The sequence below is a fragment of the Quercus robur genome, chromosome 9, assembly GCF_932294415.1.
Source record: "Quercus robur chromosome 9, dhQueRobu3.1, whole genome shotgun sequence".
Taxonomy (NCBI): Eukaryota; Viridiplantae; Streptophyta; class Magnoliopsida; order Fagales; family Fagaceae; genus Quercus; species Quercus robur.
This window is the reverse complement of record NC_065542.1, coordinates 15,472,207-15,760,564: the sequence shown is the minus strand read 5'-3', so window position 1 is coordinate 15,760,564 and position 288,358 is coordinate 15,472,207. Positions and strand designations below refer to the sequence as shown.

General features: G+C 35.6%; 18 protein-coding genes, 2 long non-coding RNA genes and 2 pseudogenes across 35 annotated transcripts in view; 8 read left to right on the top strand and 14 right to left on the bottom strand.

Moving 5' to 3' along the window:
* Nucleotides 1-1,786, top strand: part of LOC126698844 (leucine-rich repeat receptor protein kinase EMS1) — a 4,293-nt gene extending 2,507 nt beyond the window's left edge. Inside the window, exon 1 of the mRNA XM_050396339.1 lies at nucleotides 1-1,786. This exon is cut by the window's left edge and continues 2,507 nt beyond it. Within this exon, the coding sequence (XP_050252296.1) occupies nucleotides 1-1,602 (1,602 nt within the window). The 3' untranslated portion in view covers nucleotides 1,603-1,786.
* A 7,612-nt stretch (nucleotides 1,787-9,398) lies between these two features.
* Nucleotides 9,399-10,793, bottom strand: LOC126699409 (heat stress transcription factor B-2a). The gene is made up of 2 exons (XM_050397184.1): nucleotides 10,371-10,793; nucleotides 9,399-10,278 (listed from the first exon to the last, which is right to left on the bottom strand). Exons 1-2 carry the CDS (start codon nucleotides 10,614-10,616, stop codon nucleotides 9,583-9,585), a joined length of 942 nt encoding a protein of 313 aa, XP_050253141.1. The 5' UTR covers nucleotides 10,617-10,793; the 3' UTR covers nucleotides 9,399-9,582.
* Nucleotides 10,794-18,509: 7,716 nt separating this feature from the next.
* Nucleotides 18,510-20,313, bottom strand: LOC126699396 (uncharacterized). Its single transcript, XM_050397169.1, has one exon. It carries the CDS (start codon nucleotides 20,076-20,078, stop codon nucleotides 18,681-18,683), a length of 1,398 nt encoding a protein of 465 aa, XP_050253126.1. The 5' UTR covers nucleotides 20,079-20,313; the 3' UTR covers nucleotides 18,510-18,680.
* Nucleotides 20,314-25,929: 5,616 nt separating this feature from the next.
* LOC126699864 (uncharacterized) lies at nucleotides 25,930-27,397 on the bottom strand. Its single transcript, XM_050397834.1, has 3 exons — nucleotides 27,099-27,397; nucleotides 26,623-26,735; nucleotides 25,930-26,273 (listed from the first exon to the last, which is right to left on the bottom strand). Exons 1-3 carry the CDS (start codon nucleotides 27,301-27,303, stop codon nucleotides 26,250-26,252), a joined length of 342 nt encoding a protein of 113 aa, XP_050253791.1. The 5' UTR covers nucleotides 27,304-27,397; the 3' UTR covers nucleotides 25,930-26,249.
* A 6,326-nt stretch (nucleotides 27,398-33,723) lies between these two features.
* LOC126699696 (uncharacterized) lies at nucleotides 33,724-34,633 on the bottom strand. Its single transcript, XM_050397644.1, has one exon. The coding sequence runs from the start codon at nucleotides 34,505-34,507 to the stop codon at nucleotides 33,896-33,898; it is 612 nt and encodes a 203-aa protein (XP_050253601.1). The 5' UTR covers nucleotides 34,508-34,633; the 3' UTR covers nucleotides 33,724-33,895.
* Nucleotides 34,634-36,021: 1,388 nt separating this feature from the next.
* Nucleotides 36,022-38,149, bottom strand: LOC126698704 (protein phosphatase inhibitor 2). The gene is given in 5 exon segments (XM_050396093.1): nucleotides 36,022-36,277; nucleotides 36,280-36,504; nucleotides 36,939-37,121; nucleotides 37,425-37,537; nucleotides 37,667-38,149. Coding segments are annotated over 5 exon segments (624 nt in total). The 5' UTR covers nucleotides 37,735-38,149; the 3' UTR covers nucleotides 36,022-36,242.
* Nucleotides 38,150-42,752: 4,603 nt separating this feature from the next.
* On the top strand, nucleotides 42,753-47,778 carry LOC126699407 (uncharacterized). Of its 2 annotated transcripts, XM_050397182.1 has the most exons (7): nucleotides 42,753-42,920; nucleotides 44,283-44,487; nucleotides 44,662-44,802; nucleotides 46,361-46,469; nucleotides 46,602-46,663; nucleotides 47,223-47,326; nucleotides 47,457-47,778. In XM_050397182.1, exons 2-7 carry the CDS (start codon nucleotides 44,395-44,397, stop codon nucleotides 47,563-47,565), a joined length of 618 nt encoding a protein of 205 aa, XP_050253139.1. In that variant the 5' UTR covers nucleotides 42,753-42,920; nucleotides 44,283-44,394; the 3' UTR covers nucleotides 47,566-47,778. The 2 variants fall into 2 exon arrangements, with proteins under 2 accessions (XP_050253139.1, XP_050253140.1); XM_050397183.1 differs by lacking the exon at nucleotides 42,753-42,920 and having other exon boundaries at nucleotides 44,268-44,487.
* Nucleotides 47,779-48,011: 233 nt separating this feature from the next.
* LOC126699874 (uncharacterized) lies at nucleotides 48,012-50,233 on the bottom strand. 2 transcript variants are annotated; one of them, XM_050397844.1, is made up of 3 exons: nucleotides 49,770-50,233; nucleotides 48,280-48,377; nucleotides 48,012-48,171 (listed from the first exon to the last, which is right to left on the bottom strand). In XM_050397844.1, exons 1-2 carry the CDS (start codon nucleotides 50,131-50,133, stop codon nucleotides 48,310-48,312), a joined length of 432 nt encoding a protein of 143 aa, XP_050253801.1. In that variant the 5' UTR covers nucleotides 50,134-50,233; the 3' UTR covers nucleotides 48,012-48,171; nucleotides 48,280-48,309. The 2 variants fall into 2 exon arrangements, with proteins under 2 accessions (XP_050253801.1, XP_050253800.1); XM_050397843.1 differs by having other exon boundaries at nucleotides 48,012-48,377; nucleotides 49,770-50,232.
* Nucleotides 50,234-51,851: 1,618 nt separating this feature from the next.
* LOC126700609 (methyl-CpG-binding domain-containing protein 13-like) lies at nucleotides 51,852-57,228 on the bottom strand. Its single transcript, XM_050398829.1, has 6 exons — nucleotides 56,951-57,228; nucleotides 55,372-55,746; nucleotides 55,158-55,253; nucleotides 54,849-54,995; nucleotides 53,801-53,969; nucleotides 51,852-53,352 (listed from the first exon to the last, which is right to left on the bottom strand). Exons 1-6 carry the CDS (start codon nucleotides 57,032-57,034, stop codon nucleotides 52,166-52,168), a joined length of 2,058 nt encoding a protein of 685 aa, XP_050254786.1. The 5' UTR covers nucleotides 57,035-57,228; the 3' UTR covers nucleotides 51,852-52,165.
* Nucleotides 57,229-67,938: 10,710 nt separating this feature from the next.
* Nucleotides 67,939-70,852, bottom strand: LOC126700347 (membrane steroid-binding protein 1). The gene is made up of 2 exons (XM_050398445.1): nucleotides 70,464-70,852; nucleotides 67,939-68,496 (listed from the first exon to the last, which is right to left on the bottom strand). Exons 1-2 carry the CDS (start codon nucleotides 70,763-70,765, stop codon nucleotides 68,148-68,150), a joined length of 651 nt encoding a protein of 216 aa, XP_050254402.1. The 5' UTR covers nucleotides 70,766-70,852; the 3' UTR covers nucleotides 67,939-68,147.
* Nucleotides 70,853-89,455: 18,603 nt separating this feature from the next.
* Nucleotides 89,456-99,134, bottom strand: LOC126699331 (F-box/LRR-repeat protein At3g48880). Of its 5 annotated transcripts, XM_050397081.1 has the most exons (5): nucleotides 98,829-99,134; nucleotides 91,931-92,338; nucleotides 90,984-91,521; nucleotides 90,799-90,879; nucleotides 89,456-89,856 (listed from the first exon to the last, which is right to left on the bottom strand). In XM_050397081.1, exons 2-5 carry the CDS (start codon nucleotides 92,287-92,289, stop codon nucleotides 89,845-89,847), a joined length of 990 nt encoding a protein of 329 aa, XP_050253038.1. In that variant the 5' UTR covers nucleotides 92,290-92,338; nucleotides 98,829-99,134; the 3' UTR covers nucleotides 89,456-89,844. The 5 variants fall into 5 exon arrangements, with proteins under 5 accessions (XP_050253038.1, XP_050253039.1, XP_050253042.1 ...); XM_050397082.1 differs by lacking the exon at nucleotides 90,799-90,879 and having other exon boundaries at nucleotides 89,456-89,919; XM_050397085.1 differs by lacking the exon at nucleotides 90,799-90,879 and having other exon boundaries at nucleotides 98,829-99,133.
* A 9,555-nt stretch (nucleotides 99,135-108,689) lies between these two features.
* Nucleotides 108,690-200,536, bottom strand: LOC126698692 (receptor-like protein EIX2). 3 transcript variants are annotated; one of them, XM_050396081.1, is made up of 2 exons: nucleotides 197,789-200,536; nucleotides 108,690-109,129 (listed from the first exon to the last, which is right to left on the bottom strand). In XM_050396081.1, exons 1-2 carry the CDS (start codon nucleotides 200,478-200,480, stop codon nucleotides 108,750-108,752), a joined length of 3,072 nt encoding a protein of 1,023 aa, XP_050252038.1. In that variant the 5' UTR covers nucleotides 200,481-200,536; the 3' UTR covers nucleotides 108,690-108,749. The 3 variants fall into 3 exon arrangements, with proteins under 3 accessions (XP_050252038.1, XP_050252039.1, XP_050252037.1); XM_050396082.1 differs by having other exon boundaries at nucleotides 108,690-109,638; nucleotides 198,298-200,536; XM_050396080.1 differs by having other exon boundaries at nucleotides 108,690-109,984; nucleotides 198,644-200,535.
* LOC126698694 (single-strand DNA endonuclease 1-like) lies at nucleotides 133,017-142,718 on the top strand. Of its 3 annotated transcripts, XM_050396085.1 has the most exons (15): nucleotides 133,017-133,222; nucleotides 133,337-133,494; nucleotides 133,896-133,957; nucleotides 134,086-134,213; nucleotides 134,640-134,691; nucleotides 134,837-134,909; nucleotides 135,006-135,079; nucleotides 135,787-135,846; nucleotides 135,967-136,078; nucleotides 136,118-136,138; nucleotides 137,662-137,761; nucleotides 139,101-139,183; nucleotides 140,589-140,689; nucleotides 141,206-141,336; nucleotides 141,896-142,718. In XM_050396085.1, the coding sequence occupies exons 1-15, from the start codon at nucleotides 133,155-133,157 to the stop codon at nucleotides 142,404-142,406; spliced, it is 1,734 nt and encodes a 577-aa protein (XP_050252042.1). In that variant the 5' UTR covers nucleotides 133,017-133,154; the 3' UTR covers nucleotides 142,407-142,718. The 3 variants fall into 3 exon arrangements, with proteins under 3 accessions (XP_050252042.1, XP_050252041.1, XP_050252043.1); XM_050396084.1 differs by having other exon boundaries at nucleotides 133,020-133,222; nucleotides 135,967-136,138; XM_050396086.1 differs by lacking the exon at nucleotides 133,017-133,222 and having other exon boundaries at nucleotides 133,416-133,494; nucleotides 134,082-134,213; nucleotides 135,967-136,138.
* Nucleotides 178,024-181,241, top strand: LOC126698698 (single-strand DNA endonuclease 1-like). Its single transcript, XM_050396090.1, has 5 exons — nucleotides 178,024-178,212; nucleotides 178,327-178,484; nucleotides 178,788-178,849; nucleotides 179,337-179,410; nucleotides 181,220-181,241. Exons 1-4 carry the CDS (start codon nucleotides 178,145-178,147, stop codon nucleotides 179,367-179,369), a joined length of 321 nt encoding a protein of 106 aa, XP_050252047.1. The 5' UTR covers nucleotides 178,024-178,144; the 3' UTR covers nucleotides 179,370-179,410; nucleotides 181,220-181,241.
* Nucleotides 187,494-193,336, bottom strand: LOC126698697 (uncharacterized). 6 transcript variants are annotated; one of them, XR_007646564.1, is made up of 8 exons: nucleotides 192,739-193,327; nucleotides 191,652-191,759; nucleotides 191,386-191,560; nucleotides 191,109-191,162; nucleotides 189,384-190,280; nucleotides 188,878-188,936; nucleotides 188,259-188,362; nucleotides 187,494-187,776 (listed from the first exon to the last, which is right to left on the bottom strand). XR_007646564.1 is itself a non-coding variant. In XM_050396089.1 (5 exons), exons 1-4 carry the CDS (start codon nucleotides 192,868-192,870, stop codon nucleotides 191,146-191,148), a joined length of 432 nt encoding a protein of 143 aa, XP_050252046.1. In that variant the 5' UTR covers nucleotides 192,871-193,334; the 3' UTR covers nucleotides 189,860-190,280; nucleotides 191,109-191,145. The 6 variants fall into 6 exon arrangements, 3 of the variants coding, with proteins under 3 accessions (XP_050252046.1, XP_050252045.1, XP_050252044.1); XR_007646565.1 differs by having other exon boundaries at nucleotides 189,384-189,617; XR_007646566.1 differs by lacking the exon at nucleotides 189,384-190,280 and having other exon boundaries at nucleotides 192,739-193,336.
* A 12,367-nt stretch (nucleotides 200,537-212,903) lies between the features above and the next one.
* On the top strand, nucleotides 212,904-268,535 carry LOC126700769 (single-strand DNA endonuclease 1-like). Its single transcript, XM_050398956.1, has 14 exons — nucleotides 212,904-213,008; nucleotides 245,818-245,975; nucleotides 246,350-246,462; nucleotides 246,551-246,612; nucleotides 247,112-247,163; nucleotides 247,309-247,381; nucleotides 247,477-247,550; nucleotides 248,223-248,282; nucleotides 248,403-248,574; nucleotides 263,584-263,683; nucleotides 264,953-265,035; nucleotides 266,457-266,557; nucleotides 267,075-267,205; nucleotides 267,779-268,535. Exons 1-14 carry the CDS (start codon nucleotides 212,941-212,943, stop codon nucleotides 268,203-268,205), a joined length of 1,674 nt encoding a protein of 557 aa, XP_050254913.1. The 5' UTR covers nucleotides 212,904-212,940; the 3' UTR covers nucleotides 268,206-268,535.
* LOC126698696 (tropinone reductase homolog At5g06060-like) lies at nucleotides 217,394-220,850 on the bottom strand (annotated as a pseudogene).
* On the top strand, nucleotides 226,165-227,639 carry LOC126698701 (uncharacterized). Its single transcript, XR_007646568.1, has 3 exons — nucleotides 226,165-226,522; nucleotides 226,608-227,432; nucleotides 227,535-227,639. It is a non-coding gene; the product is annotated as an uncharacterized LOC126698701 (long non-coding RNA).
* LOC126698695 (serine/threonine-protein kinase STY13-like) lies at nucleotides 232,220-235,974 on the top strand (annotated as a pseudogene).
* LOC126698700 (uncharacterized) lies at nucleotides 236,604-238,296 on the top strand. Its single transcript, XR_007646567.1, has 3 exons — nucleotides 236,604-236,715; nucleotides 236,985-237,088; nucleotides 237,704-238,296. It is a non-coding gene; the product is annotated as an uncharacterized LOC126698700 (long non-coding RNA).
* Nucleotides 268,536-271,330: 2,795 nt separating the features above from the next.
* Nucleotides 271,331-272,509, bottom strand: LOC126700767 (splicing factor-like protein 1). The gene is made up of 2 exons (XM_050398955.1): nucleotides 272,031-272,509; nucleotides 271,331-271,925 (listed from the first exon to the last, which is right to left on the bottom strand). Exons 1-2 carry the CDS (start codon nucleotides 272,507-272,509, stop codon nucleotides 271,331-271,333), a joined length of 1,074 nt encoding a protein of 357 aa, XP_050254912.1.
* Nucleotides 272,510-272,587: 78 nt separating this feature from the next.
* Nucleotides 272,588-273,436, bottom strand: LOC126700766 (uncharacterized). The gene has a single exon (XM_050398954.1). The coding sequence runs from the start codon at nucleotides 273,434-273,436 to the stop codon at nucleotides 272,588-272,590; it is 849 nt and encodes a 282-aa protein (XP_050254911.1).
* Nucleotides 273,437-288,358: the final 14,922 nt, after the last annotated feature.

Sequence of the window (288,358 nt, the reverse complement as noted above, 5' to 3'; positions counted from 1 at the left end):
GGTGAACTTCCTGCAACTTTGTCGCGAATGCTGAACCTCGTGGGGCTTTATGTTCAGCAGAACAGGCTTTCCGGTCAGGTTGATGGGATGCTCTCCAATTCCATGTCCTGGAAGATTGAAACTATGAACTTGAGTGCTAATCTCTTTGATGGAGAATTGCCACGATCTTTGGGCAATTTGTCCTACTTGACGCATTTGGATTTTCATGGAAATATGTTTGCAGGGGATATTCCACCGGACCTTGGAAATCTGATTCAACTTGAGTATTTTGATCTTTCAGGAAATAGGCTTTCTGGACGTATACCGGAGAAAATATGCAGCCTGACCAACCTGTTTTTCCTGAATCTGGCAGAAAATAGGTTGGAAGGGCCTATTCCCAGAAGTGGAATTTGCCTGAACTCAACAAGAATTTCACTTGCTGGGAACAAAAATCTCTGTGGGAGAATTATGGGCTTCGACTGCCAGAATAAAAGCTTTGACAATTCAGCACTTTTTCATGCCTGGGGAATTGGTGGGCTTGCAGTTGTTCTTACACTCATCACACTTACTGTAGCTTTTGGTCTCCGGAGATGGATCACTGGAGGCTGCAGTCGGAATGATCATGAGGACAGCGATGAAAGCAAACTAAACAGTTTTATTGACCAAAATCTCTATTTTTTAAGCAGCAGCAGATCAAAGGAACCTTTGAGCATCAACGTAGCCATGTTCGAGCAGCCTCTCCTGAAATTAACCTTAGTTGATATTCTTGAAGCCACCAACAACTTCTGCAAGACGAACATAATTGGAGATGGTGGGTTCGGAACTGTTTACAAAGCAACCTTGCCTAATGGAAAAATAGTTGCAATTAAGAAGCTCAGCGAAGCTAAAACACAGGGTCACCGAGAATTCATGGCTGAAATGGAAACTTTGGGAAAGGTAAAGCACCAAAACCTTGTTCCATTGCTTGGATACTGCTCTTTTGGTGAGGAGAAGCTTCTTGTGTACGAATACATGGTCAATGGGAGCTTGGACCTTTGGCTGAGAAACCGGACTGGGGCGCTGGAAGTCCTTGATTGGAACAGACGCTTGAAGATTGCAACCGGTGCTGCATGTGGGCTTGCATTTCTTCACCACGGGTTCATCCCTCACATCATTCACAGGGATGTTAAAGCCAGCAACATTTTACTCAATGAAGACTTCGAACCAAAAGTTGCAGACTTTGGTTTGGCAAGATTGATAAGTGCTTGTGAGACTCATGTTTCAACTGACATTGCTGGAACATTTGGCTACATTCCTCCAGAGTATGGGCAGAGTGGGAGGTCAACCACAAGGGGAGATGTCTACAGTTTTGGTGTGATTTTACTCGAATTGGTGACCGGGAAGGAGCCAACAGGGCCTGATTTTAAAGAGATCGACGGTGGAAATTTGGTTGGTTGGGTGATTCAGAAGATCAATAAGGGGCTGGCTGTTGATGTTCTTGATCCAGCAGTTCTCAATGCTGATTCGAAGAATATGATGCTTCAAACGCTACACATTGCTTGTCTCTGCCTGTCTGAGAGTCCTGCTAACAGGCCTGCCATGCTTCAAGTTTTGAAGTTTCTGAAAGCAATCAAAGATGAGTAATGTAGAGTTCCTTTGTGTTATCAGGGGTTTATTGTTACAATAATAGTATAAGCTAACTAGTATGAAGTTAAAATCTTTAGTTGTTAGAGTTCCGTGTACTAATCTAACTGCACTTAAAAGAGTTTCAAACTCAATTGTGAAGTTAAAGGATATCTGCCTTAGTAAATGCATTACATATTTCTTATGGGCCTTGCACCATTTTGTTCTTTTTAGTTAAACGAGCTTAAGCCCATTAAGTACACTATTTTGGTAGTTCAATAATTTTTTGAGTGCTTGCAGAAAAGTATGAAAGACCAGTTTTTAAATAAAAGTTTACAAGGACAAAAATTGTCAGTGGTGTCTTTTTGCTGCTCTGCATAAAAATGTCACTGCCAGAGGCTCGTTCACTGTGGTTAAATCCATTGCTCAAAATGCTCTTTTGGTTGTGATTTTCTGATCAAATGCCCATAACATAAGAAAATGTATACTGCAAAGTGGTATATTTTATACTGAATGGTGAATGGTTCATAATCAAATTTTAAGCATATTTTTTCTCAAAAAAAAAAATTTTAAGCATATTTGTTGTGGGCATGTAAGAAATTTGTAGAAAAAAAAAATTTCTAAGTTTAGAAATCAAATAATGACATTACATTATTTAATTAGCAAAAATACTTTTTAATCAGGTCGCCTATATCACAATAAATTAATGACTTAACACGTATTGGCCTATAATTGATCCTTAAATAATCTTCTATTATATTTATTTCCATCCATTGACACTAGGTAAATTTTTATTACTACTTGGCAGTCTTCGAATTATAGCCGTGAAACCTGCTAAGCAACATGTGAGATTTTATAATTGGGCATTTTGAATGCGGACTTAGTGGTATGACATGACAATTTGTCATTGGTTAAAAATTTCCCGCCTTACATGCCTTTTTGGTAAGGCCTTTTGGTCTTGACCCTGAAAAATTATTGTGTACTTCTATAATAGTATAAATACGTACTTCCTTCTTTCACATAAATGATAGATCTTACCATGAATTTAATTAGTAAGACCCATCATTCATGTGAGAAGAAAGAGTACGCATTTATGATACTCTGTGAGTACACAATAATTTCCCGCTGACTCTTGTACCTTTGGCAAGGGTGGTTCTCACAAATAATAAAGGTATTTTACCAGCTAACAAAATTTTTCTCCAAATCAAATTGAAGGATTTCTTAATCCATCACATGATATTCTTTCAGACCATTTACCTATATTAAATAACATGATTCATTAAATCATTTAAACGAGTCACATGACTATTAAGTAGGCATTTAACTAAAAATACACATGAACACTCATTTGACTTGCTACATTGTGAGTTTGAAGGAACTTTTCTGACCTTTACTTACGAATCCTAAAGGGCCTCCAAAGGTGTAATTGAAGCATCTCAAGCTGAACATTTCGTTTGTCAAGGAAGCAAGCATTCCAAGTATTCAATGAATCCTGATAATATTTACTCAAAAAAAAAAAAAAAAAAAAAAAAAGGAATCCCGATAATAATGGACCACTAAATCGGTGGAGCCACATTTAGACCAACCTCGCAGAAGAAAAACATTTTTCTTTCGAATGTTTCACAATGCATGGATTTCGAGAATGTAACAGACCCAGGAAAAAAAGGAATTCTTAAGCCTTAACACATTCAATGAATGATTGAATTGTTCAAAGTTTTAATCCAAGTAAAATACCTTTTGAAAGATGCTATGTTCACAACATTTTCACAATATTTTTATAATAAATTATAGATGATTAGTTGTTATTGGTTCAAATTTAAACCTAACACTAAGATTACTTTTTTGCTCCAATAATAACAACCAATAACAACAAACATGCTACTTAATATTTGTTGTAAAAATATTGTGAACATATCACTTCTCATCCCTTTTCCTTTCCTTTTCCTCCACCCTTTTCTCTGGTGGATAGTCCCCTCCACATGCAAATTGGGTTTCAGTTACATCCCAATACACAGTCCAATTGCAGCCCAAAATGGGAAAAACCTTTTAGATCAAGTTCTTACTCCATTGAAATGGTCAGCCCAAACAACAAGCCTAAGCAAATTAGACTTGGACACTGTAAAAGGCAAGCTCTATTTTCTATTCCACATTTCCACCTACTTCAGTCTTCAGCTCACAATGCAGAATCCTGAAATTTCGGGATAGAGAATTAGAGAACAGGTTCTTAGTTTCTTCTAGTTTCTGGCCTAAAAAAGAAGAAAAGTGAAAAATATCATGTTCTAATTAAAGAGTGAGGAGTCAATAAAGGCAGCTCTTTCTGCGCTCGCCTTATTAAAAGAGGTATATTGCCGTCAAAGTTGGAAAATGCGTACCTTCTTTTTCTTGTCAAGATAAGCTTTATAGACGCCAGGGAAGGATAATTATGTCCATCAAATATCAATTATCCAAAAGTACAACATTTATATATATATATATATATATATAAAAGGAATTAATCCATTTATTTATTGATAAGGTTGTACTAATTATATTCATTCACGTAAAGTGTGCTAAAAAAAATATAGCTTTTAGTAATTTTAAAAGCTACTTTATCTTTTTTTTTTTTTTTTGAGGGGACTATTTTATCTATTTAAACACTTTATTTTACAATACATCAAATATCAAATGCTCTATTATTTTACCACTTCTTTTAATTTTTTTTTTCTTTTACCACTCATCTCTCTCTCTCTCTCTCTCTCTCTCTCTCTCTCATTTAAATAATGTTTTTTGTGTTTACTATCTTTAGAAATGACAGTTTACTATAATTAGGTGTTAACAAATTATAGATTTGACACCCTTGAAGTAGTGGGTTTTTAGTGGCTTGGATGCTAAAATAGTATTTTAGCTATTTTATTAGCATATTTGAAGTGAATGCTCATAGTTAGTTAGTTTCTTCTTCTTTTTTCTTTTTAGTAAAATTGATAATTACTTCAAAAAATTTCTATTTAGTAAGTCATTGATGGACCCATATTAAAGTGATTTTGCTCTAATGATAACATATTAAAATTTTCTATGAATACACACTCTAACACAACTTAAACTTTAGTCAATGTATAATTGAATTATATTACTTACATATGAAAATCATATTAGTGAAAAATAATATTGTCACTGTTTAATTTATGGCAAAATGTGTGTACAAGCTTTTCTTTTTTCTTTTTCTTTTTTACTTATAATGTAAAAAAGTTTTGGAAAAAAAAAAAGAAAAGAAAAAAAAGAGAGAGAGAAAAAAGTAGTGCTTCAAAAATTTGGAGTGTTCTATAGGGACAACGTAGTACTTTTGCATGTGAAGCAAAGAAATCGTAGGCTCTAGAAATTCCTAAGGCGGAAGGCTCCACGCCCCACTCCTTTATTTATAGATTATACTGTGGCAGACATCATTACCTTTGGCCTTTGGCTCCTTTCTCCACAGACATTGAGACACCCGTAATATCTTCTTTAAGTTTGATCTTGACGTTGCTACAATATGCATATATTCCCAAATTTTGAGCCACTGGAACTTTCCAGTGAGAAATTCAAAAGCTCTTTTCACATTTATATAACGTAAGCAAAGCATTAACACAACAATCAAATTAGAAATTGAATCCACCGACTCACTGGTCTTCGCAATTATTTTGGGTTATGTGATAACAATAATAATATTATTATGCGTATCACATGAGTCTTGTTAGAATTATTATTCAAATAGCTCATTTTTTAAGGTTGAAATAATAACTCTTACTATCAAATCACACATTTTTTTTTTGTAGTTACTGGTCTTGCAATTGCGTAATAATAAATCTAATGATTTTATAGTCTTTTGTTTTGGAAAAGCAGTGCGAAATAGAGGAGACATATACAGGTCTAAAGTCTTAAACACAACAGGATACTGAGGATAGGACCTAAGGTACTATTGTCTCTTGAAAACAAGCTATAGACCAAAAAGGTGAAGGACCATAGGTACTGAGGAAGGTTGAAATTTTGCATCCATCAAACAACCAACACAAGACATAAGTGATAAGACATATTTATCGCATTGGTTCTATATATTCCAAGAAGAGCAGTAAAAAGGTGGGTCCTATTGGCTTTGGGATTTGCCAAAACGTGACAGGCAAAAGTACAATATTTTAATTCAAGTCGAGCTAAAAAATAAAAGATGAGTCGGCTGATTTAGACACTGAAACTAAAGGTCATGTGTAAGATAAGAAAAAATTTGTTCAATAGTCAATACTTTCAAAGTTCAAACTATTCTGAGTGTTATGCAAGAAAAAAGACCATGTTTTTAAAATATTTGAATATTTCTCGAAAAAAAAAAGAAAAAAAAGATAGTTCCCAATTTAGAATAGGAGGTAAAGAAAGTAGTGTTTTAGGTAGGCCGAGGACCATAAGTTTATCAACGCGTTTTCTTGTAATGAATTCATAAGCTAATGTTGAGTAAGATTGTCAATTTGCCATATCAAATGCACTCATTTTGACTGGATTTGCAATCAAATATTAAAATTTTCTGAACTTGAGAATCAAAAAGTCAAATGCGTGTTATTGCATTGGTGGTCACTGCTCAGTTATCTATAATATCTAGCTGCAGAGGAATGTGATTCTTCATCGTGGTAGGATTACAGCTCAGAGAATAGCATTGTGATGTGAGCAATAAAATGGGAAGTTAAGAATGGAATACAGCAATGAAAAATTTTGTAATTATATCTTGAACAGGACAATATGTTATTTATGGGATATTTCTTACTCTTTGCTTCAGGCATAAATCCACTTCTTTTAGAGCATTCTCATGTCAACGGTCAAATATTTGACATTTGACACATTAAATATCAAAAAATCACTCACATCAGGTGTTTTAAATGCCAAAATATTTGACATAAAAGAATAGTATAATCTCAAATTTGGAAGCGTATGGACAGGAATTGTAAAAATTTTATGATTTTTTTATTCCCTTTTCTCTCACATCTCTCTGTCAGATCTCCTCTTTTTTCTTTTTTTTTTTTTTTTTTATATAAGATAGAATTTTTACTTTAACCTAATCTAAGTGTATATGTGTATGAAATTTTCTCCTAGAAACTTAAACCACGGCCCTTGCCCCCCACATCTCACAAGCATTTATACTTGTGAAATGACTACCACACCAAGGGTGCGCAGTGGTTCTTCTCTTTTTCTCAAAAAATGCTCCTCCTCTCTCTCAACCTTTCATCTTTTTTTCTCTCACCCTCACTGCTTTTCCTCTCTTCCTCTTAGCCTCACCAAGTTAATGCCTCACTGTGCCATCGATCTCTCTCTTGAAGTGGTATTTATTTTATTTTTTTTTTTTATGGGTGGGTTTAGATGGTGATTTGTGGGTTCAGATGAGGTTGGTTGGGTTCGGTTCCGACGATGGTGGGTGGGTTCAGATGGGCGGATTGGTGGTGGGTGAATTAGGTTGTAGGTGGATTCGGGTGGATTAGGCTATGGGTTCCGATGGATGGGTTGGCGGTGGGTGGGTTTTGGTGGGCTAGCCTATGAGTTCTGATTGATGGTCAAAAGCTCTATGGCCGAAAGCTTCAAGACCTGCATCACTACTAAGGTGGTCGTCATCTCTCTGTTTCTATATTTTGTTTTCTCCTTCTACTTATTTATGTTTTATTATTATTATTTTTTTGTTCTTGTCACTTTTTGTCGAGGTTTGTGGTTGTGGTGGTGGTGGTGGTGGTGGGGCTTTCGATTTGGTGTTGGTGGGCTATGGGTTTGTTTTGATTTGTGTTTTGGGTTGTGGAGGAGTGGATGTGTGGTGGTGGCTATTGGTTGTTGGCAGCTGTGTAGTGTTATGACAATGATTTTCCTAGGTTGTGTTCGATGAGTTATAAATATTATTTTAATGTGTTGTATATATTATTTTAATGTATAAAATTGAAAAATATAACATATAATGTATGGTGTATTATAAAATGGTGTGTTAAAATTAATAAAGTAGTTTTTTATGTGTCAAAATGACATTTTTATAGAATACTTGATGAGAATGCTCTTAGCAGTGTGTAAGGACTCAATTTGTAACGATCCCAAATTCGTATTGGGTTCAAACGTTAAAGGCCCAAACAATAAATTTGTAGAGCATGGATTTCAAAGAACTAGGTTAACTCTAAAAGAAAAACGATCAAACCTCACATTTATAGATGGATTAGCACTGATATAACGATCAATTTCTCCTTAAAACAAGTTCAGTTATTTAGTTCATAAGGTTTTCTTCTAAGTCCTCTTTGTTCAGAAGTTCCGATCCCCTTTCTTAATGCGTTCTTCCATGTTATATACTGCCCTCTTGGTGTCATCTTCACCACACACGTGTAAGTTGGGTTTGGAGAATCCCTTCCTGTCCCATTCAACACCTCTTAGAACCTCCAACCAGCAGCTGTAAGGCTGTCCCATCACTGTTCAGGCATCACCTCCACATTAATGCGGCCAGAGAGTTAGTTGAAAAGCAATTAATGCGGAGACAGCTGTTGTTAAAGATATTTGTTTACCTTTTATTTTTTATCCTTGGTCCCATGTCCAACCTTTAGTGGTAATGTAACTCTGAGATGTGTTTGCAACAATGTGGCGTTCAGGTCGTCCTTAGACTCATACTATTTTGTCCTCGGATGAATACTGAACTCACCTCACGTAATATCTACTCTCCGTTTCATTTGATTACCCTTATGACTTGATATGAACCTCCTCGGACGGTTTTACGTCCTCGGATGGGCCACAGACCTAGTTAACACGATTTTAATAATTTATTGATTATCTGACCCCCACACAATGTAACTCTAAAGTGCTATAATCTAGCTTTTGTTTGGAAGTATCCTCTCTATTCACAATTAAATTTTTAATTTTTACTTATGAATATAATTGTATGCAGATTACAGAAAGTTGGCATTTAATACTCTTAAATGAGTAATATTTAACTAGAATATTATTATTTTTTAAAATAACATATTGATAGCAGATTCTAATATTTTTTGGTTAAATTGTTATCTTATTATCCATGCTTAAATCGTGATACTTCTTTTTCTATTCAATTATATTCAAACAAAAAAGTGAAATTTCATCCTAACCCATCTTAGGTGATAGAATATCATATATTTTGAGATCCACTTATTTTGTTAAAATTAAAAAAAATTTGTTGAAAATATGGTAAATAAAAGTAAAAATTAGTTAAAATAATATAGTAAAACTCAAAAATAGTACCAAAAAATGTAGTGAGATATATAAATAATAACAAAAATAAACTGAATAATAAAATAAACTGACTTTTTAATTTGAAATCAAACGCACATTTACGACGAACATGAACCCACACACTTGTGGAGCCTGAATATTGTGAGAGACTCACCGCAAACAACGGGCATGAGATTTTCTTTTTATTTGACCATTTTTAAGAGGCACCATAATTCATAATCTAGATTCATTAATCTCACAACTATTGTTTTCCCTCTCCCATAGTCACACTCACACCCCTCTTCCCAACCAACTTTATAATTTCTTTGCCTGATATAATATTGTCCCAACAACTTTATAAAATTTGTTTGGCTAATATTTTCCCAACAACTTCGCTCACAATAAAAAAAAAAATCAATTAATAAAACTATAAAAGCAGTAAATAAGTATATCAGTTATATTATCCTCCTGTAAATTACTGTTAGTAAAATAGTAAATAAAATTGTAGTTTCTACTAAGCCTTAATTATTCCTTAAAACCATCTAGATTCAACTTTTTTTTCTTTTTTTTTTTGGGATAAGCAAGGCAAAAAGCACAAAATAAAGACAATTAAAGGCGTAAAAGAAGAAAAAAAAAATACTAAATATATTAATATTAAAAGAAGCTCTAAGAAACTTCCTGAATCTGTCCCATCCAGGTTAATTACACACGTGACTCCATTTTGTCACGTGTGAGTCCTTTAGGGACTTTGGATCCAGTGCTTTCATTTTCACGTGCAACCTCCTATTCTAAAACTAACTAGATCAATCAATTGTACACCCTCTGATTACGATTACTATCCCAGTGGCAGTGCTTGATGAGCCACGTGGCTTTTCGATTACCGTCATCGTGACGATCATCACCGTTACTCTCGCAATCCAACGGCTCTAGTTTCGCGGGATCGGGCTGCTGTAACCGCAACTCCGTATCGTCGTCGCTGCTTTCTCTAGCTCTCTTCGCAATCGCACCGCCGACGCCGATGGGAACGCCGAACAGTTTCGCGCCCGATTCTGTCTCAGTTTCCGTTTCTTCGTCGTCGGCATACCTCTTCGCCGGCAACAAGTCGAGCGGCGGTTTTCCGACGAGCTCCGACTTCTTGTTGCCGTTGTTGTTCGCGAAGTTGGACATCAAGGCGAAGATATTGTTGCAGAGAGATTTAATCTCCGCCAACTCTTTGCTAAGCTGAACGTTCTCCTTCCTCAGCCTCTCGTTCTCGTCAATCAGATCCGCCGGCGCAGTTGTCCTCGTCGGAGACGAGTTCGCCGACACCACTTGCTCTTCACCGGAATTCGACGGCGATATCAATTGCTTCACCATCGGAACTGACGACGTAGCCACCGACACCGGAGACACCACCGGAGTAGAAATCTTCCGGCGCTGAATTTCACACAACAGCTTCTTCTCCCCTCGGCGGAAGTAGTCGTTCGAGAATTCCCACCGATCAGGTACTACTTTTCTAAATCCCTAAAAAAACAACAAATATATACAAAAATGAAAAACCTAAACATACAAAAAGGTCCATTAGAGAGAGAGAGAGAGAAAGAATATTGACATACATAGGTGTTGAGTTGGCGAACGAAGCTAGAGAAATTGTTGTGTTTGAAAAACTTAGGGAGCAAATCTTTGGCGAAAACGGTAGGGTTCCAAACGATGAAGGTTGATCCGTCGTCGTTCCAGGAGATAACGTCGTTGATTGTGCGGTCCTCGACTAGTTGAAACGTCTTCGTCAAAAACGGCGTCGGAATAGATCGCTGTGACTCGCTCGTTGCCGACTCACCGTTTTGCTCCATAGCCGGAGCCATGTAGATGGTGTGAGTTTTGGTTTGGTAGTTCTAGAAGGTTCGTATGGGGGGGAATTAAATATAGAAAAGAGAATAGAAGAGAGAGCGAGGAAAACGAAGGAAAATGAGAGAGAGAGAGAAGGGAAAGAACGAGAAGCTACTAACCTACGTTACGTCTTATCTAGGGAAACTTCCGTGTGAGGGTTCTTTTGCCTTTTTGTATGTATGCGTTCGTGTGCCAAAGTGGCAGCAGTGGGCAGGGCTTGTTGTCAGTCTACCCTTTTTTGTTTTGGTTAGATTCTTTGTATGCTTATTTTTTTTTTGTTGTGTAAATTAGTGAAAAATAATATATATAAAAGAAAGAGGGGGTCTTTATTTAATATTTTTTATAATTCGATTTTTTTTATAATGATAATGAAAGATGTGAAGTTGTACCTATAATTATTAGACTTTTCTAGCGTTTTTACCTTTTAATAGACTATTTTCATTCCCTTGGTATGAACATTACAAAACTCACATCAATGAGATTTATGACTTTTAAATTGATGTCACAAAGAACCCACTATCCATATTTCAATGAGAGTTAAACAGATTCGAATCCAAGTTCTTTGTTTGATAAAATTTAAAGAAAAAAGTTTTCTTAAGCTTTTTTTTTTTTTTTTTTTATAGTAATTTTAGGATTATACCTTTTTGTCATATTATTTTTTACAATTATCTTATATAACAGATTATGATTGATTGTTCGACCTTTTTATAAGAATCTATAAATTTTTTTGAGCAATGCTGGTGGCACAACTTGTGCCACAACTCGTCCATGTGACGAGTTGTGAATGGGTCTAAATTCATTTTTTTTCCCATCACTCATATCCTTGTCACCTCATAGTTATGACATAAAAAATTTTAGTCCTAGATTGTTTTTCCTTTCTTTTTTTGAGAAGATTAGTGTTAATTTGATGTGTGCTGCAGATGTATTCTTGCTAGCAATTTATAAAGGATTTAATAATATCTTGACTTACCCAAATGGTAAAAAGAAGAAGGGGGCTTGGCTTTAACCTTTACGTATAATATAAGGTTGGCTGACTTATGGTTATAGTGGCTCTTTTGATTTTTTGTTAAAGAACGAGTGGGAAAACAACGGGCGTGGGGTTTGTCATTTTCTTCATCCTTTCAATCCCAATTCCAAGCATGCTGCCAATAAGAAATAATTACTAGTACTTTAATTTTATTATTTTCTTGACCAAATTACAATGTGATTTGCAATTAATAAATATCATATAATATATTGATCGAAGCATCCTCGAAATTCTTTTGCTAAAGTTATTCTCAGTATCTTATCTCATTCTCGGCCCCAGAAAATAGGAAGGCCATTATCTTAGGTTTCTTTCCCAAAGAAATATTTTTCTCTTTTAAGTATCCCCTTAAACAAAATTAGCGGCGATCTTTCTCTTGCTAATAAGAAATTAATCCGGCGGCATATATATTCGTTAGAGTCAACAAAATATGGTGAAGTATTTTACTGTAATAGGTAAACTTCTTACTTTAGGAAAAACAAAAACAAACTTCTTGCTGCATCCATTATTTATAATAATTGTTTCTTACTATTTTTTTCATAAGTTGTAAAGTTGATTTTTAATTTAAAACTTCAAAATCTATATTATCCTTTTTAAGTAATGATTTTTTTATAAAGGAATTTTACTATTTAACTAGATATTCAATCACCCTAGAGATTGGAGCTCTTGCTTCTCAAAAAAAAAAAAAGATTGGAGCTCTTATGCCTTGCATATATAGCATAGATAGAAGTGCGACAAGTGTCATTCGATCTAAAGACCATTGATTGTTTATGTGATTATCATTTTTTTACGATTAAAATTAAAATTACATTTTTGTGTTATTAATTTTTATGTACTACTATAATACATTTTTCCTTAGGGGCCCATTCATTTATTGTTGACCTAATTTGTGTAATAAAATAGATTTTGTTATCATGAAAAAGAAGTTTGCATAACTCATTGTCGTTCAAAGTTAGGCTAAATATCATTATTTTATACAAATATTTAAAAAAAAAAAAAAAAAAAAAGTTCTACATTTAAAGCATGAAAGTGGAAGTAAAAAAATGGACAAAAACAAAAAGTGAAAAAGTTTAGTGTATCATTGCCCTCGAAATTGTCTTGGAAAAGTGTGTATAAAGATTGTGGTGAATTTATACAATGCATTTGGTGTATTACACTTTTCTTTGACCCGAATTAAATGAAATTATTCAATATCATAGTAAATCCCTTTCATTTTACATAAGAGTGGGTTTTATATGTGGAAAAATTTCTCTCCCACGAGGATTGATCTTAGTCAGTTTCCTAAATGACTTGCTAATGTTCAAAGCTTTGGGTACAATTAAAGTCAATCAATTAATTGATGGATACCTACTTTGTTGCAGAAATTACATAATATCAGCCCATGATGAAAATCCTTAATTTGAGTCATGTTTAGGTCAATAAGAGTCGTGTATACTTCTCCATCTCCCCCTTTTTCTTTTCTTTTTTTAAGATTTAAAAAAAAAAAATTACCCATTATTATTTATAACTACCCGTAAACTTTATGAACTTGAATTAAGGTAATATAATAAGTTTTCCTATCTCATAAAAATTGGTCTTACATATGAGCCTATCGTTAGTTTATTCACTTTATTATTATTAACTATGAGGGAGAAAAGAGTATTACTTCAAGTAATAATTTATAATTTATACTATTTTAGTTTTTTTTTTTTTTTTTTTTTTTTTTTTTTCAACTTGACATAATTACTCTGTCCAGAAGAGAAGAAAGCTGAAGGAATTTAGGAACTTTGAAAATTAAACTTGAATTTCTTGGGTGTACTAGTTATTCAATTGGATTTTTCTAAGTGTACTAGTTATTCAATTGGATTTTTCTAAGTGTTTGTTTTATTATATATGAAGAATGTTAAAATTCCTTCCTGGTTGCCTAAATTATTAGTCTTTGATTTTATTGGTTGGAATAATGGATCTTATTTTAATCAAATTGACTTACTAACATTTTTAATCAGAACTCCACTAATAATATCCAGATTCACATTGAATAAAGAGGAAAGAGATATGAAAAAATATATATATATAAATGGCAGTGACGTGAGCTGAAAAAGAAAAATTCCGACCCATTTTGGTTTTGTTGGGCAAAGAAAGTAAGGGCTGCTATAGTTAATTAATATATCTAACTCACTTTGCAAAAGCCGAAAGGTAACATCGAAGAAAACCCAATAAAGCATGGATGAGGGGGTTTCTATAGAAAGATTGGTACCACACACTCCGTGGCAGCCGAGCTTTGGGCCCTTTTCATGATGGCCTCACTCTTTGCAAAGCAACCTAAAACATACAAAAAGCCCACTGTAGAGATTGATGTTAAAGCTGTTGCTATTTTATCTCAATTCTCTGAACCTTCTCATTCATACAATGTTTAATATCAATCACGCTTAACCGCAGGTCCCTCAAAAATGTTGAGGAAGCTTATAAGTTACATCAATCACACTTATCGAGAAGGGAACCATTGTGCAGATCTTTTGGTTAAGGAAGGAGATTTTATTGGTGACTCTTGTTTGGGCTGTCGCTTGGGGTATTATGTATTCTGAACTTTGTAAGAGCATTCTTATCAAAGGTGCTAAAAATACTAAATGCTATTTTTTAGCATTTTTAGCACCTCAAATGATAAAAACACACTTACATTAAACATGCTAAATTTTAAAAAATTTAGCATCAAGCTACAGTGAGCTGTTGTCAATAACAGTTCACTGTAGCTGGATTGTAAAAAAAAATATTTTTATATTCTCACCAACTCTCACTTCTCTTTTCTCTCTCCCGATGGTTGTGGTCCGACGATGGTCGTGGGTCATGGTTTGATGGTCCGATGGTTGTGGTCCGACAGGGTGATTTGATTTTGTGGGTCTGGGTTCGTGGATTATCGACTTAGTCAGTGTGGGTCTCTAATCGACGTGGTGGTCATTAGAATTGTGGTGGCTGGCAATGGGTAGGATTGCTGGGTTAAGAAAGAGAGAGACAGTGAGACCAAGAGGGAGAGAGGATGAAAAAATAAAAACAAAAAAGGAATAAAAAATAATATTAAAATGAAGTTGTAAAAAAAAAAATAGAAGTTTTGATGTTAAGTGTATTATAAAGTGAGATATTAAATGTTATAAAGTGGCTTTTTAAGATGCTAAATGCTAAAAAATTTTAAATCCTTGATGTGAATGCTCTAATGTTCTTGTTTGATTTTTAATATATTTCCCATTTTTGAGAGAGAGAGAGAGAGAGTGAGAGAATTGAAAACACAAAACAAACAAACAAAACCATCAAGAAAAAACAAACAAACAAAACCAAGGCTTTTGCCTTAGAGCCTTAAACATAGTTTTGTCCGGATCTATGTTCTTTCATGGTCATGATCGGGCCAAATTTTGCAAAATCTTTCCTGAACCATAACTCGGCTATTTTTTTTTTTTCTCTCATCCAAACAAAACATTCCCAAATGGTCCCCCATAACAGGAACAAATTTAATCCATTCGTAGGATTTTACAACCACGTATTTGTTTGGGATACATACCATTACCAATTGTACATTGCTAATATTATCCGAAAAAGGAAAAATAAAAATTGTGCATCCAGCAATGGAAAATGACTTAGTTATTATTTTGTTGTGAGTATTTTCTCAAAAAAGGACAAAGAAACTAAAATATCATCCAGCGAAAGGGTGAAAAAAACAAACAAACAAATAAGCCGTGCATAGTACCAATTCTAATTCCCTCACTCATTTTCTTATAATAATGTGAATGAAAACACATAATATTCAATTTGCTAACACATATTTTTATCTTTTTTCTTGTTTAAATTTAGGACTAGTCAACAACATTAGCTGATGATGGTTGGTTATAATTAGGAGTAATTAAGTTTAACTCTACGGAGGAACCTGCAAATGGCACAGCATATTTTTCTGATAGTCTGTTTTGCAAGTAACACCTGAACAAAATATCAGCCAGGAAGAGGCAGCAAAACTAAAGATTATGAGCTATAAAGTTATCATCATGATTTACATGCTTCACATCCCAAACCATAAAAGAATCAAGGAGCTTTTAAATATCTTTTACAATGTTGCTAGTCTTCCATTGAACATTATATCCCTGTGAGTAAAGTAGCTTATAATAGAGTTTTCTCATAAGCACTTGACAACCAGATGATAATGATTTGTGTTCAGTCTTTCCATTGTTTCTGATCACACATCCACCTATTAGAATTATGTCCAGAAGATTTGAACTAATCACAAAAGATATTAATTAGAAAATAACCAGTTTTTTTGCTCTATTCCAAGAAAGAATGGGGAGAGGAAATTATCCCCCCCAACCCCACCTCAAAAAAGGAAACATCTTAAAGCCTAGAGAAAAAGAAAGTAACTGTATGTACAAGGTTTAAATGAGCAATGTTCAGCATTCACAAAATATTATCAAAACAAATCTGGCAAAAAATTTCATCCAAATTCCAAAACATAATAATACCATACCATGGAACTGTGTTTGGCAGCTAATCATTTCACAACAAGGTTTACAGCCTACAGAAGCCTCTAGCAAGCACCTGTGAGGTAAGTAACCTCAGAACCTCAACATCATTTTTTTTCCACATTTTTACACCAAGTAATCTCCCCGACAGTAAATCACAAAAATTCACCTCATAGACATGAATTCAAGATACTATAGTGCCAAGGGGCCTTCAAAAGATTCATCAAATTGAGCAAATAATAGTAATACATTGTGACATTGTGTAACTTGATAAGAATTAAAAAGTACTTTCACCTTTAAAAAAATTAAATAAATAAATAAATAAATAACTGACAGGCAAATACAATTCACATGCCAATACAAGATTAAAACCATGACCTCACCATTCACCCTTCATTTTTGGGGATAGCAATTAGTTGTTGGCATCACTTGTATACTAAAGTCTAATGGAGCAGAATTTTGAAGTTCAAGCATCCCATCAAAAATGACAAGCATGCTAATTAGGTCCTACACTTTTTTAAACTAATTCTGATACAAAGGAGCATCATATACATTTCCCAAGCATTGAACTTCACAAATGATACCACTATGGCATGACATTCCTGCCTCAAACATGTCCACACATAGTGATTGAACAAACCATTGCAATGCACATCTGAGACTTGAAAGTGCAAAAGTATGTTAGTGACAAAATGCTGCTTGTCAGCAGCTTCATGAGAATTATCATGTAAGCATCAGTATGACTCATCAAACAGTAACAACCTTCTAATCATTAAGCCACAAAGAGTGCGGCTCTTACTAAGGGTACATTGAAATCCAGTTAGAAGAAAACATGTTGTGCAATGATCATTACTTAAATACAGAGACTGAATAAGCACATTTTTGAAAGAGCATCTGCAGTATATTATGACCATGAATCTCATAAGTCACATAAATACATTTATGTAACAGTTTTTACAACAGTGGTGATGTCCCATTAAATAAAAACACTGACATAAACATCTTTTCTAGAGAAGGCACATCATTTTAATAAGAAAGTCAAAATGATTTAGAAAGATATTATCACTATAAATAGCTTCAAACAACAAAAACTTCAAATACATATAAGCTTCTAAATAATGATATATTTAAAGTAAAAAAAAGCATCCATGTTGAGTGTTTTAAACCCTAAGGATCCTCATATGGAAATTTAAATACATGACATCAAGTTATTTAAATCAATGATCAGTTCTCAACTGAGCTAGATAAGGAAGTTGAAAGAAAATTGGGCGTACCTTGAGAATCACATTGGTGTCCATTTTCTACATAGTTTAATAATGAAATATAAAAACATTAATTAATTGGGGACATGAATGCAAATATTCATGTACAAAATTTTTAAAGGTCATCTTTGACAAAACATAGGGAACATTTATATAACATACATTAGTATGGTCCTAATCTTTAATGCAGCATAAAGTATTAAACCTTAAGCCAAAAAAAAAGGTATTCGACTGTGGCAAAACTGTTGGCAGGTTTCTCAAGCATAATATACCCTTCCTATAGAACAGAAAAGGTGAATGTGGGCAGGGGATAGATCAAGAAGAAACAGAAAATAGGAATATGTTTGCAAGAAGACAAACCTGAATTGAACAGGTGTATATGTTAATAGCTGCAAAATGGTGGTCATTGCATTGCAATCATTGAAATGATGAATTTGCATAAGTCCATTTGAGCAAGGGCCACGGGAGGAACAAAATATACCTTATAGCTTAGATCCATAACATAGAGTAACATAGACCCTAAGGCAGTATACATATTTTAAAATCTGAATGGTGGCAATAAATATATCCTAGCAGTCATGATAATAGCAGATTTTTGTTGTTGATAATAAACAGGAAAAGACAGTATATGATGCCAACAAGAGTAACATGTTGAGTAAGGCCAGAAAACCTATGTTGAATTAGACCCTAAGGCAGAATACATATTTTAAACTCTGAATGATGACAATAAATATATCCTAACAATCAAGAAAATTGTAGTTTTTTTTTTTTTGGTTGATAATAAACAAGAAAAGATTTGAGTATGATGCCAATGTGAGTAACATATTGGGTAAGGCCAGCAACCTATGTTGAATTAGACCATCAGTTTGCTTAATATGACAATGACATAGAAGGTGTTCTTTACCAGAAATATTGGCTAATGACATCCTATTAGATGCTCTCTTTTTTCCCTGTTAGAAAGCATTAAAGAAAGCAATATTACCCACTTATACGCATGAATATGTCTCTAGCTGGTCATGACTAAATGACTGATATGCAAGACAGTAATGTAACGGTGACATTTTAGGATGGAAAAAGCAGAATCATTTCACCTCACTTCGCTACAAATATAAAATGCTCAGCTGGACAAATGAGTTGAAGAATAAAATTACAAAATAAGTATTTGTAGCTTCCAAATTGCGGACATAAGCATAAAGAAGAAACCCGTTACAAAAACAACACTCTTCAATAAAAAAATAAAAAAAAACAATAAACCAAAATGAGAAGAAACTTAAGTCGTCAAGACACATACAAAATGCCACGACGATACAACACAAGGCTTCCTGAAGTGAAAATAGCCCAAACAAAGACAACCCACCAAGCCAAAAACACAGCTACCTCCTTAACAAAAACAGAACAAGGCAGTAGACTACATACAGATTCAATGTTTTGAAAGGAGCTGCTGTCAATCTGAGATAAGCCAACAAAGAGAAGTACCAAAATCGGAGGTACAAAGAGCTGCACAACTACAAGACATATATAGTGGTTATGCAGAAAAACCTTTGCCCTGCTAAAATCCAAATCCGGGACCTTGCTAGCATGCAGTCGTTGATACCAAGATAACAATGCCTCATTCAAATACATTTGCAAGTTTGGTCGTAAAGCCATGATTTGCAATAAACCCGAAAGCAACAAGCACCAAAGCCTAAGCTTGTTAAAATCCGAACTGGACATACCCACATTTCCAACCAACCTCTCAGCATCCCCAATTTCACTAACCACACGCGCTCCTTTACCATCATCATTGTTATTGTTAACAAGAATTTCAGAAAACGGATTAATCCAAAGCAATGCAGTGAATATAATCAACATACTATTGGCATAAAGAATCATTCTAGCGAACCATCCACAATAAATCATTGGCAAATTGCTTCGAAGCTGATCGGTTCCAATCCAAAACGCCCTTGCATTTTTCAACCCAGGCATAAACAGAAAACCCGAAAGGCAGCCCATTAAAACAGCAACAATAAACCTCTCAAACCCGCCAATCAATCCAAAATTGAAATCCAAAAACAATGGAACAATCTCAAAGCAAATCACAAGCCCTACCAAAAACCCCACAGCCCCAACAAGCACACTCAGTTGCTTCTCAGACCTCCTAGACGCAGATTTCTCAAACGAAACCTTAGCAAGCGAAACAAGCAACTTTAAAACACCCATTAATCCCAACAGCACAGGAACAAAAACCCCATTTTCCAAAACCCCAGAAGAACTCTCACCAAAGTAAAATTGAAGCAATAAACAAGATAGAAAAACGAATGAGAGAGTGAAAGCAGTGTTATACTCATCGAAATAGAGGCGGGATTGAACGTGATTGTTGTCGAGCTTTAGCCTGAAGATCTGGGCATTGTTTTCATCGAACTCAAACTTGTCCTTGTCCTTGGACTTTGACTTGACCCTCTTCCTGAGTTCACTACTAACGTTGTTGTTGCTGCTGCTGTTGTGTTCTGAGGAATCGGGTCTTCTAATGGCGGCGCGGGCACCATTTTGACTGGTGTTGTCGGGTTGGATATAGGTGTGGAGGCCATAGAGGAAAAAAGATGGGATTTTGAAGAAAAGAAATAGGAAAGTGAGGGAGAGAGAGAGAGTGGTGTGGAGGATTGGGTTCTTGTAAGTTTGGAGGAATTGGAGCAACATGGTTTTTACTTTTTTGTTTAAGGTTTTGGGAGTTTTTGGTTTAGAAAGGAACAAATAGGGTCTGTTTGATTTGAGGTTTCAGATGAGATCTCAAAGGTTTCGACATGAAACTAGTTCCAAGATCTATGGGTTGTTGAGATTTGAGAATCGAATCGATCGCCTGCATGCTTGCTTGGGCTTTGGTTTTTTTCTTTTGGTGGAGACTTTTTGGTTGATTCTATGTTGTTTTGTTTTGTTTTTTTCGTTCTTTTTTTTTTCAACTTAGTTTTGATTGGATTAAAGTTTGGTGGTAGGACCTACGTATTACTGACGTGCCATAACTGAATCTTTTAAGAAATTTTACTTCTGATTTCTAAACCATTTTCCCAGAAAATGTAATATGTGTAGTGAGATGTTCCACCTCGCACTTTATCTATTGTCCAGTCGATTTGACCGTCCTTTAATTTTATATAGTGGAGGTCTTCTTTTTCAAATAATAATAATAATTGGAAAGTGTAACCATAAAATTCATCTAAGCATCTCCAACAGATCAGATCTGGTTGTCTTGCAACATAATAATGAAAGTTAAAAATTAATTTTTAATTTCAATCTTTAGACTAAAACTTTTTTTTTTTTTAATCTTTCAAGTTTTAATTTTAATTTTAATTTTTTTTTTCCTTTCAAACTTTTATATCTCATAACTTCGTGGTAATTGTACCATGCAATTATTACAATAGAACAAAATCCATTTCTGGATACTCTTTAAATCCTTTTTTTCTTTAAATTTTGGAGTGTGAAATTATAAAATATCTTCCAAGAGGCTGCCATTTTTTTTTTTTTTAAGATCTACAATGACTCTTCACACTAGGAAAGTCATAGTAACTCTCTAATCCTAAGCTATTGTGGGGGCCTGAGGACCGAGGAAGGGTACAACGAGCTGTGGTTGTCACTACAAAGGCATTGTGAGCTCAGAGAGGGAATTTACCAGAGGATAGGAGGAGAAAAAACAAAAGACTTCTAGGAAGTCCGAATGAGGAGGATGGGGTTTAAAGAGAAAATCGTGGTAGGTGAAGGAAGTTTTCAGTGAAAGTTCACCTACTATCTCTCCATTAAATGACTGGCAACAGCTTTATCAACTGCATTGATGAGGAAATGACCTAAACAGTGGAATTCAAAGCTAAGCAGCTCCTTCTACCACCTTCAGCAAAAGTTTAAAGGGACAAGTGTCATAGAGAGAGTCTGGGTAAGTGGGGATGAAGGGCCAGGATGCGATGGGCTAAGGAGTATATAAGGAAAGGAAACTTCTAGGTAAAAGGGAGGACAAATGGTCTAAGGACAAAAAATTAGAGCAAGAACAGTAAGAGAAAGAGAGTGAACAATGTATTATCTAGTGTAAGAGCTTCGTCCTCGGATGAACTTGTAAAGAACCTCTTATATAGATAAACTCTAACTTTTGGTCATTTCCTCTTTGATTATATCCTCGGGCTAAGCCCCCTCCCCTTGTTTTATCCCACTCTCTTTACAAATATCTATTGGTTTGGGCCTTACTGGGTTGCACAGATTTCACCATTCTGAGTGGGTTTGGGCCGTTTGGTTTTTGGGTCCTTCCAGCTATTATTTAAATATTTTCATTTCAAATAAAACAATTTTTCTATTTTGTAAATTATTTGTGTCAATTGGAAAAGATGGAAGAACTAATATTTAAATAGGATATGGAGAAAATAGAGAGATAAGTGTCTTTGAAAATAAAGTAGGTGACATAAAAAGTGGCTTTTATCCAAATTTAGATGAAAAAAAAAAAAAAAAAAAAAAAGGTATTGTTGGAGATGCTCTAATAAACTCTTTACTCATTTACTTATTATTATTACAAATCTTTATTGACACTTTGTCCCTTGAGAGTTGATGTAGATATCTATAAAAAATTGGCTCAATAAAATATTCAACTATGTCCTTTCTCCCCCATTAAGCTGAAAAAAAAAAAAAAAAAAAAAATCATAGGATCAACGAAAAAATAGAGTCCCTTGAAAAAATGTTTTTGAAAATGTAAGTAGGTAAAATATAAAAATAGATTTTTCCCCACTAAATTTGGATGAGAAAATAAAGATGTCCTTGGAGATGCTCTTACACTTTTCTTTTTGGGAGTTGCATGAAATATTGTATGTTTTGGTTTTTTTTTTTATAATTGTATGTTTTGGTTTATTGGTGACAGTGACACCAATGCCATACAACTTTCCTCTTACATTATTTTAGCTTTAATTAAAGAAGGTAAAATTAAGAAAATTAGTAATCACTTTTATATTGAAGTAAAAATATAATAAAGCACGAGTTTCAATTAGTAAAAGACTTTAATAGAATCCTATTTGTACCTAATAATACTAATTAGCATAGGACTTTAATAGAATCCTATTTGTACCTAATAATACTAATTAGCATTTTGATTTGATGGTAAAATGAAGTCATTATGGAGCGATATTATGGTGTACTGGCTATCCATGAAGCACATTACTAGCTACTATATTAAGAAAGATTGGAGAAGATACTTTGTTGTTCAATCGATATCTCCAAATATTTATAATAGAGATGTCCAAAATTCAAATACTCCCTCTCTCATTACAACCATTGAATTGAGAGAGAGAGATTCTCCCAAAAAAAAAAAAAAAAGAATTGAGAGAGAGAGAGAGATTGATTGGACCAATTAATTTATGGGGTCCATCAATTGATATATGTCAAAAAAAACCAAAAGAAAAGGAGGGTATCAAATAAAAGAAGTTGACACAAATTAATTAGTTTATCCAAATACAGTGTTTCTAAAAAGTTTATAGATTTTTTTTTGTATACATAAATGATAAAAGACTAAAAGTAGTCTTTAGATCTAAGTATTGAATGAGTTTCATTTGTGATTTTGAGAGCATGCCATTTCATCCTTTTTAAGAAAGATAGAGGTGTATAATTCAACTAATCAAGCACAGTGCAATTTAAAGTATAAAACTCTTTTATTGTTGGTTATATCTGAGTGAGAAAAAATAAAAATAAAAATCATTTGGTGAGTTTCTGGTTGAAGATCAGTTCAATTAATTGATTGTCGAAGGAGCAGAAGCCATATCCTCAGCTTGTCAGGACGCTATTGTGGAATCTGATCTGAGCTAAGGAACTAGAATTCCAGAGAATCCTTGTGCTTACCAATTGCATGCAAGAGCTCAGAAAAGGCTTTGAAGAACAAGTTTTTCTAGCGGACCACCTCACACTGATACAGGAAGGGATCTCAATGACCATCAAAAGCTATACGGCTGTACCAGGCTACCAGCCATATTATTTTGAACAACTCTTTTTAACAATCAGTATTAAAAAAAAAAAAAAAAAGTGATTGTTGAAGATTGGGATGACTTTTTAATATTTGAAACAAGCAACTAGGCCCATGCTAATTAGTAGGGTTTAATACAAAAACCACCCCTAAAATTTGGGCTAATAATACGTAGTATCAAAACTTTTTCAAAATATTTAATTTACTCACTACACGTACGGTACTTAGTTTGAAAGTTTCATACTCTACCAATTCCTTTAAGTATATAGCTTCTTTTACAATTTGTTAAAGTGATAGGTTTTAAATGACTGGCAATCACATTCACATTAACTCATCATTAACATCACTTTTATTTTCACTACTTATTATTACAATTTTTTTTTATATAAGATAGAAATTATACTCTACTCTAGCCTAATTTAGGTTTATATGTGTGTAAAACTTTCTTCTTAAGACTTGAACCCTAGTCTTTACCCCTACAAACCCTATAAACATTTATACTTGTAGAGTAACTATCGCGCCAAGAGCACGCGATAGTACTTATTATTACAATTTGGGCTTTCAACAAGTTGTAAAAGAAAGTTATATCATTAATTAATAAACCTATTCAATTGGAAATAACTTTGCTACTAACATAATTTTTTTTATAACTTGTTGAAGTGATAGGTTGTGAATGATGGACACTGTTTTTCACTTGTATTCCCTCTCTCTCCCATGAAGATGTCCTGCTACCATTGCAGCATGAATGCAAGATGAGGTAAATCAACCAAAAGTTTTTTGTTCTTCTTATGAAAAATACTAAAATAGAACTCTATATTTCAAATTGCGGGCCACGTACCCATGATTTCACCAGAGACAATCAAAGATTGTTACTTAGACACTGGTATTGTTATGTATATCAAGGGATTCCTCAGCCGTGGTTACATTTTTCATAGGAAATGGGATTGCATGTCTTGCTTGATACCGGTCAGGGGCGGCTCAATGTTTAACTCAAAACCACCCTGATTTACAATATATATATATATATATATAACCGATCAGGGGCGGCTCCATGTTTAACCCAAAACCACCCTAATTTACAATATATATATATATATATATATATATATATATATAGACACACACACTAACCATTTTGAGCATCTTAACTTGAGACTCACAAGAATTCGAGTTCAACAAAAATAAGAGTAATATTATTTATATCTAAAACATTTTTAAAATAATTTCAACAAAATTTTATATGGTATGCTATTATTGATTCTAATTTGAGCCTAATACTGACATTACTTTTTTCTCTATCAATAACAACTTGTCTCGTAAAATTTGTTATAAAATGTTATGTTAGTACCGTGCATTATAATAAATATGCAAAAGCAGAGCATATCCAAAATGTACTCTAAATTTATAAAATCTTAATTATACTTTTTTTTCTTTGGTTGGGAGTTTGACTTACGAGAAGGAAAAAAGATATTTTTGATTTAAATGTGTAATTTTTCAACCACAATGTGTGGGTTACATCCATTTGTGTAAAGTGAGAAGTTATTATTATATATATATATATGATATATTGGATACACCAACCATACCATCTACTTCATGGTCAATATGTAATTTGGCCGTCAACGTGGGTTCCAGTTAGCTCAACTGGTAAAGTCTCTGATGGTTGTATAAGAGATCTGGGGTTTAATCCCCGCCTACACCAAAACTGATTGGTGTCTTGGTCTGATAATAAAGAGCTATTATCAGGAGCAGACGCCATAGATTGAAACTCTCTCTCAAAAAAAAAAAAATAATAAAAAAATTTGGCCGCCAACGGATCAGATCAGATAACTCTATGTGTCCTTTTCTCGACCGCCCTTTATCCCCTTATAGTACAATCTTTCACCATATTATATTAATTTATAACTACTATATACAATAATGGGAGACAACCGTAACTACAAAAATCTAAGGTCGTATGGTGCATATATTTAAATATATGTTTTCAATTTTTAAACTAGGTCATGCTCCTCTCTCCCCAAGAATCCATACATCTCTTATCAATATATGGACAGTTATCTCTCGAGCACTGATGCATTTAAGACACTCATTAATAATCAATTTAAAAAAAATTTTGATACCACTTTTATAAGAAATAAAAAAAAAAAAACTGCCAAAATATTAATTAATTTTTTTTCATTTCCCATAAAAATTTTATTTAAATAAATTATTAATTATACCCTAAGAACACTCGTTAGCATTTCCTTTTAAACAATATTACACATACTTCTACACACTTTTTTACTCACATATATTTCCGAAAAACTTATTGTTTAGACACGTATATCGGACCCCTAATTTCTAAAATCTCCCAAGAACCAAAATATCATATTTTTACACATTTTTTTATCTCCATGTATTTCTAAAAAACTTATTGTTTAAACACGTATAACGGACCCCTAACTTCTAAAATCTCCCAAGAACCAAAATATCTCACATAAATTATTACTCTACAGCGTCCATAAAAAAAAAAATTGCTTGATGGGTAAAGTATCTTTATAAAATTAAATAAAAATCCACATCTAAACAAACTTTATCATCAATCAAGAATATTTTAATAATAAATAGGCTGATTTGGTCATTTCAGCACTACATTCGATCTTGTGTAACTCTCACTAATTAACATGGTCATCTACTCATCTTCCTCCAATCGCTACACCCACATTAATTGAAAAAACTAAAAATTGAAAGACAATTTAAAAAATATATTAATATTAAAAAAAATTACAAGAAAATAAAATTTCACTACAATGAAGAATCTTTTCTCAATTCATAGGCCATAGCTGACAGGTGCAAGCAATCGATACATTATGGAATGGGGGTCCCTCTTAATCTTTATCACCGCCTGTTCTTCAACTTTCAAGATGTGGGACCACCTGTGGGGACATCAAAAATATTTAATCAGACCAATAAATATCATGTGATCAAACTCCATTATTCAACCAACCCCCCTTAAAAAAATAAAAAATAAATAAATAAAAAAACGAAAGGTAAAGTCCACCTAATAAATATATACATAACAAATACATAAACAAAAAAGAGAGGTTGATGGGCATATAAGCATATTGTTTTTCAAAGTAAGACCAAATATCATCTCACAAAGATCTTCTTTTTTTTTTCTTTTTTTTTTTCGAAGAGGAACTTGTTAGTTGAGACTTTGAGATGGGTCAGTCTACCACCCAAAATTTGATCATGTATATTGCACAAATGTATAGTTAAATTTACCTGATCTTGTGGTGGAATGGACGGCTGAGACGATACTCTCCTTGTTCTCTTGTCAGTCTTGCCGTACAGTTTGGCTCTACCACCCTTAACATTATTGCCCATATTACCAACTCCTACAAAATACAAAACAAAGATTTATCATTTAAACATGATCAAGTTCAACTCAAGCTCAAAAGAACACCCCAAAAGAGAAAAAAAGAAGAAGAAAAGTGACATTATAATGTCACCACAAATATCTCAAAGGCATATTCGAGAATATACAAATTTCTCTAGGCTAACATGTTTAGGTTAATCACTTATATACGTTATTATTAAAGCAAAGTTCTTTCTTTTTAGCCAAAAAGAGAGAATGCATTAACACAAAAAATAAAAAATGTGCACCAAAACAAAGTCTTTTTAGCCAATTGTACGTTGCACCACGATATTAGAGACAACCCCATTAACAAAAACAATGAGCTAGCTAACATATATTTTACCTTGGTTAACAAGCTTTTTATTTCGGCGTTTTTTCAAATCTAAGGTCGAGTCAGAACTGTCTGGTAAATACCGATCTAGACGGAGAATTGGATCGTTGTTGTAGTTGTTGTCAAACATTGTACGCACAAACGAGGCCTCCATGGAGTTTAGAAAGTGGAAGTGCTTCTCGTTAGTCCAGGACCCAGTTTTACAGCTCGAATCCATGGCTATGGAGAAACTGAAATTGGGTTTTGTAGAGAGAAAGAGAGTGCAAGGTGGGTTTGCTTTGTTATTGTTTTATAATTTGTGTTGTAAAATTTTCGCCAAGAGACTTTTTTATAGGGCGCGCAGTGTAGTGTAGGGTGGTCTTTTTAGGAGAGGTATAGAAAGAAGTTTTGAAATGAGAGTGTTGGGAATATGTACTCGCTGCCTTTGTGGACCATGTGTATTAGCGTATTAGGTGTTATGTCTCATCTGTCTCTTTCATTCTGTTTTTTATTTTTATTTCTTTAATTAAATCAAAATAGACTAACTTCTTTATAAGGATAATATAAATATTTAAATATAGGATAGTTAATTTTCTTTTATAATATATGATTAACTTGCTGGTAATCAAGTTCAATATAATATATATTTTTCGTTTTTATTTTTTTATCTATATATAAAATTTAATAGTTATGGTAGTTAAGAATATACATTTATACTATATTATGATTGCGTTTATATATAAAATTATTTACTATTTTAAATTAAAAATGATCTACTAAGATTGCAAGCAATGGAGGGTTTAAACTTTAAATATAAAATAAAATTTACATTCATTTAAATAATATATATTAAACAATGATGTGCTAATTTTTGGTGTCTTAAAAGCTTATGTGGCATAATATGAGGTCAACCAAAAATTAAATATTTTCATTTTTATATATAATAATTGGTAACTCATGCAATACACGAGAAAGTTTCAACCTAAAGGCTAATATTGTTTTTTATCTTTTAATTTTTTTAATGTGAAACTTTGTAACTAAGAAAATTATTAATAGCTATTTATATGATTAATTTTGTATACGAAATTATATTTTTAGCTATAGAAATTTATTATGTTTGTGTTTATATGTGGAATTATATATTCTACTATTTAGCTACTTTAATAAATATCAAGATCGATATGTTTATGTAAGGACTGAATTTGGATTGGACCCAGTATATGATTGGGTTTTAACCCAACAAGTCCAAACAATGAATTTATAGAGCGTGGGTGAAAGAACTAGTTCTACTCCAGAAGAAAGACAATAAAAGTTGCTGAATTAAGATTGTTAAGCACAAGTAAAATAAAAAAATCTGTCATCGACACGGCCTGAGGAACTTATGTTATAATATCTTGTTGATGAACACAGTTACAAGAGTTCACAATATTTTTATAAAGATTTCTTGATTTTTTCCGACCCTCGTTTAGGCCACCTTCCCATGCTATATAATGCAATCTTGGTATCATCCTTACCATACACGTGTAGGTTGGATTCTAGGAACTCCTTCTTGTCCCATCCAACACCTCCCAGAATCATCAACTAGTAGCTATAAGGCTGCTTGATCACTGTTCAGATATCATCTCCACATTAATGCGGTCAGAGAGTTAGTTGGGAGGCATTTAATGTGGAGGTAGCTGCTTTTGAAGATATTTGTTGCCACCCTTTGCTCGTCCCTTATTCAATACCCGACTCTTAATTGTGATGCAACCTTGAAGGGTGCCTGGGATGATAAGACATTCTTACTGACCTCGGATCCCCGTTTCCGAGATGAATTTTCTCTTCAGACGTATTTTGGACTATCACATATAATCTTTATTTCTTCTTCTTATACCATGCCCATTATAACCTTATTTAACCATCCTCGGATCGGGCTATAGGCCTAATTTATACAGTTTTAATATTACCTTCTAGATAGTTGGGCCCCACAATTTATATATATATATATATATATACATATATACACACATGCACTACTACTACTACTACTATTTAAGAAAATATAATGTACTAAGATTCTATTGTGCGATTTAAATATATAAAATAATTTAAATTCAATTAAGAAATATTATAATAATCAAATAACATTGTGAGTTTTTTTTTTTTTTTTTGTATAATATGACATTGTGAGGTTTGAAAAGCTTACATGACATAGTATTTCGAGGTCAACCAAAAGTCAAATAGCTTTGGTTTTATATAAATTATACATATTTTATCCAGACAAAATAATTATGTTATTCATAATTTTTTAATATAACTTTATAGGTGGAAATAGTTTTGATTTTTTCTCCCTTTTTTTAGTATAACTAATGGGAATTTTTGTGAGTAACTTTGGACTTCATTATAATAATTTTCAAAAATTGTTCTTAACTTGTTCTTAACTAAGGTAAAGTTCATTATATACAAAAAAGTGAATATATAAAGTTTAAACTAAAACAATTAGAAACTAGAAAGAAATAGAGAGCATGTTATTCTTTGAAATATTGGGTTTTCCCTTTTCAAAAAAAAAAAAGTGTGTTGGGTTCATTATTTTAGATGGATGTGTGTAGTGAAAGAGCGAGTATCAAAGTTGTTATTGTACTCGAGAGGCTAAGGCTAGGAATGGAATGGGGGTGAAAATATCTGAAAGCTTAAGAAAATTCGAGTTTTCCGTGAATTGAAAGATATTTTTGGATAGGCAAAGAAGTACCGGTTCGAAGAATGAGAAATAAAAATACTAACAAAATATCTGATGCTATCCGATGTTGACCGATATTTTTAGTATCCGAATCCAGAGGTGTGGGGATTTTTCTGTGACCGCTATGTTTATGACCTCCAAGTTTGCGCATATTTACGAAAAATATCCCCCTTTGTTAGTCAAGGTCTAAAAATGTTGTTGATTCCATGCATTGTATCACACGTTTCTCATATGTTACTCACCTTTTTGTCCCAATCAGAATATTCGACCACAACCCACCAGCCTCTCTTTATTCAGCTCTGTCGGCATGAACTTATTAAGGTAGAATTTCATAATTATTTTCAATTTTATTAACATATTCTAAAGTTTGCGTTAATGTTAATCAGGTTTAAGATATTTTGAAATGGACTAATTTAGGTACTAAAGTTAATTTAGTTTCTAAGACAGTTGAGAAAAATGACTAATTGACTTAACCCACCAGCCTATATAGACCAAATTAGTAAGTTTTGAAAAATCTTAAATCTGGTCGGCATTAATCTATATCTTAGGGTGTGTTAATCAAATTTACTCTTTAGCTTGTATTCAATATTTTTATAATTATATTTGTTATTTTTCATTGTGAATGAGATCGTTTTGAAATCTGTTTAATGAGTGCCACGGTAACAAAAGAAACCATATTGAATAAAATGGTATATTACTCTATAATATGTTTATTGTGTATTTCTTAAATAACATTTCTGGAAGCTAGAATTAAGGTAGGGTATTTCCATAATGTTTCTTTTCCTCATGTTAGACGGGAAAGTAATACTGTAACTTATAATTTTACTCGACATGCTCTACATGCTACAGGTTTTAAGGTTTGGAGGAAAGATGTCCCACCACACCTATTAGTTGTAATTCAAGCCAACTTAGATTTGGTTTCTTACTTAAATTATCAGCTTTCTTCCCAAAAAAAAAAAAGGATAAGATCAAATATTTTTAAAAAATTAGAATACATGTACATCATTTCAAGGAGCTATTTTCTTATCTCACCATATAATTTAATATTGTCTTAATCATATCAATTTCTTCTATCACTCTTGGAATATTAATATCGGGATTCATTTGATTTATAAGCTATAAACCAATAAGTATGTGATGTAATTATGTGTTTGAAAATTATAATTATTTTATATATTTTTAGATGTAATAGATAATTATATAAGTGTGGTATTTCTCAAATCATAAGGCACGTTCACAATGGGTAAGTAATATTATACTAAACACTTTATTCAATAAATTACTAACATTATACAAAATAACATATAGATGTGATTAAATCAATAGTAAATCATATAGATGTGACCAAAACAACTAACACAAAATAATACCGTAAGAAAGGAATCAAAGTTTGAGAGGTACTATTAACATATCATTTTTTTCTATTTCATATTTTAGAAGGGTTATGAATTTTTAACATATCATACTTTTCTATTTCTTTTGAGTAACATATATTTTAGAAGGGTTATGAATTAAAATTGTTTGAATATTTTCTATCAATATGTTTACACTAACAATAATATAAATATATAATAGATTTTGAGAGGCCAAGTGTTATTTCCCTTGAGAGCTCTATTTTCAGCCATAAATTTAATCTAATGGCTTAAATCTTTGACACCTCACCAAATGACAAAAAGACTATTTTGCCCTTAAAAAATTTCTACCCGCCCGATGTATCAGTTTCAGCCCGCCCACTGTTTCATAAAACATAAACTCAAAAGTTGAGAATAGAAAAGATCAAACAGTGCATAACAAAAGTTGGGTATTACAAGTTGTGTTTCGTGCCAACTAAAAAGGATGTCTTTCTCATTTTTTTAATTATTTTCCCCCTTCTTATGTCCCGTGGCATGTGGCATGTGGCATGTCATGACTAATGAGTTGTACATTAAATTATTAACAAATATCTTGAAAATTACCAGATAAAATATCAATACCAAAACATATCGGATTGTATTGGCTATTTAGGAGTTCTTCAAGTAACTTTTATTTGGTATTGATATTTCAGATGGTACCTAAAAAAAATAAAAGTCACAAAGAGTTACTCCATAAAGCATGTGGGTTAATGTAGTTTTTTGGTAAAAAGTGGGTTAATGTAGTTGAAAGTTGAAACCTTCTCCAAAAAAAAAATGTGGGCTAATGTGCGTTAGCTTATAAAATAAGTAGTTTTTATATATCAGCAACACATATAAACATATAATTTTTTTTTGGCTCTAAATAAACATATAAAAAAAACACACATGACACATTCAAAAATGGGCTAAAATTTTTGGTTCTTTTGGTAGTTTTTACAGGGCTCCCTCTCTTCAATGCTTGCTTGCTTTTGTGTTTGTGAATTGTGTCATTATGCGTGTTCTACTCAGTTATATACTTTTAGAGTATAGTAAAATGAAGTCTCTTTTTCTTACATTCACACTAAACCTCATCTTAAATTTAATAAATGAATTTTACCATAAATATAAGAAGATAAAATACTGTTTACTTTGAGAGTACCTAAGAGTGAAAATTACTCTTCGGTCCTTGCATGCTAAAAGCCATGGAACAAAATAGAAACAATCACTATTTTCTCATTGCGGCTCTAATTACTCTTTGACCTTTTGCAAGTTGCAACTCACCCTCCGCCATTACTAATTACTCTGGACTAGGAGGACGACTTGCAGAAAGGTCAAAAATATAATTACTTATGGACCAAAGTACCCATTACTACGGGCATGCAAAATATCTTTGTACTTGGGTCAATTACTCTGTTCCAGGAGGATATTTATTGCCCATTAGTCAAATATTTCATTGGCTCAATGTAACCATTTCACGGAAAAATCTCTCATGCATCAGTGTATTAAATCATTATCTCTCACTAACAGGTGGGCACCATGCTTATTGCTCTCCAGTCTAATATTTCATTGGCTCTCACTATTGGTCCCTAAAGTAACCATTTCACATTAATCTCTAAAGTAACCATGTCACGAAAAAATCTCTCATGTGCTATGTGGAGCTCACCTGTCAGTGAGAGAGTGGTCTCATACGTGAGAAAGTGGTCCCATGCACCTAGCCGCATGAGATACTAGCTCCCATCTCACTCTTGGTTCCCTTTTCTTTTGTTTCAATAAATAGTTCTTACTTATTATTAAGGAAAAAAAAAAAGAAAAAAAAGAAGGTAACATTTCATTGTTTTTTCTTGGCAGATGCAAACACTAAAAAGAAAAGTTCGAAACTAACCAGCTAACTTGACTTGGACCAACCCGTCAAGATTTGAAACAGTTTAGTTTAGGCTGGTTTGGTTGAGTGTTTTTTTTTTTTTTTTTTCACTTGGGAAAGTGAGACTCATTTCCGGTGAGATCTTTTGTTCAAATTTGGATACCTCTCCCTATCTGTCTGTTTATCTGTCATCATTAATGTTGAATCTACAATTGCCATTATCTTTAGCTAGTTTCGAATGACACCCTAACAACCATTGTTTATACACAGTTGACGGTGGCTTATTCCCTCCTAAGTCCTAGCTCCACTCGACATGGTCAATTTAAGTGTCACGTTGAGCCTGAAACCTGACTTGACTATGCCTTTGGACACCCCTGTAGTCACTATGGCCCATCAGGTTATTTGAAATCCGACTTTAGAATTGTGCTACAAGCCTACAACAACTGGACGGTACTTTTAGTCTTTACCCAATAGTACAAACTTACAAATAAACAAATAGAGACATTGATGGAACAATGAACACTCGAGTAGGTGTCAAATCCAGTTCCATAAATCAGTCAAAATTCTTTTGAGTGAATTAGAATAAGTTCTCTAATTTTTTTTTTTTTTTTTTTAAGTAAGAAATGCAAAAGGAAAGATATTTATGCAAACCTATCAACAAAAAAAGAAGGAGAAGATATTTATGCAATCATAAACAAAAAAAAGAAAAAGAAAAATGAAAACCAGCTATTACTATTATTATTTTAGGAAACTACAGAGATTGTTCTTTTCCATACATTATCCATATGCATTTATTTTAAAATATATTAATTTTGATAAACATAAGGCCAAAATGGCCAAAAGCAAAAGCATAGAGCTCAGCCAAACAGACCCTATTATACTCTCATTCTAGATTGGTGTGGCGTGATCGGACGGCTTCAGTGCTCTCACCCAGGACCTCACCCAATTTATATACCACCATCTCAAACAACACAAACAAAGCCCCCTCATACACACTCCCCATCGGAAGCAACGGCCTAGATTTTGCCACGTCACCATCATCCTCATCATCCGCCATGGTTTGCGCTGGAACGTAACAAACCACGCTAGCGTGCTTAACGCACGAACCAGTCTCGGGCTGGGCCGTTAGGAGCAAGACTCTGGCGCCGTTGGATCTCGCCACGTGGCATATGGCGTCGACGGTGGAGAACCCTCCAGGCCCAGCAGAGGCTATGAGGAGGTCGGTGGCGGATATAGGTGGAGTTGTCATGTCGAAGACTAAGTGGGCCGAGAGGCCCAAGTGGGCTAGGCGCATGCAAAGGGCTTTTAGCATTAGGCCCTCTCGGCCCACTCCGTAGAGGAAGACACGGCCCTTTTGGGATGATGTGGCAGTGAGCTCGGTTACCATGAGGTCTAAGGGTTGTGGGTACGGGTGTGTGGGTTTGGTGAAGATTGAGGATATGTGGGTGCATATTTGGGTGGCTAGGGAGGCCATTGATGTATCCTTGGAGACCATTTTCAACAATTGGGAAAAGGCCTTTTTGGCTAGGAGTTGTGTTGAGTTGGGGTGTGGTGTGGTGTGGTGTGTATATACCAGAGAAGATACTGTTTATACAGATGCTGTTTGTTGAAGACAAACACAGGCAGACCTCAGAAGACCTTTTATTTGCAACTACAACATTATATAAATTAATATATGAACGCATCAGTTTTGTCATTTATGTTAACGAAGTGAGCTAAAGGCCCAGGGGCATACAGAGAGGATTCAGCATGAGGCCCCTCCTGGCCCGGTCCATAGAGGAAACTAGTCAAACACTACTGTTTTGGGCTTGATTTATAGAAAGGAAATCATTGTTTCATACACATTTTTTTAAGAATGTGCACAGTGTAACATATGATTTACCCATGATGTATCCAAAGAGTGTGGACCAATCAAAGCCATTTACCAAAATTGATGCTGCTCTTCTACAGAGTAGCCTGCAATTGAATCTGTACAACTGGGTGTCACATGAGGAGAGAGTTATACCAAGAGAGCCCTTTAATATGAGCTGTCCCACATTAGGGCATTGGATGGATTATTGTATGAAAATTACCATAATTCGATGAAATGAAGGCAGAAGGCAGGGATGCATTCCAACCTTGTCAATTCTCTCTACTAATTTTTACGAACCTAAAAATTATCTGATGATACTCTTAGATGATTATCCAGCACACCCATGACCTTACCTTACATGCCTAAAAAGTAAAGAGAATTGACAAGGTTCAACAGGGAAGTCAGAAAAAAATGGGTGAAAGAATGGGTGGCCCTAAAGAATTCCAAAAAATTAAACGAGGCAGATTGTAATGCTTAGCTTTATTTTAAATCACATAAGCAGTTAAGCAAAACGGATCAATTTGTGAAAACAAGATCCTCAAAAAAAAGTAATTTTGGAATTCCTATTAATAATGTGGTTAACCAATACCCATTAGCGTCTGGATTTCATACTTACTCATGATGACTAATCAACCTGTCTTAAAACAACATCCGTTACATTTGATCCAAAACAGTTGTAATTAACCTCTCTTAGGATAGGATATGAGTTGCAGCTATAAAAGAGAGAGAGAGAGAGAGAGAACTCAACAGATTCTCTGTTGGAATTTGGAACCATGCATTACATCTTATAGGTAAAATCAATACGGCAATAGGTGGTTAATTTTTCTTTATTTCTGTTTAATGCAACGTAGTAGTACAAAGGCTGGTGTGTTGCAAATGAAGACGAGAAAAATACAAAAAAAGAACCTATTACAAGCAATTTGTTCAAATCAGTTGGGATACATCCACAAGCAATTTGAGGATTTAGAGGAGACTAACACAGAAAAATGTCAATGAGCAGTGAGCACAAACCAAATTCACGATGTTGGTGCTTGTGGCAACTGTCGCTTGTGTCAATTGTCCTAGTCCACTGAACCACCCCCTGGAACAAATTACATAATGGCAGGGCCTTGAGCAGAAATAAAATGTCCAAACATTGAGGCCACAGAGTTTGGCAATTACTAACAAAATATGACAATTGCTAATTGTTGAGTAAAAAGTTTATGATGGTTTGAGGAACATCGTCTAGTTGCACAACCATGTCATAATGGAAGAGATACATTTAAACACAAATAGCATTGGCAAACGTAGCAGTGATATAAGTTCTTACCAAAAAAACCACAACACAAATGAAATGTAAACATAATTGTCAGTTTTATTAATCCTTGATTGGCTTGGTCTAAGCTGCATTAGCTGGAGGCGCAGAAGATTTCAAGGCAAAATTTCAGTACCTTGTTTATCAATGTCTATTTCCTTCACACCAGCAGTTAATGATGAAGATGAATCACATTTCCTGTCCTTTTCTACATGACCTTCATTGTCCTTATCAACTTCATCCTCAATAAGTGATCCTTTACGCCGGAGTTCTTTTACTTTCAGAAATTCATCATAATGAGCTTTTCTGTGCTCCCTAAAACTCATACTCCTATCGCTCTCAGAATCTGAAAATTTTCAAGAAAAAGGCACAGCAGAGGACATATGTCATAATTGGCACATAGAAGCAAAACAAACCATTTAGTTTAAAACCAAGAAAAAGACAGGAAAATGAGTGGGGGAAACTTCAACTCCATTGCCGATGACCTTCTAACTTAAATGCCTTTTAAGAAGGTCCAACATGAGATGAAGGTGAAATGTACGCAACTTCAACTCAATTCATCTATTTGGTCATTATTTCACTAAACCCATATAGCATATGGTACTGGCCCTCTTTGAATACCTTGAACATCAAAATCAATTTACAACATAAAATAGATCCAACTTAAAAAAAAAAAAAAAATTAAAAAAAAAAAAAAAAAAAAAAAAAACTTAAAATGAAGGTTGTAAAAAATGGCTGCATAAGAAGGAGAATACAGTAAAGAAGCACGTAAAGGAAAACCTTCATCATCCTGTCCTGCAGCCTCTGCCTCTGCCTCGTCCTCAGATGATGTCCAGCCACCTGATTTCTGGCCGTCGATTTTACTTGAAGAAGCCACGTCAGTCAAAGCAGTGCGTATTGCTTCCGCATTTATAGCGTCACCAACACATTCATCAAAGCTACCCCGCATAGGTGACATAGATTCTACATAATCAAGACAGCATAGTTAAGAAATTTAAACAAACTTTCTCAAAGCAACCATAAAATCTAGGATACTAGTAAAAATCAACTCAATATTTTGAGTAAGTAAAATTGTCAGCTTTTCTATGCATTTTTGCGTTTCAGCAAACAATGGCAATACTACTCAAACTGAAAAGTTTATGAATGCATCAGTATACATACATCAAAATAAGCACATTTTTCCCCTAAGCACGAGTCATGTATACAAATAGACATTCTGTCTAACAGGAATCTACATAAGGGATAACAAAATATAATTTTCCTCACCATCATCATCAATCATAGGGTGATATGGTGTCTTGGGTTCAGTGATTTTCTGCCTCACAGGTTTATTTGCTTCAATTTCCCCCAAATTATCCTCATCCCATCTTACACGCCCCCTGTTATCCAGATGGGAAAAAGGATGAAGTTATATTTACTAAACTATTAAAAATACATAAGCATAGAGCAGTTACCAACTCTATAAAAAAGAATTCATAGAACCTTGTAGAAATCAAGGGGATACAAACCAATATTCCAAAGCAATATGGAGAACGAGTAAAAAGGATCTTGCACCCACAGCACTTATTAGGCCCATGTCAACTGTCTCTAGAAAGTTACAGTAGGAGCTTTGGACAATTATGCTGATTTTTCAAATGGCCAATAGGCCCAATACAATACTTTCTTCCACCTTGAAAACTCAAAACATATCAAGGCATGTGCTTCCATTCAACTATTTAGTCAGATTATTCAAAAACTAATTGCAATTTACACAATTGAGCCTGAAATTTCAATTTCATCAAAAATATGTCTCAAAATAACAAAATGAATCAAACTAACAAATTTAAACTGACTCTTAACATCCAAAATCAATCAAATTTAAAATGCATTTATTTTCTTAAACTATTAATAGCGAGGGTTGGGTCAAATTACTCGAGTTGAAAACCTGGCAAACCCAAACAAGACCCAACCTGAGCTTTAAAAAAAAACCCTTATAACCCAGCCCAACCCAGCAACCCATAAAAAACCAACCTGTGGCATCAGGTTGAGTTGGGTTAATGGGTTGAACGAACACCCATAGTGTTTAGCATTCCTCTGATTCCTCAGGCACCCATACTTCAACTAAGTGAGCACACCCTGTTGAAATCAATGTCTTCACTGCATGAGTAAACCATCTGAATTGCCCTTTCTCACATGTAGTCCTCAATAAATAATACCTCTTAACTTCTCTTATATCTTTTGATTTCTCAAATCCTGTTGTAATTAATTAATCTCATTTTTATGACAAATAATTTATAATGATTTTCCAGCCTTTTCCTCTAAATTAATGATTGCCTGTAACATCCATAATATTCAACTTCTAACATCCACCCTGTCATCTACTGAAGAAAACAAAGATTGGCACTTCTGAGCAATTCTTATGTGTAAATATCTGATGAACATAATTAATTTCTAAAAATGTCCAAGATAATTAACTTATTGATTTATTAATATCTTCAAAAGTAATATATCTAAAGGCAAAACAAAAATCATTTCTTACCAATTTTAGAAACATAAACTCATAAACAACTTTTGAAAAGAAATATATAAAGAAAATATGTAAATTACTTCATTTCGCTAAACTGGTGATCTCCTCAGGTGCCAAACAGTAGCTCAATCACTTAACTTCACTGAAAAAGAAAAATGCAAAGCTTCAAGATACATTCTTAACATCAAAAGAGGGAGGAGAAGAAGGGGGGGGGGGGGGGTTAAAAAAGAAAGAGCGCCCAAATAAAAGATGGGTGATAGGAAACATAATAATGAATATGATAGGTATTATAGTCAAGCCTGTCTTAACTTATCCCTACATGATATGTGAGAAAGGCAAAAAAATATTTACACCTAAAGTGTCATTAAATCATTTACACAAGCAAGAAATTTTTAATTCGCACACATTTCTTTTGATAAGTAAAATGGTTAGAAATGCTTGCACAAATGTAGCAAAATCAATGCATAAGGAATTTCAGAACATGCACCTTCCAAATGACCTCTCAACACAATTTTCATGGACTATGTGACATAAAAGTGAACTGACAATCCTTGCTTATATCTAGCTGCCAGAAAGGAATTTGTATCATAAATCATAGGGTAAAATACTATTTACACCCCCAAATTTAGAGATGTTTCTAAATTGATCCCTTGACTATGAAAACTTGCAATTTATACCGTCAAGTATTAGAACAATATCAATGTATTTTTCCATTGACATCCATTAGAATCTTTCAATTAACCCACCTAAAAACATTGTTTTGAACAAAAGAACAAATTTTGGCACATTGACACTGTTGTAATATTCGATTGTGTAAATTACAAGTTTTGAAAGCCAAAGAGACTGATTTAGAAGCAACCCCAAACTTTGAAGGATGTAAAGTGCATTTTAGTCAAAATCTTAGTATTGCATCCGAACTTATGAAGCCTACACACCATTCCCTTAAAACACTCAATCAAGATACAAAATCCAAAACATTCCAAGGAAAAAAAATAAATAAATAAAGGAGCTACAAATTACAAACACGAGCACAACCAAGCACACACAAAGTTTTCATATGTTATAGTGCAAAATTGAGAAATCCAATTGTAAGGCCGCACTTTTTTATGATACAGACAGAAGCAAGACGACGAAACGTAGAAACCTAATAATTGAATTTTTTTCCAAAAATGGAAATCCATGAACTAGTCAACTAGAACACACACAGTACAATTTCAGTAATATTATTAAATCAACCACAGAAATCAAATTTCACAGAGAATTGGAATCATAATAATACTCCCTGATAATTACTCCTACAAGCAAAAATCAAATTCCATTTTCAACTTTCAAGTAACTAAAATTCCAAAGCAAAAAGACCTAAAATCCAGCAATCCATCATTAGAGGCACAGATAAACAACATGCTGAGCAAATAAAACTTAACAATCGTAAATCGGTCAAATAATATTCGTTTTTGTGTGTTTTTAAGAACTGAAAATGAAAAATTTTCAGTTTCGGTTATTTTAATTTTCTCGCAGTTTCCCGGGAATCAAACGGAGAAAAATAAACAGAAAATCTTAGAGCAAAAATGGTAAAGTAAGATTAAAATAAATAAATAGAGGAAAAAAAAAAAGAACTGAGAAATTGAAGTTTGTTACCTTTGGGTTTGAGAGAGAACAATGAGACTAAAAAAAAATTGATACTGCGAGCGCAGTAGCGAACTATCGCAAGAGCGGAAAGTCGGATATAAGAAGAATTAAAAAAGTTCGCCACTTTTTTTGCTTTACGTTTTTGTATATTTTTCGCTTTCCAGGATTACCCCTCGTTTTATAGTGATTTGACGGTTGACCTTCGTTTGGTTTGTTATTGGACGTATAGAATGGGTATTGGGTGGTGTTGAGAAATGCGATGTTTAAAACAATTTTATGATAAATTTTAAATATTAGGTTGTTATTGGTTTTTATTGTCGGGGTTAAAAGGTAATTTCAGTGGTAGGTTTAAATTTGAACCAATAACAATTGACTACTTATGATTTTTTGTAAAAATATTGTAGACATAATATTTCTCGAATGTTGTAACATCATTCTAAAAAAATAATGGTGTAAGATCAAGTTAGTGCGTCTCTAAATTTAGGGCAAGGTTGGGTGAATGATTAACACTTGTCAGTGTAACACGATCTAAATCTTAGGATCTGATCTTTAAATCCTATATCTTAAAATATTATGGATGTTACTAGAATCTTTACTAAAATAGAATTTGTATGGATTCCAATATGAATTTTATTGGATTTTGATCCTTATCGATACTAAAGATCGTGTACTATGAAGGAAAATTCAAAAAAATTTATTTTTTATTTTAGATCTCTAAATGGAGACCAAAGACCCCGTATTGATAAAAAAAAAAAAAAAAAATTGTAATTAACCGATCAACTCAACAACCTAGCTCTAATTAATATATATATATATATATATATATATATTTTTTTTAACGTTAAAAAATGTTATTACAAAAAAAAAAAAAAAAAAAAAAAGTCTCATGTCACCTTAATGGCTTAAACTAATCAACAAAATCACATAAGACAAAAGAAAAGAGAAGCGATTACGCTTTGTTTGTTTCGATAGAAAACTTTGTGTAAAGATATTTTTTGTGTTTTCTAGTGTTTAGTAGCATAAAATAATGAGTTAAAGAAAAACTATCTTTGGTCAACAGAAAAAATATGACTTATTTTTAGATATTATTTTCTACTAATTTATTTTTTTGGAAAACAACTCTATTTCACCATTAGCTAAATAAGGAAAATTAGAAGATTGTTTTTCAACTCATTTTAAGGTTGCTACCAATCATAGGAAATGTGATAGTTTAATATAAAATAATTTCTAGAAAATTACTCATTTTCTTGAAAACATTATCGTTGACACAAATAGAGCATTAGAGAGTAGAGAGTAGACAGTGAGAGAGACCATCGACACCGACGATGAGGGTTTTTTTTTTTTGGTAATTCCAATGCTAATTTGTAATTTAGTTACCCGACAAAGACACTAATTGACACTGACAGCTCCACATTAGAGCCATAGTGGTCACAAGACCACATTGACTTGGAAAAAAAAAATCAATATTAGATATAAAATTTATGATTTTTTTACCCATAAAAAAATGTGTGACCACCCTAAATTTTGTTAGGCCCGATATAATTAAACTTTGGACAAAGTTTAGCAACAAACTTGATTGTAAACTAAGGATACAGCTTCACTCAATATTTTTTTATTGGATATAAATTTTGACAAATCCACAATTTAATTTTTAAGTTTTTGAAGTCTAAAAGTATTAAAAAAAAAAGTTTATGGATTACATAGTAAATAACATCCGATTGACATGAAAATCGATATGTGTTTTAAGAACATACAGTTCAATGCCTAGATTTTCAAAATATATAGTTATGTTAATTTGTTTAGTAAAAGTTATAGTCTTAGACTACAACTAAGTTTGTAGTCAAATTTTGTCCTCAAACTTTGGCCATTTTAACAATATATTGGACTTAACAAAAAAAAAATCCAATAAAATTTTATTTAACTAAAATTTTAAAAGAGATATAACTTGTAGAATTAATAATGAAATAAACATGCAACGTTTTCAAAATAAAAAATTCGTAAAAGAAAATGGTAAGACTTTATGTATTTGGGGTTTTTATTTTATTTTTTTATTGTTGTTAATGTATGAAACTATCTTTTTATTAAATTTTGTATAATTTAAGTTCCTTAATAATCACCCTAGAAAAAATTTATAGAGTTGCCACTGCTCATTGATTATAATTTCCCAAAAGACACTCAATAATTATAATTTCTCAAACTGATAAGATCTTTGAAACCTTATCGAACAGATATGGTAATGGATTGAACCTTATAACCAATGAGCCTACTTGCATCTCATACCAATGAAATCACCATGGGGTAACCCATACCTAAAAAAACTCAATTATTAATCACAAATGCAATTGACAGACTTTTTCTTTAGTTCTAATGGCCCATCAAAGGCCCACCAATATGAAGTGAAAACTACGTCACAAGGGTAGTATGGGCATAGAAAAAGAAAAAGAAAAAGAAAAAGGAGAGAAATGGAGGTGGGGGGACAAATCTGAAAGAACATTTGGAAAAATCGAAAAAACATTATATCAACATATAGCACACGCTAGGAGAGTCCTGTAGCTGAGGAGCTCTCATTTTTGCAGAGCCAGCAAAACCAAAAGAGACTCACAGAATCGTCTTCAACATTCCCAAGAGTACGAGATTCTGACTTGCAATTTCATTCAATTATTTTAATTTCCTACTTTACAATCTTTAACGTTAATGGCGGATCTACCTTTCTCTTTTCTAAATAGATAAAAAGCCATGCCTATACTTTGATGCTTCTTTCTTGATCTGGGTGTTTTTTGATTATGGCCTTGATTTTCAGCGTGTAAAAACAACTGGGTGTTTGTCAATTTTCAATTTTTTTCATAATATGGGGGTTGTGGTTGAACTTACCTTCATGATGTTGAGAAAGTGATTTTTTTTTTGTCTCCCTCTTTGTTATTTGATTATGATTATTGTTTTGATCTGACCAAATTGTATGTTTTTCATTCTGTTGGGTTTATATGGTGCTTGAGGAGTTTTAATTGGATATGGATGTTCGATTGGTTGATTGAAAAATGTGGGGAGGAAATAAGAATCGTTGAATGGTCATGCAATTAATCGATTTTGGCCTCGTTAGAGGTATTTTGAAGAGACAAAGTTAAAATCATTTGATGGTTCTTCTATTCATTTTGTGTCTGTGCGTCTGTCTTTGTTTGTGCTTGTGGCTGAAACTTCATAAGTTGAGGTGGAAAATATGTAAGAGTACTATGGAGTTACCGACATTTCACAAGGTGGGACCATAGGCGATGAAGAAAGTTTGTCAAAATTGCCAGTAAGATGGGAATTTAAAGTTTTGATTCCACAGGGATGACTTTGTTGGATGAATTTAAAGTTTTGATTTCACGTTGCATTTGTTTGCTGAAAGGAAGGGATCATTTTGATTAGCTCAAATTTATTTCTCTTGTTTGTGATTTGAGCTAAACACTAGGAATCAACTTTTACTTGTTGGTTGCATTAGAGATGATGCCCTGGTGTGAGTTGGACTTCACCAAGATGTGTTAGTGTTATGTATCAATTTACTAGAATAATGTAAATGATTAAGTTGCTTATTTCCTAATAGCTTATGATTTTGGGACAATTGGTAGTTTATCATGGTACTAGAGTAGGTGACCCTAAGTTTGAAACTTTTCTACACTCACCTATCTAAAAAGTTAAAAATCCTATGTGTTGGGTCCCACTTATTAAGGGGGAGTTTGAGCTCACACATGAGGGAGTGTTTGAATAATGGTTTAATGTTTAAATCCACCATCCTAAGCTTTTAGGACAATTGGTAGTTTATCACAACTAGAACTAAATCAATGGTAATAATGTAATCAAAGGTTGTGCCATTCACTTATCAAAAAAAAAAAGGTTGTGCCATTGAAAGAAATTGAATCTTGATTTCTGATCTCTTATTTTGATTTTCATTATTGCTGTAACTGTATTTCTTCTTTGCCATGTAACATTGACAATCTCTACTCCTTTCCCAGAAGCATCCAACTGAGAACGCAAGCCAGATCAGATTAGACATTATGAAGTCCTTTTCCTTCTACCCTTGAAGGTTAGAAGAACAAGTGATAAGGAAGAGTAAACAAGTCCAAGATGTTCTCATTGTTTTATGGACTTTGGAAGTATATGTTTAGTAAGACCGAGTTTCATGTACTCATTCTTGGAATTGACAAGGCTGGGAAAACAGTAATGCATCACCTTCATATTTTCTGTTTAAATTACTGAACTCTGTTGTGTGGTCTTGGAAATGCTTTTGTCCTCAATTTCATCAACAGTATATGATCTTTTAGACCATATATTTATTGAAAATTTCAGCTGGAAGTATCACTCATAATCCTTTTATTATCTATTTGTTTGTAGACTCTATTGGAGAAGTTGAAGTCAGTCTACTCAAACTTGGAAGGCCTTCCCCCTGATCGAATTGTTCCTACGGTAGGACTGAATATTGGTCGCATTGAAGTGTCTAATACAAAACTTGTGTTTTGGGACCTCGGAGGTCAGGTATGTCAGTTTCATATATTAAAAAATTTCTTAAAGTATTTCTACATGGATACAGACACGGGCAAATGCATATTCGCATGTATTTCAAGAGAAGAAATGATGTTTTGATGCAGCAATATTAAAATGTTATTAACAGCTGGAGAACAATATATATTGGTCATTTTAAGTTTTAACATCAAATTTCAATTAGAGTGGCCCATTTCCTGACAGTGTTTTGCAACCCATTGGTGTTTTTCTATTTTTCTAATCCAGGCCAACCCGTTACCAGAAAAGTAGAATTAGGGGAATTTGATACAATTCTTGTTTGAAATGCCACCTTGACATTTTTCGAGACCAAAATTTCAAATTGGTTAAAAGTATGTATTTGATTTCTAAAAATTTCCTGAATTTCAGTTGTCTTTTTTTTTTTTTTTTTTTTTTTTTTTTTTTTTTTTTGTGCATGCGTGTGTCAATTCAGTCCAGGTGTTTTAAAAACGAGTTTTTATGGTTTTTTGCAATATGGTGTCACACAAAATGATAGAAATTGTTGACATGTCCCTTTCATATGATGATGAGGCACATAATGGACCTTAAAGAAACCTAATAAGCAAACCTTTAACCATGTGAGAGGAAATTGATGAGTCATATGATTGTTATGTGGCTGGTCATACGAGTATCTATTCGCAAATCCCCTGTAAAATGCTTAGAGATTATGTGCCACATCATCATGAGAAGGGTACATGTTAGTGATTTTCATCATTCCATGAGATGCCTTAGTGCCAAAAGACTAAAATGACTTGTTTTAAAAGCTGTAAGTTGACACAAAAGTTTATGAGAACAACACTGAAATTGTGGTGATTTTTCAGGATCAAAGGTATACTTTAACCTTTCTAACTTTATATATTAGATCTCACTAGCTGATGTCAATTTCTTAAAAAGGAAAATAGGTCAATTTTTTTTTCCTTATTCCCTTATAACTTATAAGTGCAACTGGGAATTTGGAACTATTCTCCTGAGATTCCAAGTGTGGATAAAGGGAGGTTATCAGCTTCCCTGTGGCAAGTTAGCTTCCTGTGTTGTCTGATGGAGAGCTTTCAGGAAGTAATGCAGCTAGGCTTCATTGTATCAATGCTGTGTAGAATATTAAATATATCACATGAGGCAAGTGTGGAGGAAGACAGGATTTCAAATGCTATTTTTTTTTTTTTTTGGACAAATAATAAGAGTATTATGTTGTTCTTTGTTCACGACCATGAACTCTGTATCTTTTATTCTTTTCTATTAATAATATTTCTTTCTTACCTATCAAAATAAATAAATAAATAAATAAGAAAAGTATATATTGATAACACTACTTATAAAAAAAAAATATATATATATATATATATTGATAACACTACTTTATGCAAAAGGGGCACAACGAAGTCAAATATATAAATATATATATATATATATATATATTTATATATTATTTATTTATTAAGGTACGTAAGACAAATTGATAGTGTTCTAGTTTTTTGGTTTGGGGGTGTTGTTTGTTTATGAAGTTTAGTCACATGCAAGTTTTTGATCTTGTCAGCCTGGTCTTCGTTCAATTTGGGAGAAATATTATGAAGAAGCACATGCCTTGATATACGTAATTGATGCTGCTAGTCCATCACGTTTTGAAGATTCAAAATCTGCATTGGGTAAGTGATATTTAAATTATTTTAACTGGTCAATGCATAGTGATGACTGAATTGACTATAATTTTAATGGTAGTGAATACCAGTTGGAGCTAGCACTTAAATTATGAGTTAATATCTTCAATTCATTACCAGAAAAGGTTCTCCGACATGAGGATTTGCAAGGAGCCCCTCTTTTGATATTAGCAAACAAACAGGTGAGTTCAGCTGTTGCCTCTCTTCAGCCCAACAAGTACTTTAAGATCTTGATATCTAATTCCCAAGAAAATGATGGAATTTTTTAGTATATTGTTGAAGTGAAGCAATAAGAATGTTGACTAAGTTGGAAATAGAAATTTTTTGTGCAAAAATTCTTCTTGGTTGAATATCATATACAAATTGGCAATGCTTTTGTCTTTCTCTCTCTGAGTTGGGATTTTTTTGTCACATAGAGAACCCTCTATTCTTCTTTGAGTCATTTTGTTGTCCCCTTCTTTTGTATGCCAACATATTAAAATTTTGATCTGTCAGAATCTAGTTTCCTTTCTGTGATGAACTTTGGCCCTGATGAAATTGCCTGTCCATCTATTGTGCTTTATATGGAGGAGGAAATGCTTGATAAGGGAATCTCTTGAGAATTTCTCTACATTGCTCTCTTTCTTTGTAAGAACTGCATGAACTATTATGGAGTGTCATTGTTTTCTGTTAGCCTTTGTGTTTCAAATGAAAGTGGTCAGCCTAATGAATGGTGGTCATGGTTACTTAATTTGATGGCAGGATCTATCTGATGCTGTATCAGCTGAAGAAATTGCTCGATATCTTGATCTTAAAAAGTTGGACGAAAGGGTTTACATGTTTGAAGCTGTTTCAGCATATGATGGGTAAGTAGATGAATCAAACTATTTGCTCTGTTTCCAATTTTCCATTTTCTTTTCCAACCATCTTCTCAACTCTTTGAGGCAGTAAATGTTCAAAAAGTGCAAATACCAATTTCTATAATTTTGATTGCAGTATGGGGATTAAAGAAAGTGTAGAATGGCTGGTAGATTCGATGGAGAGAAGCAAGAGAACTGATATGTTAAGAGCTCGTGCAGGTGCAACTGGCCCTGCTTCTGCATAGAAGAAATTATATATGACATTGCATTTGATTTTTCCCTTTTCTTTAATTTCTGTAGATAAATGAGGGTTAATATTGGATTCTACATGATTAGAAATTAATATATTTTTTTCAATTGCTTATTGCATAGACTGGTCAAATTGCAGATAATACTTACTTTTACTTTATCAATTGATTTTTATTACACTGGAATAAAGCTTCCTCCCTTGCCTGAAATTATTGCTGGACGCCTGGAATGATGCTGCAGCCTATTCACCTTTTTTTTTCACAACTGATGACAAGGCAAATTGTGATTGGAATAACATCATTTTAACATGACCTACTATTGACACTACTTCTATTAGCACCAATCACAATGTTGTTTCAACAATTGTGAATATGTATATATATATATATATATATATGGAAAATTTATCTTGAAACACAAATATCATTTATGTATTCTTGCATATCAAAAATGAAAATTTGGAATTTCTCATTAAAAAAAGGGGGTGGGGTGTAAATTCTTTTTCTTTTGGCACAAGCTAAGATTCTTAGTCATGGTCCAGCTTTGTTTTGTTCGATCTGTAAATGCTAAAATTACACGCATTAAAACGTAGCCATCAAAACCTGCAGAAGTCAGAATTGTAAATGAATAGTACCAAAAACATATTTGAAAAGCTGACTTATTTGCAAATAAATACATTGAGATAACCCAAATATGGCATGCTTAAGCGCCTCTAGTTTCCAGATTACACCACATCGATTTCATGCTGTCTGGTTTGAGGCAACCGCACCTGTTGCACTGGCCTTTTCCTTCACCGCCAGTTGTGGTTCTGAAAAAAGAGGAGGGGGAAGAAGAGATGTTTAATGTAATTAGATATATACCACCATCCTAGGGATAACTATAATATAGCCTACAAGCATGTAACTTGCAGTTCAAGACATGAGAGAAGAAAATCAAGGGAGAAAAAGACATGAAAAATATCAAATTTTAGACTTTTAGTTGAAGTAAAGAATGTGGAAATTTAGTATATTCAACATTAAAATTATTTTTTCTCAACATATGACACATACTGAATTGGATATTATAAAATGCAGATTGGTTCTAGGCATATCCCACCACCGTTATGTTTGTGCAGAAGAGTGATACTAAGCGATAAATTATTATAGAGAGTGGTATCATAATGGAATATATATTCTAATAAAAAAATGGGCAAATTATGTTCTGCAATCATCCAAAGGTGTGCATCACTCTCTCTCTAAAAAATAATACCAAATATTGATCCATAAAGCTTACAGCTAGGTAAAACCATCTGTCAGATTTACTTTCCTAAAGTGCCTAATGCAGCCTATGAGAATATGTTCCTTTTAGCTTCATCAGACTGAAGGGGCATCTCCCTAAAGCATTGGTAGCTCCAAAAACAAATACAGTCAACATACATAAAAGAAAGATAAGTACTGTATTAAAAAATTTGCAAACTTTAAAATAAAATTACTAATTTAGTCCTCTTAACTATTTGATAAAGTTCAATTTGACCCATCAATTATCGATCATGTCAATTTAGTCACTCAATTTTCAAAATCAAGTCAATTTCATCTACATTTAACTATTATCAAAATTAACTAACATGGTAAATGGAACACACATACAGGTTATTATGAAAATGAGTGAAAATTTCAACATCAAATTACTAGTAATTTAACAAAAAGACCCAATGATGAAATCAACTCGATTTTGAAAGTTAATCGACTAAATTGACATAATCATTAGTTGAGAGACCAAATTGAACTTTACCCATTGGTCAAAAGGATCAAATTACTAGTAATTTAACAAAAAAAAAAAAAAAAAACCAAATATAGTGAATTTGACCAAGGTTGCTTATAGCTTACTGGAAATCAAAAGGCTTGAAAGTAAATTGATTAAATTGACACAATCATTAGTTGAGAGACCAAATTGAACTTTACCCATTAGTTAAAAGGATCAAATTACTAGTAATTTAACAAAAAGAAAAAACAAATATAGTGAATTTGACCAAGGTTGCTTATAGCTTACTGGAAATCAAAGGCTTGAAAGTAAAATTGATTAAATTGACACAATCATTAATTGAGAGACCAAATTGAACTTTACCCATTAGTTAAAAAGGATCAAATTTCTTGCAATTTGACCCTTCATTGCATAGCCCTCAATTAAACACAAAAGCGTGCAAGAAAGTTGGTTAACTTACTGGAAATCAGGGGCTTGGGTCTGGTTTTGAACAAAATCCGATGACGAATGATCCCAACGACTTGCAATTCTACGTTGGATGAATTTGTGTGGGTGCCAACATCAGTATCACCAGTGTGAGTGTGTTTGGTTTTGTGGAGCACCAAGATGGGCTTCTTCAAGGCAACTTTGGAGCCAGTCAATTCGTGATAGCCGACCTTGAAAGTGTAGACTTGCTGAGAAGAAGGTCGGCAGAGAACCCCGATTTCTAGATTTTGGAGCCGATCTTGAAAAGCGGGCTGGGCTTCTACCACGCCTTGCAATTCCACCACTGCCCATTCTCGACATTTTCCTTCGCCGCATTTGCACTTCACTCGAATCTGCATTCTTCTTCTTCTTCTTTTTTCAGATTTTTGTAAAAGAAGAAACAAACTGTAAACGATGTTTATGAAATTGAAGTTTATTTTTTTATTGTGACGCTATGATCTATTAGGTTGGGAATTTGCGCAATTTGGCGGGCAACAAGAATGAAGTCCCGCCTTTTCTTCTATCACGTGATCTCGCACGTGACACGAATGCCTATTTGTGTTTGCCTCTTCTCTCCTGTTATTTACCATCATATTAAGACACCAATCGATTTTTGTTGAATTCTAAATTGAATCATAGATTTCTCATTTAACCATAAGAAAAACCCTCATTAATTAAGAGTAACTTCATTTAGAAATAAAGTCATAAATGTCAAATAACAAATTTCATTTTGAATTCAAAAAGAGAATTCTTAAAATTTATGATTTTTCACTTTTCATGTTCAATAAAGAAATAACATTTACTACTTATCTTTAAAGTTTATTATTTTTATATGTTTGAAAAAAAAAAATTTCTAAATTATAATAGATGCAAATTATTAACCTTTACCCAAAAGATAGAAGAACCTTTGAGTACGCGTGTGCTCAGAGGCTAGTGTGTATATATAGATTTAATCATTTCATCAATTTTCATTAAAAAGTAGAGTTATTGTTAACTCCTTAAAATGACGTTGTTTCATACTTTTAACATTAAAAATCATCTTATAGATTATTTATTTATTTAAACAATAAAAAATGACAATTTCTAAATTTAGCTGACTAGAACGGCAATTGTTCAAAGATAATGAACTAAAATGACAATTTTAAAACTTTAGTAAACTAAAATGGTAGTTGATCAAAGCTGTAGGGTGTAGAGTCTGTAGACTGTAGAGTGTATTTTTACCCAAACAGAAAACTTTACAATGTCAAGTAAAACTTGCAATAAAAATTAAATTAATTATTTTTGTAATGTTATAGTTTATAAATTTATATAATAATAATAAAAAGATAGTTATAGTCAAAAAAGTTTAATTAGAAGAAAGTCTAAGACTGAAGACAAAGCACAAGGCTCTTACATTATTGTTGTTGTTAAAGGTCACAAAGCTCTCTAATACTGAAGACAAAGCACAAAAATGGAGTCAATTTTCGGCTCTGAACCAATCCTAAATCATATACCAGTTTAATATTGAAAAGGATTTTATTTGCGTTCAGTTTTTGTAAACCCTAGGCTTTGTAGCCTATGACAATATTTTATACTATTTTTCTACACACAAAAAAATAACAGATTCTATAATTTACAAAATTTATCATTTGAGGTCCTCCTTCATCTTCTTTTGCCCTGTGTGCTAAAATATTTGCTTTACCTACAAAGACCAAAGTAAGAAGCTGAAATGTATACCCCTATAATTTGTTCCATTATTGCATTGATAATTCAATCATTCCATTGTGTTTATTCACACACATCAATTAAACCCCATCTACTGAAAGAATGGAATCTTGATTCATGAATGAAACAAACAATGTCCAAGAAAAGACGCAGAGGGGGAAAAAGGTTGAGTAATATAACTCATCACTAACTATTTTAAGAACTTTTAAGAAATGACTCAGCTGATACAGTGATCCAGTGTTTTATCCATCAAACTACCTCCTCTCAACAATTGGATTAGTTGTCAACTAAATGGGGCTTGACCCACCAGGAGTTGGATGAGCAACTCAAGTTGTGTTTAATTGGTAACTTACAGCTTAAACAAGTACAAAAGTTGGAGGCAACAGAAGCCCAATAGCATGAAGCAGACTAAAATGATAAAACAGTGTCCAATACATGCATTTGAAACCATCTCATTGTCAAAACAAACCCAACAGAGATGGATGCTTAAAGATAACTACAGCCTATGGCTAATTAGAAGTTGTTAGGGACAATTTCTTCTTAAAAAAGTACACAGAAGCAGATGCAGAAAGTCATAATCCTGCAGAGTGGAGAATTAGCACAAGGAAAAAGGTTATAGGCCTGGAAGTGTCTTTCTACAAAAACTCAAACCTGTACAAAAGAAAGTCAGTCCAAGTGGATACCCTACTATTGGCATCGAGTGCCTCTCCCTTCACTCTGTTGGTGGCGGATAGTACCTGCATTCTGCAAGCTGACATTTCCTGTTTGTGGTAACACAGGCTCTATCAGAGCTTGATGTCTATAACTGGGATTCTCCACAGCATCAAATTGTGATGAGCTTTGCTGCGTCTGAAAGGAATCCTGAATATCAAGAACACAATCAACTGGAATTGCACCGGTTAGAGTTTTTACAGCAAATTCTATGCACGGGTCCCTCCATAAATCACCAAAATCCATATCGAGAGGTGATCCTGGCTTCTCATAGTCCTTGCAGTTATTTCCAACCTTCTCTGCATGCTCTGCAGGAATAGCTAGGTCCTGGGAAGGCAAAAAAGCAGTGCATCCTTGCTTCTTGTCACCATTGATTGCTGTTTCAACCTTTTTAGTTTGCTGCCTATTGTTTGATACCTGCGACAGTTCTGTGCCTTTGGGACTGTCAACACCTACTCCAGTGAGAGTTTTTATAGCAAATTGAATGCATGGATCTGACCATAGATCCATGGAAGGCAGGTCAATAGGAATATCTGGCTTCTCATTATCTTGGTTCACTTTTTCAACCATTCCAGCATGTTCCAAAATTGCTAGGTTCCTTATGGGCAAAACAGCAGAGGATTCTTGCTTTTGGTCATCCTTAGTCTCTCTTTCTATCTTCCCAGTATGCTCTGCAAAAGTATGTTTGCTGTTGATGGATTCCTCCAACACCTTTGTGCTTTTGGAACTACTGAAATTAATCTCTGCTTCCATCCCAGCCTTAAGCTGACCTTGCTGCTGTGATTCCCAATGAGCCATACCACCAGGAGAAGAAGAAGGAGGTGTACTAGCGCCTGCCTCGCCTGACAGTTTACCAACAATCCGACGGGCTCGACTAGTTTTTAGTTCCAGTGTTGGATCAACATCAAGCCCAGCAAGTCGTTTTGAAGCCCGACGAGGCAAGTTATATTCTTTTTTGTTTTTAGGTTTGAACCTCTCAAGTTGGGTCTTTTCATTTTCATCCATTGTCCCCTTTCTTTCCAATGGTTGATTGGATGTAAGGAATCCAACCACAGGAGCAGAAGCAAATGCACTTTCAGTAGAATCATTCTTCCCTTTTATCTGCTCTGAATCCTTGGTTTCCAGCAATTTTGAGCTTCTAAAATCAGTGTACAGCTTACCTACTGCATGTGGTGAATAAATATCAGATGCAATATCTTAGTACTGTCCCATGGAGTAATGAATGTCAACAAAAACCAATGACCCAACTTCCTATTTCTATATTTCTTGCTGATAATTAAAATCCGATGCAAACTTTTTCAATTAAATGTTCCACCAAGCCCCTACTTAACACAGAACATTTCTTCTTAAACAATTGCATTCAAATTTGAAAGAACTGCATTCTAATGACATTGATTTAAACAGATCATTCTAATAACTTTGAGTAAGTTGTTATCAACACATATCATTAGAATTTCTTTTTTTGGCCAATTTGTGAAGTTTTCCATGGAAAACATGAACTTTGAAAGACATCTCCCACCCAAAGGAAGAGGGGTTGAAAGAACATTAATAAGAGAAAAATAAGTCAGCACTAAAATAATCTCATAATGAGATGGAAATCTAGAACTTTACACTGATCAGTATGTTCAGAGAGTGGCATGCATTTTGCTGCAGAGTGGTGCTGAGTGCCAAGTATCTGTTCATCCTTTATCATCCCATCCAACTTCGAGTTCTGATCTGAGATAATCGATTCCCCTATGCTGCCGAGTGCTAATTTCTGCTTCTTTGCTACAGCAGGTGGCTAAGAGAGACAAAAAGAAGACATCAAGTCGTTAGTGATTTGTCCTTCCATCTACAGCTAAGAATGTAAGAACAGTTAAAACATACTAGTTGGATCTAAACCATGAAAAGCCCTCCAAATCTATTTAGTTCTTAACATCTCACATGCTCAGACCTGCATGAGGCAGACTTGAATGTCTTACATTATGCGACAGCTTAAGTGGTTTTCATCCTCGTCATAATAGACTAAGTAGACATATGACCTCCCAAATTGGTAAACAACACATCACCATAGTGGGCAATACATGGCAGATTGGTAGCTTTAACAGTTTTTTTGCCAAAGATCGAGCTAATAATCAATTAACATGCTTTCTCTCTCAACAATTTAAGTATTGAACCAACAAAACAAAACCAAAGTGTAGAAAACAAGAACAAAAAGATGATAAGATAGCATATCCTGAAAATAAAGATTGGCAAATCAGTCACAGGAATCATTGTCCAGAATGTTCAAGCTGTAGTATCTGGTATTCCCCAAAAACTTTAATCTGTGCTGGAAATTTAGTCTTGATGTTTAGCAATTCTAGTCCCCCCACCTCCACCCCCACCCCCTTTTTCTTTGATCAGATTTACAGTTTTGCGAGTTAGTAATTTCTGTTTGACCTTCTTATGTTTTCTTTAGTTTAATAAAATTCTTTCACCAATAGAATTTTTTATTTTTATTTTTATATATATTATTATTACAGCTTTCCACAAGGCAAATTGATCATTTCAACATAGATATTAACCATCCATGAGGCAACCTAAATTAAATTGACAGAACAAAATATTACATTTGATAAGAATTTGGCCAAGTGATAAGACAAGAAATGAACTTGGCGAATTCAATCATGAGTGGACTTACAGAGATGTTATCATCTTCCAACTCCATATCAATGCATCTGTTGTCCTTTGGCTTATATGCAAGCCTTCCTAAATCCCCAGTTTCAAGATAGCGAAGTACGTCCTTCATAGACCGGAACACATATCCACTTACAGGATCAGTGTAGAACTGCGGACATTTAGTATTGATTAATGGTGTATCATTTTTCCATGGATGAGCAATTCATAATATCTAGAGCACAACAATTTGAAAAATATCCAAAGCAAATTTGTGAAAAACACACACACACACACAAATTGATATACCAGAAAAAGGAAGTAGGCTGAGTACCATGTCTCTTCTGATCTTATGACCCTTTTTTGTTACTTTGATTTCTTTGATCCATCCTGGAGGTAACCCTTCTGCAATAACTTCCTCAACTATAACCTAGATTGCTTGAATAATCAAAGATTTCATCTCCAAATTAATAAAATCTGATAAGTAATAAATTAAAAAAAAAATAAACAAGATCATCAAGAGCAGATTGTGTCAACACTCAACAGACATTTTTTCTTTTTCCAGACTGCTTAGGACTGCCTCTTATCTTCTGTTCTTGTTCAGGATCACTGATATCCTGAGTTTGCTTCTGTTCTGGTTCAAACTCACTGATATCCTGAGTTTGCTTCTGTTCTGGTTCAAGATCACTGATTTCCTGAGTTTTCTTTTGTTCTAGTTCAGGATCACTGATTTCCTGAGTTTGCTTCTGTTCTGGTTCAGGATTACTGATTTCCTCAGTTTTCTTCTGTTCTGGTTCAGGATCACTGATTTCCTCAGTTTTCATCTGTTCTGGTGTAGGATCACTGATTTCATGAGTTTTGAGGTAGCGAGACACCTCAGCTTTGGAACTGAATCTCAGTCTGCTTGAGGGAGCAAAGTAATACTGCACTAAGCACAAATGGTCCCAAAGAAAAAAAAAAACCATTCAGATAATCTCTCTAGAAGATATCTTCTTATCCTGTATGGTCTTTTGTCTGGTTGGATTCTTCATTATTACTTCGACTTATAATTAAATCGAGAAGAATAGTACTATAACCGAGTAATTCTTAGGTACTCCTGGAGTACGGTAAATGGTGCTCCCTCCTCTCACATTCATGGCCCCACCATAAATGTGAGAAAATGGAGCACCATTTCACTATACTCCGGTAGTACCTAAGAATTTCCCACTATAACCAACAGCAATGGACCAAGGGCATTCAATATCATGTTTCCCACTGCAAGCAACCCAGTTAATTGCATTTGACCATTAATAAAAACAGCTCCCCTCTAAGGATCACATAACGACTGAAAATATGTTAATTTTACCTCATAAGGAAATTTTTTCGTTGCCTAGAACCTCATAGAATTCCTCATAAAAATACAAGAGATCAAACAATGAAGCAAATCGGGAACTCTTTCAAACTGTTTCTCCTAAAACAACCCTTTGCGAAAACCACCAAAGCACAAATTTGTTTCTCCATTTTGATTCTCTATATATCCTTTTTTTTTTGGTCTTGTTTCGGTACGTAGATAGTGGGAGAGGGGAAGGTGAGGTTCGAACCATAGACAAGAAGCACCAAAAAGGATGCCACTACCACTCGGCTATCACTTGGACCCCATTTCCCTATATATCCTTATACAATCTCTCTAAGGTCCTATCTAGCATCTGGGTAAAGCATATCCTAAAAATATCACTGATAGAAACACTGATTTCCCAGAAATTATACTAATCAGACAGTACAGTATACAAAAATTACCCCAACATCTAAGTATTAAGCTCTAACCCATCTCTAATTCTTTTTTTTTTTTTTTTTTTTCTTTTTTGAGAAGAAAACCCATCTCTAATTCAATTATAAGATTAACAGTAATTCATTTTTCACACACTCACAAAAATAGCACCATCTAAAAACTACCATATCTTAAAGCACAAAAATCACCACTTTCCAAATTAATCAGATAAAACAAAAGCTAGTACAAATAGTCAAAACCAGTAACTTATATAGAAGATCTATCACACCCATTTGAGAATAAGTTTAATATCAGAGAAATAAGCAGTAAAAAACAAGAAAAGAATCAAATTTATGCTCAAATTTCATTCTTTTTTTTACCTTGTCTTTTTTACCACTCCTCCTCACTTTCACTTCCACAGTCCAACCAGTTGGAAGCCAGTCCTCTGAACTCTGGTCCGTCATTTTTCTCACCGGAATATGAAGCTCTCAGAGCAAGATCGTCGGAAAACGACTCTCTCTCTCTCTCTCTCTATGTGGGTATGTGAGTCTCTGTGTGTGGTAAAGCCCTCAACAACAACAACAACAACAACAAAATGAATGGACCATTGTGATGTGTGAGTGAGAGAGAATTCGGACAAAAGGTGAAAGTGAAACTATGAAACCACGTGTTGCCAAATGCCTTATGTTGTGAATCTTGTGATTGGTGCACCTTAAAAAGTGTTACAATCCTCTGTTTTTCACTTTCCCATGTGGTTACTTGTTCCCCCTCACAGGCTAGTTTTGTTTATACCTTTCTGATTCAAACTGTCCTTTCCTTTCTTTTCAAGGACTCATGTGTCCCAAGGCACAATTTTTAATGCTAGAATATCGAGAAGTATAGCTTTAATCTAGCTATATAATTACTCCTCCTTAATAATGCAATCTTGTTAGTACAATGCAAAGAATGCTTGGTATGAGTCATGACTATGAGATGAGAGCTTTTTGAACTCTATTATTATTGACATTTATTAATAATTATTTTTAAATTTCCATCTAATTAACCCATTGTTGCTATCGTGTGATTTAAAATTGCAAATATTAGAATACGTATGACCAATTAAATGAGTTAAATGAGTTTTTTAACGTTGATTCCATGCTAGGTAAAAAGAAATATGGTTTAATATTTTATTATATAAATGTGAGATGGGTTCCACTCTATAACGTATAAATAAATCAACATCTAAATGATGTGATTTTGTCTCATGAAGATTTTGAAAATAAAATTGCAATGTTTTTTCATACAAAGAAAATGACTAGAGATCATAAAGAAGAAGAAGCTAGTCATGCCATTGGCCTCTTATCTTATATTCTTCTTTTTCCCATTTATATATATCTTAAGGTACAACAAAAACCACCATAGGTCTGATAATGCTGTAATTGTTGTTCATCTCTATTGGATGCTAGTTTTTCAGTGCAAAAGTGAGCTATAAGTTAAAGTAGGGACGATTTTTAAGAGGAGGTAACATGGGGAGTAGTCTACATTGGGGTGTACTGGAACTTTCCTGTTGATTTACGTGTTTAGATTCTCCACTCCAGTGCTTTATCAGTGATTGGGCTACTATTTTTTTTTAGATATGGGATTTATCTTACCCACCTAGCTGTTCCCTATTTTAGTTTTAAAGGGAAAGCAAAATGTTCCCTGTATAGTTTATAGTTCTTCCAAAATACCTTAACTTGTTTGACATTTACTCGTCTAGTTTATGTATACCATCAATTATTTTTTGTTAGGTATATTCCACTATAGTTCCCATCCCAAATTGGACTTGCCCATCACAATAAGAATTGCCTTTTAGAAAATAATTTATTTATTCTTTATTGGTAACATGCCTGCATCTAGTGATAATCGAACTCTAACTCTATGTTGAAGTCTAAATAATTATTAAAAAAAGAAAAAAACCTTCAACGACTTTGACATTTTACCCCATCAAAGATTCGAAGCCCAGTTAATGAGTTATTGGGTATATGATAATATTTTTGAATTGATGGTAATTACTCCAGCTCATTTGCACCCATTTCAATTCGTCATCCTATAAAAGAAAATGTTACGATCACATAATTTTACCACAACTATGGCCAAAATTCGCGAGCGGTAAAAGTGTGGTGGTAGATCCACATTTCTATCACTCACAACTTACCTTATAACAAGTTATGATCAAAGTTGTGTAAAATTATGTGAACCTAACATTATTCTCTAGTAAATCCATATATTAGTTAAATGTCACCTTATCACTATTATTAGCACAGATAAACGAGTTCATAAAAACAATTAAACATTGACCTTTCAAGATTCAATACCTCTATATTGAACCAAGGCTAACATATTATGGTTGGTATATATTATTTCAAATAGTATGACTGCTCTAATTTTCAAGAAAAAAAAAAGTATAACTACTTGAGTTTGGAAAAAAATGCATTTAACATATGCAATGTTCCATTAGTTGAAAAATGTGGTGACGACAGAGACACTTGTTCTTTTCCTAGCCAAATAATAAAGTCAGTGTTGTGGACTTGTGGGCCTTTACCTGTAATTGATGTTCAAAAGTCAAAATTATACTGGTACCTAAGCCCAGCCGACAAAAAACAAAATAAGTCAAATTATACTGCCCAGTAAATGCTGCACTTCCGTTAGTACTAAAAAAATAAAAACAAAAAATGGTTTAGTTAATAGGTGCGCATTTATTAATAAGTTATTTTTAAAAAAATTATGAAGAATTAAAAATTTTGTTATTTTTTCATTTTTTTCATAAAAATTTCTTAAAATAGTTTATTAATGAATGTGTTAAGAGTATATGTTAGTAAATTTTTTTAAAAAAAAAATGCAATTTAACTCTTAAAATATATATTTTAGCCTAGGAGTAATTGAGCTCAAAGCCCCACCACCCCACCCAAAATAAAGACTGTTCTTAGTGCTTTTCTATGAAATATATATATAAAAGAAGTTTTTTTTTTTTTTTTGGGTAAACTATTTAATAAGAAGTTATTACCTATAAAATAAGGAAAATGATGAGTTCCTCTACAAGAAAGCTTAAAATATACCTATATGTTGATTAGCAACATCAACTTTTATATACAAGGGGGAGGCGCAGTATGAACTTATTGAGGAGAAGAAATTAACAGAATCTCTCATATCTTCAAAGATCACGGCGAATCTCGCATGAAATCTTTAACTTGGACTACTTGTTTTTGAACTTTCAATATCCTTGCTCCTTTTTTCTATCTTTTGAAGTTCAACTGGGATTTTGTTATTTAGTCCAGGGTATGGCCTTGTGTTTTGTGTTTCTTTTGAGATTAGTGTCTCTTTTTTTTTTTTTTTAAGTGAATAATTTGTGCCAGATTTTTTTTTCAAATTAATTGCATCAATGAATTATTTGATTTTGTTTGGGATTTCTGTTTTTGTTAGCTCTTGTTGTATGTTATGTGAAATGATAATCCATCCCAAATGTTAAGAGAAATGACACTCTTTCTCTCTTAAAGTTTAAGGAAATAAAGGCATTAATACTTTTATTAATAAATTATAATAATAACAAAATATTCCAAATTTTAAAAAGATTTTCTAAACCAAACCCGAACCATGGTTTAGTGACAAGGAACAACATTTAACAAACGAACAAAAAATCACTAACCATGGTTATGGTTTAGTTAAGGGAATCATCTCAATAAATAAAATATGTTGGTACTATTATTAATAGAATAACTAATGTGTTGATCTTCTTAATTTTCAAGGAAGAGGAGTGTCATTTCTTTTAAACTTTAGGCGGATTGTCATTCTCCCAAACCTGTAATTTACCCTTTTTTTTTTTTTTTTTCAATTGTTATCTTTTGTAATGCTTGACCCATTAACGTCAAAAGAATCATATAAACTTAGCCCAAATCACAAATCAACCCAATTTTATCTAACTAACTGACAACTCATGGAAAACTGCTTGACAATGCGGCCGGTCGAACCCATTTTATTTTGTGATTTAAAAAATTGGGACTTTGACTTCATTTATTCAGTACAAAAATGTGCAAAAACCCAGTTGTGGGTACCAATGAACAACCACAAGGATTGGAGAGAAAAATAATAATGAAAAAAGAGTAAAATCACGAAGCAATACATTTCATTTTATTCTATTACATTATCCAAATTTCAAAATAGTCCATCCTTATATGAAAAGAATGTGTATTACATCAAGTATGCCGAATAATTTCAAGACAAGACAAGCAATTAATTAAGATTAAAAGAAGGTAAATTTATTTATTACTCCTACTTAAATAGAAATAAAATTAAGAACGAATGATATAAAAATAAAGTTACATTGTCTCTGTTAATATTTATTTAATTACAAACTTGCAAGTCTCAAAGAAGAGGAATATACCCTTTTTTTTTAATTAAACCATTTTTTTTAATTTAATTTAATTCCATTCTATTCCCTTTTAATTTATCTATTCATTTCATCTCTAAAATGTTCAAACATACTTTACAAGTAATAAAAGCTGGGAGAGCAAGAAAATTTTTCAAAATTGCTCTAAATCCAAACAGTATTCATAAATGATAGAAATGGAACTTTAACAATACTCACAACAACAAAAAAAGAAAAACTTTTGACAATATCGTGTTGCTAATAGTATCATGGGAAATTTTTGACATTATTCAATCTACAAAAAGAGCTTTGTTTAGTATATAACTATATATCTTTGCCATCGAAGAACAATCAGTTGTGAAGTGGGTTTGGCCCACCAGAAACAAGCCGGTGTGAAACTGTGTGAAATGAGGAGATCTTGTTCTTCTTCCTGGACTCCACAGAGCTGAGGATGGCAGAGTAGCTTCGTAAAAACATGGAAGAATATTTGGTCCTTGAACTTGGTTCTTTTTCTTCTCTAGAAGCTTGGTTGATATTATGACAACTGAAACCTTGAACTAGTTCAAGCATAATAATAACCATTAGGAAGAGGATTATGGGTCTGTGAAATTTCATGAGTCAAATGATGGAACAGAGCTGGGGAAGGAAAACTTGAAAAGCAGAGAAAACAGAGTGTTTAACTGTTTTTTGTATTGTTTATAGCTGATTGGGAGGTTGAAAGTCTATATGTAAGGGAATTGCCACCTAGTGAAGAATACACTAAGCCAAAAACCTTACATATACTTTATATTATCAATTTTCAATTCTAAGACACATTGGTTCTTCGTTGCAAGCACATCTCTAGTATTGAAAATGTCAAAAGTTGACTTTTATGGATGTCACTTTCTGTGAGAGAGATAGGCTGTGCATTTCTCTTGAAATTTTATTTTTGGAAGAATCATGCGGTTTTTTTTTATGTACATGACATAGCTTGCCAGCTACCACAGTCTACAGTAGTCTAAATATCTAATACATCTCCTTTCCCTAAATATTTAAGCTGACTTTATATAAGAGTTGGGAAGAGGTGTTGGCAAAGCAACTCTATCCTTTGGTTAAGTGACTAAGCTACTCAATTCATATATAATATAATTGATGTATGAATGTATCTAGACATTGAAACCAGGAACCTCTTGGTTATGGTAGCATGTTTTTGTTATGTAAAAGTTAAACATGTATTTCGTTTATCATGTCATGACTCATGAAGACAATATGTAAAGCATCATGAAGAACTGAAAGATCAACAATTAGAAAAAAAAGAACACAAAAAATAAGCTTGTTTTTCCAATTTTATATCTGCAATTGATGTAATCAGCATGCAGGCTTCTTTATTAAACTAACAAGAAAATGAAATCATAATTTGTTTAAAAACACAATATTTTTCTCTCTTTCGTCATACATGGGATCTGACCTATTTGGCTATTTCAATTTTATGCACCCCCCCTAATGGACACGCCATCATGGGGAATGCTTTGTTTGGAATTGGCCGAATGAGCAGGGTAATGACAACAGAAGTTGGCAGTAACACCATATTTTGGAAAGCTGTTTTGGAATTTTCATATAGTTTTTTGTTTGCGTTTGAGAAGTAAATTACTATTTTTTAATAAGTAAAAATCATTTTTGTCAGCCTTTAAAAATGTTAAAGAGTACTTCCAAAATGCTACACCTAGCAAAGTAGCAATGCCTAAGAAAACAGAATCAAGTGTAAATTTAGAAGATGCTATTACAATACCCACATGTTCTGCTAAATGAATTCATTGTTGCCAATATGCTATATTTATTGTGATATATCTGTTCATTTATAGGATATATCCTATCTCTTACCATAGTCCACTGACTCCACTTTAGTGATTAAATCACATCTTAGTAATGTGTTTACTTGTTTGCATAGTATGAGAAACCAATAATATTTTAAAGTCCTTATCTTCGTATGCAGTTCTATAATTTATACTCTTACAAATGCATCTCTTGCTCTACCAGTCCAATTTGAAAGTCTTTAATAAGATTTTTCTGACTACCAAACATTTCATATTACAAACATCTTTATAGTCATCCTATAGAAGTCTTTTATGATCCAACAGCTCCATCTTTTCCCTCTTCAATTTCTTCTTCTGTTCTGCTTCATCGATGATAAATGCAATAGTTATGAGTAACAAGAAGGAACGTTAGTTTAGATATGCTTTGTTTTAATTGCAGATAGCTGCAGGAAAATAAATTAGGAGTCAAAAGCTCAAAATTAGGCTTGGGAATAAAAAACTTTTACATTCAACTTAAGGTTCTGAGTTTTCTGCTTTGTTCTCTGTTACTGAACAGAGTAAAAAACAAAAAAGTATCATGTAATATATCACTACTCATCCAATAGTTTAGGGGAATTGTTTAGAGTTGTTGTGTCTTTATCAAACAAACTAAAAAGTAAAAACCATAATACATAGCACAATTTTCTAGAAACAATAGATGGTAAATACTTGATAATTCAGCAAAACCCCACAGGCCAAGTAAATACACTCACTCAGCTAAATTTACTGAACCCTATGCTATGATAGTCTAAACATGTATTTTTACAATACCATATAGTACAAAGGATATTTTGTATCTCTCGCGTAAAGCTTCATGACAAGATATGCTTCACGCCACAAGCTATACAACCTTAAATTCCAGCAAAGAACAAACAGGAAAGAAAGTCATCTGCTTCCAATTGAAAGGTAGCTACTTTCAATTGTTTGCTTTCCTCATTTCTATCCCTGAGCCAAATTTATCTGTCAGTTGTGAAGTGGATTTGGTCCCCCTGGAATAACTGGATGTGAAACAGTGCGTACATTGTTGGCCTTGTTGCCACCAAATGCCACGAAATGTGAAATAGTATTGAGAGGAAATTGAAAAGAAGACTTGGTTCTTGTTCTTGGTTCTGTTTCTACATTGGCAGCCCAGTTGATGTGCCGGCAATCACAAAGATGGACTAATACAAGGAGAGTAATAAAGAACACAGCTAGTGATGAAAAATTATGAACTCCCATGTCTCAAAACTATGGAACAGGAATTCGAAAAAAAAAAAAAAAATGGAGTTTGAACTTTGAAGCAGAGAAAACAGGATCTTCAGAGTTCTTTTGGGGGTTTGGAGAAAATTTATATAATGGATCCAGGCATTTTGTGATGAAGATAGAGCCAAAAAATCAACAATAGATATTTGAAGGACATATACAATTATACACCCACTTTCTTATAATTATTATGCCTACCTAATTTAATTGATTATCATTTATGCCTTCAAAACTGATAAGAGATTAATTTTCATATGATAGGGGGAAAAAGTGAATTAGGTTGTTGTCATAAACATGAAACTGATATTGGAGCTATCTGGTCTAGTGTACCATGGTCTAATGTATTACATGTGAGTCAAATCTGACAGGGTTGGGTTACCAAGATTTATAAGTTTGTAAAGCCAGGGACGCAAAAAAATTAACTATCTTTTTTCACTAGTGTTGGCGTAGTAAGTTGTGATTGGAGCAAAATCACTTTCACTTGAACTTGCTATTTACACCTCTTTTATAAACACCAATTACACCATGTAATCTTAATAGATGTGAAAAAGAATAATGAAATTTTTTGTCTTGCTTATTGTCATATTGTAACAAGTTTTTGCTGACAAGCGCTAGCAGGGCCCTATACATCTTTGAACATATTTTTGTCTATTCCATCACTTCCTGATTCATCACCACTAAAAATGTGAAATGTCTGGCTCCAAAGTGTGCTTTAGTCGGTCAGGCATGTGTTGGAATGCTATTATCTCAAAGTATAGGGTTTGATTCTAATCACAAAACTCACAAGGCAGTTGTTAAGGGGACCAAGGCAATTAATTAAGCAGTACAAAATGATGTACTGAAAGTCTGAAACGATATCTCAGTGTCCCCAAAGGGCCAACTCAATTGCCAGCCTTAGAAAGTGATATGTGCAACTTAAGAACCTGTACCTGGCCTTGTGGTCCAATGATAATCAAGCTGTGTTAGACCATGCCGTGCTAGCAATGCAGGGTTTGGTCCAACTGATTGGGAGCCTAGAGGTGACATAGCATACCCACAATACAAGTTATCTATTAAGTGTAAGTTTGGATCCACGTCTGAGTTTTTTTTTTTTTTTTTTTTTTTTTTTCTACACGCGTTTCAGGGGACAAGCGCAACAGTAGAGTACTGTTCAGTACTGTTTGGCCTTTTTTTTTACCTTTCTGTCAATCAGTGGATCCGTGTACTGTTCATGGACCCACAAATTTCATTTTTTATCAATTTTTTCATTAAAAATGGGTCCCACAGTACTATTTACACATTTAAAAATTATTTTGCTACAGTGTTTTCAGTTTTCAGTTTTCAGTTTCAGTAAAATAAGTTCTATCCAAGCACACCCTTAATATGGTGGCTTGGAATCTCCATGCCAACATTTGTCTCGAATTTGGTGCTCCTTGATTCTCTTACTAGTGCAATATAATAATTATAGTTCATGACTTTCATCACAAAATCAAATAAGCTTATGTCAAATGCACACAAAGAGCTTCATAGTTTAGATGTTTTGTCCGAAGTTGATTTCAAATCCTTCATCCTCACTTGTTACTATTAAAATAAAAATAAAAACAAAGTCTAGAATGTGAATTTCTGAGCATACGAATATGACCAACCAGGTTTTGGCATGAAATTGAAACACTAGCTACTAATCCTTAGGATGCACAGTAACCAAAAAATATTAGTAATAATAAAAAAGAGATTTGACTATGTGAATTTCTGAGAATATGCTCTAGGTAGGCACAAATCGAGTTTTGGTATTACATTAAAATATTAGCTCCTAATCCTTATGATGCACAATAATATGATCTCATCCAGTTAAATTTGATGGACTTAAAAGCCAGCAGAGTTGAAGAATTTTAAAAGTTATGATAAAACTTAAATTCAATTGATATTGTCTCTTAGGTGCCTCAATTAATTTCAATCACATGACTGTATAGATCAATGTTAAATCCAACCATATAAAGGAATTATAAAGGAGGTTATGTGCCAAATTTTCTATGAGAGAGAGAATGAGTAGATAACAATATTTTTTTGAAGGACATTAAAAGCTTTTATAAGAGTGTGGGTTTCAGTTAGCTCAATTTGTAAAATCTCTGATGGTTGAATAAGAGATTTGGGGTTCAATCCTTACTTACACCAAAAACTGATTGGTGTCTTGGTATGATGATAAAGAGCTATCATTAGGAGTAAACGCCATAAGTTGAAACTTTCTCGAAAAAAAAATAAAAGCTTTTATAAGAGTTTTCTCTTGAACTTCCAGATATTAGTACTAGTATTATATTTGTATTAAAAAAAAGTACTAGTATTATATTAAAAATTAGAAAATATTTTTCACAAAATAAAGAAGATAATATGTTAATCAAAACCTATCATGTGCTAAACGAGATTAGTGCCAAAATGGGTTTATTATTAAAGTCAACTATAGACAAAAATGCCATGCTCTATTATTAAACTGATAGCAACCATGACCCTTGGGTTCATTGAACATGGGGAAAACAATTTTTCAATTGGTTTCTTCAGTAATTTCTCTCAGAGTGAGTCTATGGTGATAGATATCCTAGGAGAATAGATAATGTGAAAGCAACTATTTTTTATGTGAAAATAGGTTCACCCTTATTACTTAATTTAAGTAATGTCCAATTTTGTTATTAGCACCACACCTAAGGCATCTTGAAAATCCCAATAGATCGATTGTGTGCTAGATTGAATTTGAGACCTCTGGATTTACCTCACATCCTATACTAATAAATCTACCACCCGGGTACTCTCGTGGGAATAACACCATTTATAATGCAATTATTCAATATTCTAGAAACAATGTTCCATCTACTCACATGATATTGGATTCTTGTAATTAAATTAAAATTATAGTAGAATTCATCTTTATGTGGAATGAAAAAAATATTGTTCATAGAGCATTGAATAATTTTCACTGTTTTTAAGTGTTGCAGAGAATGTAACAACGTGTCTTAAGTCTACTACAAAAGATAACAAAGTAAAATATATAATTTAATTTGTTTCTATAAAAAAAAAAAAATGCTTTATATTTGCTCAATATATGCATTATTATTTGTTTTTCAATATAAATTATAAAAAATTAAATCTTACTTTGAGTCTTTGACTAAAACTAGATATGGAAAACCAAATATGATTACTTTACATATAAATTTATTTAAATCGTTTCAATGAGAATGGGAATATCTCTGAGCTGTACTGAGCTTGCCTGAGAATAAAAAATGGGGTTCTCCATATGAAGACCCCAAGGGCTGCTACACCAAATTGGTTTTATATTTATGTACGTTTGTAAGTTGTAACCACTTATTAGCTTTTCAACTATGGAGGCTTTCTTGCAAATAATGGTCAATATATATTATGGCGTGAGCGGGAAACTTTACACTACATTAGTCCTTACTTGTAATGCAGTAATTTTTGGGTAGTATGAAGTGCTAACAAGGCGACAAGTACGTTCATTTTTCATGCCTCAGATACGAATCACACAACATTGGACACCCTTCGATTCAAGGCATCATAACAAGGACTGGCAGAGCACAAATTGTCAAATATTATGGCCCAGATTGAGGAAAATGACAATTCGCTGTCCAGAATAAAATACTTATGGAAATATGCTTTTCAAGGGTCACCTCATTATCCTCTTTCGGGTAATGAGATAAAAGAGTAATAATTACTCATGCATCAAATATACAAATTTTCATCATTATCTTTTAAAAATGGAGAATTTTTTACTTTTATTTATTTATTTATATTTTTGGATTGAGAAGGATCCGAATACAACTAAGTTGCACGTACTCTAGTATTGCACATTGAGGAGCGAAAGGGAAATCCATATATTTGATTAATGTATGCTATAACTCTTAACCAAATTGAATACACTGAATGATGCAGCTCTGAAACCCCAACACATTATTTAACAAACTCTACAAACATGTTCGTTCATAAGTAGGGTATCCTACACTACAATCTTAACCATATCCTTATGAGTATAACATGATTGATGAAATACACGCACCCAATATTACCCTCCTTCAGTGTCTGCATTAGAAATTGTTTACAAAAGTCTGCATTATTGGCGCTTGAAATACTGGACCTTTACTCTTTTGCAACATCAGCACCAAAAGGGGTTTCCTCGGTTTTAACAGCTGCGGTTTCTGATGGACCATCTTCGGCAGGTTTAGCAACATCACGGTCTGTAGATTCTGTAGGTTCACTGGTGGGTGCCCCATCACCAGTTTCTGGAACAGACTTCTTGATGGTTCCGACCTTAACATACTTACTCATAAACTTGTATTCCCAGTCCTGCAGAGCCTCAAGTTCAAATGGACCAAGACCAGATACATCACCGGTCAGATCTTTATCTTCAAAAGACATCTTTGCAAGAGCTCTGCTAGCATCCTTTCCAGCAAACAGTGCATAAGGTCCACCTGGTCCATAAAACATTCTGCCAGGAAGATGGGTTTAAATGCAATCAAATTAGAGATCACACACAAAAGAGGACTCCCAAAATCATATGACATACAACATTATAGTCATGAAAACGATATTTTATGCCAATAAAGAAAATTAAATGTCCCACAATGACCTTATAAACAACCAATGAAAACAAGCAATTCATTCTAGTTGCTTAAAAATTACCCCATACTAAGGCTTATAGTAGGTCATGGCATTACCTAGAATGAATATTCACTCCAAAGAATCTAACTTCACATGAAAATAACAGGTGAATTGTAAGTGAATGTAAACAAAGCATGTAGGAAAAGCAGACAAATAAGGTGAATGCAAGGCCAACTAGATATGGTTAGCCTCATACCTAGAACAAGGAGAGTCGGGAAAACACACACGAGACTACAGATTACTCCCAACCTTTTAGGTTAGTCCAAATTAAGCTATGAGTTTCATAATAGACTACAGATTACTCTCTCGTCTAGTTTGCTGTACTGAACCATGAACACACTTTGTTGCAAGTACTTTCCTTCTAATATATATATTTTTAAAATTAATTTTTATACGTATAGAACTTTATTAATAGAAGATAAGAAGCATACAATCTGTTCCTTCCTATGGTACACAGGATGTGTACTAAAGGAAACAAAACATTAAGCAAAAGTATACAAATATAAAAACTCAAAAAAGGAGGGGATAAAAAGACCAGTCATTGCAGTCATCCAATCAAACAGAGTAAGCAAGAAAAACCGATTCAGTTCAATGATGTAATGTTCCTCCCCCTTGAAAGTTCTGAGATTCCGTTCTCACCAAGTAGTCGACGTGATGCATTGTGGAATTGCTTCCCAAATAACTGCTGTCCAACACCTGCCCACACCTCTATTCAAACAAGCTAGCAGATCCACCACTTGCTTAGGCATCACCACGAAAGTTCTAGTATACATATTTTTAAGCTATGAGATTCATCCTAGACTACACAGACTATTAGTATTATCTCATCAAGTTTGCTGAATCAAACTATAAACACACTTTGTCACAAGTACTCCCCTTCTATGTTATACATATTGTTAATCATATAAAGAGATGGAAATTGAGCTTAAATTACACAATTTTGAAAAAGCCTTTTTCTTCTGTAGACAACAACCAGCAAGAGTGCATATAGAAAGCATCACAAGGCTGTAGAGAAGTCCTTGAATAAAATTACGGAATCATTTAAAACCTAGAGGTCGATACCAAGTGCCTTCCACGAACAAGTCGCAAGTTCAAGTTTGGAAACAAACCTCTCCCATATATTTTTGGGGAAAAAAAAGGTCGGTGCAAGGCTGCTTACCAATCAGCTCTCTAAAACCGTAAAAGTGGAAACTTTGTGGATGACTCGTAGGACCTTTATTTACAACCCAGAAAGCAATACATCAATAAAAACACCAGACCAAACCCAAAAGATCTCTTTTGTTTGTGAGAGAGAGAAAATCAAAAAAAGCTGAACATGAAAAAGGAAATCCAAAACTTTACCCTAACGCAAACACACCATAAAGACATAAAATCTCACATACCCAGATGCCAAAGCATTCCGTTGACCCCAAAAAGAAAATCTAAAAATCCCAAAAAGTTTCAACAATTTTCAGATACCCAAAACCCTCCCCATAGAAATCCTAAAAAGTAAAAAAAAAAAAACCCCAAAAGCTCAATAATTTTCACATCCCAGAATTCCAAAAACCAAAGCCACTCTCAAAAATTCATCACCTACCAGCTAATATACCATTTGTTACACAAAACCCAGATACTAAAACCACTCCTACACCCCAAAGAAAACCCAGAAAGCCAAAAATCCAATCTTTTCAAAAAAATTCATCACCTGCCAGTACCAGCTAATATACAATCAGTTACACAAAACATCATTAAAAAACCCAAAAACCCAGAAAGCAAAAAAAAAAAAACCAAAGTTTTATGATAATGAAACAAAACCTGCTGAGAGAGACATCGTAGATCTGGCCCTTGATGGCCATGAGCAAAGGCTTTTTAGGATCAGCACCATCGTACTGTTTGAGCTCCTCCTCGGTGATCTCTCCGAGCTGGACCGGCGGAGGAAGTGGCTGACTCTCCTCCTCGCGCTCCCTCGGCCGCTGATCGGAGGACCCGAACAGACCGGAAGCCACGTGGTACACAGCCAACGCCAGAGCAAGAACAGTGAAAAAGGTCGCTGGAGAGAGGCCCGTGTACACTGGGATCGCTTCCTTCAGTGCCTCCCATAGCTGCTGCAGAGCCATTTGTTTTTGTTTGTTTTGGTTTTGGCTTTGGCTTTGACGATGATTTTCAGTGAATGAAAAATGCAACAAAAAGCGGTGGAGATGAAAGGTGAGATTTTTTATAGGCATTATCAACTCATAGTCTTCGGGAGAATTTGGTCCAAATTTCCAAATTTAACCTTTTTTTTTTTTTTTTTTATCTGGTTATAATAATTTTTTTTAAGGACAAAATACATTTTCATTTTATATGAAAAAAATTCACATGACGGAAAATATATATAAAGTCTAAGCCTTTAAAAAATAAAATTAGATTTTAAATTGAATTTTAATTATTATCTAATTTTGTACATGTCCTATTAGGTGAGTTAATGTTATGCAAAAGACAAAAAATCTAATATAAAAACCCAATAAACCAAAAAAAACAAAAGTAAACGCATTCTATATCCAATAAATAAATAAAACTAATGTATGTATCTATGACTTAAAAAATATATAACTCTTATATTATGTATAATTTGAATCCATTATATGTATATAATTGTGATTGTTTTTAATTATATCGTGTATATACATAAGTTATACATTAGTAATAATAACAAGTCACTTTTTTAAAACAAAAATTAGGTACAAATACAATTTCTTAATTGTTTTGTTTACCATTAAAATCAACAGCTTATTTTCTTTCTAGGATAATTAAATTTATTGGTTAATACAACTATATATTATAAAATTTAATTTGAGAATTTAAGTTACAGTACAGTACCGTAGTACCTACAAAACTATACCTAGAATTTTACTTATTAATCAAATAAGTTATATGATTTTTTTTATATAAAGAAATTATTAGAATGTGTGGCATGTTATCCAAGTCATCCAACTTTCAACCTCTCTCACTCACCCCGCTTTTATTAGTAGGAAAAAAAATTAATGCTGACTTCAAGATGTTAGGTAAGATTTAGTTCTTTTTCTTTTTCGAATAAGATGTTAGGTAAGATATGTGAACCTAAAAACTCATGAATTATATGAAACATTAGAGCTACCTATTAAGATTTACTAATTATAATAAGCTACTATTGTACAAATTATACTTTATTTCTTAACTTATTTTTTAATTTTTTCTGAAAAATAAAATTCTTTTTAATTCAATCATTCAAGTTGTTTTCAGCCTTTTATGTTGAACATGTTTTTAATTTAATCAGTACGTCTAATCTTGAAACCAGTTTTAGTATCTTTCACTTTCTAAAATAATCTATTTTGGTAGATTTATCACTACAAATTGAATGAAAGTGAATAAAATGATTACATTAAAAACGAATATAAATTAAATGATTGAAATAAAAAGATAAAAAGATAAAAAGAAAGAAAAAAAAGAGATTTAAAAACAAGTTAACGTTTTTTTTTAAATTAAAAAAAGGTTAAAGTTAAAGAATGTATATTAAAAAAAAAAAATTAAAGGACGTGATTTGTAATATTAGTATATAACCTATTTTAATACTTACATTTATTAATTTGAATTTCATTTTATGTTTGTTTTTGAAGGTTCCATAAGATCCCACGACAAACTAGAGATGGAGACAGGGACTGCCGATTCATTTGTCTTCTTCTTCCAAGTTCCAACTATTGCAAATTTGCAATTACATTTTTAATTTATTGCGGTTTTTATTTTTTGGGGAATAAATGAAAGTAATTCACTGATATTCTTTAGACATTTTTGTTACCTAATATTAAGGGGAAGGGGAATTATAAATAGCTGGGAAGGGATTAATTATGTTTGAATAGCATCCTTTTTCTTAATTTTAAAAATGAAGTATATATTTTTCCTATTCTTCTTTACACTCACCAAGCCTATTAAAAAAAATTAATATTTCTATCACCAAAAAGTTGTCGTTGGCTAAGTGGTTCCTAAGAAGGATTGTATGTAACCGAGGGAATCAAATAGATACCTCGATTGTCAATAGATATATATATATTTCCATCTACTCATTTTTTTTTTTTAAATTGTCATAACAAATATGTGTTTTGCCTTTCCTTTATTCTTTTTCCTTTTTTATTATTTTATTATTATTATTATTTTTTTTTTTAAACAGGGCATAGAAAGCATAAGCTAAGGCTTGACAATTGGTGCAATTTTTTTTTTTTTTTGACCTTTTGGACAGAAACAATTGGTGAAAAATGTGTGACCCTTTTGAAGTTTCTGACCTTTATATAGACAGAAAACTTGAAAGTCTACGACCTTTATATTAGACAGAAAACTTGGAAAAGTTTCACAACTTTTTCTCCATATCCTGTATTTTTGTGAGAATTATCTCTAAAAACTTATTGGTGGAAATTAGGTGGTCCTAAAAAAAAAAACCGAGAGACAAGTTATTTTTACTTGTCGTGTGATAGACTATAGCTTTATTTGAGTTGGCATACTTAATTTGCATGAGGTAAAAACATACTTTACACGCAAAACAAAATAATTCGTTAGATTGATTATTAATTAATAATTTTAGACGAAAAATACTTTTTAGTCCTTATATTTTCAAGCGATTCCCATTTTAGTCCCTACATATTATTTTTACCGCTTTTAGTCCCTATCTTGAAAAACGCTTTACGTTTTGGTCCCTACCGTTACATCAGGAACGGAAAAAGTTGACGTGGCAAACAGCAGGAATAAATAATGCTAAATTAATATCCACGTGACATAAATTAATAATAAAAAATGTTTTTTGGCATTAAAAAATGCCACGTCAGCATTTAAATTAAAAAAATTAATTTATTAATTTTAACTAAATAAAAAAAATTAAAAACTAAAAATCATATGAATTGAGATCTAAGTGTGTTTTAAACAAGAACACAATCTCAGATCCAAGAACACAAGCCCATAAATTAAAAAAAAAAAAAAAATTACAGATCTAAGCAGATTGCAACAAAATACAAATTAGATCTGGAAAAATCAACAAATCAGAGAATTCAAGTCTCACAAAAATAAATAAATAAATCAAAAATCAAAAGGACTGAAATGCTCACCACCTCCATTCACGAAGAGCAAAACCTTCCTCTGGCTCCATTTTGGTCGGTGGTGGAAGCATCGGACCGTCGGAGCTAAACAAAGATTAGGAGTAGCCAGGGTTTGGATCGTGGAATCCGTAGATCTCAGGCGATCCTTGACCGTGCAACTCTTCTCCACCCCCAAAATCTCGTAGTAGTCTTTCTTCTTCTTAATATGCCTTACGATCGCGATTTGCTCCCCCATGTACGAGGCCGACGCGGACGCCGATGAGGCCAACGATGAAGACAGACCTCGGTGGTGGACCGATGGCTGATCGGACGGTTTCGATGTGCTGTTATTGGTGGGCCCGGAGGAGCCTTAAGGTTGTGAATCACCGGGCCCATTGGATTCTTTCTCAATCTCCGATAAGAGATCATCGACCGGAAGAGTGGGATCGAGACGACGAGCTTTGGACACGAATTTCAAGGCTCGGCTTCAAACTCCAGCTTCCATAGCTTGTTTACCGATTCTCAAGCATTTCAAAGCGTCGTCTTTGTTCCCTTCCATTTTCCAATTAAGAAAAAACCGAAAACCCTAGGGAAAAAAAAAATTGGGGATTTTGAATTTGCGAAAGAAAAGTGAAATCGAAGGATTAGAAATTGGAGTGGATTGAAAATAATGGAAGAGAGAAAAAGGGAAAGGAAAGGAGAGAAATTGAGGTTACAGATGGAATTGGAGAGTGAAGCAAGGTGGGGATTTTTTTTTTTAATTTCTAGGTTTGTGTTCTTGAATCTGAGTTTGTGTTCTTATTGTTCTTGTTCAAAACACACTTAGATCTTAATTCATATGATTTTTAGTTTTTAATTTTTTATTTAATTAAAATTAATAAATTAATTTTTTTAATTTAAATGCTGACGTGGCATTTTTTTAATGCCAAAAAACATTTTTTATTATTAATTTATGCCACGTAGATATTAGTTTTGCATTATTTACTCCTGTCGTTTGCCATGTCAGCTTTTTCCATTTCTAATGTAATGGCAAGGACCAAAACGGGAAGCGTTTTTCAAGATAGGGAATAAAATCGGTAAAAATAAAATATAGGGACTAAAATGAGAATCGCCTGAAAATGTAGGGACTAAAAGGTGCTTTTCGCCATAATTTTATTATAATTTTCATAAAAGGAGTACGATAAAATTTAGTTACAAAATTAGTTGTAATCTAAAACTACTACCTTACTTAATATATTTTTATTGGAAGTGAATTTTGACAAATCTACTACTGAATTACATTTTCTTCTTATATCTTTTGTACTTGCAAAATTTCTAGAAAATTAAAGATTAATAGTTATGTCATAAATAAATTGTTTAAATTGTAAGTTTTTGTAAGTTAAAATTATGCATAAAATATAAGTTCATAGATGATATAGTAAATTGTAGGGTCACAATTTTGGAGCCCAAGCCCAAATTGTATGGAATCTTAGTCCAACGAGCCTAATACAATGAATTTGTAGAGAATGGGTTGGAAACTTAGACCTTAGTGAATTAGACGATCAACCAACAGGTCTGGGTGATAAAGAAGGAAATATGACATAGATTTACTAGGAAGAGACAACCTCGAATTTTATCCGAGGAGACTCATTCTTCATTTATCGTCCCCCCCCCCCCCAATTACCAGTCATTCCTCCCTATTTTATACTATCTTCTTCTCATTTCCATCGTCCACGTGTAGATTTAGATTGATAGTTCTGACACTTATCCCATCAACCCCTCCCTAAAGACGTTGAGAGTGGTTGTAAATGCTGAAAAATAGGGTTCAATTAGTTGCAGAGCACTTAATGCAATAGTAGCAACTTTCTCTTAGATATTTTCATGCCTTCTTTTGTCCTTTTCTTTCTTAATACTTATCATCTTCCATGGAATGATCCGGAGCGTCACTCTCAATGGCAGACTGTCCCCTTTGTCCTTGGCCTTGCCTGGCCGAGGAGGAGTCTTTCCTTTGGTTGGGCCCTTGGCCCAACATATATATTGGTATGGGTTCCCTGGTTTATCACCCCTACATTAGCCCCTCGAGATTCTTCTTTTCTTCTCCCTGGAAGGAAAGGAGGATCTCGATGTGATAAAAGCCCCTTCGTGCCCATTTTACACCATTTCTGACTGTAAGATATTTTTTAGTTTACCCAAGTCGCGTTCCTGTCGTTTCGGTATATGAGGCGCGCCTTCATTAAGGTCTTTACGAAGTGACGCAAATCCAACGGTTAAAGACTTCTTTGGAAATTGAGTGAGATTTATTTCACTCGTAACTCTCTCTTTGAAACTAGGGCGAATTAATTTCCACCAGATTTCGCCTTCTATATAAGACACATTTAGGGGAATCATTCTTCCTCATTTACAGATCCTTGAGTTCTGCAGAAACCACAAGTTCTTAATCCTTTAGGCTTTCCCAGGGACCTTACCAGGATGGTGATCAAAGTCTAAGGAATGAGGTGGCTAAGGATAAAGGTGAGGGCAAGGAAACAAAGCCCTCCTCGGAAATCAATGATGCCGCCAAGATCCAGGATAACGCAGTTAAGGCAAGAGAAGCAGAGGCTAAAGAAGTTCTTTCCTTTCAACCGAGCAAGAAAGAAATCCCTCCTCCTTCAGTCAAGACCTGAAGCAGGTGTAGATCGCATCAGATTTTTGGTGCGACAAAGTTTGGGTCCCACTCATTTCTCAACTTTGATAGCAGAACATCTTGTAGCTAGGAGAAGAGGGGTCCATCAAGCATTCCCACCTCTTTTTCTTTCTCATCGCCGATACCATCCATACTAGCTCGATTGCTGCTAGAATAAGATTGTGGATCTATTGTCTCCGCTTCTTCTTCTTTCTCATCGTCAGTACCATCCATGCTTCCTCTTTTTTCTCATTGCCGGTACCATCCATACTAGCTCGATTGCTGCTAGAACAAGATTGTGGATCTAGCGTCTCTGCTACTTCTTCTTTCTCATCGTTGGTACCATCCATGCTTCCTCTTCTTTCTCATCGCCGGTACCATCCATACTGGCTCAATTGCTGCTAGAACAAGGTCGTGGATCTACCATTCCTACGAGTTTTGTTAGTTTAGTTTTTTCTTTTTCTTTTTTCCTTTTTTTTATTTATTTATTTTTTAAACAGGCTTGCCTAAGCCATTTTGTATATGATGTACTTTTCCTTTATTTAATAATAATAAAAAAGCTGCACTTTTACTTCATGAATCTTTCCTTTTCTGCAATAATTATTTCATGAATGGGTGTGTTGGTATTTTTGCCTCAAATGGGACTTTGGAATTGATGCTGTTTTCGGTAACGAAAAGTTGTCACCCTAATTTTAACAGAACTGATAGTGGCATCCGACTGCTAACTTTAAATAAGCTAACCATGTAGAAATAATTAGGAAAATAGTTGTGTGCTCCATACTACAAACAGTGCAATCATAAAAAAATGTGGAATTTTAAGTAAGTGATCCGAGGGATCCATCATGTACTAAGGTTCTGTTCAACATTTATGATGATGTCATAGCATTAATTTCTCCTAAGCGTCTTGGTCCGAGGTCTCGGGCATGCGCTAGGTTCTGTTTAAGCACATTTGAGGAGATATCCTAGTGTTAATTTCCCCCAAGCATATGGTCCAAGGATTCAGGCATGCGCTAGGTTTTGTTTAAGCACCTTTGAGGTTCTGTTTAAGCACCTTTGAGGAGATATCCTAGTGTTAATTTCCCCCAGGCATCTGGTCCGAGAACTCAGGCATGCACTAGGTTCTGTTTAAGCACCTTTGAAGGAGATATCCTAGTGTTAATTTCCCCCAAGTATCTGATCCGAGGACTCAGGCATGCGTTAGGTTCTGTTTAAGCACCTTTGAGAAGATATCCTAGTGTTAATTTCCCCTAGGCATCTGGTCCGAGGACTCAGGCATGCGCTAGGTTTTGTTTAAGCACTTTTGAGGAGATATCTTAGTGTTAATTTCCCCCAGTCATCTGGTTCGAGGACTCAGGCATGCATTAGGTTCTGTTTAAGCACATTTGAGGAGATATCCTAGTGTTAATTTCCCCCAAGTATCTGGTCCGAGGACTCAGGCATGCGCTAGGTTCTGTTTAAGCACCTTTGAGGAGATATCCTAGTGTTAATTTCTCCCAGGCATCTGGTCCGAGGACTTAGGCATGCGCTAGGTTCTGTTTAAGCACCTTTGAGGAGATATCCTAGTGTTAATTTCCCCCAGGCATCTGGTCCGAGGACTCAGGCATGCGCTAGGTTCTGTTTAAGCACCTTTGAGGAGATATTTAGAACGAGCCCCACTTCAGATCACCTTTGATTTGCAGTGCCATCAACATGTACCATTCTAGTGTTAATTTCCCCCAAGCATCTGGTCCAAGGACTCAGGCATGCGCTAGGTTCTGTTTAAGTACCTTTGAGGAGATATCCTAGTGTTAATTTCTCCCAGGCATCTGGTTCGAGGACTTAGGCATGCGCTAGGTTCTGTTTAAGCACCTTTGAGGAGATATCCTAGTGTTAATTTCCCCCAGGCATCTGGTCCGAGGACTCAGGCATGCGCTAGGTTCTGTTTAAGCACCTTTGAGGAGATATTTAGAACGAGCCCCACTTCAGATCACCTTTGATTTGCAGTGCCATCAACATGTACCATTCTAGATAAAGGATCGCATGCAGCAAGGCCGTGTCAACTAATTTTCCACCTATGTGCTATGCTTCTGTCATTTCAATTGGCGAAGGTTCAGTGATATTGGCCACCAGATCTGTGAGAACTTGCCCCATGACAGGGGCACGAGATATATATTTGATATTAAAAGCCCCCAATATAGTTTCGTATGGAGCAATCTTCTACATGGCATGTGCCACGGCCAAAATGGTCTCCTCCACCAATGGTCGATATATCGCTGTATCGCCTCGGTAGGTTGAGCGTTCAACTCGCTTAGAACCAGGTCCCCACAGACGGCGCCAATTGTAGGGTCACAATTTTGGAGCCCAAGCCCAAATTGTATGGAATCTTGGTCCAACAAGCCCAATACAATGAATTTGTAAAGAATGGGTTGGAAACTTGGACCTTAGCGAATCAGACGATCAACCAACAGGTCTGGGTGATAAAGAAGGAAAGATGACATAGATTTACTAGGAAGAGACGTCCTCGGATAAAGACTCATTCTTCATCTATCGTTCCCCCCCCCCCAGTTACCAGTCCTTCCTCCCTATTTTATACTATCTTCTTCTCATTTCCACCGTCCACGTGTAGATTTAGATTGATAGTATTGATACTTGTCCCATCAGCCCCTCCCCAAAGTCATTGGGAGTGATTGTAAATGCTGAAAAACAGGGTTCAGTTAGTTACAGAGCACTTAATGCAATAGTAACAACTTTCTCTTAGATATTTTCATGCCTTCCTTTGTTCTTTTCTTTCTTAATACTTATCATCTTCCATGGAATGGTCCGGAGCGTCACTCTCAATGGCAGACCATCCCCTTTGTCCTCGGCCTTGCCTAGCCGAGGAGGAGTCATTCCTTGGGCTGGGCCCCTGACCCAACATATATATTGGTATGAGTTCCCTGGTTTATCACCCCCACATAAATAATATAAGAATGACACAAACTTTGACATATGCATTAATAGCAAAAAGAACTTACAATTCAACGATTAAATTTTTAAAATATGTAGTAATATTTATTTTTATTGAGTAAGATTGTAACCATAAGCTATAACAAATTTTGTAACTAAAATTTATCCATACTTTAATATTTTAAAGTTTTGTTAACCGAGTATCTTAAAAACATAAGTTAAGGTGCATTTAATGCCATATCACATGATATTTTATACAAATTTCAAAAAATCATTTAAATATCTAATATTATATTACATGAAATTTTTATTCAAATTTATATATAAAAAAAAGTAACAAGAAAAATAAAAATAACCACAATAATTTATTCATAAAAACTAATAGATTATTGACAATTGTATTTTTCTTTTTTAAAAATATGCATTACAATTCATAATTTAATATTCCCTAGACGCTTGTTAACCATACCTTTTTTTTTAATCTACTTGCCAAAGCTATAGCCAACCGTTCATAACTTCAATCTACTTTATTTATAATTATATATATATATATATATATATATATATATATATGAATTACAATGAAGGTAGGTAGGGGATTTGTCTTCGGGTATTTAAACCAATATAATTAGGCATGGCAACAGAATATGGCCAGATTGGTATGGGTGGGTCTGTCATCCCTTCTTCAACGCAAATAAGATTCGCAAGGGGTATCCTATCAAAAAAAAAAAAAAAGATTCGCAAGGGGTAGATTGGGCCAAAATGATGAATATATATTTTACCAATCCTAACAAGATGACACCAATGTTGATGAGAGTGAAAGAAATAAGAGAGGAGAAATGATAGTAAAAGTACTTAGGGAAAGAATCCGAATTTGGTAAAGATGTTTTACATCATTCAATAAGAGATTGTTACATTAGTATTTTATTTAAAATTTAATACATCCTACCACACTTAATAACATCTCAATAAACTCCCAATTTAGTTGGATTTATATATGAGTATTAAAATTGATTGGGTGTGATTGTGCTTATTTTTTTGAGTTCGAATTTGGTAAGGATAAGGTGTAAAACCTATGTTTTACACTATCTAATAAAAGATTACCACATTAGCATTTTAATTAAAATTCAATACATCCTACCACACTTAATAACACCTCAATAAACTCTCAATTTGGTTGGATTTATATATAGCTATTAGAATTGATTGAGTGTAGTTGTACTTATTCCTAAATATGTTATAAGATAATGTGGTATGTTGAGATTGGAAGGGTAAAACATGAGTTTTACACCACATCCTTACAAAATTTAATCTCTATTCTTAAATATATGATAAGATGATGTGATGTGTTGAGATTGGAGGGATAAAACATGGATTTTATACCATATACTTATAGAACTTAATCTCCTTAGAGAAAGATGTGTGTTTTGGAAATTTTAATGTAATGTGTGAAAAAGGAGAATTTCATTACAATATTAATTTACACATAATGAACTAAGCTAGTAATCTCCCTCTTTGGATAAGAATAACTAAGTCAAGATGGAAAGAAAGATAATATCAGGTAATTATAGAATACTACTAGAGAACAACAAATACATACTCCATCATCTTACATGGTAAAAATTCCACATAATTAAATTCATGATAAGACCCACTTTTGTATTTTTTGTTTTTACTTTTATAATCCGGTAATTGGGGGTAAGGGATTTAAATTATGGTTCTCTATTAGAAAAACTAGCATATAACTCGTGCATATGCAAAGTAGAATTAAAAAACAATTACAATTACAATTACACACATATATGAGTTCAAATTATATCTGGTGTAAGAGTTATACATTTTTAAGTCATAGATGAGTTTTACTCTCTCTCTCTCTCTCTCTCTCTCTCTCTCTCAATTTTTAATTATATATATTTTTGGATATACATATGAGTTTACTTACTCTCTTTTTTTTATTGGGTTTTTAATGATTTATTTATATTAGACTTTTAGTCTTTTGCACAACATTAACTCACTTAGAAAAAAAGAAGAAGAAGATAGGACACATGTTGTAAAATTAGACAACAATTCGAATCCAATTTAATTTTCTTTCAACTTTGACATTAATTATATATATAGTCATAGATGAGTTTAACTCTCTCTTTCTCTCTCTTTTTTTCAATTTTTAGATTTTTTGGATATACACATGAGTTTACTCCTTCTTTTTTATTGAGTTTTTGATAGTTTATTTATACTAAACTCTTTGTCTTTTTGCACAACATTAATTCACCTAGAACAAAAATTAAAAAAAAACTTAGATAGGACATGTGGCGTAAAATTAGACAACAATTAGAATCTAATTTAGAATATAATTATTCTCAAAAAACTTTTAGAATATAATTGAATTTTCTTATAGTTTTGGCTTTAATTATATATATAGAAGTGTGGGAAAAAAGAAAATTTTATTATATTATTAATTTACGCATAAAGGACTAGGCTAGTAATCTCCGTCTTTAGATAAGAATAACCAAGTCAAGATGGAAAGGAAGATAATATAGAGGTAATTATAAAATACTCCTAGAAAATAGTAAATGCATACACCATCATCTCACATAATAGTGAATTTCACATAATTAAATTCATGAGAAAACTCACTTTTGTAATTTTTTTTAAAATAATCCGATAATTAGGGGTAGGTGGATTTGAATTATGGTTCTCTATTAGAAACATTAGGAGATCACAACTAGTTGAGGTCTTTTCTTTAGATAGGAATAACCAAGTCAAGATGGAGAGGAAGATAATATAGGAGTAATTATAGAATACTCCTAGAGAATAATAGATGCATACTTCATTATCTCACATAATTAAATTCATGATAACACTCACTTTTGTATTTCTTTTTTATAATCCGATAATTAAGGTACTAGGCTCATGACTGTTAGGATTTTATGTGAGAGAAATGAGTATACATTTATTATACTCGTAGAGCATTCTATAAATTTCTGAGAAGGTAGACATTTTGCCATCCTACACATATGGATTAGGGTGGCTAAAGGGCTAATATGGCCATAAATAACTGAACTTTTTTATTTTGTGAAAAGTTTTGGGGTGTGAACTCTCTCAATGTTTCCTTTCAAAACGTAATATTGAGTTATTGACAAAATGAAAGTGCAATCATTGGGAGTAATTTGATCAGACGGGAATGGTCCAGCTAGGTAGAGATGGTAGGTACAAAACTATAGATATCAAATGTGGCATCTTCATACAAAAGCATTCTAACATTAGCAGGAGGGGAATTAAATACAACAAATTCATCCTCCATAGCAGCACCACTTCTGGACACCTTTTAGAGAAGAGGAAGAATTACACTCCTAGTAAAAATTTAGTAGGTCCTTGTAAAAGTTTTCAAGTTATGGTTTTTAAAAATATTTTTTATTTTTTATTTACTACTTTCTTGGATCAAGATCTATACTGTGGGGGTGAAAGGCCAGTGAACCCATATCTATGTATGTGTTGGGCCAAGGGCCCAATCCGAGGAAGAACTCCTCCTTGGCTAGGCAAGGCCGAGGAGAAAGAAAATGGTCTGCCATTAAGAGCGACACTCCGGACCATTCCATGGAAGAGGATAAGTATTAAGAAAGAATAGGACAAAGGGAAATATCTAAGAGAAAGTTGCTACTATTGCATTAAATGCTCTGCAACTAACTGAACCGTGCTTTTCAACCTTTACAACCACTCCTAAAGACTTTAGAGAGGGGCGGATGGGACAAGTATCAGCATTATTAATCTAAATCTACATGTGGATGGTGGAAATGAGAAGAAGATAGTATAAAATAGAGGAGAAGGAAAAAAAGAGGGGGCTGGAGCAATCTGGATGCCAGACTGGTAACAAAGTCTTAAGAACAATATTTAAGAATCAACCTCCTCGGATAGAATCTGAGAACGTCTGTCCCTAGTAAACTTCTGTTATTTTACTTTCTTTATCATCAAAACCTATTGGTTGATCATTGAATTCGCAAAAGTCCAGGTTTCTAACCCATTCTCTACAAATTCATTGTATTGGGCTCGTTGGACCAAGACTCCATACATTTTGGACTTAGGCCTCAAATTGTGACCTTACAATTGGCGCCGTCTGTGGGAACTTGGTGTTTTAGCGAGATTAATGCTCAACATATCGAGGCGATGCAGCGAGATGTCAACCATTGGGGGAGGAGACCATTTTGGCCATGGCGCATGCTACGCGGAAGGATTGCTCCATGCGGAACAATATTGGGGGCTTTTAATATCAAATACATACCTCGTGCCTCCGCCAAGGGCCAGGGTCTCACGAACCTGGTGGCCGAGATCGCTGAACTCTCGTCAAATGAAATGGCAGAAGCACAACACATGGATGGAAAATCAGTTGGCACGGTCTTGCTACGTAGGATCCTTTATCCAGAATGGTACATGTTGATGGCACTACAAATCAAAGATGATCCGAAGTGGGGCTAGCTCTAACTTCTCTTTAAAGTGCTTAAACAGAACCCAAGGCATGCTTGGGCCCTCGGACCAGATGCTTAGGGGAAATTAACATTATGACTTCTCTTTAAAGTGCTTAAACAGAACCTAAGGCATGCCTGGGTCCTCGGACCAGATGCTTGGGAGAAATTAACACTATGACATCTCTTTAAAGTGCTTAAACAGAACCTAAGGCATGCCTGAGTTCTCGGACCAGATGCTTGGGAGGAATTAACACTATGACTTCTCTTTAAAGTGCTTAAACAAAACCTAAGGCATGCCTAGGTCCTCGGACCAGATGCTTGGGGAAAATTAACACTATGACATCTCTTTAAAGTGCTTAAACAGAATCTAAGGCATGCTTGGGTCCTCTGACCAGATGCTTGGGGGAAATTAACACTATAACATCTCTTTAAAGTGCTTAAACAGAACCTAAGGCATGTCTGGGTTCTCGGACTAGATGCTTGGGAGAAATTAACACTATGAATTTTCTTTAAAGTGCTTAAATAGAACCTAAGGCATGCCTGGGTTCTTGGACCAGATACTTGGGGGAAATTAACACTATGACATCTCTTTAAAGTGCTTAAACAGAACCTAAAGCATGCCTGGGTCCTCGGATTAGATGCTTGGGGGAAATTAACACTATGACATCTCTTTAAAGTGCTTAAATAGAACCTAAGGCATGCCTGGGTTCGAGGATCAGATACTTGAGGGAAATTAACACTATGACATCTCTTTAAAGTGCTTAAACAGAACCTAAGGCATGCCTGGGTTCTCGGACCAGATGTTTGGGGGAAATTAACACTATGACATCTCTTTAAAGTGCTTAAACAGAACCTAAGGCATGCCTAGATCCTCGGATCAGATGCTTGGGGGAAATTAACACTATGACATCTCTTTAAAGTGCTTAAACAGAACCTAAGGCATGCTTGGGTCCTCAGACCAGATGCTTGGGGGAAATTAACACTATGACTTCTTTTTAAAGTGCTTAAACAGAACCTAAGGTATGCCGGGTCCTCGGACTAGATGCTTGGGGGAAATTAACACTATGACTTCTTTTTAAAGTGCTTAAATAGAACCTAAGGCATGCCTAGGCCTTCGGGTCAGATGCTTAGGGGAAATTAACACTATGACATCACTTTAAAGTGCTTAAACAGAACCTAAGGCGTGCCTGGGCCTTCGGACCAGATGCTTAGGGGAAATTAACACTATGACTTCTTTTTAAAGTGCTTAAACAGAACCTAAGGCATGCCTAGGCCTTCGGGCCAGATGCTTGGGGGAAATTAACACTATGACTTCTCTTTAAAGTGCTTAAACAGAACCTAAGGCATGCCTGGGTCCTCGGACCAGACACTTTGGGGAAATTAATGCTATGACATCATTATAAATGTTGAACAAAACCTTGGTACACGATGGTCCCCTCGGATCACTTGCTTTGAATTCAACATTCTTTGATGGTTGCACAGTTCGCAGTATAGAGCACACGGTTATTTTCTTGATTATTTCTACATAGTTAACTTATTTAAAGATTAGCGGCCAGGTGCTATTGTCAGTTTTGATAAAGTCAGGGTGACAACTTTTCATTACCATCAACAGCATCAACTCTAAGTCCCATTGGAGGGAAAAATAACAACACACCTATTCATGAAATAGTTATTGCAAAAAAAGGAAAGATTCATAAAGTAAAAAGTGCAACCATTTTTATTAAATAAAGGAAAGGTACATCATGTACAAAGCGGCTTAGGCAGGCTTGTTTTAAAGCTAACTATAAAAAGATGAAGCTCATAGGAATGATAGATTCACAATCTTGTTCTAGCAGCAATTGAGTCAGTATGGATGGTACCGGCGATGAGAAAGAAGAAGAGGTGGAAACACTACACTTGATTCACAATCTTGTTCTAGCAGCAATTGAGCCAGTATGGATGGTACCGACGATGAGAAAGAAGAAGAGGCGGAAACGCTTGATGGACCCCTTTTCTCCTAACTACAAGATGTTCTGCTATCAAGGCTGAGAAACAAGAAACCTGTCTATCCTTGTCCTTGTTGATTTGCTTGATCAACCTTGGGTCGTTTTCACATTTGTGCACACATGATATATGTCGCCAGGTGAGACCCAAACTTTGTAGCACCAAAAATCTAATGCGATCTACACCTGCTTTGGGTCTTGGCTGAAGGAGAAGGGTCTTCTTTCTTGCTCGGTTGAAAGGTAGGAACGTCTTTGGCCTCTGCTTCCTTTGCCTTAACTACATCATCCTAGATCTTGGCGGCATCCTTGGTTCCTGAGGAGGGCTTGGTTTCCTTGCCCTTGCCTTTATCCTTGGCCACCTCATTCCCTAGTCTTTGATCACCATCTTGGCAAAGTCCTTGGGAATGCCTGAAGGGTTAAGAACTTGAGCTTCCTGCAGGACTTAAGGATTTGTAAATGAGGAAGAACGATTCCCCCAAGGTGTCTTATATAAAAGGCAAAATCTAGTGGAAATTAATTTGCCCGAAATTCAAAGAAAGAGTTACAAGCGAGATAAATCCTGCCCAATTTCCAAAGAAATCCCCAATCGTTGGATTTGCGTCACTTCGTAAAGATATTAATGAAAGCGTGCCTCGTGTACCGAAACGTCAGAAACACGACTTGGGTAGTTAAAAGACACCTTGCAATCAAAAGTGGTGTAAAATGGGCGCGAAGGGGCTACTATCACATCGAGATCCTTCTCTCCTCCCATGGAGTAGGAAAGAAGAATCTCAAGGGGCTATTGTGGGGGTGAAAGGCCAGTGAGCCCATATCTATGTATATGTTGGGCCAAGGGCCCAATCTGAGGAGGAACTCCTCGGCTAGGCAAGGCCAAGGAGAAAGGGAATGGTCTACCATTAAGAGCGACACTTCAGACCATTCCATAGAAGATGATAAGTATTAAGAAGGAACAAGATAAAGGAAGGCATGGAAATATCTAAGAGAAAACTGCTACTATTGCATTAAATGCTCTGCTACTATTGCATTAAATGCTCTGCAACTAACTGAACCGTGCTTTTCAGCCTTTACAACCAGGGTTTTTTAAAAAAATAACTATAAAACACATACTATATTATAAGTTAGACAAGATTTCAAACTTATTGCATTTCTAGCAATTCGAGTCCAGTGGACTCGATTTACCCAGAAATATGACATGGACAAAGTAGGAAATCGAGTTTATTGAACTCGATTTCTATACATAGAAATCGAGTTTAATAAACTCAATTTCTGTGTACAGAAACCAAGTTTAACAAACTCGATTTCTATACATAGAAACCGAGTTTATTAAAATCGATTTCTATGTATAGAAACCGATTTAAATAAAACTGAGAATGCTCATCATTTCTGCTAAAAAAATCTCAACATTACACCCAACAAAAAAAAAAAAAAAAAGAACATAAGACCCAGAAAATAAGCTGTTCTATTTCTCTAAAACACAACCAAAAACCACATAGAAGATTAAATGAGAAAATGATACCGGTTGTTGGGACGGCGACGGCGACGAAACGAAGGGGCGACGACATCGGAGCGGAGGGGCGATGGCATCGAAGCGGAGGGGCGATGTCGACGGAGCAGGTGACGGATCTGCAGTCCATCTCTCTCACTCTCATTCCCTCTCCTGCAGCTTCGTCGACATCACCCCTCCGCTCCGATGTCGTCGCCCCTCCGCTTCGATGCCGTCGCCCCTCCGTTCCGTCGCCGTCGCCGTCCCAACAACCGATAGGAGCTGCAGTCCGTCACCTGCTCCGTCGACATCGTCCCTCCGCTCCGATGCCGTCGCCCCTCCGCTCCGATGCCGTCGCCCCTCCGCTCCGTCGCCGTCGCCGTCCCAACAACCGGTATCATTTTCTCATTTGATCTTCTATGTGGTTTTTGGGTTGTGTTTTAGAGAAATGGAACAGCTTATTTTCTGGGTCTTATGTTCTTTTTTTTTTTTTTTTTTTTTTGTTGGGTGTAATGTTGAGATTTTTTGAGCAGAAATGATGCATTCTCAGTTTTATTGAAATCGGTTTCTATACATAGAAATCGATTTTAATAAACTCGTTTTCTATGTATAGAAACCGAGTTTGTTAAACTTGGTTTCTGTACACAGAACTTGAGTTTATTAAACTCGATTTCTATGTATAGAAATTGAGTTCAGTAAACTCGATTTCCTACTTTGTCCACGTCATATTTCTAGGTAAATCGAGTCCACTGGACTCGAATTGTTAGAAATGCAATAAGTTTGAAACCTTGTCTAACTTATAATATAGTATGTGTTTTATAGTTATTTTAAAAAAAAACCCTTACAACCACTCCCAAAGACTTTAGGGAGGGGCGGATGGCAATCTGGATGCCAGACTGGTAACAAGGTCTTAAGAACAATATTTAAGAATCAAGCTCCTCAGATTTTATCTGAGGACGTCTGTCCCTAATAAACTTTTGTTATTTTACTTTCTTTATCATCAAAACCTATTGGTTGATCATCGAATTCGCAAAAGTCTAAGTTTCCAATTCATTCTTTACAAATTCATTGTATTGGGCTCATTGGACCAAGACTCTATACATTTTGGGCTTGGGCCTCAAATTGTGACCCTACATATACTATTTTCATTTCCGTGCATTGGATTTTTCAATGATTTTATGGGATTTAATCTAATATATGAACAAGCAATTCAGTGACACATTATATATATATATATATATATATATTTAAAAAAAAAATATGCAACATATTATGATTGGTGTATATTAAAAGTAATTTTGACGATGAGTCCCCACGAGAGTGATTGATTTTCAATCATAAGACCTAGATGTAAAAATGTTTTTGCCCATAGTGTTGCTCTGTGGACTCTCTTGTTCAGCTTTGGCCTTTGGTTGGGCATTTTACCATCTCTGAACTCACTGTCTGGTTTTTTTCTTTTTTGGAAGTATTGTCTAGGTGTTTTCAAAGGGGGCAGGAGATGGAGAGGTCCCTGTAGGTTTTGTTTTGTTTTTTTTTTTTCAAATAAATTTCAACAATATTATTGTTATTAGTTATTACTTATTGTTCAGGGGTAAAAAAAAAAAAACTCCATTATTTGTGCGAGCTGGGACCCTTTATGAAAGTCCAAAAGTGGTTTATAAAACTTCAAAATTCACCGTTAGAATATGTCACCTACCAACTATTTCACATTTCATTTCATATAGTATTGGGGGGTGGGGGCTGCTAAACAATGAAGAGTGATGCCATTCATATATTAAATACAAAACTGATAATCAATTCTATGGGTAAGGTTTTTGTCCAGTATTCCTCTGTATTGGATGGGATATGGGGACAAGCCAAACCCTTTTTTTATTTTTATTTTTTAAATGCTTAAATAATTGTAAAGATGGAAACCAGGATAGTTTAGGTAGAAAGGATGGGACAATGCATTCAATCACATATGATGTAGTTGAAAAGTTCGATAATTTATGATGTTAATGATCTAAGAAGGTATGCCATACATCGGATATATCTCCACGGACTTAGAAATGTTGATTTCTCCACTAAAAAGAAGAGGCTTTTAACAGCAAGGACTGAAGACATGAAGGATGAAGCTTTTTAGTCTCTTTAAATAAATTGATTTTAGCCAGAACATTCTTTGAAGACAGTGATAACAGTTTTTATGCATATAATCACGAATAACAAGCCTTCACTACCTACCTTAAAAGCAAGAAAGGCTTCACTGCAATTCAAAACTTCAAACTGAAAAGAGAAAGTCTAGGGAGACAACTTTTGCCACAAGTTGTCGAAATGGTTGACTATATATGAGTGGTAAAAAAATGATAAATGCATGTAAAAATGATAATGCATCACTCACAATCAATCACTTTGACAAATTGTGAAAATGTTGTATTTTTCAAAGAACACATTCATATTTATCTTAGCCTCAGGCCTGACCAAACCCAGTCCAATCCAACCCTGTGCATTTGCATCTTTTACAATTATCTAGGAGGATAAAAGCAACATAAATTTGCTTCCAACCACTCTGTTGTCTCCTTTACAATTATTGGGATATAACGAGGATGAGAAGCAAGCATAATAACCGCCAACCGGAGAGAATAACACCTTCAAAAATAACACTGAATGTAGATAGCAAAATCAGAAATGGTTCTATATACTTCCACGTTCAAAATTATCCATACCTACACTGAATGTAGATAGCAAAATCAAATGCATCGCAGATAGTTATGCTTAAAATACCAATCTGGAATAAGTATCAGAAACAAATTTATCAGGCAAAGAACTGGATTTGGCCACAGATTATGACCTGGTAGGACACATTTGACAGTTACTCCATGTGGTTTTTATTTTTAAATTTTCTTATATCATATAACCGGTCTAGTTAGTAAGCATTATTTTGAGGTTATTCAGGATGAGACTTTAATTTGAAAAATGTGTTTGACATAATTTGTAACGGACATAAATATTTATATAGATCAAAACCTTAAGGGGTGGAAGGACATTTATAAAAATCGGACGGAGTTTTTGACATTTCCTCAAACCTAGAGGAAGGTTATTGTAATATACCCTATCACTTGTTAACAATCTCAAAGAGGAGACAAAGCTTGGTCTTCTCAGCCTTGTCTTAGCTCATTTCCTAACACGTTTATGTGCATACTTTCTCATACTACCTGGACGCATGTTATATTCAACCATATCACATCTGTAACAAATTAACAATCACAAAAAAGTTCGAAGAGACCAATTCAAACTTTATGAATCAACTGTGGCTTAGCGAATATATGGAGTCAATAGCACTTATATACAAAAGAGATGTAATAGAAAATTCCAACCAAATGCCGAACATCATTCCTAATTGAATTCCTGTATGCAACACTATAATGTCAACAAGTAATTCATCTCAAAATTTTTCCCATTACACCATAATTAAAAAATGTGGTGGACCAAAATTGAGAATCCTATTGTAACAGAAAAGAACTTACAATATGTACACTTCAGACACATACATCAATAGTTCTCTCCCAAAAAACAAGTCAATCATGTGTCAAAACCAAACCTACCTGTGGGAGGATGTCTTTTGCAACACAAGACCATAAAGATGGCTGCCATTTATATTTATTCAGCAACATTTTATTTTGTTTCTAGCATAAAAGAAATATAATCACTAAAGAGAAAATATGATACAGCTTCTAATTTGTGGAAACACAATCTCCACATGTTCTAATCAAAGTGCAAGAGAGCTCACCTCATCTGCTTTCCACAGCCCTTCCTCGTATCTGTACCACCTCATGAGCCCTTCATCAATTTTGGTTCGCTGGCACATAGTGCATGAGTCATTCATGCATGTTAAAAATTCGCGTAACCGAGATGCCTTTTCAATAATAGATTGATCAATTTCGCTAACAACTTTTTTAGGTCCAGGAGGTGGAAGGACTTCTATTAGAAGGCAATGTGATATGTTAAGCACTTCTAGGTGTGGCAAACTATCCAGGACAATGATCAGAGCTTCCTTATATAGCATTGAGCATCGGAGGCTTAGGACCTTCAAGGTTGGAAGGAATGTAGCAAGTGTACTAGCAAAGAATTTATCACAAGGGCCCATAATCTTCAGTTCTCTAAAGTTCTTGCAGTTCTTGGAAATTTCCTCCATGAGGTATGGAGGATTTGCAATTCCAGGCATTGTTAGGGATTCAAGATCTTTCCATGCACGAATGGCCTTGCATATTCCAGTCTTTTTTATTCTGTTCCAAGCTGGCAGAACAAGTCGTCTGAGCTGTGGGCACCTGCAATAAAGACAGTGGTTATTGTCAATTCAACATTGAGTGGTACTATAAGAGACATAACAACACATCTTAAAATATATAGCTTAGTACAACTATTGGCTATAGGGTATGGTTATATATATTCCATGCTACATTGACCCATGCATCACAAACAGTATTATTTTTTTAATTCAATGGAATAACGTGTTTGAATTTAATTGGAAAACCTAAGGTACAACACCTGAGGAAATGTAACTAAGTTTTGTCCAAAATAACTATTTAAAAAAAAAAAAAACTTGCTTTGATATCTCAACATTTATCATTAATCATTATAAAGACATATATTTCAGAAAAGGAGATCAGCAATACTATCAGAAACCTTAAGGGTTAAAATATTCAGCTCGATAAACAACAAAATAACTGGAATTACCTTTCTGCAGTATAAGTTAACTGTTCATCACTCACGAATAGGTTGAAATGGAAAATCAAGGTTGTTATGTTTCCCCTGCTGAGACTCATAGAAATCTTCAATAGACGGGTTAATATCTTATCAGACCGTCCATCAACATAAACATATGGCTCTAACGGGATTTTTATGAAATTCGATTTCATCATTGATAAATCAAGTGTTTTCCAAAGCAGAGGATCACAGCAAGCCATACGCCATGCACTACAGACATGAGCGATACCCGAAGTTAACTCAAGGATGTCAAAAGACTGGAAAATCTTCACCAAAATATCAGTGTCCAGGTCCTCCCATCTCCTCCCAATATAGTAACCGTCTTCCATTTCACAAGCTTGTCAAAATTCTTAATGGATTTTTGATGCATCCAAATTTCTACATGAAGAATTACAAGGAATTAGTATAAAAGTTTAGTTCATCAAATTTTTATAACTCTATCCAAGAGATAATTCACTCATGATTACCAAAAGAAAACACAAGCCTGGAAATACGACAAGATTTGCCAACTTGTTTCATAATTTTAATTGGCATACAAATCCCCAAATGTCATTCAAAAGTCATCTGATGCCTCTTAAAATATGCAGATCTAGACTAGGCTAATGCAGCTTGATGTAGGATCGTTCTTTAAGAATTCAGAACTAAATTAGATTTCTTGATGAGACCTTGAAGGGTTCTTGAATAAGATGTTTAAGGGTTTTGGTAAAAACAGATTGAAACTTGAATATATTGACTGTTTTTTCTTAACAGGGAATAGAATAAGAAATAAGATAGATAAAAACACTAGGCAATCATACCTAGCTTTTCCTAAGCAATCACACTTAGGGAGGAGAAGGCAATCACGCCCTCAAAGCTTAAAATAAGATGTTGGAATTGCATTAGAATCAATCTCACTATGAATATTATTGACTACAATATAGGCTATTGTTAAATCCTTTCCTACAAGGATTAGGACTTTAAATAACTTATTCCTAAAATGACTAGGATTACTAATAACATACAAAAAAAGGACTTAAAAACTTCTAAACCAAATAGGAAAAGGACTATAAACATGAAATAAGACTCATTACAGTCCATTCCAAAAAATCTAGAAATTACCCCAGCAACTTTCTAACCTTAAAACTTAATAATAAGACTCAATAATAACTTAATACCAAACTACCCCTGTTTTAGTGATGATGTTTTCTAGAAAATGAGTCATTTTCCAAGAAGCATTTTCTATAAAATTATCTCATTTTCCAACGTTTTGTAGCAACTTTAAATGAGTTAAAAAAAACTCCTAACTTTCTTTATTTAGCTTACTGTGAGATAGAGAGTGCGTTTGGGAAGCGCGTTTTGCGCTTCCCATGTCTGCGTTGTGCACACCAGTGGGTCCCGTGCACTGTTCATGGGACCCACAAACTTCACTTTTCAGCAACTTTTTCATTAAAAATGGGTCTTACGGCACTATTTACATATTTAAAAATTATTTTGCTACAGTGTTTTCAGTTTTCAGCAAAATAAGCTGTATCCAAACGGACCCAGAGTTGTTTTCCCAAAAAATTTAGTGGAAAACAATTTCTAAAAATAAGCCATACTTTTTATGTTGACCAAAGATCCTTTGACTCATCTTTTTTTGTGCTACCAAACATTGGAAAATATGGAAAACTATCTTATGTGTTACATAAGGTTTTCCATCGAAACAAACGGAGCATAATACAACCTATGAAAGGTTCCAAGAAGGCCTTGGATCAAAATTAGACCAAAATTCTTGAATTTTTGTACATTTAATCTTGTTTTTTCCTTTAACTCTTCTTTACTGTCTGCATCACAGCAAACTTTATCTATGGGTGGAGAAATGGCTATAAAGAAAACTGTAGTAAATTTCCTAAATATATACCAGGATTATTTATTCTGCAATTTCAGTGCACAATATAAAAGAATAAATCATAATTGTATTATATATTTGGCTGAATGCCAGTATGGAGCAGTACCGTAATAGTAAATTAGTAAATAAACAATGATAAGAATGATGATTAAAGGAAAAAAGAAAAAGAATGATAACAACGACAACAACAACAACAAAAAAGCAACAACAAAACCTGTAACTTTTTCTGAACAACATAACCAGATTTGTGGGTTAAGAGGCAAAAGTCAACTCATACATATTCCAAAGAACTGATCATAGAGAAGATTGATAAACCAAATAGTTGCTCACAAGAATGAATGCAAAAAGAAGTGCAACCATTGTCAATGAGCGTATCATATGAAAGTTCATAAGAAAGTGGCAGAATTGAGAAACTAGACAACAACCAAGTCTTTAGTCCCAAAATTTTTGGGTTCAGCTATGGATCCTCTACAGATTAGTCATGACCAGCCAAATGTATTCTTTTCAGTTATTCTATTCTATCCTAAATCATTCTCTATGTTACTCCGATAGTTGAGAAATTATATTAATTAAAATATAAGATGATCCCATCAGGCTTGATCTCATGCACCTATTAACAAATCAGGATTAGTAGAAACCAACGGTTCTTTCTTTTTATTATATAAACACTTGTTGTGAATCAAATCTCTTTACATCCAATAAAAGAGGTCTTTATTTGCATAATTGAGTGTGAGCAAGATTCATAAAGGACGAATTGGATGGGTTTGTGCAGTGTATAATTCTCCACAAACTTGAATCTACACCATCTCATATCCTAAAATACCATGTTCCAAAAAGTTCTCATCTTGGCTCAAAACTCACTCCTGACAAGTAAAGTCCTTCAGTTATGCATTTAAATTTCAATGCTGGAACAATGACCATCTCAATTATTTCCTTGAACAGTCAACATACCCAGAAAACCTCAAACCTCATGATGCTATTTCCTCTTCTACATTGTGAAGGCTAGTAAAATGTCAATTTTCTAGCCAACAAAATAGTTCTATACCCTTCTTCTTAAACAAACAGTGCACAAAAACCAATGCCTGTGAGGTTGCTTGTAGAACCCAATCACAGCAGCTGCATTCTTTTAAATTGTAAGTGGAAACAACTAACGAGTGTAATGTACTGGCTAAATCTTTTACACTGTAGAACCAAATTAAGGTCAATGAGTGCATAATGCAAACCCAAGCTCAATATAGTTAAAGTTTGTACTAGTGCACAAGGCTCTTGCTTCTATGGGATCTATGATAGTAATAGATAGTTGGTAGTCAAATTTACCCCCAATTTTGGAAGGAAATGGGTGCAACACGATAACTTCCTAGGAGGTCACCTATCCTAGTACTATGAAGTTCTAATTGGATTTAGTGCATTAGTGCTGTTATGATTGCAACATCAATATAGTTCTTAACTTTTTGATTTATTTTTTTTAATTTTTTATAAATGAATTGGCCTTGTCAAAGTTTGAAATAGTATGGAACATAAAGAAAATATGAGAAAGAAAGAACGAAAGAGATTAATGTGGTTGGGTCAATAAGACCTTCTTCCACACCACTGTAGGCCAAATGGCTACATCTTGCATTCACTTTGATTGATACACAATACAAGAAAACCCATATTTATAATGAGATTTATAGAATTTGAAAAGAGTCCGAATTTGGTAAAGATAGAGTATAAAACCCATGTTTTACACAATTCAATAAGAAATTGTCACATCAGTTTTTTACCTAAAACTCAATGCATCCTACCACACATAACAACATCTCAATAAACTCCCAGTTAAGTTGAATTTTCAAATGGGTATTAGAATGCAAACTAGATGTTGAGAAGGCTTTTGATCATGTAAACTGGGGATTTCTTATGCAGTTACTTGAACGGGGTGGGTTCTCTACTAAGTGGAGGCGATGGATTTTCTTTTGTATATCTATGGTTTGCTTCTCTATTCTGATTAATGGCTCTCCTTGTGGGTTTTTTGAGAGTTCCAGGGGGTTGAGACAAGGTGACCCCTTGTCTCCTTTGCTGTTTGTCTTGGTTATGGAAGCCCTTGGAAGAATATTGGATAAAGCGGTCCATGATGGCCACATGTCAGGCTTTGGTGTGGGTAACTTAGAAGGAAGATCCTTGGCGATGTCTCATCTTCTCTTTGCGAACGACACTCTAATTTTTTGTGATGCAAATCTAGATCAGATATTGTTTCTACGTATGATCCTTATTTGGTTTGAGGCAGTCTCTGGTCTAAAGGTAAATTTGGGCAAGTCAGAGTTAGTTCCTGTTGGTGTGGTGCATACTTTTGACTTATTGTTGAATGTCCTTAGCTGTAAACAAGGTACTCTTCCTATGAAATATATGGGTTTTCCTTTGGGAGATAAATTCAAGGATAAGACAATATGGAACCCAATTCTAGAGAAGATAGAACGGAGATTAGTGGGATGGAAACGTTTTTACTTATCCAAGGGAGGTAGAGTCACTTTGATTAAAATCACTCTATCTAATTTACCCACTTATTTTCTATCCTTATTTCCTATACCTGTTGCAGTGGCTAACCGAATTGAGAAACTCCAGCTGAATTTCTTATGGGTGGCATTGGTGACGAAGCAAAATTTCATTTGGTTAAATGGGCTACTATTTGTTCTCCCATTTCTTTGGGTGGCTTGGGGATAAAGAAGGTAAGACTTTTTAATGCAGCTTTACTTGGGAAGTGGCTATGGAGATTTGGGATTGAGAATGATGCCCTTTGGAGGCAAGTTATAAAAGTGAAATACGGCTATATATGGGGTGGCTAGTGTACCAAATTTGTTAATGGTCCATATGGTGTTAGTTTGTGGAAAAATATCAGTCAGGGATGGCCTTCTTTTTCTCGCCACAGTATATATAATATTGAGGATGGGCCTAGGGTGAAGTTTTGGCAAGACTGTTGGTGTGGTGAGACATCTCTTGCAGTTAGTTATCCTGAATTGTTTAGATTTTGCTGAGATAAGGAGGCTAGTGTGGCTGAGCTTATGAATTTTGCTAATGGAGTCCTCTTTTGGGATGTGAGTTTCTTTAGGGGTGTGCATGCTCGGGAATTAGAGGCATTGTCGGGTTTCATGGATACCATATATGGTGCTTTAGTGAAGGGGTTTGGTGAGGATAAGACGTGTTGGAAACCTAACAGAGAGAAGGGTTTCATGGTCAAGGATTTTTATAGTCTTTTAGTGGGCTCCAGTGACTATTGTTTTCCTTGGAAAAGTATTTGGAAACAGAAGATTCCTTCTCAAGTAGCTTTCTTTATTTGGACTGTTGCTTTAGGGAAATGCATAACAATTGACAATTTATGAAAAAGGAAGGTTTGGATATTGGATTGGTGCTACATGTGAAAGGGTAATGGTGAATCGGTTGATCATCTTTTTCTTTATTTGGACTATTGCTATAGGGAAATGCTTAACAATTGACAATTTATGAAAAAGGAAGGTTTGCATATTGGATTGGTGCTACATGTGCAAGGGTAATGGTGAATCGGTTGATCATCTTTTTCTTCATTGTCCGATTGCTATGGACTTGTGGTCTGTGGTGTTTGGTTTGTTTGGAGTAAGCTGGGTTATGCCGCAATCTGTAGTGGGGCTTCTAGCATGTTGGCAAGGTAGATTTGGTTGTCATCGAAATGGGTATATTTGGTTGATTGTTCCCCATTGATTATTGTGGTGTCTTTGGAGGGAAAGAAATAGTAGGTGCTTTGAAGATATTGAGAGATCCATACCAAACCTGAAGTTATTTTTCTTTAGAACTTTAATGAATTGGTTGGCTACTTTACGAAACCAATCATTTTTTTCTTTTCTTGATTTTCTAGATTCTTGTAATTTTTGTCCTTGAACTGTTTGACCCTTGTACGCTCCCTGTGTACTAGGGTGTTCCTTTTTTGATATCAATAAATTTATTATTTATCAAAAAAAAAAATTTGATTGAGTGTGGTTGTGCTTATTCTTAAAATATGTAATATGATGATGTGGCATGTTGGAATTGGAGGGGTAAAATTTGGATTTAACACCACATCCAAATTTAATCTTATTTGAGAACGGGTCAACTATCAATTTATTACATGATATTTTGATTTTGAATTTCATATCAATATAATTGATTGCTCCAATCCCTTGATTTACTCTAAGCAATCAAACCTTCGATTTTTTTTCTGCAATTGGTGGAAAGTAAATCATACTTCCCAACACTCCCCCTCAAGTTGTGCACTAATCAACTTGATAGTTTTATGTTACACTAATGGCTTGTTTGGATTGATGGCAAGGGAGGGGGAATAAAGTTGGCTGGAAATTAGGCCAACTTTACTCTACTCCCCCTCCCTCCCCTCAACCCAAACAAGCCCTAAGGGGAATAAAGAGAAAGCAATTGCATACATAATAACTCCAGGCTTCTAAGTGAGAAACTATCAAGTGCAAAGAGTATCACTAAGAAGTTAAATGGAGATCAGAACCCTCAGAAAATGCTCAATGGGTATATATATCAGAGCTTCACAAAATGAATTCTTCTAAAAAAACCAAGAATTGTTCAGAGCTTGGGACCTAAATATGTTATACACATCAAGAATTAAACTTTCTACAAATCCAAAAAGAAAAAATCAACGAACCATACAAAGATCAACAATGAACCAATTAGTCATACAAAGTATAAAAATTGCACACCAGGCACAATTGTAATTCTCAAAACAAGATCTCGAAAATCCACATCAGAGTTTGAACAACTCAACTCCACAACCTCTGAAAACCAAAATTTTCATAATAGAAAAGGTAAAACACAACTCCCAGAAACAAAAACACTTCTGGGTCTCATTATTTGCAGTCAGATCTTCCTATCTTGATCCAATTCCCATTCTATATATACAAACACAACCAAACATACATGTACACAAACATGCATATACATATACATATATGTAAATATGTACAAACAGAGAGAAAGAGAGAGTGAGAGAAAGACCTTTATTCAGAAATCGTGTCGCTGGCTGTTTATTGATGAGGTACCTCTTCTGGGTTCGAAGTGAATTAAGAAAATTTTGTGTCTTTTTTTTTTTTTTTTCAAAAAGAAAGTAACCGAAGAGTGAGGATGAGAGAAATAGGCGATTCGAGACCCTGAAATTCCTTCTACTAAAAACAGCCTTGGCTTACAAATCTTAACCGTTTAGCTTTAAAATCTGGTTGATGATTTTGACAGCAGGTAATATTGGAGGTCAATGAACTAAGACACATGACAACAATCCTATGTCGTACATTATCAAAAAAAAAAAAAACAAAAAAAACAAAACTACTACTTGGGTTGTAAAGTAAAAACCACACTAATAACTAATACAAAAGCTTAAAGGGGAATCTGACCCACCAAAAATGGTAATAATAAAAATGCTGAAGGGTATGTGGCAGGCAAAAATTCTGATGTCATTAAGGTTCATATCCTTGTATATTTTTGGGGAGTGATAATACGATTGTAGCGTAGAACTAAAGGTAGAGTTTGAAAAAATATACTGTTATTAAAAAAAAAAAAAAAAAAGAGTTTGAACAAGATACAATTACATCGTTTTATTTACTTTAAGGTATTCTACGTTTTACTATCGAACACCTTTGGTGCAATGGTTTTTTCACAAATATAAGTGCTTATAGGATGTGGGAGGTAAGGGACGGTTCAAGTTCTAGGAATGAGTTCTACACACATATACACTTAGATTACCCTACAGTTAACATTTTTTTTTTTTTTTTTTTTTTTAATAAAGATATATAGTTAAAGTGGATATTGAGTTATTTGACTTATTTAATAAGTATATGATTTATAATAATAAATTATAAGTTCTAGTTAGTTAAACTTTATTGAGATCTTGAGTTTTAACTCTACTTATACCAAAAATTAATTGGTGTTTTGGTTTGATGATAAAAAGTAGGACTAAGCACAACTCAGATCGGGTTGAGCTCAACCAGATAAAAAGGACGTGAAATCGCTCTCACCCAAACTTGCACATTTGGGTCAGGTATTGGGTAGGTAAATCAGGTCTCATTCTCTTTTCTTTCTTTATTTTTTTTTCCTAAATTAGTATCATCATTTGGGTCGGATATTAATCAAAATATGTTTAATATTGATCATAATATAATTAGTCTAAACTAATTAATTATAGTTAAATTTAATATCTATCATGTCGCGCTATTTCCAAATGTTATAATTTTATTTACATAATGTATCACCAATATGTTATAATTTTATTTACATCATGTATCACCAATATACAACCTGCAATAATATTAAAAAGTCTAAACTAACTATAGCTAAATCTAATATTTATCATGTCATGCCATTTCCAAATGTGACAATTCTATTTATATAATGTACTGACAATAATATCGAAAAAATTCTAAACACATTATTCCATTCCAATGCATGATTTTTATTCTTAGGCTTCGTTTGAGAGTTCATAAGGAAATGAAATCATAGAGAGAATGGAATGAAATCATTTTATGACAAAATAACTATTAGACCCCAATTTTAAAATAAATGGTTGAATATATAGGGAAATTTTGAGAGTTTTAGTAAAAAATTGATTAAATCTAATTTCATTCCCTCACATTCCTCTCAATTTAAAGGGGAATGAAAATTTGAGGTTTTAAGGGAATAGAGAGGAATGAATGTTCCTTCCTACTTAAACTTTTAAACAAAGAAATGAACTTTCATTTTCCTCCATTAAAACTTTCAAACAAAGGAAGGGGAGAATATTTTAAAATTATTATTTCCATTCCATTCCATTCTCTCCTCCCAAAAGGGGGCTTAATGTTTAATTTAAATTCAATGCATTGAAAATTCATGGCAAGGAAACTGGTAAATTCATATTGTATTTCCAAATATAATCCAGTTAGTCAATGTTGAATTTTAAAATTTGATCTTAAAATTCAATTTGGAAATTGCAAAGGCTTTAATGAGGTGACTATAGATAAAATCTTTCCCTTAGAATTAAGTTTTTAAATTCAAATTTAAGTTGACATTTCTATTGGGAAAGTTTTTAATAAGTGATTAAATATTTTCTCAAATAAGTTGGGTCATTAATGTTAAGAGATTTCTTTTTAAAGTTTATTTAAAATTTGAATTGAAAATAAAATACGGAAAGTATAAAAGATGATAGAGTCTTAAATGAGGAGATTAGGTCAGGTTTGAAATTAAAAAGGAAATAAGAAGGAAATTTATAATAAGAATTCATTTTTTATTTATAATTGGAAATAAAAAATAGAGTATAATTTCTAAAGACCATTTTTTTTTTATTGGGATTTGAGAGCACTACATTAGGGAATATAGCATCAAACCTGCTAAAGGTGTTAAAAAAACCTAAAAAAACTAAAATTGGGAGGGTCTTAGAGCAAGACTCGAACCTAACCCACCCAAAGCCCTTTGGTTCGAGTCAGGTTGGGCAAGGTCCATTCTCAACCCTAATAAAGAACAATTATCACGGAATGAACGCTATAAATTAAAATTTTATCATATCTAAATATCTCTCTCTCTCTCTTTCTCTCTCAGTTATGTGGATTCCAACCTATGCTATGATGATAAGAATGATCATCATGGAGTGGACACAATAGGTTTGATGTTAACTAATGTGGCATAACTTTACTCTCAGTCTAACTGATGTAGCTTAGGGCGTATAGAAGCATAATCTATAACATACCAAACTTAAATTCTACTAAAAAACTAGGCCAATAAGCAAAATAATAAAGAAAATCTTTTAAAAGAAATTTTTATTAATAAAAAGCCTAATTTGAGAATTGCAATTTTAACTTTGCCTAAAATTCAACTTCCTATCATCCCCCTAATTCTAAAGACTATTTAAAGGAAGCATTCAATCCTTCAAGAGATGAAATAACATAGTCCTACTTCTACTAGAGAATGGAAATCAACCTAATAAAGGAGGAAAAAAAATAAAATCCCAATTGAACTAAGGAAAAGAAAATTATGGTCCAACTAAAAAAAGCATAAAATAGTGGGATATGTTGGAATCATGCAAGAAAACCATAATTTTAAAAACCGGACCAGACCTTCCGGTTCAACCAGAAACCGTACACTAATCCGGTCCGGTTATTATTAAAACCCGAAAATTGAAGAAAAATCGTTAAAACCGGAAAACCGGAAATCAGTACGGTTAAACCGGTTTTTAGCAGGTCTTCGTTAAAACTTAAAACTACAGATGCTGTGTTAAAAAAAAAAAAAAGAAGAGAGAAAGAGAGTTTTTTTTCAAATTTGAGAGTAGAGATTTTGATTTTGAAAATGTTTTCAAGCTTGAAATTGTGAAGCCTAAGACACCAATAGTTACTCCAAAAACATCAGATCTCCTATCTTTGTGTTGAGGAAGGAGACCAAAAACGAAGCAAATTTCATATGACTTTATCTGTCTGCACTCCGCTTCAGCCTTTGTTTTCTGCTCTTGCACATACGCATATTGATAGGAGAGAGTCGAGAGACACAGAGAGAGGGAGAGAATTTTGAAGAAGGAAATCCGGAAATGAAACTCTAGCAAAACCAAAAAGTGGATGGGAAAGAAATAAGTCCAGAGAGTTGTTTGAAGGTTTGAATAAATGTGTGGTGTGTGTGATATAAACGTGTAAGTGTAGGATAGGTGGGAAAAAAGTATCAAGGGCAATGATATTGTTACCTGTTGGTGACTTTCTTTTGGTTATTTGACAAATTAAAAAATAATTAAAAATTGTTTGTAATGGCTATACATAACCTTTTTATGGTTGTGTTTTTTTTTTTTTTTTTTTTTGGGTTGAGTATTGTTAAGTGGTGTCCAAAAGTTGGAAAGTTAATATTTAATGTTTTACTATTATTAATTTTTTTAGTTAAAGTGACTAGTTATAAAATTATTTATTTATTTTTATAATTAATAATTAATAATTAATTATTTATGACATCATCGGTTCGACTACCGGTCGAATTTCGATCGGACCATAAAACCGATAAACTCTCTATTTCGGTTCTTTCACCGTACCGATTTTTAAAACCATGATGAAAACTCAGTTTCAAGTTTATTTAATTAAGATATCTCTATTAACTTCTAACTTTTTTTTTTTTTTTTTTTTTTTTTTTTTTTTTTTTTTTTTTTTTTTGTATTAGTAGTAGTAGTAGTAGTACACCTTCTCTCCTATACACTAGATATAATTAAAGAGAGCAATAATTTGAGATAAAGTAATTTTTACATGAATCAACATCCAAACTATTACTTTAGGAACAAGGGAGAGAAAAGTGTGCTAAACAATTGTAGTTCATTCTTAACAAAGTTAACTGTATATTCAATAATGGCGGAGATATGAAAACCATCAAATAAAGACGTCTCTTTCTTCCTTCCATTGCATCTCAGCACCCTCCTCTAGCATGAACTTACCTCCAGTTATTTCACTTCCAATCCAACCATGTGTTGCAATTTTTATTCCAACATCATCTTTCACTTCAAATCTCAGTGTCTCATAGAAGTTTACAAGAGCTGCCTTTGCAGCCTAGTGGTTCAATTTTCAAAACACCAAAAGAAGAAGAAAACCAGTAAGTGCTGTCATTTATTAAGGGAAAATGGCATCCAGTGAGATGGAAGAGGGCAAAACAAAGACAATGCAAAGGAGAAATCAAATTGACCTCATGGACTTGTGTGTGTGTAACCGTGTGCATATGATACCGATTGGTTTTGATAAAATCTATGATAACAAAGTTAGGAAGACCATGAAATTGAATCATCATATTCATTCTTCTAAGACATTTCTAGCTATGAGTTAATGACATGCAGATTTTCTCCTTATTATGGTGCTGTATAAACAGTGAAGCTTACACTAAGGTCTTGCATAGTTTTTATTCTGATTTTATCCTCTACATAATATGGTAAATTTATCCCATCAGAATCTTTTTTTATGTTAATAATAATTGCAGACTCACACGATGCGTGAGAATAAATAATTATTTTGTATTGTAATATAATGTATAATTTTTTTATCTAAATTTTTTTAAAGATAATTTGTTCTCTCTAAATATTAAACAATTTTTATTCGGTCCAATTAGGTCTATTTCGGTTCAATTTGGTCAACTCGGTCAATTTTGGTCCCCCTTCAGTTCATTTTAAACTAATTGGGCCTTAAATTGATTTTTTTTTTTGTAGGTTTTATTTTTGATTTCAACTCAAAAAAAAATTTTCTTGATTTTTGGGTTGAAAAGTATGAAATTTTATTATATTTGGGTTAAACACTTTAGTTTTGAGTTAAAAAATACAAAAAAAAAACTAAAATAGACATTATATATTAGAAATATGAGCCTTAAAAATGCAATAAAAATTATAAATATTCAAAAGTGTTATTTGTTCCACATCGGTTCTATTCAGTTCTCTTTGGTCCAATTTGGTCCTATATAGTCCATTCTGTCCACTAAAGTTAAATTCGAACCATTTGGTCGTATTCAGTTCACTTCGGTACATTCAGGTCACATTGGACCTATTCGGTCCACATTGGTCCTATTTCGTCCATTCTGTCTACTTTGGTTCTATTTGGTCCATTCTGTCACCTTTGATCCACTTTAGTCCTATTTGGAACATTCGGTACTTTGGTTCTATTCGATTCATTTCATCCACTTCAGTCCAATTTGTCCACATTGGTCCTATTCGGTCCACCTTATTCCTATTTGGTCCTATGTCCATTTGGTCCATTCGGATCACATCGGTTCATTTTGGTCCATCTTGATCTATTTTTGTGCACTTACATAATGAGAAAGTACATGTTTGGGTTGAAAGCACCTAATATAAATCCATATTTATTAAAAAATATATATATAAATCTCAAACTCATAATTTCTAAAATTTTAAGCATAACATTTATTGTGAATGTCGTTCAATGAACAAATTAATTAAAATTCATATGTAAACTAAGGAAAAGGTATCCACTTGTCACAACTATGGTTTCTAAAACCATATTTTTATTATATAATATAATATAAATGATTTTCTGACATCATGTTCAATTTAAGTTCTTACTTGGCTAATGTTTGGTCGCCATTGACCAAAATTTTCATATTAATACTATAGCTTGAATTGTGAGTGACGGTATATTTTTTGCTCGATTCATGTAATTTTCTGATTTCATACTTTCATGTGCTTCTTGTGTTTGTTTCCATAGTAAGTTGGAGATTAATGGATGCTTGGAATGACAATTCCGTGTTTCGAAATTCATAATTTACCATTTTTGAATTTGTTTTTTTATTCAGGAAAGATACTTCATCAATATTTGAAGGCTGTAGCTGCTATACATGCCAGAACCATAAAAAAGCATACATTAATCACCTACTCAATGTTCACGAAATGATGGCTTAGACACTAATAGAAATGTACAAGTTTTCATTGGTCCCAATAGTAATGATAATTATTCCTATTGTTGTAGTAATAATCATAATCCTGTTCTGTTTATTAAAAAAAAAATCATAATCCCGTCCTTGATGTTGCAGACATTACACACTAACATTTTTTGAGATTCTTCAGCACAATAAGAGAATAAATTTAAGGCAGGAAACTTTGAGCAGTTTCACAGACAGTTTAATGAGGAACTCGAGTTTGGTAAATAGGAGGGATTGAATCCTAGATATTAATAAGTGAAAGGCTTCTAATTAGATTTCAATTGGAGTCTAGTTTTGTCATAATCCTGTCCTTGATGTTGCAGACATTTCACACATCATTTTTTTGAGATTCTTCTGCACAATAAGAGAAGGAATTAAGGCAGCTAACTTTGAGCACTTTCACAGTAATCTACGCTTTTTTTCTCCTTTTCATTGCAAATTAAATTGAAGCTTCATTGCATAAGTTGGAGTTTATAAAGAAAATGTTGAGAACCAGTAAGAAGATGGAATCTAGGTAGGTCACTTCAAGGGGACCTGGGCCTCCATAGCTGAGAGAGAGAGAGAGAGAGAGAATTGCACAATTATATTCATCAATGAGTAGTTACAGTCAAAGTGTACCTTCTTATATCAGACTTGGATACTAACTAACCCCCAGATTATCAGCTAATTAAGCTAACCAACCCAACTAACAAATGCTAACTTGTCATACCAGTCAATCACAGCCTCTATGTTACTACACAACCCACACACAACAGATTCCTAACAGAAAACTAAAGCAAGAGAAGCACAAGAATTACGAAAGATAAAGACAAGATGAAGCAATAATTAACAATGGTGATCATTTAAATATCACCATAGAAATAAGTGGATTATTGTTTTCGGTATGATTTTCATGTATGCTAGGGCCATACTTCTCGGAGGATTCTAAATAGGACCTTCAAAGTTCATAACTACAAACTTTCTTACAAGTGGGAAAAAGCATGCCACAGGACACTAGCAGGTTGCAAGTTTCATGCTCATTTTTGTACGTTCAATGCAGGCTACTAGACATGCTTTCATATTACAAAGGCCTTTAGCCAAGGCAAAGCTTACTAGCTTTTAGCTGATTACTCCATGGTCACGTCCCACTTCTTATAGATTTGAGATACCTATTCTGAATTTTCAATTAAGAAACTGCATACCAGTAGCAGATAGATGCCTAGGAGCATGCAAATATAATATCAAATGTCATTCTGGCGAAGGTGCAAAACTGGGTTGAGCTGTAGTAGCTTTTTGCAAACATAATGAAGGAACCAACATAGCCTAGCCCGGTGATGGGTTTAACCATCACTGTCCTCACACAACCTTACAACAGTATTAATTAATAAAGTTTAACATTTTGTGTCCTAAACATACTTTTGTTTTTCTTTAGATGAATGGGAATTTATTTCTTAAAAACAATTACAGCAGTATCAAGACAAGCAAACTACCAAAGAATCAAAACCATACAAAGATCCCTATAAAAAAAAGGGGATAAAATACTACAGATAACGGGACAACATATCATCAAAAGCAAACGGAAGAATATACCAATCCAATTGTTAAGACTTAAGAATCAGATAGTCTCCTATTTATCCAAAAAAAAAAAAAAAAATCACATAGTTTCCATCTAACCTTTGTTTCTAGATGAATCCTCGATATGCCAGCTTGATGCCAGTCTCCATCTAACCTTTAAGACAATAATATTGAAGATAATTTCCTCATCTTTAGATTGTTACCATGCCATTGAGTGTTTTCTCCATCCAACTGTGATATAAATGAGCAATCCAATCAACTTTAGGAATGAGAACAACAACGTTCTTTTGCCTTTTAGAACTCCAATTGCCCAAGCTAACTCTGCATCCCAAGTACCAGGTTTTCTAGGAATGGAACAAAGCTTAATAGTTACTCCCAAATATGTTCTAATATCCAAGAGAATAGAGAAGATGATCTCTACTTTTAAAAATGCAATGAAGTACATCATCTTGGTAAATACCATTGCAGCCACCAATCCCTAGTGGATAATCCTATTCTTAATAGCTAGCCAGTAGCCAAGCAATGAAACTATGCTTGCGAACAGATTCAGAAAACTACAGAAGCTTGCACTACTAAATTTTCGGTAGAGTAACTCCAATAGCACTCCATATTTCCTAAAATTCGAATATTACAGATTTTGCAAGTTCTGAAGTGACATTTTCTTCTGTATTCTTAATTTCTTATCAATGTTTCACCTTACTATACCTGCCTTGAAGATACACCAGAGCCGCAAACGTTGGCTAACTGCCAACTTTAGTTACCTACAATATGCCAATTTTGTTTCTTCGATGAGGGAGGAATCATCTTAATTTTTTTTTTCTTCCCTGTTTTGTGTTCTGCTCTGTTTCTTTAATGAATATACCATTTCATCATCATCACTAAAAAAAGAAAAAAGAAAAAGAGGAACCACAATATGGCAATCATCCAGCCAAAGATAATTAAGTACAATTCCCATCTTCAGTAAGATGTATGAGAAATTGTCCACCTAAATAGGAGTCTGAAAATTTATAAAACTTCCACATGGCAAATAGCTAGTAAGTGTCCAGAATCCCTTACAGTACCTTTTCACTACTGCCCCTTTGAAAGAGTAACATGATATTAAATGAATAACATTTCTCTAAATAAATGAATCATCCAATTTTAAATATCCCAAAATTAAAGGAAAGCACTGCTGAGAGACATGTTATTTTGAAGAAAATTAACTATTATTTGGAACATGAAAACAAAAGTGTAGAAGTAAACTTACTACTGTATCAAAATATTGTGTACAATTAATGAACATTTCAAGAAAAAAAAGGTAGAAAAACTTGAAAATCAGGATCCAAGGTAATTTTAATTTTTTCTTTGACATTAAAGAAAATAACTCTGAGAATATTCTCCTCAAACATCGAAGGCCAAATTTGGCAGGGGAGAAGAAAACTTTAGAGACCCCCTCTTTTGCAGCCTAGGCTTCCTTCTTAGAAACGAGTTGGAAGGGATCCAACAGGTAGCCTTGGAATTTGTTACAAACATGTATAGTTTGCGTAGTCATGCACAATCTTGATGTCTTTCGTTTAGAGTTACAAAATGATCACTAAGAGATTTTAAAGAGAGCTATTATAGCTAGATGAACCCTTAGTTCATCTATGGGGGTAATATTTCAACTTTTATTTTCAAAGTACACAAAACAAAGACTAGCTGTCATTTTAAGTTATAGTATACTGCATTTAATGAATCAGTTGTTTGTATGAACAAAAATTTATTTACACTTCTAATCTACAGGGTTTAAATGAAACTAGAAATCGGATTGCCTTTGACACTCATAGGGGGTCATAGGAAGACACCATATTCATATATGTCAATGGAGTGATTTAACTAATAATATAAGTATTAACTAACACAAAGATTCTATAGTAATCATCAAAATATTGATTAACATGATCAAATGACAGTTGCACTAAATATTAAAAATCTTACAATATTTACTTACAATGAAACAATACTCTTAAGCTTATACCCTAACTGATCTAGGAATTGAAAGTACATTATTCTCCATGGCTTGTTCAATAGTAAAGAACTACAAACACCCCAAAACCCAACCACAAATCCAAGTGCCATGCTCACATAGAACCAATCCACTTCAAGTCCATTAGTATCTTTACTCGTAGTGTTTTCATTGTTGGGTTTTACACCATTTACAGTACAATTGTCCATAAGTGGTGGTCCACAAAGATTGTTTCCAATAAAACTCGATGCAGCGAGGCTTTGTAGCTGAGTACTTAAAGGGATTTTCCCCGACAAATTGTTGTTTGACAAGTTCAAATGACTTAAAAATGTCAAACTTGACATGCTTGAGGGAATTTTACCTAAAAGATGGTTCATAGAGAAATCAACAGATTCCAATAGTACCATAGTACCTATATCCATAGGTATACTTCCATTCAAGAGATTACATGACAAATTCAATGATTGTAATTCTTGAAGACTGGTCACTTCTTTGGGGATCTCTCCTGATAAATTGTTCTTGGAAAAGTCTATACTTTTTACCAGTTGGAGAATGGTGTTATACTCTCGAATGCTCCCCTTTATCACTAGCAATGCACTTTCAAGTGGGAGAGTTTCACCATACCGAGTACTAGCACGATAAGAATTCAAGTGCTCATTTGAAATATTATTTGTGGCCATGGCTCTAAAATTTTTAACACATTTAGGTATGCTTCCAAATAGCTTATTATGTGAAAGGTCTAATATTTGGAGTGAGGTTAGAGCACATAGTTCTTTTGGTATGTGACCATGGAAATAGTTTGAGCGAAGGCTAAGAACCATCAAGCTTGTACATCTATGCCCAATCCATGAAGGTATGTTTCCAGCAAACCTATTTTCAGCAACATCAATAATTACCAACTCTTCACAATTTTTCAAAGATGATGGTAATATCCCAGAGAATGTGTTCTTGTATAGGTGCAAAGAATTAAGGTTAGTCAAAGATCCTATGGCTGCTGGAATACTGCCACTAAAATTGTTGTTCCCCAAATTCAAGACCACCAAGTTTTTCCAATTCATCAAACAATTGGGTATTATTCCTGATAAAAGATTTTTTTCAAGATTGAGATGTCCAATGTTTTTTGTCTCATTCACTCTAAAACAAAAAAAGTGAGAAATAGATCTGGAGAATGAATTGTTAGAAAGATCTAGCACATCCACATTAGAGGATATACAAGGTAACAGACCTTTAAAATGGTTTGAACTTAAATCAATCACTAAAGCAGACAAAATCACGGGACTGTTTGGAATTTCTCCATTGATTAGATTGTGGGAGAGATTTAGATATTGGAACTGTGAAGACAAGTTCCAAAATGAAGGAGGAGCCATATCTGAAATCTGTGTGTAAGAAATGTCTAAAGACAGCATACGCCTTTGTGAACAAAGCCATTGGGGAAATTTTGGCCCTAAATTCCATGATCGTAAGCTTAAAGTCTCAAGTTGAAAAGGAGGAATCCAATTTTGACTTGCTTTTAACATTAGTTGGTTTCCAAATGCATAAAGCACCCTCAAACTGGTTAAATTGGCAAAATGAACTTCGGACACAACACCTTTCAACATATTAGAATAAATATATAAAGTCTCAAGTTTGGAAAGCTGTCCAAAACTTTGAGGGAGAGTTCCATTGAATTGATTCTTGGAAAGATCCAAGTATGTCAAAGATTGAAGATTTCCAAAAGACACTGGAAGTGGACCCGAAATTGAATTATTCCAAAAATCAAGTCTCACTAGATTTTTCAAATGTCCAAAATTTTGAGGGAGAGTTCCGTTGAATTGATTGATTGAAAAATCCAGGTATGTCAAAGATGAAAGATTTCCTAAAGGCACCGGAAGTGGACCTGAGATTGAATTATTATTAAAAAAAAGTTGGACTAGATCTTTAAATACCCCAAGTTCATCCGTCAAATGACCATGAAGTTGAGAATGACTTAAGTCTAAGATCTCTAGTTTATCTAAAAGACACCCTGATAAACTTTCTAAGATTTCAGATATCTCTTGACTCCATTTGTTGAATGACAATCTGATTTCCCTTAAGTTACAAAGATTATCTAACGATCTTGGCAACTTTCCTCCAAGTTCATTTCCTGACAAGTCAATACTAATGACAGATGTTAGGTTTCCAATGACACTAGAGATTGTACCCTGCAAATTACTAGAGCCAAGGTTGAGAAACTCAAGATGACTAAAACTATACTACCAATTGGGAATTGAAGAGTTGAAATTGTTTCCAGATAGATCGAGGTGACTAAGAGAAGTCATGTTTTCGGGATCAACATGGATTGGACCTTGAAAGTTATTGTAAGATAAATCAAGAGAAACAAGATTACGAAGACCAAAGATCCATGATAGGATCGAAGTGTTTTCAAAATAGTTCTCTGAAAGATCGAGGGTGAGGAGAGATGAAGAGTTAATAGTGGGAGTCGGTGGAATGAAAGGCCTAAGTTGGCAATCAGACAACCGCAAGTCTAACAAGGAAGGAAGTGTGTTTGTGAGTTGAACCCAATTTGAGGCTTTGCTAAGATTTACAAAACTCATATCGAGATGTTGTAGCAAAGGAATACCAGAAAGCCATTGAAGGTTATTCACATATAAACCATAACCATGGAGACTGAGAAAGTGCAAATTGGAGAGATTTTCAAGTTGATGAGGAATGAGACACACAAATCTCGCATGAGAGAGATTAAGAGATGTTAAACTCTTCATTGAACCGAGAAATGAGGGAATAGGAGAAGCAGATAAATTATTGAAGCTGAGGTCAAAGTAATTCAAATGCTTCAAATCAAGCAGAGAAGGATTTAGCTTACCACCAAACATTGTCCGCTCATAAGCTTCATATTGTTCGTCAGTTGCAAAACGACCTCCAGGATAAAAGGTTCTGAGATGGAGTTCATGTACATGAGCAGTGAGGTTGTGGCACACAACACCCACCCATTGACAACAATCCCCATGGGCAGTCCAAGAGGAGAGCCGGTTTGAAGAATCAATAAGATGTTGCTTGATGTTGAGAAGAGCCTGTCGCTCGGTATCAATGCAACGAAGGTCAGAAAGTCCGGTGCAGAAGAAGAAGTTAGGAAGAAAGAGAAAGGCAGGGAAAAGGAAAAGGAATGAAACGGGTCTGAAGGAAGGCTCCATTACGAGATGAGATGAGATGATTAGAATTAGAAGTAGATAGTTGTGAATTCAACAATAATACTAATTGGTGGGTAATTTATAGGAGAGTGATGATGACTGGTGAGGGTCTAGTGCAAATCAGTTTCTTTCGGCTCTCTCTCTGTTTGGCTTTGCCTTTTGTTTTCTTTTACGCTTAAAATTCTACACATCATTATCTCCAACCACTACCAAGTCTATGACTAGTCGTAGTAGTCGAGCATTGACTGACTTTTGTAAGTATTAATAAGTAGTAGGACCCTCCATTTTTATGTTGATATGACCACATTATATTATATCATATCAATTAGCTTACCTGCCGCTGCCAATACGGAAATTTCATTGGTCAATGTTAATTGTCATTACTCGTAACTTTTATAAAAATTCATGAATCATTAAATTGAGTTTTTTTTGGGATGGGTGGAAGCAATAAATTTTAATGGACTATTAAAAAAACAATTGAGAAACTTTTGTTTTTTTGATAAAATATATTCAGATTTGACAAGCACATATAGCATACTAAATTGCATGTTAAAATGATAAGTTAGTCGGGAGTTTAACTAGATTTTGTGGCTTTTTTTGCAAATTTATATATTTATTTTATTATTATTATTACAATTAATGGTAAAAATCTTATGGGGTAATAGTCTCTCTTTATAAACATTATTTTAAGCTTTAAAATATCACATTTGTACTAAAATTGATTATATCACATTTTGCATTGAAATGGCTTTGAAAACACAACTTTATTATAAACACATTTTACACTAAAATTGCACATTTTGAAGTTTTGATACAAAACATGATTTTTTTTAAGAGGCTATTTTTTAGAAAAAAATTTCCACATAAAATAATATTATTTTTTCAAAAATCTCTAGATTTTACTTTAAAAGTGTTGAAAAAAAGGGAGTATAAAAGGTAACTATATGCAAAATATTACTTACTGGTGTATTCTCAAAATGTATAGTTATATTATGTAAAGTTCGAGCATAATGAACTTAGCTCGAATGGAAAGGGCACAATAACAATTTTATCATCGAGAAAACCTACAGAATAATTATGAATGTGCAAGTGTTTAAGTCTTAAAATTTTTGGGACATTAATTTTTGATGATGCATAAAAAAAATAGAAATATTCCTTATCAATTACCATCTCCAATGTTTTTGAAATCTTTCTCTAGAAAAAAGTTTCTTAGAAATTTTGTTTCTTACTCGTACCTATATTCCTGTGGGGCCCGGCCCAAAATAATGGGCTAGTCAAACTATGGGCCCGTCCGAGAAGCATCCTGTCCGAGGAGAAGTCACAGCCAAAACCTTATTCAAGCCCAATTGCGGTAAAAAAAACCTGTCCGAGGAGTAACTCCTCCTCGGACATTACGAAGTTCGAACGAAGAGCTCGCCCCAACCATTGCAGTTCATCCTCCAAGCATATAAAAAGAATAAAACCCAAAATATCTCATGGAAAGCTGCCACCACCACATTAAATGTGTCACAACCACCCTCTTGGCCGCATTAATGAGGAAAAGACCCCTGAACAGTACTACCTTGGCCACTGCAACTCACAAGGGAGTGATAAGAGTGTCTGATAGGACAGGTGCTCAAGTGGGGGCTTAGATGATCAACAAGTGTAAGGTTCAGATAAGAATGAGAGAGCTATATAATGTAGTGGAGTCCCTCAAAGAGGGGGACGAAAGAAATGTATTCGACACTCAGGAAATAGAATCTTCTGTTAGATATCCATTCTTGTGTTTCTATTCCTGCAATAATATTGTCCATGCATTAAACCGACTAAACTCACTGAGGCTAAGTTCTTTGACCCATCCTCTACAAATATTTATTGTGTGTTGCGCCTCGGGCCAAGGCCTAATCAATAGGGTTTGGATCAGGAAAATCGTGCAACTACAATTGGCGCCGTTTGTGGGAAGAACTAGGGCATCAGCTAGCACAACGGTCGAGCATGGCAGAACTAGGTCCACACCAGGAGAATCCTCACCAGGCTAACTCCCAACAGACACAACCCGCCGAGTCCCAGAGGCAAAATAACCCCGCCAACCCAGACGGCAGGGGGAATCGTGAGGGGAGTGTGCATACTATTCGGACGAGCCAGAGTCACACTCAGATAGGTAGTCATGTGTCCCAGAGGCGAAATAGTCATCAGGCCATGCAGCGAGAGATAGATGACCTGAAAAGGAAGTTACGACATGTGCAACGAAAACGATCTCCCTCTGGCTCAGACGAGTCTTCTAATGCGGAGGATGCGAGTTACCGACGAAGGTCAAGGACCCCCCCAAGTGAAACCTTTTCCTACGAAAGGGAACCACGCCTTGTACGGAAGTATGAGAGCCCATCCAGCAAGGGTTCGGGGAATGATGCTATGAAGAAGGCGCTAGACCAGGTTTCAAGGTCACCCTTCACGTATAGAATTGAAGGGGCTAAGTTGCCTCGACGCTTCAACCAATCGGCATTCGCCATCTATAACGGCCGAGCAGACCCGGTAGAGCATGTGAGTCAGTTTAACCAGAAAATGGCAATCTACTCACAAAATGAAGCCCTAATGTGCAAAATCTTCCCATCCAGCTTGGGATCAATGGCGATGAGGTGGTTCAACAACCTGAAGACAAACTCCATAGGCTCCTACAAGCAGCTCACTCAGGCTTTCTGCTCCCGTTTTATCATAAACACCAGAGTCCCTCGACCCCTCCGTTCGCTATTGTCCTTATCCATGCACGAAGAAGAAACCCTGAAAGCATACTCGGATAGATATTGGGAGCTGTATAACGACCTAGATGACAACCATGATGATGTTGCTATCAACACGTTCAAAAGCGGTCTCCCCACCGAGCATGGCTTAAGGAAATCCCTCACTGGTAAACCAGTTACCGACGTTCATCAGTTGATGGATAGGATCGACAAGTACAAAAGGGTGGAGGAAGATCAGCTACAAGGAAGGGGAAAGGAGAAGGTCATCCCCCCCAAAGAAAATGATTTTAGGTCGGAACGGTATAACCCTAGCCAGCCGAGGAGAGATTTTTCGCGACAGGCTGGACAGAGCAACCCGCAGACAGTGAACGCCGTATTTAGGGAGCCAGTACAACAGGTGCTGGAGAAAGTAAGGAACGAGCCCTATTTTAGATGGCCAGGAAAGATCGCTGGAGACCCTTCCAAGCGTAACCAGAACCTGTACTGCCACTATCATCAGGACCATGGGCATACCACCGAGGATTGCAGGAATCTATGGAATCACCTAGATCAGTTGGTCCGAGAAGGGAAGTTACGTCACCTTCTGCACCCCTCGAGCGGTCATCCTGGTCAAGCAATACAAGAGTCTCGAAAGAATGTGTCCTTAAGACCCCCCGCCGGAACGATACATGTCATCCTCGCTGCACCAGGAAGAACTGGGCCACCCATCCCCAAGGTACTGGCTGTTGATCGGCTCCCTTCCGAGGACAAGCAAAGGGAACCAAAAAGGTCAAAAAAGCGAAGCTCTTTGATATTAGGATTCTCGGACGAGGATAAGAGAGGAACTATTCAACCTCACGACGATGCCTTGGTGGTTACGTTAAGAATTGGAGGTTTCGATGTGAAAAGGGTGTTAGTAGACTCGGGAAGTGCGGTAGAGATAATGTACCCCGATCTATACAAGGGGCTGAACCTGAAACCGGAAGATTTGACAGCCTATGACTCCCCCTTTCTCAGCTTCGAAGGGAGGATTGTTACGCCAAAGGGGCAGATCCGACTACCCATACAGACTGGGTTGGAGGTGGTGGAGGTAAATTTTATCGTGGTCGACGCTTACTCACCCTACATCGCAATAGTTGCCAGGCCATGGATCCACGCCCTAGAAGCCGTATCCTCCACACTTCACTAAAAAGTAAAATACCCATCCAGAGGATAAGTAGAAGAGATCCGAGGAGATCAGGCCGTGGCCAGGCAGTGTATGGTGGCCGCCATCTTACATTGGCCCCGTGCCTAGTCCTCGGCCCCTGAGAGCTTATAGCAACCAGCCACCTCGGCAAAGTAAGGCGATGGGCTAGCCGAGGAGATAAGGTGCGAAAGTTTAGATAAGATCGCTGTCAACAACGACCCGGAGAAGTTTTTTCAGGTCGGCTCTGAGTTGCCTTCTCAAGAAAAAGAGGAACTGGTTAGATTTCTCAGAGGGAATGTCGATGTGTTTGCATGGGACGCCTACGACGCCCCGGGAGTTGATTCTAGCCTTATTTGTCACCACCTGAACGTCAACCCCTCTTCCACTCCGAAGAAGCAGCCACCCCGACGCCCTTCAAAGGAACATGCTAATGCCGTAAGAGACGAAGTGGCAAAACTGAAAAAAGCAGGGGCTATTAAAGAGGTCTTTTATCCCGAATGGTTGGCAAACACGGTGGTGGTAAGGAAGAAGACAGAGAAGTGGAGAGTCTGCGTGGACTTCACGGACCTGAACAAGGCGTGCCCAAAGGACCCATTCCCCTTTCCCCGAATCGACAGATTGGTGGATGCAACCGTGGGTCACCCTCGAATGAGCTTCCTGGACGCCTTCCAGGGCTATCATCAGATCCCCCTTGCGCTAGAAGACCAAGAGAAGACGGCTTTCATGACGCCCATCGGAAATTATCACTATAAGGTGATGCCGTTTGGGCTGAAGAACGCAGGCTCAACCTACCAAAGGATGATGACCCGGATGTTCGAGCCACAGCTGGGCAAGATCATTGAGGTTTACATAGACGATATGGTTGTGAAGAGTAAAAGGGTGTCTGAGCATGTGAAAGACCTTGAAAAAATCTTCGCTATCTTAAGGGAACACCGGTTGCGGCTGAATGCTTCCAAATGTTCATTCGGGGTCGGGTTTGGGAAATTTTTAGGGTACATGGTAACCCACAGGGGAATAGAAGTAAGCCCCGATCAAATCAAAGCAATTAACAGCCTACAGGCTCCTCAGAATCCGAAGGAAGTGCAGAAGCTCACTGGCATGATTGCAGCAGTAAACCGGTTCATATCGCGATCAGCGGATCGATGTCGACCTTTTTACCTCCTGATAAACAAGTGGAAAGGGTTTGAATGGTCGGAGGATTGTGTTAGGGCTTTCCAGTAGCTTAAGGAATACCTGTCTCGACCACCCATCATGTCCAGCCCTGAGGCAGACGAGGTGCTGTTTGCGTACGTCGCTGTAGCTCCCCATGCTGTAAGCCTTGTACTGATACGGGATGATAATGGGGTGCAGCGACCGGTTTACTATGTGAGCAAATCATTACATGAGGCCGAGATGCGATACCTACCTTTGGAAAAGGCAATTCTGGCGATAATACATGCCACCCGGAAGCTCCCTCATTACTTTCAGGCGTATACGGTCATCGTTCTAACTCAGCTCCCCCTTCGAGCAATGCTTCGAAGCGTTGACTACACAGGAAGGATCGCCATGTGGAGTGCGCTTTTGGGGGCCTTCGATATTAAATATATGCCCAGATCCTCCATCAAAGGTCAGGTCCTCGTAGACTTGGTAGCGGAGTTTGCTGAACCCTCTGTAGAAACAATAACCGAGCAAAAAGACATGGATGGAAAGTCGGTTGGCACAATTTCAGCAAGAGGAACCTTGCATTGGAAGGTCTATGTGGTTGGCGCAGCCAACCAGAGAGGATCCGGAGTCGGAATAGTTTTAGTATCGCCAGACGGTGCTGCCATTGAAAAATCACTGAGGCTCGGGTTCTCGGCTACGAACAATGAAGCCGAATACGAAGCCTTACTTCAAGGGATGACGATGGTTCAAAGATTGGGCGGAAGAGTAATAGAAGCATTCTCGGACTCTAGGTTGGTCGTCGGACAAGTGATGGGTGAGCTAGAAGCCAGAGATGCTAGGATGCAAGAGTATCTAGGACAAGTCAAACGCCTACAGACGAGTTTTGAGTCCTTCAATCTGACGCACATTTCCAGGAGTGTAAACACCCATGCAGACTCACTGGCCACTCTCGCCACGTCCTCGGCGCATAATCTGCCGCGAATGATCCTTGTTGAAGATCTAGTCCAGGCAAGTCCCATTAGAAGAAACCCGGCCCAAGTCCATCAGATCAGAAAGAGTCCCAGCTGGATGGACCCCATAAAGAACTTCCTCCAAAACGACATCTTACCGGAGGAAAAATTAGAGGCCGGGAAGATACGTAGAAATGCTCCTCGGTTTTGGCTATCAGAGGACCACAAACTATATCGGCGCTCCTACTCTAGACCGTACCTACTCTGCGTACATCCAGAAGAATCCGAGTCTCTACTTGAAGAGTTACACGAGAGAATTTGTGGAAGTCACACCGGAGGAAGGTCGCTGGCGCACAGGGCACTCACCCAAGGATACTGGTGATCGAACATGCAAAGAGAGGCCCAAGAATACGCTAAGAAGTGTGATCAGTGTCAAAGATTTGCCCCAAATATCCACCAACCCGGAGGGGTTCTCAACCCCCTCTCTAGCCCATGGCCGTTCGCACAATGGGGTCTTGATATTGTCGGACCTTTCCCCAAAGCTGCGGGGAACAAGCGATACATAATAGTCGGAACCGATTACTTCACTAAATGGGTGGAGGCTGAACCTTTGGCCAACATTAGGGACGTGGATGCCCAGAAATTCATCTGGAAGAACATTATCACCCGCTTCGGAACTCCACGTACACTCATTTCCGACAATGGTCTTCAATTCGACAGTAAGAGCTTTAGGGAGTATTGCCGCGAGTTTGGGATCATTAACCGATATTCCACCCCCGCCTACCCCCAAGGAAATGGGCAAGTCGAGGCCGTGAACAAGGTCATAGTGAACGGACTGAAGAAAAGACTGGATGAGGCAAAGGGGAGATGGGTAGAAGAGCTCCCGCACGTCTTATGGACCTATCGGACAACGCCACGACAGTCAACCGGTGAGACCCCCTTTTCGTTGACTTATGGGGCTGAGGCCGTGCTCCCAATCGAGAACAACTTTCCCACACTGAGGTCTAACTCGTTTACCCCAAACGGTAACGACAAGTTGTTGGGAAGAAGTCTAGACCTAGCCGAGAAAAGAAGCGAAAAAGCAACGATCCATATGGCCTATTATTACCAGAAGCTGAGACAAGGGTATGATGCCAATTTTAAACTGCGACCTCTAGGTCCGGGTGATCTCGTGATGAGGAAGATTCTCGGCAGCGCAAAAAACCCCTCTTGGGGCAAGCTGGGGCCCAGTTGGGAAGGACCATACCGTGTCACATCCGTGGCCGGGATAGGCGCTTACTATCTAGAAGATTTGGATGAAAAAACTGTACCTCGACCATGGAATGTAAATAACCTCATAAGATATTATTATTAATGAAAGTGGCTTAGCCCATGTTTTGTTTCGTGATTATCCTCTCCCTACTGGTCTATTTACGACTATTCATAATTTTAAACAGAACCTAAGTCCTGCATGGCTCCTCGGACCACAGACTTAGGGGAAATTATTACTCATGACAATTTATACAAGTTTTAAACAGAACCTAAGTCCTGCATGGCTTCTCGGACCACAGGCTTAGGGGAAATTATTACTTATGGCAACTATTCATAGTTTTAAACAGAACCTAAGTCCTGCATAACTCCTCGGACCACAGACTTAGGGGAAATTATTACTCATGACAATTTATACAAGTTTTAAATAGAACCTAAGTCCTGCATGGCTCCTCGGACCACAGGCTTAGGGGAAATTATTACTTATGGCAACTATTCATAGTTTTAAACAGAACCTAAGTTCTGCATGGCTCCTCGGACTACAGACTTAGGGGAAATTATTACTCATGACAATTTCTACAAGTTTTAAACAGAACCTAAGTTCTGCATGGCTCCTCGGACCACAGACTTAGGGGAAATTATTACTTATGACAACTATTCATAGTTTTAAACAGAACTTAAGTCTTGCATGGCTCCTCGGACCACAAACTTAGGGGAAATTATTACTCATGACAATTTCTACAAGTTTTAAACAGAACCTAAGTTCTGCATGGCTCCTCGAACCACAGGCTTAGGGGAAATTATTACTTATGGCAACTATTCATAGTTAAACAGAACCTTAGTCCTGCATGGCTCCTCGGACCACAGACTTAGGGGAAATTATTACTCATGACAATTTCTACAAGTTTTAAACAGAACCTAAGTCCTGCATGACTCCTCGGACCACAGACTTAGGGAAATTATTACTTATGGCAACTATTCATTGTTTTAAACAGAACCTAAGTCCTGCATGGCTCCTCGGACCACAGACTTAGGGGAAATTATTACTTATGACAGATTGGGAAATTATTACTTAGGGGAAATCATTTTAAGGCGTGCGCGCAGTCTAGCACCATTGCAACCCTCATTCAAATTCGCTGCCCAGCATCCTTTTTATCTCGACCGTTTACATTTATTTATGTCGTTGCAAGCGTTAAAAAAAAAAAGAGGGAGCGGTACTAGCATACATCCATAGAAAGCAAGGCAAACATTCTATATTAATATTCCGAGGTCAATACAAAGAGAGGTCCTTACAAAAAAGCGCAAAAACAGGACAACTCTCATTCAAAAAAAAAAAAAAAAGGAAGGGAATACAGAAATTAAAAGCCTAAAGGCTAAGCCTTAGCAGAAGGATCTTCTTTCTACTCTGGCTGAGGAGGAGGAGCCTCGATGGTAGGGTCCGTGGCAGGATTCTTCGCTTTATCAAGCACAGGGACGGCATCAGGCACCGCCAGATCCTGCTCCGAAGCCGCTTGGGCGCCATCAGGATTCTCTCGGATCTCCTGAGGATAGAAGATGTTCTCGGGCAGTCTCAGCGTCGAATTCGCAGGAATTCCTGCAGCATCAAGGGCATGAGCCCATGAGATGCTGCAATAGTCCCTACACACCTCGGGGATCTCTTCGGATAGCCTTGCCTCTGTTTCTTGGACCCCGAGCTGGCAAGAAGCACTCTTTTCAGCCTCTGCAGCCTCTCGGATCAGCTGAGCCTCCTCTTTGACCCGCCGCAGCTCATCCTCGATTTTCTGCAGGGCAACCTTGAGATCCAGCACTGCCTACTTCTCGGTGGCAAGGTTGATCTGGGTCGAGTACAGCTCTTTGCGCTGATCCTCCGCCTGGGTCTCAGCACTTTTCAAACCGGCCTCTGCACTCTTGCGTTGTTTCTCCGACTCCTTGAACTTCTCCATGAGTTCAAGGTGATCGTGCTTAAGGGACCCCAAGGCTTTCTCCATCTCCGTCCGAGACTGGGTCTCAGCCTCAGCCCAACTGCGATTATCACGACAAAACTCCTCCGCCACAAATACCTGCTAAGTAATCTGCGAACGAAACAAGATTGGTTTAAAATTTGACGGGGTTAAATAAATTAATAAAACAGTAAAAGGGTCACTTACCATCGCGAGATCCCTTTTGAGGGATAGGAAAATCTCGGGCTGAGAGAACCGCCTGTAGGCCTCCATATCCCAAGGAAGGAGTAAGGGTTACTCCAAGGCATCAGCTACGTACCCTGCTCGGCCCCGGTTATACTCTCGGATTAACGCATTGTAGGGAATGGCAACCCCATCTAGCTCCAACTTGGGGCTCCATGTGCGCGGGGTGGCTCGCACCTCAGCACGGTTCTCCTCATCCCGACTTTCCGCAGAGTCACCCCTTCTGCTCCTTGGCGCCCGGGTGGTCTTTTGCTGCTTGGTCGGCTGGGCAACCACCTCACCCTCCTCAGGAGTGTCAACTGGCCTTTTCTTCTTCAGGTCCGAATTAACCTTAAGGCCTAGGTCCGAGGGAATCTGAGAGACCACAGGGGGAAGGGTCTCGGCCTGTGACTGAGTTGGTCCTTTTGATGACTGACCTTTTGATGATTGACCTTTCCCTTGGGAGGCCATCAACTCCCGTAAAGTTTTTCCCTTCCCGGCCATGGGTTCTATCTCTTCGTCCGAGGGGTCGTCCGAGCAGGTTATGATTATGGGAGCACCAACTGCAGAGTGTTGGTCCTACTCTCCTTCAGGATCAAAAAGCTTAACCAAGGGGGCTTGCTGAACCTCCTCCTCGAAATAAAACTCGTCTATCTCTTCCTCAAGGGAAAGACGAGATGATTCGGCTTCCCCTTCAACCGGAACAGCAACGCCAGGCTCGTCTGGCGGAGGTAGTTGCTCTGCTAGATAGGGATCTCGAACGCCGGGTAGTACGACTGGTGGAAGATCACGTTGAGCTAGGAACCCGATCTTAGCCAACCTCGGACTGCCAGCCCCTATGGCGTGACCGATAGCTTGGAAAGAGCGGCTTAGAGGTTGATAGCCCAAAACCAGATGAGTCGCACGTAACTGTCCGTCCTCGGTAACGTAAATTTCCGACCTTAGAAGGTAGTTCAACGCCGGCACATTCACGAGGTTTAGCCGAGGAGCGACATGAACTTTATCTGCAAACGTCTAAGAAAAGTGGGATTAGTTCATGAAATTTTCCAATTGTAAAGAAAGCGAGAAAAATAACCCCCCAATACTAAACCCTTTCCCGAAAAGGATTGGCCCTAAAGACGCCGCACCTGGGATTCCTGCCCGAGTTGGACAATGAATACCATCGAACCACTCCCTCGAAGCAATAAGAAAATCGTTCTTCACGGTCTTATTGGATATTGGGAGACAAGAGATCAACCTAACGACCTCGGATCGGGATTTAAGATGATACCCTCCGTTCTCGATGTGGTGACACTCGTACAGATAAACCACATCGTGCCAGGTAAGGCCTAGATTCATCCGCTCGTCTAGGACATCTACACAGCCTAGTATCTTGAACATGTTTGGGGCACACTGATGCGGCGTCAACCTATGGTTGAACAGGTATTCCCTTGTAATCCTACGTATGGGAAGTGTCATCCCTCCTTCTATGAAAGCAATCATGGGGATAACAACTTCTCCCTCACCTCTATCTGTCAATACTCCTTCAAGAGGACAGTACTGCAGCCCCACTCCCGGGGGAATGTGGTATTTTGCCCTAAAGGCCTCCATAGCGGCTGGAGTTTTTACTAGTTTTTCGAATCTATCCATCTGAGCTGAACTGGAGGAATGAAAATAAAGACCGAGGAGAAAAGTAAAGTTCGAGGAGGGAATCAAAACGGCGAAATGAACGAAATTTACTGATACCTTCACAAAACGCTCAATGGGATGCTTGGAAATCTCTCTTGGAGGAGACGCTTCACGAAAAACGGTTATAGAGGCTTAGCGGACGCAAGTATTTGTAGAACTCTGGAGTTTGATGGAGTTCTTTGGAATCCTCTGGGGTTTATGAGATGCAGATAAAAAGAAAACTGAACCCCTCTGACATCTTATATAGCCGGGAGGAGAGAGAAAAGATCGCTTCTGCCTAAAAATTCGAGAAAAAATGATGGCCGTTCGATCCACGCCTCACCGTTGGATGAAGGGGACAGAAAGCCTCCGGAAGTAAATGGCCGCGCCTCGTAAATTGTAGCGCGTCCAAAGTAACTGCCCGTACGCGAGCCCCAAGCCATCCTTACTTCCATCCTCTCACTAACATCAAAACCCCGCTTTTCTCCTCGGAAGGAGATAAAAACCGGAGTTTTAAGGGGCTATTGTGGGGCCCGGCCCAAAATAATGGGCTAGTCAAACTACGGGCCCGTCCGAGAAGCATCCTGTTCGAGGAGAAGTCACAGCCAAAACCTTATTCAAACCCAATTGCGGTGAAAGAAACTTGTCCGAGGAGTAACTCCTCCTCGGACATTACGAAGTTCGGACGAAGAGCTCGCCCCAACCATTGCAGTTCATCCTCCAAGCATATAAAAAAGAATAAAACCCAAAATATCTCATGGAAAGCTGTCACCACCACATTAAATGTATCACAACCACCCTCTTGGCCGCATTAATGAGGAAAAGACCCCTGAACAGTACTACCTTGGCCACTGCAACTCACAAGGGAGTGATAAGGGTGTCTGATAGGACAGGTACTCAAGTGGGGGCTTAGATGATCAACAAGTGTAAGGTTCAGATAAGAATGAGAGAGCTATATAATGTAGTGGAGTCCCTCAAAGAGGGGGACGAAAGAAATGTATTCGGCACTCAGGAAATAGAATATTCTGTTAGATATCCATTCTTGTGTTTTTATTCCTGCAATAATATTGTCCATGCATCAGACCGACTAAGCTCACTGAGGCTAAGTTCTTTGACCCATCCTCTACAAATATTTATTGTGTGTTGCGTCTCGGGCCAAGGCCTAATCAATAGGGTTTGGACCAGGAAAATCGTGCAACTACAATTCCCATTAATGCTTTATTATAAATATTATTATTATTATTACTGATAGGTCAAAGACTTTAATTATTTTAATTAAAATTGAATCAATGAATTTTAAAGTATAAATACGGTACACATTGTGAATTTTAGTTAGCTCAATTCGTAAAATTTTTTGTTGTTGAATAAGAAATTTGGAGTTTAAACCCCGCTTACACCAAAAACCAATGGATATCTTGGCCTATTCATAAAGAATAATTATCATAGAACAAATACTATAGATTGAAATTCAATTTCGTGTGTCTATATATATATATATATATATAAAATAAAGCCATGACAAAGTGATCCTCTCTAGAGTGAGGAAATGTAAATGTTAAGGAAATTTACAATTGATAATATATATAAAACTGAAGTTGTTTGACTTTTGGATAACCACATAAGATCATGCTATATAAGCTTTTGAGACTTCAATTTATAATATAGATAATTATCATGGAGCATATACTACAGATTTTCAATTTACTACCTTCTAGATGCCTAGAAATTTTATATTGTTCTGATTAATCTGAATTGTTTCAAATGCCATTTTTTTGGAACTTTATAGTTGATTGATGACATGTTTTCTATATTTCCAACTCAATGCTTTCCGGGAAATGCTCTTCATAAAGAATTGGATGAAGAGTTGAGCTTGATGGTTTAGGACTTGTATATGTTTAAAATCATTTGAAATCCAAACAATATGAAAGAGAGTCCTCCAACTTGCAAAACGTAATAGAAACAATTGGTCTTATAGTAATTGCAAAATTATGACTATTTTTAATTTGCAAAAGAAAAGATAAAATAGAGGTTAAACAAAATATCCAAAACTTTGAGTCTCCATATGAAAACCCAAATTAGACTAGCTCCTAACCATAATGGGGCTACTATCCTGCCACCATTGTGACCAAGATCAAAATACAAAAATATATTTCTGAATTCGTGATTATGCAAATAGTGATAAATTCATTTTACTACTTTTTTTATTTTAGGAAATTATAAATTTATAATTCAAAGACTTTGAACCTCTAAAGTTTTGAAGAGAGAGTTTTGGAGACTTCATTTTTATTGTCTAGAGTCTTTGGATTTGAAGTAATCCATACGCTGGGAAAAACTTTTCAATTTATAAAATTATTTCTTTAGTACCTAATTTTCCACACTAACAATAGCATTTTTGTTTGTCTAGATTTTTCTAGAAAGTGTCTTTCAAGAAAATTAAAGCTTGATTGTGAGGCCTTAGAATCTTGACAACAAACAATAGGAGACATCGAAATCTAATATCATGTAAATTGGGTTTTCTTTGTTGACAGCTTGAAATTTTGGTAAGGTATGAGTCACTAAGTAAAATAATAATAAAAAAAAAGTCTAGTTAAAATGGTTCAGTGTCAAATTGTCAATTAGTTTATGCATGGAGTATCTTTGATTTTTTTATTTAAGTTGTTTTCGTTTAAATCGATTTGGCAATGAGGTTATGGCAGACAACATCCTCCCATAGACAACAATCCCCATGGGCAGTCCAAGAGGCGAGCCAGTTAGAAAGATCAATAAGGTCTTGCTTGAAGTTGAGAAGAGCACGTCGCTTGGTATCGATGCAACGAACCTCAAATAGTCCGGTGCAGAAGAAGAAGTAGTTAGGAAAAAAGAGAAAGGCAAGGAAAAGGAATGAACCCTTCATCATCAGATTATTATTATATTATTAGTTGCAAGTGCAAGGCTTATAAAAAATTACACTAAACATTGCATGCTAATTTATAGGAGACTAACAACAGTCTTGAGCCGATTAGTTTTTTATTTATTTATTATTTATTTTTAACCCTTGGGATTCACGTGATGATGAATAAATCAATAAAATATAAAAATATAGCATGTTTAACATAAAATAAATAATAAAAAAGCGAGTCTCCTAAAGTCTTCCACTCTAAAAAGTTGCGTGTCTTTCATTTTTCTATAAAATAAAAGTTTATTATTTTGTTTTGTCAAAAAAATAAAGAATTTTTTTTTTAATTGTTTGGCATTGTCTAACATAATTGATGGGGAGTATGCTCGATAAAATAAGAAGGATGTTATTTTCAATCCCTCATTTTTCCTTCCTTGAGGCCAAACATTTTTTTTTATAATTTTTTTATTAAAAATAAAATAAAACAAAAGGCTTGTCTTCCACTAAAAAATTAAATAATAATAATAATAATAATAATAATAATTTTGTCTTATCAAAAGCATTCAAAATTTCTAATCAATTCATGATTCATGTTCATAGAATTTAGACTACAAAAGCAACCACAATGATCTTTCTCACAAGTCACAAAACATAAACCCTTTTGCATAGTCTTCCACTACCAAAAAAAAGAAGAAGTCTTCCACTATAAAAAGCAAGTCTTTCATTTTTAAACACATTAATTGCATGAGGAATATTATAAACACAACAGTTTTTACAATTGCTTATTAGACAAATTTTTATCGATTCTTATTAGAGCATGTCATCAATATCGTGTTTTCACTTATCAAATTATTAATAATAATTTGTCTTTATGATAGATGTGATTTTTTTTTTTTTTTTGGGTGTGGTATTAAACTTATTTGAATTCTTCTTAAGTAATGCAAGGTTTTTTTTTTTTTTTTTTTTTTTTTTTTGAAGAATTTGAGTAACACAAGTGATTAGGGAGAATCCTTCATAAAACTAAGTCATTAGTTTGAATCTATCATTTTCTGGAAAATGAGACATTAATTGATGGTTTATTTATTCATTTATTTTTTAACAGATTAATTGATGACTTAGGACTTGTGTCTACACACACACACACATATATATTTTTTAAAAGGAGTCCCTAGTTTGCATAATGTTAATAGAGACAACTAGTCTCATAGGAATATGAAAGGAAGTACTAAATTTGCTATCAAAGTTTCTCTCCTCTCTTCCCCCTAATTTGGTACCGCCAATGCCAAATTTTTGTGGAATTCAGCACTTAAGGTAGCGAATTCTCCCAAGTCTCTTCTCAATTACCTAAATTAGTTGACACAATCATGAACATAACACCTATAAACGCAAATGTTAGTAATATTTAGTTGAAAGACTCATATATAAAATTTGAAGAAAAATAACCAAAACTTTGAGTCTCTTATTCGAAAACCCAATTTAGATCAAATGCCTTCTAACCATAATGGGGCTGCTACGTTACCACCATTGTGATCAAAATCAAAATACAAAACGATAATTCTAAACTCCTAATTGTTCAAATAATGATAATTCAATTTATATATATATATATATATATATATATATATATTGTGGGGCCTGAAATTTGAAATCCCAGCCCACTTCACATTAAGGGCCCAAAGACCAAGCCAAGGAGCCTACTGCCGAGGACGTATGACGAAAGCCCCTTAACGGCCTAAGAATGTGGCAAAGGACGATCTCACGCTCAACACCTCACAAAACGTCTGTGGGAAAAGGACAAACTCAGTACAAGAGCAGTACAAACGAGAAAGCTGCTAACACCATAATGTGGAGCCCAGCGCCTGACAAGCCTATACTCCATACCATGCTATCCAGTTTTTCCCAACCACTCTGACGTATGGATTGATAGGACGAGTAATTACCCCAAATAAGGAGAAACTGACACGTAGATGAAAAAGGGGAAGTGAATACTAGTATAAAAGGGAAAAGAGAGCTAAAAAAGGGGGGGGCCCCGGAGAAAGAAGGAAGAAAAAGGAGGAGAAATGGTGAGAATGTAATGCTCCTCGGACTAATTCTGAGGAGTCAAACCTTTCAAACTACATTGATGCAAGGCTCAGCTATACAGTCCAAACCCATCTTTGTATGATCGCTCATGAAACCGGGACCAAACCGAAACCCAGCGCCCAGAGGCAGGCCTTTCCAAACCCACTCTCTACAAATCATATTGTTTGGGTCCTTTACACACGAGCCCAACGTCATCCTTGGGTCATTAAAAATCGTGTCCCTACAATTGGCGCCGTCTGTGGGAAGGCTTGCGCGTTGGCGCAGCTGGCGGTGGAGTCAAGTTTATATCAAGCAGAGGTCCGCGAAGTTTCCTCCATTTCCAGCAACATGCAATTGTTGCTCCGGCATCAACTCCCGCTAGGGGCTACGTCTCGCAGTGCCAATGGCACGGTCAGCTCTAGGGGCTTCCAGCCTCAAGTTAACTTTTCCCATCTTGGTCCAGGGGCTAACCTTCGAAAAATAAATAAATAAATATAGAGAACAAGTACTCAAAGAAAAAACTACAAGTTTTGGACAGAACCAAGGCCCTGCATGGTCCTCGGACTCAAGCCTATGGGGAAACCAAGTACACACAGAAAAAACTACAAGTTTTGGACAGAACCAAGGCCTTGCATGGTCCTCGGACTCAAGCCTATGGGGAAACCAAGTACACACAGAAAAAACTACAAGTTTTGGACAGAACCAAGGCCTTGCATGGTCCTCGGACTCAAGCCTATGGGGAAACCAAGTACATACAGAAAAAACTACAAGTTTTGGACAGAATCAAGGCCTTGCATGGTCCTCGGACTCAAGCCTATGGGGAAACCAAGTACACAGAAAAAACTACAAGTTTTGGACAGAACCAAGGTCTTGCATGGTCCTCGGACTTAAGCCAATGGGGAAACCAAGTACACACAGAAAAAACTACAAGTTTTGGACAGAACCAAGGCCTTGCATGGTCCTCGAACTCAAGCCTATAGGGAAACCAAGTACACAGAAAAAACTACAAGTTTTGGACAGAACCAAGGCCTTGCATGGTCCTCGGACTCAAGCCTATGGGGAAACCAAGTACATACAGAAAAAACTACAAGTTTTGGACAGAACCAAGGCCTTGCATGGTCCTCGAACTCAAGCCTATGGGGAAACCAAGTACACACAGAAAAAACTACAAGTTTTGGACAGAACCAAGGCCTTGCATGGTCCTCGAACTCAAGCCTATGGGGAAACCAAGTACACACAGAAAAAACTACAAGTTTTGGACAGAACCAAGGCCTTGCATGGTCCTCGGACTCAAGCCTATTGGGAAACCAAGTACACACAGAAAAAACTACAAGTTTTGGACAGAACCAAGGTCTTGCATGGTCCTCGGACTCAAGCCTATGGGGAAACCAACTACTTAAAAGAAAATATACAAGTTTTGGACAGAACCAAGGCCTTGCATGGTCCTCGGACTCAAGCCTATGGGGAAACCAACTACTTAGAAGAGACAATACGGGGATTGGACACAACCTGGACGTTATATGACCCTTAGAATCTACCCCGCGAAAGAGTTCCCTATTGATAAGTGGGCTAATCCCAAGGCTGCATGGATTTCCCAGCCTACCCTCGGATTCTCGGTACTAGAGGAATTGGTGCGACTGCAATATAGTGTCATACGTTGTCAGAACACAGTTAGAGTCCTTCACTGCTCGGTTACCCCCTCGGATGAATTATTTAGAGTTTATCGTTCTCGGACGGTCTCCTCGCACGTATTACGGAGTATTCAATTGTTATCTCGGTTAGTTTCCTGAGTTTAATTTACTGTGAATTATTACTATTATGCCTGGTAATGTCGGTAAATTAGAATTAGTCGGATTATGTTTCAAGGTTTCCTGCTCTAAGTATCATTGAAGAAAAACACACATGGAGCACACCCATTCACAAAATAGTAGTTGCAAAAAAGAAAAATATTTAAAACAAGTAAATAAATTCCTCTTTTATTAAGACAAAGAAACCGTACAGCGTACATTGAAAGAGCTTAAATAAGCTCACACTGAAACTAACTACACAAAACAAAAAAGAAAAAATACAAGGGAATTAAGAAAAAGCCGAAGAGTAGGTGCAGGGGAGAGACGTGCTGCCGCTTTAAAACTTCGTCTAGGGGAGCCATTCCTCAATACTTTTACATGCCTATAACTCAGGCAGCAAAAGAGCCCGACTTCGGGTCGGCACCGTTGAAGAAAAGGTGCCGGGAGTCCAACTCGAGGTTAGCCCTGCTGAAGAAAAGGTGCAGGGAATCGGAAGTTGATGAGCCTCCACGGAACCATGCCTGCGGTATCGCAGACGGCGTTGATGGTGGAAAACCTTTCTTCTGACACACCAAAAATCTGGTGTGACCAGAACCTGCTTCGGATTTTGACTGAAAGAGGGGGGGGGGGTACCGTTCCCACCATATCCAAGCGGGAGGACACCTTAAATCTGTGCCTCCCCTGCCCAAACCACATCACCTTAAGTCTTGGAAGGGTCCGGTGCCTCTGTGGCGGGTAAAGTTCCTCCACCTCCACCCAAGCCTCAAACATATTGCACTAAGGGAGGACGACACTGGATATGGGAACTGGTTATGGATAAAAGGTTATGGTTTTGAAGGGAGCAGAAGGGTTTATATGCCAGGAGAATAACCACCTATCCTGCTTATATAAAGGGTAAGGTGGTGTCATTTAATTTGAGCAGATTTCCAAGAAACGCTGCGGACAAGGCAGCTCTGGCACAATTTCCAACACCATTCGCCACCACAAGATTTAAAGGTCCTCGTGAAGGCGCGCCTCGAATACTGAAACATCAAAAGGACACTGCGTGGGTGAAGAATAAAGTAATGCCACTTAAATTCGGCACATCTCCCATGCAAATGGAAGAACACAAACAGCAATAAGGTGCGGAACTTGAGCAAAACCGCAAGACGGGCCTAACATCACCAAAACCCTCCTCCCCAACTAAAAAGTTGGGAAGCAGGATTTTGAGGGGCTATTGTGGGGCCTGAAATTTGAAATCCCAGCCCACTTCACATTAAGGGCCCAAAGCCCAAGCCGAGGAGCCTACTGCCGAGGATGTATGACGAAAGCCCCTTAACGGCCCAAGAATGTGGCCGAGGACGATCTCACGCTCAACATCTCACAAAAACGTCTGTGGGAAAAGGACAAACTCAGTACAAGAGCAGTACAAACGAGAAAGCTGCCAACACCATAATGTGGAGCCCAGCGCCTGACAAGCCCATACTCCATACCATGCTATCCAGCTTTTCCCAACCACTCTGACGTATGGATTGATAGGACGAGTAATTACCCCAAATAAGGAGAAACTGACACGTAGATGAAGAAGGGGAAGTGAATACTAGTATAAAAGGGAAAAAAGAGCTAAAAAAGGGGGGGCCCCGGAGAAAGAAGGAAGAAAAAGGAGGAGGAATGGTGAGAATGTAATGCTCCTCGGACTAATTCCGAGGAGTCAAACCTTTCAAACTACATTGATGCAAGGCTCAGCTATACAGTCCAAACCCATCTTTGTATGATCGCTCATGAAACCGGGACTAGACTGAAACCCAGCACCCAGAGGCAGGCCTTTACAAACCCACTCTCTACAAATCATATTGTTCGGGCCCTTTACACACGAGCCCAACGTCATCCTTGGATCGTTAAAAATCGTGTCCCTACATATATATATATATATATATATATATATATATATTGTTTTGGAAATTACAAATTTATAATCCAAAGAATTTGAACATCTGAAGTCTTAAAAGAGAGTTTTGGAGACTTCATTTTTCTTTTCCAAAGTCTTTAAAGTCTCCTTTACGTTGAGCAAAACTTTCCACACATTAGTGTCTAGTTTTCTCCACTGCATAGTTTTTCCAAGAAAATATAGTTCTAGTAAAGTAAAGCTCATGGGTCCTCAAAGTCTTGTCCACCGCTTAGTTTTTCCAAGAAAGTGTAAACTTTCCACACGTTATAGACTTATAGAGTCTACTGTCTAATTTTCTCCAAGAAAGTGTAGTTCAAGTAAGTAAAGCTCATGGGTCCCCAAAATCAAGTCCACCATCTAGTTTTTCCAAGAAAGTATAAACTTTCTACACGTTATAGTGTCTAGTTTTCTCCAAGAAAGTATAGTTTTATTAGAGTATAGCTCATGGGTCCCCAAAATCTTGTCCACCTAATTTTCCACACGTTAGTGAAAGTGTAATTCTAGTAACACTAATTTTTTTGATAAATAATAACACTAATGTTTTCTTTTTCTGATAAACAGTAAACAGTAATACTTTTTACTACGTTTCAGGCATGGTTTTACTATGTTTATTGTAAATCCTCAAACCCAAAAAGTATGTTCCACCACAATTTTGATGATATATGTTTTGTATTTTTAGTTTAATGTTGTTAACCGTTTCTAATTTTAATAAGATTTTTCTCAAAGAAAATGTAGTGATACACATTGAGAGGACTTTGAAACCCAATGGCATTGATTTATTTTGTTGTCGAAAGCTTTAGAACTTTTAAAAAATACCAATGTCATTTCTTATGAACTCAATTTTTTATTTTATTTTTTCATTCTTTGGTATAATAACTGATTATTATTATTATTATTTTTTTTGGTTTCTCAACGCTTATAAATCATCTACAAAACTTAAATTTACAAGAAAAATAAGCTAAATAATAGAAAAAAATTTTCAAAAAAACTTTTATTAATAAAAAAAAGAGGTTACATTGCAAATTGCATTTTCTAACTTTGCTTAAAATACAACTTCCCATCATCCTTCTCATTCTAAAAAGTATTTATAGGAAGGATTTAATCCTTTAGGAGATGAAATAAGTCGAATAACACAGTCCTACTTCTTCTTAGAGAAGAGAAAACAAATTAATTAGGGAAAAAAAACATAAAATCCTAATTCAACTTGGAAAAAAGAATTATTATTATTATTATTTTTTTTGACATCCAAAGATAGAGAAAAAGAAAATTCTAGTCCAACTAAGAAAGCAAAAAAAAAAAAAAAAAAAGAAAGAAAAAAGTCCAGCCCAAAAGAACCAAATTTTGTAAAACCATAAAAAAGGCCCAAATCTGATGCATTGGGTCCAATCATTCTCTCTAGTCACTCACCATGTCCGGTACACAAGTTGCAGAAGAACCCGCACAAATCACATTCGCCATTTGCATATTTTTAACGGATAAATAAAACTTCAGAAATTTCAAAATTCCCTCTCTCTCAGTCTCAGTCTCAGTAGTTAGTATGGGTGTGAAGAACTTGTGGGATATCTTGGAATCATGCAAGAAAACTCTACCACTTCACCATCTCCAGTAAGTTTCCCACCTTTTCTTTTCTCTTTTTCTCACCAACCAAACAGACCCTACTGGTTATTTTTCTTTTGGGATTTATGTTTGGTTTTTTAAATTTGAATTATGGGTTTTTAGGAACAAGAGGGTGTGCATAGATCTCTCTTGCTGGATGGTTCAGCTTCAAAACGTTAGCAAATCACACTCTTGTATGAAAGAGAAGGTTTATCTCAGAGGTCTCTTTCACCGCCTCAGAGCTCTCATTGCTGTTAATTGCACCATTGTTTTTGTTACAGGTACTTAATTCATATGCTTTTGTGTTTCTGGGTTTTCTTCAATTCTGCCATTTACTTTTAAAACTAGATGTGTGTTTTTAATTTAATCTTTTACTTATTGTGAAGATTGGGTTTTTGGTTTTTTGTCAAAGAATGACTAATGGGGCACTTGATTTTTAGGAATAGTTTGCATAGATGTTTGTGTTGGTGATTTTTCTTTTTTAAAATGAGACTCTTATAATGTCACTGTTCTCTGTATACACACTATGTACATGGGATTTGGCCCCTTTAGTGGTTAATGTATGAATTCTTGCTTATCTATGAAGTATATGAAAACAATGTATTCAGTTAAGATGTCATTGCTTTCAGAGCATGGCATTTGACCACATATCTTAATTTTAATTAATCTTTGCTGCCTGTAGATGGATCCATTCCTGCTATTAAGTTATCAACTTATAGACGCCGCTTAAATTCAGGAAGTGAGGTGAGAAACCTTGTGTGCACATGCAATCACTGTATGTTGTTTACTTTCTTTTAAACTTATTTTGGGTCCTTTTTTTTTTTTTTGGTGGAAAGTTCTTCATACTAACTTGATTTGGTTTATGAAGGTAGGTTACTCAAGATGATAGAAACTTGCAAAATGTTACCTCTCTACGAAGAAATATGGGATCTGAGTTTTCATGCATGATAAAAGAGGCTAAAGTTTTGGGCATGGCACTTGGCATTGCTTGCTTAGATGGGTAATGTCTACTGTTAAAGTAAATTTTTTTAATATAGGATTATGGAAGCAAGAACTCACTAGTTTAATGGGTTTAATGAATATAAAAGTGTAACAAATGGAAGCCAAAAGAATGAAATAAATAAATATAAAAAATTTATTTTATCTTATTAATCTAACCAATCTTGAAAAAAAATTTCTTGTCTAATCTAGACTTTTCAGGTCTTGTATGGTTTATTTTGCATGATATTATGGTAAATCATGATGCACCACTTTATTTAATAAAAATATATATGGGAATATGTTTTCCTTAAAAGGGGAGAGAAGGGCTTTGATTCATGGAAATGCTTTTGTGAAAAAATATTAGCAACCCCTTTTTTTCTTCTATTGTAAACAAAAAGACCTGGACTAACTCTATATGTTTTTATTTTATTTTTCTAAAATTTAGGATTGAGGAAGCTGAAGCACAATGTGCATTGCTAAACTCGGAATCGTTATGTGTGAGTACACTTTTTACTGTTAGTCATGAGAGGATTATTCCATAGGAGATGCATACTATGCACTATCATATTCTCATCATAAAAAATCACTGACATTGTTATCATCATTATAATTTTTCATTAACATTACTATAATGACCATCAGGATGGATGTTTCACTTCGGACTCAGATGTCTTTCTTTTTGGTGCAAGGACTGTGTACAGAGATATATGCCTTGGTAAGTAGATTCACATTTGGTTGCATATTGAAATTCCTTAGAGTAACTTGTTTTTTTTTTTGTACTAATTATGCTTCCATTTTGCTAATAAATTAGGAGATGGTGGTTATGTCACTTGCTATGAAATGACAGACGTAGAAAGACAGCTTGGATTTGGAAGGAACTCATTGGTAAGTTTCTAATTGTGAATGTAAAATATTTACGAAGCTTTTTAGAAAAAAAAATGATAATTCCTTTGCTATGCAATTGATTAACAATGAGAACAACCAAGCCTTAGTCCCAATTGTTTTGAACTTGGCCATGGATCCTTAACAGATTAGTCACGGTCGGCTATATGTATACTTTTCTGCCATAGACAACTGCATCCATAATACTTAGTAATATCTTCAAAGTTTATCGTTCACCTGATGCAATGATAATGAGCAACTTTGAGAGAAGGACAAAAGGGTGATAATAAGCTGCAAAAGCATTTAGTTATCAAAAAAAAAAAAAAGCTGCAAAAGCATTTACATCTTGGCTTTAAGATATGACAAGCCCTCCTTTAACTCCTTTAAGAAACTACATTCTTCTATATTACAAGACCTGAAATGATATAGCTCTGTTTTAGGAATTGTTGTTTGTGAGAGCTTCTCATATGGAACTGATCACGTGTGTGTGTGCGCGTGTATGTTTGTGTGGATGCATGGGTGTCTAGCTTTGTCTCAATAATATTGATTGCAATCTGCTTCATTTTCTCCTTAAGAAATGGCATTTATAAAATCTTTTATCTAAGTTTCTACTTTATATATTCCATTTGAGTCAAGCTTCCTCCACTTGTAACAAGCTAGGTGACTCAGTAACTTTTTGGATAAGTAACTCAGTAACTTGTGATCTTCAGATTACCCTTGCACTACTTCTTGGCTGTGACTACTCTCAAGGAGTTCATGGTCTGGGTCCTGTAAGTTCTAAACCTGTTCTTTCTCTTTGGTGGACCACATTCTTCTTTGTGTACCTATCAGATCTCATTTAGAATGGTGAATGGAAGCTTATGCTGTTGTACTAAAATTTCCATCTTCAGGAGTCCGCTTGTCAGATTGTTAAATCAGTTGGAGACAATGTTGTCCTTCAAAAAGTTGCCTCTGAAGGACTGTCCTTTGTAAAAAAGAAAAGAAGTTCAAAGAAACAGGGGGCTGTTTCCAAGTGCAATAATAGCAAGGAGAACTCACTGGATCATGATATGAATGTTAATGGTGAATTCTAGAAACCTTCTATAGTTCATGTAACAGGCCTGCATGTGGTTCTATTATGCTGTTTTGAAACTTTTTTGCAAGCTAATGAACTTTGTCTCAAATGACACTTTCTCCTCCAATAAGAATGGGTGGAGGGTTAGGTTATGGGTACAAAAACCACTAGGTGTAAGTGTGTGCAACAACAATAACCAAAATAATAACAAAGCCTTAGTCCCAAATTTTGGGTTGGCTATGGATTGTCAACAAATTAGTCAAGGTTGACCACATGTATTATTTTCCTCCATTCTATTTTATCGGTCTTTGCAACTTCCTTAATTGACATTTCATGTTTTACTGCTTCTACTAATGTTTTTATTTCTTTTTTCTTTTTCTTTTTTTTTTGGGGGGGGGGGGGTTGGGCGGGTGGGTTGGGGGTTCATGGGTGTGCTAAATTTGAATTAGGTTTACAATTTAGTTGTGATTGAGTTGCAATATAGGATAATGATTTTTTATATTTGAGAAAAAAGGTTGTGATAAAATTGGGTTTTTGAGTGACTTTAATAAATCATTTATAAAATGCTTTTGTAGGTATTTTCTGACACAAAAAATAATTGCTATAGATATATTTGTGTGTGTTTGGACTTTTTGTGGACATTTTTCTCATGCTTTTATAGGATTTGCATCATAAGTGAGAGACTTGTTTTATCTTTTAGTTATATTTATATATAAAAAATGTGAAAAGGGGTAGAGGAAGACCTAAAATAATGTTGGTAGCCAAGGAGGGTAGTTGATTTTTTATCTGGGTGGAGGATTTGGTTTGGGATGCACTATTCGGTGATTTGGAATTTTTTACTGTTATGTTTGATGTGGCTAGAGGTCGGGACATGGTGCGATGACAAGTGTCTTTTACCAAAAGTTACAAGTTGTGGTGTTCAAGTCCAAGAAACTCTCCAAAACAAATTTGGAGTAAGGCTACCTACCATGATCTCTCCAAGATGCTTGCAAAAAATGGGAGTTTTGTGCACTGGGTATGACCTTTTTAAAAAAAAAAAAAAAAAAATTGATGTGGCTTTTGTGGAAGGAGCGCAATCATTGGGTCTTTAAGGATAAAGTCAATTTAAAGAACTAGCTTGAAGTCTTGCTACTTCAATCTTTGTTTGATAGGTCATGTGTGTGGGGTCTCAAATAATACCTCTTTTGTGTAATTTTGTAATTCTTTTAGGTTATGGAGTACTTATCATCATGAGTCAGTCAAAACCTTTTTCATTAATAAATTATTATACCAATAAAAAAAAAAAGTGAAAAAGGATATGATAATTAAAGACATGACAGATAGCATGATTTTGGATAGGATAATATATGTGGCCTACCCTAAATTAGTTTATTGAGATCCATAACCAATCCCAAAATTTTGGGATTAAGGTTTTGTCATTGCTATTGTTTTATAGCTATGCATGTGTTTTGATTATCAGTTCCAAATATTTGGTTTTACAAATGGAAGACTTCACATTGCTGTTACCATTGAACATTTTTTAGTCTTGTAGGAAGTAAGCATGATTCACAAAGGGATGACCAGCACTTGCAAGTTATTGATGCATATTTGAAGCCCAAGTGCCACTCGGCAGATTCTGATGCTGTGCATAGGTAAAAACATCAGTTCCGTTGTTTGTTGGGACTAATGCTTGTTGCTGCATATGTGAGTGTTTAGATATGTAATATGTTTGGACCTTTTTTTCCCCCCTTTTCGTCCCTTTGTGTAACTTATAGATGATTTGTTATACACCATCTTTCATTTCTTTCTTCTGCTCCAGTCATGTCTTAAACTCTATTGAACTCAACCAGTCAACCCCCTGCCCAATTCCAAAAGCTGAACAGCAGCTGTAAGATTGTGGCTTTTGATCATTTTACAGATATGGGAATGCAACATGTATTTATATGAAAGGATCAATTAGGTAAAATTCTTTAAAACAACCCAGTCTTTCTGATTCCATTAGAGTATTGGAAATAATGATATTTGTCAGTTTATTTCCTCCCCCCCCCGTCCAATAGAATGTCCTGTCTTTTTCCCTGGCTTTTCTGATAAAAACACACATGATGTGATATTACTTCCAGCATGTCAAGCATTGCTGTTTTTAAAATCTACATCCCCACCCTGTGATAGGAATGCATATTTCATTATAACTGAGACTAATATGCAACTTCATTTGGTTTTGGCAAAGCTAATTTACTCGGCCAAAATTCTATATACTCTGGCTGATTCTGCCAAGTGCCAAGTGTTATGTTAAATGTCTATGATGGCATTTTGAACTGGAAGTTTGATTATGTCAGTTGAGTATTTGGCCCATGGAAAATCTTTTAATGATAGAAACACTTTAATGCAATGAAGCACTTATCTGTAGATCAATTCCATATCATCTAGTCTCTAATATTATTATGGTAAGAATATTTTGGTCTTTTTAGAATTATCTGCTTAAGGAGACAAGTTATATGTATAGGACAAGTTACTTATAAACTGGGAGAATTTTTTTTTTCACCAGTGGGTATAATTAATGAGCTTTTTCACAAAATAATAAATAAAGGGCATGAAAATAGACATGAATACACCTTTAAATTTATTATTTGCAAAGGCTTAGCATGTATCTCATGCAAAATGCTACATGAGTGCCCGCACCTGATATCTGCACAAAAATCACCATGTAATAGTGCTAGAGTTGGTAGTACCTGTTAACCTCAATTTCCTGTAATGGGCCACAGCATGTATATCAATCTGAACCTATGCATGGTTCAATAGGGTGCACCAAAAGCAGTGAAACTCAAGCTCTTAGCTTACCATCAGCTGGGTAAGTTTCAGCTTTTCCTGCTCAGCCTGTATTATTCTTAGCCCATCTAGAACTGGATTTAGACTGTGGTAGTGTGGTGCTTATATTGCAAAATCTTGGGAGTGAAGTACTGAAGTTGCTTTTTTATTGCTTTGCCTTTGTAGGGCTCTTGCTCAATATCCTTTTCAACGTGCCAAACTTCAGCAGATATGTGCTCAGTTTTTTGAGTGGCCTCTTGATAAAACAGGTTCTTCATTCATTCCCTTGTTCATATTTCATGCCTTATATGCTCATGCACACATACATCAAATGTAAGAATTTATACAAGCACATTGTTGATTTTGGTTGTCTTAAACAGTCAGAGTTTGTAGTGGCTAAATGGAAGTCAAGGATTTTGGCTATTGTCCTGGTAACTCCCAAAACAAAATTCTCATGTGAAGTCAGAATGTCGGATCTTTCCAATGGTTAAAATTTTTGGTGTGTTTTTTTCAGTGGTTTAAAATTTTAAATTGTTCAAGTCACATCTAATTTGGATCTAAAACTTGGTGGATTAGGAAAATATGCTGTGTAATTGTAGGATGCTTATATTTGAGAATTGTCATACCAGATGCTTCAAGAGCATGAACCCTGCCCATCTGTGAGCATCACTTGTTTGTAGTCTGAAAGATCTGCAGAATGTTATGGGTTCTATAAATCTTAGTTAAAAAACTTAATACATATTGAACAAGCTCAAGTATTTCACCAAAAGTCTTGCAGCTCAGTAGCATTGCCTAGTCTGCTTCCTGAGGAAAACCAGGATTCGAATCCCCCCTCCCCCACTTGTTGTAATGTTTGAATTAAAAAAAGAAAAAGAAAAAAAAAAGCACAAGTAATTCAAAATGCCTGCCATATCTATTCTAATATATATGTGATATGAATATATGAAAATCTTGGGTAGGGCATGGATATGGCACATATCAATTTGAGGTAAAAATTGATTGTTCTTAAGGAAAAATAGGGATTTCAACAGATATAAGTGAGGATATATTTTACACCCCCTGTACTTGTTCTATTTTCATAAAGTCATTACACCAGGGAAAAAAAAGTTTTAGACCTTCAAAATTCTAAATCTTCATAAATGTCTAGCATGGGTTTTGATCATTTTTTAAAAAAAATCTTCATAGTTTCTTTAATTATTTGTAGCTATTTTATGCCTTTAAAGTTTGTTATTCATCTTTTAAACTAAAATTTGGCACATTTATTACAAAATATTAATAAGCTTAACCCTATCATATCATATCCCAGATTAAAGAAATGAAGTACTGCTGGTATCCATATTGTATCATATTGGCATTTGTGCTTGATACTTCACAGATACTTAGTTATTGTTTTCTCAGTTTCCTACCCATGGGCTTCACAATAGATTAATTCATGGTTAATATTTTTAGATTTTTGGGATTTTCTGTCGACACAATTTGCTTGCGTCCAAAATCATAGAAAATATGGGAATTTTTTGAGGTTACAGGGTGTCATAAAATATAATATCTATAACGTTTCCTAGATTGTATGGCAAATTGGTCTAAAATATGTTTTTCCAGGTTTTTTTTTTTTTTTTTTTTTTTTGTGCCTTCTTATTTTTGTTTTTTTTACCTTATTCATGATTCATATCTCAGACGAGTATATCCTTCCAAAGATTGCTGAACGAAACTTACGGCGATTTTGTAATTTGCGATCAACTTCATCAGATCTAGAACTGAAGCTTCCATTACACAAGGTACTACTGTTTTTTTTTTATAACACTAATTCCTTATTCATTAATGGTTTACTCAAGGTAAATTATGATGATATAATTCTGTTTGGTCACTCATGTTCTATAAACTTGCAGAGTTGCACCATTAGTACTACCCTGGAAGATTTTAGAAATAGCATTTAAAGAATGAATGTCAATTGTCATTTGCATTATATTGAAAGCTATGCTCTATCCTTCTGCTTGGACCATTTTTAAAATTGGAGCCACTAGCTCTTTTGATTTCATGATATGCTAAGAAACAATTCTGGCATAAATTTATTGTAGTTACTGTTGAAAATAAGGTAACTGATTATATGTACTTTATAAAAAAGTGCAATGACTTTATCCATAGGACGTATAAATGCCCCCTTTTCACATTTAAACATAGTTGATAAAATCTGAGTGAATATGTTGTTTGTACTTTTCTATCTTTAACCATTTTGTGGCGTATTAGGTTTACGATTCCTCTTTCATTTGACTAGTAATATTTCCCAATTACAGATACCAGTTAAATGCCCTGTCTCAAAAATTATCAAGCATCGAAAGGTTCAGGGAAGAGATTGTTATGAGGTCTCATGGGAGGATTTAGATGGACTTAAGACCTCCATAGTACCAGCGGATCTTGTAGAGAGGTAATGAATTTTATCCTTTTGTAGTGACTTAAGTATAATGTTGGGTGGTGCTGCATCTAATTTGAGACGGATTTTGTGTTGCATGCACATTGAAAGATTTTGTTTGAGATTGCAACTTATAACAGGCATGGAATCTTTTCTAATCAAAGCTTAGGTTTTTGTAACAATCAATCAATAGAGTATGTTTCTATTTTCCCCTTTTTTTTCTTGGAGTTTAGACGAAAAAAGAACATATTTAAAGTACAACAAATATTCTTAAATAATGCATTGAGAGGAACACATCAAGAAGACCGGTCATATTCTATAGTTATTAATGAATTTCTGGTAAAAGCTTAATGCTGTGTAAATGTTTTTTTTAAATATTTTCATGGCCCATACAGAGGGTATCCAGTTCTACACCTGGAACTGAGCAAACAAAAAGTTCTACAATCATTTTTCAGATATTTCTTAGGGGTATTCTGGATAAGCAAATAGTATTTATCTCTGTTTTTATTTTAATATCTTTTAATACTGGAAAATTCGTTTTCCTTATCCTTTATTCCTTTTGTTTTGTCCAAAGTGCTTGTCCTGAGAAGATTGTGGAATTTGAGGAGGAAAGGGCTGAAAGGAAGAAACAAAATCACAGGAAAACAGGGCCAAAGAAATCAGAAAAGGGATCTTCTGTGACTGAAATTGATCTAAAACTCCAAAGACTATTACTTGACATCGAATTAGAAAGCAGTTCTGTTCACAATGCCTCCTTTTCTTCAAATGTGGAGATATCAGAAAGCCGTACTGCTGCACCAGAAGTTGATCTAACAAACCAAGATCTGTGGCTTGATCCAAAGAGCAGTGATGATATATCTTGCAATGAAGTTGGTCCAAGTACTGCTAAAAGTGAGGTCATTGATCTCTTAAGCCCTTCCCCACCAAGACAATCCTGTATGGTATCCAAATTTCCAAAATCAAATGGTCCATGTATTGATGTAATTGATTTGAGTGAATCAGAAACTGATGTGTCTCCTGAACATGAGAGGAAGGCAAGAGAGTTAAGATTGTTCTTAGCCAGCATTAGGGATGAAATCTCTTGAACAGCCATGAAGAAGTCTAATGTAATCGTAGTTTGGATTTTCCCAATGAAACTGATTCCATGTCATGTACCTCTTCAGTCTCCTCTTTGTGGTTAGTAGAGACAGTGTGGTGTTTCCTTGTATACATCCTGTGTACTAAGGTTTGTTCTTTTCTTTTAATGAATTTTTTGCTTATAAAGAGAGTGTGTATTGTATAACAATCATATTTAGATGTACAAGGATACTGGATAAATTAATCTGAAGTCTCAAACGTAGGATTTAAAGTTCAAATTCTTTCATTCTCAAATCTATAGTTCTTGGCTTTAGACCTTTCTGGTAGTTTGTGATTTGGTTTCGAGCTAAAGATTGTATTCCATACTTCAATTTTGCCCGTAGATTTCAAGCTTATTACTTTTTTTTATTATTAATTATATTTTGCATTTTATCAATGACAAATCAATTTCAACCTTATCAACATCATAAGCATAAGTTCAATCTTAAGAGGGGATAAGGAAAATTTATTGAGCAGCACAGGAACTTGGGCTTGATTGGTTTATGTTATAAGAAAGTATTCTGAAAAATATGTGAGAACTTAGGCCTAATTTGGTTTGTGTTTCCAGTTTATCTCCATTTCAAGAACAGAGTAGGATGATTCCATTCTGTTCACACACACACACACAAACACACACACACATATATATATATATATATATATATATATATATATATATTACATTTTACAGTGATTTTTGTTTTGTGATCCCCTGCCCTCCGCAGCCAGTTAGCACCCGAAGAAAAGCCAAACAAACCACCCTCATTCCTGTAAAAACCAGTTGGATTTTCTTAAGCAGTTAAGCTCATGCTAGATTACATTACTGTTTTCTCCCTTCATCCCTTCTTGTATATTTCCATGGTTTGTCACTAGTAGTTATATTTGAAGGTCTGCTTTTGAGGAGCTTTGTACCAGCACCTCACCAGCTCCTCCATTAACATTGCGTCATGTTAGTAACAAGGATTTAACGAGTGATGTAGTCTGCTTGCTTTTCAGTTTCAATCTTTGGTTGAATATGCCAGTAATAATAAGCTTGCTTAATGTGCTCCCTTTTAGTACTTCCACCCTGCCAATTCACTGGGTTCCTATTTGTCTCATCAAAGCAGAGTTTCTCAGGCAGACTTTTTAACTTCAACTTTATAATGAGAACCACTCCATAAACAGAGAACCTAGTGGGAAAAAAAATCAGTGATTGGAAATGTAGCATCTAAAAAAAAAAAAAAGTAGCTAATTTTTTGCTGGTAAAGAAAATACTAATCAAATTAATGTTAGGAACAAAAAAAGCTAGACCTTTATTTCGGATGATGTTCAAATTTGCTGCGATGAACAAACCATCAATTCTTCCTCCACTTTTTCTTTCATTTGTTTTGTTCACCCTCACAAAAAGATTGGAATACTTCACCGGGTAGGTATGGAAAAAAATTAAACATATGAATCACAGAATTTCTAAGTTTCAAATATCTGTCTTCCTTTTTCTTTTTTTGGTCTGCATTTTACAGCAATAAAATCACAGATGAAGTTAACTGAATTGCTGCAGTCTACATAAAAGAAAATTCAAGTCAAGAGAGGGTGTCCTTATCAACCATATCCTAACCAACAAGAGCAGCGGTTGACAATTCCCATGGGCAATTAGATATCATAAGCTACTGGACAAGAATAAAACGATCACTTACTCAAATATTGTAGCAATGAACTGCTGACAAGAATTTGTAAACCACTGCATGCCTTCATGCTGACCAGGTTGGCCAGTGCCTTTATGCAGAGACAAATTACTACATTTCAAAAGGGCTGGAACAAAAGCAAATAACAAAGATAAAAGGGAAGATGACAAGATATTTCTATGCAATTCTTGCCTCTCCCTCACTGTCAGAATATTTTTTAGAGAGAGAGAGAGAGAGAGTGAGAACACCATTAGCAAAACTTACAGTTAAAAATTAGACACAACCCATCGCATTCAATGCACCAAGTAAATGCTTGACTAACTGAAAAGAAACAGCGGTAGAAAAGCCAAAATGTTGGTGCTACCACTTTAGTTAGTGTCCAACAGTTCAGCACTTGTTTTGGGTGAAGGAATAGGTTTCAGATTGCTCTCTGGTGTCTGACAATGTGTTGCTGTAGCTGGCATAGGCATGCATAACTCCTTATTTTGCAACCCATGTTAGCTTTTGAAAAGAAATAGCATTCCTTGTCTTCCAATTTTGATATTCTTGCAATCCTAAAGAGTGGTATGTGGCTGAATTGATGGTCACTGTTATTGGGAACTTGAGAAAGTGATAAAAGGGAATTTAACTTTGAGTTTTTACGTATAGAATGGAGACAAAATTCGAACAATGAGACTTGCACTAATAATAAATTACTTGTCCCAAAAGTGAGAGTATAAATTGTTAAGAAAATGTGAATTTAGCATTTAATCATTATTCTAATATTGAGAAAAGAAGAATTATTCTTTCATAAGCTGAGTACATGAATCCCAATTTAAATAGAGGCCCCAACGAGTAAATGGAATGGATAAAATTGGTTTTACGTTTTAAATCTTTTAAAACAATATGCTTATTCCTACATGATCATAGAAACATAAACCCCATGCTGCAAAATGATCCAATAACCAATTCCAATCACAGTTGATTTATGATTTTTCTTATTTAATAATTGATTTAGTTTTACATGAGCCATCTTATTTTAAATTTTTTCCTCATAGATACTGTGGGGTCATGGGCCCAAATCATACAATTGGGTTTTGGGCTTTGGCCGAGAGCATGGGGCTTTGGCTGAGAGTGTGAGAAGTCCGAATCCGAGGAGGAATATCTCCTCGGATAAGCTAAACGCAGATCGGGTATAGATCCTAATAATCAAAGTGACCTTCCAAGAAGCTCTAATGATAGGGATGTGCACCATAAACGTACAAGAAAGATGGGAACCCAAAAATATCTAAGAGAAAACTGCTACCATAGCATTGAATGCTCTGTAGCTAATTCCCTGGCCGCATTAATGAGGAAGTGACCTCTGAATAGTACTTTTCCAGCCTTATAACCATCATCCAAAGACTTCTAAAGGAGGCTGATGGGACAAGTATCAGCCTAAGCCATCAACTATCCACGTGTAGGGTAAAGGTGAAGGAAGAGATGTAGTATAAATGAGAATAGAGATCTTAGAGGAAGGGGATCGGAAAACAGAGAAAGAACACTGTAGAAATCACAATTGCACTTGTACTCTGTTTACTTGATTTATATGAGCACTTGCCTCCTCGGACATGAACACTTGCCTCCTCAAACAAGGAGTTCATCCATATTAGCCGTTGTCCAATTCACTAAATCCTAGTTCTTTAACCCACTCTCTACAAATTTATTGTACTGGGTTCACTGGGCTAAGATCTCATACATTTTGGGCTTGGACTGCAAATCGTGTCCCTACAGATACAATATGATTTAAATATATAAAATCTGCTTCGTAATTTTAATTTTAATTTTATTTTTATCATTAAGTCAAAACTTACTAATGGATAAAAGTGATATTAATGGTGAATCCATGTAAAAGTAATTGCATAGCACTCACAACTTGGTATCTGAAAAAGTTGTGAAAAAATTGTGGAATAAGTTGTATCCATACTATAGTTCTATAGTCAACTATTATGTGAAAATAACATTAATAATTACATGAGTAATACTAAAGATACAAAATTTTACAAATTATGTTTGGTACATCACTAGCATATGGATCCACAACTAACACATTTTTTTAATGTACACCAACTACAACTTGCCACCTCAATGGCTGTAAGCAATGTTTTAAATTACTTATTCCTAACCCATATTATTACTAAGCATTGTTTTGATAATTAGGATTGAATTTTGGCCCACACTTTACAAAATGATGCCCAGGTCAGCGATAAACTTCTTTAAGTATCTTGAACGCTATCATTTTAGCATGAAGGCCCAATGGTCCGCTGGACTCAAAAAATAAATTTTTAAGGAAAGAAAAGATTCATTTAGAATAATAAATAAAAAAACATAAATAATCTTCCATACTTCAAAGAAGGAAATCCTAACTATCTATATAATATAAATTCTAGTAAACATTGAATACTAGACGTATATTGATCGATGAGTAGTTACAGTCCAAGTGTATCTTCTTATATCAGACTTGGATACTAGCTAACCCCCGGATTATCAGCTAATTAAGCTAACCAACCCAACTAACAATTTCTAACTTGTCATACCAGTCACTCACAGCCTCGATGTTACTATACAACCCACACACAATACAACTTGTACAGATTCCTAAAAGGAAACTAAGGCAAGGTGAAGCAATAATTATGTTAAAAGAAAACTTCCCATCATCCCCCTAATTCTAAAGAGTATTTATAGGAAGCATTCAATCCTTTTAGAGATGAAATAACATATAGTCCTACCTCCGCTAGAGAATGGAAATCAACCTAATTAAGGGGGGGAAAAAAAACATAAAATCCCAACTGAACTAAGGAAAAGAAAATTATGGTCCAACTACAAAAGCATAAAATAGTGGGATTTCTTGGAATCATGCAAGAAAACTCAGTTTCAAGTTTATTTAATTAAGATATCTCTATTAACTTCTAGTTTTTATTTATTTTTTATTTTTTCTGTAGTCCACCTTCTCTCCTATATACTAGTTATAATTAAAGAGAGCAATAATTTGAGATAAAGTAATTTTTACATGAATAAACATCCAAACTATTACTTTAGGAACAAGGGAGAGAAAAGCGTGCTAAACAATTGTAGTTCATTCTTAACAAAAGTAACTGTATATACAATAATGGCGGATATATGAAAACCATCAAATAAAGACTTACTTCTCTTTCTTCCTTCCATTGCATCTCTGCACCATCCTCTCGCATGAACTTACCTTCAGTTATTTCACTTCCAATCCAACTATGTGTTGCAATTTTTATTCCAACATCATCTTTCACTTCAAATCTCAGTGTCTCGTAGAAGTTTACAAGAGCTGCCTTTGCAGCCCAGTGGTCCAATTTTCAAAACACCAAAATAAGAAGAAAACCAGTAAGTGCTGTCATTTATTAAGGAAAAATGGCATCCAGTGAGATGGAAGAGGGCAAGACAAAGACAATGCAAAGGAGAAATCAAATTGACCTCATAGACTTGTGTGTGTGTGTGTGTAACCGTGTGCATATGATACCGATTGGTTTTGATAAAATCTATGATGACAAAGTTAGGAAGACCAAGAAATCGAATCATCATATTCATTCTTCTAAGACATTTCTAGCCATGAGTTAATGACACGCCGATTTTCGTCTTATGATGGTGCTGTATAAACAGTGAACCTTACACTAAGGTCATGCATAGTTTTTATTCTGATTTTATCCTCTACATAATATGGTAAATTTATCCCATCAGAATCCTTTTTTATGTTAATAATAATTTAGACTCACACAACGCATGAAAATAAATAATTATTTTGTATTGTAATATAATGTATAATTTTATCTCTAAAATTTTTTCAAAATAAATTGTTCTTTCTAAATATTAAACAATTTTTATTCAGTCCAATTAGGTCCACTTTGGTTCAATTTGGTCCACTAGGTCAATTTTGGCCCCCCTTCAATTCATTTTAGATTTATTGGGCCTTAAATTGATTCTTTTTGTAGGTTTTATTTTTTATTTTAGCTCAAAATTTCATTTTTTTCTTGATTTTTTAGGTTGAAAAGTATGAAATTTTATTATATTTGGCTAAACACTTTAGTTTTGAGTTAAAAAATACAAAGAAAATACTAAACTAGACATTAGAAATTAGAAATATGAGTCTTAAAAATGCAATAAAGATGATAAATATTCAGAAGTGTTATTCTGTCCGCATTGGTTCTATTCAGTCTATTCTGTCATCTTTGGTCCTATATAGTCCATTTTGTCCACTAAATTTAAATTCGGTCCATTCGGTCGTATTCAATCCACTTTGGTCCAATTCGGTCTATTCAGGTCACATTGGATCAATTCGGTCTATATTGGTCCTATTCAGTCCATTTTATGTACTCTAGTTTCATTTGGTCCTATTCGGCCCATTCTGTCCACTTTGATCCATTTCAGTTCTATTCGTAACATTCGGCCTACTTTGGTTCTATTCGGTCCATTCTGTCCACATCAATCCCATTCGGTCCATTTGTTCTTATTCGGTCCATCTTGTTCCATTTGGTCCATTCGGATCACATCAGTTCATTTTGGTTCACCTTGATCTATTTTTGTGCACTTACATAATGAGAAAGTACATGTTTGGGTTGAAAACACCTAATATAAATCCAAATTTATTAAAAAAAATATAAATCTCAAACTCATAATATCTAAAATTTTAAATATAGCATTTATTGTGTGTGTCGTTCAATGCACAAATTAATTAAAATTCATTTGTAAACTAAGGAAAAGGTATCCACTTGTCACAACTATGGTTTCTAAGACCATATCTTTATTATATAATATGATATAAATGATTTTCTAACATCATGTTCAATTTAAGTTCTTACTTGGCTAATGTTTGGTTGTCATTGACCAAAATTTTCATATTAATACTATAGCTTGAATTGTGAGTGATGGCAAATTTTTTGCTTGATTCATGTAATTTTCAGATTTCATACTTTCATGTACTTCTTGTGTTTGTTTCCATAGTAATTTACTAATTTGGAGATTAATGGATGCTTGGAATGACAATTCCGTGTTTCGAAATTCATAATTTACCGTTTTTGAATTTGTCTTTTTATTCAAGAAAGATACTTCATCAATATTTGAAGGCTGTAGCTGCTATACATGCCAGAACCATAAAAAAGCGTACATTAATCACCTACTCAATGTTCACGAAATGATGGCTTAGACACTAATAGAAATGTACAAGTTTTCATTGGTCCCAATAATAATGATAATTATTCATATTGTTGTAGTAATAATCATATCCTGTTCTGTTTATTAAAAAAAAAAAAACGTAATCCTGTCCTTGATGTTGCAGACATTACACACATCATTTTTTGAGATTCTTCAGCACAATAAGAGAATAAATTTAAGGCAGGAAACTTTGAGCAATTTCAATGGAGGGATTGAATCCTAGATATTAATAAGGAACTCGAGTTTGGTAAATAGGGGGGATTGAATCCTAGATATTAATAAGTGAAGGGCTTCTAATTAGATTTCAATGGAGCTTAGTTTTGTCATAATCCTGTCCTTGATGTTGCAGACATTTCACACATCATTTTTTTTGAGATTCTTCTGCACAATAAGAGAAGTAAATAAGGCAGCTAACTTTGAGCACTTTCACAGTAATCTATGCTTTTTTTCTCTTTCTCATTGCAAATTAAATTGGAGCTTCATTGCGTAACTTGGAGTTTATAAAGAAAATGTTGAGAACCAGTAAGAAGATGGAATCTAGGTAGGTCGCTTCAAGGGGACTTGGGCCTCCATAGCTCAGAGAGAGAGAGCGAGAGAGAGAATTGCACAATTGTAGTATATTCATCAATGAGTAGTTACAGTCCAAGCGTACCTTCTTATATCAGACTTGGATACTAACTAACCCCCAGATTATCAGCTAATTAAGCTAACCAACCCAATTAACAAATTCTAACTTGTCATACCAGTCAATCACAGCCTCAATGTTACTATACAACCCACACACAATACAATTTGTACAGATTCCTAACAGAAAACTAAGGCAAGAGAAGCACAAGAATTATGAAAGATAAAGACAAGATGAAGCAATAATTAAGGAAGACTTATGTTAAAAGGAAACTTAAAACGTTCATGGTAGGCTATAGCAAACGCTTATGATTAAATAGGCTTTTTAGCCAAAACAAGCCATCAATGCTTAGCTCAAATAATTTTTTTGCCTTTGTTTATTTTCGCTAGTAATTAACAATGGTGATCATTTAAATATCACCATAGAAAGAAGTGGATTATTGTTTTCGGTATGATTTTCATGTATGCTAGGGCCATACTTCTCTGAGGATTCTAAATAGGACCTTCAAAGTTCATTAACTACAAAATTTCTTACAAGTAGGAAAAAGCATGCCACAGGACACTATTGACTTGACTTGCAGGTTGCAAGTTTCATGCTCATTTTCATACGTTCAATATAGGTTACTAGACATGCTTTCATATTACAAAGGCCTTTAGCCAAGGCAAAGCTTACTAGCTTTTAGCTGATTACTCTGTGGTCACGTCCCACTTCTTATAGATTTGAGATACCTGTTCTGAATTTTCAATTAAGAAACTGCATACCAGTAGCAGATAAATGCCTAGGAGCACGCAAATATAATATCAAATGTCATTCTGGTGAAGGTACAAAACTGGGTTGAGCTGTACTATGATTACTATCTTTTGCAAGCATAATGGAGGAACCAACACAGCCTAGCCCGGTGATGGGTTCAAACATCATTGTCCTCACACAACCTTACAATTCTCCTTCCCCCTTCCCCCACCCCACCACACACCCCCCCCCCAAAAAAAAGTGAATTAGAATCTATTCATCACAAACAATTACAACAGTATTAATTAATAAAGTTTAACATTTTGTGTCCTAAACATACTTTTTTTTTTTTTTTTAAATGAATGGGAATTTATTTCTTAAAAACAATTACAGAAGTATCAAGACAAGCATACTACCAAAGAATCAAAACCATACAAAGATCCCCATAAAAGAAAAAAGGATAAATTACTACAGATAACAGGACAGCATATCATCAAAAGCAAATGGAAGAATATACCAATCCAACTGTTAAGACTTAAGACTCAGATAGTCTCCTATTTATCCAAAAAAGAAAAGAAAAAAGAGTCAAATAGTTTCCATCTAACCTTTGTTTCTAGATGAATCCTCGATATGCTTGCTTGATGCCAGTCTCCATCTAACCTTTAAGACAATAATCTTGAAGATAGTTTCTTCATCTTTAAATTGTTACCATGCCATTGAGTGTTTTCTCCATCCAACTGTGATATAAATGAGCAATCCAAGCAACTTTAGGAATGAGAACAACAAAGTTACTTTGCCTTTTAGAAGTCCAATTGCCCAAGCTAACTCTGCATCCCAGGTACTAGGTTTTCCTGGAATGGAACAAAGCTTAATAGTTATTCCCAAATATGTTTTAATATCCAAGAGAATAGAGAAGATGATCTCTACTTTCTCCATCTTCTAAAAATGCAATGAAGTACATCATCTTGGTAAATCCCATTGCAGCCACCAATCCCTAGTGGGTAATCCTATTCTTAATAGCTAGCCAGTAGCCAAGCAATGAAACTATGCTTGCGAATAGATTCAGAAAACTACAGAAGCTTGCACTATTAAATTTTCGGTAGAGTAACTCCAATAGCACTCCATGTTTCCTAAAATTCGAATATTACAGATTTTGCAAGTTCTGAAGTGACATTTTCTTCTGTATTCTTAATTTCTTATCAATGTTTCACCTTAGTATACCTGCCTTGAAGATAAACCAAAGCCGCAAACGTTGGCTAACTGCCAAATTTAGTTACCTACAATATGCCAATTTTGTTTCTTCGATGAGGGAGGAATCATCTTAATTATTTTTTTTCTTCCCTGTTTTGTGTTATGCTCTGTTTCTTCAATGAATATACCCTTTCATCATCATCACTAAAAAAAGAAAAAAGAAAAAGAAAAAGAGGAACCACAATATGGCAATCATCCAGCCAAAGATAATTAAGTACCATTCCCATCTTCAGAAAGATGTATGAGAAATTGTCCACCTAAATAGGAGTTTGAAAATTTATAAAACTTCCACATGGCAAATAGCTAGTAAGTGTCCAGAATCCCTTACAGTACCTTTTCACTACTGCCCCTCTGAAAGAGTGACATTATATTAAATGAATAACATTTCTCTAAATAAATGAATCATCCAATTTTAAATATCTTAAAATTAAAGGAAAGCACTGCCGAGAGACATGTTATTTTGAAGCAAATTAACTATTATTTGGAAGACGAAAATAATAGTGTAGAAGTTAACTTACAACTGCATCAAAATATTGTGTATATTTAATGACCATTTCAAGAAAAAAAAGGTAGAAAAACTTGAAAATCAGGATCCAAGGTAAGTTTATTTATTTCTTTGAGATTTAAGAAAATAACTCTGAGAATATTCTCCTCAAATATTGAAGGCCAAATTTGACAGGGGATAGGTAGACTTTAGAGACCCACTATTTTGCAGCCTAGGCTTCCTTCTTAGAAATTTGTTACAAACATGTATAGTTTGCATAGTTATGACAATCTTGAATCTTTTTCGTGGAGAGTTTACAAAGTGATCACTAAAAAAGATTTTAAAGAGGGCTAGATGAACCCTTAGTTGTCCATGGGGTTAATATATCAACTTTTATTTTCAAAGTACACAAAACAAAGGTATATGCTCCTTACAAATATGGAATAATAAAAGACTCTTAAAAAGTTCCTTTTGAAAAGAAATGCAAGGTTCAAGTTCATTGGAACACCTTGGTATATATCCTGAGACTATTATTGGCAAAAATCCAATACCAAAAGACAAGCAAGTTGCCATATTTTTGGACAAGTATCATTTCAACCATCCAGCTTGGTACAATTCCCTGTGAACCTATTCCAGTCTAGATTAATGAGCGCACAATGTGTGTGGTTCTGCAATGAAAAAGGTACAATTATGAAGAAGCTATTGTTGTTCAAGCACAAGGGTTCAAGCTTATATAAGGGAGCCAATGAGTTGTGATTGTGAATCAAATCAGAAAGGTTATTGTTCCTAGTTTAATTGGGTCAAAAATAGCCAATGCATCTAGCGATGATGAATTTCTCCTGATAGAGATTTATCTGATATGTCAAGAACTATCAGGCCAATCCCTATTCATGTTTTGGCACAAAATGAGGATATTGATCTAGAAAAGTAATATTCAAAATTGTAAAATTTGGAGATGATCGCTGTGGCTGACCTTTGATACATTTAGAGCACAATCAATGAGTTTAGAATTTAGCAATACCTTAGAGACTTCGCCATCAAGTGTGTTCTTAGGGAGATTGATCAATTTAATGTCCATAGCCAAATTTGAGAACCAGTTTAGAACTATCTGAATTACTATTGAGAGATGTCTAATTGCTTAAGATTTCTGTGCTGGTAACATTGCAAGAAATTGTGGACCAAGCAGACAAGAACTCACTGTGATGACATTGAGTTCAAAAAGTAGGAGCTCCATTGGGGCTTACATTCATGACAATAGAGTGTGAAGATGTAAGGTTCATGAGTTTAACAAATTTTCAAGAGATTCAGGATGGGAACACAAAAGAAGTTGTCATATATAGAAAGAAAGATATGCAAGATGTCTATAATGGCCTAAGGATCTGGGATTTGCCCAGACAGCTGAGAATTGTCCATCTAAATTGGGAACCAAAAATGTTCATGCAAGAAATCTACTGTTCATGCAAGTTTCTTGTTCATCATCAATATGATGTTTGAGAATTGTCCACCTAAATAGGGAACCAAAAATTTGTAAAACTTCCATATGGCGAATCACAATTAAGTTTCCAAATCCCTTTACAGTACCTTTCACTATTAGCCCTTTGCAAGCATAACCATGACTCTTAAAAATGAATCATCCAATTTTAAATATCCTGAAACTCAAGGAAAGCACTGCTGAGAGGAGAAAAGTATAGTAAATTAGCTATCAGTTGGGAGATCTAAGTAAACAGAAGCATAGCAACAGACTTACTATTTTATCAAAATATTGTGTACATTTAATTAACATTTCAAGAAAAAGAGAAAAGAAAATAAAAGCTGAAAGTCCTTAAATTCAAGATCCAAGGTAGTTTTTATTTATTTCTTTGAGAATATCAGAAAAAATTCTCCTCCAATGTCAAAGTCCAGATTTGGCAGGGGAGGAATGGTAGACTTTAGAGGGCCACCATTTCGAAGCCTAGGATTTTTTCTTAGAAACTGGTTGGAAGGGATTCAACTAATATCCTTGAAATCTGTTATAAACACGATTATTTTGTCCCGTTATGCACAATTTTGTTGTTTTTCATTGAAACGTTACAAAGTGATCACTAGGAGATTCTTAAGAGAGTTAGCACGATAGCCGGATCCCGAATGAACAATGGGAACAGATCAACTTTTGTTTTTAAAGAAACAAATACAAAGCCTAGGTATCATTTCAAGGTATAGTACACTACTTTTATTGAATCCATTGCTTGTATAAACTAAAATTTGATTTTACAAAATTAATCTACAGGGATTAAATGAAACTACAAATTGGATTGCCTTTGACATTCATAGGAAGAAACACCATATTCATATATGCTAATGGAGTAACATAGATGTTATAGACATCATCAAAATATTGATTAACATGATCACATGACATTTGCACTAAATATGAAAAATCATACATCATTTACTTAAAATGAAACAGCACCCTTAAGCTTGTATGCATGTTTTCTAGACATCATCAAATATTGATTAACATGATCAAATGACATTTAGACAAAATATAAAGAATCTTACAACATTTATTTACAATGGAACAACACCCTTAAGCTTGTACCCCATGTGATCTAAGAATTGAAAGTACATAATTCTCCATTACTTGTTCAATAATAAAGGACCACATACACTCCAAAACCCAACCACAAAGCCGAGTGCCATGCTCACATAGAACCAATCAACTTCAGGTCCACCAGTTTCTTTACTCCTTTTGTTTTCACTGTAGGGTTTTACATCATTTGTAGTGCAATTAACAGTAAGTGGTGGTCCACAAAATTTGTTTCCAACAAAACTGGAAGGATTGAGGCTTTGTAGTTAAGTGCTTAAAGGGATTTTCCCAGTCAAATTGTTGTTTGACAACTTCAAATGATTTAAAAATGTCAAACTTGACATGCTTGAGGGAATTTGACCAGAAAGTTGGTTCAAAGAGAAGTCAATTGATTCCAATGATCCCGTAGTACCTACATTCTCCGGAATACTTCCAATTAAGAGATTACATGACAAATTCAATGGTTGTAATCCTTGAAGACTGGTCACTTCTTCGGGGATCTCTCCCAATAAATTGTTCTTGGAAAAGTCTATACTTTTTACCAGTTGGAGAATGGTTTTATACTCTTGAACGCTCCCCTTTATCACTAGCCATGCACTTCCAAGCGAAAAACGCGCCTTTATCACTAGCAATGTACGTTCAAGCGGAAGAGTTTCACCATAATAAGATCTAAAATGATACAAATTCATGTAGTCATTTGAAATATTATTTGTGGCCATGGCGCTAAAATTTTTAACACATCTAGGTATTCTTCCAGATATCTTATTATGTGAAAGGTCCAATATTTGGATTGAAGTAAGAGCACATAGTTCTTTTGGTATGTGACCATGGAAATAGTTTGAGCGAAGGCTAAGAACCATCAAGTGTGTACATCTATGCCCAACCCATGAAGGTATGTTTCCAGCAAGCCTATTTTCAGCAACATCAATAATTACCAACTCTTCATAATTTTTCAAAGATGATGGTAATTTTCCAGAGAATTTGTTGTTGTATAGGTGCAAAGATTTAAGATTAGTCAAAGATCCCATGGATGCTGGAATACTGCCATTGAAATTGTTGTTTTTCAAATTCAAAACCACCAAGTTGTTCCAATTCATCAAACAATCAGGTATTATTCCTGATAAAAGATTTTTTTCAAGATTGAAATGTTCTATGCTTTTTGTCTCATTCACTCTAAAACAAAAAAAGTGAGAAATAGATCTGGAGAATGAATTGTTAGAAAGATCTAGCACATACACATTAGAGGATATACAAAGTAACAGACCTTTGAAATGGTTTGAACTTAAATCAATCACTGAAGCAGACAAAATCACGGGACTGTTTGGAATTTCTCCATTGATTAGATTGTGGGAGAGATTTAGATAATGGAACTGTGAAGACAAGTTCCAAAATGAAGGAGGAGCCATATCTGAAATCTGTGTGTAAGAAAGGTCTAAAAACAACATACGCCTTTGTGAACAAAGCCATTGGGGAAATTTTGGCCCTAAATTCCGTGATCGCAAGGATAAAGACCTAAGCTCAAAAGGAGGAATCCAATTTTGACTTGCTTTTAAAATCAGTTGGTTTCCTCCTGCAGCAAGTGTCCTTAAACTGGTTAAATTGGCAAAATAAACTTCGGACACAACACCTTTCAACTTATTAGAATAAATATATAAAATTTCAAGTTTGGAAAGCTGTCCAAAACTTTGAGGAGTTCCGTTGAATTGATTATTTGAAAAATCTAGGTATGTCAAAGATGAAAGATTTGCTAAAGACATTGGAATTGGACCCGAAATTGAATTATTCTCAAAAGAAAGTTGGACTAGATTTTTAAATGCCACATGTTCATCCGTCAAATGACCATGGAGTTGAGAAGAACTTAAGTCTAAGATCTCTAGTCTATCTGAAAGACACCCTGATAAACTTTCTAAGATTTCAGATATCTCTTGACTCCATTTGTTGTATGACAATATGATTTCCCTTAAGTTACAGAGATGACCCAACGATCTTGACAACTTTCCTCCAAGTTCATTTCTTGACAAGTCAATACTAATGGCAGATGTTAGATTTCCAATGGCACTGGAGATTGTACCCTGCAAATTATTGTTGGCAAGGTTGAGAAACTCAAGACGACTAAAACTGTACAATCAATTGGGAATTGAAGAGTTGAAATGGTTTTCAGATAGATCGAGTTGACTAAGAGAAGTCATGTTTTGGAGATCAACAAGGATTGGACCTTGAAAGTAATTGTAAGATAGATCAAGAGAAACAAGATTACGAAAACCAAAGATCCATGATAGGATCAAAGTGTTTTCAAATTGATTTCATGAAAGATCGAGGGTGAGGAGAGATGAAGAGTTAACAGTGGGAGTCGGTGAAATGAAGGTCTAAGTTGGCAATCATGCAACCGCAACTCAAACAAGGAAAGGAGTGTGTTTGTGAGTTAAACCCGATCAGAGGCTTTGCTAAAATTAACAAAACTCATATCGAGATGTTGTAGCAAAGGAAGACCAGAAAGCCATTCAAGGTTATTCACGTATAAACCATAAGTTATGTAACTTTGGAGATTGAGAAAGTGCAAATTGGAGAGATTTCCAAGTTGATGAGGTATGAGTCCCACAAATCCAGCATTAGAGAGATTAAGAGATGTTAAACTCTTCATTGAAACGAGAAATGAGGGAATAAGAGAAGCAGAGAAATTATTGAAGCTGAGGTCAAAGTAATTCAAATGCTTCAAATCAAGCAGAGAACGATTTAGCTTACCACCAAACATTGACTGCGAATAAGCATCATATTGTTCGTCAGTTGCAAAACCACCTTCAGGATAAGAGGTTTTAAGATGGAGTTCGTGTACATGACCTGTGAGGTTGTGCAGACAACACCCACCCATTGACAACAATCCCCATGGGCAGTCCAAGAGGAGAGCCGGTTTGAAGAATCAATAAGATGTTGCTTGAAGTTGAGAAGAGCCTGTCGCTTGGTATCAATGCAACGAAGCTCAGAAAGTCCAGTGCAAAAGAAGAAGAAGAAGAAGAAGAAGAAGAAGTTAGGAAGAAAGAGAAAGGCAAGGAAAAGGAAAAGGAATGAAACGGGTCTGAAGGAAGCCTCCATTATGAGATGAGATGATTAGAAGTAGAAGTAGATAGTTATGAATTCAATAATAACACTAATTGGTGGGTAATTTATAGGAGTGTGATGATGAGGAGGGTCTAGTACAAATCAATTTCTTTCAGCTAGCTCTCTCTCTCTCTCTGTCTGTTTGCTTTTGCTTTTTGTTTTGTTTTACGCTTAAAATTCTACACAATCTCCAACCACTACCAGGTCTATGACTAGTCGTAGTCTTGCATTGACTAACTTTTGTAAGTAGTAATAAGTAGTAGGATCCTCCATTTTTATGTTGATATGGCCACATATCATATCAATTAGCTTACCTGCCAATACGGAAATTTCATTGGTCAATGTCGATAGGCATTACTCGCAACTTTTATAAAAATTCATTAAATTGAGTTTTTTTGGGATGGGCGGGAGCAATAAATTTTAATGGAATATAGAAAAAACAATTGAGAAACTTTTGTTTTTTATAAAATATATTGAGATTTGAGAAGCACATATAGCATGCTAAATGATTAGTTAGCCAGGAGTTTAGCAAGATTTTACAGCTTTTTTGGCCAAAATTTTTTATTATTATTTATTATTATTAAATTAATGGTAAAAATCTTATGGGGGAATAGCCTCTCTTTATAAACATTATTTTAAGCATTAAAATATCACATTTTGCACTAAAATTGATTATATCACATTCTGCATTGAAATGGCTTTGAAAACATGACTTTATTATAAACACATTTTACACTAAAATTACTGAAGTTTTGATAGAAAACATGATTTTTTTTTTAAGAGGCTATTTTTCAGAAAAAATTTTCAAATAAAATAATATTATTTTTTCAAAAATATTTACATTTTACTTTAAAAGTGTTGCAAAAAAAGGGAGTATAAAAGGTAACTATATGCAAAATATTACTTACTAGTGTATTCTCAAAATGTATAGTTATATTATGCAAAGTTTGAGCATAATGAACTTAGCTCAAATGGAAAGGGCACAATAGCAATTTTATCATCGAGAAAAGCTACAGAATAATTATGAATGTGCAAGTGTTTAAATCTTAAAATTTTTGGGACATTAATTTCTGATGATGCATAAAAAATAGAAATATTCCTTATCAATTACCATCTCCAATGTTTTTGAAATCTTTCTCTAGACAAAAGTTTCTAAGAAATGCAGTTTCTTACTTATACCAAGTATATTCTCATTAATGCTTTATTATAAATATTATTATTATTACTTATAGGTCAAAGACTTTAATTATTTTAATTAAAATTGAATCAATGAATTTTTAAGTATAAATACGGTACACATTGTGAATTTCAATTAGCTCAATTTGTAAAATTTATTGTTGTTGAATAAGAGATTCGGAATTTAAATCCCACTTACACCAAAAACCAATGGATATCTTAACCTATTCATAAAGAATAATTATCATAGAATGAATACTATGGATTGAAATTCAATTTCATGTGTCTATATATATATATATATATATATTGTACGTTTTTAGACCCCTTAAACACCAATAGATTAACCTAGTTATTTAGCAAAGCGATTAACTTAGGTAAATTATGCAATTCTAGGTTAACACATATAAATCATATCATTGAAACAATGCTAAAAATAAATAACACAACGATATGAAAACCCAGGAAAACCAAATTGGTCAAAAAACCTGGGGAGGATTTAACCTAGCTATCCTCAAGGTAAAACAGATCCACTATGAAAGAATTAAAGTTTACACAATAGCAACTTAAACCACTAACATCCTATTGCTACCTCGAGTAAGAAACTTACTACCACGACCACATGATAACTCTGAGTCCACAGATTACTTTTTTCTCAGATCCACAGCATCCACAAGTACTCCCACTTGTGTTTTCTTTAAGCTCTTTATGCAACAACTAAAACGATCATCAAGCTCTCGATATAATCTTGATTCTTGATAACTCTAAGTATATGTGAAGGCAAACACCTCGAGATCTCATAAGAGATTCACATACATAGCATAAACAATAACATCAAAATGTGGCTAGGGTTTTTCCTTTTATACTTAAGGCAAAATATAAAACCCAACACATCATACAAGCTTTCTGAGTTGGAAAATTCTGCAGAAAAACAATCTGCACGAGTTTCAATTGATCAAGTCTAATTTTCGATCGATCGAACCAGGCAAATTTACACAATAAATCCTGCAGTACACTCGATTCCAACTTTATACATAAACATACTTTGAGCAAGTCTAAAACAAGACTAAAGTTTTGATCATGGTTTGCCAACATTACAAAATGAAGTTCTAATACATTTAAACCTAATGTCTTAGAACCCAACACACACACACACACACACACACACACACACACATATATATATATATATATATTATGATGAAGCCATGACAAAGTGATCCTCTCTAGAGTGAGGAAATGTAAATGTTAAGGAAATCTACAATTGATAATATATATAAAACTGTAGTTGTTTGACTTTTGACTAACCACATAAGATCATGCTATATAAGCTTTTGAGACTTCAATTTATAATATAGATAATTATCATGGAGCATATACTATAGATTTTCAATTTACTTCCTTCTAGATGCCTAGAAATTTTATATTGTTCTAATTAATCTGAATTGTTTCAAATGTCATTCTTTTTGGAACTTTATAGTTGATTGATGACACGTTTTCTATATTTCCTACTCAATGCTTTCCGGGAAATGTTCTTCATAAAGAATTGGGCGAAGAGTTGAGCTTGATGGTTTAGGACTTGTATATATTTAAAATCATTTAAAATCCAAACGATATGAAAGAGAGTCCTCCAGCTTGAAAAACGTAATAAAGACAATTGGTCTTATAGTAATTACAAAATTATGACTATTTTTTTATTTGCAAAAGAAAAGAAAAGTAGAGGTTAAACAAAATATCCAAAACTTTGAGTCTCCATTTAAAACCCAAATTAGATTGGCTCCTAACCATAATGGGGCTATTATGCTGCCACCATTGTGACCAAGATCAAAATACAAAACGATATTTCTGAATTTGTGATTATTCAAATAGTGATAAATTCATTTTACTACTTTTTATTTTTTATTTTTTTTTTTATTTTAGGAGATTATAAATTTATAATTCAAAGGTTTTGAACCTCTAAAGTCTTGAAAATAGAGTTTTGGAGACTTCGTTTTTATTATCCAGTCTTTGGATTCGACATAATCCATATGTTAGGCAGAACTTCTTAATTTAGAAAATTGTTTCTTTAGTACCTACTTTTCCACACTAACAATTAGGGCTGTCCACAGAAAACCGGTACCCAACCCACCCGCAAAAACCATCCGATTCGACCCGAGTACCGGCCGACCCGACGTTGGTGACGGTCGGCGGCGGGTCTCCGCCTCCAGAACCCGTAACTGGCGGGTCGGTTGGCAGGTTTTCCCTTCCCCAAAATTCGAAAAACCCGAATTGACAGGCGAAAACCCATAATGTGGTGAGAAACCCAGATTCCGGCTAGCAAAACCCAGATTTTGGCAAGTTTTAAGATGTATTTTGGCTAGATCTTGACTAGATCCGGCAAGATTTCGCTAGATCTTGACTAGATTCGGCAAGATTTCGCTAGATCTAGTTGAGTTCTTGGCTAGATCTGGCAAAATTTCGTCGGATCTAGTCGCGATCTTGGCTATTTTCAGCGAAAACTCAAAGGATTTGGTTGATTTTCATCATTTTCTAGTCGAATTTTCTTTATTTTCCAGATCTCGACTCCGACTGAACCCAACCGCCGCTCGTTGATGTTCTAACCCGTCCGAACCGACTTTTCCGACGGTCGATGGCAGGTTGAAAGTTTGCCCACCAGATCTGGTCGGGTCGGTTCCGAGTTGGACACAAAACCAACCCAGATCGACCCGTGGACAACCCTACTAACAATAGCATTTTTGTCTGACTAGATTTTTCTAGAAAGTGTCTTTCAAGAAAATTAAAGCTTGATTGTGAGGCCTTAGAATCTTGACAACAAACAATAGGAGACATCGAAATCTAATAATATGTAAACTGGGTTTTCTTTATTGACAACTTGAAATTTTGGTAAGGTATGAGTCCCTAAGTAAAATGATAATAAAAAAGTCTGGTTAAAATTGTTCAGTGTCAAATTGTTAATTAGTTTATGCATGGAGTATCTTTGATTTTTTTACTTAAGTTGTTTTGGTTTAAATCGATTTGAGGTTATGGCAAAAAACACCCTCCCATAGACAACAATCCCCATGGGTAGTCCAAGAGGCAAGCCAGTTAGAAAGATCAATAAGGTCTTGCTTGAATTTGAGAAGAGCATGTCACTCGGTATCGATGCAACAAACCTCAGAGAGTTCAGTGTAGAAGAAGAAGAAGAAGTAGTTAGGAATAAAGAGAAAGGCGAGGAAAAGGAATGAAATGGGTCTTAAGGAACTCTTCATCATCAGATTATTATTATGTTACTAGCTGCAAGTGCATGGCTTACTCATAAAAAAATTGCACTAAACATTGGATGCTAACTTATAGGAGATTGATGACAGTCTTATGTCGATCAGTTTTTTTATTTTATTATTATTTATTTTTAACCCTTGGGATTCACGTGATAATGAATAAAATATAAAAATATAGCATGTTTAACATAAAATAAATAATAAAAAAGTGAGTCTCCTAAAGTCTTCCACTCTAAAAAGTTGTGTTTTTCATTTTTCTATAAAATAAAATTTATTATTTTGTTTTGTCAAAAAGAAAAAGAAAAAGAAAATTAATGTTTGGAATTGTCTAACACAATTGATGGGGAGTATGCACAATAAAATAAGAAGGATGTTAGTTTAAATCTCTCATTTTTCCTTTCTTGAGGCCAAACATTTTGCATATTTTTTTAATAAAAAATAAAATAAAACAAAAGGCTCGTCTTCCACTAAAAAAGTAAAAAATAATAATAATTTTGTCTTATCGAAAGCATTCAAAATTTCTAATCAATTCATGATTCATGTTCATAGAGTTTAAACTACAAAAAGCAACCACAGTCATCTTTCTCACAAGTCACAAAACATAAACCCTTTTGCATGGTCTTCCACTGCAAAAAAAGAAGTCTTCCACTATAAAAAACAAGTCTTTCATTTTTAAAGACATTAATTGCATGAGGAATATTATAAACACAACAGTTTTTACAATAGCTGATTAGAAAAATTTTTATCAATTCTTATCTGAGCATGTCATCAATATTGTGTTTTCACTTATCAAATTATTAAAATAATTTGTCTTTTCGATAGTTGTGATTTTTTTTTTTTTTTTTTGTGTTTCGTTAGACTTATTTGAATTCTTCTTACGTAACACAAGTTTGAATTTGAGTAACACAAGTGATTAGGGAGAATCCTTCATAAAACTAAGTCCTTAGTTTGAATCTCTCATTTTTCTGGAAAATGAGAGATTAATTGATGGTTTATTTGTTTATTTATTTTTTAACGGATTAATTGATGACTTAGGACTTGTGTGTGTGTGTGTGTATTTTTTTAAAGGGGTCCTCTAGCTTGCATAATGTTAATAGAGACAACTAGTCTCATAGTAATATGAAAGGAAGTACTAAATTTGCTATCAAAGTTTCTCTCCTCTCTTCCCCCTAATTCAGTACCGCCAATGCCAAATTTTTGTGGAATTCAACACTTAGGGTAGCGAATTCTCCCAACTCTCCTCTCAATTACCTAAATTAGTTGACACAATCAACACAACACCTATAAACAAATATGTTAATAATATTTAGTTGAATGAATCATAAAATTTGAAGAAAAATAACCAAGACTTTGAGTCTCTTATTCAAAAACTCAATTTGGATCAAATGCCTCCTAACGATAATGGGGCTGCTACGTTGCCACCATTGTGATCAAAATCAAAATACAGTACGATAATTCTAAACTCCTAATTTTTCAAATAATGATAATTCAATTTATATGATTTTTTTTTTTGAAAATTACAAATTTATAATCCAAAGACTTTGAACATATAAAGTTTTAAAAGAGAGTTTTGGAAACTTCGTTTTTCTTTTCCAAAGTTTTAAAGCCTCCTTTACATTGGGCAAAACTTTCCACATTTTAGTGTCTCGTTTTCTCCACTGTATAGTTTTTCCAAGAAAGTGTAGTTCTAGTAAAGTAAATCTCATGGGTCCTCCAAATTTTGTCCACTGTATAGTTCTTCCATGAAAGTGTAGTTCTAGTAAAGTAAAGCTCATGGGTCCTCAAAATTTTGTCCACCACCTAGTTTTTCCAAGAAAGTGTAAACTTTCCACACATTTTAGACTTTTAGTGTCTAGTTTTCTCCAGGAAAGTGTAGTTTTAGTAAAGTAAAACTCATGGGTCCCCAAAATCTTGTCCACATCTAGTTTTTCCAAGAAAGTGTAAACTTTCAACACGTTATAGTGTCTAGTTTTCTCCAAGAAAGTATAGTTTTAGTAGAGTAAAGCTCATGGGTCCCCAAAATCTTGTCCACCTAATTTTCCACATGTTAGTGAAAGTGTAATTCTAGTAACACTTACGTTTTCTTTTTTTCATAAATATTAACACTAATGTTGAATACATTCAATAGCATTTTTCTCCATTTAATTTTTTAGTTAATATAACTTATAAATATATTTAACCTAAAAAGCTAAAACCCAACATATATGAGCTCAATTATGATATATTAATCACTCATTTCTTTCATTATTATTCGATGTTGGACTTCACTTGCACGTGTACACCCAACATCTAACACTCATATTAAAAAAATACATCTAATTCTCGAGTTCTGAGAAGTACAAAGCTGATGTGGATAAAAAAATCCATGTAGAACTTTTTTTTTTTTTTTTTTTTTTTTTGAGAAAGAAGCTGACTTATTTTATTAACTTGAAACAATTACATCCAAATCTAAAATTGAAACAATATGCGATGGTACATCTTCCATCCATACTTGAAAATCTGGTATGCGTAATGCATTTTTCGCCAGACTATGAGCAACCCTATTGTCGTTTCTCTTAACATGAGAATACAACAATCGTTCAAAACTATTAGCAACCCTTTTCACATCATCTACCAGTAGACCTATTGGAGATAGGCTACACTCTGTTGACTTCAAAGCTTTAATCTGACCGAGAGAATCTCCTTCGAGAGTAGCTCTTTGAAAACCCAATTCACGCGCAAATGTCACTGCCTTCAGAGCAGCCAGCGCCTCAACCTCATCAGGCTTGTAAGCTTGATGAATTTTTTCTGAACAAGAAGCCATCACAGCTCCATTATTATCCCGAATTACCACTATTGCCGCCACTTGAAATTGATTTCCCTTGGAATATTTTTTCAAGGCATTAATTGGATTAACTCCAATTGTACATGCTAGCTGGCTGGTAGACTCCAAATTGGGTGTAACAATCCTTGCCAATAATAACTCTTCCTTATTATTTATATTTGCCAAAAACGTATCCTCTTGTAATACCTCCACCGAAATAGAAGGTGTATTAATTGAGTTGGACCTATTGCTAATTGGCGTGGACTTTGGCAGCACTAAATCCTCAATAATTGCAGACACTGAAGCCCAATCCAGCTGCGTGGCTGAGGGCAGCATTAATGAGGGCGTTACTCCAGGAGTTGTAACTGAAGTAACGTTCATGTGCACCACGTCAGCACGACCTTCCTCCATCGATCTTACTGCGCTGCTCCCGACGTTCTCAGTCTCCGCCGTCTTCCTCCCTGTTGGGCAATACTGATTTCGCTCATAATACCCAATTATCAGTGATTTCGTACATATTAGTCGACGTTGAATGAGTAGTAGGCTCCTCACAAAAAGAAAAGTGTTTCCCCAACCCCATAACAAAAACACCCCACTAGCTCCATTGATACTCTTGATATCCCTAGACAGACAAAAGGACAATCCCAAAACAAAACACTCCTTCACATAGAAGGGACAAACTACTTCTACTGTTGAAGACAAGGAGGAAAATCCCCCTTTTCTTAGCAACAGAGAGACAAGGAGGATTATCCCCTCCATAGTTCCTACAAAATCCATGTAGAACTTAAGTCTTAGAGACTCAAGTTTCTTAAAATAAATTATATGATTGTTATAACTTATAAGAGAACTTACTCTTAAGGATTTTTATAACATTTTAGTTTCCTTTAAGGAATTGAGACTCGAATTCCCTGTGAATTTTTATCCGAATTCGAGTCTCCACGTTGATTTTTTTATCCACATCATATTTGCCACCTCTTGGAACTCAAGTCATCAGGACATGAGTTTCTTGAGTGAACTCAAGTCATAGAGACACGAGATGCTTCATAACGAAAATGTTTGTTTTTCGGCCACATAACAAAATTGTTAACAAAATCTATCCAAAGGGAAAAAAATCTAGGTTTTCTTTGCTGATGGGGTGAAATTTTGGTAGGGTATTGAAAGTCTAGATATAATTCCCCAAGTCAGGGAAAAAAAAAACTATTAAAATGTGTTAGTGTCAATTAGTGAAATGCATGGAGCAAGATAGGCATCTTTGACGTCTTATGTTAATCGTTTTGGATAAAATGCTTCTAAATTAAGATAAAAGTATCTTGTTTCATTGTCTTTGGTTTCTCTCTCTCTCTCACAAGGGAATCTTTGCGGAAAGTTAAAAAGGCAAGCAAACCTGTGACGATTATGATGGACCAAGTGAAAAAGAATGCTCTGATGAACTACCACACCCGACCACTAAAGAATGAAAGGTTCACATACTTCATGACCCATGGTGACTATGAATGTGAGTAGTACTTGGAATGTGGTGGCTTTGAAGGTTGATGGAATTTGGAAAATGGGTTCAAATACTCTGTAAATCATTGGATTTCTTGAATCCAAATTAATTCTTATTTTTTATATTGATTATTGTTGGTTGCTACATTATCATTTTTCCTTTCCTTTGGCATATGCTCTTTTCTTTTTTAGGAAACTGTCTTGGGTCATTTTGGTTGGAGTAATTTAATTTAAAAACAAAACTATATAAATTATTTTGTAAAACAGACTCTTATAAAATAAAGCAACTTTGTGTTACTTAGTTGTGGTAATTGCTCACTTCACATAAGATTATTGGACTTGTTCGCAATGAGAAACTGTCACACAGCTAGGAGACAAAAAGACAATTGCAATTCATTGTAGGCTAATGATTCTCATTCTCTTTTATTCAAAGCTAAAATCAGCACTCTTGATGCCCATACTTGTTAAGTCATTTAAAAATTTTCAAATTGTAATATATGCATACCATTGCAAACAATATAATTGGAATTAAGTTCTATGTCTTTACATATGACATATGTGAACTCATATCTAGATTGCGATCAGATGACAATGCTAATGCAACTTGGTCACAGTAATTGGAAAGTACAAGGATTAATAATTTAGATAGAGGTAGCATCTAGCTTCCTCCCATGTGTAAATACACATTTTAAATAAGCGTAGATGCTCTTTTCGTTCCTATATTTTGGGGTCATTTCTATTTTGGTCCCTACATTTCTATTTTACTACTTTTAGTCCCTAATCCAATTAACGCTTGTTATTTTAGTCCTTTTCGTCACTCAACTAACAGAAAAAGCTGACGTGACAAATAAAATAATATTAAAAATGCCATATCAACAATCTAAATTTTAAAAAAAAAAAATTAATTTATCAATTTTAAACCCAAAAAAAAACAAGAGAATTAAAATTCAAAAAATACATAAATTAAGATTTGGGTTCATCTTCAACAAGAACAGAATGAACACAAACCCAGATTTTAAATATGAGAACACACCCAAATTTTCTAGCATTTTCTTGCCCTTTCATGTCAACCAAACACAAAAACATAAATACACACAAACCCTGGCAACCAATGGACTCAAGGCAGTGAAGAACTCCATCTTTGAACATAGATTGGTTTTGAGGAAAATTAAGATACTCTTAACCATTTTCTTGGCAACCAAACAAATTTTTTAGTTTCACAAAAAAATTTCCAGACAACCAACTAAATTTTTGATGTCAATCCTAAGATCTAAACATTTTCACAAACCCAACAAATCCCCTTATACACAAACCCAACAAATTCTCTATCACAAACCCATATTATCCCTTTTCAAGTTTATCAAAAATCCAAAAGAAATACAATAGACTCAACCCAGATAAAGAGAGAGTGAGATGAGAAAGTGAGGAGGGAGAGGGGTTTCAGGTCAACTTGGAAACCCACGTGATGGTGTATGCGGCAGTGTCCTGCCACCTCACCACGCTTCTCAACCTCACCCTCATACTCACGCCCACTCTCACCACCAGCACCAGCAAATGATTCTCGGCAATAGCAATGGCGGCGACAAGGACCAAGAAGTTGAAGTTGAAGTCAAGGCTCCTAGGAAGCGAGCTGAGACATGGGTCCAAGACGAGAGAGCCGAGACATGGGTCCAAGCCCAAGTCAAACAAGCACTTGTGGGAGTAGATTTCATCAGAGATGAGAGAAAAAGGGTTCGATCGATCACCCACCATGTGCACCGAAAAGTGGAGGAACTTGCTTAAAGAGTTCAAGAAGGCAAAGCACTAGAGGGAAAAAGAAGAAAAAGAATACAGAAAGAAAGAATACAAAAAGAAAGAATGGGGGGCGGAGAAACTAAGAGAAAGATCTGGGAAGAAGAAGAAAATAAAGTAGAAAAAGAAACCAAGTACAAACAAAAAAAGATCTAAATTTCACCATTTTTTTTTATTTTAATTATGTTTTTTTTTCTTTTTATAATTGATAAATTTAATTTTTTAAGTGAGATGCTAACGTGGAAGCTGATGTAGCATTTTTTAATATTATTTTATTCGCCACGTCAGCATTTACTGTGTCAACAGTGCACTCTGTTTGCCACGTCAGCTTTTTCTGTTAGTTGAGTGACGGAAAGGACTAAAATAACAAGCGTTAATTGGATTAGGGACTAAAAGTAGTAAAATAGAAATATAGGGACCAAAATAAAAATGACCCCAAAATATTGGGACGAAAAGAGCATTTACGCCTTTTAAATATTTTCCACAGTTGTGAACTAACCTTCAATCAAAGATAATCTTATTTTTTGTTTAAGAGAATAACTTACTTTTGTATTTGTTAGGGGTCTTTGTGCAACAGTGACATGCATCTCGTTTTGAATCTTTTGATATGTTAGTGGCTAGACTTTGGTTTTTTTGGGTGGTCAAGTCCAGTACTCACACCAATGGGTTGTCCATTGCTAGCTACCTTTGCGATTTCTCCTAGGCAAAAGACAGTATAATGAGTATGAAAATAATAAATTAATGTGAAAAATAGTTTTCTCATGTATGGATTATTTTAGCATGATTTGAGTTATGAAGCATATATAAATGTGAGAGAATATGTTAGGCTATGAAGTATATACGAATACATATGAAGAAAATATGTTTAGATAACTATAAGCAAGTCCAAGCAAGTATCTTTGACAATATTAAACAAATATATTTGTGTATGCCCAAATTAATTTATGTATAGTTTTAAATCCATGCCAAGAAATACATTAAGCAAGATTATATGTAGATTATATTTCAGACATGGTTTTACTATGTTTATTATAAATCCTCAAACCCAAAAGTATGTTCCACCACAATTTTGATGATACATGTTGTTGATGATTATTTTTGGAAGACCAATAGAAAGAAGAAGCCCAGCAACATTGGCAAAAAAGAGTTAGTAAGTGGATAGAAAAACCATTAAGCCCAAATGGCAAGAATGATGGATTGTAGGCCCATAAAATAAGCAAATGGGCCTTAAGGAAGTAGACGAGCCTAATGGAGTCCGGAAAGAGAGATAAAGCAAACCCATGGGCAGTATGTGGTGTAGAAAAGTGAGAATGAGCCACAGCAGGCCCAAAGTAATGAAAATAAAGAAAATAAGGGATTGATGGAAAGTCCATGAACCCCAAAGATGAAGGATAAACTAATTGGGCTAGGGAAGCTCAAAGGAGTTAGTAAAAGCCCATGAGAATGCAGAGTTAGGAAAATAGCCAAAAGGACCCAAGGAAAGTAAATAGGCCAAGGATGCCCAACATAACCAAAAAGGCTCAAATAACTATACTAAGTCATTGAGGGAAAATAAGTCACAAGCCCAAAGAGGCCCAACAAGCTTGGGTCAAATAACGCTACGACAGGAATAACAGAGTAGTACAACAGGACATACAAAGATTGCAGAAAAGAACAAGAGAGTGGGTCGAAGGAGGAAAAGCCCACGGCCAAGCAAAAGCCCAGCCTCGAAAGGAGCGGGCTTTAAAGAATGGGAAGCCAAAAAATGGTTCACGCCATAAGAAGCCAAGGATGGACGGCAAGATGTATAAACAAGTCTCCAGACCACGGCGGACGCATGAGTAGCAAACAAATTTCAAACCCAGACATCACCAGCTTATACCCAACCAATACAGGAGGTGGTAAGGTCATGGGCCAAAGGTAAGAGGGCATGGTTTGGCAGTGGGGAGAGGGGAAAACCTATTATGGGGTTCCTACTCGGGCTCTTTTGGCGGATACGTCCTGCTGGGATGACATACCTGTTAGGATTGCATTGGTGGATTTATGTTTAGCTGGATTCGAGGTCAGCTAGGCCTCCAAGATAGAGAGAGAAGATAACAGAAAAGAAAAGGAAAAGTTTCATTGAAGAATACAATTTGCTTAGTTGTCCAATATACAACTCACTAGTCTCTTATACCACACTAAGACAGCTGTCAAGACCCATCAGTCCCTAACTAACTCTAACTGACTTGCACAGTTAATAACCAACTCTAATGTATCTCACATGTAAACCTTAGGCACGTATACTCACTGCTCACTGCTGCATTACATCCTGCATCACTGCTGCATCCCAACCTACACAGCCTTGCGTCACAGCCTGCTCTGCACCCCAACACCAGCACCCTCTTATTGTACACATACAAGCCCTTATTACACATCTTATTTACTACACCTCATTCCAACTACACTTAACAATACCCCTTCCATTAAAACACCTTGCCCACAAGGTGAGGATATTGTTGCTGCAGCTGGTATAAATTCTCCCAAGTAGCATTTTCCACACCTTCCCCCTGCCACTGAATTAAGACTTGAGTCACAGTCCTATTCCTCAACTGATGGGACCTCTCCTGCAACACAGCAATGGGTTCAGGAGTCAAGATGCCCTCTGCATCTACAGCTGGAAGAGTAGGAATGGCTGCCACATGCTGACCCAATTTTGCTTTTAGACATGAAACATGAAACGTGGAATGCAACTTGGAATCTGATGGTAAGTCTAACTTGTAAGACACCTGACCAATTTTTTTCAAGATTTGGAAGGGTCCATAATACCTAGGAGACAATTTCCCCATCTTGCTCTGCCTCAATGACCTTTGCTTGTAAGGTTGTAGCCTTAAATACACCCAATCACCCTCAGCAAAGTATCTTTCAGTCCTGTGCCTGTCAGCATTGATCTTCATTCGTTCCTGAGCTGCCCTTAAGTTCTGCTTCAGTAATGTCAGTAACTGCTGTCTGGTCTTCAAATGCACCTCCACACTTTCAACCTTAGTAGTGCCTGGTATATAGTCCAATAACCTTGGAGGAGGATAACCAAATAAGGCTTCAAAAGGGGTTAATTTGGTAGATGTATGGAAATTGGTATTGAACCAAAATTCTGCCAAGGGAAGCCAGTCAACCCAAGAGTGGGGTCTGTCAGCTGCAAATGCTCTCAAATAGTGCTCCAAGCTCTTATTAACCACTTCAGTCTGCCCATCTGATTGAGGGTGGTAAGCCGTGGACATGGCTAGCTGCACCCCCTGCAATCTCATCAATTCCTGCCAAAAGTGTGAGGTAAACACAGGGTCCCTGTCACTCACAATTGAGGCTGGCATTCCATGTAACTTGAATACATAATGCAGGTATAGGGTAGCTACTTTAGTAGCAGTATAAGGGTGTGACAATGGAACAAAATGAACAAATTTAGTCAGCCTATCCACTACAACCAAAACCACATCCTTAGACTGAGACTTTGGAAGACCCTCAACAAAATCCATGCTCACATCCAACCAAGGCTTCTCAGGTACAGGTAGGGGCTGCAACAAACCAGCTATATTACAAGTCTCAGCCTTTAGTCTTTGGCAAGCATCACATTCCCTCACATGCTTCCTTACATCTTCCCTCAAACCAGGCCAAGAGAAATCCCTCTTCACTCTATGCAAGGTCTTAAGGAATCCAGAATGCCCCCCCAAAGGACTATTATGGACTTGTTGTAGAACAGTATCTTTTAAGGCATCACAGGACCCCAAATAAATTCTCCCTTTATGCAATAGAAGTCCATTTTGTATTGAGAACCCCTTAGGAACTTCCTTCCCCAATTGAGAAGCTTGAAAAATACTCTGAACTAGCTGGTCAGTGGCATAGCTAGCCTTGAGGTCAGTCAGCCAAGCAGGAGTTGGAAATGAAATCATGCATAAAACTCCCCCCTCCCCATCAATATCAGTGTCTTCAAACTCAACCTTCCTGGATAAAGCATCAGCTACCAAATTATCCTTGCCCTTCTTATATTCCACCACAAAATTATAACCCAACAACTTAGTAAACCACTTCTGTTGAGCAGGAGTTCCAATTTTTTGTTCCAGCAAGTACTTTAGGCTTTGTTGATCAGTCTTGATAGTGAAGGGTCTGCCCACCAAATAAGCTCTCCATCTCTTCACCGCAATCACCAAGGCTAAGAGTTCCTTCTCATATGTGGACAAGGCCAAGTTCTTTCCCTTAAGTGCTTGGCTATGATAAGCAATAGCCCTTCCCTGTTGCATCAAGACAGCACCTACTCCCTTCCCAGAAGCATCACACTCCACCACAAAAGGCTTCTCAAAATCTGGCAAAGCCAAGACAGGTGGGGTAATCATAGCCTCTTTAAGTTGTTGAAAAGCCAAATCAGCTTCTTTGGACCAACAAAAAGAATCCTTCTTCAATAAAGCAGTCAAAGGAGCTGCAATAGTCCCATACCCCTTAACAAACTTTCTGTAATAGCCAGTGAGACCCAAAAACCCCCTTAAAGACTTGATATTTTTAGGAATAGCCCACTGCTGCATAGCAGCCACCTTTTTTGGGTCTGTGTGTACTCCCTCAGCAGTAATTACATGTCCCAAATACTCCACTTTTGAACAAGCAAACATACATTTAGACCTTTTAGCATATAAATGATGAGTAGCCAAAAGTTCTAAAACATTCCTAAGGTGGATGACATGTTCAGACACAGATTTGTTATAAACCAAGATGTCATCAAAGAAAACTAGGACAAATCTCCTTAAGAAAGGCTTAAATACCTGATTCATTAAGGATTGGAAGGTGGAAGGAGCATTGGTTAAGCCAAAAGGCATTACCAAGAACTCATAGTGACCCTCATGTGTCCTAAAAGCTGTCTTGGATATATCTTCATCCTTCATTCTGATTTGGTGGTACCCAGACCTCAAGTCTAGCTTAGAAAAAATAACAGCCCCATGCAATTCATCCAACAACTCATCAATAACAGGGATAGGAAACTTATCCTTGACAGTGATAGAGTTCAATGCCCTATAATCAATGCACATTCTCCATGAGCCATCAGCTTTCCTAACCAACAAAACAGGTGAAGCAAATGGACTATTGCTGTCTCTAATTGAACCAACTGACAGAAGCTCCTTCACAATTTTTTCTATTTCATTTTTTTGATAAAATGGGTATCTATAGGGCCTTTGGCATACCAGCTGGGCACCTTCCTTAAGGGTAATAGAATGCTCATGACCCCTCAGTAGAGGTAATTCAGTAGGAGTCTCAAAGACTTGGCTAAACTCTTGCAATAGTGTTTCCACCTCAGCAGGAAGTTTACTTACTACATCAGTTGAATCTACCCCATCAATCTTTAACAATAACCCTCTCTTCACTGAAGCATTGAAAAATTTCTTGCCATCCACAAAAGAAGAATCTGAATTGGAGTTTAGACCTTGCAACAAAACCTGCTGATTCCTATACCAAAAACTCATAGTCAACAACTTAAAATTCCATTGGATTTCACCTAAGGTACTTAACCACTGAGTACCTAAAACTGCATCACAGCCACCTAATGCCAAAACATGAAAGTTGATACAGAATTTCACTCCTTGGACTATCACAGGTACCTCACTACAACGTCCTTGAGTTTTAACAATTTCACCATTAGCTACTTTGACCTCCAACACCTTTGTAACATCTACCCTTAGTTGTAAGCTACTGATCCAGGATGCATCCACAAAATTGTGAGTGCTACCCGTGTCTATCAAAATCACTAACCTATCTCCATTTACTCTTCCCTTCACCCTCATTGTGCCAGGTGTAGGTGTTCCTGTAATAGCATACAAAGTAATCTCTACCTCCTCATCTTGATTAGATTGAACACCCTTATCCATTTTATGAACCACCCCACCATTCACATCCTCATCCAATTTTGTTATCCTCACACCAGAATTATCACCATTAGGAACCAATTCAATTCCTTCCAAAATAAAGAGTCTAGCATTCCTACATTTATGTCCAGGCCCCCATTTCTCATCACAATTGTAACAAAGTCCCTTTTTCCTCCTTTCATTCATCTGTGCAGGAGTTATTCTCTTAATGGGTATACTAGACTTAGTTTCTACCATACCATTACTTTTAGGCAAACCCAAGATAGAGTTCTTACCTGAATCTTGTTGATTCTTCATATTCCTTCTGCAACTCATTACATATTCTTCTTGTATTTTAGCCAATCCAAATGCTACATTCAAGGATTGAGGACTAAGCATTCTTACTGGCAAACGTATCTCATCTTTCAACCCACTCAAGAAGCAGCTCAGCTTGTGCATTGGAGAAAGCCCTTTGATCCTGTTTGATATTGCTTCAAACTCTGCTTTATACAAGGCTACTGTGGTGGTCTGCCTCAGCCTTGTTAATACCTCCATAGGATCATCATAAGCCGTTGATCCAAATCTTACATGTAAAGCCTGCACCATGGATTCCCAATCAGAAAATATCCCAGCTTCCTCTGCTTCTTGGAACCATATCAATGCCTCCAATTCCATGTGGAAAGAAGCTATCATTAGTTTTTCTACAATTGGAGTTTGATAGTAACCAAAATACTGATTAGCCTTGTAAACCCAGCTGGTCAACACCAGAAAATCGAGGAAAATCCAACTTCACAGATTTGGCGAATGACAAGGTTGAAGAATTGGGAATTGAATTCGGTTGCACATTTCTCTGAGGTGAATGTTGATTTCCCTCTATGGAATTAAGCTTTTGCAAGATCACATTGATGTTCTGATTCATTTCGTTCAGAGTTCTGGTATGAATGCTCTGAATCTTTTGTATTTCTTGGATGTCCTTGTTATGGTGGTCAGAGGTAGTTCGAAGAGAAGCAATAGCTTCATTTACTGTATTCATGGCAGCGGCACGAGTCTCAGTCATGGCAGCAGGAACGATGCTCTGATACCACTTGTTAGGATTGCATTGGTGGATTTATGTTTAGCTGGATTCGAGGTCAGCTAGGCCTCCAAGATAGAGAGAGAAGATAACAGAAAAGAAAAGGAAAAGTTTCATTGAAGAATACAATTTGCTTAGTTGTCCAATATACAACTCACTAGTCTCTTATACCACACTAAGACAGCTGTCAAGACCCATCAGTCCCTAACTAACTCTAACTGACTTGCACAGTTAATAACCAACTCTAATGTATCTCACATGTAAACCTTAGGCACGTATACTCACTGCTGCATCACTGCTCACTGCTGCTGCATCACTGCTGCATTACATCTTGCATCACTGCTGCATCCCAACCTACACAGCCTTGTGTCACAGCCTGCTCTGCACCCCAACACCAGCACCCTCTTATTGTACACATACAAGCCCTTATTACACATCTTATTTACTACACCTCATTCCAACTACACTTAACAATACCATTCAAAGGAAGCAAGGATGAGCTAAGACCATTAGGTGCATGCCATGAGGGATAGGAAGAGAGAGAGATCACTCACTGTAGCATGACAGGTAAACAAACAAAATAACATTCTTTGTCTGGTGTCACCGCTAGTGCAAGTAAGTGGTGGTGGCTAGCAAACCAGTAAGTGGTTAGCATAAGAAGCCAAGAATGGACGACAGAATGTACAAACAAGTCTCCAGACCACAACGGACGCATGAGTAGCAAGCAGATTTCAGACCCAGACATCATTAGCCTGTACCCAACCAATACAGGAGGTGGTGAGGTCATGGGCTAGAGCTAAGAGGGCATGGTCTGGCGGTGGAGAGAGGGGAAAACTTATTCTGGAGTTCCTACTTGGGCTTTTTTGGGGATACGTCCTCCTAGGATGATATACTATCCAAAGGAAGCAAGGATGAGCTGGGACCACTAGATGCATGTCATAAGGGATAGGAAGAGAGAGAAATCACTCACTGTAGCACGACAGGTAAACAAACAAAATAGCCTTCTTTGTTTGGTGTCATGGCCAGCATAGGTAAGTGGTGGTGGCTAGCAAATCAGTAAGTGGTCAGCAAGGATGCCAAGACCAGAAAAATGTTGTTAAAGGCTAAAATAGTAAAATCTGGTCACAGCAGGCACTATAAAAATGGGCTTTGTCGTGCATAGTAAAAGTGGGGGAGATAGGGCACGTCAGGACCACAATCACAAAAATGCTATAATAGCAACCTCTAGGAGAGTATCCCAACAAAAAAAATAAGAGAACATGGAGAAAGAAAAAGAAGAAAAAAAGAAAAGAAAAGAAAAACTAGGAAGGATAGAGAATAGAAAGTATAGAATGGCAGGCATGCACCAATAGGTTGATCTCCTCTCTTTCTCTAAGGCCCTACTCTTTATCAAAAAGACAGAGGATCACTCATCAAATATAAACCATTCAGACCCATTCCCTCAAAGCAATTAATTTCTTTCTCCTGAGAAATTAGTCACATTGAGGAAGTGGGTTACCTTCTTGGTTTCAACTCTGCGACATTACTTGGCATGGTAGATCGATTTTTCCCTCTTTAATACAATAACCCCATTATTAATATTCCTTGTTTATTTCTCTATTTTCGACCTATGGATTGCCTCTTGTCACTCCCTTTTATTCATTTTGTCTATCATTTTTCTTGTATTGTCTTTATCATATTTGTCTGCCATAACTTACTCGCAGCAGTTCCGCCTGCTTGACAAATGGGGCATAATTTGTGCACAAGCTGGACCAAAGTGAGTTGCAGTTGGACCGGTCCCAATTCCCTTACTCAAAACATTTGGGTGTAATACTGTAGGAGGCAGCCCAGTCCAACATTGTAAAAAAGGCCTACTACACATGTTTTGTATTTTCTGTTTATTGTTGTTAACCATTTCTAATTTTAATGAGATTTTTCTCAAAGAAAATGTAGCGGTACACATTGAGAAGACTTTGAAGCCCAATGGCATTGATTTATTTTGTTGTTGTAGACATTAGAACTAAAAATAAAAAATAAAAATAAAAAATAAATAAATAAAAAACAATGTCATTTCTTATGAAATTAGTTTTTTATTTTATTTTTTTATTCTTTGGTTTAATAACTGATTATTATTTGCTTTGATTTCTCAACGTTTATAAATCTTCTATGAAACTTACATTTACAAGAAAAATAAGCTAAATAATAGAGAAAAATTTTCAAAAGAAACTTTTATTAATTAAAAAAAAAAAAAGGCTACATCGCAAATTGCATTTTCTAACTTTGCTTAAAATATAACTTCTCATCATCCTTCTCATTCTAAAAGTATTTATAGGAAGGATTTAATCCTTTAAGAGATGAAATAAGTCAAATAACACAGTCCCACTTCTTCTTAGAGAAGAGAAAACAACTTAATTTGGAAAAAAATCCAAATTCAACTAGGAAAAAGGAAATTATGGGCCAACTAAGAAAGCATTTAAAAAAAAAAAAGTCCAGCCCAAAAGAACCAAATTTTGTAAAACCATAAAAAAGGCCCAAATCTGATCCATTGGGTCCAATCATTCTCTCTAGTCACTCACCATGTCCGGTACACAAGTGCAGAAGAACCCGCACAAATCATATTCGCCATTTTCATATTTTTAACGGATAAATAAAACTTCAGAATTTTCAAAATTCCCTCTCTCTCAGTCTCAGTAGTTAGTATGGGTGTGAAGAACTTGTGGGATATCTTGGAATCATGCAAGAAAACTCTACCACTTCACCATCTCCAGTAAGTTTCCCACCTTTTCTTTTCTCTTTTTCTCGCCAACCAAACAGACCCTAATGGTTATTTTTCTTTTGGGATTTATGTTTGGTTTTTTAAATTTGAATTATGGGTTTTTAGGAACAAGAGGGTGTGCATAGATCTCTCTTGCTGGATGGTTCAGCTTCAAAACGTTAGCAAATCGCACTCTTGTATGAAAGAGAAGGTTTATCTCAGAGGTCTCTTTCACCGCCTCAGAGCTCTCATTGCTGTTATTTGCACCATTGTTTTTGTTACAGGTACTTAATTCATATGCTTTTGTCTTTCTGGGTTTCTTCAATTCTGTCATTTATTTTTAAAACTAGATGTGGGTTTTTGATTTAATCTTTTACTTATTTTGAAGATTGAGTTTTTGGTTTTTTGTCAAAGAATGACTAGTGGGGCACTTGATTTTTAGGAATAGTTTGCATAGATGTCTGAGTTTGTGATTTTACTTGTCTATGAAGTATATGAAAACAATGTATTCAGTTAAGATGTCATTGCTTTCAGAGCATGGCATTTGACCACATATCTTAATTTTAATTAATCTTTGCTGCCTGTAGATGGATCAATTCCTGCTATTAAGTTATCAACTTATAGACGCCGCTTAAATTCAGGAAGTGAGGTGAGAATCCTTGTGTGCAAATGCAGTCACTGTATGTTGTTTACTTTATTTTAAACTTATTTTGGCTAAAGTTTTGGGCATGGCACTTGGCATCCCTTGCTTAGATGGGTAATGCCTACTGTTAAAGTAAAATTTTTTAATATATGATTATAGAAGCAAGAACTCACTAGTTTTTTTTTTTTTTTTGGTCAAATAAAGGAATATTAAAATATATCTACATGAAATATTTTAATGGGTTTAATGAATAAAAAAGTGTAACAGATGGAATTTAAAAGAATGAAATAAATATAAAAAATTTATTTTATCTTATCATCATTATCATTTTTCATTAACATTCCTATAACGACCATCAGGATGGATGTTTCACTTCAGACTCAGATGTCTTTCTTTTTGGTGCAAGGACCATGTACAGAGTAACGTATTGAAATTCCTTAGAGTAACGTATTTTTTGTGTACTAATTATGCATCCATTTTGCTAATAAATTAGGAGATGGTGGTTATATCACTTGCTATGAAATGACAGATGTAGAGAGACGGCATGGATTTGGAAGGAACTTATTGGTAAATTTCTAATTGTCAATGTAAAATACTTATGAAGCTTTTTAGAAAAAAAAAAATAATAATAATTCTTTTGCTATGCAATTGATTAACAACTACAACAACCAAGCCTTAGTCCTAGTTGTTTTGGGCTTGGCTATAGATCCTTAACAGATTAGTCACGGTTGGCTAAGGACTGTCCTTCGTAAAAAAGAAAAGAAGTTCAAAGAAACAGAGACCGTTTCCAAGTGCAATAATAGCAAGGAGAACTCACTGGATCATGATATGAATGTTAATGGTGAATTCTAGAAACCTTATATAGTTCATGTAACAGTCCTGCATGTGGTTCTTTTATGCTTTTTTGAAACTTTTTTGCAATGTAATTAACTCTGTCTCAAATGACACTTTCTCCTCCAATTAGAATGGGTGAAAGGTCAGGTTATGTGTACAAAACCCACTAGGTGTGAGTGTGTGCAACAACAATAACCAAAATAATAACAAAGCCTTAGTCCCAAATTTTGGGTCGGCAATGGATTCTCAACAATTAGTCAAGGTCAGCCATATGTATTATTTTCCTCCATTCTATTTTATTGGTCTTTGTAACTTCCTTAATTGACATGTCATTTTTTTTTTTTTTTTGGCTAAAATTGACATGTCATTTTCTTATTGCTTCTACTTTTTTTTTTTTTTTGGTTCATGGGTGTGCTAAATTTGAGTTAGGTTTACAATTTAGTTGTGATTGAGTAGCAGTATAGGATAATGTTTTTTGATCTTTGAGAAAAAAAAGGTTGTGATAAAATTGGGTATTTGGGTGACTTTAATAAATCTTTTTATAAAATGCTTTAGTAGGTATTTTCTGACACAAAAAGTAATTGCTAAATATGTGTGTGTGTGTGTGTGGACATTTTTCTCATGCTTTTTTAGGATTTGCATCATAAGTGAGAGACTTGTTTTATCATCTAGTTATATTTATATATAAAAAATGTGAAGATGGGTAGAGAAAGACCTAAAATAACATTGGTAGCCAAGGAGGGTAGTTGATCTTTTATCTTGGTGGAGGATTTGGTTTGGGAAGCACTATTTGGTGATATGGAATTTTTCATTGTTACGTTTGATGTGGCTATAGGTCGAGACTTAGTGCGATGACAAGTGCCTTTCACCAAAAGCGATAAGTTGTGGTGTTCGAGTCCAAGAACCTTTCCAAAACAAATTAGGAATAAGGCTGCCTACCATGATCTCTCCAAGATGCTCTCAAAAAATGGGAGCTTTGTGCACTGGGTACAACCTTTTTAAAAAATAAAAAAAGTTATGTTTGATGTGGCTATTGAGGTAGGAGCGCAATCATTGGGTCTTTTGAGGATAAAGTCAATTTAAAAAACTAGCTTGAAGTCTTGCTACTTCGATCTTTGTTTGATTGTTCACATGTGTGGGGTCTCAAATAATACCTCCTTTGTGTAATTTTGTAATTCTTTTAGTTTATGGAGTGCTTATCATCATGAGTCGGTCAAAACCTTTCATTAATAACTTATTTTACTAATAATATTAAAAAAAAAAAAAAAAAAAAAAAAAAAAAAGTGAAAAAGGATATGTTAATTAAAGACATAACAGAGAGCATGATTTTGGATGGGATAATATGATGGAAAATATATGTGGCCAACCCTAAATTAGTCTATTGAGGATCATAGCCAATCCCAAAATTTTGGGATTAAGGTTTTTCTGTTGCTATTGTTTTATAGCTATGCATGTGTTTTGCTCATCAGTTCCAAATATTTTGTTTTTCAAAATGGAAAACTTCACATTGCTGTTACCATTGAACATTTTTTGGTCTTGTAGGAAGTAAGCATGATTCACAAAGGGGTGATCAGCAATTGCAAGTTATTGATGCATATTTGAAGCCCAAATGCCACTCGGCAGATTCTAATGCTGTGCATAGGTAAAAACATCAGTTCTGTTGTTTGTTGGGACTAATGCTGGTTGCTGCATATGTGAAAGTGTTTAGAAATGTAATATTTTGGATTTTTTTAATAAAATTTTTACTTCTCGTCCCTTGGTGTAACTTATAGATGATATGTTATTCACCATCTTTCATTTCTTTCTTCTGCTTCAGTCATGTCTTAAACTCTAACCAACTCAACCGGTCAACCCACTGCCCAAACCCAAAAGAAGCTGAACAGAAGCTGTAAGGTTGTGGCTTTTGATTATTTTACAGATATGGGAATGCAACACGTATTTATATGAAAGAATCAATTAGGTAAACTTCTATAATGAAAGCACATATGATGCGATATTACTCCCAGCATGCCAAGCATTGCTGTTTTTAAAATCTACATCCCCACCATGTGATAGGAATGCATTTTCCATTATAACTGAGACTAATATGCGACTTCATTTGGTTTTGGCAAAGCTAGTTTACTCAGCCAAAATTCTATATACTCTGGCTGATTCGGCCAAGTGTTATGTTAAACCTCTATGATGGCATTTTGAACTGGAAGTTTGATTATGTCAGTTGAGTATTTGGCCCATGGAAAATCTTTTAATGATAAAACACTTTAATGCAATGAAGCACTTATCTGTAGATCAGTTCCATATCATCTAGTCTCTAATATTATTAGGTTAAGAATGTTTTGGTCTTTTTAGAATTATCTGCTTAAGAAGACAAGTTATATATGTATAGGAAAAGTTACTTATAAATGGGGAGAAATTTTTTTTTTCACCAGTGGGTATTATAATTAATGAGCTTTTGACAAAATAATAGATAAAGGGCATGAAAATAGACATGAATACACTGTTAAATTTATTATTTGCAAAGGCTTAACATGTATCTCATGCAAAATGCTACATGAGTGCCCGCACCTGATATCTGCATGAAAATCACCTTGTCATAGTGCTAGAGTTAGTAGTACCTGTTACCTCAATTTCCTGCAATGGCCACAGCATGTTTATCAATCTGAACCTATGCATGGTTCAATAGGGTGCAACAAAAGCAGTGAAACTCAAGCTCTTAGCTCACCGTCAGCTGGGTCAGTTTTAACTTTTCCTGCACAGCCTGTATTATTCTTAGCCCATCTAGAACTGGATTTAGATTGTGGTAATGTGGTGCTTATATTGCAAAATCTTGGGAGTGAATTACTGAAGTTGCTTTTTTATTGCTTTGCCTTTGTAGGACTGTTGCTCAATATCCTTTTCAACGTTCCAAACTTCATCAGATATGTGCTCAGTTTTTGAGTGGCCTCTTGAGAAAACAGGTTTTTCATTTATTCCCTTGTTCATATTTCATGCCTTATGCTCATGCACACACATAAAATGTAAGAATTTATACAAGCACCTTGTTGATTTTGGTGGTCTTAAATAGTCAAAGTTTGGTAACTCCCAAAAAAAATTTCTAATGTGAAGTCAGAATGACGGATCCCTCCAATGGTTAAAATTTTTGTTTTTTGTTTTTTTTTTTTTTTTTTTCTGTGGTTTAAATTTTAAAATTGTTTAAGTCTTCCAATTTGAATCTAAGACTTGGTGGATTAGGAAAATATGCTGTAATTGTAGGGTGCTTATATTTGAAAATTGTCATGCCAGATGCGTCGAGAGCATGAACCCTGTCCATCATGTGTGCATCACTTGTTTGTAGTTTGAAGGAATTCACCTTTGTTTACCCAAGATATCTGCAGAATGTTATGGCTGCTATACGTATTGAACAAGCACAATTATTTTACCAAGAGCCTTGCAGCTCAGTAGGATTGCCTAGTCTCCTGTCTCAGAAGAACGAGGATTTGAATCCCCCCTCCCCCACTTGTTGTAACATTTGAATTTAAAAAAAAAAAAAAAAAAAAAAAAAAAGCACAAGTAATTGAAAATGCCTTCCATACCTATCTAATTTTTTAACAAAATTTTTATAATTTTCACTTTATTATGTAAAAAGTTTTGACAGGGAGTAATGGTTAACGACTCCATTTTTTCCATAAGCAATAATAGGCTGAACATCGAAGTGCAAAGTCCACTACTCAAGGAAAAACCACTTTAAGCAAATGGCCTGCAAAGCTGGTTCACGCTTCATGGAGCACTTCTCATTTGGCACTTTCTAAATTTTTAGACCTCAAATTAGTGTTTTATTCTATGAGTTTGTTTAATATGTTGTTCTCAATAACCATGTGCCGCTATTAGACGCTTAGGCCATTGATAACTCTTTCAATAGAATTATAGTGCAGGTAAATTGACATTTGGCTCCAAATATGAAGCACATGATATATAATTAGGGCATGCGGAGACTTTCTCAAACCATAGTACGTGACATTAAAGGCATTATGAGAAGTAGGCAAATGTAATACACATCTGAGATATGTATACATAATAGCCAGTTGTAACTTTGTTGTTAAGGCTGAGTTGTGTCTTCATTGCCACACTAGACTTTGTTGTCTCTGAGACATGACAATTGGAGATGGGGGCTAGATGTTGCTTGGATTAGAAAATAAGTCAATATATAACTCCTTATTTCATTTATCACAATTGAAGTAAGGTTAAATTTACATAAACATGAAATAACAAAGGTGATAGTGAAAACAAGGGATTGGAAGTGGAACTGATCAATCACATATATAATAAAGTGAAAATTATAAAATTTGAATTAAGAAATTTTTTTGGCTCACCACACACCCCCCCCCCCCCCCCCCAACAATGTAACCTAAGAGTGAGGATGAGAGAAAAGTGATTCCAGACCTTGAAATTTCTAAATAAAAACAGCCTTGGCTTACAAATCTAACCGTATAGCTTTAAAACTTAGATGCTGGTTGATGATTTGGACAGCAGGTATAAATTTGGAGGTCAATGATCAGGAAAAGTTTAGGTTCACATAATTTATTAATTTTTTATAACTTCTTGCTACAATTGTGACGTGGCATAGTGTGGTTGATAAAGAAAAAAATGTGGGTTTATATATAAGTGATGGTTAACAACTCACAATCTGCCACGTTAGAGTTATAGCAAAAAAGTTGTGGAATAATTTGTGGTCCTAGAACTACTCCAATGAACAACAAGATATGACATCTGAAGTTGTACATTATCAAAAAAAAGAAAAAAAAAAAAAAAAAAAAACAAACAAACAAACAAACTAACAAAACTACTACTTGGGTTGTAAAGTAAAAACTACAATTAAAAGCATTTATTTTACATAAATTCTTGTCTATTTTGGCATAATTACCTACTTTTTTTTTTTAATTTTACATACTCACTTTTTAAAATATCTTACATTAGATTATCTATTTTACACTATATTTCATTAAAATATAATTTTTTCTTGATTTTTAAAATTGTTTCTCTTTCTTCACACAACAATTACTATTTATTCTTTTCTTTCATTCTCGAGATACATAAAGAAAGAATAAATAGCTAAATACCAAATGAATAGTGTCAGTATAAATTTTCACGGTTACTATAACATATTTTTAAATTTACACAATTTTACACGAACGGATGTGGGTCATATTTAGACAAAACTGTGTAAATTTTACAAAATTTTCAATTATACACTATATAATAAAAATGCAAAAGGGTAAGTGGTAGGCAAAAAATTTGATGTCATTAATGTCCATATCCTTATATTTTTTGGGTACTGATGATAGGATTGTAGCTTAGAACTAAAGGTAGATCTCTCCAAAAAAAAAAAACTAAAAACTAAAAACTAGAGGCAGAGTTTGCGCAAAATACAAGTACATCATTTTATTTATTTAAGACTACTTCGCCGTCACATAATTACCTACCCATGAAACTTGTAATCCTTTAAAATTACCAACACTAATAGCCTTCTTACATGAGCGAGCATTAATGTGATTTCAGACTCTAAAATTACACATCACATAAGTGAAAGAGATTCCACGGGTTAATGAAAATTAATTGGAAGCATGTTTTATAGTCATATATACAACAAAAAGGATTCTCTATGTCTAGTATATTAGATCCTATAGTGTTTTAAAGTGAATATTAGTTTACAAATTATGTTTTACTAAAGACATAATTTTTTTTACAAATTATGTTTGGTACATCACTAGCATATGGATCCATAATTAACACAATTTTTTTTTTTTTTAATATACACCAACCACAACCTGCAAACTCAACAGCTATAAACAATATTTTAAATTACTCGTTACTAACCCAAATTATTACTGAGCCTTGTTTTGATAATTAGGGGTTCATTTGGACCCACAATTCTTTTAAGGATCTTGAACACTATCATTTTAACATATAGGCCCAATGGTCCGCTAGACCCAAAAAATAATTTTTTAAGGAAAAAAAAAAAAACAGTTTACAATAATAAATAAAAAGCATAAATAATCTTTCATACCTCAAAGAAGGAAATCCAAACTATTTATATAATATAAATTCTAGTAAACATTGGATATTAGAGCTAGAATAGGCCAGATCACAACTGAGAACTTAAAATGATAAAACCACATTTTGTCCCATGCAACTTCTGTTTTTGCTCCCCCCAATATTTTATTCCTATCTTTTATTTCTCTTTTTTATTTTTTTTATTATTATTAAAGAATCTATCTATCACTGACTCTAGAGTTAGGATATTTCTACGTCCTAATAAGTATGCTTGTGAAGCTTCTGAAACATTTTCAATGCATTTGAGGCTATCAAGTCTATAATTTCATTGATAGTTATGATGCTCTTGACTTTACATATTTTCTAAGGACTGAGAAATATAAACTGAGAGAGATAATTATGTCTCTCTCTCTCAAATAAATAATATTATCAACAAATTACTGAATATACATTAAAAAGTACAATTGTTTTAGAAAGATCTTCAATATCCAATCAAATATTGACCTTGCAAAACTTTTAAACTCAAAATTGGTTGACATTTCACGTGAATCTAAATCTTGTTTTTGATCATTTCAAACAATTGTGACTCTTAGTCTCATGATTGCACCCAAGTTCTTCATAGTTCAAAGGATTATGTCATGTGATCAGACCTTGACATGTTCAAAGTATGCTTGGAAAGTTTCTGAAACATTTTCAATGCATTTGGGCCTATAAAGTCTATAGTTTCACTCCTATCAAAATAAAATAAAATAAGTCTATATTTTTATTGAAAGTTATAATGGTCTTGACTCTTACATCTTTTCTAAGGACTAAGAAATATAAATTGAGGGAGATGATTATCTCTCTTTCTGTCTCAAATAAATATATGATCAAAAAATTACTACTTGAATATTTGCAAAATTGTTGATCCAAGCCTTCTGGCAGCAGGATTCAAAATTTTGATCATTATACCAAAGTTCCATCTTATATGTGGAACTTAAGAGATTTGATGAAATTTGTATGAGACCAAATATCAGCCACATAATAATTTCTTCCTCATGTATGACTAAATAATCCTTTTTTAGTAGTATCTATGAATACTTATTTCCATCAATTCTCATTATAGTGCATGTCCTCACTACAAAAAAATAAAGCTATAGCCGCATTTGCAAAACGCATCTATAGCCAATAAAAAACGCAGCTATAGGCTATAGCTGCGTTTTTATGGCTGCGTTTGCAAACACAGCCTATGCAGCGAGGCTATAGCCCCTTGCGGGGACCTAGAGCTGCGTTTTTAAAAACGCAGCCCAAACCGGCGTCTGTAGCTGCGTTTCAGACATACTAGAGCCGCGTTTCTTTATGAACCCAGATGCGGGACCTATTGCTGCGTTTTCTATAAAAACGCGGCTATAGGTGCGGCTATAGGTGCGTTTTAACCGCAGCCCAAACGGGATCTATAGCTGCGTTTGTTCTATCCTAGAGCCGCGTTTTTTACGCTCCCAGGTGAGGGGCCTATCAACATAGAGCTGCATTTGAAACGCAGCTATAGCCGGGTTCTACATAGTGGATTTGGTTCGGGACCTATAGCTGCGTTTTTGTATAAAACGCGGCTATAGGTCGGCTTGGGCTGCGTTTTATGTCTAAAGCGCGGCTATACTATGTGTTAGAGCCGCGTTTCAAACGCAGCTATAGGTTTTTTTTTTTTTTTTTTTTTTAATATTTTTTTTCTTCCTAAGCACATTACTGTCCAAAACACAAAACCTGTAATTCCACATACACATTCCTGCCAACACTCAAAATGCAACAATACTGAACCAACAAAACAAATTGCATATTTGATACTATATAGTATCAAATCATTACCAAAATATTAATTACATAAACGATAATTTTACATAAACAAAACAATTATGTTCGTTGCCAAAAGATTAATTACATATCCAAATAATTACATATAAAATAAAAGTTCCCAACAAACTTTGGTTTTTACATCACAAAATAAAAACATCACAAAGTTCCCACCTGATCCTATTGGATCGATCTGTCTTATTGCTGATCGTTCACCTTCAATAAACATGATCGTTTCACAGGCCCTACCAAACATTTCATTAATGAAAAAAATGGTGTTCATCAATTCTACCTCATCATAGTTATAGCATATAAACGTTTAATTAGTCTTTTTGTTTGATTCTAGTCTCTAAGAGTTGCTAATTAGTTACTGCATATTGGATTGTGTTGGAAGGAAATCTATTTCTTTTCTTGATTAAATATTTGTGAAAAAGGGGATTGTTTTCAAACTGTTGAATAAATGCTTCTTTGGCATAATTACCCTTTAGAACTATAATACCAGCCATGCCAGCATTAAATGCGGAGATGAACTTCAAATGAGGAAAGGACCCAACTATAATTAATCAAGGAGGTGGGGCTTTTACAAGCAGCCTAAGAATTTCTTATGGGTAGTGAAGTCTATTTCTTGTGTGGACATATCCTGGCACTAACTCATGCAACACAAAAAAAAAAAAAAAAAAAAAAAAATACAGTCAAACAACTTGCCCTGCATGTGAAGATGACTTACAAGTATTGCAGATTTAAAAGCTGACCAAGTTGTGGAACCAGTTGACTAGAAAGATTTGCAGGAGCCAATTCACAATAACCAAATCAAGCTATTAAATTCTTAACCTGTATATAGAAAAAGAGATGGAACATAAGTAACATACAAGGTTAATTAAACAAAATCAGAAAACACCTTTAGAATTACAATCACAAACATAATTCTTCTATTTTTTGAGTAAATTTTAATAATTGACATCCATCATAATTTGGAATTGCTATATTTTTCAATCACAAAAATTCTTAAAGAGTGTGATGAATGTTATGGGTGTGTGTGAAATAAGAATGCCATTCCAATAAAGAATGATCTTAAGCTGCTTGTGTTTGAACTTGCAACATTGTCCTGGAATGGCAAGGAAGAACCAAAAAAATAATGAACTTTATGGAGAAAATTACTTACAAACTCAGTTTCTAAGTTCAACTTCCAAAGTTGCTAGATATTTGAGAAGTTTAAAAAATGCAAGGATTTGGCTACTAATTCAGTTCAGAGGACTAAAAAATCTTGCTCAACAAAAGGACAGTAATAGAGCTATCAAAAAAGAACCAAAGTTAAAACAAACACAAACCCCAAACAGAAAACTAACCTTCATCACCAAAATTGGAGTCAAAAGACAACATTTGTAAGATGCTGCTTTAGGAAAACCTACAAAATGAAGATGATAAAAATAAGATGATGGAAATTTATGCAGATAGCGTGTTAGCTTATAAAATCATAAATGAAAAGACCATCTACAATCCCTGCATGAGAATATTTTTCTATTAACTGCCATTGGCATTACGTCTCTAACTTAACCCTATTGGGATTCTAATTTCTAATTATAGTTCAGTCTGAATTTGGACAGCACACTAATCACACATCAAAACTTAAGTACTGAAAGCAAACAGAAAATAGTGCATAATGCTTCTGTAAGCAGTTTTTTTTTACATAAAAATTTTATTTTTGGAAAAAAACCGGTATTATCATCATGCATAATGTAGCACCCCACCATGTTGATAAAAACTAAAAAGAATGAAGACAACCAGATACCATTGTTCAATAGAAGTCAGTAGATTAAATAAGCAGGAAATAAATAATTTTTGGAATAGCTACCTCTTAAACGAAGAGGTTGATTGACTAAATGGGTGACTTCCATGTAATGTGGGTGTTCAAGATGGCCATTTCTTGAGAGATAGTAAACAACTTGTACTTTTTTGATGGGTTTGACCACCCTTGGATGCATGTTGTAGACTTTGACCCTATATGGGCTGCTCTCTCTTTCTCTGCCTCTTCTGTTGGATCAAACCTCTATATTCTTCTTCTTCTTACTTCTTCCTCTCTTCTAGCCTAGGTGGTTGCAAAAAGTAATACAAACACAAAACTCTGCTTTTGAATTTACTACTACTACAACTACTACTGCACAAGAAACAATAGTGACAAAGAGAGGTATATATATAAGAAGAGAGAGAGAGAGAGAGAGAGAAGGTCTCCTCAAAAGGCGTAGATTGGGTAATGTTCACTAGCCCAAAGCAGTTGGATATAAAATTTAGGCCTAGAGACAGCCAAATTTGTGTAAAATTAACATACAAATCCTAACCATAGGATTAAAAATAAAAGAATCAAAGAATATATGGAAGAGAAAGAAATGACCAACCCTTAACACATGAGAAGCATATTAGAACAATGCAATCATAATTAAGTTTAGGACAATGCAATGTTGTGTTTGACTGTTGGCCTGGTCTAACAACACCTTCTGAAATAAAAGTTGAAGAAATGAAGCCAAAATTTGTGTAAAATAGGTCATTCCACAACACTAGAGTAGAGGAAATAGTATTAAAATTAAAAAATTTCTGTTAGTAGATTCCTTATTGTTTCTATAGTATTGAAAAGCCAAAACCTGAATTTTTCTATAAGGGAAAAATTAGTAGATTTTTATCTGGATGAACTAGCCTGAAATCTTTAAGCCGCTTGAGAGTCGTTTGGATTTTTATCTGGATGAACTTGCCTAGCCTACACCAGAAAATTAGCAGCTCACTATATGATCTAAGAGGCGGAAAAAAACTACTAAATGAAACGCCAAAAAGGAAAATAAAAGAAAGTCCTCCCCCATAATTTATATGATATTTAATGAAACAAATACAAGGCACTATCTCAAACCTTCTTACACAAATGAGTAACAGCATCATCTCTCCATTACATGGGGAAAAAAAATATATCCAGCAGGGGGGCACGTATCCTTGCATTTAACAATTTTATTTTATTTTTTATAATAAATTACAAAAGTAAATTATGTCTTTAAAAAGATATCTAAAACCAAAGATAATTTTTTTCCCCTCCCAACGAAGGATAGGCATACATGAGGACAAGCCAATGGTTTTGGAGTGTCATCCTTTTTAACCAAAATTCAAGAGTGATTAAATTGGTCTATAAAAGGACAGTAAAGGATGGCTTTCAAAGTACTAGTTTTGGATACAATATGAAGAAAAGATGCCTAAAAGATTTTGTATGTGACGGTGAAACCAATATGACATTTCAAATGCTCATAATTATAAAAAGAGAGAGCAAAGAGACAGACAAAAAGATACTTAAACATAAAGGAAAGTTAGGCAAACGACAAATTTGAGATACCCAAATTCTAAAACCAGAATAAGGGGATGATGATGCAAACTAATTTTAACAACTCAATCTTAAAAAAGACAGACCCAATTTGAGTTTGAATTACAAGAAAAGGAAAAAAAAAAAAAAATTCATTTACTACAACAGAAAAAACAGAACATTAAAAAAAATAATAAAAAAAAAACAAAAAAAAAACTTAGAACTCAAAACTCAGATACAAACCTGGAGGCATATTTCACAGGTGGTGTTGCCCTTCTCGTTAAACCACCTCTGAATCTACGAAAATATATAAAAAATCTTACTTGGCAGATTACTAAAATAGCCCTTGTAGATGTTATAGAATAGTATCAACACAGTGAGCACACAAAGCAATGAGGGAAAATATTTGGAAATCAGAAATTATAGTGTGAAAACCCTAAATGTGAGAAGAAGAGTCAGATCAATTAGTACACAGCAAATGAAGAATGTGAAAGGACGGCATATTTTCGTAAGTAAGTACCTGGAGAAAACGATGGCATCGAGGCTGTTGATGATCCAAATGGCTGTTGATTTTCACCATGCTCCATTGAATGAGAGGCATCAACACAAAGAAAGCAATTCTTCTTGATTCCATCAAAAGAACTTTTTACAAACATGGAATCTGATAAGTGGTAAAAGTATCCTTTGCGCTTTACCTGCCAAGTTTAAAAGACTCTGTCAACTGAATGAAATATATTCAAAACGCAAAATGTCAAAAAGTTTTTTCTATTTGTTCAAGCAGCATACCTTTAGAGCATGAATTTGTATCTTCCCAGTGTTAGGAAAGCACAGTGGGTGCTCATAAAGAATTTTCTTTGCAAGTTGACGACATGTAAAGGTCATTAGGAATAGAAACTGAAAAGGCATAACTGCTTAATTAGTAGAGACATTTTAAGCACTAGTTGGTGGGAAATTAGAATTATCTTTTTCCCTGGCATTAATCAATGCAGATATTACAAGCAATCCTTTCACAATGAGACAGTTGTTTTTTCCTATTTTCTCTTTGTTTTGTTTTTTAAGATTTGATTAAAACAACAACAAAAATGACAAAGCTTTAGCCCCAACACTTAAGAATCAGTTATTTATAAGCATTGATTAGTTAAATTTTTTATTTAAAAAAAAAAAATTTACAACCAATTTTCTCCTATTGAACTCCATTAACAAAATTCAACATTGAAGTTATCAGCCATCTTGCTTCAACTGGAACTTCATCAGCAAAAGTTCTAAATAATTCTTCTTTTTTTTATAAGTCTAAATAATTAGGAACTTATAAAAAACAGTTCTAAATATTTGGATTACTAATTACTTTATTTTATTTGAAATTTAACTACTAAAAATTATAATTATACAGAATCATGTTTTTCTTTTCGTCATATCAAAAGTGTTATCCATCTCGATGCAAACTCACATTTAGAAATGTAAATCAATATAAGATATCGTTTATTTTATCCCTTTTTTAAGTATACAATCATTTTATTAATTAACACATAAACAGTGCATAGGCATATTGCTAGTTAACAAAAGATAATATAATATAAATTTGTCTCATTGAGTCATTGGAAGTGGGCTTCAAAAACCCTTGAAAAAAAAAATCCATAAATTGGGCAATAGCAATTGATCGAAATACTTAAACTTTCCTAGCATTAGTTATAAAACAGTATAAGTAATCTAATTTAACATGCTTATATACACTGTTTGGTCCCAAAAAATACGTTTTCCAAACAAACACTCCAAAATGCCAACCAATCAAGCAAAAACCTCTCATTAAAACAAAAGCGCAAAACCCAAAAACAGAAAAGAAAAAAAGTTTCAGGTGATGGAAGAAAGAGATTACTTTTGAGGTCGGAAACGGTGTTGGAATTTGAAACAAACATGGCCAAGTGGTGTCCAGGCTGGTGTCTACAAACACAACATTCTGAGAGGCTTTATTAGAATCGGAACCGGACCCAGAACCCGGTTTCACCATGAAACGAGGTACTGAGGTTAACACAAGCAGCCACCATACTAATCACCATGTCTTCCTCCGCTGCCGTTGTTGTCGCTGGAGTTGCCATTTCCGTTGTGGGTTTTAGGTTTCATGGCCATGTTTTGTTTTGTTTCACTTGTGCGTTTAAACTTGATCAAGTGGAGTGACAGCCTGCCGGTGACAGAGCAAGCCTCGCCAGTGAAGAGCTTGGGTCTCTTCGGTCAGCAAATTTTTCGGGTTTTGATGAGGGAGGAGGCGTGAGGTTTGTGGGTAGTGGGTTGAGAGCACGGTGGCGAGAGCTCTTGAGAGCACGGCGGCAAGATTGGATCGGGAGGTTGAGCTGAGATTAGGGATTGGGAAATTTCAAAAGTGTTTGTTTTAATTAGGGTTTGTTTCAATTTATACCATATGTGGAGCTGCGTTCAATAGAACGCAGCTCAAATACGTTTGGAGCTGCGTTTTAAAAAAACGCAGCTCCATATCAGATCGAGCTGCGTTTATTAAACGCAGCTCCATATCAGATGTAGCTGCGTTTTTTAAACGCAGCTCAGGAAAAAATTTTTAAAAAAAAAAAAATTCCCTGCAGAGCCGCGTTTTTTAAAACGCGGCTTAAGAGCTTTCAGCTAAAACGCAGCTTTAGCCGAACAAAACGCAGCTCCACCCTTGGTCTATAGCCGTGTTTAGAAAACGCGGCTATAGAAAAGGGGTGGAGCTGCGTTTTTCTAAAACGCAGCTCAAATTACTATCCTGGAGCTGCGTTTTGAAGAAATGATTTCTACGGTTTCTAAGACCATACTTTTATTATATAATATAATATAAATGATTTTCTAACATTATGTTCAATTTAAGTTCTTACCTGTCTAATGTTTTGTAGCCATTGACCAAAATTTTCACATTAATACTATAGCTTGAATTGTGTGATGGCATATTTTTTGCTCGATTCATGTCATTTTCCAATTTCATACTTTCATGTACTTCTTGTGTTTGTTTCCATAGTAATTTGGAGATTAATGGATACTTGGAATGACAATTCCATTGTTTCGAAATTCATAATTTACCATTTTTTTTTGTTCAGGAAAGATACTTCACCAATAGTTGAAGGCTGTAGCTGCTATACATGCTAGAACCATACAAAAGCATACATTAATCACCTACTCGATGTTCACAAAATGCTGGCTTAGACACTAATAGAAATGTACTAGTTTTCATTGGTCCCAATAATAATGATAATTGTTCCTATTGTTGTAGTAATAATCATAATCCTGTCCTTGAACCTTGATGTTGCAGACATTACACATCAATTTTTTGAGATTCCTCAGCACAATAAGAGAAGCAATTTAAGGCAGGAAACTTTGAGCAGTTTCACAGACAGTTTAATGAGGAAAGGTGTAATAGTGTTGTAGTGGTTGCTATGCACTGATGATTTTTTTTTGTTTTGTTAAAGGTAAATAGGAGGGATTGAATCCTAGATGTTAGGGCTGTGTTTGGTTTAGAGATAACTCAAAACTCAGTTCTCAATATTCATTTCTCATCACTTAAAACTCTAACCCATATCTCATATCTTTATCTCTATTTTTCTCATAAATCTATCAAAATTATGTTTGGCTCTTATTCTCAGGTCAAGTTCTCAGCTAAGACTTAAATTTTACTGAATTTCACATAAAGATCATTTCCTTATAGATTAAGAAAATAAAGATGTGATAGATTTTTTTAGTTGTAGAGGAATAAAAACTCCAAATCCTACTAAGCAGAGGTCAAGATATCAAAGTCTCTAAAGCAACCAAAATACTAGATTGGAATGCCCTGACCAGTAGAATTATTAAACTGAAAGTAATTTAGTAGTTCTAGTTTGAGTAATGAAGGGTTATCTTTCCATCTAATGGAAATCTATATGCATCAGCATAATATGAAATTCCATTTGCACTTACATTGTCACTGTTCACTGTCCATCTACAGAAATCTTCTTGAACAGACAAAGACAAGCAATTTTGAAGGATTTGTAAGACCTTTGAAACTTAGAAGGGCTTTTTTTCTCCTTCTCATTGCATAAGTTGAAGTTGTAGGATATTTACAAAGAAAACTAACGCAAGAGAAGCACAAGAATTATGAAAGATATAGACAAGATGAAGCAATAATTAAGGAAGAATTATGTTAAAAGGAAACTTAACACATTCATGGCAGGCTACAGCAAATGCTTATGATTAAATAGGCTTTTAGCCAATACAAGCAATCAATGCTTAGCTGAGAAATAATTATTTTTGCCTTTGTTTATTTTCTCAAGTAATTAACCATGGTGATCATTTAAATATCAACATAGAAAGAAGTGGTTTATTGTTTGTGGTATGATTTTCATGTATGCTAGGTTCATACTTCTCTGAGGATTCTAAATAGGACCTTCAAAGTTCATTAACTACAAGCTTTCTTACAATTGGGAGAAAGCATGCCACAGGACACTATTGAATTGACTTGATGTGGCAAGTTTCATGCTCATTTTCGTACTTTCAATTCAGGTTACAAGACATGCTTTCATATTACGTTTTTGTTTTTTTAGATGAATGAGAATTCTTCGAAACAATTACAGCAGTATTAAGACAAGCAGATTACCAAAGAACCAAAACCATACAAAGATCCCTACACAAAAAAAAAAAAAAAAAAAGGATAAAATACTACAGATAACAGGCCAACATATCATCAAAAGCAAAGGGAAGATATACTAACCCAACTGCTAAGACTTAAGAATCAAATACGGTCTCCATCTTACCTTTCTTTCTAGTTGAATCCTCGATATGCCTGCTTGATGCCATCTGCGTCTAACCTTTAAAACAATAATCTTTTAGATAGTTTCTTCATCTTTAGATTGTTACCATGCCAGTGGGTGTTTTCTCCATCCAACTGTGATATAAATGAGCAATCCAAGCAACTTTAAGAATGAGAACAACAAAGTTCTTTTGCCTTTTAGAACTCCAATTGACCAAGCTAACTCTGCATACCAAGTACCATGTCTTAGGAATGGAACAAATCCTAATAGTTACACCCAAATATGTTTTAATATCTCTACTTTCTCCATCTTCTAAAAATGCAATTAAATACACCATCTTGGTAATCCCATTGCAGCCACCAATCCCTAGTTGATAATCTATTCTTAATAGCTAGTCAAGCAATGAAACTATGATTGCAAATAGATTTAGAAAATTAGATAAGCTTGCGTTACTCAAATTTTGGTAGATTAACTCCAATAACACTCCAAAATTGAATATTCCAGATTTTATAAGTTCCAAAGTGACATTTTCTTCTGTATTCTTACCAATGCTCACTTTAGTATACCTGCCTTGAATATAAACCAGAGCCTATTTATCAAAAAAAAAAAAAAAAAACCAGAGCCTCAAACATTGCTAACTGCCAACTTTTGGCACCCACAATATGCCAATTTTGTTTCTTCCCTGTTTTGTGTTCTGCTTTGTTTCTTCAATGAATATACCATTTCATCACATCATAAAATAATAAATAAAAAAAAGAGGACCCACAATATGCCAATCATCCAGCCAAAGATAATTAAGTACCATTCTCATCTTCTGTAAGATGTTTGAGAAACTGTCCACCTAGATAGGAGTCTAAAAATTTATAAAACTTCCATATGCCAAATTGCTAGTAAGTGTCCAGATTCCCATACTGTACCTTTTCACTATTGCTCCTCTGCAAGCGTGACATGATATTATATGAATACCATCTCTCTAAATAAATGAATCATCTAGTTATAAATATCTCAAAATTGAAGGAAAGCACTGCTGAAAGACATGTTATTCAGAAGAAAATTTAACTATTAGCTGGAAGACAAGAAAACAAAAGTGTAGCAATAAACTTACTACGTATCAAAATATTGTGTATGAACATTTCAAGAAAAATAAAGGTAGAAAAATTTGAAGGCCAAATTTGAGAATATTCTCCTCAAATGTTGAAGGCCAAATTTGGTAGGGAAGAAGTAGACTTTAGAGACCCACTCTTTTGCACCCTAGACTTCCTTCTTAGAAACGAGTTGAAAGGGATCCAATGGATAGCCTTGGAATTTGTTACAAACAACATGTATGGTTTGCATAGTCATACACAATCTTGATGTCTTTCGATTAGAGTTTACAAAGTGATCACTATAAAGAGATTTTAAAGAGAGCTATTATAATTTATATATAGCTAGATGAACCCTTAGCTCGTCTATGGGGGTAATATATCATCTTTTATTTTCAAAGTACACAAAACAAAGACTTGTTGTCACTTTAAGGTATAGTACACTGCATTTAATGAATCAGTTGTTTGTATGACCTAAATTTTTTTTAAACTTCTAATCCACAGGGATTAAATGAAACTAGAAATCGGATTGCCTTTGACATTCACAGGGAGACACACCATATTCATATATGCCAACAGAGTGATTTAACTAATAATATAAGTATTAACCAACACAAAGATTCTATAGAAATCATCAAAATATTGATTAACATGATCAAATGACAGGTGCATAATATTAAGAATCTTACAACATTTACTTACAATGAAACAATGCTCTTAAGCTTATACCCTGTGTGATCTAGGAATTGAAAGTACATTATTCTCCATGGCTTGTACAATAGTAAAGAACTACATACACCCCAAAACCCAACCACAAATCCAAGTGCCATGCTCACATAGAACCAATCCACTTCAAGTCCATTAGTATCTTTACTCCTAGTGTTTTCATTGTTGGGTTTTACACCATTTACAGTACAATTGTCCATAAGTGGTGGTCCACAGAGACTGTTTCCAATAAAACTTGATGCAGTGAGGCTTTGTAGCTGAGTGCTTAAAGGAATTTTTCCCGTCAAATTGTTGTTTGACAAGTTCAAATGACTTAAAAATGTCAAATTTGACATGCTTGAGGGAATTTTACCTGAAAGATGGTTCATAGAGAAATCAACAGATTCCAATAGTACCATAGTACCTATATTCATAGGTATACTTCCATTCAAGAGATTATATGACAAATTCAATGATTGTAATGCTTGAAGATTGGTAACTTCCTTGGGGATCTCTCCTAATAGACTGTTCTTGGAAAAGTCTATACTTTTTACCAAATAGAGGATGGTACTATACTCAAGAATGTTCCCCTTTATCACAAGCAATGCACTTTCAGGAGGAAGAATTTGACCAATAGGAGATCCAAAACGATAATAATTCATGTAGTGATTTGAAATATTATTTGTGGCCATGGCACTAAAATTTTTAACACATCTAGGTATGCTTCCTGATAGCTTGTTATGTGAAAGGTCCAATATTTGGAGTGAAGTAAGAGCACATAGTTCTTTTGGTATGTGACCATGGAAATAGTTTGAGCGAAGGCTAAGCATCATCAAGCCTGTATATCTATGCCCAATCCATGGAGGTATGTTTCCAGAAAACCTATTTTCGGCAACATCAATAATTACCAACTCTTCACAATTTTTCATAGATGATGGTAATTTTCCAGAGAATTTGTTGTTGTATAGGTGCAAAGAATTAAGATAAGTCAAAGATCCCATGGATGCTGGAATATTGCCATTGAAATTGTTGTTCCCCAGATTCAAGACCTTCAATTTGTTCCAATTCATCAAACAATCAGGTATTATTCCTGATAAAAGATTTTTTTGAAGATTGAGATGTTCTATGTTTTTTGTCTCATTCACCCTAAAACAAAAAAAGTGAGAAATAGATCTGGAGAATGAATTGTTAGAAAGAACTAGCACATTCACATTAGAGGATATACAAGGTAACGGACCTTTGAAATGGTTTGAACTTAAATCAATCGCTGAAGCAGACAAAATCACCGGACTATTTGGAATTTCTCCATTGATTAGATTGTGGGAGAGATTTAGGTTTTGGAACTGTGAAGACAAGTTCCAAAATGAAGGAGGAGCCATCTCTGAAATCTGTGTGTAAGAAATGTCTAAAAACAGCATACTCCTTTGTGAACAAAGCCATTGGGGAAATTTTGGCCCTAAATTCCATGATCGCAAGGATAAAGACTCAAGCTGAAAAGGAGGAATCCAATTTTGACTTGCTTTTAAAGTCAATTGGTTTCCTCCTGCAGAGAGTATCCTCAATCTGGTTAAATTGGCAAAATGAACTTCGGACACAACACCTTTCAACATATTAGAATCAATATATAAAGTCTCAATTTTGGAAAGCTGTCCAAAACTTTGAGGAATTGTACTATTGAATTGATTGTTTGAAAAATCTAGGTATGTCAAAGATGAAAGATTTGCTAAAGACACTGGAATTGGACCCGAAATTGAATTATTCTCAAAAGAAAGTTTGACTAGATTTTTAAGTACCACAAGCTCATCCGTCAAATGACCATGAAGTTGAGAATAACTTAATTCTAAGATCTCTAGTCTATCTGAAAGACACCCTGATAAACTTTCTAAGATTTCAGATATCTCTTGACTCCATTTGTTGTATGACAATCTGATTTCCCTTAAGTTACAGAGATTACCCAACGATCTTGGCAACTTTCCTCCAAGTTCATTTCCTGACAAGTCAATACTAATGGCAGATGTTAAGTTTCCAATGGCACTGGAGATGGTACCCTGCAAATTATTGAAGTGAAGGTCGAGAAACTCAAGACGACTAAAACTATACAACAAATTGGGAATTGAAGAGTTGAAATGGTTTCCATGTAGATCGAGGTGACTAAGAGAAGTCATGTTTTGGAGATCAACAGGGATTGGACCTTGAAAGTTATTGTAAGATAGATCAAGAGAAACAAGATTACGAAGACCAAAGATCCATGAAGGGATCAAAGTGTTTTCAAAATAGTTCTCTGAAAGATCGAGGGTGAGGAGAGATGAGAAGTTAACATTGGGTGTCGGTGGAATGAAAGGAAGTTGGCAATATGAAAACCGCAAGTCAAACAAGGAAGGGAGTGTGTTTGTGAGTTGTAGCCAATTAGAGGCTTTGCTAAGATTAACACAAGTCATATCGAGATGTTGTAGCAAAGGAAGACCAGAAAGCCATTCAAGGTTATTCACATATAAATCAGAAAATTGAAAACCTTCGAGATTGAGATAGAGCAAATTGGAGAGATTTCCAAGTTGATGAGGTATGACTCCCACAAATCTCGATTGAGAGAGATTAAGAGATGTTAAACTCTTCATTGAACCGAGAAATGAGGGAATAGGAGAAGCAGAGAAATTATTGAAGCTGAGGTCAAGGTAATTCAAATGCTTCAAATCAAGCAGAGAAGGATGTAGCTTACCACCAAACATTGACCGCTCCCAAGCTTCAACTTTTGCATTTATTTCTGTAGGAGTTGCAAAATCATCCCAAATAGGACGGACACTTCTGAGATGGAGTTGATGGACGTGAGCAGTGAGGTTGTGGCAGACAACACCAACCCACTGACAGCAATCCCCATCAACAGTCCAAGAGGAGAGCCGGTTAGAAGGATCAATAAGATGTTGCTTGAAGTTGAGAAGAGCCTGTTGCTCGGTATCGATGCAACGAAGCTCAGAAAGTCCGGTGCAGAAGAAGAAGAAGAAGTTAGGAAGAAAGAGAAAGGCAAGGAAAAGGAAAAGGAATGAAACGGGTCTGAAGGAAGCCACCATTATGAGATAAGATGATTAGAATTAGAAGTAGAAGTAGATAGTTGTGAATTCAACAATAATACTAATTGGTGGGTAATTTATAGGAGAGTGATGATGAGGAGGGTCTAGTGCAAATCAGTTTCTTTCAGCTCTCTCTCTCTCTCTCTCTCTATTTGCTTTTGTTTTGTTTTACGCTTAAAATTCTATGCATCATTATCTCCAACCACTACCAGGTCTATGACTAGTCATAGTCGAGCATTGACTGACTTTTGTAAGTATTTTTTTTTTATGAACAACTTTTGTAAGTATTAATAAGTAGTATGTCCCTCCATTTTTGTGTTGATATGGCCACATTATGTACCCGTTTGGATTGAGAGTTTGCGTTTCTCATGTTTCACGTTTCCTTCTTTCTTTCTTTTTTTTCTTTTTTTTTTTTTTTCCTACACTTGTTTCCGCTTTTAGAGACAAAATCCACTGTTCATGAACAGTACACGCCTTGTTCACGAACTATAGCAGCATTGTTCATGCGGGACCCACAACTACTTTATTAAAAAATATATTAAAAATGGGTCTCACAGCACTATTCACACATTTAAAATTTATTTTGCTACAGTGTTTTCAGTTTTTAATTTCAGTAAAAATAAGTTCAATCCAAACGGACTCATATTATATCATATCAATTAGTTTACCTGCCAATACGGAAATTTCATTGGTCAATGTTAATTGTCATTACTCGTAACTTTTATAAAAATTCATGAATCATGAAATTGAGTTTTTTTTTTTTTTTTTTGGGATGGGTGGGGGAGCAATAAATTTTAATGGAATATAGAAAAAAAAATTGAGAAACTTTTGTTTTCTTGATAAAATATATTGAGATTTGAGAAGCACTTATAGCATGCTAAATTGCATATTAAAATGATAAGTTAGTTGGGAGTTTAGCTAGATTTTATGGCTTTTTTGGCCAAAAAAATATATTATTTTATTATTATTACAAATAATGGTAAAATCTTATGGGGGAATAGCCTCTCTTTATAATCATTATTTTAAGCATTAAAATTTCATATTTTGCACTAAAATCTGATTATATCACATTTTGCATTAAAATGGCTTTGAAAACACAACTTGAGTATAAACACATTTTACACTAAAATTGCAAATTATGAAGTTTCAATACAAAACATAATTTTTTTTTAAGAGGCTATTTTTCAGAAAAAAAATTCCACATAAAATAGCATTATTTTTTCAAAAATCTCTAGATTTTACTTTAAAAGTGTTGCAAAAAAAAAGGAGTATAAAAGGTTTAATGATATTGTATCTGTATGCAAAATATTACTTGCTGGTGTCTTCTCAAAATGTATAGTTAAATTATGCAAAGTTTGAGCATAAAGAACTTAGCTCGAATGGAAAGGGCACAATAACAATTTTCTCATCGAGAAAACCAACAGAATAATTATGAATGTGCAAGTGTTTAAATCTTAAAATTTTTGGGACATTAATGTCTGATTATGCATAAAAAATATAAATATTCCCTATCAATTACCATCTCCAATGTTTTTGAAATCTTTCTCTAGACAAAAGTTTCTTAGAAATGCAGTTTCTTACTCGTACAAAATATATTCCCATTAATGCTTTATTATTATTATTATTGATAGGTCAAAGACTTTAATTATTTTAATTAAAATTGAATAGATGAATTTTTAAGTATAAACACAGTACACGTTGTGAATTTCAGTTAGCCTTAATTGGTAAAATTTCTTGTTGTTGAATAAGAGATTTGGGGTTTAAACCCCGCTTACACAAAAAACCAATGGGTATCTTGGCCTATTGATAAAGAATAATTATCATAGAACAAATACTATAGATTGAAATTCAAGAGTGAGGAAATGTAAATGTTAAGGAAATCTACAATTGATAATATATATAAAACTGAAGTTGTTTGACTTTTGGCTAACCACATAAGATCATGCTATATAAGCTTTTAAGACTTCAATTTGTAATATAGATAATTATATATCATGGAGCATATACTATAGATTTTCAATTTACTTCTTTCTAGATGCCTAGAAATTTTATATTGTTCTAATTAATCTGAATTGTTTCAAATGCCATTTTTTTGGAACTTTATAGTTGATTGATGACATGTTTTCTATTTTTCCAACTCAATGCTTTCCGGGAAATGTTCTTCATAAAGAATTGGACGAAGAGTTGAGCTTGATGGTTTAGGACTTGTATATATTTAAAATCATTTAAAATCCAAATGATACGAAAGAGAGTCCTCCAACTTGCAAAACGTAATAGAGACAATTGGTCTTATAGTAATTACAAAATTATGACAATTTTTTATTTGCAAAAGAGAAGATAAAATAGAGGTTAAACAAAATATCCAAAACTTTGAGTCTCCATTTGAAAACCCAAATTAGACTGGCTCCTAACCATAATGGGGCTACTATGCTGCCACCATTGTGACCAAAATCAAAATACAAAACAATATTTCTGAATTCATTATTATTCAAATAGTGATAAATTCATTTTACTACATTTTTTTTAAAGAAATTTTTAATTTATAATTCAAAGACTTTGAACCTCTAAAGTCTTGAAAAGAGAGTTTTGGAGACTTTGTTTTTATTGTCCAGAGTCGTTGGATTCGGCGTAATCCATACGTTGGGCAGACCTTCTCAATTTAGAAAATTGTTTCTTTAGTACCTACTTTTCTACACTAACAATAGCATTTTTGTCTGTCTCGATTTTTCTAGAAAGTGTCTTTCAAGAAAATTAAAACTTGATTGTGAGGCCTTAGAATCTTGACAACAAACAATAGGAGACATCGAAATCTAATATCGTGTAAATTGGGTTTTCTTTATTGACAACTTGAAATTTTGGTAAATATGAGTCCCTAAGTAAAATAATAATAATAAAAAAAATTTGGTTAAAATGGTTCAGTGTCAAATTGTCAATTAGTTTATGCATGGAGTATTTTTGATTTTTTTACTTAAGTTGTTTTGGTTTAAATCGATTTGGCAATGAGGTTATGGTAGACAACACCCTCCCATAGACAACAATCCCCATGGGCAGTCCAAGAGGCAAGCCAGTCAGGAAGATCAATAAGGTCTTGCTTGAACTTAAGAAGAGCATGTCACTCGGTATCGATACAACGAACCTTAGAGAGTCCGATGCAAAAGAAGAAGAAGTAGTTAGGAATAAAGGGAAATGCAAGAAAAAGGAATGAAATGGGTCTTAAGGAACCCTTCATCATCAAATTATTATTATATTATTAGCTACAAGTGCAAGGCTTACTCATAAAAAAATTACACTAGACTTTGGATGCTAATTTATAGGAGACTGACAACAGTCTTGTGCTGATAAGTTTTTTATTTATTTTTAACCCTTGGGATTCACATGATGATGAATAAATTGATAAAATATAAAAAATAAAAAAATATATAGCATGTTTCACATAAAATAAATAATAAAAAAGCGAGTCTTCTAAAATCTTCCACTCTAAAAAGTTGTATTTTTCATTTTTCTGTAAAATAAAAGTTTATTATTTTGTTTTGTCAAAAAAAAAAAAATTTATTGTTTGGCATTGTCTAACACAATTGATGGGGAGTATGCTCAATATTTTTCCTTCCTTGAGGCCAAACATTTTTTATAATTTTTTTATTCAAAATAAAATAAAACAAAAGGCTTGTCTTCCACTAAAAAAGTAAAAAAAAATAATAATTTTGTCTTATAGAAAGCATTCAAAATTTTCTAATCAATTCATGATTCATGTTCATAGAGTTTAGACTACAAATAGCAACCGCAATCATCTTTCTCACTAGTCACAAAACATAAACCCTTTTGCATAGTCTTCCACTACAAAAAAAAGAAGTCTTCCGCTATAAAAAGCAAGTCTTTCATTTTTAAAGACATTAATTGTGTGAGGAATATTATAAACACAGAAATTTTTTCAATAGCTAATTAGACAAATTTTTATCGATTCTTGTTTGAGCATGTCATCAATATCGTGTTTTCACTTATCAAATTATTAAAATAATTTGTCTTTTCGATAGTTGTGATTTTTGTTTTTGGAAGAATTTGAGTAACACAAGTGACTAGGGGGAATCCTTCAGAAAACTAAGTTATTAGTTTGAATCTCTCATTTTTCTGGAAAATGAGAGATTAATTGATGGGTTTATTTATTTATTTATTTATTTTTAACGAATTAATTGATGACTTAGGACTTGTGTATGTGTGTGTGTGTGTGTGTGTCTATAAATATATATATATATATATATATATATTTTTTTTTTTTTAAAGGAGTCCTCTAGTTTGCATAATGTTAATAGAGACAACTAGTCTCATAGTAATATGAAAGGAAGTACTAAATTTGCTATCAAAGTTTCTCTCCTCTCTTCCCCCTAATTCGGTACCACCAATGCCAAATTTTTGCGGAATTCAACACTTAGGGTAGTGAATTCTCTCAAGTCTCTTCTCAATTACCTAAATTAGTTGACACAATCAATTTGTAAAATTTCTTGTTGATGAATAAGAGATTTGGAATTTAAACCCCGCTTACACTAAAAACCAATAGGTATCTTGGCTTATTCATAAAGAATAATTATCATAGAATGAATACTATAGATTAAAATTCAATTTCGTGTGTGTCTATATAAATTTTTATATATATATATATATATATATATATTATGATGAAGCCATGACAAAGTGATCCTCTCTAGAGTGAGGAAATGTAAATGTTAAGGAAATCTACAATTGATAATATATATAAAACTGAAGTTGTTTGACTTTTGACTAACCACATAAGATCATGCTATATAAGTTTTTGAGACTTCAATTTATAATATAGATAATTATCAAGGAGCATATACTATAGATTTTCAATTTACTTCCTTCTAGATGCCTAGAAATTTTATATTGTTCTAATTAATCTGAATTGTTTCAAATGCCATTTTTTTGGAAGTTTATAGTTGATTGATGACATGTTTTCTATATTTCCAACTCAATGCTTTCCGGGAAATGTTCTTCATAAAGAATTGGACGAAGAGTTGAGCTTGATGGTTTAGGACTTGTATATATTTAAAATCATTTAAAATCCAAACAATATGAAAGAGAGTCCTCCAACTTGCAAAACGTAATAGAGACAATTAGTCTTATAATAATTACAAAATTATGACTATTTTTTATTTGCAAAAGAGAAGATAAAATAGAGGTTAAACAAAATATCCAAAACTTTGAGTCTCCATTTGAAAACCCAAATTAGACTGGCTCCTAACCATAATGGGGCTACTATGCTGCCACCATTGTGACCAAGATCAAAATACAAAACGATATTTTTGAATTCATGATTATTCAAATAGTGATAAATTCATTTTACTACTTTTTTTTTTTTATTTTAGGAAATTATAAATTTATAATTCAAAGACTTTGAACCTCTAAAGTCTTGAAAAGAGAGTTTTGGAGACTTCGTTTTTACTGTCCAGTCTCTCGATTCGACGAAATCCATACGTTAGGCAGAACTTCTCAATTTAGAAAATTGTTTCTTTAGTACCTACTTTTCCACACTAACAATAGCATTTTTGTCTGTCTAGATTTTTCAAGAAAGTGTCTTTCAAGAAAATTAAAGCTTGATTGTGACTATATTTAAAATCCAAACGATATGAAAGAGAGTCCTCCAACTTGCAAAACATAATAGAGACGATTGGTCTTATAGTAATTACAAAATTATGACTATTTTTTATTTGCAAAAGAAAAGATAAAGTAAAGGTTAAACAAAATATCCAAAACTTTGAGTCTCCATTTGAAAACCCAAATTAGATTGGCTCCTAACCATAATGGGGCTACTATGCTGCCACCATTGTGACCAAGATCAAAATACAAAACGATATTTCTGAATTCGTGATTATTCAAATAGTGATAAATTCATTTTACTACTTTTTTTAATTTTATTTTAGGAAATTATAAATTTATAATTCAAAGACTTTGAACCTCTAAAGTCTAGAAAAGTGAGTTTTGGAGACTTCGTTTTTATTGTCCAGTCTCTGGATTCGGCGAAATCCATACGTTAGGCAGAACTTCTCAATTTAGAAAATTGTTTCTTTAGTACCTACTTTTCCACACTAACAATAGCATTTTTGTCTGTGTAGACTTTTCAAGAAAGTGTCTTTCAAGAAAATTAAAGCTTGATTGTGACTATATTTAAAATCCAAACGATATGAAAGAGAGTCCTCCAACTTGCAAAACATAATAGAGACAATTGGTCTTTAAGTAATTACAAAATTATGACTATTTTTTATTTGTAAAAGAAAAGATAAAATAGAGATTAAACAAAATATCCAAAACTTTGAGTCTCCATTTGAAAACCCAAATTAGACTGCCTCCTAACCATAATGGGGCTACTATGCTGCCACCATTGTGACCAAGATCAAAATAAAAAACGATATTTCTGAATTCGTGATTATTCAAATAGTGATAAATTCATTTTACTATTTTTTTTTTTTAGGAAATTATAAATTTACAATTCAAAGACTTTGAACCTCTAAAGTCTTGAAAAGAGAGTTTTAGAGACTTCGTTTTTATTTTCCAGTCTCTGGATTCGGCGTAATCCATACGTTAGGCAAAACTTCTTAATTTTGAAAATTGTTTCTTTAGTACCTACTTTTCCACACTAACAATAGCATTTTTGTCTGTCTAGATTTTTCAAGAAAGTGTCTTTCAAGAAAATTAAAGTTTGATTGTGAGACCTTAGAATCTTGACAACAAACAATAGGAGACATCGAAACTAATATCGTGTAAACTGGGTTTTCTTTGTTGACAGCTTGAAATTTTGGTAAGGTATGAGTCCCTAAGTAAAATAATAATATAAAAAAAAAAGTGTGGTTAAAATGGTTCAATGTCAAATTGTTAGTTAGTTTATGCATGGAGTACCTTTAATTTTTTTACTTAAGTTGTTCTGGTTTAAATTGATTTGAGGTTATGGAAGACAACACCCTCCCATAGACAACAATCCCCATGGGCAGTCCAAGGGGCGAGCCAGTTAGAAAGATCAATAAGGTCTTGTTTGAACTTAAGAAGAGCATGTCGCTCGGTATCGATGCAACAAACCTCAGAGAGTTCGATGTAGAAGAAGAAGAAGTAGTTAGGAATAAAGAGAAAGGCAAGGAAAATGAATGAAATGGGTCTTAAGGAACCCTTCATCATTAGATTATTATTATATTATTAGCTGCAAGTGCAAGGCTTACTCATAAAAAAATTACACTAAACATTGGATGCTAATTTATAGGAGATTGACGACAGTCTTGTGCCGATCAGTTATTTATTTATTTATTATTTATTTTTAACCCTTGGGATTCACGTGATGATGAATAAATGAATAAAATATACAAATATAGCATGTTTTACATAAAATAAATAATAAAAAAGCAAGTCTCCTAAAGTCTTCCACTCTAAAAAGTTGTGTGTTCTTCATTTTTTTGTTAAATAAAAGTTTATTATTTTGTTTTGTCAAAAAGAAAATTATTGTTTGGCATTGTCTAACTCAATTGATGGGTAGTATACTCGATAAAATAAGAAGGATGTTAGTTTAAATCTCTCATTTTTCCTTCCTTGAGGCCAAACATTTTTTATAATTTTTTTTATTTATTTTTTTTTAAAAAGGCTTGTCTTCCGCTAAAAAAGTAAAAAATAATAATAATTTTGTCTTATCGAAAGCATTCAAAATTTCTATTCAATTCATGATTCATGTTCATAGAGTTTAGACTACAAAAACCAACCAGTCATCTTTCTCAGAAGTCACAAAACATAAACCCTTTTGCATAGTCTTCCACTGCAAAAAAGAAGTCTTCCACTATAAAAAGCAAGTCTTTCCTTTTTAAAGACATTAATTGCATGAGGAATATTATAAACACAGTAGTTTCTACAATAATTGATTAGACAAATTTTTATCGATTTTTATCTGAGCATGTCATCAATATCGTGTTTTCACTCATCAAATTATTAAAATAATTTGTCTTTTCGATAGTTGTGATTTTGTGTGTGTGTGTGGCATTAGACTTATTTGAATTCTTCTTAAGTAACACAAGTTTTTTTTTTTTTTTTTTTTGGAAGAATTTGAGTAACACAAGTGATTAGGGAGAATCCTTCATAAAACTAAGTCGTTAGTTTGAGTCTCTCATTTTTCTGGAAAATGAGAGATTAATTGATGGTTTATTTATTTATTTATTTTTTAATGGATTAATTGATGACTTAGGACTTGTGTGTGTGTGTGTATATATATATTTTAAAGGAGTCCTCTAGTTTGCATAATGTTAATAGAGACAACTAGTCTCATAGTAATATGAAAGGAAATACTAAATTTTCTATCAAAGTTTCTCTCCTCTCTTCCCCCTAATTCGGTACCACCAATGCCAAATTTTTGTGGAATTCAACACTTAGGGTAGCAAATTCTCCCAACTCTCTTCTCAATTACCTAAATTAGTTGACACAATCAACATAACACCTATAAACAAAAATGATAATAATATTTAGTTGAAAGACTCATAAAATTTGAAGAAAAATAACCAAAACTTTGAGTCTCTTATTCAAAAACCCAATTTAGATCAAATGCCTCCTAACCATAATGGGGCTACTACGTTGCCACCATTGTGATCAAAATCAAAATATAAAACGATAATTCTAAACTCCTAATTGTTCAAATAATGATAATTCAATTTCTTTGATTTTTTTTTTTTGAAAATTACAAATTTATAATCCAAAGACTTTGAACATCTAAAGTCTTAAAAGAGAGTTTTGGAGACTTCGTTTTTCTTTTCCAAAGTCTTTAAAGCCTGCTTTATGTTGGGCAAAACTTTCCACACGTTAGTGTCTAGTTTTCTCCACTATATAGTTTTTCCAAGAAAGTGAAGTTCTAGTAAAGTAAAGCTCATGGGTCCTCAAAATTTTGTCCGCTATATAGTTTTTCCAAGAAAGTGTAGTTCTAGTAAGGTAAAGCTCATGGGCCCTCAAAATTTTGTCCACCACCTAGTTTTTCCAAGAAATTGTGAACTTTCCACACGTTATATAGACTTTTGGTGTCTAGTTTTCTCCTAGAAAGTGTAGTTCTAGTAAAGTAAAGCTCATGGGTCCCTAAAATCTTGTCCACCATCTAGTTTTTCCAAGAAAGTGTAAACTTTCTACATGTTATAGTGTCTAGTTTTCTCCAAGAAAGTATAGTTTTAGTAGAGTAAAGCTCATGGGTCCCCAAAATCTTGTCCACTTAATTTTCCACATGTTAGTGAAAGTGTAATTCTAGTAACACTAACGTTTTCTTTTTTTTGATAAATAGTAACACTAATGTTGAATACATTCAATTGCATTTTTCTCCATTTAATTTTTTAGTTAATATAACTTATAAATATTTTAACCTAAAAAGCCGAAACCCAACATAAATGAGCTCAATTATGATATATTAATCACTTATTCCTTTCATTATTATTTGATGTTGGACTTCACTCGCACGTGTACACCCAACATCTAACACTCTTATTAAAAAAAAAAAAAAAAATCTAATTCTTGAATTCTAAGAAGTGACAAAGCTGATGTGGATAAAAAATCTATGTAGAACTTAAGTCTTAGAGACTCAAGTTTCTTAAAACAAATTATAAGATTGTTATAACTTATAAGAGAACTTAAGTTTAAGGATTTTTATAACATTTTAGTTTCCTTTAAGGAATTGAGACTCAAATTCCATGTGAATTTTTATCCGAACTTGAGTCTCCACATTGACTTTTTTTTCCACATCATATTTGCCACCTCTTGGAACTCAAGTCATCGAGACATGAGTTTCTTGAGTGAACTCGAGTCTTAGAGACACGAGATGCTTCATAACTAAAATCTTTGTTTTTTGGGCCACATAACAAAATTGTTAACAAAAACTGTCCAAAGGGGAAAAAATCCAGGTTTTCTTTGCTGATGGGGTGAAATTTTGGTAGGGTACTGAAAGTCTATATATAATTCCCGAAGTTAGGAAAAAAAAAGACTATTAAAATGTGTCAGTGTCATTTAGTGAAATGCATGGAGCAGGATAGGCATCTTTGACGTCTTATGTTAGTCGTTTTGGATAAAATGCTTCTAAATTAGGATAAAAGTATCTTGTCTCATTGTCTTTGGTTTCTCTCTCTCTCTCACAGGGTAATCTTTGTGGAAAGTTAAAAAGGTAAGAAAACCGTGACGATTATGATGGACCAAGTGAAAAAGGAAGCTTTGATGAACTACCACATGAACTACCACACCTGGCCACAAAGGAATGAAAGGTTCACATACTTTATGGCCCATGGTGACTATGATTGAGAAGTAGTGGAGTACTTGGAATGTGGTGACTTGGAAGGTTGATGGAATTTGGAAAATGGGTTCAAATACTCTGTAATAACTCATTGGATTTCTTGAATCCAAATTAATTCTTATTTTTTATATTGATTATTGTTGGTTGCCGCATTATCATTTTTCCTTTCCTTTGGCATATACTCTTTTTTTTTTTTTTTTTTTTTTTTTAGGAAAGTGTCTTGGGTCATTTTGGTTGGAGTAATTTAATTTAAAAACAAAACTTTATAAATTATTTTGTAAAACGGAGTCTTATAAGATAAAGCAACTTTGTATTACTTATTTGTGGTAATTGCTCACTTCACATAAGATTATTGGACTTGTTCGCAATGAGAAAATATCACACAGCTAGGAGACAAGAATACAATTGCAATTCACTGTAGGCTAATGATTCTCATTCTCTTATATTCAAAGCTAAAATCTGCACTCTTGATGACCATACTTATTAAGTCATTTAATAATTTTCAAATTGTAATATATCATATATGCATACCACTGCAAACAATATAATTGGAATTAAGTTCTAAGTCTTTACATATGACATATGTGAACTCATATCTAGATTGCAATCAGATGACAATGCTAATGCAACTTGGTCACAGTAATTGGAAAGTACAAGGATTAATAATTTAGCTAGAGGTAGCATCTAGCTTCCTCCCATGCGTAAATCCACTTGTTAAATATTTTCCACAGTTGTGTACTAACTTTCAATCAAAGAAAATGTCATTTTATGTTTAAGAGTATAACTTACTTTTGTATTTGTTAGGGGTCTTTGTGCAGCAGTGGCACGCGTCTTGTTTTGATATGTTAGTGGCTAGACCTTGGTTTTTTTGGAGTAGTCGAGTCTGGTACTCATGCCAATGGATTGTCCATTGCTCGCTACTGTTGCGTTTTTTCCTAGGCAAAAGACAATATAATGAGTAATGAAAATAATAAATTAGTGTGAAAAATAGTTTTATTATGTATGGATTATTTTAGCATGATTTGAGTTATGAAGCATAATTAAATGTGAGAAAATATGTTACGCTATGAAGTATATACAAACACGTATGAAGAAAATATGTTTAGATAACCATAAGCAAGTCCAAGCAAGTATCTTTGATAGTATTAAACAAATATATTTGTCTATACCCAACTTAATTTATGTATATAGTTTTAAATCCATGCCAACAAATACATTAAGCAAGATTATATGTAGATTAAATTTCAGGCATGGTTTTACTATGATCATTGTAAATCCTCAAACCCAAAAGTATGTTCCACCACAATTTTGATGATATATGTTTTGTATTTTCAGTTTAATGTTGTTAACCATTTCTAATTTTAATAAGATTTTTCTCAAAGAAAATGTAGTGATACACATTGAGAAGACTTTGAAACCCAATGGCATTGATTTATTTTGTTGTCGAGGACTTTAGAACTTTAAAAAAAAAAAAAAAAACCAATGTCATTTCTTATGAACTTGGTTTTTTATTTTATTTTTTTATTCTTTGGTTTAATAACTGATTATTATTTTCTTTGGTTTCTCAACGCTTACAAATCTTCTACAAAACTTAATTAACAAGAAAAATAAGATAAATAATAGAGAAAACTTTTCAAAAGAAACTTTTATTAATTAAAAAAAAAAAGTTACATTGCAAATTGCATTTCTAACTTTGTTTAAAATACAACTTCCATATCATCCTTCTCATTCTAAAAAGTATTTATAGGAATGATTTTTTTTTTTTTTTGAGAAACAAACACACACACGCACAAGGGAGAGGGAAAGAGGTTCTAACACAAAGACACATCACAATTCCACTCAAAAACCATGGTAGGAAGAGAAAACAACTTAATTAGGAAAAAAAAAATCCTAATTCAACTAGGAAAAAGAAAATTCTAGTCCAAACTAAGAAAGCATAAAAAAAAAGTCCAGCCCAAAAGAACCAAATTTTGTAAAACCAAAAAAAGGCCCAAATCTGATCCATTGGGTCCAATTATTATCTCTAGTCACTCACCATGTTCGGTACACAAGTTGCAGAAGCACTCGCACAAATCACATTCGGCATTTTCATATTTTTAATGGATAAATAATAAAACTTCGAGTTTTCAAAATTCCCTCTTTGTCTCAGTCTCAGTAGTTAGTATGGGTGTGAAGAACTTGTGGGATATCTTGGAATCATGCAAGAAAACTCTACCACTTCACCATCTCCAGTAAGTTTCCCACTTTTCTTCTCTCCTTTTCTCGCCAACCAAATAGAAGATTTTTTTAGAAAATAACTATAAAATCCAAAGAATATCATTAGTTAGGAAACGTTGTTGTAAAATCGAGTTTATTATACTCGACTTTCTTTTTGCAATAGCTGACAAAATATCATATGCACAAAAATTGAGTTAAATGAACTCGATTTTTATACATACAAACCGAGTCCAATTGATGTGGTTTTTATACACAGAAATCGAGTCCGTTGGACTTGATTTCTCTGTATAAAAACCGAGTCTATTAGACTTGTTTTGTATGTATAAAAACCAAGTCTAATGGACCGGTTTATTATAGACTGAAATCGAGTCCATTGGACTCGATTTATGTTTTCTTTTCTGCCACGCGTCACTCAAATGTGTCTCTCAAAAAAACTCTTTACTCTCAAAAAACTCTCTCATTCCCTCCCACACTCACGGTCCTCTAAAAAAAAAAAAAAACTCTTTACAGAACTCAAAAAACTCTCTCATTCCCTCCCACACTCACAATCCTCCCACAGTCACAGTCCGCTCACTCAAAAAACTCAGTCTCTCTCTCACTCCATTCCATCTCGGTCTCAGCTCCGGTCTCTCACTCTCTGATCCGGCTCCGTCGTCGTCCGTCTCTCTCACTCATTCCCTCTCTGCAGCTCCGTTGCCGTCACCTTCTCCGTCGCCGTCGCCCCTCCGTCTCATTCTCAGCTCCGGTCTCTCACTCTCATTCCCGCTCCGTCGCTTTGCCGTTAGCTTCTCCGTCGCCGTCGCCGTCAGCTTCTCCGTCGCCGTCGCCGTCGCCGTCCCAACAAACCGCAGGGTATTCTCATTTGATCTCTTCTATGTGGTTTTTGGGTTTTTACATCATTGTATGATTTTTGCTTATTTTCTGTTTCTTATATGTTCTTTTATTTTTTTTTATTTTTTGGGTGTAATGTGAATTGAGTTGAGATTAATGGGTTTTTGGATTTTTATTTTTATAAAATGTTTATTATTATTAATATTAATATTATATATTTCTGTGATTTGAATTGAGTATGACTATGCACAAGTTATGCTTACCAGTAAATAGGTACTAGCATTGATACTGTTATATCCATTTTCTTTATAGGAAGAAAATTTGGAATGGTATGCTTTTTTAAGAAAAAAGAAATTGGTATGAGTAGAATTCTCAATTTCAATTGATTGTCTGAATTCTATTTTGGTACTTGTTGATGGTGGTATTGAGTAGAGTTTCTGGGTTTTGTTATGTAATTTTTAATATAGGTGGTATCCGAATATTTTTTTTGCTTTCATACAGAAATATTCAATCTCTTGTCTGAGTTGGATTAACAACTTTCTAGGTTGGCTCCGCTGATAGTCTATCACAAAAGTAAGGACTCTCTCTCTATTCCTTGCAACTGATATATGTGTTTGCTTTTGATTACTCCTTTTTTCTGGGTTTATTGGTAATGGATGATTTTCTATTGGCATGCATTGTACTTGATAGCAACGCAGATAGTGAACATAACTATATGTTTGCATATGGTGATAGTCTTCCCGATGATCATCTATATAAAAATCTATATATCCATGCATGGTTTCTATATACATTTACATTTTGCATTGATATTGTGTTTGAAAACATAATTTCTTTTTTAAATATATCGAAAGTTGAGGGTGAAAAATAACTGGATCCTAAATATTTTCGTTATAAACACTAAAAGCTACCAATTAAACTATTAAGGCTCTTGGCACAAGTCTAGTGTAAACACATTTGCCTTGAAAGTTTATTGCAAATTTTGAAAGTTTGTGTTTAAAAATTTACACTAAACTCATTTTTCCAAAACACGATTTAAATGTAAAACACAAAATTTCTAAGGGTGTGTTTGAATTGGGTGAAAACTGTTTCCGGAAATCATTTTCCGTAAAACCGGAGTGTTTGGCTGTCACGGAAAATATCATTTTCCGGAAAATGACTTCCGGTTGACCAATATTTTCACCTTTGACCCGGAAATCATTTTCTCCCCTCATTTTCACTTCAAATCACTTCCGGAAAAAGAGAGAGAGAGAGAGAGAGAGAGAGAGAAGAGAGAGCCCAGATCAGAGAGAGAGAGCCTAGATCGCGCCGTGCCGTGCTGACGAGCGCACCGCGCCGACGAGTGACGTGGTGCACAATCGCGATCGATGAGATCGCATTGTGCGATCGTCGATCGAGCGGCGCGATCGACGATCGCGATCGACGAGCGCGCTCGTTGGACGATCGCACCGCTCGTCGATCGATCGACGAGCAGTGCGCGTCCGACGAGTGCGCTAGTCGGACGAGCGTTTTGCCGGATTTGATGCATTTTATGGTAAAATGTTTAAATGAACCAAACACCAAAATTAATTTTCCGTAAAATGAATTTTGTGACAGCCAAACACATGAAAACGTTTTCCTTTCCGGAAAATAGCATTTCCGGAAAATAGATATTTTCCGGAAATGGTTTTACGCGAACCAAACACAGCCTAAATTTCAAATGTTGCACTAACTTGTATATCCACATAAAAGTTCAGTGCAAATTTTGAAATCTATGGAAAATTATTTAATGTTACACCCACCTAAATCAATAACTACTAAACTCATTAAAAACATGATGCCACATTTAGTCTTTAGATTGCCTTTTCAAAACATGATTTAAGTGTATAAAACATAATTTCCAATTTTTAAAATACTATTTGGTAATCAAGTCTTCAGTGTAATTTTGAAAATTTTGCAATCTATGCAAAATTTATTAAAATGTACATATCAGCACCTTTAAAGTTTAAACATACTCTTCTTTTTTCTTTTTTCTGTTCCCATCCCTAGACTCTATCCACATTACCATTTTACGTTCTCCTTTCTATGAAGTGTTTTTAAATACAGATTGTTGTGAAAATCAAAGAACTGTAATGTTCTGATTTATCGGAGCATTGCTCTAACTCCTTAGAACACATTTGAATGAAAATGGAGGAATGTAGAAGGCGTAGAAGGCGTAATTAATTAGCTCATACTGAGCTTTTGGCAGCATATTGAGTTTTTTATATTTATGTTTATTCCCTGTGGTTGATTGTCATACTTATCGTTTGTGCAAGAAATTGGGATCCTTGCCAATTTAACATGTGCTTATATTACTTTTGACTCCCTGAACTTCGTGCAGTATGATTGCTGTTCCTGCTCAGCTCCCTGATGAGTTTGGTCCTGGGCCCATTGACCATTCGGTGTTAAGGTTTGTAAAAACACATCTAGCATGCGCTGTTTGGGAAGGCAAGGTAAAAATTAAAACCGACCACCTGCTGAATATTCTCTTCTTATCCTTTTACATTATGTTGATTTTTTTTTTCTTCCCATTTCTGAAATTCTAAGTTTGTCAATGGTATTACTAGCTTTGAATGCATGGTCATGCCCATTAGTTGGGTTAAGTTAGATTGGTTAACTGTTAGTGTGGGTGTACACTCTGCTACCATTCTCTCTTTCATCTAGAAAACCAAGAAAAACGCTCTGAGATGAAACTAATGCTAAAAGTATGAAATTTAAGCTAAAAGGATCATAGTTATGTTCCAAATATTCCAATACGTAAAAAATTAAATGCAGTCAGGCAACCCTCAATAGAAGAATGATGAACTAGCATTATTACCAGAATGTTATTACTTATTATCTAAGAAGAAGAAAAAATCATAACCAGAAAAGGTTGAGATATATAATAAAATAATGTAACAGCTAAGCACTGTAAAGAAGCATATAAAAATGGATATAAAAAAATTAAAAACAAAACTAGACAAGGATTTGATCTTCCTACCTTAGATTGAGAAGTTAAGGCCTCATCATATTGTTTTATGAGTTCGGGTGGAGCAATGTTGTCAATCTTAGCTTCTAGTACTGCAATGGGAACCTTAACACCTGAAATCAATCACCAAATACCAGTAAACTATGACACAAAATTGTTAATTTTTTTTTTCTATTTTCTAGTAGGAGTACAAGTACAAGTACAAGGAAGAAATTAAAGCCCATGAGTCTTATTTTATGTTTTGACTTCTTTTCCTATTTGGTTTAGGAGTTATTAAATCCTTTTTGTTTGTTATTATTAATCCTAGACACTATAGGAAGGTTAATTCTTTGTTATATAACACTCACTGTAGCACACACACCTTTGAAATCATGTTTTGAAAACACAATTTCAATTATAATTGTGAATGGTGAAATAAAGTTTTAAAAACACAATTTCAAAATTTTAACTGAAAATAGGATTTCAGATGGCATGGCATTGTGTGTCCCATACACAGTGTATAACTATCACCACTCATCCAGTTCACATTGGATGGAATTTAAAATGCCACTTTTACAGAAGAGAACATATGGAAATGTCTCATTTAAAAATCATAAGGAGATTGATGTTTATTGTTAGTCATGTTTTGGGAGGAAGCCACTTAGTGCCACCCCTCCATCCACACAAATAATCTGCCCGGTTATGAAAGAGGATGCAGGTAGGCAAAGGAATGCCACAAGGGACGAAACTTCCTTTGCCTCTCCAGGGCGTCCAAGAGGAGTTCTTGCATTTACCGATTTCGAAAATTGCTAGTCATTGAGAGCCTGCAATAGTAATGAGAAGTCACATAAAGGACTTATTTCATATCATGTAAATGAATACAGAATTATTTTTAACTTAGTGAGCTGTCCAAGTCTAAGCAACATCCCAACTTCTGGAAAAATGTTTTTGAGAATTAAAGCCTAGGAGTTCCATTTCTATTTCAGGTGTAAATGTCGTGCACCGTTGCATGCACGCACACGCACGCCCACACACGTTTCTATTATCTTTTAACTCTACATATGACTCGCATGTGGCCCAAATAAATAGAACATGATAAAAATTAACTGCACACAGAACAGTGAAAAACACATTCATTGAATGCACAAGCATGGTGCTACACAATGACTCCTAATATTGTCTTTGGCCCACTCACATGCCAAATCTTTAGTTAGTTGGTTTATTGCTCTGCATAGAGAGAAAAAAAGAGACTAGAGTCAGAATTTAAAAGTTTACAAATCCATAAGGTTTGAATAATATGCACATTGTTTTAACAGATCAAATCGAAAAATAAAAATTTAAATTACATAAGTATATTACCTTTACTTGCACCGTAAATAGATCCAACATTTAGTGCCACCACACCAGCAATAGAAGAAATACAAAAAATGCTTCCTACTACTGATGTTTTCAAAAGAGGACGTGCCAGCTGGCGTAAATGGTAAGCAGATTCAAGATTGGTAGTCATAACGGTAGAGAATTCTTCAGCTGTGTAATCTACAGTCAGTTTCCAGATGTTTGTCCCCACATTGTTTATCTAGGATTAAAAATTTAGTAAGAACAGGATTTTAAAGGTTCACAAGAAGGAAAGCCATTCCAAGAGTAGCTGTGAACATTTCTATAAGAAACATTGGTATGAGAAACTCCTTTGGAGGATTCACAAATATGAAAGTTTTCTAAATTTAGTTTATGCAACTAGCTAAGCAAAAAACTATCCTGCTCCTGGGTTCAGGCTACCGGAATTAGGATGTAAAGAATGATTGAAGAAATGCATTGGCAATTTGTTTATACCAGAACCCTGGATGGTCCTTTTTTCTTCTCAAACTAAAAACAATGATATTGATGGTATAGTAAATGCTTTTATTTTATTGGTAAGTTATGTACAATCCCAATGACTGAGTATTAAACCCATAACCCTACCCTCCACCTAGCACTTGCAAAGGGAGGAGCTGTTAGTTGAGCTAGAGCTCATTGGCAATGACATAGTGGAGGCTGGTTAAACAATTATTTATAAATATGGTGATGTTCAAAATACACAAAGCCATATACAAGCTACAAATTTGGGAAGCCCAAATAACATAACATGGAACAATTACCTTGGTAAATACATAAATGTCACACGCAGCGCACTAGGCTCCTACCTTTACGAGGTCTAAGGAGGTCAATGGTAGGTAACTTTACCCCCAATTACAATGAGAACATAATAGAGGAAACTACAATTCGATGCTAATTCACATTAGACTCCGCTATGTTCTAATGTGGCAAGTGATGATTTTGATGTCCTAACTATCTTTAAATATTGTTATAGATAAGCTCAATTTTTTTGTTTTTTTTTTTTTTTTGGTGGCTGAATATTGGGTTTTATTTCACCTAAAAAGCTGCACAGTTCAAACTAGAAAGCTACAACCAAAAAGTTTCCAATCTTTCAGAAAGTAACTTCCTCTTGATTTTGATGTCCTAACTATCTTTAAATATTGTTATAGATAAGCTCAATTTTATTGTTTTTTTTTTGGGGGGGGGGCTGAATATTGGGCTTTATTTCACCTAAAAAGCTGCACAGTTCAAGCTAGAAAGCTACAGGAAAAAAGTTTCCAATCTTTCAGAAAGTAACTTCCTTATGATCCACAACTACATCTCTTCAACCAGTTCCAAGAATTATCTACTCCCTAAACCTCATTTCCAATTAAAATCTTTGAAAATTGGTATAGATAAGCTCAATTTCTTGGTTTTTTTTTTTGGGGGGGGGGGGGGGGGGGGCTGAATATTGGGTTTTTATTGTACATAAGAGGCTGCTAAATCCAATCTAGAAAGATACAGGAAAAGGATTTCTCATCTTTCAGAAAAGTGACTTCATTATGATCTGGGAATCCCTCCCTATAACCAGCAATTATCTACTCACTTTAAATTCCTCAAGTCTGGCAATTCGTTTGTTTCAAAAATGACTTGTTTTCTTGTGTTGTTGCAACTCTGAAAATGATCCAAATAACATTTTATGTCATTTACCTCGCACAGAAAATTATTATTTTTTCATTTAGGCACAATGGTGATGGAGGTGGTGGGGATGGCAGAAGAGGTGGTGCAACAATGAGGGTAGTGGCAGAGGTGTCAGTAGCGATAATGTGACGGCAATGGTAGTGGTGATGCTGGTGTTGGTGACACAAAGGAATGGAATAGAGAGGGTACAATGGAATGGCAGAAAAATAAAAGACATTTAACAATACATGGAACCTATTTTCTGTTGCAATCCCATTTGTGTCTGTCACGGTTATCCAGAATGATTTCACTTAATGAATTCCATCGATAACCTCACTTCTATTCCAGTCCCACAACAGCAGTAATGATTCATTGTTACATTACAATTTTGTGATGCTAAAATTGCCATGTAGAATGCAATGAATTAAACTAAACACATCAAAAATAAATAAATAAATAAACTGAACTCAATTGAGACCTACAAGTATATTAAGGCTCCTGCTAAACACTGACAATACTGTGTCCATCAGCTTGACTCGTTTACCACGACACATCACATCACAAACTGAACCTGTGACTTGGAAACCCTTTATCTCCCAATCATGTAAGCATGCATTGAGATAAGCTTCATTCCTTGAGCATGTATGTACTTTCACACCTAGCCCTGCCAATTCCTCCACAACAGCATGCCTGAGACAATTACAAAACATTGCAATAAGCCTTTACTAGTTTTTATAATATTAGTACTCTGTAGCCATTGGCCCCATAGAGGTAGAGTCCTTCAAAAAAAAACATCCATGAAGCAATTAACTAGAGAGAGAGAGAGAGAGAGAGACCCAATTCCTTGTGTTCCACTAGTAACAAGAGCAGTCATTTCCAGAGGTGACCATCTATCATCTCTGCACCTACTCCCTGCTTGCACCATGTTATCCCCCATCTTAATCTTTCCTTGATCTATTGATTTCAATGTACTTCCAGTAGCTCAAATGAGTTATAGAGTAATGATTACAATGTTTTCTATTGATTTCAATGTACTTTCAGTAGCTCAAATGAGTTATAGAGTAATGATTACAATGTTTTCTCCCCCTCCATTGATTATACCTTAAAAATTCAGACTAGTGCAATTACTCAAAAAAACAAAAACAAAAACAAAAAAAGAAAAAAAAATAAATATAAAAGTTTTAGCATAAGCCAAAAAAAGGTCAGAAGGAGTAAGCTAGTTATATATTAATTTAAATTGTTAATGTACCTTCCCTCCAAGCATTTCAAGTGATTGTTAATTTAGAAAGTGCATATATATATATATATATAATCTTCTTTATAGTAATACAAAAATCATAAATAAATAAATAAAATTCTTCAACTAGCCGATCTGATGTTACAATTTCTTCTCTCTTGTGAGTTTGAATCACTTTATAATTACAAAAATATTGTAATAAAACAACTGGGAAAGGTCAAAGAGTAATACAGCTGCTAGAAGGACAGAAAAAAAAAATTTACTATTAAATATACAAAGAACAATAATTAGGAAGGAAAAAAAAAGTTCAATTGCAGCACTCCAAAAGACAATCAAGGGAATGCCAAGGTTATGTCATTTATAGTGGAGGTTAGACTGAATGGGGTCAAAGAATAGCAAGAGCAAATGAGGAATATGGCTAAGTTGCCACGTCTAATCATGTCTAGGGTAGAAACCATTTACACACATCCCTCCGTCAACACAAACAATCTGTCCAGTGAAGTAGGATGGTGCAGGTAAGCAATGGAATGCCACAAGAGATGAGACCTCCTTTGGATCTCCAAGACCCCGAAGAGGAGTGTAAGAATACACCTCTTCTAGGTATTCTTTGTTGCTGAGCACCTACAAGTGTACAACATATAAAGACTCAAGGTCAACTTTGACTGTTTTAATGAACTGGACTTGAGCCTTTATAACTTCCAAACATCAATTAGTGCAAGTACTAATGTTTTAAACTTCGAACTTACTAAGGTGCAGATGCCGTGCATATGATGACAGAGAAGCTTAAGTATTGAACATAATTTTAAAATGTGGAGACTAATGGTGCAATTTCTGTTTGGTAACCTAGAACTTTAACACAGTAGAGCTTAGGCAGAAAACCTAATAAGAAATGCTTCTTTTCAATTATATTTTACTCCCCTTAAATGATTGTAGTTAGGGGGGGTGTTTGAGTCGGTGGATGGCTGTGGGAGTGTGGGGGATAACTTCCATAGAGGAATTAAGGCAACAGCCCTTGCCAACATAACAATCTGGAGTTACCTGCTCCTTATATTGTCTTTTGCCCACTCACAAGCCTAAGTTTTAGTAAGTTGCTTAATTGCTCCTGGAATCACAAATAAACAAAATTTCTCTATAAGCTTCTTCAGTTTAAAATTAATTGGAACATGGATACATTCATCTGATAGGTAAATTACCTTTGGTAGCTCCCTGAACAGACATAGACTTTAGAGAAACAAAACCCGATACAGAGGAGGTGAATACAATGCTTCCCACTCCTGATGCTTTGAGAGGTGGATAAGCAAGTTGAGAAATATGGAAAACAGATTCAAAATTGGTTGCCATGAGAGTAGAAAATTCTGCAGCTGTGAAATCCACTACCGAATTCCGTATGTTTCTCCCGACAATATTTATCTAGTTTAATCCACTAAAAACTATATCATCTGCAAAAAATATAGATGAAGGTACTTTCCCTTGGATCAATTTAGTTAGTTCATCTATCACTAGAGCAAAGAGATAATGCCATGTTAGAAAGGCAAATAGAAACTAAAATTTCTCATCCTTCATCTAATTTGCTTGACCATCAATTTTATTGATCTAAGATTCCAACTCAACTCAAAATATACATGTAGCCATTTCACTTTGATGTTGTAATGTGTTATAAATCAAGTGAATGAAAGATATAGCCATTTCACTTTTGATGTTGTGGATGTAGCTCTTAATGACTGCATCATTATAATCTCTTTTGTTCTTCCTTTCTGAATTTCTCTTTTATGTTCAATAATATTCCAAGTTTTAAAAGGCATATTGAACTTTTATATGGGATTTTGGCTTAGATACCAACAAAGGCAGTGGCTTGTAAGCAAAAGTTAAGAAAAAAAATTGATTACTATATGATGAAATGTTTGTTCAGGTGTTAAACATAGTGTTTAAACTTAGGTAAGTTTTATTCGCATATAATTAATTGTTCAAGACGCAGGGGTCAAGACTCATTATGTGATAAAATTTCCTCATCCATAAGAATATTCTTCAAACATGTATCACAAGATTCAAAACTCAACAAACATGAAAGCACAAAATGCTATTTTGACATTAGCTTCAACCTTTAATCAGTTACCTTTTCCAATTTAATGTAAATGATACATAATTATGCAAGCAATGCAAAGGAGGAATTAAACACTTGATACAGTTAAAAATAAAATAAAAAATAAAGTAACCAAAACAATAAACAAGCTTATAAAGAGAGAAGAAAGCCTACCTCAACAGCACAGTTTGAAAGTTTTAGTTTTTTTACACTAGAGAACCCTGTAACAAGCATATACATGTGGTGGGCAATTTGTCTTTTTCTCTCATTATACCAACTAGCAAGAACTGATGCCTCTACAAGTGAGGGTGAGTTGTGTACATGGTATTCATTGTAGAATTCACCAACATAACGAAACTAATTGAGGCTAACTCCAGAAATCATGACCTGACAATAACTCACCTCATATATCACAAAATTAATGATTCTGCAACACATTCTTGGCAAAACAGAACCAAGAGGGGGAAAATACATACAATGTACATATACATATCTAGTAAAGGGGTTTGATCTTCTCAATAACAGGAGTAAAATGATTCAAAAGAGGTGCGTCATTCCTTTCCATTTCAGGAGCATGTCCCTAAACAGCAAGCACATCTACCAATAACCATGACAGATTGAACCAAAATAGTTCAGCAGAATCAAACCACCAATACATAGACACTTTACATAAATCATAGCACAGAAATTAGAAACCATCAAAACCTTGGGCTTTCATAAATCTAATACTCATTTAGGTTCTAAGTTATAGTTTACCAACTAGAAAAATAACAGCAGAAATATGAATCAAGAAAGATAGATCATAACACCCATAGAGGCTCATAAATGCCACTATTATTATTATTATTATTATTATTATTATTCTCTAACATCAACTAAACCTATTCTCCCACACTTAAACACACACAGGCTCCATTAGACCTCTAATGCGCTAAACTTTGTAAAATTAAAATATCAAATGGTAGTAAAGCCTGGCTGACCTTGTAACAGTCAAAGCAGCCCACAACCTTGCTAAATTTACCCCTGATTTCAGGTATTTTCTCTAATACTTAAGGTTGATAAATAGTCAGATTTTTCCGTAAACATGTAATGGCTACCTTAATAAGTTGCAGAAACAACAACTCTGTATACACTTAAGCATACAAAGACTTATCAATGTCACTGATCCAATGCTTGGTCACTGATAATAACAAATCAGGTTTATTTTAGGATTGAGAAACCTTTACAGATCATGAAAAACCAAAGAAAAAATACAACTTGTTCCATTTCATTCTTTTAAAAAAAAGCCTAAATATATTGTCAAGCCCAAGCTAGAAAGATTATAGGGTTATTAATGTCCAAGCATGGAAGTTCAAAGGAATCATAACTTTCTCAAAGAAAGCACTTAGCGACCAATGTAAACAGAAATTATGAGTTTATATATAATTAGTTAATTACATCAAGTGTTCGCATGGGAAGCCTTTCATTACTATACAAATGTATCAAGTGCATTGCATCCTTTTATTTTTCTACCGTTGCTTTTTTTTTTTTTTTTTTTTTTTTTTTTCCTTTTTGGGGATGATATTTTAATTTCCATTCATAACCGCTTTATTTTTGTTTTTTGGGATCAATAACTACATCATATATACAAAGGTTATGGCATATTGCATCTCATCACCATAGTTATATCATGTGCAGGATCCGGGCCCATTGAAATGCCGCGGTCGTAATGAGGAGTTCCGAAAACGACGCCGGATAGTGGTGAATGATCGTATCGTCGACATTGTCAAGAGAGTTGGATTAGAGGGGCTGTATAGGACCCCATGTAGAGACATTGATCATAACTTGATAACGGCCTTTGTTGAGCGATGGCGGCCTGAAACCCACACCTTCCATCTGCCACATGGTGAGACAACGATCACATTACAAGATGTGGAGGTTCTTTTCGGGATTCCAATCGATGGTGAGGCAATTGTTGGAACAACTGACTTGACATGGGCAGATGAATGTCGGAGTATGCTTGGAATTGCTACTAGTGCTACTGTGCTTAAAGGACAAAGGATCCAAATTAAGAAGCTACTAGAAAAAATTGACGAAGGGTTGCCCGATGGTGCAGCAGAGGTGGTTGTGCATTAATATGCACGGTGTTACATTCTAGCACTCCTGGCAGACACAATTTTCGCCGACAAGTCCGGCGATAGGGTGCATATGATGTGGTTGCAGATGTTGAGGGACCTTTGCAATCCACCTTAGTACAGTTGGGGGAGCGCTTGCCTTGCATGGTTGTACAAAGAGTTATGCAGGGCAACCGATAGAGGTGCCAGTCAGATTGGTGGGGCCTTGTTGTTGGTTTAGTATTGGGCATGGGTCAGATTTCCTTTTTTGTGCCCAAAGATGGACCTCCCACCAGATGGTGCATATGGCCCACCATTTGCACCTTCTTCACTGTCCATTAAGTAAGTCTATTCCTTGACCGATTCTCTCTGTTGGAAATAGATCCATAATTTTAAACACATTGTTAGACATAGAAAATAAAATTTTAATCTTGATATTTTTAAAATTTTGACTCATTAATAGGATTTTTATTTATTTTTTTATATATCGTTTTACAACCACTGAGGTCATATGTTATGATTGATGTATAATATAAGTGTTATTAATTTCTAGCTCCACCGCTAATCATATGTTTAGGTAATCATTTATTGGTATAAATTTAGTGGTATGTAATGTTAAATTTATGATTGCCCATCATTTATTGTTGTTGATTACTTCAAATTCTCAATTCCATGTTTTGACTCCCTCTTTCGTAATTGTAGAACCGTGTGGGTCGTGAGCACCTTGAATAGCCCTGCCGAAATCTGTCTGGTCCGATACCGTCAACTTTTAGATTGTATGCATCTGAAGCAGGTATCGAAATTGTGTTTCTTCTATTGTTTATGACTATTGTATTTATAAATGTAAAAGAGCTCATACATATGGAACATTGCCTAATGTGTTACCCTTTTATTTGGCTATTTCAGGTGGTGTGGCAACCATATGAAGCTAAATTAGCCCGCCTGCCTGCGTTCTGTGTCGTCGGAAGGGATGTATGGACGGCGAGGGTACCGCTTGTATGTTTCTGGCTAGTAGAGAAACATACACCGGATCGTGTTGTTCGTCAGTTCGGGATGGTACAAGAACCCCCCCCCCCCCCTATGTTGATACTGACGAAGCCCTTCATGCCATAGACCTGAGGGGGAAGATGGAGGTGAATTGGAGAGATAGACATTATGGCCATATCCAAGTATGGAATAGTCGAGCACGATCTCTATGTCATGGAGCACGACTAGAGGGTGATATGTCGCCTGCTCATCCATACTTCGATTGGTACGATAGGGTGACTTGGAGGTTCGTCGACCACACTTCGGCTTCACTTCTTATTATGGTAATTGCTTTGACCTTTCTCTTCTATTTTTGTTGCGTATCAGGAATTTCAGTATGATGTACTAATTGTATTTATTTACTTTCAGGTTGCCAGTCACAAGCAGTTGTTGAAACATTATACAGTAGGCAGTCCTGAGTACAAGCATATTTCAGCTGTACTTAAGACAGTGGAACGCCTTCACCGTATAACTGCCCAACTTCCGTTGTAATATATCGATGGGGCAAATCTAGAAGCGCCAGAAGAGACTGGACGACCAAGCACAAGTTCAACTCGTGCCAGCCATAGCCATGGTCAACGTGCTGCATCCCATCAGGTTGTCAGTAGGGCAGATCCCCCTCCACCCCCACGTGCATCTCATGCCCTAGAGTTCCCTCCACCTCCACATGCATCTCCTTCCCCAGAGATCTCTTCACGTACTGCTCATGCAGTTTCTGACCTAGAGATCTCTCTACCCACTACTCATGCATCTTTTCACCCCGAGATCCCTTCACACACCTCACATACATTTTTTGACCCCGCTCATCTTTCATTTACTCCGCCATCCTTTGATCTCAGCCCTGATTTCAGTCAAACCCCTCTTGTCATGCACATGCAATCCCCCTCGTACAGCATTGGTCATATAGACCATGTATCACCCCATAGTCACTCCATGTCATTCATGCCCACTCCTAGACTTCATATAGATCCCATGACTACGGGCCTCACTCACATTTCATTTGCTATACCATCCTCCCCCGCAGTTGTAGGATCTTCAGTTGTTGGGAGTCAAGCAAAATAGCCACTTGTGCATGTTGAGAATGAGCAGGTTGTTGGGTTACAGCCACCCCCACAAGGTTGATCTAAACGTACAACAAAAGCACCTCCTTATGGGATAGGTGGTCACAAAGCAGGACACAACGTTGGCCCCACGGTATGACAAGTCATTTAATGTAATGAATATTGAGTAACTACTATTATGGTTGGTATTGGAATTCATGTAATCCATTGTTTGGTTGTAACTCCATCTTTGCAGCAACGCGAGGAGCCTCACCAAGGAGATGCAGTACCCCCTCCCCCACATACCAGACACTATACGAGACAGCATAAGCGTAAAATGCATTAGGATTAGCATCCCATAGAGGTTCTCTCTCTCTCTTGCTCTCTAAAATCACTGTTTTTTTATTTATTTAATTTTTTTAATGCTTTCAAAACATTCCTGATTATTTGATGTGGGTTTATCTTAAAAACCCTTTTCTTTTTAATTATATTTCAAATTCTTGATTTTTTTAAATTTTACATTGAAATACTAATGCAGGTTTGTATATGATACCTGGTTGGAAAGTTTATCCAACTCTCCACTTTTGTAAAAACGTGCAAACTACTACCTATGAAGTTGTCAATGCAAGTTATGTGCCCACTGCACAAAGTAAAGAAGAAAAGGAAATAAAGGTATGGATAAGGTACAAGGATAGATAAAACCAATGATTGTTTTTTTTTTTTTTCTTTTCTTTTTTTTACATACAAATGAACTTGCTAGTTTTATCCCACTTGGCATTTGTTACTGTGTTTTAATAACATGCTTCAAGTGTTACTTCTTTGTATGAAAATGTGCAAATAAGTGTCAAAGAAGGGGTTTTTTTTTTCTTGGTTAAAAAGTGTCTTGGAATGCAAATTATTAAGGATAAAACTTAAGTATAATACTTTAAGTGCAATACCTTGTGCGTTTGTTAGTCTGTCTTGTATCTTTACTTTGTTTTTGTTTCTTTGTTTGGGCATTTTCTTTGTATACTCCCCCCATGTACTAGGTTTGTGCCCCTTTATGTGCCGCTGAGTTGAATCTTTTTTATTTCTCAAACAATGTGACTGCATACAACCTTACTAGAGTCAACCATGGTTTTCTGTTTTTGGGACTTTATGCAGCTATAAAGGAGTTTTGTACAAGAACAATGGTTCTTATCCCTTTGATTTAGTGTAGATATTGACTGCAGCTTTTGCCTGGGCTGTTATGAATTTAACAATAGTGTTGCAGCAGATAGGACACAATAAGTATCTAAACAACCTGAAAGGAAAGAAATGCAAAAATGGCTTTACAATTACTATCTTAACTATTTCTTTCCTTGCCACTCTGTGCGAGAAAATTCAATTCTTTTATGCTCTCACAGAGGCAAGAACATTAAGTAATATTAATTTCCTAACTTCACTTCCATGAAGCTCAATCTATTATTATTGCTCAAACAATTATTTGAAGATGCCTGTCTATTTGTAAATTTCTTAGTACAAACTTTCCATGTTGTAATCATGGATATGGAATTTTTGTTCCTTCCGCATTTTTTCTGTTTTTTGCCCGTTAAACATGTTTGTGTCTTGTGCAGTCTTTAACGAAGCGAGAAGCAGAGGAAAGACTGAGTGACCCACTAATTCTCTCAGTCTCAATTGGCTTAATCATCCAATTCCTCATACCCAAGCCCCCCGAAGTGACCCCACAAGCCTGGCAACTCCTCTCCATCTTCGTCTCCACCATCGCCAGCCTCGTCCTGAAGACCGGCTTAGGCAACAGGATGGCCACTTATTTCGTCAAGTGGCTGGGCCGCGGCACCTTAGGACTGTCCTACGGATTGACCATAAGCGAAGCCCTCATCGCCCCGGCTATGCCCAGCACCACCGCGAGGGCCGGCGGCGTGTTTTTGCCCATAATTCAGTCGCTGTCGCTCTCTCCCGGGAGCAAACCCGGCGACCCATCTGCCAAAAAGCTTGGTTCTTATTTTGTTCAGTCTCAATTTCAGGTTTGGTTATGTTGCACATTAGATTTCATTTGGTTTTGAGTTTTAATTATGATAATTTCAAAACATTGATATTCGCTTTTGTGTGTTTCTCATTATTAAATGAGATCGTCTATGTATGATATGAGGGTCATTGAAGTTATAACCTTTTTTTTATTATCTACTTGACACTCGGGTTTTTTTTTTTTTTTTTTCTCTTTTCTAAAATTTTTTTTATTGTTTATATTTTAAAATTTTGATTAAGTTTAGTGAAGCTATTGGGATTTTTATATAGTTGATGTAGACCCTTTATTTATTATTAAATATGCTTATCTATGGTGTTAGCCCAATTGCACATCTGTGAATGTTTACTGGCTATTATTTCATTTGATTTGTCAATGAAAACTTACTAGATATAGGAGAACTTTTGGATATCCATTGGGTTATGTCGTGCAATGGCTTGTTAGATTCCGTTGTATATAGTTATTGCCTTTATTGATAAAGAATACCGTCATTTTTTTACCCCTTTTCCGATTTGCATTGCGGTTGCGTGACTGCCTTTTGAGTTTCTGTTCAATGCAGTTTTTCCATTGGCCATTTTGTAGTCTAAATTGGTCAACTCTATAACAAAAGCTATGGTCTTCCGGCTTCGTCATCTCTTTCTTTGCTGTACTAGGAACATGTCTAATGGTTGATGTGTTCGACACATATCCCTCATCAATACCTGGATCATCTTTTATGATTTTGTTACTTAAAACATTTTGAAATGTCCCCTTCACATGGGTATGAAGAAATAATCTGCCCATTTGGATGTATGCTCCACATGTTTTGTTTTGGTTCAATTGATCAAGAAGAGTGGGAGTAATTAGGATAAAAATGGTCATTTTCTGATGATCTTTTGAGACATTCAGAGTAGTAAAATATATGGCTTTAAAGAGGAAAATGCAGTAGTAATTGAATTGCTTGTTTTTAAGTTATTTTACAGAGCCTAGTAGAAATGATTCTAGGTAATAGTGCTTGGACAATAAAAGGAAGGTGTGTTCATTTTCATGAAAGAAAACTGCAGATAGAGTTTGCTTCTTGGGTTCATTTAAGTTCAGGGGATTGATAATGAGTTTTTTTAGTTATTAGAGACTTTTAATTTTTTTGATTTATCTCATGTTGATAACTACCCCCAAGTTTTGGTACTAATGCTTTGTTGTTGCTACCTCAGGTTGATAACTAGATATACTTTTCCATTTTTTTCCCAGGACAAATAGATGTGTTAGCTACATTAGATGGTATCGACAATTCCTTTTTCAGCATCTATGCATATCGTACTGTGTCCTTGTTAAATTTATGACTCTATGTTATTCCATGATCGATGTTGTTAATTTTGTCATCACGTGATACCTAGGCAACTGATGCATTGCTCATTTGTGATGTGTTGACAGTCTTCTGGTAACTCTAGTGCTCTTTTCCTAACTGCGGCAGCTCAAAACCTGCTCTGCCTCAAATTGGCTGAGGAGCTTGGGGGGATAGTTTCAAGCCCTTGGGTTAGTTGGTTCAAAGCTGCTAGTTTACCAGCAATTGCCTGTCTCTTAGCTACTCCTCTAGTCTTATTCAAGTTATATCCTCCTGAAACCAAAGACACACCAGATGCCCCTGCCATGGCTGCAAAGAAATTGGAGTATATGGGTCCTATTACAAGAAATGAGTGGGTGATGGTCGGTACAATGCTCCTTGCAGTCTCTTTGTAAGATTAACTCGGTTTCAGTTTTATTTCTTTTAACATTCACTATTGTAAGAGAATTATAAAATGCAGATTTGGGTGGCTCTGTTATAATACTTTTGACATAATGGCAGACTTATACTGGAAACATTCTTATTGCTATCAATCCATTCCAAAGACTCTCACACTTGTATGATGCTTCCATGATGAAACGTTACAAAGGAGCGCCATTTGGAGAACTCAGCCCTCATGTTTTTACAATTGCTGATGTTGCGTATAGGTAAACTTTTGTTTATTTTACATTCTACATTGTCTACTTAAAAGATGATGCAGTTTGTCTTCTGAACTGCTTAAATTTGAATCAGGGAAATGATTAATGAGGGGAAAAGCAACTCTATTCTGGTTAGTGGTGAAAGTGGGGCTGGTAAGACAGAAACCACCAAACTGCTTATGCGTTACCTTGCCTATTTAGGTGGCCATACTGCAGCAGAAGGACGGACTGTTGAACGACAAGTTTTAGAAGTAAGCTGGATGATCTAACCCTACCTTATAGTAGCTGAGGTCGAGAATATATATATATATATATATATATTTCTGGCATCAACAGTTAAGTAGATGCCTTTACACGTGGCATTCAAAGTCAGAAGTCTGAAAACACATGGGCTGTATGAATAAGACAAACATGTCCATAAAAGCCAAAGACAATATGGTGTAGGTGTATTGAAGATTTTGGTCAATTTGAATCTAAAATATTTTCTGATTGGAATCTATGAAAGAAAGTATGCAAGAGGTATAATTGGTGATAAAATACCGATTGAACCAAAAGTTTAAGCTATTAGAAAATGATGAATTTAATCATTTAACCAATTTTCTACCAATTGGAATTTGATCGATTAGAAACCTTAACCTTAATCGAATAAAGTTAGGAAATCTTTCATTTAAATGGATGTTAAGTTACTTATGATATTAATTCGTGATTCAAGAGTATCTTAGAATGTCTGAAGATGGTGTAGCAGTGAAAATTTTTGTTCTGCTGAGTCTTCCAATATAAATCTGAAGCAAATTCTACATTCAATGTTTGCATTCTATAGTAGAACTGGGCAGTAAGTTAACCTGGGTTCTCTTTTCCTTTTTGGGGTCTGAATTCTTGTATTTAAAATTTCTAAGGCTTTAGTTATTGGCTTACTGTTTTAGATAATTTAATCAGTGGTATATTGTTATGGTGCAGTTGTCTTAATCTTCAATTTGCTGGAATTTCTGTTTTTTTCAGATATAAAAATCAAACTGTTGCTATTAAAGTTGTTCATAGGGGAGAGACCCCAGAAGAAATTGCCAAGAGAGAAGCGCGGTTTGCCAGAGAGGTTGCAATGTTATCCAGAGTCCAACACAAGAATCTAGTGAAGGTTGTTTGATAAGCATATATAGGAAATGATATTTCAATTTTATAAGCATATGATTCTATCTATATCAGGATCTGAAATTTAAGGATAGTCAGTGAATTGTTAGTGATTAGAAGAAACCATTGAAGTGAGCATTTAATCAATATCTGACACGACTGTGTCTACTTGTGTATTACCAGTTTATTGGTGCTTGCAAGGAACCTGTTATGGTGATAGTAACTGAACTTCTCAATATATGGGACATTGCGTAGATACTTGTTGAATTTGCGGCCAAGCTGCTTGGATATGCATGTGGCAGTCGGGTTTGCACTTGATATTGCTTGCGCTATGGAATGCTTACACTCCCATGGGATCATTCACCGGGAGCTGAAACCTGGTACAGTTATTTTGCTGTTTTGTTTGGAGCTTCTGTTGTTTGTACAGTTGTTGTTAACTCACAAAAGAAAAGAACAGAATATTTTATTAGCTGGAAGCGTGTCATGTCTTTACTAAGTCATTTGTAGTTCAATTCTAACTTCTATTAGAAGGAGTCACAATGGTGTTGCATAACATGGTGAATGTGTTACTTGCATATACCATTTGTATCTCCATTTTTCAGTTGGTTGATAATTGCAATTGAATTTTGTTCTTGCAAGTAACTGACATATGAAGAAGAGTATTTAGTCCTGGGATACTTGTCAATCATGATTATGAAATCCTGTATGGTGTTGACATTTTAGTAAACAACTTGACTTGTGGGGGTCGACTAATCAACTTGAGTGGCTATAAAAAGGGGGAAAGGGGGGGGGGGGGGAAAGAAGAAAAAACACAGAAAACAAGAAAGCTTAAGATAGTATTTTAGCGGTACTCATGATGAGTACCGGCTTTCAAAACAGTTACGCAAACATGCTTTTGATGTCTGTAGGTTTCAAATTAGTATAAGTTTGCACTAAAATTCTAAAGTAGTTAAGCCAATGTTATTCTTGGAGATCCAGGTGGCATTAACTATTCTGCTACAGACATGGGAGTACATGAAGAAATAGGTTGACTTTAACTGTGAGCATGTCCAATGACATATGAAAATGCATACCTACAATTAGCATCAGAAGGTAGCTGCAGAATTTAATTTGGATTTTGAAATCTGATGGGAGGCTTTCCATTGTGTGGTAGAACTAGATTTAGCATCATTGATGGCATTGCTTTGTTTTGTCCCAGATTTATGTTTCCTTGGCTGTCCCTGTACTGCATCTCTTAGCTTCTCTGGCGTGCTGTCTTAAGAAAAGGTCTACTGTCTACCTGTTGATTTAGGATCACATTGCTTCTGTCAAATTCAATTTATAGTAGTTTCTTGACTTATTGTTTTTGTTTTATGTCAAAATCTGATAATCATAACAAATGAGCAAATAGTGTTTGGCCATTCCTAGTTTAACTTTTGCTCATTATAGACAAGGTGAACATGAGATGGTTTCAAAAGATGAATATCTTATATTTTAGATTCTAGCTAACATCTTAGCTGAAGTAATTTTGAGCACTATCTCCAAAGTGATATCCACATAAATCAGGTGTAGCCACTTCTTGAGGAACCTAGGTTTGAGCAAAAGTTTGATGACTTTGTTTCCTTTTCTTTTGACAGAGAATTTGATCTTGACCGCAGACCATAAAATAGTTAAACTTGCAGATTTTGGTTTAGCTAGAGAAGAGTCATTAACAGAGATGATGACGGCTGAAACAGGGACATATCGTTGGATGGCTCCAGAGGTACTCAATTGCTTGAAGGTTTTAGGTTTATATTGTTCAGGCAATTGGTGTTTTGTATTTACTAATGATTCTTTCCCTATTTGGAGATAGCTTTACAGCACAGTCACGCTCAGGCATGGGGAAAAGAAGCATTACAATCACAAGGTGGATGCCTACAGCTTTGCAATTGTGCTGTGGGAGCTCATCCACAATAAATTGCCTTTTGAAGGCATGTCAAATCTACAGGCAGCATATGCAGCCGCTTTTAAGGTAGCTATATATTTTGATCTTGTCTTATGATATATCTAAGATGGGATGATTTCTTGCATGTGTGTGATCTTAGGGTAGGACTTTAAAATAGCAACTTTAATGGCGTTTACAGTCTCATGTGTGCCACAAGGATTCCCATTGTCCCATTGCTAGATTAAATCTCATTTATTTCTTGGAGCTTTTAACATCATCCAAATATTTATTGTTTCAGAATGTGAGGCCCAATGCTGAAAACCTCCCTGAGGATTTGGGTTTGATTGTGACTTCATGTTGGAGAGAGGACCCAAACACTCGACCAAACTTCAGCCAAATTATACAGATGCTCTTGCATTATCTGTCTACTATTTCACCACCAGAGCCCATTATCCCTCCTCAGATATATGCTTCAGAGAATACTGTGTTTCCGCCAGAATCTCCTGGTACAAGTTCCTTAATGGCTGCAAGACATGACTCAGGGGAAACCCCAACATCCAACATAGAAGACAACTCTGTAGGTTTTTTCAGTTGCTTTAGACATTGCTACTGATCCCATATAATAATTATTAGTCAAGTTCAATAAACTAAAGTCTCAGATATTGCAAAAATACTACATCTTACTTAAAAAAAATAGTAAATTTGTTCAAACTTGGTTAGTTTAGTAAGTTGACGTAGGAAATTATGTTGGAGCTGATGTTATGGTCAAGAAGCCTTCACTGAGTTCTGGAGTTGGGGTTGCTGAGATGTTGTTTGACTTGTTTCATTGTAAAATAAGCTTATCTTTCTGTGATAATATTTTTTTTTTTTTATCATGAATACCTCCTGTGTACTAGAGTGGCACTAATTTAATGCCTTTTTTTTGTTCACTTTGCTAATTATATTCCCATTATACATATAAAATATTCCTTTCCCATGTATATGAAAACAAGAGCTCCTATCAGCATTCCTGTTTAATAGGCAGCAATTTTGACTAAATATCTAAAATTTGCAGGCTCAAGCAAGGGAGAAAGCTGAAAAAGAGGGATTTGAAGTAAGCATTGCCAAGACAAGTTTTAAGGCTAACACAAAGGCCCTAGCAGAAAATGAAGGGGAGGGACTTGCCAAGGTTACATTTCTTTTACTTTTGTGGGTTGATTTATCTACCCCCTAGCTTAAATAAGTGTTCCTGCTCAGCACACTGTAATTCATCTTGATTATTACAGCACAGTTGAAGAGTTGGTGGAAGTGGGTCCTGAAAAGTTAAAGGAGGTAAGGAGTTTTTTATTTTTATTTTTTATAAACCTATAGTTGTAAGGCTCCAGAACATATGACCTTACAAAAGTAATTGTGGATCATTTTGCCCCCTAGTAAAAGATATAAGGTGTTAGTTAGCAAAAATTCTAGGATGTGAATGTATGTTATTGTCTGTGCATTACTTTCTAATTAAATTTTAGTCAAATACCTAGTCAATTCTTAAAATTATTATCACCTTTTCCAACTAAAGGCGGTTCTATTTTATGCAGAAGCTTGCGATAGGTACAGTTTAGAGCTACACGAGAAAGAAGAGATTGCTGAGGAAATTGCACGGTTGAGGAGTGCGGTTAGTGCTATAATGGAGTCAAAGAAATCTGCAAAGGGGCCTCCAGCACAACTTCTGGATGCAATTAGCAAGTTAGAGGTATTGGATGCGAGCAAGGAGAAGATGTTTGCAAGCCTTGTTCCTCACAGCAGTGCAAAGGCACTTTCTAGGTATACTGAAATGGTTGATGATGTTATCAGAACACAAGCTGAAAAATTACAAGAAGCCAGTGAGTTTGCAGATAGAGTAAGGCTCAAAGAGATGGACCTTCCTGATTCCATTCTAGCTTTAGAAGGGAATTTCACTCTCCCAATGGAGCTCAAAGAAGATGTGGAGTCAGTGCAGATAAGTGGGGGCCCTGCTGGTTTGGAAGCAGAGTTACAGCAACTTAGGGATCTGAGGAGGGTCAAACAGGAAATGCTGGTCCAGATAGCAGAGTTACAGCAAAATATGATCGCATTAGTGAAGATATTGCCCACAATATTGAGGCACAAGAACAACTGTTGCTGCAAATCCAGGTTTAATTCTTTATTTGACTGCATTATTTATTTATTTTTTTTGTTTATTTTCTTTGAATATCAGCTTTCCTTTTTCTTTTACTGAATGTGATGTTTTACCAAATAGAATTGGTTTTGACTGGAGAATATGTTATGAACCAAATTTGACATCTTTATTCATATAATTGTTAGTCTCTAATATCTTCTCAGTTAAAAAAAAGGAGAGATTTTAAGAGGGATTTCATGATCCTCAAATAATTGTTTGACATTTCTTTCAAGCTCAGAATGATGATTTTTCAGCCATCTTTAATTTTGAAGATTATAAAGGTTGGTTTTTTTTTTTTTTTTTTTTTGCATTATAATATATATATATATATATATATATAACTATTTTTCTCTGTTTGTCATATACATTTTTTAAGCATTCATTCAATTTTCTGGCATTTTTGTATCATTAATGTGTAACAAATCTACATTCTTGCTGTAGTTTTTAGAGTGTAATGAATGGCTCAAAGTTTTTCATTTAGACCATGTTGCTCTGGCATGTCAGTTTTTGTTGGCTTCTGTGTTGATCTTTTCACTGCTATTTTTTCCAGCATCTCGTGAGAAATGTTACAAGCAGATTCAAGCTGCCATAGCAAAGTTCCGAGAGATTAAGGAGAACATCAATGAGGGACTGAAATTTTATGTTACTCTACAGGTTAGAAATGTTTGGTTAGACTCTGTGGTGCAAGTATTTATTTAACATAGTTATTGTTCAAGTATACACTTGCTCCTCTTTGTAGCTGTGGGGGAGATTTAATATTATTGATGTGCATAGATCTCTCCTTGTGAGCATGTGTACGTGATTCTTTTCATTATTGTATTTGTGAACTTTGCTAGAAGTGACTAGTTATTTTGTCTGCATCATAAATTTTAGTTTTTTGGTTTTTTTTTTTGGGGAGATGTGTATGTACTTCCTGGGTGGCATATTTGTATTGGTAATCATGGTAATGCATGTGTTGTGGAGTGAGAGGGAGGAATTCCTTCCACTTTTACAATGGTGTGGAGATTCCAGTTATGGAGTAGAAATGTTCTTTTTTGAGAGTCAGAGTGTTGTATGAGTAGTTCTTTACTCTTGGAACTAGGGATGAGCATTCCATTATAGATTATATAGACCTATTTCTTTTAGAGCCTTATATTTTGTTTGACTCTCTTCCTAATTCTTTAGGAATGTTTGTAACTTGTATATACATCATGTGTACCCAAGATTTCCTTTTTTCAATAGAATTCACATAAAAAAAGAGTTGATAAATGAGCTGTCTTTTTTCAACAGGATGCAATCACAAATGTAAAGTAGCAATGCAACGATTTTGTCATGACCAGAAACATCCAGTGCCGGGAAATGACTGAAGATGTGCAAAGACAAATGGCGGGCCTCAGTTTCTAGGATAATAAAAACGCAGGTGCTTACAACAACTACCCTTCAGCCATGAGTATGGCCAACCTGCTTATCCGGGGTGGCAAGGCCCATACTACAATGGCCATGCACAACAATCTGGATCTCATCCTCGGGCTCCTTACACCATCCCAGCTCCATACCCTCCTCCTCACCAAAGTGGCTACTATAAGCAACAATAGTGTAGCTGTGTAGCATCTATCTATTTTGGCTATATAATTTGATTGTTTTTGATATGTAATCTGTCACTTTGTTCCATCCTTGGTTAAATGGATTGGATTTAGCTAGATCTTATTTATGATCGTATAGCCTCTTCATAATCTGTATGCTGGTTTGCCTAATGCTTTGTATGTGAATTGCATAGCTTGTACAAGGATTTTTCTATGTACAACTTTTAAATTACGTTGAGATTTACCGAAATGATACTAATTTGATAAATAAAAATCATCTATTTCACCTTTTGTGTTCCATTGATGCTTCTATCAATCACAAATTGTTAGAATTTATTTTTTCCTTATAAAATAACCAATGTTTAAAATGGTGAAAAAAAATTAGACAAATGGGAGGTTGTGATTGATATATTTGATAGACAATAATCTGTTCACTAGATAAATGCATAGCCAGTTTTGCTGCTTGAGGTGGGAAATTTCCTATGAGTGTCTTTAGAAATAAGTGTTTCCTTGGGGTGTTTATTGTCTCTCTTTTTGGTTGTTTTTTGATGAATGAGCATGATTGCACTGATGGTAGTGACCAAGCTTCAATTGGAAGTTGTAGCATCAATGCTCAAAGCACGAATAATTAAAGGGCTAATAATTCATTGACAATATATATTACTGCTTGAAGGGGAAGGGAAGGATGTGTGTGTGTGTATATAGCATTTAGGAAAAATCATAGTTAAGAATTGTGAACATTGGGTTCAATAAAGGCTTTTTTTTTTTTTTTTTTTTTTGGGGGGGGGGGGTGGGGAGCAAAAGAACCCTTACAAGTAATATTCTCCCCTAAAAAAAAAAATAAAGAATTAATTTTTTTTTTTTTACCAAAATAATAAGGCCATTGCATTTATGTGGAACTCTCTTGCCATTTCTCTTTTTGGTCCTGTATAATTAACTATAATAGAAGGAAATAAACAATTTTAAAATTTACAATGAAACATTAGGGGAAGAAAGAAAATATTTTTCAGGAATGCTGGGAAAGAAAAGGACCACCCACTTGTTGAACACATCTAATTGGGTCTAGTACCACAACCTGTCCTGCTAGCATATGGATCATCTCTCTTTGACATTCCATCGATCTTCTATAGTTATGATTAATTAGCATCCCATTTCAGAACTCACATTTTCCATCGCTCAGAAAAAAATAAATAGATTTTATTTCAATTTAGAATCTGAATTTCTAATAGAAATTTCATTTTTAATAATAATAGAATTCTAAAAAAAACAATTAGAATGCTATTTAAATTAAAATTCCCTTTCTTTACCTCATAGAAAGCGAGTTCAATGAACTCGGTTTCCATGTATAGAAACCAAGTACATTGAACTCGATTTACATGCTTCGAAACCGAGTTCATTGAACTTGGTTTCTATGCTTCGAAACCGAGTTCATTGAACTTGGTTTCTATGCTTGGAAACCGAGTTTGTTGAACTCGATTTCTATACGTGAAAACCTAGTTCGTTGAACTGGATTTCCTACTTTGTTCAGCTCAACTTTTTGGGTAAATGTGGACTCAAATTGTTAGATATGAAATAAAGACTAAAGAATTGATATTCTCCCCTAAAAAAAACCCTTACAAGTAATATTCTCCCCTAAAAAAAAAATAAAGAATTAATATTCAAATTTAAGAAATTTAGTTCAATTTTATGCCATTTGCGGTACTATCGTAGAAAAATAGAAAATGAACATGTGTACATATATATATAGACACGGAGCATGGGCTTTAGCTAGCCATGTTGCACCTAGAGATGCTCGAAAACAGCATTCAAAAAGCCATTTATGTTCTTCTGCCAAAAGTTCTATGCTAATTGCTTATATGTGTTCCTCCAGGAACTTATGGGAACAAGGAATTCTAGTGAGTAGTAAGCAATATAAACTACAAAATTGTGGGGATTTAAAATTGAAAGACAAAATTAAACAGTCATAATGTCACAATCTAGAAACAGGTACATTGGATATAAAATACTTCGATTACAAGTTCATTCAGTGACAAACAAAATAATAATTGTGCCGATACAACCCAGTAGTAAGTTCAAATACACAATAAAGAGAACCCCAATTTACATCTACAATGCCATTCCAAACTCGAGTATTTGCATGCCTGGCAAAAATTCAAATATTGTTGTTAGATACCAAAACCCAAAACATATGTACTAATCTATGCAACTTGGCTAATTGATACAATCATGGCATTTTATATAAAAGCATCACTTACCTAGTTTAGATTATTACTGCTTGTCGAAGCCCCACGGGAAAGCGAACATCTTCTACGGTTATGCCCATGTTGATGACACAGTCCACAGCTCTGCTTTTGCTGAATCTCCCTCAAGTTAGAATCTGGCCTCTGGCTTCCCGGTTCTCACCAAACCCCATCCATCTCATTTCGTATCCTAGACGCCACAGGTCGACCTTTGCCCCGCAACAATTTTGGGTCAGGCACCCACTTTGGACCATCCACATTCCTCCACAATGAATCTGACTTTGGCACCACAAATGCATGTGAGTAGGTGTGAATGGCGTTCACCAAACTATAACATGGGTCAATATATGTAGTCGCATCTTGCCCCAAGTGCTGAAGAGCTTTAATTGCATGTGAACAAGGGATCTTTCTCATTTGCCACTTTCCACAACTACATGTTCTGGCCATTATGTTTACTTCATAACTATGGTATCCCCTTCCAGAGCTATAGATGTTGTGTGCAGTAATTATTTGATATATACCATTCAGATTATTAAACGGATTTATTTGGTGTGAAATTGATTTTTGTAGGTTTTGTCCATAGATTTTTAAGGCATATTTAGTCCATACCTTGTCATTTGAGAGATCATGAGTAATTTCTTTTTGTCGATCATGGAAATATGCAACAAGTTTGCTTCAAGTGAATTCAACCATTGCAGCAATGGATAGGCCACGAGCACCTTTGAGTACTCCATTGAAGCACTCCGAGACATTGGTTGTCATAGCCCCATAACGGTATCCACCATTATGTAGTTGGGTCCACTTGTCTAGATCCTCGTTCATTAGATATGTGTATGGCATGATGGATGAGTCGGGTTCACTTTCCTGCCGCTCGGTTCTCCGTTTCTTCCTAAGGGCCTCAATCTCAGCTTCCTTGATAGGTTGCATGTACAACTCAAATTTAGCTTCCTGAGTAGCATACCTCGCTTTCAAGGCCAATGACTTTAAAGTGGCGTCCTGAAAATGCGTGTTGAAGTTGCTAGCAACACGTCGAAGGCAATATCTGTGAACTACTCGTTATCGTCCATCATCATGTCTAGGCCAGTTTGCAATTGCACTTTGAATACCCTTATGTCGGTCAGAAATTATGTAGATGTCCTTATCTGCTATCACATCCCCCAATGCATTCCTGAGGCGTTCTAAAAACCACCTCCAACTAGGTCCTGACTCTTTGTCCACAACGGCAAAGGCAAGAGGCAAAACCTTGTTGTTGGCATCGGTGGTCATTGCAATCAACAACACTGCTCGATATTTACCATACAAATGGGTCCCATCAATACTGACCACTGGCTTACAATGTCTGAATCCTGCAATACATGGAGCGAAAGCCCAAAATATATAGCGCAATATTGTATCACCGAACTCGTCCCTGGGTATTGTGTGAAACCAGAAACTGGTGCCAAGTTCTTGATCCCAGTATGCCAACAATAACTTTCTCAATCTTTGGTAAGACTCTTCCCAATCCCCAAATATCTTTGCAATAGCTCGTTGTTTCGCATCCCATATCTTATAGTAAGAAAGATTATGCCCATAATACTTCCCTTTAATGAAATGTCTGAGGTGATAAATTGTTGCTGTGTGTTTCTCTTCCAACAATGGAACAAATTCTACTGTTAGAAAATTACAATCTATCATTCTACCATCAAGGGCCGTGGCAAGGGGCATACAACTATGAGGATCCCTATAAGATGTGACCATCCATAGTTCGAGTTCAGGCTTCGCAACTGTCCAACGTACCACATGCATGATTCATCGCTACATTTCACAGACAGTCTACTTGTGGTCGACCTACTAGTCATAAAGTTTCTGTTATGCTTTGCAGCGTAAATTGTTAATGCACGTTTCACCGCCTCTTTATTAGCAAAAATCAACTCTTTCGTAAAATTCATGTCTGCATTCCAAGAAGAACCAAATGCTTGTTGAACAACTTCAGGATCAACCATATTTTCCCAAGTATTTTCATAAAATGATGAGGCAGGAGGTTCATAAACGGGGGGTCGTATTTGTAACATGCTGAACTCTAACATTAGCGACCTCATCATCTTCATCACATTCAGCCATATCATCAACATGAGGAATGGGAGTAATTTCATGGTCATCAAGACCCTTATCAAAGTCACCATCGTCAATCCTCTCTTCATACTCATCTCTATCCTCACTATCTTCCCTAAAACAATCTTCGTCTTCTTCTTCGTCTTCAACTACTGGAACTGTAGAGGATTCACCTCGATGTGTACAAAATTAATTTTCATATCTATTTCCAGGTTTGCTCTCAATTGTTATTGGTGTCTCTTGAAAAGGGGGTGTATAGCCTCCCAATGTGGTGTATCGATCATCTAGGACTGCAAACTGTAGAGATGTAGTTGTTTGTACAATTTCTTCCTCTACGCCGACTTCTGCACGTGGCTCCAAAGTGACGTACAACTCAAAATCTGTTGCTTGTTTCCATTTGTCCATCTTACTAAACATGAATTTCACATGTTTGTCCTCTGTTATCGCCATATATCTGTAATTAATGCATTGATTGAGGACTTTATATAGAGAACGGAAAGTAATATGTATGTCATGCAAAGCAAGGTTCACTTGCAACTCTTCCATAATTTTTACTTTCAGCTCATTCAGGGTCTTTAGCTTACGGCGTATCATCATATAGTAGCACTGAATACCCGGACCTTGAAATGAGACTCCATCATAAGGGTTGGCATTGCTAAGGGGTCCACCGTAGTATATATTTATATGGATCATTGTCAACCTATAGATCATCAAGTGCAATTGTGTTAGTGACAAATTTATAACGCTCAATAAACATCAATCACAAAACTTTGCGTATGAAATGCCAACAATACTAACCTCAACCAAATTTGCATATACTCACCTTTAGTAATCTTCCAAAAATAGTCATTACCAATTTCATATTCTTTAAAAATTCTAAATCATTCTAGGGGCATGACTTTCAAAACCCATTCAAATAAGTTATGATGAACAAAAATATTATATACCAACCAGTTATCCATTGAAATCTCTGTTACAAATCTTAAACAAATATATCTTGAAATAATTTATAGTAAAAAGACTACTATCTTAGGTATCAAACTCATAATTCATTTCATATCCATGAGAAAGACCTAAAAGTACTAAATATTCCTAACAATTGATCACAATATTTAGTACTAAATATTCCCAATAATTAATCAAAATATTAATTTTAAAAAAAACTTAGCATATTATCACAATATTTACACTAACAAACAAAACAAATATTCCCATATGTTGTAATAACATAATAATCACAATATTTGGTACTAAATATTCCCAATAATCACAATATTTGTAGTTATTTTCTAAAAAATCCCCAATGACTCCATTCTTTTTGCCTTCTTCTAATCCCCTAAAAGCCTAAAGGGCTATGGAAATGGACAGCGTTTGCTCTCTTTTTATTTTTAAAGTCTACTCCTTTTTTCCTAACTTGGAATGTTACAAACAGTAACAACACCAAATATTTGTAAAATTTTCACAAACTATACGTGCTCGTGCTGCACCATCCTTACACATTCATTCATTCATGGTCATGGTCATGACCATGTGTTTATCACATAGATTCATGTTACAATTTTACTGTTGCAACTTCCTTAAAAAAAATAAATAAATAATTGGATTTATAAGATTTTGAGCTTCGAACCTTTAGCCAAAAAAGTTTTATACATTCTCTTAAATGAAAAAATAAAGATAAAAAGGAAAAAATTGCATATCTAGAGTACTCAAATTTTCACATAATAATCACAATATTTGGTACTAAATATTCCCAATAATCACAATATTAATTTTCTTAAAAAAAACTTAGCAAATAATTTAATCACAATATTTACACCTAACAAAAAAAAAAATCCCCAATATGTTGTAATTTAATCACAATATTTACACTAACAAAAAAAAAATTCCCCAATATGTTGTAATTTAATCACAATTATTTACTAAATATTCCCAATTATTAATCATAATATTACTAGTCATTATAGATATTTTTTCTTAAGTAGATTCATGATCTTATATAAATGTGTCCTAATATTAATTAAAAAAAAACTAGCAAATAATCACAATATACTAACAAATAAATTAATCACAATATTTACACTAACAAATAAGAAAAACAAAACTTTTCCTAATATGTTCTAAATTTTTCTTTAAAAAAAAAAAAAAATCTAGCAAATAATCACAATATACTAACAAATAAATTAATCACAATATTTACACTAACAAATAAGAAAAACAAAACTTTTCCTAATAGTTCTAAATTTTTCTTAAAAAAAAAAAAAAAACCTAGCAAATAATCACAATATACTAACAAATAAATTAATCACAATATTGGCACTAACAAATAAGAAAAACAAAACTTTTCCTAATGTGTTCTAAATTTTTCTTTAAAAAAAAACCTAGCAAATAATCACAATATTGTAAAAATATTACCTGAGAGTGTTGAGTGAGATGAGTGTTCTGTGAGTGCAAGTGAGTTTAGGAAACTTGTTTCATAGAGGTAAGAGCTAAGTGAGTTTGTGAATATAGAGGTTGAGTTTCTGAATATGGAGAACATATTCCCAATATAGAGAAGTTATGAGACCCCACGGCAAGGAAGGACAAGTCCAGCTGGGACCCACAGACACGTGGAGGGTTAGGGACTGATGCTGCTATGGGGGGACTGTTATGCCCACGTGATGTTGCTGCTGTGGGGAGCTGATGCTGCTGTGGGATGGGAATGATGAGACAGGAACTGATGGAATGATGCTAGTAGTGTTTGATACAAAGAAATCGAGTCCAATGGACTCGGTTTCTAAGCTTAAAAAACGAGTTCATTGAACTCGGTTTCAAAGCCTTGAAACCGAGTTTATTGGACTCGGTTTCTAGGCTTTGAAACCGAGTTCAGTGAACTCGTTTTTTAAGCTTAGAAACCGAGTCCATTGGACTTGGTTAGGCTTTGAATAGTACTACTCGTAGGCTTATTTGTACATACATTTGAATTCTCTTGCTTCTTTGGTTTTTGTCAATTTTCCCTGCACCTTCTGATCAATTGCAATCACATATTGAGATTCATTTTTTCTTCTTCTCATCAATTGCAATCACATATTGAGATTCATTTTTTCTTGTTGAGTGTTGGAACGAGTGGTTTTGCACACAAAGAAACCGAGTTCAAAGGAGTCGGTTTCTAAGCCTAGAAAACGAGTCCATTGGACTCGGTTTTCAAGCCTGGAAACCGAGTCCTTTGAAGTCGTTTTCTAGGCTTAGAAACCGATAGCTTTGAACTCGATTTCTGCCTACGTGGCCACTCCACCACCTCAGCTGCTGGAAAATAATAAAATAAAAAACCCAGAAATCGACCCCTCTTAACTCGAATTGCTAGAAACCAAATTAGTTTGAAACGTTTCCTAACTAATGATATTGTTTGGGTTTTGTTGTTATTTTCTAAAAAATCCCCCAAACAGACCGTAATGGTTATTTTTATTTTGGGATTTATGTTTGGTTTCTTAAATTTTGAATTATGGGTTTTTAGGAACAAGAGGTTGTGCATAGATCTCTCTTGCTGGATGATTCAGCTTCAAAACGTTAGCAAATCACACTCTTGTATAAAACAGAAGGTTTATCTCAGAGGTCTCTTTCACCACCTCAGAGCTCTCATTGCTGTTAATTGCACCATTGTTTTTGTTACAGGTACTTAATTCATATGCTTTTGTCCTTCTGGGTTTTTTCAATTCTGTCATTTACTTTTAAAACTAGATGTGTGTTTTTAATTTAATCCTTTACTTGTTGTGAAGATTGGGTTTTTGGTTTTTTGTCAAAGAATGACTAATGGGGCACTTGATTTTTAGGAATAGTTTGCATAGATGTTTGTGTTGGTGATTTTTCTTTTTTAAAATGAGACTCTTATAATGTCACTGTTCTTTGTATACACACTATGTACATGGGATTTGGCCCCTTTAGTGTTTAAGTATATGAAAACAGTTTATTCAGTTAAGATGTCATTGCTTTCAGAGCATAGCATTTGACTACATATCTTAATTTTAAGTCATCTTTGGTGCCTGTAGATGGATCCATTCCTGCTATTAAGTTATCAACTTATAGACGCCGCCTAAATTCAGGAAGTGAGGTGAGAAACCTTGTGTGCAGATGCAATCACTGTATGTTGTTTACTTTCTTTTAAACTTATTTTGGGTCCCATTTTTTTTTTTTTTTTTTTTTTGTGTGGAAAGTTCTTCATACTAACTTGATTTGGTCTATGAAGGTAGGTTACTCAAGATGATAGAAACTTGCAAAATTTTACCTCTCTACGAAGAAATATGGGATCTGAGTTTTCATGCATGATAAAAGAGGCTAAAGTTTTGGGCATGGCACTTGGCATTGCTTGCTTAGTCTACTGTTAAAGTAAATTTTTTTAATATAGGATTATAGAAGCAAGAGCTCACTAGTTTAATGGGTTTAATGAATAAAAAAGTGTAACAAATGGAAACCATAAGAATGAAATAAATAAATAAATAAAAATTATTTTATCTTATTAATCTAACCAATCTTGAAAAAAAATTTCTTGTCTAATCTAGACTTTTCATGTCTTATATGGTTTATTTTGCATGATATTATGGTAAATCATGATGCACCACTTTATTTAATAAAAATATATATGGGAATATGTTTCCTTAAAAGGGGAGAGAAGGGCTTCGATTCATGGAAATGCTTTTGTGAAAAAATGTTAGCAACCCCCCCCCCCCCCCCCACCCCTTTTTTTCTTCTATTGTAAACCAAAAGACCTGGACTAACTCTATATGTTTTTAATTTATTTTTCTAAAATTTAGGATTGAGGAAGCTGAAGCACAGTGTGCATTGCTGAACTCAGAATCGTTATGTGTGAGTACACTTTTTACTGTTAGTCATGTCAGGATTATTCCATAGGAGATGCATACTATGCACTATCATATTCTCATCATAAAAAATCACTGACATTGTTATCATCATTATCATTTTTCATTAACATTACTATAATGACCATCAGGATGGATGTTTCACTTTGGACTCAGATGTCTTTCTTTTTGGTGCAAGGACTGTGTACAGAGATATATGCCTTGGTAAGTAGATTCATATTTGGTTGCATATTGAAATTCCTTAAGAGTAACTTGTTTTTTTTTGTACTAATTATGCTTCCATTTTGCTAATAAATTAGGAGACGGTGGTTATGTCACTTGCTATGAAATGAGAGACGTAGAGAGACAGCTTGGATTTGGAAGGAACTCATTGGTAAGTTTCTAATTGTGAATGTAAAATATTTATGAAGCTTTTTAGAAAAAAAATGATAATTCCTTTGCTATGCAATTGATTAACAATGAGAACAACCAAGCCTTAGTCCCAATTGTTTTGAGCTTGGCTATGGATCCTTAACAGATTAGTCACGGTCGGCTATATGTATACTTTTCTGCCATAGGCAAGTGCATCCATAATACTTAGTAATATCTTCAAAGTTTATCGTTCACCTGATGCAATGATAATGAGCAACTTTGAGAGAAGGACAAAAGGGTGATACTAAGCTGCAAAAGCATTTACATCTTGGCTTTAAGACATGACAAGCCCTCCTTCAACTCCTTTAAGAAACTACATTCTTCTATGTTACAAGACCTGAAATGATATAGCTCTGTTTTAGGAATTGTTGTTCGTGAGAGCTTCTCATATGGAACTGATCACGTGTGTGTGTGCGCGCGTGTATGTTTGTGTGGATGCATGGGTGTCCAGCTTTGTCTCAATAATATTGATCACAATCTGCTTCATTTTCTCCTTAAGAAATGGCATTTATAAAATCTTTTATCTAAGTTTCTACTTTTATATATTCCATTTGAGTCAAGCTTCCTCCACTTGTAACAAGCTAGTGACTCGGTAACTTTTTGGATAAGTAATTCAGTAACTTGTGATCTTCAGATTACCCTTGCACTACTTCTTGGCTGTGACTACTCTCAAGGAGTTCATGGTCTGGGTCCTGTAAGTTCTAAACCCGTTCTTTCTCTTTGGTGGACTACATTCTTCTTTGTGTACCTATCAGATCTCATTTAGAATGGTGAATGGAAGCTTATGCTGTTGTACCAAAATTTCCATCTTCAGAAGTCCGCTTGTCAGATTGTTAAATCAGTTGGAGACAATGTTGTCCTTCAAAAAGTTGCCTCTGAAGGACTGTCCTTTATAAAAAAGAAAAGAAGTTCAAAGAAACAGGGGGCTGTTTCCAAGTGCAATAATAGCAAGGAGAACTCACTGGATCATGATATGAATGTTAATGGTGAATTCTAGAAACCTTCTATAGTTCATGACAGGCCTGCATGTGGTTCTATTATGCTGTTTTGAAACTTTTTTGCAAGCTAATGAACTCTGTCTCAAATGACACTTTCTCCTCCAATAAGATTGGGTGGAGGGTCAGGTTATGGGTACAAAACCCACTAGGTGTAAGTGTGTGCAACAACAATAACCAAAATAATAACAAAGCCTTAGTCCCAAATTTCGGGTTGGCTATGGATTGTCAACAAATTAGTCAAGGTTGATCACATGTATTATTTTCCTCCATTTTATTTTATTGGTCTTTGTAACTTCCTTAATTGACATTTATGTTTTACTGCTTCTACTAATGTTTTTATTTCTTTTTTTTGGGGGGGGGGGTGTTTAGGTTTACAATTTAGTTGTGATTGAGTAGCAGTATAGGATAATGATTTTTGATCTTTGAGAAAAAAGGTTGTGATAAAATTGGGTTTTTGGGTGACTTTAATAAATCATTTATAAAATGCTTTAGTAGGTATTTTCTAACACAAAAAATAATTGCTATATATATATATATATATATTTGTGTGTGTTTGGACTTTTTGCGGACATTTTTCTCATGCTTTTATAGGATTTGCATCATAACTGAGAGACCTGTTTTATCTTCTAGTTATATTTATATAAAAAAAAAAAAAATGTGAACAGGGGTAGAGGAAGACCTAAAATATCGTTGGTAGCCAAGGAGGGTAGTTGATTTTTTATCTGGGTGGAGGATTTGATTTGGGATGCACTATTCGGTGATTTGGAATTTTTCACTGTTATGTTTGATGTGGCTAGAGGTCGGGACATGGTGCGATGACAAGTGTCTTTCACCAAAAGTTACAAGTTGTAGTGTTCAAGTCCAAGAAACTCTCCAAAACAAATTAGGAGTAAGGCTACCTACCATGATCTCTCCAAGATGCCTGCAAAAAATGGGAGTTTTGTGCACTGGGTATGACCTTTTTAAAAAATTATTAAAAAAAAAAAATTGATGTGGCTATTGTGGAAGGAGCTCAATGACGTAGGACAACCAGAACAAAACTGAAACAACAATAAAATAAAGGGATATGACCTAGGATTCAACACCTAGGCCTTACTTGGAGTCAGCACCAAGTAGGGAAACCACTAGGAGTCAGCACTAAGTAGGGAAACCACTAGGAGTCAGCACCTAGGGTGGACCTGGAGTCAGCACCAGATTAAAGAAAGACCAAACGGCCATTGTTTTCATTCATCAAAATATCAACTATCTCCTCAAGGAGTACAATAGATTGCTTATAAAGGATTACTAAACCCTAGTTTTAATTAGATAGGAAACTCTAATTGCCTTATTACGAAAATAACCTTGCTTCCAAATTAAAATATTAATAGCCTAATAAACTACTAGGACCTAAAACATAAAAAATAAAATTGACTTGCAAACATAAATAATACTAAATAAAAATCTTCTTGCGTCTCCCGCATCATTCTCCTCTGGTTGGAGAAAACTCGATCTCAAGTTTTAAACCATTGAAGGATTAAGATGCTGACAAATAACACTTGCTTCAAGTCTGAAATCACCTTAGGGAGCACAGGGAAAAGAAAAACTTTGAATTCCACCACATCAAACTCATTTGGAATAACAAAATTAATATGTGAAATCAGTATAATCTCTTCTTAAACCTTATGAACCATAGGAAGTACTGTGGTTTTAACCTCTTTGACTTCACCAAGATAAAGATCTTCAAGGACTGTGGAGGGTTGATTAGAAGCACGTTCAACAACTTCAACTTTCACATCATGTGCACCCTTAAGCTTGCTGGGTAGTTTTTGAGTGGGTGCCATTATCTTTTCTGGCTGGGCATTAATCCTAATGATTATTTGCTCCCCCAATGTCCATGAAATAGGTGAAACATTCTAGTTTGCCTTTCTTACAATAGCAAAAAAGTGAACTAAGAAGATCCAAGGAAATGTCTTCACTTTCATTTATGACCAGACTCATAATTGTTTCCATGGTTGAAAGTATAGCAGGTGGATGGTTGGACCTAATCATCTTCAAGAAACTTTGAAACATCTCAACAACCAATGCATCACACTTAAGATCCAACATCACCAAGCATAACTTGACCTTTGCAATGGTATCAAGAATTGAAGTCACCTTCTTATAAGAGCGAGTAGACACATGAGACATATTTTCACATGCTGCCACAATAAATTGAAATTGATAGTTTTTAGACCCCTTAAAAACACAATTGGATTAACCTAGGTAATTAGCCAAGTTGTTACTTAGTCCAAATTCCAAATCTAGGTTATCACAATCAAACAATCATATCATGCATAGCAGCGGAAAGATAAATAACACAAAGATATGATCACCTAGGAAACCAAACAGGTAAAAATCTGGAGAGAATTAAACCTAGTTATCCTCAAGGTAAACCTGAATCCACTATCTTGAAAGAATCGAAGTTCATACAATAAGACTTACAAGCCCCCACGCTCGACTTCTTATTGCTACCCACCAGTAGAACTTACTGACACGACCACGTGCAAGCTCCGAATCCACGAACTTCTTCTTTCTTGGATTCTCCAGCAAGTACAAGCACACCCGCTTGTGTTTCTTTAAGCTCTTTAGTGCAGCAACTAAATGATCATCAAGCTCTTGAACGAATCTCCTTCTTGATAATCCTAAGCTTGTGTAAAGGAAAGCTCCTCGTAGATCTCACAAGAGATTTCATCAAACAGCAATATGAGCAACAATAAAATGTGGTTAGGATTTGCCTTTTATAGCTAGGGCAAATTAGAAAACCCTAAACGTTTTAAACAAACTAGGGCTAAGTAGAAATTTTGCAGAAAAACACCTCTGATCCGATTTTCGATTGATCGAGCCTAAACTTCGATCAATCGAACCAAGCCGAGAAGCTTAAATAATCCTGCAACAGCTTATTCCAACTTTACATAAATGAATCAACTTGGAGTAAGTCTAAACACGACTAAACATATTGTTTTGATCATGATTTGCCAACAATACACATTAGAGTTCTAAATACATAAAATCCTAAGTCTTTAGAACCTAACAAACTCCTCCTTTGGCAATCCGTGACAAAACACAACTAGAAGCTCAAAGTGTACAAAGAAAAGCCCTTTTACAAAAGTAATGCTCATAAAAACATATTCAATCCTAACTACTATCCATCAGTTGCAAGTGTAGACAGCAATTCAATTGAATCAACCTGTATATTTCCTGAAACGCTAAACAAAATGCATAACCGCATGTGTGACAGAAAAAACAAAAACAGTAAATCAACAAATATGCAAACTAACTCTCCCCCTAAGTTAGATACATCAAAAACAATGTTAACTCCCCCTAAACAGAACATTCTTGTATTTTCCACACATATTCCCATATTTCATCTAAATCTCCCCCTTTTTGTCATGAATTGACAAAGATAACTCAAACAAAGAGTAACAAAGGTCAAGAGAAAATAGACAATCAAGGGTACACAAAACAATTCAACTCTATAGAAAATAGAGACAACTCCCCCTACGAAGAGCAACAACTCCCCCTATGAACAACAAGGATTAAAAACAAGCTTCTCCCTCTATAAAAATAGGAAACACAAAACAAGTGTTGGGAAAAGCAGTTTTGTGGAAAAATTTAGGAGGTGGGGAAAAATAAAAAACACACAAACCTAATTTAAAAAAATAGGTTGAGGATACACATGAAAAAATATATTCTCTCTTTCAATAAACGCAAACTTGACACTATGTGACCCATAAACAGTTGCATGAGTAGAGAAAATATTTGCACATTGATTATCCATCATATCTCTTAAGAAAAATATTTTTTGCAGTTCACACATAAAAATAGCATATACTAAAAAGAACATAACTCAAAAATTAAGCAATCAATTTTTAAATCAAGTTGAGTACCCAATTTAGCAAAGTGTATGCATGCTATGTGTGAAAACAATGAGAGATATGACTGTAAAACTGCAAGATGGATACAAAAAAAATGCAATGCATGTGAAACCTAAACATAAATAATGCAAAAAAAATTGGTCAAACACTTAAAAACCGAAAACTTTTCAGTTTTGATCGGTCAATCAGTTTTTGAAAAACATAGCATTTTAATGCATAAACTCCTCAAAGCACATTGTATTATGAATAAAATGCATGAGTATGAGATGAAAAGTTTTTCAAAAACACTGGAATTCAACCCAAATTTTCCAAAAAAAAAGATTTTTAATCAATTTGTCCTCAAAACTCAAACATTAAAGACATTTTGCGTCAAAATCCAGGAACATGTAATCTTGGATGGTTACAACAAGATCACACACAATATAATGTACCAAGTTTAGCAAAGAGTAACTTGTGTAGTGTGTGCAACTAGCAAAAACTTGAGATACATGTGAGGTGATATGTAAATAGAAATCAAGCACAATTTCTACAAAATTCATCACATAGAATTTGAAAGAGACTATCACCTAAAGAGTTGCATCATATAACTCCCACATCTCCTACAAAACAAGCTTGCAATCATGTAAGTTTCTTGATTTGTCTCATATTGTACACAAATTTTAATTGATTGATTTAACATTAAGTCCAATAATGTACACACCAATTTTAACATTTAAACCGAGGCTACACCTTATGTTCTTTTTGTGCAAGTGCTACACTTTCTTAAACACAAAATCTTACGATATGTACTAAGGTGTTCATGATTGACTAGTAAACAGTGGTGAGATGGTTATTTATGCCTTTCTCAAAAGGTTCAAGTCCGACAATCAAAGACATGTGACTTCAAGATCAAGACAAAGTGATCAAAAACTATAAAATCTTCCCACACAACATGCACTATAAAGTTCAAACTAGTAAAGTGCAATAAAAGAAACTCATCCAAACTAAACAAGGTACATAAACATGTTATGTAAATATAATATGGCCAATCCTTGATTATAAATCCAAGATGTGAAATACAAAACACAAAAATCTTTTTGGTTTAAAAAAATTATGACCAAAAACAAAAAGCACACATTATGCTAAATGAACAATGCAAATGTAATGCATGACAATGTTTAACTAAGTTATAGAGGGTACACTAACAAGAAATAACAATTTCTTAATTGATCCTTGAGTACATGTACAAACTAGTACATACTCATATAAAATCAAAAATAGCTTAGCACTTATATAACACATACTATTCAAGTTTCTCTACAATGTCAAGCATGTTCTAAATCAAGAGAGATATATCATCATTCGTGTAATCCTCAAGAAAAATAAAACTAGATACAAAATAAAATATTTTTGTCTTTTTGAAATTTTCAATATTTTTGGATTTAAAAAAAAAAAACAAAACAACCAAAAACAAAAAACAAAACATGTCCACAAACAATTGAAAGAATTAAATCAGGGACAAGTCAGCAACACTCACCTTGGAGAATCTTTTCTCACCCATATAGCATGAGTCTTCGGCTTTGTAGGTGAAAATCCATGAGAAGCAGAGTGTATTTGAGGGATTACACCAATCTCCTGAGAAAGACTGAAATCCTGCAAATTCTTTTCACAAGCCAACAAGCTCAAATTTTTCAAAAGAATATGAAACAATTTATATGGACTTATGGCAGGAGAAATACTATCACATATCCTAGATTGAAACACAGAATGCTTAAATTTCAGTTTATGACAATTTGGACGAATGTGACCATGGACACCACAAAAGTGGCAGACATGAACAAATTTAGAAACATCAGTATTCCTAGTGGGGTTTTTGGTCACAGGCTTTGGTTCTTGCTTCAACAAAGAACAATTTGGTCTAATATGACCAACAACACCACAAAGGTGACAGATAGGCACAAAAACAGATTTATTGTGCTCTCTAACAATAGGTTTAGACTTAGGTTTAGAAACTTCAGCATCTACATCAGAACTTTTATCTTTGTCTAACCTGTCAAAATAAGCATTTTCTTTATTATTCCTCTTGAAAGGAGGAATATAAACTTTCTCAGTTTTAGGTTTAAGAGAAATAAAAACACTTCTGTTATCAACAGCAGGCTTGGTACTAGTCAAATTTTTATTTTTAGCTTTAGATTCAACTAACTCTTATTCCAAACTTTTCATCTTCTCATCTTGAGAGGAAATTTGATTTCTCAAAAATTCATTATTTTTATTAGATTCATCTAATCTAACATCCAATTCCCTTTTTTCAAGATTAGCCAATTTTAACTCTTTCTTGAATTTCTTACCAATTTCCATAGATTTCAATAATTCCTTACGAAGAGTTTCACAGGCACCAATAAAATCAACAGAAGCATGAGCAGAAACATGATCAGAAAGACACTTCAAATTATCCATGACAACAGGGGTCAAGGATCAGCTCTTAGATCAAAAGATCTAAAACAAAAGAGCAACCCACTCTGATACCACTTGATAGTTTTTAGACCCCTTAAAAACACAATTGGATTAACCTAGGTAATTAGCCAAGTTGTTACTTAGTCCAAATTCCAAATCTAGGTTATCACAATCAAGCAATCATATCATGCATAACAGCGGAAAGATAAATAACACAAAGATATGATCACCCAGGAAACCAAACCAGTAAAAATCTGGGGAGGATTTAACCTAACTATCCTCAAGGTAAACCTGAATCCACTATCTTGAAAGAATCGAAGTTCATACAATAAGACTTATAAGCCCCCATGCTCGACTTCTTATTGCTACCCACCAGTAGAACTTACTGACACGACCACGTGCAAGATCCGAATCCACGGACTTCTTCTTTCTTGGATTCTCCAGTAAGTACAAGTACACCCGCTTGTGTTTCTTTAAGCTCTTTAGTGCAGCAACTGAATGATCATCAAGCTCTTGAACGAATCTCCGTCTTGATAATCCTAAGCTTGTGTAAATGAAAGCTCCTCACAGATCTCACAAGAGATTTACACAAATAGCAATTTGAGCAACAATAAAACGTGGCTAGGTTTTGCCTTTTATACCTAGAGCAAATTAGAAAACCCTAAACGTTTTAAACAAACTAGGGCTGAGTTGGAATTCTGCAAAAAACGCCTCTGACTCGATTTTCGATTGATTGAGCCTAAGCTTCAATCGATCGAACCAGGCCAAGAAGCTTAAATGAATCCTGCAACAGCTTATTCCAACTTTACATAAATGAATCAAATTTTGAGCAAGTCTAAACACGACTAAACATATTGTTTTGATCATGGTTTGCCAACAATACACATTAGAGTTCTAAATACATAAAATCCTAAGTCTTTAGAATCTAACAGAAATATTTCCTTCATTTGCTCATCCTTATATGGGGCATCTGGTGCTGTTATTCTTGTAATCTCAATAATGCAAGATACAACTGAAACCTTCACATCCATTTCAGCATGTCTCAAAAGTTTATTATTGATCAAAGCCTTTATTGAGGGAAAAAGTGCATCTCGCATTGATTTGGATGGTACTTGCTCCACGTATGCTAACAAATTTTCAATTTCATCAAGAAGAGTAAGGAGGTCATCAATGGAGGAAGGAGGGTTAAGGAGTCGATTCCCAGCCTCCTTAAGCTACTTTTCAAGTTCACTATGAAAGGAAGTCTTTTTTTTTTTCTTTTTTTTTTTTAGCTCAGACTTAGGGGCACAAAACACAGAGATTGAAAGTTGAAACTAATGTTATGATTTTTTTTTTTTTTTTTTTTTGTGTGTGGGGGCCGGGTCTTCTACTTTTAGGCTCTGCTTGGGAGTTTATAAAGAAATGGAATGGAATGATCATAAGGGAATGGAAAGGAATGGAATGCATTTAAGTTAGGTAAAAGAATGGAAAAGAATAGAATGGAATAGAATTAAGTAACCTTGATTGGATGTTTTAAAATAAAGGAATGGAAAGTGTGGGGCCCGGCAATTTATGACCCCGGCCCATGTTTGCATTGGGGTCCAGATCTTGGGCCGAGGAGGATTATGGCCGAGGATAGGCAATAAAAAGTCCAAATGGCCTGAAGGCGCCGCCGAGGATGGTTCCGTCCTCGGCATCTTCGATATCCCCCTGGAGGGAAGGGCAAAAGAGGGTATAGGAGCAGTTCCAGAGAAAACCTAAAAATATCTATGACAATAAAGAAGGAAACGTTAGATAGCGTAATGACCAAGGATAAAAGGAAAGCTGCCATATTGCCATTCATTACTCTGCTCCTGACAGAACCATACTCTCAACTGTTACAACCACCCCCAACCACTTTAGGTATGGGGGACAATCAGTCCTCCCAACCATGACGTCCTAAGAACAAGAAGAAGAACCAGAGCATAAAGCTCTCCAGACTCCTTAGATGATAATAACCGACGGAAGCTTCCACGACCCGTCATCCGGTGACCAAAACCTAGCCTTTCAAACCCACGCTCTATAAATGATATTGTTTGGGCCCCTCTTTTCGCATGAGCCCATAATTATCGCGGGGCCATCGCAAATCGAGCCCCTACAATTGGTGCCGTTTGTGGGAAGGCTTGTGTCTTGGCGCTGGTGGCGAGTCGAGAAAGTCACTTACACCATGTCCAACAGCCAGGCGTAGTGTTTTATCGTAAAGTCCCATTAGGGACTACGTTTGTTCACTAGGGGCTACGTTTCTACACTCGGGACTGCGCTTTGTAGCATCAGCAGCACAGATGATTCTAGGGATTTAGCCAAGGAGATGATCCCCTTGAAACAAGGGCCCGCGCCATAGCCGAGGGGATAATTCCCCAACTACTTATCAAAATCAAGTTTTGGACAGAACCAAGTTATTGCATGGTCCTCGGACTCAAACCTATGGGGAAACCAACTACTTATCAAAATCCAGTTTTGGACAGAACCAAGGTATTGCATGGTCCTCAGACTCAAACCTATGGGGAAACCAACTACTTATCAAAATCGAGTTTTGGACAGAACCAAGGCATTGCATGGTCCTCGGACTCAAACCTATGGGGAAACCAACTACTTATCAAAATCGAGTTTTGGACAGAACCAAGGCATTGCATGGTCCTCGAACTCAAACCTATGGGGAAACCAACTACTTATCAAAATCGAGTTTTGGACAGAACCAAGGTATTGCATAGTCCTCGAACTCAAACCTATAGGGAAACCAACTACTTATCAAAATCAAGTTTTGGACAGAACCAAGGTATTGCATGGTCCTCGGACACAAACCTATGGGGAAACCAACTACTTATCAAAATCGAGTTTTGGACAGAACCAAGGTATTGCATGGTCCTCGGACTCAAACCAATGGGGAAACCAACTACTTATCAAAATCGAGTTTTGGACAGAACCAAGGTATTGCATGGTCCTCGGACTTAAACCTATGGGGAAATCAACTACTTATCAAAATCGAGTTTTGGACAGAACCAAGGTATTGCATGGTCCTCGGACTCAAACCTATGGGGAAACCAACTACTTATCAAAATCAAGTTTTGGACAGAACCAAGGTATTGCATGTTCCTCGGACTCAAACCTATGGGGAAACCAACTACTTATCAAAATCAAGTTTTGGACAGAACCAAGGTATTGCATAGTCCTCGGACTCAAACCTATGGAGAAACCAACTACTTATCAAAATCGAGTTTTGGACAGAACCAAGGTATTGCATGGTCCTCGGACTCAAACCGAGTTTTGGACAGAACCAAGGTATTGCATGGTCCTCGGACTCAAACCTATGGGGAAACCAACTACTTATCAAAATCAAGTTTTGGACAGAACCAAGGTATTGCACGGTCCTCGGACTCAAACCTATGGGGAAACCAACTACTTATCAAAATCAAGTTTTGGACAGAACCAAGGTATTGCATGGTCCTCGGACTCAAACCTATGGGGAAACCAACTACTTATCAAAATCAAGTTTTGGACAGAACCAAGGTATTGCATGGTCCTCGGACTCAAACCTATGGGGAAACCAACTACTTATCAAAATCGAGTTTTGGACAGAACCAAGGTATTGCATAATCCTCGGACTTAAACCTATGGAGAAAACAACTACTTATCAAAATCAAGTTTTGGACAGAACCAAGGTATTGCATGGTCCTCGGACTCAAACCTATGGGGAAACCAACTACTTATCAAAATCGAGTTTTGGACAGAACCAAAGTATTGCATGGTCCTCGGACTCAAACCTATGGGGAAACCAACTACTTATCAAAATCAAGTTTTGGTCCTTGGACTCAAACCTATGGAGAAACCAACTACTTATCAAAATCAAGTTTTGGACAGAACCAAGGTATTGCATGGTCTTCGGACTCAAACCTATGGGGAAACCAACTACTTATCAAAATCAAGTTTTGGACAGAACCAAGGTATTGCATGGTCCTTGGACTCAAACCTATGGGGAAACCAACTACTTATCAAAATCGAGTTTTGGACAGAACCAAGGTATTGCATGGTCCTCGGACTCAAACCTATGGGGAAACCAACTACTTATCAAAATCGAGTTTTGGACAGAACCAAGGTATTGCATGGTCCTCGGACTCAAACCTATGGGGAAACCAACTACTTATCAAAATCAAGTTTTGGACAGAACCAAGGTATTGCATGGTCCTCGGACGCAAACCTATGGGGAAACCAACTACTTATCAAAATCAAGTTTTGGACAGAACCAAGATATTGCATGGTCCTCGGACTCAAACCTATGGGGAAACCAACTACTTATCAAAATCAAGTTTTGGACAGAACCAAGGTATTGCATGGTCCTCGAACTCAAACCTATGGGGAAACCAACTACTTACCAAAATTAAGTTTTGGACAGAACCACGGTATTGCATGGTCCTCGGACTCAAACCTATGGGGAATCCAATCACTTAAGGAGACTTTTGAGTTACCTAGTCCTCGGACCAAACACCAGGAAAAGGTTAAGGCTCGGAAAGTCATTAGGAAGATGGCAAGACTTCTTATTATTCAGCAACCGGCAAGTGCTGTTCATTTTGGATATCCTCGGCGATTATTTCCGACATGGTATCGAGCATTCCGTCATCACTTCGTCTAAGTTTGGGGTATACGACCCATTTTCAGGTCGGTCTTTTTGTACACAATGCTTTCTATTCGTACATAATATTATTCCTTGTCTTCAGTAAGGATTTTCGGCCCTAAGTATTGTTTTCTTGGGTCGCCATTGTCACGCAGGAAGACTCTAGTGAACCTATCTTGATACACTTTTCTTTTTTCCTAGTAAGGATGTTTGCCTCAAGTGTCATTTATTTAACTCGACGTTCTTACGCCGACTAGCTTCAATAAGCGCAGGGCAATTTCTTTTTATTAGCTGGGATTTGGGTCCCAGGCATCGGTCAACGCGTAAAAATATAAAGAATTCACGGGATAGTATGTCTATTCATGGCATAACCATTTCACAAATGAAGAAATAGAACATATGAAATAAAGCGATAACGATTTTTATTAATATAAAGAGGAATTACAACGTACAAAGTGGGGCTCAAACAAGCCTATACAGAGGGTGAATTACAAAAACGATAAAAAAAAAAAAAAAAAAACAAACAAACAAACAATAACTACAAGACAAATAAGCAATCCGAAGTCTTTTTAGGCTCATCTTCGAAGTCTTTCCAAACTCTGCCCCAGTAGCACCCATATTGAGAGGAGGACCTTCCTCGGAGGAAGAGAAAGAAGGAGGAGAAGAAGAGAAAGAAGGGAAAGCACCAGGATGGATCTGGTGATGGAAGAGAAGGGGTAGGAGAGGCAAAAGAAGACACCAGTAAAAGAAGAGAGGAAGAAACAGGGATACTTTGTCCCTGCATCAGTCCTGACTCCTAACACACGGGTGCCATGTTAGCTATGCTCATGAGAGAGCGGATGATACTGATGGTGGGGAACCTCAGCTCAGTCATGCCAGAAATGTGACGTGACGAGCCCTTGCCTCGGATTTTGGCTGAAGGGAGGATGAGGGGTATCTTGAGCCTCCGCCATCCCTGGCCTGACCGAACCATTTTGAGCTTTGGAGAAATAAACTGTTTCTGAGACTGTGGCGATCTTTTCATCTTCACTTCCATTTTCAAGATGTCGCACTACAAGTTGTGATTATACGGAGAAAGAAAACTCAGTGCAAAACTTAAGGGTTGGGGTTTTTGGAGAGGTCAAGAATCTTTACATGGGGGGAGAGTACCCTCTCATTTGGCTTCTTATACAGAAGGCGAGATCAGTGGCATTTAACCTGTACATATACCCAAGAAGCTCTGCGAGCAAAGTGGCGTCTGTTCAGCTTCCCAACGTCATCTGTAACTGTCAGCATTGATTGGCCTCGTAAAAGTGATGCATTAAAGATGCGTCTCGTCCACTGAAACGACGGGAGCGCCTTGTGCATAAATCTAGAAGAAAGCTTTGTGGTCTGGCGCATTTCCTAAGCAGATGAAAGGACGTCAGCATTAATAGAGGACAGAGCTAAACAAACCGTAATAAAGCTTGGCCTCACCAAAACCCTCCCCTCCAACCGAGAGGTCGGACAGCAGGATTTTGAGGGGCTATTGTGGGGCCCGACAATTTATGACCCCGGCCCATGTTTGCATTGGGGTCCAGATCTTGGGCCGAGGAGGATTATGGCCGAGGATAGGCAATAAAAAGTTCAAATGGCCTGAAGGCGCCGCCGAGGATGGTTCCGTCCTCGGCATCTTCGATATCCCCCTGGAGGGAAGGGCAAAAGAGGGTATAGGAGCAGTTCCGGAGAAAACCTAAAAATATCTATGACAATAAAGAAGGAAACGTTAGATAGCGTAACGAACAAGGACAAAAGGAAAGCTACCATACTGCCATTCATTACTCTGCTCTTGACAGAATCATACTCTCAACTGTTACAACCACCCCCAACCACTTTAGGTATGGGGGACAATCAGTCCTCCCAACCATGACGTCCTAAGAACAAGAAGAAGAACCAGAGCATAAAGCTCTCCAGACTCCTTAGATGATAATAACCAACGGAAGCTTCCACGACCCGCCATCCGGTGACCAAAACCTAGCCTTTCAAACCCACGCTCTATAAATGATATTGTTTGGGCCCCTCTTTTCGCATGAGCCAATAATTATCGCGGGGCCATCGCGAATCGAGCCCCTACAGAAAGGAATGAAAATGAATGGAATCTAAATAATCTTGTTTGGGAGCAACATGGTGGGAATGGAATGAAATCATTTTATGACAATATTACTATTAGACCCCTATTTTAAAATAAAGGGTTGAATATATAGGGGTATTTTGGGAGTTTTAGTAAAAAAATCATTAAATCTAATTTCATTCCCTCCCATTCCTCCCAATTTCGAGGGAAATGAAAATTTGAGGTTTTCAGGGAATAGAGAGGAATGAGTGTTCCCTTCTACTTAAAATCCAAAACAAGGGAATGAACTTTCCATCCCCTCCATTAAAACTCCCAAACAAGAGGGGGGGAAGAATATTCTAAAAATATTCTTTTCATTCCATTCCATTCCCTCCTCCCAAGAGGAGTCTTTAAATGAAAACTGGTGTTGTATAAGTTGGGCTTAGGGCTTGTTAAAAGGATCGGGCCGTGGGTTTTGCAATAGGATGATTTTTTTATTTTTTATTTTTTTATTGGGTGCTGGCCTATTGGATTGAGCTAAATTTATAATGGGCTGTGTTGGGTTCTTTATTTGGGTTGGGTAAAATTGTGTTTAGAGTGGCTAATGGGTCAAGTACAATTTTGAGAGACAAATGCGTTGGTGTTTTTTTTTTTTTTTTTTTTAACAAAAAGCTTGGTTACGTAAATGGCTAAAGAAGGGAAATGGGGGAATTTAGACAGGCCAGTGGGTTATCTCATGAGATTGGATAGAGGCAAGTTTGGCATTGTAGTAGAACCAGCGGTGTGTGAGGCTGAGGCTTCCAATGGTGTTGTGGTTGTGGTGGTTGGCCCTTCCGGCAGCTTGTGATGGCTGTGGGCAACGGCTTTGGAACGACGAGGTGAGATCGGTATTAACGAATTCTTGCGGTACTATTTTGGTGGAGTGGGTAATGGGTTTTCTAGATTTGGTTTCCTTTAGAGTGGTTGGCTTTTGTGTGGGTATTGTGGTTTGATGGGATGAGAAACACGACAATGAATTTTTTTTTTTTTTGGGGTGATATTTTCTGGTTCTTTCCTGCGGTGATGCTTCAACAAATTGGTGTTTGCTCTGATATCAAATATGACGCAGGACAACCAAAACAAAACTAAAACAATAATAAAATAAAGGGATATGACTTAGGAGTCAGCACTTAGGTCTTGCTTGGAGTAAACACCAAGCGGGGAAACTACTAGGAGTTAGCATCTAGGGTGGACCTGGAGTTAGCACCAGAACAAAGAAAGACCAAATGGCCATTGTTTTCATTCATCAAAATATCAACTATCTTCTCGAGGAGTACAATAGATTGCTTATAAAGGATTACTAAACTCTAGTTCTAATTGGCTAGGAAACCCTAATTGCTTTATTACGAAAATAACCTTACTTCCAAATTAAAATATTAATAGTCTAATAAACTACTAGGACCTAAAATATAAAAAATACAATTGACTTGCAAACATAAATAATACTAAATAAAAATCTTCTTGCGTCTCCCGCATCACACAATCATTGGGTCTTTAAGGATAAAGTCAATTTAAAGAACTAGCTTGAAGTCTTGCTACTTCAATCTTTGTTTGATAGGTCATGTGTGTGGGGTCTCAAATAACCTGTTTTGTGTAATTTTGTAATTCTTTTAGGTTATGGAGTATTTATCATCATGAGTCAGTCAAAACCTTTTTCATTAATAACTTATTTTACCAATTAAAAAAAAAAAGTGAAAAAGGATATGATAATTAAAGACATGACAGATAGCATGATTTTGGATAGGATAATATATGTGGCCTACCCTAAATTAGTTTATTGAGATCCATAGCCAATCCCAAAATTTTGGGATTAAGGTTTTGTCGTTGCTATTGTTTTATAGCTATGCATGTGTTTTGATTATTAGTTCCAAATATTTGGTTTTACAAATGGAAGACTTCACATTGCTGTTACCATTGAACATTTTATGGTCTTGTAGGAATTAAGCATGATTCACAAAGGGATGACCAGCACTTGCAAGTTATTGATGCATATTTGAAGCCCAAGTGCCACTCGGCAGATTCTGATGCTGTGCATAGGTAAAAACATCAGTTCTGTTGTTTGTTGGGACTAATGCTTGTTGCTGCTTGGGACTACTGTTCGTCCCTTCGTGTAACTTATAGATGATTTGTTATACACCATCTTTCATTTCTTTCTTCTGCTCCAGTCATGTCTTAAACTCTAACGAACTCAACCAGTCAACCCCATGCCCAATTCCAAAAGCTGAACAGCAGCTGCAAGGTTGTGGCTTTTGATCATTTTACAGATGTGGGAATGCAACATGTATTTATATGAAAGGATCAATTAGGTAAAATTCTTTAAAACAACCCAGTCTTTCTGATTCCATTAGAGTACTGGAAATAATGATATTTGTCAGTTTATTCACCCCCCCCCCCCCCCCCCAAAAAAAATCCAATAGAATGTCCTCTCTTTTTCCCCGGCTTTTCTGATAAAAGCATATATGATGTGATATTACTTCCAGCATGTCAAGCATTGCTGTTTTTAAAATCTACATCCCCACCCTGTGATAGGAAAGCATATTTCATTATAACTGAGACTAATATGCAACTTCATTTGGTTTTGGCAAAGCTAATTTAATCAGCCAAAATTCTATATACTCTGGCTGATTCTGCCAAGTGATATGTCATTTGAGTATTTGGCCCATGGAAAATCTTTTAATGATAGAAACACTTTAATGCAATGAAGCATTTATCTGTAGATCAATTCCATATCATCTAGTCTCTAATATTATTATGGTAAGAATATTTTGGTCTATTGAGAATTATCTGCTTAAGGAGACAAGTTATATGTATAGGACAAGTTACTTATAAACTGGGAGAATTTTTTTTTTTTCACCAGTGGGTATTATAATTAATGAGCTTTTTCACAAAATAATAAATAAAGGGCATGAAAATAGACATGAATACACCTTTAAATTTATTATTTGCAAAGGCTTAGCATGTATCTCATGCAAAATGCTACATGAGTGCCCGCACCTGATATCTGCACAAAAATCACCATGTAATAGTGCTAGAGTTGGTAGTACCTGTTAACCTCAATTTCCTGTAATGGACCACAGCATGTATATCAATCTGAACCTATGCATGGTTCAATAGGGTGCACCAAAAGCAGTGAAACTCAAGCTCATAGCTTACCATCAGCTGGGTAAGTTTCAGCTTTTCCTGCTCAGCCTGTATTATTCTTAGCCCATCTAGAACTGGATTTAGACTGTGGTAGTGTGGTGCTTATATTGCAAAATCTTGGGTGTGAAGTACTGAAGTTGTTTTTTTATTGCTTTGCCTTTGTAGGGCTCTTGCTCAATATCCTTTTCAACGTGCCAAACTTCAGCAGATATGTGCTCAGTTTTTTGAGTGGTCTCTTGATAAAACAGGTTCTTCATTCATTCCCTTGTTCATATTTCATGCCTTATATGCTCATGCACACACACATCAAATGTAAGAATTTATACAAGCACATTGTTGATTTTGGTTGTCTTAAATAGTCAGAGTTTGTAGTAGCTAAATGGAAGTCAAGGATTTTGGCTATTGTCCTGGTAACTCCCAAAACAAAATTCTCATGTGAAGTCAGGATGTCGGATCTTTCCAATGGTTAAAATTTTTGGTGTGTTTTTTTCAGTGGTTTAAAATTTTAAATTGTTCAAGTCATCTAATTTGGATCTAAAACTTGGTGGATATACGTTGTAATTGTAGGATGCTTATATTTGAGAATTGTCATTCCAGATGCTTCAAGAGCATGAACCCTGCTCATCTGTGTCATCACTTGTTTGTAGTCCGAAAGATCTGCAGAATGTTATGAGTTCTATAAATCTTAGTTAAAAAACTTAATACATATTGAACAAGCTCAAGTATTTCACCAAGAGTCTTGCAGCTCAATGGCATTGCCTAGTCTACTTCCTGAGGAGAACCAAGATTCGAATCCCCCCTCCCCCACTTGTTGTGACGTTTGAATTAAAAAAAGAAAAAGAAAAAAAAAAGCACAAGTAACTCAAAATGCCTGCCATATCTATTCTAATATATATGTGATATGAATATGTGAAAATCTTGGGTAGGACATGGATATGGCACATATCAATTTGAGGTAAAAATTGATTGTTCTTAAGGAAAAATAGGGATTTCAACAGATATAAGTGAGGATATATTTTACACCCCCTGTACTTGTTCTATTTTCATAAAGTAATTACACGAGGAAAAAAAAATGTTTTAGACCTTCAAAATTCTAAATCTTCATAAATGTCTAGCATGGGTTTGGATCATTTTTTTAAAAAAATCTTCATAGTTTGTTTAATTATTTGTAGCTATTTTATGCCTTTAAAGTTTGTTATTCATCTTTTAGGCACATTTATTACAAAATATTAATAAGCTTAACCCTGTCATATCATATCCCAGATTAAAGAAATGAAGTATTGATGGTATCCATATTGTATCATATTGGCATTTGTGCTTGATACTTCACAGATACTTAGTGATTGTTTTCTAAGTTTCATACCCATGCGCTTCACAATAGATTAATTCATGGTTAACATTATACATTCACTAAGACGTTTGCTGTGTCCATATTTCTAGATTTTTGGGATTTTCTGTCAACACAATTTGCTTGTGTCCAAAATCATAGAAAATATGGGAATTTTTTGAGGTTACAGGGTGTCATAAAATATAATATCTATAACGTTTCCTAGATTGTATGGCAAATTGGTCTATTATATGTTTTTCCATTTTTTATTTATTTATTTATTTATTTTTTGTTTGCCTTCTTATTTTTGTTTTTTTACCTTATTCATGATTCATATCTCAGATGAGTATATCCTTCCAAAGATTGCCAAACGAAACTTACGGCGATTTTCTAATTTGCGATCAACTTCATCAGATCTAGGACTGAAGCTTCCATTACACAAGGTACTGCTGTTCTTCTTTTTTTTACACTAATTCCTTATTCATTAATGGTTTACTCAAGGTAAATTATGATGATAGAATTCTGTTTGGTCACTCATGTTCTATAAACTTGCACAGTTGCACCATTAGTACTACCCTGGAAGATTTTAAAAATAGCATTTAAAGAATGAATGTCAATTGTCATTTGCATTATATTGAAAGCTATGCTCTATCCTTCTGCTTGGACTATTTTTAAAATTGGAGCCACTAGCTCTTTTGATTTCATGATATGCTAAGAAGCAATTCTGGCATAAATTTATTGTAGTTACTGTTGAAAATAAGGTAACTGATTATATGTACTTTATAAAAAAGTGCAATGACTTTATCCATAGGACATATAAATGCTCCCTTTTCACATTTAAACATAGTTGATAAAATCTGAGTCAATATGTTGTTTGTACTTTTCTATCTTTAACCATTTTGTGGCGTATTAGGTTTACGATTCCTCTTTCATTTGACTAGTAATATTTCCCAATTACAGATACCGGTTAAATGCCCGGTCTCAAAAATTATCAGGCATCGAAAGGTTCAGGGAAGAGATTGTTATGAGGTCTCATGGGAGGATTTCGATGGACTTAAGACCTCCATAGTACCAGCGGATCTTGTAGAGAGGTAATGAATTTTATCCTTTTGTAGTGACTTAAGTATAAAGTTGGGTGGTGCTGCATCTAATCCGAGATGGATTTTGGGTTGCATGCACATTGAAAGATTTTGTTTGAGATTGCAACTTATAACAGGCATGGAATCTTTTCTAATGAAAGCTTAGGTTTTTTTAACAATCAATCAATAGAGTATGTTTCTGTTTTCCCCTTTTGTTTCTTGGAGTTTAGACCAATATGTGAGTAGAAAAAAGAACATATTTAAGTACAACAAATATTCTTAAATAATACATTGAGAGGAACACATCAAGAAGGCCGTTCATATTCTATATTAATTAATGAATTTCTGTTAAAAGCTTAATGCTGTGTAAATGTTTATTTTTTTAACATTTTCATGGCCCATACAGAGGGTATCCAGTTCTACACCTGGAACTGAGCAAACAAAAAGTTCTACAATCATTTTTCAGATATTTCTTAGGGGTATTCTGGATAAGCAAATAGTATTTATCTCTGTTTTTATTTTAATATCTTTTAATACTGGAAAATTTGTTTTCCTTATCCTTTATTCCTTTTTGTTTGTCCAAAGTGCTTGTCCTGAGAAGATTGTGGAATTTGAGGAGGAAAGAGCTGAAAGGAAGAAACAAAATCACAGGAAAACTAGGCCAAACAAATCAGAAAAGGGATCTTCTGTGACTGAAATTGACCTAAAACTCCAAAGACTATTACTTGACATCGAATTAGAAAGCAGTTCTGTTCACAATGCCTCCTTTTCTTCAAATGTGGAGATATCAGAAAGCCGTACTGCTGCACCAGAAGTTGATCTAACAAACCAAGATCTGTGGCTTGATCCAAAGGGCAGTGATGATATATCTTGCAATGAAGTTGGTCCAAGTACTGCTAAGAGTGAGGTCATTGATCTCTTAAGCCCTTCCCCGCCAAGACAATCCCGTATAGTATCCAAATTTCCAAAATCAAATGGTCAATGTATTGATGTAATTGATTTGAGTGAATAAGAAACTGATGTGTCTCCTGAACATGAGAAGATGGCAAGAGAGTTAAGATTGTTCTTAGCCAGCATTAGGGATGAAATCTCTTGAATAGCCATGAAGAAGTCTAATGTAATTGTAGTTTGGATTTTCCCAATGAAACTGATTCCATGTCATGTACCTCTTCAGTCTCCTCTTTGTGGTTAGTAGAGACAGCGTGGTGTTTCCTTGTATACATCCTGTGTACTAAGGTTTGTTCTTTTCTTTTAATGAATTTTTTGCTATAAAAAGAGTGTGTATTGTGTAACAATCATATTTAGATGTATTAACAAGGATACTGGATAAATTAATCTGAAATCTCAAACGTAGGATGTAAAGTTCAAATTCTTTCATTCTCAAATCTATAGTTCTTGGCTTTAGACCTTTCTGGTAGTTTGTGATTTGGTTTCAAGCTAAAGATTGTATTCCATACTTCAATTTTGCCTGTGGATTTCAAGCTTATTACCTTTTTTTTATTAATTATATTTTGCATTTTATCAATGACAAATCAATTTCAACCTTATCAACATCATAAGCATAAGTTCAATCTTAAGAGGGGGTAAGGAAAATTTATTGAGCAGCACAGGAACTTGGGCTTGCTTGGTTTATGTTATAAGAAAGTATTCTGAAAAATATGTGAGAACTTAGGCCTAATTGGTTTGTGTTTCCAGTTTATCACCATTTCATGAACATAGTAGGAAGATTCCATTCTGTTCATATATATATATATATATATATATATATATATATTACATTTTACAGTGATTTTTGTTTTGTGATCCCCTGCCCTCCGCAGCCAGTTAGCACCCGAAGAAAAGCCAAACAAACTACCCTTATTCCTGTAAAAACCAGTTGGATTTTCTTAAGCTCATGCTAGCTTACATTACTGTTTTCTCCCTTCATCCCTTCTTGTATATTTCCATGGTTTGCCACTAGTAGTTATATTTGAAGGTCTGCTTTTGAGGAGCTTTGTACCAGCACTTCATCAGCTCCTCCATTAACATTGCTTCATGTTAGTAACAAGGATTTAACGAGTGATGCAGTCTGCTTGCTTTTCACCCTGCCAATTCACTGGGTTCCTATTTGTCTTATCAAAGCAGAGAGTTTCTCAGGCAGACTTTTTAACTTCAACAACCTAGTGGGAAAAAAATCAGTGATTGGAAATGTAGCATCTAAAATTTTAAAAAAAAGGTAGCTAATTTTTTGCTGGTAAAGAAAATACTAATCAAATTAAAGTTAGGAACAAAAAAACGCTAGACCTTTATTTCGGATGAACTTCAAATTTGCTGCTTTGAACAAACCATCAATTCTTCCTCCACTTTTTCTTTCATTTTTTTTGTTCATCCTCACAAAAAGATTGTAATACTTCACCAGGTAGTTATGGAAAGAAAATTAAACATATGAATCACAGAATTTCTAAGTTTCAAATATCTGTCTTCCTTTTTTTTTTGGGTCTGCATTTTACAGCAATAAAATCACAGATGAAGTTAACTGAATTGCTGCAGTCTACATTATAGAAAATTCAAGTCAAGAGAGGTGTCCTTATCAACCACATCCTAACCAACAAGAGCAGCGGTTGACAATTCCCATGGGCAATTAGATATCATAAGCTACTGCACAAGAATAAAACGATCACTTACTCAAATATTGTAGCAATGAACTGCTGACAAGAATTTCTGAACCACTGCATGCCCTCATGCTGACCAGGTTGGCCAGTGCCTTTAAGCAGAGGCCAATTACTACATTTCAAAAGGGCTGGAACAAAAGCAAATAACAAAGGTAAAAGGGAAGATGACAAGATATTTCTATGCAATTCTTGCCTCTCCCTCACTGTCAGAATATTTTTTAGAGAGAGAGAGAGTGAGAACACCATTGGAAAAACTTACAGTTAAAAATTAGACACAACCCATCGCATTCACTGCACCAAGTAAATGCTTGACTAACTGAAAAGAAACAGTGGTAGAAAAGCCAAAATGTTGGTGCTACCACTTTAGTTAGTGTCCAACGGTTCAGCACTTGTTTTGGGTGAAGGAATAGTTTTCAGATTGCTCTCTGGTGTCTGACTACAATGTGTTGCTGTAGCTGGCATAGGTGTTGATGTTGCTAGTATAGTTGTTGTTGGTGTCATAAAATATGTCTCAAATCCAGAACTAGGGTAATCTGGATTACCAGGGAACCGTGCGATCAAACCACCTGATGTGGATTGAATTTGGTTTGAAGAGTTAGAAGATGAATGAAGGCTGCTACAACCAGGTAAATCAGAGAGGCTTGACAAGCCTGGCGGAGGAGCAAAGTCTAAGCCTTCACTTCTAAGGACAAACATGCTCTTCATAGATAGAGGATGAAAGAAAATTCATGCCATGGCTTATAGGAAAGGGGGTTAGAGGCATAGACAGTATTGAACCTGGTGTCCACCCAAGTGAAGCTATTTGGCCTGTGTCATTTGGAAAAACTGGTGGAGGCCTTCGGTATGGTGAAAGATGGCTCAGCAACAAGGATTCTGGTGCTGCCCCAGCTATTCTTACTGCCAACGCATGTCCATCCATTCTGTACCCATTCAAATGTGCAATTGCTGCAGCTGCATCAATTTGATTTTCAAATTTGACAAAGCCAAAGCCTTTACTAATTCCAGTAATTTGATTCTTCATAACTCTTGCTTTAGTAATCTTACCAAATAGAGAGAACAGCTCTATTAATTGGTTGTCATCCACATTTTTTGGTAGGTAGCAAACATAGAGGTTTGTATTATCAATTACTTTGTTATGTCTGTCTTGTGCTTTTGTAGTTGAGCCAAGGCTGGACACAGAACCTTGCCCCGAGCTGCTTTGTGGAGACATTGTTATTACTTGGCAAGTTTTTGTGGGATGGTTGTAGCTGCCACCTTTGTTACAGTGCACATCAATTGGATTTTGTACTTTCTCATGCATCTCAGCTGTTTTTACTGACAACATATGTCCATCCATTTTGTACCCATTGAAATGTGTCATTGCTGTAGCTGCATCACTTTGATTTTCAAATTTGACAAAGCCAAAGCCTTTACTAATTCTTGTGGTTTGATTCCTCATAACCCTTGCTTTAGTAATCTTACCAAATGCAGAGAACAACTCCGTTAATCAGTTGTCATCCACATTTCCTGGTAGATAGCAAACATAGAGATTTGATTTATCAATTTCTTTGCTAGGTCTGTCATGTGTTTTTGTAGTTGAGCCAAGGCTGGACACAGAACCCTGCCTAGAGTTGCTCTGTGGAGACATTGCTATTACCCGGCAAGTTTCTGTGGGATGGTTGTACCGGCCACATTTGTCACAGTGCACATCAATTGGATTTTTTACTTTATCATACATCCCAGCTATTTTTACTAACAACATATGTCCATCCATTCTGTACCCATTGAAATGTGCCATTGCTGCAACTGCATCACTTTGGTTTTCAAATTTGACAAAGCCAAAGCCTTTACTAATTCCTGTGGTTAGATTCCTCATAACTCTTACTTTAGTAATCTTACCGAATGGAGAGAACAGCTCCATTAATCGGTTGTCATCCACATTTTTTGGTAGGAAGCAAACATAGAGGTTTGTTTCATCAATTTCTTTATTAGCTTTGTCTTGTGTTTTTGTAGTTGAGCCAAGGGTAGACCCAGAACCCTGCCCAGAGTTGCTTTGTGGAGACATTGCTATTGCCCCACAAGTTTCTGTGGGATGGTTGTAGCTGCCACATTTGTCACAGCATACCATTTTAAAAGTAGATTGCCATTGAGGGCAGGCAAAATACTGGTGCCCATGATCGTGACAAACTTTGCACATATTTGCCTACAATGTGGCAAGTTTCTCTAACTGGCCCCACTTATGCTCATTCATTCCCTCATCAGTTGGTTTTAGTAGTTTCTCAATCATCCCAACTGCTGCATCCAATGATTTTTGGTTGTTGGCCTCAACATAGACATGCAAGTCTTCATCATTTTTCTGTGGATCTGTTGTTATGTCTTTACCTCTTAAACAGATCTTAGCTCCTGTTTCCTTCTCCATTCTCTTTTGTGTATTCCCAAGAGGGCCAATTATAGGTCCAATAAAATTGTAGGTAGGATATTCTTTCACCGGTATGTAAAGTTTCTTAAACAGCTTCGAGGACTTATTCTCCAAAGGCTGTTGAAGAGTGGGATTCTTCTGAATCAACTTAGATATGATATGTTGACGTTTTTGGAGAAGTTTCTGATGGAGCCTTTCTTGGCGTGTATTTATTCTGATACCAAAGTAATTATACACTGGTTCAGGTGAATGAGATCTTTCCTCCATAGGCCTGTCATCATGAAGCGCAGATGCCTGCAACTTTTTGCTTATGTCTACTAGTTCATCTTTCAACTTCTGAATCTTTTACTCCAATTTTGATCCTGCAACAAGCTCTTTCCGGAAATAAGGCAACTGAAGTGTACCTATCTGTTTCAATTGCGAATCATCACTAATCCATTTAGTTTTCTTTCCTTTATTAGCCTGATCATTCTCTACTTTGTCCCATCTACTACGTCTTCGTTTTCCAGAACTCCCTGTACGTTCTTGTTGTTCAGAACCTTTATCATCAAGTGTCATGGCAAGCCCAGAGTGACCATGGAGATGAGCAGCATACCAAGATTCTGATTCTGGTTTAAAGGATTCCTCTTGCCTATATTTCTTTTGTGACTGATAACGTTGCAAGGAAACTGACTCGCCAGTTAACGCATCCGGTGATCTCTTCTTCTTGTATGAACCGTTAGGATCAGTGCCTGAGAGGCATTCAGATAGAGATGCTTCTAGTGGATCCTCAACTAGTTCTTCACTCCAATTGTTGTTGTGGTTAAAAAAGGACTGAGCATCACATTCTGAAGGCTCCTCAATTTGTTCCAACCCCACCTCACTTGCTTCCTCTTCCAGTTCCTCAATTGGATCCTCTTCTGGATCCTTTTCCAAGTCGTCGCTTGGTTCTTTTTCTAACTTATTTCCTACTTCCTCACTTGATTCCTCTTCTGGATCCTCTTCTACTTCACTTGGTTCCTCTTCCGGATCCTCCTGTACTTCACTTGGTTCCTCTTCGGACTCCTCCACAAATGGCTCATTAGCAATGTTATTCCTGTATGAAGAAGACTGAGGAAGACATTTACCGGCTACTGACACTAAAACTGCTTTCTCCTCTGATCTTTTTTCTTTGATGTCATTCCTTGAAACTCGTGAAAACTTTTGGTTCCTCATTGCACTTAGGTCCTTACCCTGTTCCTACACACAACATAGTTTTTTTTATAGAGAAAACACCTCAAATCAGCGTTATTGCAGCAGCTGAGATTTCAAAATGCACCAAAAAAATGAAACAAGGAAAAGACTAAAGCAAAACAATCCTCCTAAGCAAAATTAGCCACAAGGAATACAGAAAAGGAAGGAAGACAACAAAATAAATTTATTTTGATACACAAAGAAATATTTTGTGATTTTTATTTTTCTAGTTACCTACTATTGCTACTTATACAAATGATATAACTGACTCCGTATTACAGTTCTCAATAAGTTCAGTCTGAATTTATGGATGGTGAAGTGAAGGGTCATGGCTTCCTGGTCACTTCCGCAGTTAGGAAGAGGATATATTACATCTAATAGCCTAGCTAAAATAGGTAGAAATATCCAACCCCAGTCATCTTCTTTGGATTGCTTTGTAAGTAACCACATTCCTTGGGCAATATCACTACCCCATTGCATATTGTTTTTGATAGATAAGATAGGATTTGAACCTATGACATAAACTCCATATCGATTACTCTTTACCATCATGCCTAGACAACATTTTTCCCAAACCGGTATCTTAACAATGTTAGAACTTTGAACTAACTTAGGTGGACAATAAAATTAAAGAGCATAAATCAGCAATGCCCTACATGCCATTATCTTCAATATTAATGCAATAGATGAAGGGTATGAAAGAATAAGAGAAACCCTAATATTGATTTGTTATCTCTCTCTTGCTTTCTTAGCTCTCAAGCTTTCATATTTGTCATTTTTATCAAGTTTGAACAACTGGGTTAGCAAAAAGCAAGCATGTTTACTTCCTCATAATAAATGAAACAAAGCATTGAATGTAGAAGCTGATAATCAAGTCTAAAAATCCCAAAAAAATGAAAGTATGAAATACGTCTATTGGCAAAAATAAGAGTACAAAAAGAAACAACAATAACCCCATGAAATAGTTTCAAAAAGAAACGAGCCTTTGCTCTTTTGTGAAGCGAAACCAAGACCCAGAAGCAACTACTCCTTCATTCTCTGTATTCTGCAATATAATGGTGGTGGATGGAAATGGTGCTTTTTTCAAATCAATGAAATCATCTCTGAGAGACTGAATTCTAAATATGGAAAATTATGTACTATGTAACAATTGGCATGTCACACAAATGGGCAATGCAAATGGGCCCCACTTATTACACGTGGAGGATGTACCCGTGGCTTTGGCTTAAGAATAGGCAACGCAAACTGTGCCTATTTGGTACTGAGATTTGAAAACGGTTTTCTGTTTTCAAAAACAGGAAAAAAAACAGAAAAAAGAAAAAAAAAAGTGAGGTCCACCAATAAATCTTTTGTTTGACACTAATACTATTTTCAGAACACTTTTTTTTTTAATTATTTAAAAAATACCTCTTGAGTTGTTTTCAATTTTCACAATTTGTTTTGAGTGGGAATTGTGTAATAAAATCAGCTTCTATTTTTTATTCAATTTTTTTAATTGTTTGTCATTTCTCTGTCTCTCTGTATCTTGCTTATTGACTGGATTTGGGCTGAGCCAAGCTTCGCTAAGCGGTTTGATTATAAATTTATAGAATAATTTTATTGAAAAACAATAGATTAATGATTTAAGTCTAGATTAAGTCAAGCAATCATCTCTAGAGAGAGACTATAAAAACAATGATACATACAAATGTGTATTAATTGAAATTATATTAATAATTAGTGAGTTACATGAGAAAAATACATTCATTTTGCATATATATATTGAGTAACTTCACAATGCACCATGTGTAGTGTGTAAATTTAAATATGATATATAACCAAAATAAATCAAAATAAATATTAAGTTTTTTTTTGGAGAAAGTATTAAGTTTTTTCTTAAATTACCTTAAACATTGGAAGTAGAATTTTAGTTAAAAGTAAAATATTAAATTTTATGTGATAGAGTTTTATGTAGTATAAATAATTGGTAATTAATAGTGTTTAATCTACAGTAAATTATTTTATAACAATTAATGATAGTGATTAAAAAAAAAGTTAATCAATGCAATCTATCATACTCAAAGAGAGAAAACAGGAATCTAACTCAAAAGCCTATAGCCAACGGAGGCTTGGTTGAGTGGGTAAGGTTCGTTCACTTCGTGCACCACACCTAGGTTCGAATCCCGCTGCCCGCAGGAGTCCGTTGGTGGGCATCCTTAGTGGGGTAACTCCCCACACAGTGGTACAGGCGAGCCCCCGAGATCGGGCTACCCCGTCCGAGGCCATCTGGCGTCCTGCCTGGGGGTGTAATATAACCATAAAGGCCCCTATTTTCTCCCCTCCAAAAAAAAAAAAAAAACTCAAAAGCCTATACCATAACTAAAAGGAAGAAAATTAAAATTGATGGTAATTAAATTATATAGATTACAACCTTAGATTGAGTATTACTTAATGAGTTTTCAACAATCGTAGGATCCATTGATTCTCTTATGACAACATTGAAAAAAGAAAAGAAAAGAAAATATAAAATAACATATACCAATAACTAAAATTGAAAAATACCTTTTAATTGCATTGAACCTGGTTGGGAATATAACCCAACCCAATAGCAATTCTATCTGCACCATCTGGCTTTTTGCATAAAAGCTTGTTGCCTTCCGCCCAATCCCATGATATTGGATCTCAGGGGATTTTTTAGAAAATAACTACAAAACCCAAACAATATCATTAGTTAGGAAACGTTTCAAACTAATTTGCTTTCTAACAATTCGAGTTCAGAGGACTCGATTTGTGGTTTAGTGGTCAGAAATCGAGCTCAAAGGAGTCGCTTTACCTTAATGGAAATCGACCTCACAGGACTCGCTTTACGTTTATGGAAATCGAGCTCAAAGCACTCGATTTCAGTTAACTTACACGGATTTTTTTTCTCTGTTCTTCCTTTCCTTTTCTGTTCTTCCTTTCCTTTTTTTCTCCAAATGCCGTCCCACTCTCCACTTCCAAGCCCCAAAACCCATGAACAAATCAAATGCCGTCCCACTCTCCACTCTCCATAAAAATCTACACATCGCCTGAAGCTTTCGCCGCCTGGGTTTGGTCAGATCGGCGCCTGGGTTGCTGGATTTTTGCATCGTTGCGGCGGCGAGACACGTCCGATCTCTGCGTTTTGCCTCGCCTGAAGCTTTCGCCGCCTGGGTTTGGTCAGATCGGCGCTGGGTTGCTGGGTTTTTGCATCGTCGCGGCGGCGAGACACGTCCGATCTGACCAAACCCAGGCATTGCTTCTTTCATCGTTGCTTCTTTCTTCTTCGTTTTGAACTCTCTGGGTTGCTGGGTTCTCACCGTCTCTGCGTTACTAAATCGAGTCCATCGGGCTTGGTTTCCATGAACAAAAACCGAGTCCAGTAGACTCGATTTCTTTGCTTAGAAACCGAGTCCATTGCACTCGATTTCTGGCCTAGGTGGCTGATTTGGCCGAAGCAGAAATCGAGTCCACTGAACTCGAATTGTTACAAAGCAAATTAGTTTGAAATGTTTCCTAACTAATGATATTGTTTAGGTTTTGTAGTTATTTTCTAAAAAATCCCGGATCTCAGGCACATAAAGCACACACTCTATACCATTTTTTTTGTTTACTTTATACTCAATAATCAATATCTTTAATCAAAAAAAAAAAAAATCAATATCGGTGTTTCTTCCAATAGGTGGATAATCTTATCATATTTCCACCTAGTATCTCGCTACCAGTGGAGCAAAGATAAAATCTTCTAAATTATAATGATGGAAGGGAAAATTTTTATGAAACAAACGTAATTGAACAAAATAAGTGAAGAAAAAAAAAATTGATATGAACAAAACTAGAATCCTTAAAAAACTTATTATTATTTTATCCAAAGAAGTTAATAAGAACAAATAAGTTTTTTTTTTTTTTTTAATTATCTAAATTATATAGTATATAGTTTTTCGAAAACAGCCTTTATGAAAACACAACTGAATATGGACCTATAGGTACCAAATAGGCTATCTATGATCAAATAGTTCTTTTTACAATTTTTTTTATCTTAACTTGATAATATGTGCAACTGTGAACGATAAAAATTAGAGCTGTGACTGTTGCACGTTGGTGTGCCTATACACATTGATATGCAAAAGTATTACAGCAAAAATTACGTTCAAAGTCTTATAAAAGAGGAATCATTTTTCATGAGCTATGTCTGCTACTAACATGAACTAGGTTTAAGGAACCCTACTATCGAGATTCTTCAATTGACATGCATGTCCATTCAGCATTGCCAAAATTAATATTCACAAGAGAGAGGAGACACAAATACTCCAGGATGGGAACTCTTTAACCAAATTCAAATTACACACAATCTGTTTGTAAATTTACATTATTGAATTTGAAACTGATAATGATGGTGATGAGAGAAAAGGCAATAAAACAAATCATCTAGACCACCACACCCACACAAATGTTACAAACGGGTCCTGGCACTCATGTGAATAGCAGTGGCAAGATCATGATATCAATACCAACGTAATTGAAATCCATCCAGTTGTAGAGACGCTAGATCCTGGATGTAGAACCTCTTCATGCAATTGCAAAGCTGATAATGATGGTAATCCCCACTACCTGACACGTAACTTGAAATATGAAAAGCATCAGTAATGCCTCCTAGCCTGTATGGCCAGGCCAATCCAGAAATGCTGAAAGAGTTCAAAAAAAACCAATAAACAGTGATGATGCCGGAAATAATATCACCAGTGAGTCACACGTTCCTCGTACGATCGCAAATGGCACCTGCACAACGAAAAGGAATAACCTAGCGGGGAGTACCGGTGTGGTACCGGCCAAACACCCTCCGAAGGTCAAGTTAGAATTATTCTCACTGCTCTAGAGTGCTAGAGAGGGTAAATTATGCGTACCATGGTTTGTGAGGGTGCTTGGGTTTTTATAGTAGCGAGGGCTGCCCCTCTTTTCCTTGGAGTAAAAGTCTTTTCCTTATAGGAGTCTTCTTGGGCGTATTTTACGGGATTCTTTCCATATAGGAGTCCTTAGGTTTCATGAAACGTGGGGAGCAAGTTATTTACTTATACACGTAAACGTGCAGATCAAACATTCCATAGACTGACGCCGTCAGTTTATGTTATCCCGTCAATCTATGTTTATCCCGTCAACTTCAGGATGTTCAGCTTTATGTGGAGTTCTTTTACTTCAGGTCCCCGTCAGCCTTGAAGGAATGCTGACGGCAAAACCATCTCGTCACCCTTGTCAAGCCTGTACCGTCACTTTTGTCTACCTAATTTTATCCTCATCACTTGCCCCCTACTCCATACCTCCGTCAGACTCTATACTGACGGGTTATGGAGTTTGTTTTCAAAAGAGGCAAGGATATCGTTCGCGTGGATCTGTGCATTTAATGCCTTGGACAGTTGGCTCGTTCCTATTGGCTCTGCTTCTGACGAGACGTCGCTTCGTCTTCCACGCCATTTTTTCCATATATAAACAGCACTTTCCCCTCATTTTTCACTATTTCAACCTTGCTGATCTTGTGGAGAGAAAGACCGTCGCCCACCTTTCGTCAGCTTCACTTCCGTCGGCTTATCCGTTGCTGTCTATAGAGTCATCCAGAAGGCCTCCATATCGGTAAGTTTTCATCTTCTCTCTCCTTCCTTCTTTTTCTTTTTTATTTTTGCCTCATTAGTGAGGCCGTCAGCCTAGGAACTTAGTTTGGACCCGTCACTTGTAGGTAGTCAGATGTCAAGTAACGCGTCTTGTGACGAGTCGTCAGTCCGCGAAGGAGCGGGCTACGACGAAACCTTTGGTTCTAGAAATGAGTCAGACTTCTCCCTCCCGTCAGAGAGAGAGTCGTCAGCCCAATCTCCTGACGGCGATGAGAGTTTTGCTGAGGGAGATGAGGATGAGAGAAGAGAGGATGGAAACGACGGGGATGGAATGGATGTTGACGGAGAGGATAGTGACGGGGATGAGAGATCCAGTGAAGGAACCTCGGAGGGTCCCTGAGATAACCGTCCCTTCATTCTTCCTGAGGATTGGGCCGTCAACAAATTTTTGCCTGGGATGAGTGGTAAAGTTTTTAGGGAGTTACGGGTTCGTTATCAAATCCCAGACCACATCCCCATTCGTCTCCCTAGAGAGGGTGAGAGGTGTTACTCCGGGAGGACAGCTGACGTCGGCATGTATGATGCCATGTTTGCTGCGGGCCTGAGGTTACCGTTGACGGCTCTACACCGTCAACTTGCTGACTTCCTTGGAATATCCGTCACCCAGGTTGCCCCAAACGCCTGGAGGACTTTTATAGGAGCTGAAATCCTATGGGGCAGTCTTAGTGGAGGACACCGTCAGCTTACACTAGGAGAATTCTTTTATTGTTATAGGCCTCACCACATCGTCTCGTCTAAGGGGACATATCACTTTAATGCCCGGGAGAAAGGGCTAGGGCTACGGCTAGTGTCAGATATGCCAGACTCAAATAGGAACTGGAAGAGTAGGTATTTTTTTGTTGAAGGGACAGATTGGGTTTGCCGTCAGGAGTAGTGGGTGACGATGCCCCGCGGTTATTTTGACAACACCTGGGCCTTTGTCAGGGATTCAGGTTAATCCCGTCAACTATGAGGCTTGTGTGTTTTTTGAGACGACGCTACTAACACTTTTTATTTCTTTCAGCTTATACCCGTCCGCACATAATTGACGAGCAGGAGGAGTTCATCCAACGGATTCTAGAAATCCCTTTGGAAGACCGTAAGTGCAGGGATTTGATCACCCTTGACACCCTTCACTTATACTGTGGGGGTCCAGATCCGTCAGCGGAAGCTCGTAGGTTGGAAGAGTTTGCACGCCGACGTGAGTAGACTTTTATTTTCCCCGTCAGTTTCATTTTTCCGTCCCTTTCCCCAACAGTCTTTCTTGTGTTGTAGAGATGGAATCCGCAAAGCAAAGGATACGGGCCGCCGCAGCTCGTCAGAAGGAAGAGAGGAAGGCTAAGGAGGCAGGGGGGAACCCTCGTCAACCCCCAAGGCCGTCGCTAAAGTGGCGAAGAGGAAACCCGACGGGAGTGACGGCCGTCCATCAAAAAAGACTGCCGTCACTCCTGCAGACGAACCATTGAAGGAAAAGTCCCCTCCGAAGCCTAGCCATGGCGCGGGAAAGGGGGTGATGACTTCCACGGGTCCCGTCAACCAGGGTCCGTGCCGTCTCCTAACCCATAAGGAATATGCCGTCGGGGAGGTTGAATCTCTGATAAAACCGACGGACGTGGAGCCCTGTGACTAGGTGGGGACGGAAGATTTAGGGGCATCGGCCCTCTTCGATCTCTCCAGGGTAGGTTTCTCACATTTTTGGGTTGAACATGCCTTATCTTGTTTTGGTATACTTTTTGACTGACGGATATGTTCTTTTAGGCCTTGATGCGTGTCAAGGCCCTTCGTGACCGTTGTGTAGCGAAGGAGGGGGTCGTCAGCCGAGTTCGTAGCCACAACACGAACCTGTTGAATCAGCAGGCTCAGTACAAGGAAGCCGTCCGTATCCTTAACCAGGAGCTGCAGGAGGTTAAGGAAAAATTGACGGCGGTCAGTGGCCAGAATGACAAGCTCCAAGGAGAGGTGACGGCTCTGGGGGAGAAGTTACAGACGGCGGAGACTGATGCGATTAGAGACTTCAAAGCGTCGCAGTCTTTTATCGACTCATGTGCTCAATATTACGGCACTGGGTTCGATGATTGCCTTCGGCAGGTTGCGTCAGCCTTCCCGGAGCTGGACTTGTCTGGGATTACCATGGATGATGGAGACGACGGCTCTCCTCAGCCCGACCCTACTCCGGAGCATGACGGCAGTGTAGTCCTGGCACAGCCTGCGGCTAATCCTACAGCTTCTGATTCTCCAGCCGTGATCGTGGATGTTGAAGACCATCAGGCTGACGGCGACCCTGCTGACGTTCCTGCTGCTTAATTGTAGCTATGTACAAAACAGTTGTTTTTTAAATTTTTTGGAAAACAGTTGTAATTTTTAAACAGTTGTAGTTTTAAATCATGTTTAAGTGCCCTTTTGGTTTTCTTCGTTTATGTACAGTTGCACGTGTTTAATTTCCATAGCTTTTATATCTCTCTATTTTAGACGAAATTTTGGTAAAAATTCCCGTCTGCTTGGAATACGTCAATTCTTTGAACTGTTGGAAACCCTTGTTGGCACGACATCATGCCTATTCTCCAGGCCCCGTCAGCTTTATGACCGTCGGTTTACAGCTCTTGGTTGGTCGCACCTTTTTAAAGTCGTCAATCTCTTCTGCCCGTTATTTTTTTTTTATTTTTTTTTATTTTTTTATTTTTTTTTTTTTTTTGGCTTTAGCCTTTCGGACCGTCATTTTCTCGGCCTTGGCCTTGATGTCTTTTGACATCTTTTTGGTCCGTCAGTTTTAAGGCGTTGATATCTTTGACATCTTTGTTGGTCCGTCAGTTTTGAGGACCTTGTCCATATGATGGTTGCTCCATCTTATTGGACCGTCAGCTTTTTAAATTTTTAGCCTTTTCGGACCGTCAGCTTCTCGGCCTTGGCCTTGATGTCTTTTGACATCTTTTTGGTCCGTCAGTTTTAAGGCGTTGGTGTCTTTGACATCTTTGTTGGTCCGTCAGTTTTGAGGACCTTGTCCATATGATGGTTGCTCCATCTTATTGGACCGTCAGCTTTTTAAATTTTTAGCATTTTCAGACCGTCAGCTTCTCAGCCTTGGCCTTGATGTCTTTTGACATCTTTTTGGTCCGTCAGTTTTAAGGCGTTGATGTCTTTGACATCTTTGTTGGTCCGTCAGTTTTGAGGACCTTGTCCATATGATGGTTGCTCCATCTTATTGGACCGTCAGCTTTTTAGCTTTTAGCCTTTTCGGACCGTCAGCTTCTCGGCCTTGGCCTTGATGTCTTTTGACACCTTTTTTTGGTCCGTCAGTTTTTAGGACCTTGTGTTATGGACTTAGTCGTTTTGGGATGTGAAATTAGTGGACCGTAGAAAGAATAAATACTCCAGCAATTTCTGAATAAACTCCTCTTATTGCCATGCATTTAAATAAAAGTAATTAAAACTGAATCCTGCCCTTCGGGCTAAAAAGTATTTGTTGCAAAAAAAGAAAAAACTAAAGTAAATGATAAATCCGAGGAGTAAAACTAAAGTTTGCTGGAATAAAAAAAAAAATAGATCGGTCTTCATGCTGTCGCTCTTATTGGTAATACTTCTGTAGGTGTTCGGTGTTCCATGGGTGTGGTAGCTTCTGTCCTTCCAATGTCTCTAGGTGGTACGTACCTTTCCTCTGCCATGATGTAACTCGGTAAGGTCCTTCCCAATTGGGGCCGAGTTTCCCTTGAGTAGGGTCCCTAGCGGCACCCATGACCTTTCTAAGAACAAGGTCTCCAACTTGGAAGTCTCTATGTCGGACTCGAGAGTTGTAGTGTTTGGCCATGCGGTCCTGGTACCTAGCGAGCTTTTGTTCTGCTGCTGCTCTGATCTCGTCCACTAGGTCGAGCTGTAGTCGCATAGCCTCGTCGTTTTTGTTCTCATCATGATTGTGCACCCTGTAGCTTGTGAGTCCAACTTCGGCTGGGATGACTACTTCGCCCCCGTACGTCAGTCGGAACGGTGTCTCTCCTGTGGGTGTTCTTGCCGTCGTCCTGTATGCCCATAGTATACTTGGCAATTCTTCGGGCCATATACCCTTTGCCCCCTCGAGCCGAGTCTTGATAATCTTGAGCAAGGATCGGTTCGTGACTTCGACCTGTCCATTAGCTTGAGGGTGGGTGGGGGAGGAGTAGTGGTTCTTTATTCCTAACTGTGAGCAAAAATCCCGGAAGGGGTCGTTGTCGAATTGTCTCCCATTGTCCGAGACAAAGACTCTAGGAATGCCAAACCTGCATATGATGCATCTCCAGACAAAGCTCAGCACGTTCTTTTCTGTAATCGTTGCCAAAGCTTCAGCTTCCACCCATTTTGTGAAATAGTCGATGCCTACTACCAGGAATTTTAGCTGTCGTACGGCTGTAGGGAATGGTCCCATAATATCTAATCCCCACTGTGCGAACGGCCATGGGGCTGTCATCGGGGTCAGCTCTTCGGTTGGTCGTCTAATAATATTGCTGAACCTTTGGCATTTGTCGCAGGCCCTGACATAGGCTTCGGCGTCCTTCTGCATGGTGGGCCAATAGTACCCTGCTCGCACAAGCTTGTGTACCAACGATCTAGACCCTGAGTGGTTTCCGCAGATTCCTTCATGTACTTCTCTCATGACGTAGTCTGCCTCTTCCGTACCCAAGCATCTTAGATATGGTCGGGAAAAACCTCTTTTATACAGGACGTCTTTTATCAGGACGAACCTCGCCGCCTGGACTTTAAGTTTCCTTGCGGCTTCCTTCTCGTCTGGTAAGACCCCGTTTTTTAGGTACGAAACTAACGGCGCTGTCCAGCTACTGTCGGAGCGTATTTCCTGCATGTTGCTGAGATCTATTAGCGGGGAAAGTTGTACGAAAGAGAGTACATTACCAGGGATGACCATTTGTTCAGCTGAAGCGGCCTTTGCGAGACGGTCGGCTCTCTCGTTTTCTTCTCTGGGAATCTGGACGACTTTGGCTTCTAGGTCACCCACTCTCGTCCTTACTTCATCAAGGTACCTTTTCATCTTTTCGCCCTTGCACTCGTAGTCTCCATTTATTTGGTTAGTGATGACCTGTGAATCGCAGTAGATGACTACCCTCGTGACTCCTGCTGCTTTGGCGAGGTCAAGCCCCGCTATCAGAGCCTCATACTCCGATTCATTGTTGGTGGCGGGGAAGTCGAGACGGACCAGACATTCGATGGTGTCTCCTTCGGGCGATAGTAGCACAATGCTGGCCCCTACGGCTTGCCTGTTGGACGATCCGTCCGTATATATGCTCCATTGAGGGGACTCTGCTGCCCCCTTGTCTTCGTCATGAGTGAACTCAGCTATAAAGTCGACGACGATCTGTCCCTTGATGGCGGTCTGTGGGCGATACTGAATGTCAAATTCGCTCAGCTCTATAGCCCATAGCGCCAATCGTCCCGCGGCCTCGGGGCTGCTCATTGCCCGTCGTAAGGGCTTGTCAGTCAGGACGTTTACAGTATGAGCTTGGAAGTATGGTTTAAGTTTACGGGCTACCGTAACTAATGCGAAGGCAAGTTTTTCCATGGGCGGGTATCTTTCTTCGGCACCGTGAAGCGCTCGGCTTGCGTAGTACACGGGTTTTTGCACTTTCTCTTCTTCTTTGACCAAGGCCGCGCTAACGGTTGCGGGGGAGACCGCTAGATAGAGAAAAAGTTCTTCTCCTGGCTGCGATGGGCTTAGCAATGGTGGGGAGGAGAGGTAAGCCTTCAATTCTTTGAAGGCTTGCTGGCATTCGTCAGTCCACTCGAAGGATTTCTTCAATGTTCGGAAGAAGGGCAAGCATTTGTCCGTCGCCCTTGACACGAACCTATTCAGCCCCGCTATCTTTCCATTGAGGCTTTGCACCTCCTTCACATTTCTTGGTGGTGCTATATCCATAATGGCCCGGATCTTGTCCGGGTTTGCCTCGATTCCCCTTTGAGATACCATGAATCCCAAGAATTTTCCTACCGTCACTCCAAAGGCACATTTCCCTGGATTGAGCTTCATGTTGTTGGAGCGAAGTGTGTCGAATGTTTCTTTGAGATCTCCTAGATGATCTTCCTCCCTTCGGCTTTTGACTAGCATGTCGTCTACGTAGACCTGGACATTCCTCCCAATCTGTTGCGCGAACATTTTGTTCATGAGCCTTTGGTACGTTGCGCCTGCGTTCTTTAGGCCGAAGGGCATGACCTTGTAACAGAAGAGGCCTTGGCTGGTCACGAACGACGTTTTTTCCTGGTCGGCTTCGTGCATTCAGATTTGGTTGTACCCCGAGAAAGCGTCCATGAAGCTCAGCAACTGGTGTCGGGCTGTAGAGTCTACTAGGACATCAACCCTCGGGAGGGGGTAGCTATCCTTGGGGCAGGCCTTGTTAAGGTCGGTGAAGTCCACACACATCTGCCATTTCCCGCTCGCTTTTTTGACCATTACTACATTTGCTAACCAGTCGGGATAGTATACTTCCCTGATGAAGCTCGCTTCCTGTAGCTTTCTGACTTTCTCTACTATGGCTCGGTCTCGCTCGGGGGCAAACACCCTCTTCTTTTGTCTGATAGGTGGAAAGGCGGGCGACACATTCAACCTGTGCACCATGACTGAAGGATCTATTCCCGGCATATCTTCATGACCCCATGCGAATACGTCTTGATTGCGTCTGAGGAAGGTTATGAGCTCCTGACGGACCGTGGGGTTAGCGAGCGTTCCAATTTTGGTCGTCCGGCCAGGATCGGAATTGTCAAGGGGTATCTCTTCTAACTTCTCAACCGGCTCTGTTACCGTCCGGTGCTCTTCTATACTTAAAGCCTGAACCTGATCCTCCATTTCCATCATGGCTATGTAGCATTCGCGCGCGGCCATCTGACTCCCGCGCAGCTCCCCTACTCCGTAGTCAGTTGGGAACTTCATCATCAGGTGGTAGGTGGAGGTTACCGCCTTCCATGAGTTGAGCGCGGGTCGCCCGAGGATAGCGTTGTAGGCTGACGAGCAATCAACTACCAAGAATGTCACGTCCCTGGCTATCTGTTGAGGGTAATCACCCACAATTACGGATAATGTGACCGCGCCCAGTGGGAATACTCGGCTCCCGCCGAAGCCAACAAGCGGGGCATTTGTTGGGATCAGTCGCTCCTTGTCGATCCTCATCTGCTGGAATGCTGTGTAGTACAAGATATCTGCTGAACTGCCATTGTCGATCAACACCCGGTGCATATTGTAATCTCCTACACGCAAGCTGACGACGAGTTCGTCGTCATGTGGATGGTGAAGGCGTCGCACGTCTTCTTCCGAGAATCCGATTATGGGACCCTCTCTCCGTGCTATCTTTGGTACGACTCCCGTCAGCTGAACATTTTGTACCATCCGAAGATAGGTCTTGCGGGCCTTCTTGGATGACCCAGTGGCAGCCGTTCCTCCTACGATCATCCTTATATCTCCGATCGGGGGCCTCGGACGCTCATTGTCCCGTCGGGGACGTTGGTCTTGTTCGGGGGGATCCATTTTCTCCTTGCTAACGAATCTCTGCAGCTTTCCTTGTCTGATAAGGGCTTCAATCTACTGCTTGAGGTCATAGCAATCAGCTGTGTCGTGGCCGTGGTCGCGGTGGAATCGACAATACTTATCTCGGGAACGTTTGTTGGGGTCGCTTTTCAGTTTTCCCGGGAACGTCAGAGCCTCTTCGTCCTTAATTTGCATAAGGACTTGATCTATCGGGGCTGTTAGCGGAGTGAAGCTCGTGAACCTTCCCCCTAGGGGCTTAGGGCGCCTTTCGTCCCTTCGGTCTCCTGTTCTTGCCTTCTTTCGGCCTTGGTCTTGCCGATTGTCTTCCTGCCTTTCTCTTTTCCTGGGCCTCTCTTCCCGAGCTAACAGCGCATCTTCAGCGTTCATATACTTTGTGGCACGATAAAGTACTTCCGACATGGTTTTTGGGTCGTTTTTGTATAGGGAAAACAAAAACTTACCCTTCTTCAAGCCATTCGTGAATGCCGCAACAAGTATCTTATCGTCGGCTTCGTCGATCGAGAGTGCCTCTTTGTTGAAGCGGGAGATGTAGGCTCTCAAAGTTTCATCTTCTCGCTGCTTCATACTCATCAAGCAAGCCGTAGACTTCTTGTATCGATGGCCTTCAATGAAGTGTGCGGTAAACTGAGCGCTGAGCTCTTTGAAGGTGCTGATGGAGTTTGGCGTCAGTCGGCTGAACCAAATTCTTGCTGCGCCCTTCAGCGTTGTAGGGAAGGCCCTACACATGATGGCGTTCGCAACTCCTTGAAGGTGCATTAGGGTCTTGAAGGTCTCCAGGTGGTCCAGTAGGTCCTTGACCCCGTCATAACTGTCTATCTGTGGCATGCGGAACTTACTTGGTAAAGGGTAGGTGTTGACGGTGGCGGTGAACGGCGAGTCAGTTCGGTTGACAAGGTCGTCAAGGTCACTTGATACTCGTCCCTTGAGAGCATTCATCATAACCTCCATTTGTTCCTTCATGGCTTGCATCTCTGCGATAACAAGCGGCGGAGTGGTTTCTGCGAGGGAGGGGATGCTTGTGTTTTGTCGTTCTGGTTTGCTCGGGGCGTTGCTGGCCTGGGGTCCTTCCTGGTTTCTTCTGTCGGCGCTGGTTTCTTCTGTCAGCGCTGGTTCCTTCTTGATCTGCTCCTTGGTTGTTGGGAGCTGCATTTTTTTGTCTCAGTTGCTCTTCTAGGTCGTGGTTTTGTTTGGTGAGGCGCTCTACGGCAGCGGCGAATGTCCTCACCTGTCTTTCAAGCGCGGTCGTAGGGGCTTCTTCTTCTTGAATGTCGTTGGTGGTCGCCATTGAGCGAGTGAGTACCATGTAACTCTTCTGTCTGGGAAGCGAAAATGTGCTAAAACGATCCCCACAGACGGCGCCAACTGATGATGCCGGAAATAATACCACCAGTGAGTCACACGTTCCTCGTACGATCGCAAATGGCACCTGCACAACGAAAAGGAATAACCTAGCGGGGAGTACCGGTGTGGTACCGGCCAAACACCCTCCGAAGGTCAAGTTAGAATTATTCTCACTGCTCTAGAGTGCTAGAGAGGGTAAATTATGCGTACCTTGGTTTGTGAGGGTGCTTGAGTTTTTATAGTAGCGAGGGCTGCCCCTCTTTTCCTTGGAGTAGAAGTCTTTTCCTTATAGGAGTCTTCTTGGGCGTATTTTATGGGATTCTTTCCATATAGGAGTCCTTAGGTTTCATGAAACGTGGGGAGCAAGTTATTTACTTATACACGTAAACGTGCAGATCAAACATTCCATAG

What these genes read in the sequence shown, in the direction of transcription:
- LOC126699396 (XM_050397169.1), bottom strand. Translation starts at nt 20,078, where the DNA reads ATGTTGCTCCAATTCCTCCAAACTTACAAGAACCCAATCCTCCACACC.
- LOC126700767 (XM_050398955.1), bottom strand. Translation starts at nt 272,509, where the DNA reads ATGGAGGAAAGATCTCATTCACCTGAACCAGTGTATAATTACTTTGGT. An exon ending in TTAGAGAAACTTGCCACATT is followed by an intron (nt 271,926 to 272,030) that starts GTAGGCAAATAT and finishes CAAATGTGGCAG; the next exon opens with CTACAACCATCCCACAGAAA.
- LOC126698698 (XM_050396090.1), top strand. Translation starts at nt 178,145, where the DNA reads ATGGGTGTGAAGAACTTGTGGGATATCTTGGAATCATGCAAGAAAACT. An exon ending in CACCATTGTTTTTGTTACAG is followed by an intron (nt 178,485 to 178,787) that starts GTACTTAATTCA and finishes TGCTGCCTGTAG; the next exon opens with ATGGATCAATTCCTGCTATT. An exon ending in GCTTAAATTCAGGAAGTGAG is followed by an intron (nt 178,850 to 179,336) that starts GTGAGAATCCTT and finishes CTAATAAATTAG; the next exon opens with GAGATGGTGGTTATATCACT.
- LOC126699331 (XM_050397080.1), bottom strand. Translation starts at nt 92,289, where the DNA reads ATGGAAGACGGTTACTATATTGGGAGGAGATGGGAGGACCTGGACACT. An exon ending in TTAACTTATACTGCAGAAAG is followed by an intron (nt 91,522 to 91,930) that starts GTAATTCCAGTT and finishes TCTTTATTGCAG; the next exon opens with GTGCCCACAGCTCAGACGAC. An exon ending in GGCTGTGGAAAGCAGATGAG is followed by an intron (nt 90,880 to 90,983) that starts GTGAGCTCTCTT and finishes CTTTTATGCTAG; the next exon opens with AAACAAAATAAAATGTTGCT.
- LOC126699407 (XM_050397182.1), top strand. Translation starts at nt 44,395, where the DNA reads ATGTTCTCATTGTTTTATGGACTTTGGAAGTATATGTTTAGTAAGACC. An exon ending in TTTGGGACCTCGGAGGTCAG is followed by an intron (nt 44,803 to 46,360) that starts GTATGTCAGTTT and finishes TGATCTTGTCAG; the next exon opens with CCTGGTCTTCGTTCAATTTG. An exon ending in TGATATTAGCAAACAAACAG is followed by an intron (nt 46,664 to 47,222) that starts GTGAGTTCAGCT and finishes ATTTGATGGCAG; the next exon opens with GATCTATCTGATGCTGTATC.
- LOC126699696 (XM_050397644.1), bottom strand. Translation starts at nt 34,507, where the DNA reads ATGGTCTCCAAGGATACATCAATGGCCTCCCTAGCCACCCAAATATGC.
- LOC126698697 (XM_050396087.1), bottom strand. Translation starts at nt 192,870, where the DNA reads ATGGTGAAACCGGGTTCTGGGTCCGGTTCCGATTCTAATAAAGCCTCT. An exon ending in CACCGTTTCCGACCTCAAAA is followed by an intron (nt 191,760 to 192,738) that starts GTAATCTCTTTC and finishes ATGCCTTTTCAG; the next exon opens with TTTCTATTCCTAATGACCTT. An exon ending in TACAAATTCATGCTCTAAAG is followed by an intron (nt 191,561 to 191,651) that starts GTATGCTGCTTG and finishes TAAACTTGGCAG; the next exon opens with GTAAAGCGCAAAGGATACTT.
- LOC126698694 (XM_050396084.1), top strand. Translation starts at nt 133,155, where the DNA reads ATGGGTGTGAAGAACTTGTGGGATATCTTGGAATCATGCAAGAAAACT. An exon ending in CACCATTGTTTTTGTTACAG is followed by an intron (nt 133,495 to 133,895) that starts GTACTTAATTCA and finishes TGCTGCCTGTAG; the next exon opens with ATGGATCCATTCCTGCTATT. An exon ending in GATTTGGAAGGAACTCATTG is followed by an intron (nt 135,080 to 135,786) that starts GTAAGTTTCTAA and finishes TGTGATCTTCAG; the next exon opens with ATTACCCTTGCACTACTTCT.
- LOC126700609 (XM_050398829.1), bottom strand. Translation starts at nt 57,034, where the DNA reads ATGACGGACCAGAGTTCAGAGGACTGGCTTCCAACTGGTTGGACTGTG. An exon ending in AGTCTGGAAAAAGAAAAAAT is followed by an intron (nt 55,254 to 55,371) that starts GTCTGTTGAGTG and finishes CAAGCAATCTAG; the next exon opens with GTTATAGTTGAGGAAGTTAT. An exon ending in ATAAGATCAGAAGAGACATG is followed by an intron (nt 54,996 to 55,157) that starts GTACTCAGCCTA and finishes AAATGTCCGCAG; the next exon opens with TTCTACACTGATCCTGTAAG.
- LOC126699874 (XM_050397844.1), bottom strand. Translation starts at nt 50,133, where the DNA reads ATGCAGATTCGAGTGAAGTGCAAATGCGGCGAAGGAAAATGTCGAGAA. An exon ending in ACCCAAGCCCCTGATTTCCA is followed by an intron (nt 48,378 to 49,769) that starts GTAAGTTAACCA and finishes CTCTTTTTTCAG; the next exon opens with AACCACAACTGGCGGTGAAG.
- LOC126699864 (XM_050397834.1), bottom strand. Translation starts at nt 27,303, where the DNA reads ATGGATTCGAGCTGTAAAACTGGGTCCTGGACTAACGAGAAGCACTTC. An exon ending in TAAAAAGCTTGTTAACCAAG is followed by an intron (nt 26,736 to 27,098) that starts GTAAAATATATG and finishes TGTATTTTGTAG; the next exon opens with GAGTTGGTAATATGGGCAAT. An exon ending in CCATTCCACCACAAGATCAG is followed by an intron (nt 26,274 to 26,622) that starts GTAAATTTAACT and finishes ATGTCCCCACAG; the next exon opens with GTGGTCCCACATCTTGAAAG.
- LOC126699409 (XM_050397184.1), bottom strand. Translation starts at nt 10,616, where the DNA reads ATGGCTCCGGCTATGGAGCAAAACGGTGAGTCGGCAACGAGCGAGTCA. An exon ending in TTCGCCAACTCAACACCTAT is followed by an intron (nt 10,279 to 10,370) that starts GTATGTCAATAT and finishes TTGTTTTTTTAG; the next exon opens with GGATTTAGAAAAGTAGTACC.
- LOC126700766 (XM_050398954.1), bottom strand. Translation starts at nt 273,436, where the DNA reads ATGAGGAACCAAAAGTTTTCACGAGTTTCAAGGAATGACATCAAAGAA.
- LOC126700347 (XM_050398445.1), bottom strand. Translation starts at nt 70,765, where the DNA reads ATGGCTCTGCAGCAGCTATGGGAGGCACTGAAGGAAGCGATCCCAGTG. An exon ending in TACGATGTCTCTCTCAGCAG is followed by an intron (nt 68,497 to 70,463) that starts GTTTTGTTTCAT and finishes TCTTCCTGGCAG; the next exon opens with AATGTTTTATGGACCAGGTG.
- LOC126700769 (XM_050398956.1), top strand. Translation starts at nt 212,941, where the DNA reads ATGGGTGTGAAGAACTTGTGGGATATCTTGGAATCATGCAAGAAAACT. An exon ending in CACCATTGTTTTTGTTACAG is followed by an intron (nt 245,976 to 246,349) that starts GTACTTAATTCA and finishes TGGTGCCTGTAG; the next exon opens with ATGGATCCATTCCTGCTATT. An exon ending in GTATGTTGTTTACTTTCTTT is followed by an intron (nt 246,463 to 246,550) that starts TAAACTTATTTT and finishes CTATGAAGGTAG; the next exon opens with GTTACTCAAGATGATAGAAA.
- LOC126698692 (XM_050396081.1), bottom strand. Translation starts at nt 200,480, where the DNA reads ATGGTGGCTTCCTTCAGACCCGTTTCATTCCTTTTCCTTTTCCTTGCC. An exon ending in CTCTATGAACCATCTTTCAG is followed by an intron (nt 109,130 to 197,788) that starts GTAAAATTCCCT and finishes ACCATCTTTTAG; the next exon opens with GTAAAATTCCCTCAAGCATG.